At 34.1% G+C, this 253,327-nt stretch overlaps 23 protein-coding genes, 2 long non-coding RNA genes and 1 pseudogene across 42 annotated transcripts; 20 read left to right on the forward strand and 6 right to left on the reverse strand.

The window, feature by feature from the left end:
* Nucleotides 1-1,767: 1,767 nt before the first annotated feature.
* Nucleotides 1,768-2,560, forward strand: LOC149385894 (glutaredoxin-C9-like). Its single transcript, XM_089627507.1, has one exon. It carries the CDS (start codon nt 1,846-1,848, stop codon nt 2,236-2,238), a length of 393 nt encoding a protein of 130 aa, XP_089483633.1. The 5' UTR covers nt 1,768-1,845; the 3' UTR covers nt 2,239-2,560.
* Nucleotides 2,561-14,933: 12,373 nt separating this feature from the next.
* Nucleotides 14,934-22,730, forward strand: LOC149385895 (Guanylate-binding family protein). Its single transcript, XM_089625257.1, has 14 exons — nt 14,934-15,287; nt 15,814-15,975; nt 16,279-16,344; nt 16,695-16,838; nt 17,019-17,135; nt 17,331-17,432; nt 17,515-17,700; nt 18,234-18,323; nt 18,394-18,528; nt 18,740-18,862; nt 19,556-19,641; nt 19,741-20,353; nt 20,466-20,543; nt 21,357-22,730. The coding sequence occupies exons 1-14, from the start codon at nt 15,027-15,029 to the stop codon at nt 22,392-22,394; spliced, it is 3,201 nt and encodes a 1,066-aa protein (XP_089481383.1). The 5' UTR covers nt 14,934-15,026; the 3' UTR covers nt 22,395-22,730.
* Nucleotides 22,731-25,239: 2,509 nt separating this feature from the next.
* LOC149385896 (uncharacterized) lies at nt 25,240-26,923 on the reverse strand (annotated as a pseudogene).
* Nucleotides 26,924-30,344: 3,421 nt separating this feature from the next.
* NAC010 (NAC domain containing protein 10) lies at nt 30,345-38,907 on the reverse strand. Of its 2 annotated transcripts, XM_089625799.1 has the most exons (4): nt 38,112-38,907; nt 37,823-38,015; nt 35,797-36,195; nt 30,345-30,953 (listed from the first exon to the last, which is right to left on the reverse strand). In XM_089625799.1, the coding sequence occupies exons 1-4, from the start codon at nt 38,316-38,318 to the stop codon at nt 30,727-30,729; spliced, it is 1,026 nt and encodes a 341-aa protein (XP_089481925.1). In that variant the 5' UTR covers nt 38,319-38,907; the 3' UTR covers nt 30,345-30,726. The 2 variants fall into 2 exon arrangements, with proteins under 2 accessions (XP_089481925.1, XP_089481924.1); XM_089625798.1 differs by lacking the exon at nt 30,345-30,953 and having other exon boundaries at nt 35,099-36,195.
* Nucleotides 38,908-56,788: 17,881 nt separating this feature from the next.
* LOC149385898 (uncharacterized) lies at nt 56,789-57,649 on the forward strand. Its single transcript, XM_089626439.1, has 2 exons — nt 56,789-56,873; nt 56,976-57,649. The coding sequence occupies exons 1-2, from the start codon at nt 56,789-56,791 to the stop codon at nt 57,647-57,649; spliced, it is 759 nt and encodes a 252-aa protein (XP_089482565.1).
* Nucleotides 57,650-58,174: 525 nt separating this feature from the next.
* On the reverse strand, nt 58,175-59,974 carry LOC149385899 (Protein kinase superfamily protein). Of its 2 annotated transcripts, none has more exons than XM_089627463.1 (2): nt 58,847-59,974; nt 58,175-58,557 (listed from the first exon to the last, which is right to left on the reverse strand). In XM_089627463.1, exons 1-2 carry the CDS (start codon nt 59,822-59,824, stop codon nt 58,468-58,470), a joined length of 1,068 nt encoding a protein of 355 aa, XP_089483589.1. In that variant the 5' UTR covers nt 59,825-59,974; the 3' UTR covers nt 58,175-58,467. The 2 variants fall into 2 exon arrangements, with proteins under 2 accessions (XP_089483589.1, XP_089483590.1); XM_089627464.1 differs by having other exon boundaries at nt 58,828-59,974.
* Nucleotides 59,975-71,685: 11,711 nt separating this feature from the next.
* On the reverse strand, nt 71,686-75,483 carry LOC149385900 (HAESA-like 1). The gene is made up of 2 exons (XM_089627462.1): nt 72,617-75,483; nt 71,686-72,529 (listed from the first exon to the last, which is right to left on the reverse strand). Exons 1-2 carry the CDS (start codon nt 75,207-75,209, stop codon nt 72,138-72,140), a joined length of 2,985 nt encoding a protein of 994 aa, XP_089483588.1. The 5' UTR covers nt 75,210-75,483; the 3' UTR covers nt 71,686-72,137.
* A 25,819-nt stretch (nt 75,484-101,302) lies between these two features.
* On the forward strand, nt 101,303-103,591 carry LOC149385901 (uncharacterized). The gene is made up of 4 exons (XM_089626440.1): nt 101,303-102,744; nt 102,844-102,977; nt 103,140-103,414; nt 103,496-103,591. Exons 1-4 carry the CDS (start codon nt 101,303-101,305, stop codon nt 103,589-103,591), a joined length of 1,947 nt encoding a protein of 648 aa, XP_089482566.1.
* A 16,946-nt stretch (nt 103,592-120,537) lies between these two features.
* LOC149385902 (transmembrane protein, putative (DUF679)) lies at nt 120,538-121,599 on the forward strand. Its single transcript, XM_089626768.1, has one exon. It carries the CDS (start codon nt 120,732-120,734, stop codon nt 121,386-121,388), a length of 657 nt encoding a protein of 218 aa, XP_089482894.1. The 5' UTR covers nt 120,538-120,731; the 3' UTR covers nt 121,389-121,599.
* A 3,363-nt stretch (nt 121,600-124,962) lies between these two features.
* Nucleotides 124,963-128,208, forward strand: APE2 (Glucose-6-phosphate/phosphate translocator-like protein). 2 transcript variants are annotated; one of them, XM_089625599.1, is made up of 12 exons: nt 124,963-125,334; nt 125,433-125,498; nt 125,588-125,653; nt 125,744-125,822; nt 126,424-126,544; nt 126,632-126,727; nt 126,841-126,953; nt 127,040-127,117; nt 127,201-127,317; nt 127,463-127,562; nt 127,686-127,786; nt 127,911-128,208. In XM_089625599.1, exons 1-12 carry the CDS (start codon nt 125,063-125,065, stop codon nt 127,926-127,928), a joined length of 1,227 nt encoding a protein of 408 aa, XP_089481725.1. In that variant the 5' UTR covers nt 124,963-125,062; the 3' UTR covers nt 127,929-128,208. The 2 variants fall into 2 exon arrangements, with proteins under 2 accessions (XP_089481725.1, XP_089481727.1); XM_089625601.1 differs by having other exon boundaries at nt 124,999-125,339.
* A 3,026-nt stretch (nt 128,209-131,234) lies between these two features.
* On the forward strand, nt 131,235-139,787 carry LOC149385904 (homeobox-1). Its single transcript, XM_089627028.1, has 18 exons — nt 131,235-131,794; nt 131,902-132,414; nt 132,891-132,970; nt 133,079-133,471; nt 133,581-133,670; nt 133,767-133,931; nt 134,027-134,249; nt 134,384-134,484; nt 134,703-134,789; nt 134,865-135,014; nt 135,127-135,285; nt 135,591-135,800; nt 135,939-136,613; nt 136,696-137,259; nt 137,362-137,976; nt 138,092-138,196; nt 138,288-138,530; nt 138,619-139,787. The coding sequence occupies exons 1-18, from the start codon at nt 131,626-131,628 to the stop codon at nt 139,552-139,554; spliced, it is 5,478 nt and encodes a 1,825-aa protein (XP_089483154.1). The 5' UTR covers nt 131,235-131,625; the 3' UTR covers nt 139,555-139,787.
* Nucleotides 139,788-140,228: 441 nt separating this feature from the next.
* On the reverse strand, nt 140,229-142,773 carry LOC149385905 (uncharacterized). Its single transcript, XM_089625567.1, has 3 exons — nt 142,427-142,773; nt 141,400-141,845; nt 140,229-140,827 (listed from the first exon to the last, which is right to left on the reverse strand). Exons 1-3 carry the CDS (start codon nt 142,589-142,591, stop codon nt 140,389-140,391), a joined length of 1,050 nt encoding a protein of 349 aa, XP_089481693.1. The 5' UTR covers nt 142,592-142,773; the 3' UTR covers nt 140,229-140,388.
* A 2,191-nt stretch (nt 142,774-144,964) lies between these two features.
* On the forward strand, nt 144,965-152,561 carry LOC149385906 (uncharacterized). Its single transcript, XM_089625908.1, has 22 exons — nt 144,965-145,876; nt 146,314-146,428; nt 146,553-146,653; nt 146,989-147,080; nt 147,512-147,647; nt 147,745-147,813; nt 147,930-148,031; nt 148,336-148,434; nt 148,532-148,642; nt 148,966-149,172; nt 149,473-149,580; nt 150,049-150,144; nt 150,277-150,333; nt 150,409-150,555; nt 150,634-150,693; nt 150,778-150,882; nt 150,969-151,130; nt 151,299-151,372; nt 151,467-151,590; nt 151,757-151,845; nt 151,915-152,035; nt 152,109-152,561. The coding sequence occupies exons 1-22, from the start codon at nt 145,220-145,222 to the stop codon at nt 152,259-152,261; spliced, it is 2,985 nt and encodes a 994-aa protein (XP_089482034.1). The 5' UTR covers nt 144,965-145,219; the 3' UTR covers nt 152,262-152,561.
* A 1,796-nt stretch (nt 152,562-154,357) lies between these two features.
* On the forward strand, nt 154,358-156,505 carry LOC149385907 (myosin heavy chain-like protein). The gene is made up of 9 exons (XM_089627244.1): nt 154,358-154,708; nt 154,831-154,958; nt 155,059-155,106; nt 155,181-155,294; nt 155,382-155,450; nt 155,550-155,606; nt 155,704-155,814; nt 156,074-156,154; nt 156,257-156,505. The coding sequence occupies exons 1-9, from the start codon at nt 154,567-154,569 to the stop codon at nt 156,320-156,322; spliced, it is 816 nt and encodes a 271-aa protein (XP_089483370.1). The 5' UTR covers nt 154,358-154,566; the 3' UTR covers nt 156,323-156,505.
* Nucleotides 156,506-156,750: 245 nt separating this feature from the next.
* Nucleotides 156,751-157,738, forward strand: LOC149385908 (uncharacterized). Its single transcript, XM_089627245.1, has 2 exons — nt 156,751-156,873; nt 156,992-157,738. The coding sequence occupies exon 2, from the start codon at nt 157,100-157,102 to the stop codon at nt 157,565-157,567; it is 468 nt and encodes a 155-aa protein (XP_089483371.1). The 5' UTR covers nt 156,751-156,873; nt 156,992-157,099; the 3' UTR covers nt 157,568-157,738.
* Nucleotides 157,739-168,566: 10,828 nt separating this feature from the next.
* On the forward strand, nt 168,567-169,897 carry LOC149385909 (GATA zinc finger protein). Its single transcript, XM_089625529.1, has one exon. The coding sequence runs from the start codon at nt 168,667-168,669 to the stop codon at nt 169,660-169,662; it is 996 nt and encodes a 331-aa protein (XP_089481655.1). The 5' UTR covers nt 168,567-168,666; the 3' UTR covers nt 169,663-169,897.
* Nucleotides 169,898-181,474: 11,577 nt separating this feature from the next.
* On the forward strand, nt 181,475-183,127 carry LOC149385910 (uncharacterized). Of its 2 annotated transcripts, XM_089627261.1 has the most exons (4): nt 181,475-181,581; nt 182,142-182,195; nt 182,287-182,460; nt 182,834-183,127. In XM_089627261.1, exons 2-4 carry the CDS (start codon nt 182,178-182,180, stop codon nt 183,071-183,073), a joined length of 432 nt encoding a protein of 143 aa, XP_089483387.1. In that variant the 5' UTR covers nt 181,475-181,581; nt 182,142-182,177; the 3' UTR covers nt 183,074-183,127. The 2 variants fall into 2 exon arrangements, with proteins under 2 accessions (XP_089483387.1, XP_089483386.1); XM_089627260.1 differs by lacking the exon at nt 181,475-181,581 and having other exon boundaries at nt 182,107-182,195.
* A 1,770-nt stretch (nt 183,128-184,897) lies between these two features.
* On the forward strand, nt 184,898-187,113 carry LOC149385911 (uncharacterized). Of its 2 annotated transcripts, none has more exons than XM_089626690.1 (4): nt 184,898-185,139; nt 185,215-185,336; nt 186,636-186,664; nt 186,761-187,113. In XM_089626690.1, the coding sequence occupies exons 1-3, from the start codon at nt 184,994-184,996 to the stop codon at nt 186,644-186,646; spliced, it is 279 nt and encodes a 92-aa protein (XP_089482816.1). In that variant the 5' UTR covers nt 184,898-184,993; the 3' UTR covers nt 186,647-186,664; nt 186,761-187,113. The 2 variants fall into 2 exon arrangements, with proteins under 2 accessions (XP_089482816.1, XP_089482817.1); XM_089626691.1 differs by having other exon boundaries at nt 186,784-187,113.
* Nucleotides 187,114-191,394: 4,281 nt separating this feature from the next.
* Nucleotides 191,395-191,947, forward strand: LOC149385912 (agamous-like MADS-box protein AGL75). The gene has a single exon (XM_089626441.1). It carries the CDS (start codon nt 191,395-191,397, stop codon nt 191,887-191,889), a length of 495 nt encoding a protein of 164 aa, XP_089482567.1. The 3' UTR covers nt 191,890-191,947.
* Nucleotides 191,948-195,720: 3,773 nt separating this feature from the next.
* LOC149385913 (uncharacterized) lies at nt 195,721-198,425 on the forward strand. Of its 2 annotated transcripts, none has more exons than XM_089626840.1 (3): nt 195,721-195,960; nt 196,046-196,167; nt 197,959-198,425. In XM_089626840.1, the coding sequence occupies exons 1-3, from the start codon at nt 195,797-195,799 to the stop codon at nt 197,964-197,966; spliced, it is 294 nt and encodes a 97-aa protein (XP_089482966.1). In that variant the 5' UTR covers nt 195,721-195,796; the 3' UTR covers nt 197,967-198,425. The 2 variants fall into 2 exon arrangements, with proteins under 2 accessions (XP_089482966.1, XP_089482967.1); XM_089626841.1 differs by having other exon boundaries at nt 198,177-198,425.
* Nucleotides 198,426-199,458: 1,033 nt separating this feature from the next.
* LOC149385914 (protein NUCLEAR FUSION DEFECTIVE 6, mitochondrial-like) lies at nt 199,459-201,106 on the forward strand. Of its 4 annotated transcripts, none has more exons than XM_089625901.1 (4): nt 199,459-199,696; nt 199,781-199,902; nt 200,341-200,393; nt 200,643-201,106. In XM_089625901.1, exons 1-3 carry the CDS (start codon nt 199,551-199,553, stop codon nt 200,358-200,360), a joined length of 288 nt encoding a protein of 95 aa, XP_089482027.1. In that variant the 5' UTR covers nt 199,459-199,550; the 3' UTR covers nt 200,361-200,393; nt 200,643-201,106. The 4 variants fall into 4 exon arrangements, with proteins under 4 accessions (XP_089482027.1, XP_089482028.1, XP_089482030.1 ...); XM_089625902.1 differs by having other exon boundaries at nt 200,885-201,106; XM_089625904.1 differs by lacking the exon at nt 200,341-200,393.
* A 705-nt stretch (nt 201,107-201,811) lies between these two features.
* Nucleotides 201,812-202,630, forward strand: LOC149385915 (uncharacterized). Its single transcript, XR_016301299.1, has 3 exons — nt 201,812-202,033; nt 202,104-202,226; nt 202,303-202,630. It is a non-coding gene; the product is annotated as an uncharacterized LOC149385915 (long non-coding RNA).
* Nucleotides 202,631-205,880: 3,250 nt separating this feature from the next.
* LOC149385916 (uncharacterized) lies at nt 205,881-207,910 on the forward strand. 9 transcript variants are annotated; one of them, XM_089625894.1, is made up of 6 exons: nt 205,881-206,182; nt 206,272-206,393; nt 206,810-206,881; nt 206,985-207,093; nt 207,224-207,283; nt 207,436-207,666. In XM_089625894.1, exons 1-3 carry the CDS (start codon nt 206,028-206,030, stop codon nt 206,827-206,829), a joined length of 297 nt encoding a protein of 98 aa, XP_089482020.1. In that variant the 5' UTR covers nt 205,881-206,027; the 3' UTR covers nt 206,830-206,881; nt 206,985-207,093; nt 207,224-207,283; nt 207,436-207,666. The 9 variants fall into 9 exon arrangements, with proteins under 9 accessions (XP_089482020.1, XP_089482021.1, XP_089482019.1 ...); XM_089625895.1 differs by lacking the exons at nt 206,985-207,093; nt 207,436-207,666 and adding an exon at nt 207,686-207,910; XM_089625893.1 differs by lacking the exon at nt 206,985-207,093.
* Nucleotides 207,911-210,164: 2,254 nt separating this feature from the next.
* Nucleotides 210,165-213,287, forward strand: LOC149385917 (protein DEHYDRATION-INDUCED 19 homolog 4-like). Its single transcript, XM_089626012.1, has 5 exons — nt 210,165-210,490; nt 210,634-210,773; nt 211,839-211,916; nt 212,030-212,313; nt 212,836-213,287. The coding sequence occupies exons 1-5, from the start codon at nt 210,406-210,408 to the stop codon at nt 212,945-212,947; spliced, it is 699 nt and encodes a 232-aa protein (XP_089482138.1). The 5' UTR covers nt 210,165-210,405; the 3' UTR covers nt 212,948-213,287.
* A 7,959-nt stretch (nt 213,288-221,246) lies between these two features.
* Nucleotides 221,247-222,516, reverse strand: LOC149385918 (uncharacterized). The gene is made up of 4 exons (XR_016301155.1): nt 222,368-222,516; nt 222,042-222,104; nt 221,649-221,715; nt 221,247-221,514 (listed from the first exon to the last, which is right to left on the reverse strand). It is a non-coding gene; the product is annotated as an uncharacterized LOC149385918 (long non-coding RNA).
* Nucleotides 222,517-237,428: 14,912 nt separating this feature from the next.
* Nucleotides 237,429-238,510, forward strand: LOC149385919 (ethylene-responsive transcription factor 11-like). The gene has a single exon (XM_089625508.1). It carries the CDS (start codon nt 237,515-237,517, stop codon nt 238,223-238,225), a length of 711 nt encoding a protein of 236 aa, XP_089481634.1. The 5' UTR covers nt 237,429-237,514; the 3' UTR covers nt 238,226-238,510.
* The last annotated feature ends 14,817 nt before the right edge of the window (nt 238,511-253,327 follow it).

Consider the following 253,327-nt stretch of genomic DNA (forward strand, 5'->3'; position numbering starts at 1 on the left):
AACTATTGTTTAAACGGGGCAAACAAATTTTCTGTAGGGCAACCATGTCAAAATACCCTTTAAAATAGAAATTTTAAATAGACAAAATGGAGTGAAGGAGAAAAATTTGCTATCTTTCCAAAGTTTGAATTTGTGTAAAGAAAAATTTTAAATTTATTTTTTGAAAATTTCTCAGATAGACGGATGGATCCTATTTCGGTACGTTCCATTTAGTCATGTTTAGTTGTTTCCCAAAATAAAGAACAATAAATTATTGCCAGTGTAGTTTAGTGGCCATTTTGAAACATAGAATTGCAAAGTAGTCATTGTTTGTATAGTTTTTGGTTTTGTTTTTGTTAATTAGTCAGTCAACATTATTATCCAACAAAAAACGACAGCATTACCCTCACTCTTTTACACGAAAAAATGACTTGAAAAAAATATAGATATTAATAATAAGTATCCATTAAACTAGACTATACAAATCAGCTAACACGTAACCAAACATCATTTTATTTTAGCAGGAAAACAATTTATTAGTTAAAAAAATATAAAAAATCAAGAAAAAAAAATTCATGAGGAAGATGAATAAGATTATTAACAAAAATTAATGATTATAGTATGAAAAAAACAGAATATCAGTAATTATTAACAATTATAAACACTGCATATTTGAAGAAAAACCCAAAAAATGAACGATATCATATTCGACAAGGGACGACTACCTTATTAACTATAATTGATGACTATTAGATGTGCATATACATAAGAACCTAAAAAACGCAATTAAATAATTAATAATTATTATTGACTATTAACTGCACATATTTGAAGAAAAATCATAAAATAAACAATACCATATTCGACATCGTGAAAAGAAATATCAATCAGTGACTAAAATAAAGAAGATTTTGAATTCAAACGTTCTAGTCAAACACAATTGTTTAAATATCAACCAGTGAATAAGAACGAAACGTAATTTGTGACGGAATTCTTTTAACTTCCATTGTTCTAACCCTAAAGCATATACGTCGAACCCATTTTTTTTAATGTTGCCATGAGGAAATATGAGAATTAGAAAATAATAATTAGAGATACGTTGAAATTAAGGAATTAATGGATTGACTTTTTAAACTAGTTTAAGCAAATCCCCTTATTTAGGAAATTATTTGATTCTTTTTTTAAAAAAAAAAAATCTGATTTTTTAAAGGGCATATTAGGTATAAAGTATTTAAACTTACTTGCAACATCAGTCAGATGGCTAATTTTTTTTTAAGTGAAACGTTGGTTAAAATAACCAATGAAATTCATACGTTTCAACTTTTGAAACTTTCAAGTGGCTTTGTTAGTATGAAATCTCATAAAATTATTAAAACATTTTAAATTAGAACACAATTATTCTCTTTTCGTTTTTTTTATATGTTATTTTTAATACAATTTTTTTTTTTTTTTTAGGTATTAGAATTTATAGGAGCTTATGCAAAATTGCAATTATATCGTGAATAGGCACAAACAAATGCAGCTCCCATTTCCTTTTCACAAAAAAAAAAAAAAAAAAAAAAAAAGAAGAAGAAGAAGAAGAAGTTACCATTTCAATTTCCGTAAGAGAGAGAGGATGCTAATGAATAGAGGCCAATTAGAAAAAATGAGTTTGGGGGCAACGCTGGTGACGTAAGGATCGTCACCCGCATAGTATCTGTGACGTACAGCACTACGTAACCGCCGTTGACGTTAGAGTCTTCGTCTCTTTATATATTCCATTTCCAACTCCCCAACCTTTCTAAAATACAAGAAACACACAAACACATTTCTCTCTCTCTCTCTCTTCTCTCAAGAAATAAAAACCCACGCGCCACCTCAGAGATTATGCAGCACGCGATTCCCTACAGAACGTGGGTCCCAGGCCCGGCGGCCGTGGAGCAGAGACGCCCTCCGGTGGCCGGAGCGGCGACATCGGCCGTGTCGGAGAACGCGGTGGTGGTGTTCGGCCGGCGAGGCTGCTGTATGTGCCACGTGCTCCGGCGACTTTTCCTGGGCCACGGCGTGAACCCGCCGGTGGTCGAGCTCGACGAGGACCGCGTCGCCGCCGTGGCCGAAGAGCTCGCCAAGATCATCGGCGGCGACAAGGCGGCGTCGATTCAATTCCCGGTGGTGTTCGTCGGAGGAAAAGCTTTCGGAGGTTTAGAGAGAGTCATGGCTTCGCACATTTCCGGCGAACTTGTGCCAATTCTCAAGGACGCCGGAGCTTTATGGCTCTGATGATCACGACTGGATTTAATTCTTGTTTTTTTTTTTTGGGGTAGTTTCGCTTTCTCAGCTGTGTTTTGCGTTTTCCGAGAAAATTCTTTGAAACAGACGAACTCAGAGCTTGATAGGTTGATCGATCTTATTCAGAATTTTGTTATATGGTGTAGGAAAAAAAAGGGCCTTTGCTAAACTAAATATCTGAGCACAAGAAGCTCTTCTCTGTGTCCGACATTTTGTATTTATTTTTGTGAAATGTGTTTCGCCACAAGTCTCTGGCTTTGTACTAATTTTGTACATGATATATAATTTGATCTCACAGTTTTTTTTTTGTTTTTTTTAAAGGAACTCACAGTTTCTTCTTCTATTTTTCTATTTGAAGTAAAAGAGAAAAGATAAGAAATTTTGATAAAAATGCACTTAATAATTATTTTTCTATTAGTAATCAATTGAAATTAATAAATTTACAAAATAATAATTTTGTTATAAAATACGTAAAGAAGTCACAATTTACAAAAATATATGCAACTACCAAATTTTAATATTTTTTTTTCTAAAGTAGCAAATTATATATCTATATATATATATATTGTTAATATTTTGATTCGCAGTATCTTTTTTTTTTCCCCATGACTTTTGGCTATTTTATTAAAAATTTAAAACATTATCTATTTAGCTAATAAACTAATTTCAAATTATTATTTTGTATAATTTTTGTTTAGTTTATGGGAATCTTTGTCCCTAACTCAAACCTTTATTATGAGTTAGTCTGCTCAGTCTTTTTAATATTTATTTAAGTTAATGTTTTGTTACTACAAAATTAAATAAACATTATTTTCTCAATTTTCACTTGTATATTTTTATTTTTGAAAACGTAAAGTCTATTTTATTTCATAGAAAATCATACGAATTTATTTTAAAAAGAATCATACAAAATTATTACAAATGGGGTTCCACACTTCCACCAAACCTTTAAATCTGGAGTCCGTACATGTACATTACACATGCTGTTCGTTTTGCTTAGTGCTTATGGGGTTCATATCGGTGCAATAAATGACAAAAAAGTATCGGTTGAAAACTTGAAATTGCTGCTTCATGCTTACATATTATTTATATAATATATATATATATATATATATATATATATATATTAACGAAAATTCTCATTAACGGCTAAAGTTGGCTACAGCCACACAAAGATCTCGAACATAAATTGGACCCTCAATTAATAAATAATTGTTCTAAATTGAAACTGAAAAGCAAAAGACAGACAAACCAAATAAAGGATATAAAGATCTGATTAAAAAAAAGTAGTCTCGACTACGAACTCTTACAATTCCCTTCAATAAAGATCTTTTACAATTCTTTGAGTGAGCAAGAGCATTGTCATGAAGCAGACAAGCGCTCAAAACCATCGCCAAACTCAAGCACTCGAGACACTCCGAACCTAACAAAAGTCTAGACAGAACCAAACCCCCAATTTTTTCTCTTCTAAAAAACCTAACACCGATATGTCTGCCTAAGTCAAACTCAACAACCAAACTTATATTAAGCATATCGCAAACTTAAAGTAAACAGTAGGCCTTCAGCAGCCAAACTTAAACTACGAACTAGAAACTAAGCAAAACAAAATTCAAACAAACAACTTAAAACAAACCAAAGAAAGACATAATGATGATACCACACCCAGCCCCCCGAGCTATCTTCAGCTACGTCCATCCCAATAACCACTCGGACTTCGCCTCAGGCTAACTTGCATCATACTGGTCGGAAGAAAAACAAAAAAACAAAGCCCACCCAAAATAACGTTGGAGACAACGCACACAAAGCCGGATCAGACCGTTGTAGCCCATCTTGAACGGAGAGAAGACGCTTAGACCAGAGACAAACCCAGATTCAAATGCCAAAATCTCCAAAATTCAGACTCATATCTCATTGAAATTACGTGATCTGTGCGTATGTCACAGAATATGTTATGACGGATTTTGTGACAAACACCAAAATTCGAGTGATCAAAACGGAGAAAGCTATAAGTGCGAAAATATAAAGAACACATAGATTGGTGATCCAGTTCGACAATACGTGCCTACGTCTGGGGGGCCTTAGCCCGGTGGAAAGCAATCTACTATGATAACGTCGTACAATAAGGTTTTACACTAAACGACTCCCTCGCTAGCTACCAAACCTACGTCTATCTTCTTCAACAACAACTTAGGCTCCCCCTAAGCACGAGATCCCCTCGATTCCCACAGAAGCTCTCTCCCGAGACTTCTAACAGTGTTTCCCGATCAAAACAAAGGAAAAACCTAACCTCTTGCTTCTAATACAATCACCCGTATATAGGCAACAAAGCAGAGGTAACTGACACCTTAAGAGGTTGAACACAGGTCGTTCAATACTCAACTAAAACACAAAATAAAGCTCTAAAAAAGTGTTTCCCCAAAAGCGTGAGAAAGGTGTGTGAAAGGAGGACGCCTCATATAGTCATCGAAGCGAATTAGGGCGTATGAATCAGTTTCTGGCATCAGGGATATCATATCTTCAGATCCCTGGAAAATCTCGCGGATATTTGATGATTCCGAGAAAGTCGCAGAATATGTCGCAACAAAATCTGCAACAAATCAAATATTCTCTGCAACGTGAAGGCTCCACATCAACAACAGATATCCTCATTTTATGAGCAATTTTGCCAATTAAACATCGCCAATAAATGCAAAGTAGTTGCATCAACACTCATATATAAGCTGAATCCCAAGACCTTCCCGCAAAAATACCAATTCAGAACTGTGACTCCACCGAACTCCAAGTGAGGGCCGGTCGTCGTGTTGGGGCGGAGACGAAAGGAAGAACATGCATCCAGCAGCCGCGCAAAAGTCTGGCGAGGAAGGTCGCCGGAAAGAAAACTCTCGACGTGAGTGAACGCGAACTAAACGCCTTCCCTCCTCGTCAGAGTCACGCGAGCGAAGTCCAGGGGGAGGGGGGGCGACAGCGGCGGGCAAAGCTAGATTTCTGATGGGAAACTCGCGAAGAAAGAGAAAATGACTTAGGGTACGATATGTTCCTTACTCCTTTGTTTAGTGGTGGATTGCTTATAGCATGTATATAGTTAGTCTTCTTATTCCAAATCATTCATGTGTGACATGTTAAAATACTACTTCACAAAAAAATGTGTAAAAAATTAAAAAAAAAAAATTTGTGTCAAATTAGATGATCTCATCTAATGCACCAAATCTCGTCCAAGTAGTTATTACAAGGCGAGCTATATTGCGATAAGTGCAATATGATTTTTTATTTTTATTTTGAGGAAGTACGATATGATTATAAACTAGTTAAATGTAGTAATAAATTTTGATGTGTGTCGTTATGTGATTAAAAAAAATAAATTCCTTAAATGAATATCAAGTATAGCAGCAAACAAATACCTGAATTAATTAAATGACTAAATAATTTTAAGAGAAATAACAATAGTAAAAAGAATCGGGCGTTTTAGAAATTATAAATTTAATTAAGAGTATCTAATGACACAAAGATACGATTAAAGATTTATTCTCTCCTGCAACAATCCTATTTGATCTTGGTTAGACAATGCTTGCACAACTCATATAAAATTAATGTCCATAAAAAATTGACACACACGGCCAATAATCTCCGCAATCATTTAATAATAGCTCATCATGATGTGGGGCCGATAAAAAGCCCTAATTGCTAAACAACCTAGTGAACATGTGCCCTAGATTTAATCTAACAACAGCAATAAATTTTGAAAGCGAGACGAACGTAACAATAAAAATTCAACACACGTGATTCAATCTATTCGATCCAGTTATTATTTTCAATGCGTTTACAAGATCCTTGCGAAACTTGTGCCTGTAATCGCACCACTAATTACTTGCAATTCCATCAAAATTGCAAGTACGACCATTAACAATAATATTCATATCTGGGTGATCAATCCAAACATAATTAAACAATTCAATAACAATGAACAACTAGAAAAGAGAGAAAAACTTCAGTACAATAAATAAAAAGCAAAATCTATACTAAAATCTTCAATTCGTGTTTTGATATTTAAATTTCCCTTAACTGTTAAAAACCTAACAAGACATAAAAAAATAAAAATAATAAAAGCAATAGAAAAGGGAAAGAAGATAGAGCGAGTTTGGGAGTCGGGACGGTCTCCATGGGGAAACCGTCTGTACTGTCGCAAAAAGTTTCATTCTCTCTTCGTGGTTATGCGGCTCTTCTTTAGCTCTGAAAAATAGTCTCCGTGTGTTAGGTTGAAATCCCGAAGCTCCTTTTTAATTAGAATTCAAATGAGCTTTATTTGAGTTGAAATGAGCTTTTAACAAATCTGTACCGCTGTATAGGTTTGCAGTACCGCTGTACACCTATTGAATTTCACTCATGTATCGCGATACAGGTTTGATGTTACAACCATTGTTTTGTTATTTTTCAATGTGATTGATCCGTTTTCTTTCCAAAAGTTGATATTTAAGCTATAAACTCACCCGGAATCCTCCTAAACACATGTAAACACTCAAATCATAAAATATTCAATTACAAATGTGTCAGTGATTATGATAAATAATGTCGTAAAAATAATCACAAAATGCGCTTATTAAATTTTGAATTATTATATTAGTTAAATACGCTAAATTTTGTTGATTGTTTAAAAAAGTGTAATGTGCAACGCGGTTGCAAATATATGACAAGGGTGGGTTTACAAACGTGATGATATTATCAAATGAAAGGGAAAAAAAAGGATACGCGGGAAAATTTATACATATAATTATTATTACTACTATTAGGAGTATTTTTATATTTTGTACATGTTATTTGACCGACAAAGAGTTTTCATATGTCATATGTGCTATAAGCAATGAATGTATATAATGCGTGAGTAGATGGGGGAATAAATTGTTTTAAGAAAGAGAAATAAGGAATTGCAGTTTGGCACGTTGGACGGTCCCATCCATAAATGGGTTGATTCGAATTTATACAATTATACTCTAATATTATAAAAAAAAGAAGGGTCTAAAAGGAACGCCTGTTACTTAATTAATGCAGAAAAAAATGTCATTCTTTTTTGCCCCTATCCTAAGGCAACTATTACGTGTACTTATAGTTAAAATTTCTTTGTACACTATAGAAGATTTATTTCCTTCCTTGCCACAAGGAAATAAAATAACACTTTCTTTAGCAAAATAAAAAACAAAAAAACGGCAATTTGCAATTGAATTATAATAAAAAATAATATCATGTGCATAGTTGTACTTGTAAACACATGAATTTGCAAACCGTTTTCTATAACACCATTAGCTTTCTTGTATTAAATAAACATCTATAAAAGCTAAGTCTTCGTCACCAATATGGATCAACTCCAAAGAGTCTCCAAAAAATGATGAGATCACAAGTTTGTTTCTACGTATATCCTTACATATGCAAAATCTTATGTCGCTCTCCAAAATATATGCATATGTATGGATAGAGATATATATATATATATATATATATATATATATATATATATATATATATATATATATAATCGGTCAATAACTAACCTACATAACCTCATCTTCACATAGGGACACATGGGAAGCTCTCCTAAGCCTCAATTCATTTCCAACGTCTTAGCTGATTTTTTTTTAGTATCATATCATTGTCATCCACAGAATTCATGCGGACTTTGCAAATTATGGGTTGTGATCCACATATTATAACATGTATTTATTTACTTTCCTTTAAAACTACAATGATTGTGGTTTCGTTTCCACATTGCAATATACACATTAATATATATATATATATATATATATATATATATATATATATATATATTTTATCTCAAAAGTTAAAACGACAATATTCCATAGAAAAAGTAGAATAGAGTAATTTAAGTAGTTCAAATTTCAAAACTTCGCAACAAGTGCAAAATCAGCAATAAACATGCCTTCGCTAGTAGGAATGGATCTAGGTGGGCCAGATGAAATGTCACGCCCTCGAGAGAATACAAAAGAATGTATATTTCGTTTCCACATTTCAATATACACATTAATATATATTTTGTACATAAATTTAGTTATTACACAAATTGTTTATTTTTGTGAAAAATAAAATAAAAACGGCAAATGACCAATGGTTTATTATTCGCTAGAATTTCATCTGAAAATAAAATAAAGTTGTCGAAAAATGACCAATATGGTCAACGACAAACGGAAATTATCGATTTTTTTTTTCTTTCTAAAACACTCTTCGAAGTTCTAATCGCCGCCCTTTGCCTTTTCCCCTGCCGTAATTTCAATCATGGCTCCATCTGGTAAAAAATCACATCACTATTTATTAAATTGATTATTTAACAAAATAAAACAAAAAAAATACAAATGAGTCTCTGACAAGGGAATTTCTTCAAAAACTCTGGGTGGGAGCCCCGTAAATTGCTCAAAGTCACGAGGGTGTCAATCAGTGTGTTATCTTATAAGAAACAAATTTGGGGAATTATTGGAAGACTCATCGAGCTTCAAAGATATTGTTGAACACATTGAAGACAAAGTAAGCCTTGACTAGCTAGGGCATTGATTATGAATGAGTAGGCAACAAAGAAAGCTTGAGAACGTGGAGTGAATGGTGATTATGAGATGATGTAAAATGACCTCAATTTTGCTACTTTTCTATATGTTTACTAGATACACTTTTCTATTATCCAGTGTTTATATACTCACTTCTATCTAGATACTCATTCAACAGTGTTCAAGAATTTATTAGGATTGGTTATGAAATATCCATTGTTTGTATGTATTTGGTACTACTCTAGAAATCAGAGATTTAATATTTTTCACTAACCGAATTTTTAGACGATCAAGATTACGTTTCACATAATCAACTAATCAAGTAGCTCATATATTATATGAAATTTTTAGGGTTCTCAGGAACAAGTACAACGATAATTAACCTCCCCACCAAACACAATAAAATCTTCGTTAGTGACTACATATTTCCTATTATTTTGACAACGCAATCATCTCCAAGTTCACAAAGTTAACAATCGTCTCCCGCCAAGATAAACCTCTACAATTCAACTTGATGAGAGAATGGATTACAACAACCTTGACCTTGTTGAAGTGGTGGAAAGATTAAGAATTTTTTTTTTTTGTATTGGTCTCTAGTAGTGCTAACAATTTTTTTGATGAACATCGTACATGCTTAGCTCCAAATGTGGGTCAATTACCAGTAATACCCTTAAGTATATGGTAGAGTAAATTAGTAAATAAGGGTCAAAGACACGAGTACCTATTGTTTCAATTATTTTAACTAAACAATTTCACGATCCTAAACTATGAATACCCATACTCAAAATGTTAAACACGAGAAAGAACATGACCAACGATGAAGATTGAGAGTTCAGATCTTGTTTTAGTACTGTCGGAATATGCTCAAGTTTGCAGATTATCTCCAAAAATGTCGCCTCTTACTATCTCCAATGAATTGTAATTTAAGTTCCCTTTAGATCAGAGATCGCTCTCTCTTCCACGCGATCCTCTCTCAAAGATCGTATAAGCAAAATAAACACAAGTTACTAACAGCTCTCTGAATAATTGAAGCACATAGATTGAAAGTAGCTCTCTCACTCGTTGTTGATGAAGTTCCCAAATAAAGAGAGATGAGTAAGAGATAATTCGGCCATGTGCAACTAAAAGAATTGGGTAATTAACAAAAATCCTAGGCGAGTTTTGTTAACACAAAAAAACAAAAAATTTCAGCCAATCAGTGGATCGGAAAACTAAATTCGATTGTATCTCCAAATTATATATCGGGACTAAAAACAAAATATCGTTAGTTCGATTTACCCAAGAAAGAGCACGTTGACTCAATGACCCGATTGTCTTGACAAGTAGTTGGCTCATAGTCTTGAACAACATAAAAGTTTTGTCAAACTAATAATTTTGCAATAGACGGTTTAGCATACTTATTTTAAAAAATATAAATAAAATTTATGCGCCAAATTTTGGATTTGTCCGCAGTGAATTATGTTCAAAATTGGTCAGGTGTTTTTTTTCCAGTGTGTTCATGAGCGGACCATTATGCGGAATGGACAGTAAGTTTTAGATTCAATAATTTAGAACCCACTAAACATCACATAACCAAAGGACAATGTGAGTAAGCAAGTGGCGCTTCGTCATAGACGATATAGAAGGATTGACCAATTTATAACCCGTCTATTAGTCTTGTCTAAGTTGGGGCTGCCATATATAAAAAGCATATTTCACTTTGTTTACATCTCTTCCCAAGTATTTAATTAATATAATAAATTGACAAGCCTAATCGCATAATATATAACTTGTATATTTTTATATTAGGAACAAGTAGTGGACTCGTAATCAATTGCCCTCTCTTTTGGATCACAACAAGTGCTCTCAATCCATTGCAGGTCAAACCCTAGTAAAATGGCCGGCAAAACCAGTGAGAAGATAAGAGTATTTATTTATACCTACCACTCGATCCGTTTTCCTCTACAAATCCTTTTTTTCCACTACCTTTATGAATCCATGATTACAACATAATACTCTTGTTTAGTAGACAAAGTTGCAGCTTATAGATATGGTTAATTAAATTGATGTAATCGAGGAGAAAAAAAAATATTATTTTACCCAACATGTCAAGAATTCAAGATTAATGAAGTTCGAAGAGACCGGTCCCAGTTGTTATCGAATTTGCATAAATTTTTCCCATATCTATAAACCCTCACACTAATGATTGTGGATAATTTAATATAAATATATATAGCGCGCATACACGTAAGAAGAGGGGATAGAAATGGTGAGATTGGTAAAGTTGACCGATGATATATATAATCCATATTTATATCCAGATATTTGAGAAGGAAGACATCATCTGTCACTATCATATAATTTAGTCTGCTAAATATTAAAATGTTATGGTCCCAATATCGGATAGGAATCTATCACGGAGGTAATAAGTCCATAAAAATCACAAGCAGAGATGTATCATTGTTGAACGTTGAAGATGATGGAAAATTTATATAATAATAGTATTTCTCATAATCAACATGTTATTAGATTATTAATGATTAAAAGAATACTTGAATCAATCTTCGTCGATCACCACTTGGTGTGGAAAAACTTTGAAGATCGGTGATCGGACGAACACGAGCCGAGTGGTATGTGGTCTTCCTTTGCAAAATCACTTTATTCCTCGAACGAGAAAACTGAAGGCCTAGCTCTATATGGGAAGAGTATAGACGATTTTGATTTGTATTCGGGAACCATAACCATTGTTTATCTTTATATATAATTTGATAAGGAATTACATAATTCCCTTGATCAATTATATTTAGTATCCACCCATTATTTACATATCAATTACATAATAATTATCAAAATTAATTGACAAAATAAAATCATTCATAAATAGTTATATCATAATTACATAAAATATAATAGCTTTGGAAATACAATTTCCTAACAGATGACTATTACTTTTTTTCATAATAAAGAAAAAAAAATACACAGCAATATTGCCATTAGTTACTAGTTACAAACATACAAATTTATTTTGATGAGAAAAAAAAACAACCACGAACTAATAACGTACTTTATAATTAATTAATACAATCGTCTAATGCTAAAAATGGAGATAAAGCATGCCTCCATGCAATACACATATCAAACTGAATTACCACTAAACCTAAACTAAGTTAAACTGAATTACCACGTCATTGAGATGTGTTTGTTTTATAATATCAATATTTAGTGGCGTCCTGTTTTTAGTCGTGCTTTTGTCTCCTTTCCTAGTCTCTTCCGTTTGCATACTTTATATTTTTATAAACTTTAATATGATTATTATCTGTTTTTTTTAACATATAAACGAGACTTTTTTTAACAAGTATAGAAGTCACATATAAGTACTATTTTATTGATTTACGTCGAAATAACCATAAAAAGTAATTAATGTAACTATGTCTTCTTCCTAAAATTAAAAAAAATGACCTGGACTTGGATTATCTGATTGTATGCTTCTGTACTCCGACGCCTCTACTTTGGAATATTATTTTGGGCCCTCAAATGTGATCTTTGACGACTCCCAAAAGCTTCTCAATTGAGCATCACTTCACCATATATATGCTGTTTACTTTTTATATCTATGATTGCTTTTTTTGACAACCTTATTCGCCAACTAGTTTGTTTTTTTTTTTTTTTTTTTTTTTTCAAATTAAAAGGAATTTGTGGAATCCAAATTTCATCGCACAATATAGTGCTCATTTAACTGTTTTGAAATTATTTTATTTTTATTTTTTATTGTATGATAAAAAAAAAATTGACCAACTGTAATGATATTCTTTGACCTTCGGCTTTAACTAGTTCCTATGATTGCCCATTACCTTGTTTTCACAAAATGAATTAGTCATACTCATATCACATGGTCTGCGATGAGGACATACTTCTGATGTAGAATCGTCTGAGGTTTGAAATTGGGTTTTTCTTATTCGTTTTTCTCTAAATTTTCTCCGACCAAACTTGGATGTTTGTGATTCACATTACAACAAATTATTTTTAGATTCGCTCGAATCAGACGTAATTAGTCGTTGCTATATACAAAAAAAAAAAAAAAAAAAAATTCATTTTGTGTGTTAATTAAAGTCATCATCACCACACGTCGAAGAAAAATAGAAGGAGACATCAATGACTGTGATTGCATGTTGCTTGCTATTTAAGCTATCTTTGTATTTTGGTTAAGTTGGTTAGATTGAAATCATTCATTGTACCCTTTCATGTTGTACACACTCTGGGAGTTGGGATTAAGGGAAACACAAAGGATCATCAAGGAGACAAAAGATCTGGAATATGGGATTGGGTCATACATTGATCGGGGAAAGTTCTTTTGGGGATTGAATGATTCTCTTTATACTTGGGATTTAGTGTGAGTGACTGAGGGTGTATTGATCAAAGAAACAGTGGAAACCGAACTATAGAGGAATTTTGTGGATTGGGCTTACGCTAAACCTCGTCAACAAATTTGCCGTGTCCACATTATTATTGGTTTGTGTGTTATTGAGTTATGTTCTTCTAACAGTGGTCTTTGAGCTTCGGTAAAATCTACTATAAAAAATCTCACTGAAGGCGAGCGAAAGAATGAGTCAAGAACATAAACTGGCATAGTCAAACGAACAAGTTTAGACTCCAAGTTCTCATGAAGTAACAAGAAATATATGAATCAAGAGCAGCTCGAGACGTTTGGTCTACATCAACAAGATATTTCAATTGGACCTCATTCACCAACAAGATATTTCGATGGTACATGCGACTGCTGAATCTAGTGAAGGAAGATTAGCGCATTGTTGACACAACAAAAGCTACTCAAGGCAAAAACTACAAGGTTAATTGACACCCATAAATTTTTTGACAAATATATCAACAAATTTTCAAAGAAAAATCTATGATTCTTTGAAGATTTATTGACATCCAAAAATTAATCGATAAATATGTCAACAAATCTTCAAAGATATCATTCTTAGATTCTTTGAGAATTTATTGACAAAATGTCAATAAATATTCAAAAAAATTCCCAAGTTATTTGAAGATTTATTGACATTTAGAAAAATATTGACAAACATGTTAATAAATCTTCAAATGAAAAATTCTCATATTTGAAAAACTTAAAAAAAAAAAGACACATTGAAATGATATTTTTAATCACTTGATTTTGCAAAAAACATATATTTAATATAAATCCGTAAACGCTAAGAATAATAATAAAAAAAAAACAACGAACAACGTCAACATGAAGAATAAACAAATATGAAAAATTAAATGAACCCAACCTTTTCCTCTAACCAGTCCAATGTCCGTGAGGAGGAAGAACCTTACTAAGTCGAGAGAGAGAGAGAGAGAGAGAGAGAGAGAGAGAGAGAGAGAGAGTTAATGGTGAATGATATTTTGGTGCATTAAAATTTCTCCCATTGTCATAATTTTAGAATAAAGTGGAACTGATATATTTTAGTTAAAAGGTTTTTAAATAGTCGTAGTTTTGAAATTATCCCCCAATATTTTGGGTTTAGTAGATATAGTGATAATTACTTATGGTAGCCATATTTTTGTATCTTATCTCAAGAATATCGTGTTTCAAGTTTTTTTTTTTTTTTTTTTTTTTTTTTTTTTGTAATAATAACGTTTTTAAAATCTCTTTTTTTTTTATTTTTTATTTTCTTGATGCTGATATTTTTTTAAAACAAATATGTTTACTGCTTTAGGCGCTGTTTAGTTTTATTTACCGTTTACAATTTCATTTATAAGGAAAATAATGTTTACCGTCTGTAAAAAAAACTACTTTTGGAAGATTTAAAGTAGTAGCTACTTTAGAGGTTTATATTTAAAAAACGTTATCTTTGTAATTTCCTCGATGTAGTATGTATCGGTCAAAGCCCAAACAAAAGCCCAGTGGCATTTAGCTTCTCTCTTTTTTTTTAATAAGCTTTTTTATTTATTAAAATTTCAACCTGAATGCACAGCTTAATAACCACGCCTAGAAAGTACAAAGTGGTGAAGAACTCGTCGTACCATAGGAAATGACCACACAACCCTCCCTTGAACGGGATTGCCAGTTAGAATTTGAGGACAAAATGGTGATTCCAAATCTCTCCCTTTCCTTTTCACTGTCTGCGTTATAAAGACATGGAGTCCTTTTTCCCTCCCCCAATTTTAAACCCTCCGTCTCTCACTCGCTCTGAGAGGAGAAATCGAAAAGACAGCGAAGAAAATCGCTGAAACGGATCAGAACCAAGAACGATGTTCTACTTCAGGTCCAAAGACAGTAACGCCAACGCCTCTACGCCGCCATCGGTTTCCCCGCCGGCGATTTCATCATCGGCGGCGGCGACCTCGGCGACCGGTCCGGCGAGGCCGCTCCGGTTAGTGTACTGCGACGAGAAAGGTAAGTTTCGGATGGATCCGGAGGCGGTCGCGACGCTTCAGCTCGTTAAGGGACCGATCGGTGTGGTCTCCGTCTGTGGCCGGGCTCGCCAGGGAAAAAGTTACATTCTTAATCAGGTCAGGAATTTTTTTTTTCTTCCCGTGGATTAGAAAGAGTAGAGACCGTAGGGTTTTATTTGGCTCGTGATTGTCGCTGAATGTGGTGGTTCTGTTTTTAGTTTTTTCCATTAGTGAATTTGAACTTCATAGTATTAATTTTAGGGCTTCTGGCGATAGGAGTTTTATTGGTTGTGCGAGTTAGTCCTAGGGTTTTTTTTTGGTTAAAATGGTGTGTAAAATATGCATTTGTGATGGGAAATGAAGCTAAAATAGTTGGTTAAGAGTACTTTGTTTTTGTGGTACATGGTGCTTTTAATGTGTAATTTAGGTAGGAAATGAACAAAAGTATTTCAATTGTAGTCGAGTATTTTATTTTATTAGAATTATCTATTCAGCGTAAATGCAGCACTTAAAAAAATATCAGGTATTCGACAGATCATGTTACTTTGAAATGTGCTGACATTGACTCTTTGATGAAGTTTTGCTTGCATAAAAGTGTGAGATTGGTTGAAATAATCTCGACTGTTTTAACTGTTTATTTTAGCTTCTTGGGAGGAGCAGTGGATTTCAAGTTGGACCGACCCATCGGCCATGTACCAAGGGACTGTGGCTATGGAGTGCACCGTTGAAGAGAACTGCTCTTGACGGGACAGAATACAGTCTTTTACTACTGGACAGTGAAGGAATAGATGCTTACGATCAAACGGTGAAGTTTTATTTTTCTTCATCTTCTCATACTAATCAAATGCACGCCGATATAGGCACGCACCCATGTATATCTATATGCACCTGGCCTCACTTGCTATCTACTGTAGATGATTGCGTATTAATATACGTGAAAATGGTTTTGCTGCATTCAATCTAATTATGTGTTGTAGAAACTCATTGTGTTATGTTCTCACTTTGAAGTGTTTTAGCATTGCATGTAATTATATGAGGGCCCTTACGGTCAGTTTTTTAGTGAGACTCTTGTTATAGTGTCGCTGAATTTTGCATTTTTGTCTTACAGGGAACATACAGCACTCAAATATTTTCCTTAGCCGTGCTCTTATCAAGCATGTTTATTTACAACCAGGTAAGTAAAAACCTATTCTGAGTTATATACATCACTGCTATTGAATGGTCATTGTGATTGGGTATTCTACTGGTCATTATCCGTATAAAATTTGAACGTCGCTTAAAAATTACAAGAGTTTCATGGAAAAAAAGAGTTTCTAAACTTGTTGAATTGTAGCAAAGCATTATTGAGGTCATTCAGTACTCTTCATCCATCATTATCCGTGATGCCTAGGCGCATTGATCTCCTGGAATTTGTTTGAGTGGGGAAATTATTGTGATATGTTGGGGAATATAATTTTTTTTTGTTAGATGGAAAGTTTGACCTGAGATTTTGTACTTCATACTGCCTGTTCTTCTCTTAACTAGATGGGTGGAATAGATGAGTCTGCGTTGGATCGTCTCTCCCTTGTCACGCAAATGACAAAACATATTCGTGTAAGAGCTTCCGGTGGTAAAAGTTCAGCCTTCGAACTTGGGCAATTCTCCCCGATCTTTGTGTGGCTTCTGAGGGTAATTCATTTTTTTCACTTTTCATAATATCAGTCTATACAAATCCCTTAAATAATGCTGCCTGCCTCTGCGACTGTATTTTTTTTGCTTTTCTTTTTTAGTTGTGGTAAAAAAAACTCTCAGCCTCAGGATGCATTTTTAAGGATAGTTTCATTTAAATTAATTTTTTTTTAATTACAGGACTTTTATTTAAGTCTAGAAGACGAGGCTGAAATAAAAATAACACCACGTGACTATCTAGAGCTTGCCTTGAATCCAGTGGAAGGCAGTGAAAAAGAAGTATCTGCCAAAAATGAGGTAATGCCGAATATCGCTACTCGTCTGGAAACCGTAGAACAGTGTGGCTCTTCTGACCTTTTTGCAATACTTTTACTCCTTAAAATTATTCATTTTGCGCTCAGTGTTTGAGTTGCTACATGCGATGTTCGTGATATAAAGATGTGTATGTTTCCTTTAAGGAGGTTCTAACTTCAGAATATGAATGATCAATAGATTCGTGAATCCATCAAAGCTCTTTTCCCTGATAGAGAATGCTTCACCCTTGTGCGGCCTTTGAATGATGAACCTAGTCTACAGCGACTTGATCAAATTTCAGTAAGTAAATGATCTAGTTAAGTATTAATTAACACTATTTCATGGTCCTTATTTCTTTCTAAGTGGTTACTTCTTTGTGCAGTTGAACAGACTAAGGCCTGAATTCAGAGCTGGTCTTGATGCTTTGACAAAGTTTGTTTTTGAAAGAACAAGGCCTAAGCAAGTTGGGGCAACAGTAATGACTGGCCCAATGCTCGTGGGTATCACAGAGTCTTATCTGGATGCTCTTAATAAGGGTGCTGTTCCTACAATAACTTCTTCATGGCAGGTATATGCGTCTGAACCTTTATTACTTAGAAGATTGTTTACGAAAGTATGTACTATGTAGTATTATATGCTAGCATCATCATGACGATGGTACTTAGTCCTACCATGGAGGTATAAAAGAATTTTTAGGTTTATTTCTTGGATTTATGAAATATAGATACTTGTCACTATGGTTTTCGATGCGTGTCTAGCTTATTCTCTGAAGTATTAAGTTTGGCTTAGATACTCATATAAACAAAAACTTAATATCAACAAGTATGCTTAAAGTTCCCCGTAAGTCTTATTTTTATCCTATGAAATCCCATCTTGCTACGTTTATTTCATGCCTATTCTATATTGTACACTAATTGAAGGCTAGGGCCTGCAAAATTTGTGAGAGCAGAATCATATGAGGCTTTAGAAACATTTTTAAACCTCTGCTTGGCAGTTGCCAAGACACTCAAACACAGAGCAATGCACTGCCCCAATAATACATTATTTTGAAAGCAGAAGAAGCCTTCTGATTACTTAATATGGTCCACTAATGATTTGTAGAGTGTTGAAGAGGCAGAATGTCGAAGAGCATATGATTCAGCGACTGAGGTTTATATGTCGGCTTTTGACCGTTCTAGGACTCCAGAAGAAGTAAGTGATGCTTTATCCCTTACTTTAGATGATTTTTGTTATTGTCTAATTCTAACCATGAATGTTTTAGGCTGCTCTAAGGGAGGCTCATGAGGAAGCTGTCCAAAAGTCATTGGCTGCATTTAATGAAATTGCTGTTGGAGTTGGTTCAGTTAGGAAGAAGTACGAGGGGACTTTGCAAAAATTCTTCAAAAAGGCTTTTGAGGTATGTCATTCTAATGAAAATTTGTTTCTTTAATAGAGCTTGTTTGTCTAATCAGTTTAAAGTTAATAGCCTTCAGATTGTCTGACACAACCTAATGTCAGGATGACGCGATGCAAATATGTCCATAGTCCATTATGCTAGAACTTTCCAGTCCATTTCCAGTGCTCCTTTCTGTTCATTTATACATATGATCATTTATCTGTACATGCAGGATTACAAGAGGAATGCATATATGGAGGCAGAGTTGCGTTGTTCAAATGCTATACAAATCATGGAAAGGAAGTTGAGATCAGCTTGTCATGCCTCTGATGCCAATCTTCAGAATGCTGTAAAGGTAAGCATTTAAAGGAAGTTTATGTCTTAGGAACTAGATATTGAGGGTATTATAATAATTAGTTGATAAGTTAGGGGTTAATATAGAATACTTAGAAAGTATATTAGCCTAAAAATAAGGGAGATTAAGAGGGAAAATCATGGATATGTTATGAATAGAATAGATTGAGGAAGAGATTCCTATAGGGAGAGCAAGGACCTCTAGTATGTCCGATATAGATCCTTGTAATTCTTACGTTTATAATTTTGGGTATACAAAAAATTTCCAGTGCGTATCATCATGTAGCTAACGTCCATGGTCATGGATAGATTTCATAGGGACTTCCACAGACGTCTTTTCATTTGAACGAAATCTGAGTAACCCATTGTCTTTGGCTGGGAAACTTGTTTTTTTCGAGAGTGCGATTCGTGTTTTCGTAATAAAATTTAGCATCATGAGTTCATAAACATAATAATAACAAAATTAGCATCTCAAAAGAATTGGCATTTGAATTGCAACTGCGGTGTCTTTTGAGTTTATTCACTGGTACCACTGTTTTAGGTAAAAGTCAGATTGTTGCCGAACAACAGTCTGAAATGTTATAGTAACTGCTTAGTATTTAGTCCTTCAGTTGCCCTGGGATGTTAACTGTATGCGATAACCTGATTCTTGTAGAAGATGTGACTAACTCTTATATCCCTGTTTTTCTTTCAGTTCCTTGATGGTCTTGTATCAGAGTATGACTCATCATGTCACGGTCCTGGAAAATGGCAAAAACTCGCATTGTTTTTGCAGAAGAGGTTTGCAATTTGTCTATCAATTTTATCTTTTTTTTTTTTTTGTATAATTATATATACAAGGCAAGTTTCGTAACTTTTTTAAATTGTGTTAAATTCCAGTTTGGAAGGTCCACTTCTTGACCTCAGTAAGAGATTAATTGATCAAGTTGGATCAGAAAAGAATACACTTCTCTTGAAATGCCGGTCGATTGAAGATAAGCTAGGGTTACTGAACAAGCAGCTGGAAGGTAGTGAGAAGTCAAAGTCAGAGTACCTGAAGCGTTACGAGGATGCTATAAGTGACAAGAAGAAGCTGGCCGATGAATATATGAGCCGCATAACAAACTTACAAAGTAATTCCAGTTCACTGGGCGAGAGATGCTCTAGCTTACTGAAGACATTAGATTCTGCAAAACAAGAATCCTTAGATTGGAAGAGAAAGTATGAGCAGGTCTTGACAAAGCAGAAAGCTGAAGAAGACCAATCGAGCTCTGAGATTGCGGTCCTCAAGTCTCGTAGCAGTGCTGCTGAAGCACGCTTAGCTGCTGCCCGTGAACAATCTCAATCTGCACAAGAGGAAGCAGAGGAGTGGAAAAGGAAGTACGACATTGCTTTTAGGGAAGCTAAAACTGCTCTGGAAAAGGCAGCAGTTGTACAAGAACGCTCGAGCAAAGAAATGCAAAAGAGAGAAGATGCTCTTAGAGAAGATTTTGCTATCAGCTTGGCAGAGAAGGTCTGGTTTCTTATCCTCATCTGTATTAGATACAGATTAGAACTGAACGTATTAACTGCTATTATTCCTGTTCTCTGGTTGTAACATTGTTTCTTATTCGCTGGACATGCAGGAAGAAGAAGTGAAGGAGAAAGCAGCGAAAATTGATTATGCTGAGCAGTGCCTGACTACTCTTAAATTGGAGTTGAAGGTGAGTTTTTTTAGAGTATTTTGTAACCAGGGTTTTTTTTTTTTCATCACAAAATTTGAAGAAAGACCTGAAGAAGAAAACATTGTAGAAAGAAAGAAGTTCCCTCCTTTTGTTTTGTGTCTTCTCCCGGTTACCAGTGGCGGGAGATTTAGACCCTTTAGAGATTTTATTGTCCCTATGTACAAAGACCTACAGGGTCTCTTTTGGTCGATGTCTCTTTAAGACAGACACTAGATTAGTTTTTGTATCTAAGATTCACCTTTCCTCTTTGTAACGGCCTATAAGGCCAGCTTTTGGTAGCGGTTTCGTTTTTTGATTTGGCTCAGCCCGGGTTAGCGTGCTCGATTGGGGTTGGATCCGGGGAGCAGGCTATAAACGTCTCTTCTTTTGTGTAAAGTGGCTTTCGCCTTTTTTAATATATATAATGAAGTTACCGTTTAAAAAAAAAAAAAAAAAAAAAAAATAGTAGAAAGAAGAAAGTTTTGTGTTTAGTATGTTAGGTAAATTTGAGCCAACCCTAAAAAATAAGACCCACGTTGCTCAAAGTACTAACCCTAGCTGGAAAAAAAATTCTACTTTTCCCTGTCAAACTTGTTTGTCTTCTTCATACATGAATATTTCCAGCCGAGGAGAAAGAGTGATGGATTTTGATTCTCTTTTCCCCCTCATTTTTATCGTATATCAAGGCTTACTCTCTTGCTATACACAAAACCACCTTGTAGATGTAGTGGACAATCAGTTTGGCCGGAAAAGTGTGGGTTCGATATAAAATAATTTTGTCGCTAAATGCTAACTGTGATAAGCTTTTTGCAGGCTGCCAAATCAAAAGTGGATAGTTACGATGCTGAAATATCTGCTGCCAAGTTGGAAATCAGACAGTTGAGTGAAAGACTAGAAACTGCGAGCGCAAGGGCACACTCGTTCGAGAGAGAGAAGAAGATATTGGAACAGGAGAAGATACACCTCGACCAAAAGTACTTGTCCGAAAGCTCGAGGTTCGAGGAAGTCCAAGAGCGTTGTAGAATCGCCGAAAAAGAGGCCGCAAGGGCAACAGACATCGCTGACAAGGCTCGTGCTCAGTCAGACGCGGCACTAAAAGAGAAGAGCGAGATGCAGAGACTGGCCATGGAAAGACTGGCGCAGATCGAGCGCGCCCAGAGAGTGATCGAGAATCTGCAGAGAGAGAAAGACGACCTGGCAGAAGATCACGAGAGAATCCGCGCTTCGCAGATGTCAGCTCACTCGAAGGTTTCCCTTCTGGAGGCGCGAGTCGAGGAGCGAGAGAGAGAGATCGAGTCGCTGCTGAAATCGAACAACGAGCAGAGAGCGAGCACGGTTCAGGCCCTCCAAAACCTCCTCGACTCGGAACGGGCAGCGCACGCGGACGCAAACAACCGCGCAGAAGCCCTTTCGCATCAGCTTCAAGCCGCTCAGGCGAGACTGGACACGCTCCAGCAAGAGCTGACCAAGGTCCGTCTGAACGAGACCGCGCTGGACAGCAAGCTCAAGACCGCCTCTCACGGAAAACGCATGAGGACACCGACGCAGGATTTCGAGACGGGTTTCGACTCGGACATGAGCGACAGGGTCGTGAGAGGAAGCAAGAGGAACCGAAGCACGACGAGCCCCGCGAAGATGTCGCCCCCAGAGGACGGAGGCTCGATTTTCAGGGGCGACGAGGACAACCATAGCCAAGGTGGCAACCAGGAAGATCACACCAAGTTCACGATTCAGAAGCTCAAGCAAGAGCTCACCAAGCACAACTTCGGAGCCGAGCTGCTTCAGTTGAAGAATCCCAACAAGAAGGAAATCCTTGCTCTGTACGAGAAATGTGTGCTTCACAAGTCGTGATTATCCCAAGCTGATCAGGTAAACTAAAGGCTTTAATCTTTCGGTTGTCTTTTTGGCTTCATTTGGTGTTTCGGATTTGAGTTATTGTGAGCCTAGGAACAGCTGCTTCTTTTGCTGACTTCTAGATTTGAGTAGGTAGTGAATGGCAGACCTTATTACGTTTGTAATTTAGTGTTTCCTTTTCAGCGGTTTGTTACGTGTTTGTAGAGCTTCTTAAGTGTCCTGTAATTGTGCAACAACAATGAGAATTGTCGACTGTAGGTCCTATGCATTGTTACGAGGAAACTAGAATATTTGTTTGCAATTGAAAATTAACTTCTTACTTCCAAAGTAAAACGTTTGTGAAAGGTTTGATGGTTTTATATTTTTCTTAATATCTAAAGTCGAGCCCTTATTGTTTTCCGGAGTCAAAATATGAGCTGGATGTACCTGATAGTGCTATTATATTCTATAGGGAAAATAACACATTTATACCCTGTGTTTTAGTGAAATGTCGAGTTTAACCCTCGGTTTTCAAAAATGTCGAGTTCATACCCTCTGTTTAACTAAAATGACGAAATTATACCCCATGTTTAACTAAAATGATGAAATTATATCCTGAAATAGACAACAGTGTCACAAATATTCTTTTTATTGACTTTTCATTGACGTTGACTATAATATGTATATATAAACACCAATTATCTTTATTCATTCGCGCCATATATGTAATTTATTTAAAAACTAAAAAATAAACAACAGTCTCTTAATCGTGAAGAACACAGAAAGAGGCAAATGGGTAAACATCGATAGTTGATAGTCATCAAAATCGCATATTCGAACAGAGAATCCAGAATTTAGAGTTACAATTCGAACATAGAATGAAGTCATTTCTTAGGAGGTATGAGTTTTATTATTTAATTTCAATTTAAGGCTATTTTTATTTCAAAATTGAGAATTTGGAAGTTAGGGCACTGATTTAGATTTGATTTGGTTTTTCTTATATAAGAGTTAATATCAATGAAAGGGAGATTTGTGACGCTGTTATTCATTTCAGGGTATAATTTCGTCATTTTAGTTAAACAGAGGGTATGAACTCGACATTTTTGAAAACCGAGGGTTAAACTCGACATTTCACTAAAACACAGGGTATAAATGTGATATTTTCCCTATTCTATATCTCTAGTCTAAAATACTGATATCCCATGTCAACTGAATTTTAAATGGGATTTTGTATCAAAAGTAGCTAATCTAAACTGATGATCGAGTATTGTTTACCACGAATGTATCCCATACCATAGGGTTTAATTATATTTTTTTGGAAAAACAAGAATTTATCTACTTGCTCAATATAAAATTTTAGTACAAGTTTCATTTCATGAAAAAAAAAGTTACGTAAATTAAATTAATTAAAAAGTTAACTAATCTAACAGCTCTTTTTAAGATTCTAGTACAAGTTTTATTATATAAAAAATAAGTTCAATAAATTAAATTAATTAAAGAGTTGGTTAATTTAATTTATTGCGGGTTGGTAGACTATTTTTTCTTAATAAAATAAAATTTGAGAACAATGGACTATTAGGCTACCAGTTTAATTGCTCCAAAATTCATATCGATAAATAACGTGCCTCACAAAATAAAGTTAACTTCTTGGAATAAATATAAAACAAAATTTTATACATATATATTTATCTTAATATTAAGATAACAAAAATAACTACTTCAAAATATTTACATGATCAATTATTAATATTTAATTCATCACTAATGAAAATATTAATTTATAACAAAAAGTGTAACAATTTACTACAACAAATGTAGTTAGAGAAATATGCAAATTATATTCAAATGTAGCATATAATAAAGCATATTTTAGTAAAAAAAAAAAAATCATAAACGCATGGACACGAGCCATCAACGTAAATAGTGGTGGGGGAGTAGTGTAAAACAAGAATTAGGATGGAGACGATATTTATTTATAATAATAGACAAATACAATAGAGATAATTAGGATGGAGAGTGGAGACACTATTATTTTTGGGGTTTACAAATTGTCCCGATAGCAGTGACGGATCTAGGAATTCATAGAAGGGGAGGGGGGGAGGGAGGGGGCACAAATAAAAAAAGTAATCAATATTTTTTTAATTCACCAAACAAAAAGTTTAACATATATATGATGATAAAAAACATAATATTAAGTAACAACGTACATATTATAATTGCATTCGACGAGTGTTCATAAGCTGGAAACGTTCTATAATCACTTCATTGTCGATGCTATAAGATATTTCCTTCTCAACATACACGATCAAGTTGTCATTCATGAATCGATTTCCCATTCTATTGCGTAAGCGATTTTCACATAATTCATACTAGAGAATACTCTTTCAACTGATGCGGTAGCGACGAGAAGAATTAATGCAAACGTATATAAGCAAAAATACTAAAGGATATACCTTATCCTTTTTTGTCTCGACCATCTTCTTCGCAAGATCTCTAAGCCCTTGCAATCTATCAAAGTTCTCGTTGGAGCGCACATCAAGAATACTTCAAGTTTCAAAATCTCAATAGGAGAGAAGTCTTCTTGATAAATTTGAGCAAGAAGAATCAATTTTTGCTTGTCATAACCACAAAATGAATCATTGGGACACAAACATGTTACACATAAAAGAAGCTCGGTGTTGGCCTCTGTGAAACGATCATTCAACTCTTGAAGTTGCATATCAATAACTGAGTAGAACAAGTCCACACGGAAGTAATACATATTCGTCGGATCTTGAAATTTACGTCTTGATCTCCCTCGAGCTTTAAATACACCATTCATGTCGGGAACATCAATTCCGTGTTTTTCACAAAAAGAAACAACTTAATCATAGAATGCTTGCCATCCCTCATCTCGCATCACTTGTAATCTTCGCTTGGATATTTTCTCCAAAGTCATAGCATTCACGATATCTTGATCCCTTCTTTGTAAAGACTTCGAGAACTCGCTTGTGATTCCCAATATGGCTTTCATCAAATGTAGAGTAAAAATGAACTCAAAAGATTGTATCATACCCAACAAATTATTCGCTTCAAATTTTTGCTCAGATCTCGGCCCTTCATCTGCAATTATTTCAAGAAGATCAATTGTAGCTGAGAACATAGTTAACAAGCTAATCAATGAATCATAATGTGAGCTCCACCGTGTATCTGAAGAACGTTTACCCATAGTTTCTTGATTTAAGCCTCGTCCACTAAGAATCTCTCCATTGTCAAGAGCCTCGACTATCTTGGTTGCTTGTAGTTGATGAAGCATATCACAACGTTTAGCGGAAGCTCCAACAACATTGATGACACTAGCAATAGTAAGGAATAGGCTTGCAACTTGAATATGTTTTCTAGCCACCGCTACGAGAGCAAGTTGGAGTTGGTGAGCAAAGCAGTGAACATAAAAAGCATACGGATTCTCCTTCAAAATAAGTGATTTCAAACCATTAAACTCTCCTTGCATATTACTAGCTCCATCGTAACCTTTTCCACGTAATCTTGAAATACTCAAACCATGTCTAGAAAAGAAGTGATCAATTGCATCTTTAAGTGAAAGAACTCTTGTACTAGTAACATGTTCAATACCCACAAAACGCTCGACTACACAACCATTTTTATCCATGTAACGCAACACCATAGCCATTTGCTCTTTCATCGAAATATCACGAGATTCATCAACTAAAAGAGAAAAGTATGAATCACCCATATCTTTCTTGATGATCATAATTGTTTCATCGGCTATGGCCTTTACAATTTCCTTTTGAATGCTTGGAGCCGTCAACTTGTGATTTTTAGGAGCATTTTTCAAAGCAACAAAATCTATTTCATCAATATGCTCAATTAGAAACTTTAAAAGCTCGAGAAAATTACCTTGATTTCTTGAGTTTTCCGTTTCATCATCACCACGAAAGGCAATCCCTTGTCGTAATAGAAACCGAGCACAATCAATCGATGCATTCAATCGCACTCTATGTGCTCTTAGAGCTTGATCAGTTTGCTTCATCAAAGCATGCTCGAGATGTTGTTTTTGATTTCTTAGTGCCTCGAACTTACTCCAAGCTTGGTTATGAGTACTATTGTGACCTCCAACATGAGTGTCAAGTTTCTCTTTTTTTTTCCCAATTTGTAAACCCTTCACCAACAAAACAATCCCCGCCCCCTTGATCACCCATGTTTGATTTGAATAAATAACAACAAAGGCAATACGCAGCATCTTTTGTCTCGCTATATTCCAACCAATTAAAATATTGAAGATACCATGCGCGATTGAAACGCCGTCGCTTCTCTTCATAATTTTTGAATGGAAAACAAACAAGACTTGGTTGACAATGACCTTTTAGTATGTATGCTCTCCGTACATCGTCTCGAATATTAGGATGGTAATCCGAAATAGGAATTCTTTTCCCGGGATCCGCCTCGAGGTTTGTTGGATCAAATTCATCTTTTCTCAATTTAGCTCCATCGTCATTTTTCCCCGAAGGAATTGGTGAGTCTAATGATCTCTTCAAAAACTTCAACATACCTATTTCACAAATAAAAAAAAAATTAGAGCCAAATAGATAATCTGTCAAATATCATATTTGTCACTAAATAAGTCTTCTTAAATTGCCAAAATAATTTGCAATGAAACCTGGCTTTTGTGTCTTGCTAAATGCTAATAGCAGAAAACTAATGAAGATGAAGCCTTGTTTTTTTTTTTTTTTAAGATGTCATTTTGTTAAAAAAAAAAAAAAAGATGTCATCAAAGTTACATATCACTCTGAAAGTGGAACAATGGAACAATATATCCATTGTTAATACAAGATACACAATAAACTTAAACACATGTTAAAGTTAAACATAAAACTTACTTTCAATTGGCAAAAAAGAAGAAAATATGTTGCCACTGCTCTGTTTAGCTAATTTCCAAAAGCCAATATTATGAAGGAAACAAATTGTGATTCTGAAGTCTTGAAGAAGACAAATCGTTGCATAAGTGGAATAATCGTGTACAGCTAAACAGCCAAAAAATAATCATGTACAACCAAGACTATGGATGTTCATTTACTCAACTCAGCCAATTAATTTGCCAAGCCCAAAGAATTAAACCCAGCCCATCAAATTTATCTGTATACAAAGTCAAAGTCCATTAATTTTTTTTTATTTCAGGGGGGTCACTGGCCCACCCTGGCCCCTTAGTGGGTCCGTCACTGCCTGATAGTGCTTCCTACGCGTGTAAAAAACAGTGCTAAGAGCATCTTCAATGCAAACAACTAAAGTTGCGTACTAAAAATAATATTTTATAATTGAGTTGGATCTCACTCAAACAAAAGTAGTGGTTGATTTAATATTTTATTAATTTTTTATGAGAAAAATGAAAAACGTCGGTGCCAAAAATGGCTACAATGTCATGATTATTACTATACACGTAAGTATAAAAAATGATGTGACAATTACACATAAGCAAAAAAACAACTTTGATTGCTTGTATTGGAGATGTTCTAGGTAATAGGGGTGTAATCGGGTTTCAATCGATAGTAGTTTAGTTTTTTTTTTTTTTTTTTTTTTTGTTTTTTTAACCTAAGGTAATTCGATTGAAGATAAAACCAAACAAAAATAATCGGATTGGTTCAGGTGATTTCTTCGGAATATTTTTCTCAAAGCATTTATGTTAAATAAAATTAAAGTCTTTTTGCTTATCTTAAGAAAATCTATACATATTAAAAAGAAATTACTCATAGAGTATTGTTCAATTTAATAAAGCCACTTAATCTCATAGAAAATGACAGATTTTGTTGCATTTTTCGTTTTAAATAATAGTTTATATAACCTCATTCATATAAATATTTGCAATAAAAAAATTAAATATTTGCAATCCGATTGTGCGAACATCAAAAGCCAAACCCACTCGGAATACTTGCGATTTTGATTGGTAATAATGCAATTTTTCGGGCTTTAATAGGGCGATTTGATAATGATCGTTGTTTAATTTGGATATTCGGAGTGTTTAGTTTAGCTGTTTTCGTGAACAACTCTAATTCCTAGTTTTCTAGGTGATATTGGCTAATGAACGTGTGTGGCAGAATGAAACAAAATATGCACTTTGATAACCTTGTTAGAACAAGTCCCACATGAAAAAAGAAGTGCACTTTGAAAGGAAAAAAGATCATATATAATGACTTGGAACGAAAGAAAAAGTTGAGCTTAATTTTCAGTCAAAGGGCCATTAATGATTCATTCATTTATGTATTTTATATTTTTATTTTTTATTTTTAGGGATTAATGCATCAGAAACTACCCAACTCACCTCGATTTAATTTCTTTTTGCTGTATTTTTGTACATCAAATCGTGATTAATTTGTTGCAATCGCATCGTCTGATAATGCAATGACAATATGTTAGAAGGAAAACCTTTTTATATATTTGTACTTGTTTATTATATTAATAAAAATTGGCTTTAAGTTTATATTTGACAATATTGTTTGTTAGTTGTGAAGAGGGATTCTAACTTTTATATTTTGTGATACGCACGTCATTAATAAGCGGTGAATGCTAATAGAGGATTTAAATAAGTTTATAATAAGTCATAGCTGCAATTGAATGGTGATTCTGCTAGTTAATCATTTTAAAAGCGGATTTAAAACCTCTGATAGTTTAGTCTTGTTAATCTGTAGCTTATTTCGAATAGGTTTGGTGGTTTTCAAGATTAATCTTTTTGAAAGATGGATTTAAATTTTGAAAATTTATTGACTTGTTTGGATTTTCTTGTTGATCCGTAGATTATGTCGATTATGTTTTTTATTTTGAAAATTTTGAAAATTCGTATCTTTCACATACGAATTCGAAATTGAGTGATTTCAGATCCTACAAATTCGTGGCATCGAGATCTTCAAAAATAGACCCATTGTGTTTGATGAAAAATTATATTTATGTCGATAATTTCAAAAAATTTCAGTTATTTCCATATTTAAGGTTGTAACGTGATTTTTCTACATCTATGGTATTAAACATGATTTTTCATCAAACACAATGGATCTATTTTTGAAAATCTCGGCGTCACGAATCTGTAGGATTTGGAAACACTCAATTTCGAGTTCATATGAGATAAATATGGTTTTTTGAAGTTTTTATGTAAAAAAAAGTGTATGAAAAAAAGTAGGAGAGACAAAATGACGAATTTGTTAATAAATAAGGGCAAATCAGACTTTAATTATTGACACATAAACCTGTTGGTTATTTCTCTAAAAATTGTTAAACATAGGATAAAAACAAATTTCATAGTTTCCTTTTGACTATTTTGCTACACTGCCCAAAATATATGGTTTAGTTATGTATTCTTTACTCAGCTATAGTATTCGAGATATGTTCATATCAATTAACAAACTTATAATAATATTATAATTCTATTAATTACATAAACTTGTAAAAGTAACATGGGTTCCATCTCAAAATTAGTTGACAATGAGATGAGTAACCCATGACTTTTATAAACTTTTGTAAGTTCTCATTTACTTTTAATGTGAGATTCTTAACACGCCCCTGAAGATGGCGCTTCTTTGCATTCGTTCATTTGGGATCGAGTCCCAATGATTGAACTAGATATCCGTTTAAGCTCATATACTATGTGAAAATATCATAAAGTTTTATCTCAAAAGTCAAAACCAATTAACAATGAGAGGTGTAACTTGTAATCTTTATTAGAGTCAATGTGAGATTCCTTCAAATTAAAACTGATTTTGTATAAGCTTTGAGTCAATTAACAAAAGATGATTTTTTCTTTTGCAATTATAGATATTTACTAGTTTAAACTGATTTACCCAATAAAGTCATGCAAATATATTAACCATGGCGAAGATCCAGTACATTAAAAAAATTAGACATATATATATAGTAAATTACAGCGTGTATATATATATATATATATATATATATATATATATATATATTATAATATGTAAGTAGATTAAATAAAATTCATGCAGTCTCTGAATTACAGCATCACTTTTATTAAGTAAAAAAATTGTAAAGAACGAATTTTAGTACATACGTAATCAACACAATATATATGAGCTACATATATAAGACTAAACTCTGTAATTAGGTTCGGGATTAGAATCACCACTTCTGTACAGTAATCCTACAATAAAAACAATTTCAGTGTATAGTCTTCACCTATATACTTCTAGCTAACAGTACAAACGAATTTCGCCAAATATATATCTTCTATATATATATATATATATATATCATTCGAAGTTTATTCCGAATCACTCTTGATTTCCATTTTTTTTCCGTCATTAATTAATCATGCCTCTAATTAATGATATAAAATTACCGAGCGAGGTCAGATTTTCCTTTCAAGCTTTCCTTTGGTAGCGTCGGTGGTCAAGCGGTGGATGAATGAAGAGCCGTCAGCTTGGAGAACCAAATTAGGGATCAGCTGTGGTGGGGTCTCTCTGTTGATACCGTGTGACCCACCATCACTACCGTCGTAGCTCAGAAAAGAGCTAGGGTTATAGAACTCCATGTTATGATGATGAAGAGCCGGCTTTTTCGCCACGTGATGATGATGTTGTTGATGATGACTTGTGGCAGTAATAGTACTACTATCCACCAACAATCCACTATTACTACTTCTTATGATCTCCATGGCCGGAGAATTATTATTATTATTATTATTATTGTTACTCTGGTCCTCGAAGCCGCCGATGATCTCTTTGAGGCTCGACCCGCATTGCCGCGGCTGAGTCTGGTAAAACACCTTGGAAACGACCAACTCGCCGTCTTTCTCTTCTTCGTTGTTTCCGAGGTGGTATTGGTGCATAACCCAATTGGTTTAGTAAAAAAAAAAATTCATAAACGCATGGACACGAGCCATCAACGTAAATAGTGGTGGGGGAGTAGTGTAAAACAAGAATTAGGATGGAGACGATATTTATTTATAATAATAGACAAATACAATAGAGATAATTAGGATGGAGAGTGGAGACAGTATTATTTTTGGGGTTTACAAATTGTCCTGATAGTGCTTCCTACGCGTGTAAAATCAGTGCTAAGAGCATCTTCAATGCAAGCAATTAAAGTTGCTTTACATGTACTAAAAATAATATTTTATAATTGAGTTGAGTCTCACTCAAACAAAAGTAGTGGTTGATTTAATATTTTATGAGAAAAATGAAAAACGTCGGTGCCAAAAATGGCTACAATGTCATGATTATTACTATAAGTATAAAAAATGATGTGATAATTACACATAAGCAAAAAAACAACTTTGATTGCTTGTATTGGAAATGTTCTAGGTAATAGGGGTGTAATCGGGTTTCAATCGATAGTAGTTTAGTTTTTTTAATTTTTTTTTTAACCTAAGGTAATTCGATTGAAGATAAAACCAAACAAAAATAATCGGATTGGTTCAGGTGATTTCTTCGGAATATTTTTTTCTCAAAGCATTTATGTTAAATAAAATCAAAGTCTTTTTGCTTATCTTAAGAAAATCTACTTATTAAAAAGAAATTACTCGATCTCATAGAAAAATGATAGATTTTGTTGCATTTTTCGTTTTAAATAATAGTTTATATAACCTCATTCATATAAATATTTGCAATAAAAAAATTAAATATTTACAATCCGATTGTGCGAACATCAAAAGCCAAACCCATCGTGACTCGGAAACTCTGATACTCGACGAAGTTCTCAAGACTTTGTTTTATTTATTTAGTTCTTACTGCATCAGAAACTACCCAAAATAATTCATATTTACAAAACGACCATCTAATCTCTTGTCAATCTCCTCATGCCCTTATTATCCATCGAAACTCCAGCCCCAGGCGCAACAAAGCCAAATCACATATTCGGAGGGAACAAAAGTTCAAGAAGTTGATGTTGGTATCATTGTGCGTGAGAACGGAAAGTCCAAAGTTAACGACACTCTTGTCTTTATCTTCTAGCCTAATTCCCACCTCGATTTAATTTCTTTTTGCTGTATTTTTGTACATCAAATCGTGATTAATTTGTTGCAATCGCATCGTCTGATAATGCAATGACACTATGTTAGAAGGAAAACCTTTTTATATATTTGTACTTGTTTATTATATTAATAAAAATTGGCTTTAAGTTTATATTTGACAATATTGTTTGTTAGTTGTGAAGAGGGATTCTAACTTTTATATTTTGTGATACGCACGTCATTAATAAGCGGTGAATGCTAATAGAGGATTTAAATAAGTTTATAATAAGTCATAGCTGCAATTGAATGGTGATTCTGATGGTTTTTCATTTTAAAAGCGGATTTAAAACCTCTGATAGTTTAGTCTTGTTAGGATTTCTTTGTCAATCTGTAGATTATTTCGATTAGGTTTGGTGGTTTTTAGGATTAATCTTTTTTGAAAGTTGGCTTTAAATTTTGAAAATTTATTGACTTCCTTGGATTTCTTTGTCGATCCGTAGATTATGTCGATTATGTTTGTTGATTTTGAGGATTAATATTTCTGAAATCGAGAATATCTTATTTGACATTTTTTTGCCTGGTTTGGTTGCTTGTCGATCCGCTTATTTTGATTAGGTTAAGTGATTGTGAACATTTGACTTCGTGTGTGTATGTTTGAGAGATGATTAATATTCTTGAAACAATATTATAATTTTGATAGTTTATTATCTTGTTTGGATTTTCTTGTCGAATTGTGGCTTATTTTAATTAGCATCGGTGATTATGAATGTTTGATTATCATGTTTTGATATTATAGCTGATTAAAATATGGGAAATAAACCCTTATAAAACATGGGAAATGAACGTGCGTACAATTAGTCGTATGGAAAAGAACAGAAATGTGATCTTTTTGAAAAATGACATATTCTAAGAGTGCTTTTAGATTTTCTACGAGTGATTAAGGATTTAGAAAAACATTCGATGTAAAAAATACCACCAAAGAATCAGATGAAATAAAACTCAAACCTCTTATGACAACTTATTTTGTTTTCGACCACCTCAAGGCCGTACAACTCGAGTAGGACATCAATCATGTGTTCTTCATCAGATTTTTCATTCCTGATTTTTGTCTTCGACATCTTCATCTAGCTCTAGTATTTTTTTTTTGTGATTTGAGTATGATTTATTATAATTTTGGGTTAGTATGGACGAGTACTTTAAGTTTGTTTGCTTCAGGCCCGATAAGATAAGAAAAGTCAAAATTTTGGGGCAAATTTCAAATGCCTCTCATTTTTAGGTTTTGCACTAGTTATTTGTGCGGGGTTTGACAAATCAAATTTATTATATTTTTGGGTTTAGTATTTGAAATTGAAGAAAAGTGAGTTGGATATGTCAACGTACTCTTTGTATCTTCGTGTGTAGATATAATGCAAAACCCAAAGTACTATTTCTGAGACTAGAGTTCTTGTCCCGCCAACCTGATCCAATAATTTCGAGGTTTCTCAACCAACGTTTAATGGGTACTTTGCTACAATGTCGAAAAAATAAGTGTACATGTCAATACTACAAATTGTGTAATAGGGCGACGCAAAAAATTGGAAAAAACCGTAAATCGAATTGGACCATTGGTTTTTAGACCAACGATCCAATTTTAAACGGTTTAAATTTTCACCGGTCCAATCCGGTCTGGTTTGTACTTTTAAACGATCTGGTTCGGTCTAAAATTTTTAAACCACGATCTAGATCAGACCGGTTTGTATTTTAAAAAAAATGTCTAAACGGTCCAAAAATAAGCATGACCAGTTACTATTTTAGAAAAATACAAATAAAAATAGGCAAACTAAAATAATCCGGTTTAAAACAGTCTCTAAAGATCTAAAACGGTCCAAATGGTTTAAACCGAACATGACCGTTTTAAGCGGATTAGTCCGGTTCGATTGTTTTTCTTATTTGGTCTAATCCAGTTTAATTTTTTTTTAAACTGTTGAGACCAATCCGGTTTGGTTTTTTTGATCTGTTTTAGATCAGACCGGACTATGCACACTCCTACTGTGTATTACACAACAGAGATTTTACAACGAAAAAAAAACATTGTAAAAAAGTACTTATAAGTGTACATGTTGGGTTTTAGTGATAAATCACATCAATTTTTCTTTAATTAAAACATACTAATATTTCACAAAAAGTATTGTGGTTTAGTTATGCATTCTTTACTCCTACAGTATTTGAGATATGTTTATATCAATTAACGAACTTAGACTTATATATTTAACTCTATTAACTACATAAACTTGTGAAAGTAACATGGTTCCGTCTTAAAATCAATTGGTAATTAGAGAAGTAATCCATCACACATATAAACTTTTAGTTCTTATTTAATTTTAATGTGGGATTCCTACCACGTCCTCTCAAGATGACGGTTCTTTGCGTTTGCTCATCTTGAGTCGAATTCCAACGATTGGTCCGGATACTCATTTGGGTTCTAATACCATGTGAAAGTATTATGAGGCTTCATTTCAAAAATCAAAACTAATTGACAATGAGAGGTGTAATCCATGACATTTATTAGAGTCAACGTGAGATTCCTTCAAAACTGATTTTATATAACCTTTGAGTCAATTAACAAAAGATTTTTTTTTTTTTTTGCAATTGAAGATATTTACTAGGTTAAACTGATTTACCCAATAAATTCATGCAAATATATTAACCATGCCGAAGATCCAGTAAATTAAAAAAAAAAAATTAAACATATATACTAAATATGTAAGTAGGTTAAATAAAATTTATGCAGTCTCTGAATTACAGCATCACTTTTATTAAGTAAAAAAAATTGTAAAGAACGAATTTTAGTACATACGCGCGTAATCAACACAATATATATGAGCTACATATATAAGACTAAACTCTGTAATTAGGTTCGGGATTAGAATCACCACTTCTGTACAGTAATCCTACAATAAAAACAATTTCAGTGTATAGTCTTCACCTATATAATTCTAGCTAACAGTACAAACGAATTTCGCCAAATATATATCTTCTATATATATATATATATATATATATATATATATATATCATTGGAAGTTTATTCCGAATCACTCTTGATTTCCATTTTTTTTCCGTCATTAATTAATCATGCCTCTAATTAATGATATAAAATTACCGAGCGAGGTCAGATTTTCCTTTCAAGCTTTCCTTTGGTAGCGTCGGTGGTCAAGCGGTGGATGAATGAAGAGCCGTCAGCTTGAAGAACCAAATTAGGGATCAGCTGTGGTGGGGTCTCTCTGTTGATACCGTGTGACCCACCATCACTACCGTCGTAGCTCAGAAAAGAGCTAGGGCTATAGAACTCCATGTTATGATGATGAAGAGCCGGCTTTTTCGCCACGTGATGATGATGTTGTTGATGATGACTTGTGGCAGTAATAGTACTACTATCCACCAACAATCCACTATTACTACTTCTTATGATCTCCATGGCCGGAGAATTATTATTATTATTATTATTGTTACTCTGGTCCTCGAAGCCGCCGATGATCTCTTTGAGGCTCGACCCGCATTGCCGCGGCTGAGTCTGGTAAAACACCTTGGAAACGACCAACTCGCCGTCTTTCTCTTCTTCGTTGTTTCCGAGGTGGTATTGGTGCATAACCCAATTGGTTTTTTCGGGTTTTCTTTGTCGGCCGTAGTTTGTGTAGAGGACTAGTATCTTTTTGAAGCCCTTGGCTAGCCCGGCCGCGATCACCGGCCTTGTTTTTCCGGTTTTGTGCCACCTCGTCTCGCTCCCGTCCTCGTCCGTGTGGACTTTCCTTCGTTTCCTTGTCCCCGTCGTGTACGCTTTCGACGGCCGGTGGAAGAAATGACGGATTTGCCCGTCCTTGCTCACTCCTAATCAAAATCCGATAGGTTTGTTTTAGAGGGTTTTTTCGTTAACAAGTGAATGAATTCATATGAATTATATGCCATAAGTATTTTTTTTTTCTCAATAATTCCCCAACCCTAGCAAATACCATTTTAATATAATTTAGGCGCATTTCCGAGGTCAAATTTAAATTGGAAAACAAACACAAACGTTCTAAATTAAAAAAAAAAAAAAAAAATTGGAGAGCTACAAAGAGTTGTGAGACCTTGATCAATTATACGGAAAAATTAACGAATAATAAGCATTGCATACACTTTTTATGCCAAATTTCATGTTATATATTATACACATATATATAATCTTATAAGCTTAATTTGTGGTGGGAGATAGGTATTAATAAACAGTTTCCATATATGTGGCACCTAAAACAAAAAGATTTAGATCACATAAACAAAATATGCATGTGCAATATGAGTGAACAAACAGAAGCGATAAATTGTCCATAGTGCTTAATTCCACCAAGTTTTGATAAACCTCAAACTTATTTGGTTCGTATAAAGATGCGAATTCTCAAACTTAAGAAATAAATCGGTAGTAGTATAGTGATAGTATTCTTAAAATAGATTATCTATAGTATACCTATGCATGTGCAAGTATATTCCTACAACGTACATTTAAAGGTAATAAATATATTTAGTAAAATTTTATTTACGATATTGTTACTGTATACAGGTCCTGACTCAATGGATGAAGATGTAGAATATTTTTTATATGAAAATAAAAAACGTAGTTGAACATAAAAATTTATACTCTTTGCCATATTTCATAATTCAGAAAATATAAGTTGCACTATGGAAAGAAATAATGTATACACCTTTTTTTTTGGCATTTTTAAATGGTAGATAGTGAAAAAGAAAACAATAAAGTCATTAAGCCAATTTGGAGCAGTGAAATAAGGAGGAGAAAAAAAAAACTTGAAAATTTTGAATTGCAAGTTTATTATGATCAAGATGTTTTATCTTGTTCTTGACAATCAAGAAATTAAGGCGTATCTATCAGTTGAAGTCACACACCCAACCCAGGCAACAAACGCACAAGTAAAGAATTGGTTATATGTTTCTTTCAATTTGATATATCAATTATAAGTGGTGGCGTAACTCTTAAAGGATGCCATTAAAGGATACATTTGTTATTAAAAATTTATGGAGTGAGATAAATGCTGTAACCAAATTTGAATTGCACACTTTCTATCTTTTTCTATTATTAAGAAAACAACAAAGAAATTTATTGCCAGAAATCCCATTCTCATGATATATTGTTATTAGGCAACGAGATACTCATGCATGGTATCAAACCAATGGAATTTCCTATTAGTTCCATATGAACTAAATTAAAAAAAAAAAACAGAATGCGTCATAATCTCATATCACTGCTATCTAAATATGGAGTCCAAAATATTTCATAAAGATTTAAATGAAGAGAATGTATAACATAGTGGTATAATTTCCAAATTTATTTAATATTGGAAGTATATATCACCATTTGTGTTTAATTTTACCCCAATGAAAGAGAACCCTAACAAAACTAGAGTACTAAATTAATAGGAGTTAGGAAGGGAAAAAAAAAAAAAAAAACCACAAATGAATCACTAACCGGGTAATCTTTCAGGGTGAGTATAGCAGATCCCATTTTCACCTTCAAGCGTTGGTATGAACTCATCAATCAGAGGATGAAGCTTTCTCGAATCCGAAAAAACTTTCGCCTCCAAATGCTCCAAAATTTCGTTGTCCGTCGGATCGAATTTCACTCCGGCGGGTAATCCCGGCAAATCCTGAATCCCGGCTTGCTGTTTCACATATTAGTTATATACCATTAGCAAAAACAATCACAAAAAGAAAAAAAAAAAAAACAGCAAGAAGACAACAAAAACTAATTAGTATACCTGGTCTTGAAACTCTATGTGGTGACCACAAGATGGGCATGTTATGGTCCTCAACTCCTCAGCAGTGCTCGTAGTATTGGACGTAGTTGAGCTCGTTTGAAATTGCTTGCTCATTTGATGATGATCGTCCACGCTGGCCGTCTGATTCACGATCAAACGGTTCATATTTGCCCTCTCCTCATGATCCGACTCATTGCACCACGTCATGATGATCTCAGACGTATTTACCTTCCCACTTTTGATGACGGTTTCCAATGCTTTGTATTGTTTTCGCTTCGAGAATCGTTATCATGTGTCCCAAACCTACTTCTTTCCTTCTGATATATACCCTAATAATAGTATTTTCTGATCCAGTGGTACTATACCACAAAGATAATTTTACTAGGACTCTCTGATGAGATTATGATGATGATGATGATGAAATGATAAAAAAAAATTAATATCCTGCGAGAGAGAGAGAGGGAGAGAGTATTTTGCTATTGTTTGATACGAAACAAAACGAAATTATAGGGATAACGAAGAAATAGAAAGCTGAAGCGTAAAGGAATATGGTCACTTTTGTAGCACGTTTTCCACGGCGACTTGGTCCTAGTTAGCTATGATCTGATCTCTCTCTTTAATCCTTGATGATGTTATATATGGTCTGGAAGGAAGGTATATAATTCTTCGTTGCTTTAATATTTTTCACTGCTGATAAGCTTCTCTCTCTTTGATCTTGGGTTGGTTTTGGGTTTGGGTTGTACTTGTACTAACTGTTTCCTAAGAGCTTGAGAGAGAGAGAGAGAGAGAGAGAGAGAGAGAGAGAGAGAGAGAGAGTTATAACCTATGGAACAAAGTAGAAGAATAAAAATCACCAGAAATAGATATAGATTGCTTGAACGCCAAGTCCATTGGGCTATGTTCCTGTGTGTACGCTTCTACGATAATACAATGAAGCCTCCGTTTTGTTTGTTTGTTTATTAATCGCTTTTTATATTGGAAAAAGAAAATCCTAGTGTTTGAGTTTTTCTGCCTTGTCCAAGAAGCTAATGAACAAGTTGGGACTTTGTCTTTAATAAATTTTTTTTATATGTAAAAAGAAAAAAAAAAGATGAAGAAGAACAAAAGAAAAGAACAAACAAAAAATAGTTAGAGGTGAATATTTTTGCTGTAAAAAAAAAGTATGAAGAGTATAGACATGGCAACCTGATATTATTTTTAAGGACGTTTCACCTCTTTGGAAAGAGAAACGACGGTTGGGGATTTCGCTGCAGTGTCAACCTCTTAAGAGTGCTTTGTAAGCTATATATATTGTGTTTGTGATATACATATAACAAAGTATAACTAATGAATATTATATACCCACGTATGTTATGTATGTATATACGCGCAACAGCACACCAAACTTGTATGCATATTCCCATTCAATCTGTTTCTTCAAGTAGACTTTAACGTGACGAAGGAATCAACGCCGTCTCTTTCGTTTGATTTTCTTGTAAAAACATATTATTATAAGATTGTATATTTTAAGTTATTTTGTTCACTTTTATCATTATATATATAATGTTCTGCGGATTTTTAAGTTATACGGCTGTATATGAACTCAACTTTGAATAATGCCATTTTAGTGGTGATCACAAGACTTAAACAAACAAAAAACATCTACAACTCAATAATAATGAAATCTTTAAATTTCAAAGACATACATTCTACCATTTCTGATTATTAAACCCAGGCCTTCATAAATAACTTGAATTTTAACATTAAATTAATATATTTTGCAAAACAACTTTAAAATTTATTGAATGTATATCATTAACGTATAGTTGTATCAATTAATAGGGGTAGTTAGGTATATATGGCCCATTTAAATCTCTTATGTTAAAATTCTAACCGAATTATTTAATATATCAAGAAAATAGTCAAAACTAAAGTATGGCACATGCTTATTGTGGAGATATAGGCATAAATTCAGCTATTTCTTTAATTGTTTGAATAGTGTGGCTATAATTTTAATTGAGAATTTGAGGGTAATGGACTATTTTATGTAGTTTTTTATAATTAATTGATCACAAAATTATTTATAAAAATACTTTATATTATTCTAAATTAGTATAAAAATTAATTTTAATTTTTTTATAATAAAATAATCATACTAACAAAGTTATTAAAAATATTATTCAAATTTCACAAAAAATAAATTACGGATCCAATATATAACTAAAATTTGGTAATTATATATAGGATTATTCATTAGAAGTGAAAACGCAAAACCCTCCTGGATTGGCGCGTGATATTATAGTAATAATGTTTTGCCAATAACGTATGACTTATTTATCCTATTTCTTAGTATATTATTATATTAATGGTCCTATTTTTAAAGCAAACAGTTTTTAATGCACGTACAGATATGTATCCTGAGATTGACACTAACTATTAATAATGAATGTATTAATTAATTTTTCAATCTTTCTCGTCCTCGAGTATTTAATTTTACAGAGTAATTATATAGATACAATAAGTTGACAACACTAAATGTAAATCGTTTTCAAAATGTAATTATGCTAGCTAAGAGTGTCAGTGCTCAGTATTATATTGTGATAAACAAAAAGCAGAAAACAACACGAAGTTACATATCAATATGGTTATACAAAAAAAATAAATAAATAAATAAACCGACTTCAATATATCTTACGCTAGAAGAAAATAAAGACGATGCTTAGACGCGTCAATTATTTGTCCAACAATGCCCTAATAATCTCTCGCAAACGTATCAATCCTAAACTATTTAGGGTTTTGATTTAATACAGCGTCACCGTCAAACCTTCAACGCATTCGTAGTCAGTCCAAAAATCTCTCTCTGTCGTTTGTGACAGGCTGGCAGTTGCAAATTAGCTGGATGGAAATGAGTACAGGGTAGGAAAACCCGTGATTTTATAATACCGAGCTGGCATGTGGTGATAGAGCTTCTTGAAGAAGCTACGCAAACAAGAAGCTTGCTCATTAAGCTTTGATGATATATATAAATATATATTATTCTCGTTAAAGATTTTAAAGCCTAATTTAATGTATTTGAGGTCAGGACGGGGGTTCTTTATTATTGTTATTCTTATTCATTTTATTTGGCACTTTGTGAAGTTGTTTCTAAAAATCCAATCCAAATATGGCCAAGGAATAATAGATGTGGCACCTTTTGTCGTGAAATGTGTAATTTATATTATTGGAAAGATTATCCAGTGTTTATGAATCATTCTAAATAGTCTTAGAATTAGAAACTAACGTATGAAGATCTATTTGAAATTGTTGTAGTTATTATTCATTGACACGTCATACTAATTACTATGTATATAATATATATGCAGAATGTTTGTATGTTATTTATATTTTATACATAGCAATCTCTGTACTGAACTCTAGTTGGTTTTACGCCAAAAAAGAATATTTTATAATTGCGCGTTTGACGTCCATATAACTAACTACCAATAAAAAAAAGTCGTTGGCAAAGAAAATATATTGAGAATAATCACTGTCATGTATTTAGTTTCACAACGTAAGTATGACGCTCGTATGGAGATTGATTTTGCAAAGAAAATATGTATAAAATTGCATTATTAGTAAAATAATAAATTTTTGAAGATTTACAGTAGTTTTGTTATTTATGGATAAAAAGCGACGGGTATCATTCCTTTTAGCAAGTGAACGAATTTAATTATAAATCATATCGCCATTTTTTTTAAGATTTGTTTATCACCATTAGTCTGCAAAATTATGCATGCATGCGATTTAATTATGTAATAATATATCTTATCATTATCACCATTTTTATTCAATTTAATTTTTTTCATTTGTTTTCAATAGAAGTTTTTTTCTGAATGGATGATCACTAGATGAATGTAACACGAGATAGTGCATCAATAAAACGAGAGAGTGCATCAATATCAATTTTCTGTAAATATGTTTTTTCATTAAAAAATAAATGTTAAATGTAAAAAATATAAAAATAAATAAATAAATATCATTATTATTATAAGGGTCCAATAGATATATAGCCACATGAAACAATAAATTTTTCCATTTAACCAATTTTTTGTAAGTTTTTAGTAAAGGGTCACAAAAAATTATTTACAAAACTAAATTGACGTAAATACTTTGTAAATTCTCTAAAATTGGCCAAATTTACAAGATGTCATATCACTGAATTGACTATTTATATAAAATTTACAAAAAAATATTTAATTAATAAAAATTTAAATTTGGTGGCTAGTTATTTAATTATTTGTTATTATAAACTAGGAGTTGCGTGGGAAACCAACGACTTTTGCGCGTGGATTGCTTATTGGAAACATTGACAGTTAAATTACCAAATACCTTCGATAAATGTTTCAGTCATATAAAATAAAAAGCATGTCAATAATTCGTTAATTAGGTCCTACGATGTCATTATTTAAGTAATATCTGTTACCTTTTTCTCTTTCTATTTTGTAATCAATATGTGGATAGAAAGTAGAAACATGTATGTCTCTCATAACCCAGTCATGACTCTGGATAAGTCTGAAATTTGTCTTAGTTCTCGTCAACACGACTTGACTTACCAAACATCATACTCTTTTCCTTCTACTTCTTCATGAATTCAGTTGGTATCAACAAGTCTATGGATGTTGATTAATCAACAGTAGAAAAAACCCAAGTAATTTCATTTCTTTGAAAAAAAAAAAGGAAAGTTGAAAGTGCATATCCTATTTATGAGGGTTTTTTCAGTCGCATTTAACCTACTTCATGTTGAATATTATTTGTTGATGGAAAAAATTTGTTCGAAGCATTGTCTCGGTGAAGACTCATATGCCGATCAGTTGACGCCAACTAGAACTTGCAGACTAGAACACTATAATAATTAATAAATAACAGACTAATGTAGATACAAGGAGAATAATTAATAAAGATCAAAGTACTTATGATATGTGAGAAACATAGAAGCGGTGATGTTTGTTTCTTCACTCAAAAACTGTTTTCTAGTTTTTTGGTTGAAAAAATTGAAAACCAAAATTGAAAACATGTTTGGTTAGGTGTTTTTGGAAAAAAATTTCAAAAAATTTTGAAGTTGTTTTGGAAAAAAGTAAAGAAAACTGAAAACAAATAAAAGGTGTTTTTGAAAAAAAATTTCTTCTCTTATCTTTCTCCTCATCTTCTCTTTTCATTCTTTCAAAAACAAAAATGAAAACTATACCAAACACTTTTTTCAGTTTTTTCACTTTCTCAAAAACAAAAATGAAAACTGTACCAAACATCTTTTTGAAAACAACTACAAAACAGTTTTTCAATACAACTACAAAAATTAGAAAACAGAAAACAAAAAACTTTTTGAGTTAACTACCAAACACAACCCTCCTTATTTTTCCTTCTTCGTGTTTGCTTTTTTATAGTACTTGATTTCCTTGATCGTGGGTTGATCAGAGTCACAATTTAGTAGTATTATTAATAACCGTCAAGTAGTTATTTGGATAACAACCGTGTAATTTTGTGGTCAAAACGTTATGTTGTAATAACGTGGCGATGTTTATTTCTTCGATTGACTAGTCTTTAATTTAACATTCAATTTCTCCAATTTTTTTGGTTTGTTAGGTGATTTTTGGACCTCAACTTATGATCCTGAGTGTTTCTCAATTCCTTGATCCTTGAGCCCTCTACGAGAGTAAATCTCTTTTAACAGTAAAGTATATAATAGATTCCATTTAATACCGAAAAGAGTTTGTCAGGTTAAATTCCAATTTTACCCATATAAGTTTACTAATTACTAATGATGGGTTGAAAAAAATCCCATCTTTTAATTTTTCATAAAATAAATTATTGGTATGATGAAAAAAAATACACGTATTGTATTGCCGTAGCAGTCAAAGCCAAGGATGTATAAAGTAAACGATGATTTTATTTACTTGTTTGTTTATCCTTGCTAATGATTACACTATCGTTTGCTAGTTATTTTTATTAGCACAAGTAGTCGGTTAGTCCATATATAGTGTTTAAGGCATATGTATACAGCATCTTTGATATTCAGCTGAGCTGGCACAGCATCTCTAACACAAACGGAATATATGTTTACCAAAAACAATTGCAAAGCCTCAAACACCTATTCTTTCCCCTAGCACAAGGGCAAAGAATCGGACACAAGATTCACAAAAATACTGAAGATGCAAAGTGTAAAGCATAAACTGAGAGAGAAAGAGAGGGAAAACTCTGTTCGGATGAAAATGAAACTGTATTGATTCGATAGTTCAAAATACAGAGAGCTTTAACCTTTATAGGTAAGCTATACAATACAAACAACGCATAGTAAGTAAACGACGACTAAGATAGCTAAAGCATTACAAACGACATGTAGTCTAAACGACACACAGTCTAAACGACACACAACTATCTTAGTCGTAACAGTCCCCCTCAAGTTAAGCTAGGCAAGTAATGTGAGAAACACATTTACATTGCTGAGATTAACTTGTCTCGCAAGAAACGAAACCTCGGTATTGACAACGCCTTTGTGAAGACATCGGCGATCTGATCTTCAGTGGGAACATACCGGATTTCAAGCTCCTTGGCCATCACCTTGTCCCTGACGAAGTGCACATCGACCTCAATATGCTTTGTACGTGCATGAAACACAGGATTAGAGGCCAGATATGTAGCTCCCACATTATCACACCAAAGAATTGGCTGACTTGATGCTTTCAAGCCCAACTCACTCAACAAACTCTGAATCCATACAATTTCAGAGGTTGCTTCAGCAACTGCTCTATATTCAGCTTCACAGCTGGATCTAGAGACTACTTTCTGCTTTCTTGAGCACCAGTTGATCAGACTACTTCCCATGTACACACAATACCCAGTGGTGCTTCGTCTGTCATCAGTTGAGCCAGCCCAGTCAGCGTCAGAGAAACACACCAGACTTAGTGCATTTGCAGGACTTGGCTGAGAAAAATGAAGTCCCTGATCAAGAGATCCACTGAGGTAGCGTAGAAGTCTTTTACAGGCAGACCAGTGCTCTGTAGTAGGTGCTTTCAAGAACTGGCTTAACTTGTTTACTGGATAGGCAATGTCAGGCCTAGTGAGTGTTAGATACTGCAAAGCCCCAATTGTACTCCGATAGAGCTGAGGTTGGTCCAGTACATCACCCCCCTCAACCGAAAGCTTTTTACTTTGTCACATTGGAGTAGGAGAAGGCGTAGCACCAAGCATACCAGTCTTGACAAGCAGATCTGTGGTGTACTTGCGCTGAGTCAAGTGATAACCTGAGCCATGTTTCACAACCTCAAAGCCAAGAAAGAAATTCACTGCTCCGAGATCCTTTAGAGCAAATTGAGAGTTGAGAGATGTCACAACGCCACGTAGAACAGCAACATCAGCTCCTGTGATCAGAATATCATCCACATACACCAGCAGCAGGATGAGATCATTACCAGTTCCTTTGTAAAAGAGAGAACTGTCTGAGGTAGAACCACGGAACCCAAGATCATGTAAGGCATGTTTGAGCTGATCAAACCAGGCACGTGGCGCCTGTTTAAGTCCATAAAGTGCCTTTTTCAAGTGACAAACATGATCTGGGCGTGTGGGATCTTCAAATCCTTTTGGCTGAGTCATAAACACAGTTTCTGAAAGTACTCCATTCAGAAACACGTTATTGACATCAACCTGCTGAACTGGCCAACCAAAAGTTGTAGCTAGAGAGAAGAGAATGCGAATGGTGGAGTGTTTGGCAACAGGACTAAAAGTATCAAAATAGTCTATGCCTGCATTCTGTTGAAACCCTCTAGCCACAAGCCGAGCTTTCAGTTTATCTAGGGAGCCATCTGATTTAAGTTTGGTACGAAACACCCATTTGTTGCTGATTATGTTCATATCAGGCTTAGCAAGTACAAGATCCCAAGTTCTATTTCTCATAAGAGCATTAAATTCAGAATTCATTGCCTGCTGCCACTCAGGATTGGAAAGGGCCTCTAGGACAGTTTGTGGTTCACTGGGAATAGTTTCTAAACAATACTCTACAGTAAGTGCCCTAGGTTTGAAGACACCAAGCTGAGAACGAGTAACCATGGTATGAGTTCTGAGTGGAAAGTCAGGGAAGGGATCAACATGAGAGAGTTGTGCAGGGGGATCAGACTGAGAAGGGGAAGTGGATGAGGATGGAGAAGATTGAGTATGAGCAGAAGAAGTGAGATGATTTGTAGAAGGAGATGAAGATTGAGGAATATGAGATGAAGATTGAGGAGTATGAGATGAAGATTGAGGAATGTGAGAGGTAGATGAACTGGCACATACAGTAGGAAAGTGGAAGGGAGTGGGTGACGGGACAGTAACTGAGGTGAGATGTGTTTGAAATAAAGACTTATAAGGAAATTCAGATTCATCAAACACAGCATCTCGAACAATGTAAACACGACCAGACGAAGACAGACATTTATAACCCTTGTGATGACCAGTGGGGCCAAGATAAACACATTTTGATTATTTGAACTGAAGCTTATTTGTGTTGTATGGACGAAGAAAAGGAAAACATGCACAGCCAAAAATTCTTAATTTAGAGATATCAGGAGACTTTGCATATAAGACATAAGATGGTGACTGATTTTGAAGAACAGGTGTTGGAAGAACATTGATGAGGGACACGGAGGTAAAAAATGCATCCCACCAATATTTTGATGGAAGATCAGACTGTGCTAAAAGAATAAGACCAGTTTGTGTGATGTGTTGGTGTTTTCGTTCTGAGATACCATTTTGCTGATGAATATGGGGACATGAGTGAATGTGTTGAATACCAGACTTGGCAAGAAAGGGCATGATTGATCTATACTCTCCACCCCAGTCAGTGTGGAGAGTTTTGATTTTGTGAGAAAAGTGTCTGTCAACAAAAGCATTGAAATTTAAAAATGTTTGACATGTCTCAGACTTTTGTTTTAAGGGAAAAATCCATGTAAATTTACTGAAATCATCCACAAAGATCACATAATAACGATAACCATCTCTTGATTGTGTAGGAGCTGGTCCCCACAAATCAGAGTGAACAATCTCAAAAGGATGAGAAGTTTTTGACAAAGAACTTGGAAAAGGTTTTTGATGCATTTTACCAAGTATACAATGAGGACAAAGAGTTGAGTGTTTGATTTCATGAATTGAATGTGAAATAACATGACTGAGCACAGAAGAGGATGGATGCCCCAACCTCTTGTGCCAAAGAGAAATATCTGAGTTTTTCTTAGTACACGGAATATTACAGTGATTGAGATTGGAATTACTTTCAAGACTACTATTACAAGCAAAAGACTGAATTGAAAATTGAGAAGACTCTGCAGCTGAGGACTTGTGGAGAAGACTTGACTGTGGAGGACTTGACTGTGGAGATGACAAGGTTGAAACGGCTGGTGACACTACATGACTTGCTTGACCGGACTTGACAAAGGAGGAGAGATGAAGTTGATAAAGGCCATTCCTAAGCTCACCTCGGGCAAGAGTCTTTCTTGAGCATTTATCCTTAATCAGACAACAATCAAAATGAAACTCAATGAATACCTTATTGTCATTTGTGAATTGAGAAATACTTAGCAGGTTTTTGGTTATCTGTGGTACTCTAAGGATTTTGGAGAGCTTTAGATGGTTAGTGGCAGCAGGTATATGAATTATTGAATCGCCTATATGAGAAATAGAAAGAAGAGATCCATTAACTACTGCAAGTTTGCCCTTGCCTTTGTAGTCAGTCTGAAGTGTCAAGTTGTCAAGCTCAGCCGTCACATGGTTTGTGGCTCCACTGTCAAGTAGCCAAGCAGCATTTGCTATGTGACCTGTCTGAGGAGCATAACTGGAGGCATAATTGACTTGTGGTTGAGGCAGCACATAATGAGACGAGGCTTGAGCTGAGGACTGCTTAGGACTCGGAGGAATGCTCACAGACACTGACGGATTGTGCATAGTCTGACTGAGACTCTGACTGTCACACGGAGAGCAGTATTCCTCTTCAAATTGATGCTGATCAGACTGACTGTACCACTCATGGTCATCATACTGAGCCTGATTGGCTTGAGGCTGAGCCTGATTGGCTTGAGGATGAGACAAGGCTGGATCAACACCTGCAAAGTGCACATCAAAGCGATGGAAGCACTTGCTGGCAATGTGACCTGATCTTCCACACAACTGACATAAGACTCTTCCACGACCTTGACCACGACCACGACCGCCTCGTAAATTGCCTCTATTTCCTCTGAAACCACCTCTATTGCCTCTAAAGCCACCGCGTCCAGGATTAGGTGTATTAGCAGAAAAATTTGCTGTAAAGCCATAGCTCTCAGCAACTTGAACCGAATTTGACGATTCAATACGCAATTCCTGTGATTGCAGCATGAATTGTACTTCCTGTAGATTCAGATCTCCTTGCCTAGATGTGAGGTTAATGACTACAGACTCATATTCAGATCCTAATCCTCCAAGTATGTATAGAATAAGCTCATCATCAGTGATTGTTTGACCAGAGGTGTTGAAATTGTCAGCCAGATTCTTCATTTTCAGGAAATACTCTTCAATTGATAGTGAGCCTTTCTTAGTAGTTTGAAGGAGAAACCTGAGTTGTAGAGATCTGGCTTTGCTCGAGGTTGCATTGAGGCGTTCGAGCGTGAACCACACCTCTACCGAGCTCCGACAACGATTCACATGACCTAGCGTTGCTTCTGAGATTGAAGAGAACAACCAGCTCATTAAGAACTGATCATAGCGAAGCCAGTTCTGAAACTCTGGATTAGGTCCTCGAATTGGCGGTTGAGTTGGATCTCCTCTCAGATCAACAAACGGCACTGGAATTGGAGCTGATCCGTCAAGGATACTTTCGAATCCATGAGCACGAACTGTCGGAAGTACTTGAGATCGCCATAACACATAATTGTTGCGATCTAACTTGATTGAAAAAGGATTCAGGTTTGGAGTGAAATTCGGCGCCTGGTGAAACATCGGAGGTGTCGGAGGTTCACTGTGAACTGGTACTGTGCCTCGAACTGGTGTTGAAGACTGTGAATCCGCCATTGAAACGATTCTAGGTTATGCGAAGCAATTTGAGCTTCTATGGCTCTGATACCATGTAAAGCATAAACTGAGAGAGAAAGATAGGGAAAACTCTGTTCGGATGAAAATGAAACTGTATTGATTCGATAGTTCAAAATACAGAGAGCTTTAACCTTTATAGGTAAGCTATACAATACAAACGACGCATAGTAAGTAAACGACGACTAAGATAGCTAAAGCATTACAAACGACATGTAGTCTAAACGACACACAACTATCTTAGTCGTAACACAAAGCGCTTCATTTATTTTCTATTACCATAATAAACATTGAAAAGGCACTTTAAAGTTAAACAATGGTCTATGATATCACTCTTGTCGATCAGCGTATAATATATGCATTTTGTTAAAACTACTCAACGCTATGGACTACATGGTAGGGATGTAAATTTTAACTCCCAATATTTGATGGCTAAAATTTTATATGTTTTATATACGTAAAAAAAAATTATTCTATTCATGCTTTTACGTTTTATTTTGAATTTTTAATGCATGTTAAATATTATTCAAAAACACAGTTAAAAAATAAAAATCATAAAAAAATTTAAACTTTATTTTGAAATTGACGAAGATCATCAAAAATTCTCAATAAAAATACTTAAGGAAAATGAAAATTATAAATCCAATTATATGAAAATATATAATTGTAGAAAAATTCCAATATTTTTTCCAACAACTTTTGAGGATTTTTTGGATTTTTTAACGATGTCCAATTATTTCCGTTAGTTTCAAGTGTGTTTTTTCAATAAGATTTAAACATGCGTCGTAAATCATCTAAAGACGAGAGAGAGAGAGAGAGAGAGAGAGAGAGAGAGAGAGTAATATTAGACAGGGTCAGGGTGGTCTTGTGGACAAGGTAATGGTGTCTGATCTAAAGTTGTGAGGTGGGGACGAGGCTGGAGTGGTCAGATGGGCTCAATATGACGTTGTCACAATTTTCCATCGTGTATAGAGCTCTGGGACAACAATGTGGCCTAATAAGGACGTTTCAGCTTAGGAGGTGTCTCCGACCCAAGAGTTTGTGTGGGATTCCTGGGGGTAGGCTATGCCAAGGAGGGCTTGGGCGATGAAGAAGACTAGGGAGGTGATCTATATGGGCGTTGAGATGGCAGAGAGTAGGGCCAGGTGGTTGGATGTAGGTTTAAAGAGAATGAGATAGGGAGACACATATCAAAAGAGACTACCTTAGAGTAAGATGAGTCATAGGCAGAGGTACGGTGTTACGACGGAGCATCATAGCAGAGGAAGGTTGGGAAATGGAGATAAATATATAGTGAGATAGAGAACAAGAAAGAAAGAGAAAGAAAATACCTTGGTCAGACAGTGCGACATAGTACTAGGGGACATTCTCACGGAGGAGCAAGAGAATATTAGAGAGAAATGGATCGAATGAGAAAATATGGACTTCACGTGCTATTTAACCTATAATATAGTGATGAATGTGATTTATTCAAACGAAATCTGATCCTTTTATACGAAAATCAAAGCTAGTCCTTATGTTATTTGATATTTTTGATAGGTTTAGTGCGTTTCAGGTCCAATAGAGCAAATGAGGGTTATGTTGCAAAAGCGAGCATAATTGAAGCTTAAGTGCACAAGAAACGGCCCCGGGAGTTAAAGTCAAAGCTGGAGACAAAGTCAATGAAGGCCTCGCGCGTCGCGTAAGATTTAGAATGTGACGCGCCGGTAGGCCTTAGAGGAGCACGACACGGAAAACTCTCTACGCGTCGCACATTCAATTTTCACGAGGCAACAATAGTTTGAGAGTCTAGCGAGACGGGCGCGCAGACCTCTACGCATCACGCAAAATGGCCACGCGACGCGCAAGATGACGGACCAGATTTTTTAAAGAGCTCGTTTGTGAGCTAATCTTGACCCTTGAATCTTATCCACTGGTTCAGAAGGCTCCGAAAATATGGTATCCATTCCAATGCCATATAGTGCTAATCTGGTCCAAATAGAGGAGAGCTGACTCATAGAAAGAAAAGATCCATAGTTTGAGATCTAGAGAGCCATTGAAGAAGAAGAAGAAGAATGAATGAATAAGAAAAAGTAACGACCTCTTCCAGCATCATCTTCTACCTCATTCCTTGTTATCTCTTCGTCTCAATCCTCCTTATTTCCATACTTGGAGTTTTCTTGTTTGCTTTCTAAGACTCGTTGTTATTTTATTATTTTGGAGCTTTGAACTTGGATTTGAGTTTTTGTGAAAGTTTGATTTATGATATCGATTTAGTTTCTTATGCTTGATGAATTTGTGCATTTGATAGTTGAATTGCGATTTTTAATTACTTGCTTTGTTATTATGATGTCTTTTTACTTACTAGTCTTGTTGATTGTTCTTATTATCACTTTGATTTGCTTTCTTTCAAATATGAGTTGCTAAATTTGAGTAGGAACACGATGTAGTTGGTGAATGGGTGTGTGTGTTGGTTCATAGCTTTGGATAGAAGTAGTCTTCAAGAGTGAAAAGACAAAGGGACTCCATCGGTTGTGCGTGTGTTTGTTTATCCTAGTTTGCTTACCTACGTAATTAGTGAGCTTATTTGCAAGTTTTGAAACCGAGAAGTAAAAGACTTGTGAGATCTACCCAATCCATCATTGGTTCACCTAGGTCTATAGAAAGTCTGTTGCAAAAATATTCAACGCACAAAAGTTTTTCTAATTACTGCTCAAAATATTATTTTTAAATTTAATATGCAACAGATTAAATAATTGTGAGTAATTAATTCCTATTAATTTGGAACGAAATCAGCGACTTAATAATGCTAGGAATCCTAACAATCAATTTTTTATTACACGTATAAATGTTGGTTATATCAACCAACAAGTTGTTATTGAATATCGAAACTGATCTATGACGCTTCATTAATGCGTTTTATTAATATAATTTCCGATTTTACTATATGTGAAAATTAACAGTTTAGCTAAAGGGTAAATTAGGCATATAATTTGATCAATGTATGACGTGTGGCTAGTCTTTTAAATGTTTTCAAACGTTGGCTACATCTAAATTTGATAGTTTTATTTGAGTTACTTGGCTACATTGCCTTTTTTTCAATGAAGTGTGGAAGATGAAAAAAAAAAAGAAAAAAGATGAAGATATTGGCTGGAAAAGAGTAGGACATATTGATGAAGGTGATAGATATATTTGTCCAAAATGTAAAAGATAGTCTACCTTTGACATCGAGGTATTATTAAGTTTAAATTATAAATTTAACAGGTTAATTCATATTTTCCCATTTTAAAGTGATATCACAATCATATTCTAGGTTATTTATTTAATATTAAAATATCTTGTATTTTTTACTAATATTAAAAATTTGTACCTGCCATCAATATTTTGATTAACTGTTTACGACTAAATTAAAAAATTAGTAAAACTATATCAAGATTGTGGCTAGCTAGATATTATAATTAATTGCTTGAAAATAAGATAATTTGAAATTAATCTTCTGTTATTCGAAATACTATATGATCATCGGTGTAATTTGAATAAAAAAAAAATCATAATTCATCATTTCCAAATTTTCGCTGGTTGTATAAATTTCCCAAATTAAAAATCTGAGATCAAAAGAAGAGTTATTTCTTACTTGTAGTGGCCGTCCAACATATTGTAATGAGCTTCACACTTCAAAGATACCGGTCTAACAATTTATAGAAGAAAAATTCTACAAATATTTATTTGGAGATGGTGATATTAACGTCATCATTTAAAAAAAAAATCAGATATTTTTCCCGTTTTTTTAAATAGAAGTTTAAATAATGACACTTTAGTTATTTACAGAAATAGTATTTAAAATGAGATACTTATATTAATTTCCACATTTATATATCATTTTGCTTGGCCCATGAGTCAGTTCTCCAAAAGTCTAAGCCCTTCTCACGCTTGTGGCCCACCAATTTCGATTAAGGGAAATTAAAGTGCAGTTATCAGAGACGTTGCACTCAATATTTTGTGTGCATTTTAGATCATCATGTATTTTTTTATTATTATTATTATATATAAATGGCTTTTCAAACAGATAAAGTCAAAGACTTAGATTACAAGAATAGCGCGCAGAAAATTTCAAAATTTATATAAATAGAAGATGAAAAATAGACTACAAACAATTATAAATACAACAAAATAACATATGGAGTATCTTTTTATGTAATTAATTAGTCATTATCATATTATTATATGAATCACGAACGAAAACGCCAATTTTCACCTGTTACAAATTTTGCTTTTAGAGATTTTATCCGACTGAGATCTACGCACAATATATATATATATATATATATATATATATATATATATATATATTTTAAATTTGAGATTCAAATTTAAAAAATATTCAAAATCACTCTGAGGGCGGTACAAAAACAAAATTTAATAAAGCCTAAAATTATTAAAATATAATAAATAAATCAAAAAGTAAAGCACGAACAAGGAAATAAACATTTTGCGTGCATCTTTGATCAGCACATATTTGAACCTTGTAAACATTTTCATTTATTCCATCGGCTCTGATTTGGGTTGAGAATCAAAGTTATAATTGTATTCACAGTTTTAAAAAGGAAAAATGAAAGTATAATATCTCTTTAATTATGACAAAAAGACTATAATAAAGTCTATCTTTTCTTTTACGTATGTTTATTGATTTTTTTATAAAAATAAAATAAGCAATTTTTTGCAAGGGTGTCATGCATTGATTTGAATGTAGTTTGATGCAATGAATGTAATTCTTTCTTCAAACTACAGTCGGAGGTATGATTTATATATGAAGTAATTAGTTTTTATATATTGCAATTATAATTTAATTTCAGGAAAATCGTCTTAATTGATTTAATTACAAAAAAAATCATATATATATACGTTATTCATTTAGTGTTGAATCATTTCATTTAATCTAAATTTGTTAGATCTAGCAAGCGACCTTTGTTGGAGTATGCTCTTTAGGTCGGAAACATGTCAAGGGAAACGTTGTCCAAACTTTAATAAGAATCTATAGTTTTTTTTTTTTTTTTAATTGTAATAAAAAAAAATGGTATGAAGTAGCCAATTCAAACTATGACTTTTGCAAAATAGTCATAATTTCATTAGGTATAGCAAAAAAGTCAATTGAGAGTACAGATTTTCATTAAATTTAATCTTATCTCGATTAATTTTAATTCAGCCTTCATAAAACTCTTACATTCTGTCTTTATAGTTCGTTGAGATTAAATTTAATCCAGCCTAGATTAATCTTGGGCTAATTTGCTTATAATTGTTAAACTATGACTATTTTGCAAAAACTTAAGATCTATTGGACTATATAGCCGCTTGACCCTAAAAAAAATAGTTTATGCTGGTACAAACCAGACTAGGTCAATCTAAAACAATTTTGTCCAATTTGGTTTATTTCCTTAAACATCGTGACTTCAATTAGCAACTATAGCAACAATATTCTATTATTCAAGTCATTGGATTAATGCCTTATTTAATAAGATGTTCGTTCATAATTTTGCATGTCCGAAAAAGGACCTAATTAAGTTTCTTTCGAAGAAAATCTAGACTTATTGGTTACATGAGCATGGTATTCACCAGTAGAGATGTGTGTGGATACTCAATTTTACTCTCTCTTCTAGGTTTCCTAGCCTATGTTTCGCTAAAAAAAATGCACATTCATCTCATAACGCATATAAGTTTCATAATATCATCTTTCATTAATCAAATTTTCCGTATCGCGATATGCTTTCTTCATCACCTAAGCCCTAGCCAGTGAATTTCAATATCGCTTTTTAATGATGAGGACATTTTCATTCTTCATCCCCTTAAATAAATAATCCATCTTCCGACAATCTTCTCATCTCAATTATTACATTTGTAAGGATAAGCCCAGTGTGATTTTATCGCGCATATTATCTCACATATCAGCTTGAATTCCAAGGATATGCACAATGTTAGCTCTTGGCAACTTCAACAATAGTATCTCATTGTATATTCATTTAATATAGATTAAAGGTTCCTTATTTTTAGGACATTATTGACTTACCTTGTAAATTAAATTAATCACACAGTAAATAAATAAATAAAAATATTATCCTTATAATTATACACATGAAATCTCAATATTTTAAGACAAACAATTCAAGCAGTATCATCATTGTGGATCATTGTGGAGTGGGATTTCCTTGAGGCTATCATGGGTTATATTGGCTATCATGATAGATTGGTAAGAGTTTATCATGCGATGTGTGCGTTCGGTTTCCTTCTCCTTCAACCTCAATAGACGTCTTGTGGATAACATAATTCCGCATCGAGGCATCAGACAGGGGATCCCATCTCCCATTTCCTCTTCCTTTTTTTTATTCCGAAGGCCTCTCGGCTTTTTTTCTAGAGAGCGGAGACCCTAAGAACAATCAACGATTTGAGATTTGGGAATCCCGGAGTTAGTCACACATCTATTTTTTTGCGAAGATAGCCTAATATTTTTCAAGGCTAAACCAAAAGAAAGCCGTGAGGTCAAGAGTTGCCTTGAAGCCTACGCGAAGGCTTCGGGCCAAGTCATCAACTTTGACATGTCCGTAATCACTTTTCGGAAAGAATGTTAAGTAAGGGGCTAGCAAATCAGTGGTAGATATTCTTCGGGCTTGAGTTTCTGACTCCCACGATAGTTACTTGGGCCTCCCCATGGTCGTGGGTCGCAAGAAGGCCGAGGTTTTTGGCTACATTAGAGAAAGAGTGTGGGCTAAAATCTGAAGCTGGAAGGGCTCTTTTTTCTTTCTAGCCATGAAAGAGGTTATCATTAAGGCGGTCATACAAACTATCCCTAGCTACGTGATGAATTGCTTTAAATTTCCCTAGAGCTTGATCAAAGAAATCCACATGATGGCGGGGAATTTTTGGTGGGGTAGGGAAGAAGGGAAGCGAAAAGTCTATTAGGGCCGTTGGAAAAATCTTTATGCGAGGAAAGAAAAAGGTGTGTTGTGTTTTCGTAACCTCGAATTGTTCAACAAGGCTCTATTGGCCAAGAATGTTTGGAGAATTATCTGTTTTCCTACTTCCTTGGCCACTCGAGTCCTTAAAGCTAGCTATTTCCCGGATACTTGCGTGCTCAAGGCTGCCCCGTCCCGCTATGCCTCGAGTCTTTGGAACGACCTCCTTTGGGGGCACGAAGTAGTGTGTAAAGGATCCCCTTGGCAAATTGGTTCAGGGATCGAGACGATGCCCGAAACGATTGGTGGATTCTGCGTCCCCACGAGTTTGTGGGCCGAGATGGGTCACGCCTTCCCGCTAATGTTCAGGTCTCTTTGGCTCATGCTCCCTAACGGTAATTGGGATGAGAACCGTCTTCGTGCTACATTGCCTGAAAAAGATGTGAATGAAGTTTTGAAACTCCCTTGGAGCTCCTCGAAATTCAAGGACGAGATTTGTTGGCACTTCACAAAAAAGGTGGAGTTTTCGGTCAATATTGCATATCAGGTTGTGAATCTCACTTGGAGGAAGGCACTTTGAGCCCCCAACTACTCAAAGATTGGTGGGGATCAATCTGGAAATTACGAATCCTGCCCAAAGTCTGTGTTTTTATTTGGAAAGCGAGCAAAGAATAGATCCCTACATCGGGTTCTCTTGTCTCGAGAGGTATGTCTATAGACCCGACCTGCCCCAGGTGTAGTCGCAAGCGCAAAACCACCTTTCACGCAATCCGAAAGTGCCGATTCAACGTTGGTGCATAGAAGTCTGCATGCTGATGGCCGTTGGTCAAATCTCCCTGCCATGGAGATTTCATATGTTTTCTCATCGAAGTTAAAAACTCTTTTTCTTGTCCAGAGTTCTATGCCTTCGTTATGGTTATGTGGCAAACCTGGAATCAGCAAAACGAGAGTATTCATGGGGGTTGGGTCTGTACTGCAACGAACACAGTGAATGGTGCACTGCACTATCTCGAGGAATATCGGAGCTACCACTGTCATGCCTACCCTCACCGCAAGAGTACCCCGGCAGTGCAACAACGCTGGTCCCCTCCGACGACTCCGACCGTCAACCTCTGTGCGGACGCGGCCCTCATACCCGATTCCCAAAGATGCGGCCTTGGTGGGATCTTCAGAGCTTCCTCGGGCTGGGTCATGAGTACTTTATTCTTTCCCTGTGTCAAACCACTGAGTCCTTCAACGACCGAGGCTTTGGCGGTGCTATGGGGTTTGAGGATGGCCAAGGTCCACGGCTATAAAAACATTCTTGTCCAATCTGATTGTGCCTCTGTGGTCTATTCAATTCAAGCAAAAAAAAACTCTCCTCACTCGGATACCGAAATCTTCATCGACAACATTCTGTTGCTCTCAACTGAATTACGTTGTTTTGACATTTCTTTTATTCCTCGAAGTTGTAATTCTATTGCTCATAGGCTAGCTAACACAACTCTCCGTCTTGATGAAGTCGTGGTGTGGAAAGGATTGTTTCTCACCAGACATTATGAGTCTCGTTTCACGCAGATTTGTCATTAATCCAATAGCGTCTGAGACTAATTTTCTTTACAAAATAAAAAAAAAAAAAAAATTATCTACCACATTCGTTTGTCTAAGGTGATCTATTTTGATCCTTGTAATTAAAAGAAATCAGAATTTGTAGGAATTCGTAATTAGTGCGAGAAAAAATTGATTAAACCCTTCATTTAAATACCATGGTAAACTAGTCAAGAAAACAATTTTAGCATTGAGAAATGCTATTCATAGTCGCCATAAGTGAATCAAAATCGAAAAGAATAAGCAAAATATGTGAGATCCATAGTTCATTATGGTGGGACCCACCACCCTATTCTTCTCTACGATGATCTGCTCATGGACTACAAACATCAGTTCTCTTTAGTATTTCATGTAAATCAATGAAGTAATGACCTTTATTTTTAGCTGACACGACAGTTCAAGAATTGGGCAACAAATTTCATCCATAATTGTTGTTATATTAGTAATACAATATTAATCTATACGTATGGGGGCCGCATGAAATGAAATTTATGAGATATGTCCAACGTTGATTTACGGTACAGTCAATCATTAATTACTCATTAATCAATGCATGATCTGCCGAAATGGTACGGCGTAATGATGGAGCAATAACAAGAAAATGAAAAGGGGCTCGATATCTATCAGAATAAGGAAAAAATAGAGAAAAACGATACAAATTAATCAAGAAAAATAACAACCGAGTAAAGATGTTGCATGTGTCCTTATCAATCACCTAATTATAATGAAATGAGAAAGAAAGAAAGAAAGAAGAAAAAATTAAAATCGGATCGATATTTCCACACGGAAAACAACAAAACCTAATATCCACCGCCCGAAATCATATATAAAGTCCAACATCTCTTCAATTCACCAATATGCACATCAGTATTCAAATGAGACGACCAATTCTATACATAAAAACAAATAAGTAATTGAGGACCATCTTTAAAATAAATTAATAAAATTTTTCTATTTTGGTCAAAAAAGTCGACAAAAGAAAAACATCTATCTACGATTCCATATATATAATTTTCAATCTAAGAAATATATATTTCATGGACTAACCTGTACGCTAAATTTTAATGAATACTATACCACATAGTGCACAATATATAAATAATAATCTTTGTGTATGAAATTTAATATGGTATTCTAAGAACAAAGCTCGAGTTCAATACTTGTCAAAATAGCAGCAACCTGAGAAGCCGAAGGCCGACTCTGCCTAGCATTACCAACGCAAGCCGACGCGAGCTTTGCCAGCCTGGCAATCGGCGCTCGAGCCACGTCAGCATCATCATCAACAACCCTCGGATCCAGAACCTCATCAAGCCTGCCTTCCCTCATCAACGGCAGAGCCCACGCCACGTCACACCGCCGGCCGGTGAGAAGCTCCACGAGCACGACCCCGAGCCCGTACACATCACTCTCCTTACTGGGCCCACATGCCCAATAGTCGGAGTCCACGTAACCCCAAAGACCTGCCCTCTCTCTGGGCCCGAGAAACCCGAGCCCGTAGTCGCAGAGCCGGCCCACGCGCCGCGCGTCCACCGCCACGTTGGACGGCTTCACCCGCCCGTGCACCACCCCCTCCGCGTGGAGGTACTCCAGCCCACGCGCGGCGCCGGCGGCGATCCTCACGCGCGGGCCCCACTGGTTGTTGAGACCCTCCCCGTCTCCGTGGAGAAGGTGGTCGAGCGTGGACGCGCCGGCGAGCTCGGTGACGACCACGCGCTCTCCCGGGGCCTCGGCGTAGGCCACGATGGGGACCACGTTCGGGTGGCGGGCCCGGGAGAGGGCTCGGATGGCCGCGGAGAATCCGAACCCGGCGTTGCTGAGGACCAGCCTCGGGTGGATTCTCTTGACGGCCACGAGCTCGCCGGATTCGGAAACCGCCGCGTAGAGAGTCCCGAGCGGTCCCGAGCCGATGATTCTCCGGCGGTTGAAGCCGTCCGTCGCCGCGTCGATGCTGCTCAGTGGCAACGCCGTCGCCGTCGCCGCCGCCGTGACTGCCGTCGAGGGTTTTGAAGGATCGTCGTACTGAGAAGATGATGATTGGTTGATTGTTTTGAGTTTCTTCTTTCGGCATACGATTATTATGATGATTAGGATTATGATTGTTGTTGCTAGCATTGCCATGAGGACGTCGTAGCCGATCACACGCTCCTTCTGATTCATTTTTTTCTTTTTTTTTTTTGGGGGTTGAGAGGAGTTATGAGACGGGGTTGTATGTTTTGAAAAAGTTGGAGTTTGACGATGGGTGAGAAAGTTGGAATTTAGGGGCCATAGATTTGTTGATAGTTGGTCGCCTCGCCTATACTATACGCTATATGTGTGTATATATATATATATGGGTTTTTATGTGAAAGAATGTAATAGCGACATGATTGTGACAAAAAGGACTTTGGTTGGAGAAAAAAATAACCTGGTTGCTGAATTTCATGTGTTCATTAGTTAGTTCTGACGTATGCTCACCGTAATTAGGTTTGATTTTTGAGGAAGGACTATTTATATTATTATTCATTTTAGTAGTCCTGATTATAAGTATGTATTTATTTATTGCAATAAGAAATTATCAGGCACACACTTGTAAAATTATGAGCTTTAATAATTTCATTGGCGAAACCAGTAGTTATTATTTACCCTGTAAGTGTTAAGGCTACTAGCTGATGTGGCTCTTTATTATATGAAAAATTATATGGACTAAGCCACTTGAAACGTGGAAATTGCAATCTAGCCAACGTTTCAGCTAAGTTTAAAACATAGACACAATTGATGACGTGGCTTTTATTAGTCATTCAACAATTTACATGTTTATCCTTTGTTTAAAAGTCGGTTGAATATCTCGCCTATTTATTTTGGTTTATTTATTACACGCATAAATAAAAATTAACGAAAATTTATTGAAGATCCACAAGTTACTTATTTTAATCAATATTTAATATGTTTCTTATATTATATTCATTAATGATTTTCCTTATATATATTCAAATTTGAATCCAAACGTTTACTAAGTCTGATGATGTTGTTGACTTTCTTATTAGTAGGACTCAAACGTTGGCTACTGTTTTATTTTCACTCATTTAAACCACACAAGGGTATATTCGATATTTCATAGTCGTAAATTTCAGTAAATGGCTAGATTATAAAATTTACCAAACGTGAGCTAGATCTTAAATACTCTGTATTTCTTTTCTTACGTTTGAGTTTAATCCAAAAACTCTCTCGAACTCATAGCTTCCCTCTCAAACTCAATAGTATGTTATTGTGGTAAATAAGTTTGCAGAAACTATACGTAATAATCTAATTTTTCTATATAACTATCAAAACTGTTTAAGTCCATACCATATATAATATAGATCACCCTATACAATTTTTCTTATTGTATACAGCTGTATTTAGCTTCTTTTTTTCTTTTGTGTTTATCATTTTATTAATGTTTACGCAGTTTTGTGCTCCTATTTTTCCTGTTTACAATTTTTATAGTTTTGTGCTCCTATTTTTCCTGTTTACAATTTTTATATAGAACAAGGGTTGTTTACAATTTAGATGTAAGAAAATATAAATATAAGATGGTATCGTCCACTTCATTCGGAGATGCCTTACACAAATATTATTAGTTATCTCTTCTTTTATGATAATATGCTTACGTGTATTAAAATAGGATATTGATTTGAAAAAATAAACTTGAAATGATGAGACATAAAAACTTACAGCTCAAAAAAAATATCATCCAAATGACCATAAGTACGTAATTAACATTGAATATATACATGGGTTTTTTTATTTCTCTTGTTACAATGGTGCAAGTTCCGTACTTAATTTTGAAACAGTTCATTTATATTTTGGATGTAAGACATTTTGTTGCTTATAATTAATTATAGTTCATTTTGGTAATCTCCTTCAACGGATGCTTGCAAATGAGCGATCACATGTACACAATATTAAATTTACTTTGATTTTGACCTCTATGGTGTGCTTTGAACGAAGATTTTTCTCCTGTATTTTTAGGTATTTTACTCCAATTTTAATAGAAAATTTTGTGCAATTTAAAATTAAAAAAAAAAAAAAAAAAAAAACTCATATGTGGTTGAATAAAATTAGTCAGCAACCCATTAAAAGGGCAGAGCAATGTATTAAATATGGTAAATTAACTGGACTTGTTCTCTTAATCTACGAATAATTGACAGTAGTAATGTGAATGCAAATTGACCCTAGATGAAAAAAATCAATCCCACTATCAATTTAAAAAAATATAAATATATTAATAATATTCAAAATCAGACAAAAAAAAAATAAGCAGACGAAAAACCTTAGCTACCCTGCCCAACACTAATATTTAATAGTTTTACAATGTGATTTCATTCTGTAGCTTGACGTCGTATCCAGTATGATATGTTGCGATCATAGAAACTAATTGCGTGATATATATTTCTTAAATTGTTGCTCGTACATACGAACAGTACTCCTAAATCACATGTGTGCTGTCCCTCACTTAAAATTGAGGTAATGCTCGACTAAAAAACAATAAAGCAGGTATATATAACAAAACTGATAATTTGTCGAACCATCAATTATGTGTGTGTGATATACATATATATATATATATATATATATATATATATATATATATATATATATCAATAGAAAAACAAAAGAAGAATAAGATTACCATGGAAATGAACCCAAATTTTTGAAACATACCATTTTAATGCGACTGAATTTAAAAAATAAGTATCTATTAAATTTATATTTTGAAAACAAAATTTTCAAAAGACTAACAGTAGACAGACGATTCGGGGTCGTTAGACACTTGTTGTTTACGAATAATATACTACCACAAATATATATATATATATATATATATATATATATAAAATATTATACTCAGGATCAGACCAAATAAATTTTATACATTCTACTTAGATAGTGGTTCTACTCAATGTTCAAAATATCGGGATATATCGGTGATATATCGCCGATATATCGTTTTTTGAAGAGTCTCGGTAAAATATCCGTTGTAATCGTTATCGTTTTATAAATATCGGTAAAATATCGATGATATATCGACAAAATATCGTTTAGTTAAAAAATTCAAAATATCGACAAAATATCGTCCAAATTTGAAAATATCGTTTTTTTTTTATTTTTTTTATTTTATTTTTTATTTATTATTTCTTATTATTTATACATTTTACTTATTAACTTTACTTAGTATAATGATATTATCAATATTTCTTTATTTATATTTTATTATACATATAAATATATGTATGATACATAACGTACTATATACATAATATCTATACTAAATTACTAATAGACTAAATAATTAAATATATAATACTATTCTTTTTTTTTTTTTTAAAGAATATTTGTAATGTAGTAGAAAAAATATTACAATTTCTTTGAAAAAATATTTTATTACATTTTTTAATATTGAGAAAGTAATGTAAATATTAATAATGTATATCTATAAGAAAAAAGTTATAGCTTATAGGTATATTTTAAATTTGATTGTTTTATTAGAAATTTAAAAATATAAATAGTGGTACATATTTTATTATATTTTGTTATAAGATTTTTGTCGATATATCCGTCGATAATCGATATATCATCGATATATCACCGATATAATCGGTAGTCGGTATTAAAATTGTTATAGAATATCCGTCGATATATCCGTCGATACTCGATATATCCGTAAAATCAGAACCTCGGTATGGGTATCGGTATCGATATTTTGAACATTGGTTCTACTATAAAACAGCCAGACATTACAAAGATTAGACGTCCTAAAAACTCGCACTCTTTTTTTCTCACTCTCCATTTTTTTCACTCCTCTATTTGTTTTCACGTGTGATACAAACCGCACAACACTCAAGTATAACGCACAAAAGACAGATAAATAAAGTCTAAAAAATGGTTGACCCGCCCATTCAAAATTCAAAGATAACGTTCATAAATCTCCACATTGACTTTAAGAAGTATCGGATTCCAACACCAAGAACCTCTTGCGAATCACCCTTTAGGTCATCCTATAGTTGCTCAACTCTGCGACATTGTTCAATTTACAACAGTGTTGAAACGTAATCCAATCACATCTCGAATAAAGTGAAGTTTTATGTCTATGTACTTCATTCGCTCATGGAACATTTGATTCATTGCCAAATGTACCATACTTTTATTTTCAAAAAACAACTTCGAATCATTTGTGCGATCATGAACTTGCTTTCGTCGTGAAAAATGCAATCATCGATTGCATCTTCCAATTCACCGGACAATCAAATTGTTGTTACATGTGTTGTTGGCTTATTTTTTACTACAAGTTTGTCTGACATGATGTCTGGTAACATACTCCAAGATATGTTGAGACATCTTTCCTACTGTGTGCAGACCTGTTTTTTTGGGAAGTTTCCTTAAATGACAAAATGATTTGTGGAAGTCCTTCTACTTTTATTCTTTCCACGTGAATGGGTAAGGAAACCCTAGATCGACTTCCAGAGATGTTGATTACTATAAAAGTCAAAGGCTTCACCCTTAGTAGTCTAGAGACATTCATTCACACGATTAGAGTTCGTAGACGTGCAAGATCGGCGGACTGAGAAGCTAATTATGTGATATGTGTGATTTAATTTTCTATACACGATTACAGTCATATTGAATGTTAGAGAGTTGTTTGAGTTTTTGTGATTACGTGATTGAACCTGTCCTCCGGTCTTAATTAGCCTAGTAGTCCGGACTTCAAGAAAGTGTTTGTGATAGATCATGGCTTTGACTTCTCCTCCGCTGTGATCAATGACTATCTTAGGCGTGGAAAGATCATCAACGCTGACAGACTTCCTTCGATCAGTAAAAATTGTGCATCAGCTTTCAAGAAATGAAGACAAAGAATTGCCTAAGAAGGATTGCTCCACTCCTCTTTTCTGAGTGCCAATTCTCAGTCCTCTATAGGATTGAGATTGTGAACTGGGCTCCCTTCTTTCATGGATCTAGTGTCACTCTTATGCTTGCATGTGTAGAGACGGTTGTTCAACAATGTGGAACAACACAATTTTTTATTTCTAGATCACACACACACACGCAATAACTAAATATGAGGTAAATCATAAATATAAACGACACAAAAATCAGTAACCTAGCTCGGTGATAGTACCTACCCTCCGATGGTGAAAGTAATTGACTAATAATCAATAGAGTTGAATGCGGATTTAGACTCGCAAACTCCCTCTCAAGTAGTGGTCGTTTTCTCTATTTTCATTGAACTACAATTTAAACACTCTTTAGATTTAAGATCCTCTCACTTCCATACAATATTCTCTCGATGATTATTAAGCAACAAATGCACAATGCACACCAACAATCTTTTTAGTACAATTTTCAGTTCCTCTCAAACACAACTATGAACAAAAGATTTCCAGAGTCGAGAAAGCAGGAATAAAGTCGGCATGAAAGAATTAAGAAAAACGTTATTTAGTTAATAAAAACTTCATGAAGATTTTCTTATAATTGAACAAGAATCTTTCTCGAATTGCGCAAGATCAAAAAACTTAATTAGATCTCGTATCCCCAATAATACTGAAACTAAAAGTTAACGACTTAAAATTTATGCGCGTGAGATAAAGAGTTCTTGAAATTCCTAAAGAACGACGCTTGAACAACTTATAGAATAGCTACTTAAACAATTTTTTGCTAAAAATACAGAATATCATCACAAGTAATCAACAATGATCAATGGTAAACATTTACGCATCAATTAAATATTCCAAAAATTTGAGTGCTAACGTTTAAAAAATTGAGAATATTCCAATTCTAAAGTTAGCATATTGTTATTTATATAATTAATCAAAATAACGGAGCAGGTTAAGTTTAGGGTCCCGCTAGTATTGAAAGAACTTTAGCAAATAAAATGGCTGCCTGCCAATTTCAGTCGTTATAAGCCTGCTAAGCTATGGGCTTGTATAGGTCGACCCTCGAAGTAAGAAATACGGGCTTAGCTTTAAAACAAGGAAATACTTTATACAAAAAGAGAGAAAATCCTTTTTACTATTGAAGTTTTAAAAGAGAAATTTCATTAATTGGGCTTAATAATTGAATTAATATCAAGATTAGATCTTAATTTTAAAAATTATCCAAAAATGGACTTTTGTACCGTAATCGGATAAAAAAACCCCTGTGAACAATATTTTCCCTCTCTCTCTCTCTCTCTCTCTCTCTCTCTCTCTCTCTCTCTCTATTTCACTCGAAAACTCATTATAAAAAATAAAATAAAAAATAAAAAATAAAAAAACCACTCCTACGATCTTGTACAACGGTATACGATCTTGTACGAACGGGTACGATATAGGACGATGGCGTACGATAGAGATGCTTCAAACTCCGGCGGCGGTGAAACTCAGAAATCCCGAGCTCAAAAATCATCTAAAAAAGTAAGTTTTCAACTAATTTCTTCTTGTTAAATGTCATTGGAAATAGTTAGAATACGCTTTCTTTTCACGCACGCACGCACGCAAATCCATTTTCTTAGTCAAACTTAATTTTGTTATCTTTATTTATATTATTTAGCTAGACTAATAAATCAAGAAAATAGTTCAGGCTTTGACTTTTTTTTTTATCAAAATAGTTGAGATTTGACATTCACTCTTTCTATTCAGATACAGATACAGTAATTCATGCATAAATCGTGATAGTTTTGATTTATTGCCGAGTGTACTTTTTCCCTCTTTTTTTTTATCCTCAAAAATTATATTTTAAACAATCTGAATCCTATAGAGATAAACATGTGCATAAGCAGTGTTTAAAATATCGACGAAATTTGCCGGAATTTGGTGGCGGAGCCGTTGCCAGATCAAAAACGACCGGCGAAAACTAATATGTCGTTTTTCCGCATTTCGTTATTTAAAAGCCGACGAAACGATATGTCGTTCATGAAAAAACAAAAACAGCCGACAATTTTTGTGCATTCAAACCAAAACGTGAAAAATCCGGCGAAAGTCGACGATTTTAAGTTCGGCTTCAATTTTATATATATTTAAAAAAAAAAAAAAAAAAAAAAAAAAAAAAAACAGATCTAATGGATGGTGGCAGTGACGGAGCCAGAACAGAAAAGCCCATCAGGGGGGCTAATTTGAAAAAAAAAATTCAGGGGGAGCTTGATTGTAAAAATTTTATAAAAATTGGGCCAAAAGTATAAATTTTCAAGGGAAAAAAATGTAATTTTTTTTAAAATGAGCAAAAAGTGTAAAAAAAAAAAATTTGAGGGGGGGCTTAAGCCCCCTGGGCCTTAGCTGGCTCCGTCGCTGGATGGTGGTTTATGACAAAGATGAGAGTGAACGATGGTGGTAGTTTATGTTGAAGATGATAGTGGTTTTTGTTTTCTTTTTAACTGCTTTTCACTCTTTTGTTCTTCTGTAAAAAAAAAAAAAAAAAAAAAAAAAAAAAAAAAAAAAAAAAAAAAAACGGAGGAGGGGGTTCGAAGGAGAGATACGAAGAAAGGAAGAGAATAAGCGATATTGGTAGGGCATGTAATGAATGCTTTGTTGAAAAGTACAAAGACCAAAAAACATTTAATATTATTCAAATTTCAAAATATAGCTATATATTATATTTAAAAATAGGAATAGTGTAATATAATGATACAATATTTAAGTGTCTATATATTTACATTACTAGCACATTTATAATATATTGTATATATATACAATTTTTTTTATAAAAAAAAGGTTATATACACAATGTATTTTCATTATATATATTTAAAAATTGAATAATATATGTATGTATTATATACAATGCATATATATTACATGTATATATTTTAAATATATTTTGTCACATTTTTTATGTTCGGTTTTCCATCGACTTGCCGGTTTTTCATAGAAAATAACATTGAAAACAATAAATTGATTTCTCTTTTTCACATTTTTTTCGTTTGATTTTTCGTCGATTTATTAATTTTTTGTAAATCATGAGGTTCGAAACGGCAACAAAAACAGCATTTCGAACCTTGTACATAAGATAACACATATATAAGATGATATTTATTTTCAGCTACTTTTAGAATTTATCTACATTTGATTAAGGTGTTTAAGTAGTATTTTGAAATTATATAACCATTTAGAAGAAATCACACGTAATAAACCACATTTAACATTGAATTGCATATTACATACATTTTAATCTTCTTATTCAAGGATTAAAATTCCATTTCAAGCTTTATGATTAATTGACACGATGATAGAAAACTGCACAAAAATCGTGAAAAACAGTAAAAACATTCTAACAATTTATTAAAGACCGACATATTAAATATTATTACCGATTAGTAACTATACGCAATTTAGAAAAGAAAAAAACCCAAAAATTTATTAACAATTACTACCGAGTATTAGTTATATATGACTTAGAAATAAATAAATGGAAAAGAAACTCAATTTTTTTAGCAAACGCTTTAAAACAATTATGAGAGAGAGAGAGAGAGAGACTTATTAAAGTTTTCTCGAAAATGCTATTCTTGTTTATTAGAGTTCACTATGCCCGCAATCGAAATCAAGTTTGTACGATATTAACCGGTAATATCTTTAGATATTAACTTCTACAAATTCGTTTCAGTAAAGTTTAAGAGAATATCAAATATTTTTTTTAAGGGTTGGCTAGGTATCTAGCCCAAATTAGCTATTTTTTAAAAAATTCTAGCCCAACTATCACTTAAATTAGGTAACTAGCTCGATCCACTACCAAACAATATTATATTCCTATCTTACCCCTCATCAAATATACACCAAAATTTTCGCATCCGACTCCGAATCCTTCAATCCTCCGATATTGCCTCCGAACTCTCCGTCGATTTCGAATACTTCAATCCTCCGATATTACCTCCGACCTCCTTTTCCGCCACAAATTTTCTGATTTTGCCACTTCCGAAGCCGATGTAGACGTCTCCATTCTCATACTTGAAAAAAATGGTAAGTAAATATTATTTTCAATTCGATTAACTCATAGAACACCATAATCGAAACCCTAGCCCGTATCTCCGATCAATTCTTTGTTAGATTAACTATAAAATATGGTAAATATTATTTCCAATTCGATTAACCCATAGAACACCATAACCGAAACTCTGAAACTTTAATGGTAAATAATATTTACAGTCTGGCCATTCGATAGTAAATATTATTTACCATTCGAAAAAGCAAAATACTTGTCTCCAATTTGGCAAACGATTCCATGATTCAAATCCGATGATGAATAACTGGAAAAACTTTGGAATTAACAAACAAATAAGAACGAAGTTTTATGAAACCAAAGAATTTAAACACCTACACTAGACAAACATAACCTAAGAAGGATTAAATGACTAACCTAGACAAACAAATAATATAAGAACAATAGAAGAACATCTATGAAATCGACGATCCTAAACATCTATTCCAAATAAGTCGTCGAATATCCTGGATGCAAATCGCAGGATAATTTTAATGGTAAATAATATTTACAGTCCGGCCATTCGATAGTAAATATTATTTACCATTCAAAAAAGCAAAATACATGTCTCCGATTTGGTGAACGATTCCATGATTCAAATTTGGGGATGAATAACTGGAAAAAATTTGGAATTAACAAACAAATAAGAACAAAGTTTTATGAAACCAATGACAATTTTGGAAGTATGAGAAATATGGGTTATTTTCCTAAATAAATGGATAGTTGGGCTATAATTTAAAAGTCCCCTTCATAAATAGACTAGTTGTTTACAAATCTCATTTGAAGGTGTTTTTTAATTTTTGTTGAAAAAATTTCGTGATTTCAAAAAATTTTGAAATTCAGAAGATAGAGAACTACAAATTAAACTTCTATGTGTTATTTTGGGGTTTTGTCACTTATTTCTTATTCTTATTTATTGATGGGTATTTTTTTTTTTTTTCTTTCCATATTCATAAGATTTATGGCTACTTATGAAATAATAGCTAGGTCCAACTTTCTCGCTAATCAAATGTTTAATTGATTTAATTAGCTAGAGAGGTCTTCTATTTATTCATATATCATTGTATGAATCTGTTAGTTCTCTTTATATGCTTAGTTGATACAATACACAAAAGAAATCATATAAAAATCTTTTAAATACAATTTTTTTTTACCAATAAATATGTTTTGAATTTCGCTTTGCATACAACTTTGGGCATGGATTACATCATGCTAACTTCGTTGTTGTTTGGATAACACTGGAGCCGACGTGGCGATGCAAGAGACCAACTCAATGCCAAGTTCACCGTTGAGGTCGTTAACATCGATTTTTTGGCGTTCTCGAGAGGATTCGTGACTATGAAGGGTAAACTTGAAATGTCACGATCTCTAAAAAGGTCATTGGAATCACAATGAGAATGGGGTCATTTTGGCGGCCCCGAAAAGACTGTCGCTCTGCAGATGGTGGTGGTGGTGGTCGTCGACTTCTCTTTGTCGAAAATTCGACTATCCTTATGAATAACCTTTAATTGGACACAATGAGTTTGATCCCATGATTTGATCTAACTGTGAATATATGAACGTCGTATATACGAACGTCGTGCAGGCCAGAGCAAGCTAGAAACCAAATAAACTCATTTGGTGTGATTAGTTATATTTTAGCCAAATCAAGCTCTCATTAAGAATTCCAATTCTAGGTAAGGAAGCCCAATCACAATAGGGTATTTAGGTTTATAGGGTGGAGTTTTAATGGCCCACAATAACTGCAGTTACTTGCAACACAGGGAATGGATGGGTATGAACTACAAAGTTTATTTCTTTAACAAAGCTACATTCTTAGTTTTAAGAGCTCAAATCTTGTGTACGAAGTCCATGTAGGCCGGTATTGGGAATAAAATATAATAGAATAGTGTAAAGCCTCGGGGAAAAACAGCCCAAAAACTAGAGCCTCAGCCATTAATATAACCATGCAATGTGCGTGACACTGGATCAGATTTATGCACATAAATAGAATAGATAGCTGAATGCAAAAGAATTCGAATTCCCAAACTGGTCCAGTGAAAGAGAGGAGGGTTTGTTCTGCACAGTTATTGTGTGCAATAAAAGTTTGAGAGTGAAATATGGTCTCTCTTGCGTTTGTGTGTCTTTGCCTAAGATCACTGTTTTCACTGCTCACACCTACCCACACTCTCACACACAAAAAAAACAATTTGCGAGTAAGTAATGTCACTATTGTCCCCACTCTAGAATTCAATGTGCTCCATTACTAAGAACCTTAATTCAAGCACTCGCTCAATTTTTTTTAATTTCCTAATTAAGGGAATGCTCAATGAGGCTCTGCTACACCTACACCTGAGTTAAAACCTTCAATTATTTGCCTCTCTTTTCTGTTATAAACCCAAGTACTTGAGAACAAAAACAACTCATCTTTCAAAAAAAAGTCCAAGTCCTCTCTGTCTTTGAGACCCCATATGTATGTAAGCCAGCCCAACATACAAGTCCCAATGAGAAGAAAAAATAGTGTACTATTATTATTCAGCCAAATAGGACCCCATGAAGTGTAAGAAAAACAAATCAAATTGGCAGCACAAATAGAGGGAGGTCTGGAAAGGGCAATTTACTTTTCATTTGGATCACAAAATGACCAAACACTCAAGTTACTCAACTAAACTAATGCAACACTTATTGCTTCATCATTATATACAGCTGTCATAGTATGAACAAATCTACAGTTCTGCAAATAAATATCCCTGCTCACTCTTTCTATATTATTATAGCCATGGAATGGAAGTTACTATTTCTCACCCTTGTTGATAAGTAACTGTATTTACATCCATATGGATGAGTTGTCACACGTCACCTCTGTAATGTAATTAATATTGTTTGGCCTTGGAGCATACGGCGTCTTTATATTTTAAATGTCTCGTCCTAAGGTAAATGGTGATGATGTAACGTGTAGCATTACGAGTACGTTACATGTACATCACACAGAAGATAGTCAAATACGTATTAGCTTCTGTTACATCTAAAAATGTCCCCACAATATATCATTGGGAAAGAGTAAAGGCGCATCAATGGAATCTCTTTTTTTTTTCTTTTCTTTTCTTTTCATTATATATCTAAAGAAAGAGATAACAAGAAAAAATTACATCATATATATGGAGAGAGCAAATTTTAAAAAAGTCGCTGAGCTCATAATAAAAACAACTAGAGATTTCTTCCTGAGATTGCTCTTAATGCGCATTGCAGGCATTGTTTCCTTAAGCCACTCATTACTTGGGTTGTAATTTACGTTGTATCACTATCATCAACCCCTTTTTTCTTTTTCTTTTTTCTTTTGCACCCCTTTCTTTTTCACTTCTCACTCTAGTACTAGTAGTGAGCCTGAGGACTAAAATAATCTTTTCATCAACCCCCCAATACATCCAAAAAAAAAAGTGGCACTAATTAACCCGACTTGCATTGGTAATAAATTTGGGGGCAAAATTCAAACTTTTGAAAAAGAAAATATATAAAATATGACCAAAGCTCAAACTACACTGCCGTGATCGGACGCGTCTTCGTAGTAATACGGGGACAATTTACCGTCCTTGCTGAAGGATTTGAGGTGGATCTCGGTCCCGACTTCTTGGAGAAGCTTCACGACCCGTCTCATGGACGGACGGTTGATCGGAAGAGGGCTCGTGCAGAGCAGAGCGATGTTGATCACCTTGCAAATCTCCTCCTTGTAACACGAGTCAAGCCTCGGGTCAATGACATGGTCAACGCCTTTCTGGTCCAGCGTCGTGCAAACCCACTTCACCAAATCCTTCTCCCCGAACTCCACGTCCACCGGAAGCCTCCCCGAGACCAATTCCAGGAGAACCACTCCGAAGCTGTAGATATCGCTCTTCTCGTTCACTCGCAGAGTATACGCATATTCTGAATAACCAAATATATCAGATAAAACAAAAAAAAATACATACCCCTAAAACGTTTTGCTACTCAAGAAAATTTATCCAAACTTACCGGGGGCGATATAGCCGCATGAGCCGGCGATGACGGACATGGATTTAGGCCCTTTGGCGGACAAATCAATGACCTTTGCGACCCCGAAATCCGCCACCCTGGCTCCGAAATCGCTGTCCAACAAGATGTTGTTGGACTTGACGTCCCGGTGGACGATCGCGGGGACGCAATCGTGGTGAAGATAGGAAAGGCCTTCGGCGGAATCGACGGCGATCTTGAACCTTGTGGGCCACTCCAAGAGGCCTCCTTTGGTGCCGTGGAGGAGATCTCCGAGGCTTCCGTTGGGCATGTACTCGTACACCAATAGCTTGCAGTCCCTGTTTGTGCAGCAACACCAGAGCTTGACGATGTTCTTGTGCCTGATCTTCCCCAGAGTCTCGACCTCGGCCTCGAATCCCCCGTCTTGGCTCCGGCCCGACTCCGGGTCGCTCTCCTCCTTGGGCCCGCCGAGGCCCCACAGCTTCTTCACCGCCACGGCTTCTCCGCTCGCCAGGACGACCTTGTAGACCTTCCCCGAGGCCCCGGAGCCGATCACGTTGTCCTCGTCGAGGCTGTCGAGGATCTCGTACTCGCTGAACCCGAGCTTGTGGAACGACATGAGCGTCCACTTCGAGCGCTCCTCGGCTCGGCGGGCCGTCTTGAAGCTCCGGTACTTGAAGTAGAACAAGATCACTCCGATCACGAACACGAGGCTCGCTAGAGCGAACATGCTCCGGAGAGCCCAGACGAAGCCCGGGGTGGCCTTGGACCCGGTCGATTCTTCTTTGCAGAGACCCTTCATGCTCCGGCAGAGTCCCGGGTTGCCGATGAAGCTCGACTTGTAGATATCTTTGGATAAGGACGACGGGATGTCGCCGGAGAGGTCGTTGTTGGAGAGGTTGAGGAGGTTCAGCCTCAGGTTCTGGAGGGAGACCGGGACTCCGCCGGTGAATTCGTTCCCGGAGAGGTCGAGGTAGTTGAGGACCGAGAGCTTTCCGATCTCCACGGGGATTCTTCCGGTGAGTCTGTTGTTTGCGAGGTTGAGCTCGTTGAGCTTCTTAAGGGATCCGATGCGGCTCGGGAGCTCCCCGGAGAGGCGATTGCCGTGGAGGTCGAGGGTCGAGAGCTGGGCGAGGCTGGCTATGGCGTTGGGGAGGGCTCCGGAGAGGCTGTTGTCGGCGGCGGAGAATTCGACGAGGTTCCCTATCCACCCAATCTGCTCAGGGATCTCGCCGGAGAAGTTGTTCCGCGAGAGCAAGAGGAGAGACAAGCTCGTGGCTCCGGCGATGGACTTGGCCACGGGGCCGGAGAGCGAGTTCGATACGAGCTCGAGAAGGTAGACCTGAGGGAGCCCCCACAGCCCCGCCGGAACCTCGCCGGTGAGCTTGTTGTGCCCCATCCTCACCCTCGTCAGGCTGCCGCAGTCTCCGAGGCTCGCCGGAATCTCGCCGGAGAACCAGTTGTAAATGATCAGGAGGTCCTCGAGCTCCCCCTTGTCGCAGAGACCCGGAGGTATCTCGCCGGAGAAGTTGTTCGTCGAGACATCGAGCCACCGGAGCGGCGAGTTCCTCCCTAGCTTCTCCGGAAGCTTGCCGGAGAAAAAGTTCTTGAACAGCCTGAGCTCGTACAGATTCGGCGAGTCGGCGATGGTCTCCGGAAAAGTCCCCTCAAACCTGTTCTCGTAGAGATTTAGACTCTCCAACGGAATCGCGCAGAGCTCGGCGGGGATAGCTCCGGTCATCTGGTTCATCGAAACGTCGAGAAGCCGCAGCGCCTTGAGATTCCCCATCCCCGGCGGAAACTCGCCGGAGAGCGAATTGTTGTAAAGCTCAATCTGAACAACGCTGGTCAAGCCCGCAATCGACGCCGGAATCGAACCGTGGAGATTATTGATCGCCAAATCCAAATCCCTAAGCCTCTGAAGCCGGCCAATCGAGTCGGGAATCACGCCGATCAAGCCACAATCCGTGAGCCAGAGAACCTCGAGGTTTATTAGGTTTCCAAACTCCTCGGGGATCTTCCCTGGAGCGAAAGGATTGTACGAAAGGTTGAGCATCTTCAGAGTCGTGACATTACCGAGAAATGCCGGGATTGGACCGTCGATGAGGTTTTGGACGAGAGAGAGAACCTCCAGCTTGGGGAACCGGCCGTAGGAAGCCGGAATGTCTCCGGAGAAATTGTTCCCGGTCAGGTCGAGGTACCGGAGCTCCGGTAAGTCGGCGACATCGGCGGGAAGGAAACCGGTGAGGTAGTTCTGAGCGAGGTCGAGGTGGCGGAGGGATCGGCAGGCGGCGAGGTCCGGCGGCAGGGTTGAGTTGATTGAGTTGTTGAAGAGAGAGAGAAAGGTGAGTCCGGTAAGTCGGCAGAGAGCCACCGGGAAATTCCCGGCGAGGTTGAAACTGGTCAGGTCGACGGAGACGACGGCGGCGGAGGAGGGATCGCATGCGACGCCGGACCACCGGCACGGCGTGGCGTCCCGGGGGTTCCACGTGGACAGCGACGAGTCAGGGTCGTCGAGTGAGTTCTTGACTCGCTGAAGGTACAAACCGTCCTGGTTCAAGGAATGACACGTCACGAAGAAGAAGAAGAAGAAAAGGATGTAGCAACGAACCATTTCTCTTTTGTGGCCTTTCTTCTTCGTTCTTTTTGGGTATTTCGTTGATACAGGTTTTATTGTATCTGTGTGAGATGAGAAAATAGAGGGAATTGTTATTACGAGAAATGATGCTCTGTTTCTCGTTGTTCTTCTTGTTGTTGCTGTTTCTGCTGCATTTTGGAGAGAGAGAGAGAGTGAAAGAGCTCTTCTTTTTTTTTTCGAGGTCTATTTTTTTTTTCTTCTTTTATTTCTTTATTTGGGATAGTGAAAGCCGACGATCTTATTATATATGCGAGATTGTTCGGGTTGATAATTAATACTGTGTGATGATGTCCTTGAAGTGAATGATTATTTATTTTTTTAATTTTTGCAGGAGATTTTTTGCACAAAAAATAAAGGCATTATATGATTTTGTCACCAAATTAATGAAGAGTGGTTAAGGAACTTGAGTAATGTGGCCATCTATTAATGATTATTTATCATATAAATGTCCAAAAATATATGAAGGTCTTCAATGTGCGTTAGAATCAATTAGAGAAAAAGAAACAACTAAATCTCATTTTTTTTTCAGTTCACGGTTTTTTTTTAATTAATAACAGTTCACAGTTATTAAAAACGTAAGAAATAGTCTAAATAAAAAAGCAATGTCAAACTCAGCTTATCCTTAAAATAGAATCAGTGTGAAATAAATGTCGGATCATGAGTCGAACGCAAGATATCTCTATTGAACTACTTTCTTATTTTTAGCAAAAGTGAACTTTTTTAAGTTCCAAATTAAGGCAATGTTGGAAAAATATGTGAATTTTCTTCCAGAAAGTCAACTACCGAGTCAAATTCTTTTAAATTTCTATCAAAATGTCTTTGATAAAAGACCAATGAGCCAACAACTACAGCAACAAAAATGTTACTGTATCTTATAACAATTTTTAACCAATATCTAACCTATTATAAATTTAATACTTTTAATTTTTTACGCGTTAATACGTCAATTTATTTTCTTAACATCAATTGTAAATTTAAAATTTTATGCAGATACTTTTATTCTACAAAAATACTCATAAATCTAAACATATTCATCTATTTATAATTTTGCTCTCTTTCACTTCTATTTTAACAAGTGAAGTTTGATGCAATTAATGGGAAAATAAATAGATGACTGATTAAAATATTGTTTGTTGCAGTCGCGCCGCACATCTAATTTTTCTAGTAATTCGCGTATTTTTTTAGGCTGATGTTTTTGATTTCATAGTCTTTATCCGATGGTGATACGTATCCACCACCATCGCTGCATGGAGCCATAGCGTCATATCCACCACTCCCGCGGTATTGAGATCCAACATCAGTAGATCCGCCAACACGTACTTCACCGCATTGATCATCATTACCATCTAAAGAATGGAAATGATTTGGAGTCACTCGACGTAAGGGGGGGTGATGGGCACACTTCTTCGTTCAACACTTGGTCGACATTAATTTCAAGATTTGTAACCTCCCGAGCTATCACGGGATCCGTGTTTATGATTTTTTTTTCTTATCTAAGTGAACCGGATAAATCCAATGAAACAACTCATCATCTCTCTCATTTTGGCAACAAATAAATTAGTATGAATAATATCTAATATATCATATTTACGTATAATCAATTAATGATATTTAGTTTATTATAAACATCAGTGTAAATAATATCTTTTTGAGGGAATAATTATATTAACTTGCAAAAAGAGAGGAAAATTATATAATATCTTGAAAATGGTGGCAAGAAAAAGAATGCCGATAAATAAATAAACAATAATAAATCTTGCACACGGGATTAAAAAGGAGAGAAAGAAAAGAATGTCGAGGATTGTTTGACAGTCTTAGCTTTCTCACAGATAATGGAAAAACGACATTCAATTGCCTCATATGATACAATGACGGATGAGAAGAGCTTTGCACCAACATAATTTCTTCGATAAGTCAAACCTATGATACAAGAAAAAATGGTAACCAATTTTGGGAGGAGAGAAATATTCAGAGAGAATATGCGGTGTGTGTCCCGATGAGAATATCACCCTTTCAATCGATAGCACGTCATCTGGTTAGTTAAAAATTAATTGTAACATTAGACGAGACATTTATTACTAATCTAATGTCCACTAATAAAGTTGGCCATATGGGATCCCGCGGGATCTCATTTACCATATTATTGGTATCACATGAGAAATGAGAAAAAATCATGTTATGAAATGTTGTAACACGACTTTTAACTCATAACCATCCGAAAAATTGGACGGAACTGGGATCCCCGTTTAACACCATATCGAAAATGGTAGGATTTGTGGCGTTGAAGTGAATTTTTGTAAGATTAAATGGATTATGGGGTGAGGAATCCTCTTTTCGACTCTGACTCTCCCACTCCAGTTGTTGCTTTAGAATCAAGAATGAAGTTTTCATTGACTAATATTTTTTTTAATTTTTTATAATAAATAAAAAAATTTAAATAAATGAAAGTTTAGTATCATTTTTTTTAGTTTTATTTTTCTAATTGAAAATATGAGTTTTTTTTTTTAAAATTGCACTCATGATTAAAGTAAAAGGGAAAAAAAATAATATGAGAAATATGAAAATCATGGAACCGCGAAAAATATTGTAACGAAAATTTTCAGTACCGTAGAAAATAGTTTCGAAATTTTTCGGTACTATTTTTTACGGTTCCAGAGTCACATTTCCCGTAAAATGTGAGACGAGACCAAAAGATCTCTTTTTTCGGGTTCCACATGATCAGCTTTGTCCACTAATGCTCAGCTCCGTTTGGATCTCCTCCGGATTCAAACCATGCACAACCATAGCATTCATGGCTCGGTTATGCTTTTTGTTTGATTTCAAACGTTACTTGGAAAAGTATAATTTTGGAGAACAATTATTGGAAGTGAAACTTTAAATTATAAAAAATAAGATTACTATAAACAAGCCCAAACTCAAGTCTGCTACGGCTTGGCATGGCACGACCCAATGGCTAGACGGCTGCGGCAATGCACGCATGTCGTTGTTATTGACTTGGACTTACATGTGCCCCCTTCCTCTACAAAACTTCATGAGTAGAGAGGAAACATCATGTAATTAATCATAAAAATATTAGAATTATGATGAATATAAATTATCCATGAGTAAAGTAACGAAAAAAAAGAGAAATCGCCTCATTTGTCACAAATTTCATAATATTTTCTCACTTTTTACCAAAAGACTAATTTGGCCCAAAATGTCACTATCTATGTCAATAATGTTGACGTTTATGTCAACAATGTTGACATTTAATAGTGAATGACAAAAATAGATGTCAATATTGTCGACATAGATGGTGGTATTTTTGGTCAAATTAGTCTTTTGGTGAAAATTGAGAAAATGTTATGAAATTGTTGACAAATGAGTATATGTGCAATAGTTACAGTATATCTGTTGTATTTTTGTAATATTTATAGCATATCTTGAAAGATGTTCAAAGTGCACTTACAAATGTGCGAAAAGTGGTATATCGATAGGATATATGTGTCTGCGCAGTCATTTAAGCTTTGAAATAGAGTAAACTTTAGCAAAGATGTTGCTTAAACTAAAATCATAACATATTTAAGAGGAACTCTTTCAATATATTATATTGTAAATTAATTTCTCCTCATTATATTTGAAATTATTTCTCCACAATTTTGATCGTATAAGTGCAATAATCAGTATCGACGATTTAATTTACACAGGTTTTGAGTCGTGATCAATAAAAATTGTTGATTCTTGTGGCATGGTTTCCTTGATAATTGGCAATGATGTGTTAACAAGAAATTCGGAGTCTATATCCTTAAATAATTTTTTTGTCTGGATAGTACTCCCAAAATTTGGAGTCAAATGGCAAAGACTAACATACGACATAGACGAACATGCGAGTTAAAGTATAATTAAGCTTTGTAAAACTAAAGAAGAAAAAAAAGGAGAAATTGTCCAATTTATCACTAATTTCATAACATTTTATCACTTTCTACCAAAACACTAATTTTTACTAAAATGCCACCATCTATGTCAACAATGTTGACATTTATTTTTGTCTTTCACGATGAGATGTCAACATTGTTGACATCTCGGTAGCATTTTGGAAAAAATTAATGTTTTGGTGAAAATTGAGAAAATATTATGAAATCGGTGACAAATGAATCAATTTCTCAAAAAAAAAAAAAAAAAAATTGTCCAAATAAGACGATACATAGACTTTGAAAGTTGAAAGTATTGAGACAATTGACACGAGAGTGTTCCAAAAAAAAAAAAAAAAAAGGGACCGAGACCATCTACGTTAACCGTCTTGTCTGTACATACTTTTGTTTTGTGTTACTGTCACGTATCATGGTGTCGTCTTGTCCACTCGACGGTCGAGATTAATTTTGGAGATTTCTATTCTCTTTAATACTCTCACAAATAGTAATAATAATTTCGAACAAAAATAGTAATAATAATTAACAAGTAATTAATCTCAAACACTATTATTGTGCCCTTTTACGGTGTGTCTCTCAGGCGTGCATTTTTGTGATCTTTTTGGCGTATTCCCGAGAAGACTCAGCTCCTCTAACAATTATTATTATTATTATTATTTTTTTTTTACTCTCACTATTCTTTGAGCTTTGATAGTTTGACTTGCGAATTGTACGGTTCACATTAGAATTTTAAATGTGCAACTACGTAATTTTGTATATTGTGCAATCGATAGCTTTAAAGTTATTTTTATTATTATTTTTATTGAGAACGTTAAATGTTGGCTATTTTGCTTTAAAATTTAAAACATAGTATATCTTGGGTAAAATCTTACAATATTGTATATTTTGGTAAAATCTTACTACATTGTATATTTTGGGTAAAATCTTGCAACATTGTATATTTTGGGTAAAATCTTAAATGAGTCGGATAGAAAATAAAGCGTTGATTTGGTAATTGCATACATTTGTTGTTATAAATGTGTGCTCTCTAGAAATTTTTTTTTCTTCTCAAATTTAGAGTAATGGAGAAAATCAAACTACTATGCTATATTAGATATATATATTATATATATGCCTCTATGTATATATTATATGTATCACACACGCTTCTGCCTTTGAGCTGCTGACGGGTTGATCTCTGTCTCCGCATTGTTTAGTTTAGTTCTCGAAAGCTCATTATGCATGTCAAGTTTTATTTTCATGCAAACAAATTCGAGTAAGTACATTTTTATATATGCAAAATTGCATTAGGCGACAATTTGCAGACTGTCAGAAGATTCGATACGTATTTCCTTGGCTGGTCTTGTCCGAATGGATTAGATTAGACTCGTGTACAGAGATTCTTGTACCAATTCCTTTGAGCACGCATGTGATCATCAAATTGAGGCTATTGAGCTCAAAATATTCACTTGAACGAATAATAAAAAATTAATCTTTCGAAGTTGAAAAAGAAATGACATCAGGGACAATGCATTAGCAGGTAAATATATATATATATATATATATATATATATATATATATATATATATACTGTCAAAGGCTTTGGGAATCTGAGCCCTGCGTAAGCGTACCAGAATTAATCCAGGAATTAAAAAGATATATAAACCTGCAATTACTTTACACAGACGAGAGACGAGAGTCGAGATCTCAGTTTTAAATACACATTAATACTCACCCAAGAAATAAGTCGAATAGAGCCAAAATTAGGTAAAATCATGAAAGTTGAAACAGTGAACAGAAATTTGACCAGAATGTGGACTTTAGAGGACTCTTCGCGCTTTAAAGCTTTCAATAGCTTTGTAATTTTCTTAGACAATTAGGCTTGAGAAGACATTCAAATTTTAACCAGCGCTGCTGAAACTTGAAATTTTTATATTTTTTTTGTATTGTAAATCTTGAAATTTAATATCTTACTAGTTATATTTATACACACGAATCTATCATTACCAAACTTTTAATTTTAGCTTGTTCTCAAATAAATATTTAGAAGATTTTTTAGATTTTCATAGTGAAATTTTGATTTCGAGCTTATACCTAGTGACAAGACTCCACTTGAGCATTTGACCACTATTGCGCAGTTCCCTCCTCCACTCCACAGTGTCACATTTTTTTTATGTATTAGTTTTATTTTTTTATTTTTTTTGGAGCGATTATTTAGACAACTAGATCATCCAAATGGCTAAATTACTCTGAAATTCACCATGGAACATATAATAGTTTGAGAGCTTTAAGACAAGAAAAAAGATTTTCGACGAGTCTCTTTTCACTGAATTTACTAGTTCTTCATTTTCTTTTATCTTTACTTTGTTGCTTTAAGATTATTAATGTTGAACATCGTTTTTAGTTTTTTTTTTTTTTTTTTTTTTTTAAATTGCTTGTTTTGTTTGATCTCTAGTCTCTTTTCACTGAATTTACTAGTTCTTCATTTTCTTTTATCTTTACTTTGTTGCTTTAAGATTATTAATGTTGAACATCGTTTTTAGTTTTTTTTTTTTTTTTTTTTTTTTTTTTTTAAATTGCTTGTTTTGTTTGATCTCTATTATGTTTTGTTTATTTGTGATAATAAAATCAATAATGGGCTAACTATTTCATAGGGTTAAGATATAGGTGAAAATCAATAATGATTGGAGGATTCGTTAAGGTGATATAATCGTTTGATTCGAAGTGTGTTTAATATTTTCTAGTGATTAATCTTTATTAAAATTCTAAAAAAAAATTGTTTGCTTTTCGAGAGATAGTAAATTTGTGTGCTCATATTCGAATCATCATTATTGATCTAGGTTAGTAGAAAATTATAAGCGATAGTGTAATAGTTTGAATTCTTGTTATTAAATGTTTGTGATTGTTCTATGAAAAAATTATGCAAAATAGCCATTTTAAACTAATTGATTAGCAAACTAGTCAAAGTTTCAAATGATCAGTAAAAAAACCAATATTACATAGTCAAATTTTTGTTGCCACAAAAATTAAAATTTTTGACGATTATTATAAACAATTTATTACCTTAAAAAAAATTAATCTAAGTGTCAATTTTTTTTTGAAACGTGATTATTGCACATTTTGACTATTTCACTAAGTTTAGACAAACTTTGACTCTTTTGCAAATCTAATAATTTAAGTTGGCCACTTAGCTAAATCACTCTTGTTTTAATAGGATTATATGTCGATAGGATATATTAGTTATGGTTTCGGTAAAATCGTAATCCTTGCATAACTCATATTTAAATTCACGTGATTTTACTGCTTTATAACCTTTAATTAATTAAGTTTCTTGTAAAAACCACTTTTCAGTCACCTTGAGATCAACTTGCAATTTAAGTTAGATTAATTCACTGGTATAGTTAGTCTCTATGAGTAACGCATGAAAGTAATAAGTTGGCGTAGTGAATGACTGTAAATTTTTACATGTATCTCTCTAGTGAATTGTATTGAATATTTTATTTTCAAAGTTACGCATGAAAGTAATAAGTTGGCGTAGTGAATGCTTGTGCGTAGTCACTTTCATAAGTTATAAATTTCTCAAATTTATTTAGGTGTATCAAAGTAGATAGGTAAATGTAAATACTGTATATAATGACCACCAATTTCATGCAAGCTGTACAAGGGACGTCAGAATTGTAGTTCCAACAATAATTTTCCATTAATTATAAGTTGCCATTTTTCTACCAAAATTTCTAAATGAGCACTGAAGTTAGACTATTAGTTGTTGAGAATTTATGTTCCGAATTTATACATTTTAGATTTCAAAAACCTCTTTAAATAATCAGTATCTTCGTGGCATAATGTTTGAAACAACGATGGCAATCGGGTAGTTGAACCAAATTTAATGATATACGAAATATAAATAAAATAGTAGAGACCGCTAGACCCACACCTTGGCTTTAATACAATTTTATCACACTTGCAAGTCTGGTAGAATATTTATAAACTACATAACTATCGCTATTAATAACAGGGAACATTGTGTATAAATAGATACTTTTAAAATGACACTGTAGTCCTTAAATTTTCATGAATTACACTTAGTGCATAATCATTTTTTTTTACTCCATCTTTCAGAAAGCACGAGTTCGTATATTATTTTCTATATAAAATACATCTTATAAAGCAATAGCTAATATAATAGTGAATTTTATTTACAACGTATAAATACTTAAGTTAGTGGAAAGAATAAAGAGGACCAATTCATAGCATAGATGATAAAAGAGAAAATATCACCTCTCCAAGTGAAATGTAGCGTATATTCCCATTTCTATCTGAAGTGTTCTTTAACATCATTATTTATATCAACTATATAACTTTTTTTTTACCTAAAAAATTATATACCCTAAAATGCGTTAAGCTATCAAAATCCTCCCATTTTAAAAGATTGTGTTAGATCCTTTTTTTAAATAATAAAGTGAACAAACCATTCTACCATGAATTTCTAATGATGAGTTAGAACATTAAAAATAAATAAACTAAACATAACAAAATTTGTCAAACGCATTTGTTCTTCATTTCTTCGTCGTCCATAGTTCTCTAAAGCTCCAGTTATTTTTCCTCATTGTGTTCTAAAGTTTTTTATTTTACCACAATATTTCATATTATATCCTATGATTTAAGAATTGCATAAAGACACTAATTCATATGTTTTGGGTTTTCAATGAATTGTCATTGTTGAATATGAACTTTGGGTTTCAAATTTTGTGAGTAGCTTGTTCTTCATTTTATTTTGATTTTTTTTAAACTATTTTGTTTTTTTTTTTATTTAGAAAATGAAAATAAAACGAGTGATTTCATTAAGGGTATGGTCAAATTAACAAAAATATTTATCCGATAAAGTCTAACAAATCTTTATAAAAAAAAAAAGAGGGTATTGATAGGTAGACGTGTTTTAGGGTATATAATTGATATCAATAGTGATGTTAAGGGACATTTCAGATATTTCTAGAAATTGTGAGAATATACGTCGTATTTCGTTTAAACACATGGGAGACAAGTGACATTTTTTCATAATAAAATTAAGAAGAGAGAGAGAGAGAGAGAGAGAGAGAGAGAGAGAGAGAGAGAGAGAGAGAGAGAGAGAGAGAGAGAGAGTTGATGTTAAGGGACATTTCAGATATTTCTAGAAATTGTGAGAATATACGCCGTATTTCATTTAAACACATGGGAGACAAGTGACATTTTCTCATAATAAAATTAAGAAGAGAGAGAGAGAGAGAGAGAGAGAGAGAGAGAGAGAGAGAGAGAGAGAGAGAGAGAGAGAGAGTATAAACAAGCTATATGCCTCCACTATAAGCTAAATGTTAGGATTTAAATGGGGATATAATTAGATTTTCTAATACTATCTATAATAATTGATAAATCACCAAATATAACAGTCACAAGGTTTGCCTAGATGAATCTTTTCATTTTAAAAGAATGTGATCGGTTTTGTATCGAAGAAGTTTGGAATTCATTTCAAAATGAAGTTTAAGATAAAAGAGTTTTAAATTCATGTATAACAACGAAATATTCTTTTAATTCATAATATTCAACAACCTTATGAAAGAATAAGATAAAAGGATCGTTTTGCATAATTCTAGGTGAGTTTGGTTAAAAAAATGCATAAAATAGCTAAATGGTTCATCTCAATTCAAATCAGCCCTAATTATTTATATATTAAAAATATAGCCCAATTCACGCTTAAGTCTCTCTTGAAATATGACGAATGCATCTTGTTATAATTTAAATTAATTTTTATTTAATTATTCAATAATTAAGCTAGAATTTTAATGTAAGGTTCTAAATTGATTTTATGTCTATGTCAAAATAATGGTGCTATTAATTTATAAGTAGGCTTTAACTACATTCTTAATGTAGACCCTCAATTATAAGAAATAAATAGTAGATAAATCTCTTATGTATGAACGATGAACCTATAAAAAATATTATACGAGGACTAGATGATCTTTCAACAATTAATAACTTTTTAATGATTTTTGAGTATTTGGATTCATTCAATAGCGCTATTATTGGTTTGAATCTTGCATAGCTTGAGATCATACATTACTCTGGTGTCTGTACTTTTGGATACCTTACCTATCTTTTAATAATAAAAAAAGAAAAATTAGTCGATCTAAGTCACATCAAACGTTGCAATTGTAATCTAGTCAACGTTTCGTTTAATTTTCGAATCTAGCCAAATTTGATGACGTGTCATATTTATGTAAGATGATATTTACTATATTACCCTTGGTTTGGTTTCAAAAATACTAGCCCACGTTTTGAAACTTGGTTTTGTAGCCGAATTTGTTATATTCGGTTTATATTTCGAATTTTAAAAAAAAATCTATATTTGGCAAAGTTGGTTATTGAGCGTTTTTTTTCTTTAATGAACATTATATCCGTGTAAGCAAATACAGTGTAAATGTTCGTAAATTTTTGTTGATCTCCGTAGCTTTGTTAATTTCTGTTAATTATGGTAAATTTACATATGTGCAGGTAGAGCCGATTTCTTTCCTTTCCTTTAATACGCATTTAATACAGTATTTTTGTTTTCCAAATTTATTTTCTAATTTTGAACGGGATTTTATCATAATTACGTGTATTCATTATCTTGTTTGACTTTATTCAATCAAATAAATATTTCCTTGAATTCAAAAAGCTGAAATTAAATTGCTGAAATTATAGCCGTGTAAGCAAATGCAGTGTAAATGTTTGTAAATTTTTGTTAATCTCCGCTGATTTGTTAATTTCTGTTAATTATGGTAAATTTTTTGTGCATTTATTGCATTAAATTTTCTCTTTTAATTACATCACCGAATCTCCTATTAAATTAGCTAAATATCCAATTAAATTGCGAAAAAATTTGAAATTAATTGGCTGTATACAATTTAAACCGGTCAAACGTGGGCTAGTGTTTTGATCAAGTAAGTATAAGAAAAATGGTAAATTAGGTATTTCATATCTGTAAATTTCAGTAAATGACTAGATTACAAAATTTACCAAACGTTGGCTAGATTCCAAAAACCATGTTTCAAAATGGCTACGTTGCTAGTTTAAACCTCTATGTCACCCTAAAAAAAAGATGAGGAGAAAATAATTATAGATAAATTGCCTCAACCTCAACTATCACTATTTAATAAGTTTTTTTCAATTTTCTACCAAAAACTTAATTTGGCCAAAAATACTACTAAAACACTTGTACAAATACAATTTTATCCTTAACAATTGATGTCGATTGTTGACATAGATGTCGATTGTTAACATCTATCTCAACAAACAGAAATCTCAAAACTCACAGATGTCAACAATATATGTCAATTGTTGATATAGAGATGTCAATTGTTGACATCATATTGAGGGTAAAATTGTATTTGTACAAGTAATTTACTAATATTTTTGACCAAATTAAGTTTTTGGTGGAAAATTGGAAAAAATTTATCGATTTCTCATAATTATATGAGTCAAAATTGTAAGTTTGTAACTGCATGACAAACCTAAGCATTGCCGGTGCCAAGAAGTCATTTGATGTATTAATTGGTGAATTATGATATCGTGATCTCTTAAAAAGCAACAATGATCTAAATGGCTATATGCAGTGATGGCTAATAATTGGATACAATCGAGTAATTTTTACGCTCAATTAAAAACAAAAATAATAATAAAACACCGATTCAGCATTGACCGATATGTAACCTGATATTAATGCTTATTTTTTCTTCTGAAGCACTGATATTAACATTTAAACTAATTAATCACGGCCACTAGTTAAGGAGTAATGACTGGAATTTTTTATTTTTATTCTCGATGACTTTGCTTCTCTACGTCGTGTAATGGGCCATCATATATAATATTAAATCAACAAAGCATAGCATTAATTTATTGATCATGAACAACAGCATAGTATTTGATACAGTTATCTTATCAAACATCCAAAGTAAAATACATATGTTATTTATCCCTACAAAATATCATATGAAATACAACAATTAGAAGGGATATAATAAGATTTTGTGATTCGTTCATCCTAGAGAACCAATCCTTTTCTTTGACTGATAGATACAATATTATTTAATATATAGTAATTAAAACAATTAATAAATTCGAATAAATTAAAAAGGCGTTCTTATTCGAAACGCCTTGTGATCTTCAACCAATTTTGCGCGTTATCCCTACAAAATATCAAATGAAATACAACAATTTTAGAAGGGATATAATGAGATTTTGTGATTGGTTCCTCCTAGAAAATCAATCATTCTCTTGAGTGATAGATACAACAAATAATTAATTATATTTAAAATGTAGGATCATATCAAAAACTAAATAATATTATTTAATATATAGTAATTAAAGCAATTAATAAATTCGAATAAATTAAAAAGGCGTTCTTATTCGAAATGCCTTGTGATCTACAACCAATTTTGCACTTCAATATAATTAAAGAATTTGTTTATAAATTGTACATAAGTGTCTAAGATATTATTTGCACATATTTGATTGATATAAAAAAGACAACAGTCGTAGTATGATAATAAAACGACAAGTATTTTTTAATCTCACACCATTAATAACTGAAAAAACAACAATATATTATCCGTGGACCATGATACACTGTTCAAGAGTAAAAGTAAACAAAATGATTAATCAGTTAAACCTTTAACTATTATGAACGATTAACTATTAAATATTTAAAACGATTTAATGGTTAATCGTGTTTTTTAGAACAGTCAACCAATTAATTATTAATTTTTATATTATTTTTTATTGATAGTTGGCTAATAGTGATTAATTATGAAATAAGCGGTTAAAATTAACTGCTTGGTTAATTTTGATCAAAACAAATTATTAATGTAGCTTAATTGATCGGTTAATTTTAACCGGTACCAAAATATCAACTTTTATTCAAGAGTTAAAAATAAATTGAAAATAATATACTGTTCAAGAGTTAAATAGAAATTGAATTTGTGATATAAATGTGAGTTGAAAATGAACATGAAAAAACATGATCTTTTATAGTTTGAACCTTACTACGCTTATTTGAACATTTAAGAGTTTAGTTTGGGTGGTGAGACGCTTGTGTTTAAATGTTCAATATAATTTATGTTTAAATGTTCATTATAATTAATGATATAATATGGCTTAAAATTGAATTATTAAAAAAAAAAAATCCTACGCTTCAATACGCACAAGTACTTCTTAAGTACGTTGCAATGTATTTGACTATTTTCACACCGAGTCTTCGATTGGAAACATGCATGCTTTAACGGAAAGATAAATATACAAGAAACCCCCTCAATGTTAGATTGCTTTAAAATCTGGATATATTGAAGACATGAGGAAAAACAGAAGAAGTTGACTGTTGAGAGTTCAATATAGTCAAACTTGGCTGCCGAGTCAATGCATTAAAATTGTACTATACTGTGTCGCACTTAGTGGTTGCCATTTGTGCATATCCGATAACAATAAGATTGCTTAAATTCTAGCACTCGCAACACCTAATTTAAGATGTGACTATTATTATTATTTTGTCTAACTGCGACCATTTACAAAAAAAAAAAAAAAAAAGACCACGTACGGACTACGTGCTGTGTTTTTTTTATCTCTAAAATCTCCATTTACTATTTGTGAGATCAATTTACAGCTACGATCTATTAATTAGATTTTGTCCGACACTGAGAACACATTTTGTTTAGCATGTAGATGCTTTCCCCGGCAACGTACTAATATCAAGAAGGAAGGTCTCACATCGACGGGTATTACGATTCTGGGCTCTTTATAAAACTTGCATGTGAGTTACTCCTCTAATTATCAAGTTTGATTTTAGATGGAATATTGCTTTTCCCAGAGTAAACAAGTTGATGGGTGCGTGTTATTTAGTTAAGTGGAATTAATTTTACTTTTTGAAATTATGTTTAGACAAACAGTGTCAAGATGTCGTACACAATATAGAACTAATGTATGTGATGATTTGAACTGATATAATAGACGAATAAATAAATAAGCAGTGCGTAAACGAAATGACACAAGATGTGATAATCCGATTCGGTGCAACGTCACTTACTCGAGGGACAGTGTGCCCAAGTGAAAATGAAATTCACTATAAAAAAAATAGTACAAGTACAACGATGGACTTATATGAACAATCTATGCTTCAATGTCATTTACCTAATACTACCCGTGAATTTAAATTTAGGTTCCCCTGAATCTGAACTTCCTTTACTTCCACTCTCAAACACTCTCCCGAGTGTTTGGTAGATCTCAATATAAACAAATGTGAACAAGCAATCACGCAATTACAGTACCCACAACAATTTTCCAACACTCAATAGATCAGAAGACATGTTTATATACTTATACCACATTCATCAAACAATTAGCTTTCCAGTCCGTCGATTGTGCACGTCTAAAAATTATGAATGAATGCGTCAGAGCTAGTGAGAGAGAAGCGCACGGCTTTTATAGTAACAAACATCTCTGGAAGTCAATCTAGAGTTTCCTTGCACATACACGTGCATAGAACCAATGTAAAAAGTATTTCGCGAAACATTCTGGCAAAATGAAAAACATGTCAGAAATATGTACTAGCGTACATGGATAAAATGTCTCAGCACAAAGTGCAACATGATACACGACATCTTTTCAAAAAAAAAATTTGCAGTAAAAAAAAAACCAACAACAACACTTTTAATTTTTGTAGTGTTGGAAACAAGCTATGACCAAGAGTGTTAGCTTATTAATTATTACCCCTTTGTTTTTGGCTTCTCTTCTGTGCAGTGTGGACCAACGAGATGTAATAAGTTATAACAACCACACCTACTACTAATTAATATTTCTTCCTAAGTAAGCCGTTAAAAAGTAAATGAATATATAACACTATAATTGTGCTCGTCAAGGACATATGAAAATCATCCTCGACTTGGCTCCTGTGCTGGTAAAGGTTATTTTTCAAAGTTCGAATAATGATGAAAAACTAAAACGTAGAAACAAAAAAAGACATTGCGTGAGATTTAATTGTTACTTTTGTGTTTACAATTATTAGATGTATATATACTTTCTAACTTCTTTATTGATGCTCAAATAAGATGCTTTTATTGTCCATTTCTTTGTAGTAAAAATAAGACAAAAAGATTAGAATAAGTCATTATTTATTGATATTTTTGTTATTTCCCTTTGTTTTACGTGAACTTCCATTTTTAAACTAAGTTAAGATGAGATTTCCATATATTGTGACGACCCGACTTTTCGGATCGTCTTACTTATCTTACTTTTTAAAACTTAAGAAAATTTGAGGTAAATTTTTTAAAAAAAAAACATAGCTTAAAATATAAAGTTTGAAAACTCATAACCTAAAAATAAAATTTCATTTAAAACTTGATGAACGAAAACAACCAAAAATTCGAAGTTGCATAATCGGAAACTAAAACCCAAAAATACCATTGTAAATAATTACCATAAATAAAGTCGTAACCTTTAACGGAATTGAAAAACATAAATTAAACCATGAAAAATAAAATCTTGGGTTTGGATTATTGAAATACTGAAGCAAAGCGGAAGTCTTTTATTTTCGAAAACGACAACCATAACCCAACCCTCTCGCTATCGCCGCCGCTGATCCACCCTTCTCACTAGTTCATATGTTGTTTACCTACAACACGGACGTATATACATAGAGTGAGCTAACACTCAGCGAGAGTAACTATAACTCACAAAACATAAGCAATAAAATAAAATGCATGAACCGGTTATTAATACTTTAAATTTAACCGTGACATGAGATACCCTATTAAAAGTCTATCGTATTTTAGTTCGGGGGTCCCCTAGAGTAGCCGTACCGATTTCAGTGTACACTTTGGTAACGAACCATGGGGCTGCGACCTCCCATAGAACGCCCCGTCACATACATAAACATATGAGGAACTCTCTATGTGAGCCCGTAGTTCGGCTCGAGAAATTCCTCTAGTTACCTCCGTAGTTCGAGGTGGTGCGACTCTCTTGCTTACTTAACTTATTAATCGTGTTTATTACGTTAAAAGCATGAGCGACATAAGATAAAAACATACATGATAACATCGCTAGAAAGATAAGACGTGTTATAGATATTCTAATACACAACATAAGATAATAACATAAACTCACATATATCGTCATATCATATCTTACCAAGCACATTCAGAACAAACACACACACAAAATTTCACACAATACATAAATACTTCATATCACATAATACTTAGTATATTTTTTTAACTAATCCGTGTTGCAGTGAGATTATTCTCACCTTCGTTTCGGAAATTACGACCGTTGGTCATGGACGGCTCGGGAAAACTAGACGGGTCGGAAAAGCTACGCGGCTCGGAACCTAATCGATGGGAAAAAATTACTAAGCTACTGTTGAAGAAGTTCTAAAGACAACTCAGGTTCTGGAAATTTTCAAAAACGACTTTCAAAGTGAAATTACCAAAATACCCTTGGCTATTAGAGTTTCGGTGAAAAAATAAAACTCTGAGAACACTTCTGTAAAAATTCCAGTACGTATAAAACATAATTTTGATCACTTTTTGTAAAGGCACCACGGCCAAAATAATTTTTTTAACTATTTATTAAAAATAAAAGAAGTGCTAAAATCTAACTTTAAATTTTTTGTCAAAAACTGTCTGCGCACCGTTTTTAAAATAATCAGAAAATAAAATAGTATTTAATAAAAATATTTTTCGATTAAAGGGTTAGATAGAAGACATTTAACCTAACTTTTCCAAAAAGAATCAACGCAAAACCAAATTTGTTGAATCCACAACGTTTAAAGTCTGAAAATCGGGAATATGTATCAGGTCTGTGCACTGATTTGAAAATAATCAGAAAATATTATGTATTTCATAAAAATATTTTTCGATTAAAGATTTAGATAGAAGAAACATAAACCTAACTTTTCCAAAAAAAATCAACGCAAAAACATACTTTTTTGAAACCAGGGCAAGCGTTTTAAGAAACCGTTTTCAAGGAATCCGAACCAGATAGAAAAGAAAGCATACCTAATTAAAACTACGAATTTCCAAACAAAAAGAGAGATGTGGGAGGGAGAGCAGAGAAGAAGCGTTAAAAAAAGAGTAGGAGATGTTTAAATATGGTTTAATTAAACCCTAAAAGCCCAAATCCTAAAAGCCCAAACCCTAATCCTACTTCTAATATTAATATATTAATTATTATTATTATATTATTATAAAACACACGCTGCTTTATATATAAGTAACTATATATAAGGTAACTTTTACACGCTGATATATATAACTTTTATATATATATATATATATATATATGACTTATATATATGTTATGTTATATAAAATAAAGTATATATATACTTTATATATATAAGTTAACTTTAATTTCCTATAATATATAATCTAAAGAGTATATTAACTTAAAAAACACTCTAAAACACACATAAAAAAATAAAACTTCAAAAACTACCACATAAATAAATCATTCACTACTAGTTTACGAAATAAATAAAAAAATATTAACGTCACTCGAACATAAAAATTTTAGCTTTTTAATTAAACTAAAAAAAATTGGGATTTCACATATATATTGATGATTTTTGTTTTTTTCTAGTGTGATTCGTGTAATTTAATTTTCAACATAATTTAATGACAAGAACATTGAATGATATGGTAAAGTTGGCGAAAATTAAATTTTATACTAGAGGGGCATTAAATATATACAATATGTGTTAGGTTGTACTTGTACGGTACCTTTGGAAAATCAAAGAATTAAGATGAAGCTATTTCAATATTATTATTCATCACACATATAGATTTCACCTATAATGAAACGCTTTCGAATTCAATTAGTTATTGTGTTCCTCTATTTTCGTTGACCAGTGCCGTACGAGATATATAGCTTGGTAGTTAAATATAAACTCACTATTGGACAAGAAACAAAAGCAACCTACACGATATGTTTGTATATGTCTCGTGCGTTGCCGCAGAATAATTTATATATTTTAATATAGAGGAAGAAATATATAAAGACATGTAAAAAAGTTAAGTTTCAAAAAAATGTATTTAAAATTTTTTTGAGATATTTTTATTTTTCTGATAAAATTAAAAAAATGTACGAATGAACAGTAATTGTGTTTAGGGTCCAATTTTTTTTTATTTTTTCTTTAAAAAAAGTTTTTTTTAACAGTATTTTTGTGAGTAGAGGAGATTGCTCTATTTTATATAATATATATATATATATATATATATATATGTTTTTTTTTTTCGAATTTCGCTTAAAAGATAGACATTTTTTGGTTGCAAAAATCTGGTTGATATCTGTATTTAAGTTTATATTTAGCTAAATTCTTTAAGTAAGTTTGAGTGAACATATATTCTTTTTAGAGAAATCGCATCAACTCCGACATTTTTAAAATAATGGTATTGTAGATTAGCCAAATTTTCGTATTATCAAAACAAAAAAGCCAAATAACAATTACATTCATGTATGTTTTTTTTGTCCTTTTGCTAGTTTCTTGGTTGATGTTCAACGCGAGTCTTTTTACGTTATATAGTTACATTGACTTTTATTATTCAATATCCCTAAATATTTCTCTTTTTTTAAACGTATTTTTACGTAATTAGTTGCCATTATCTTTGATTAAATCTTCGCGTTTACAATTTTTCCATTTGCATGCCTGATGGATGATGCCTCGTTGTCGACAGGTCATGCCAATATATCAAGAATTTAACTATTTAAATTAATTAAATTATTTTAATGTTTTGGCCTGATAAATAGTAAGTTCGCCATAATAGTGAATTGGGGTGGTTAATTTACAGTGCTTTAGTTTAGAATACTCAAAGTAATGAAGGTATGTGGTATTATATGACCTTTTCTGTGAAAGTAGAATCCATGAATGGATATTCACTATTTAACTTTATGCAAAATAAATAAATGAATGAAAATGGCTATATATAGTGACTATTTGCATCATTGCAGCCAGTGAATAGAATATACAAAGAAACAAAATGTAAAGGTTAATTTGGTGAACTATATATATGGTATTTGTGCGCGTGAAAACAGGAAGCTCATGCTGTATAATCCGACCGTGCGAACACTACTGCAATAATTTATTCATTTATCTTATTCGAAAAAATGCAATATATGAGAGCTATATTCATCTGTGGTTTTTGTTACAGATTTGTGATGTTTGCATATAAGGTATGGCTTACACAGATATCATGCATGCAGTGCAAACGTAAATAGGAGGGAGCTATACGCATGCAACGAATGAATATCTCTCATGCCACGTGGCACTCATCTAATTGGCATAGACTCAAATCAATCATAAGAGTTCTTGCACAAATACACTATTATGCAACAACTACAGTAGTTATAGAGTTGTCTACTTTTAAATACATCATCTCAAAAATTATATTTTAATTTTACACTCATCCACGTCAATATATTGACAACTTAAATGAATCAGGAGCAACTATAACGCTTCCCACAAAGATGCTAAAAATCATTTATCCATTTGAGCTTATGTTTCCTTGCGTTAAGGAGATGACCTAATAAGCTGTGTAACTTTTTGATTGGTGGGTTATATAATTTGTACTTCAAAAAATATATAGATAACAAATATATGATTGACGGTAAAGATTCTTTAAGCGCATCATTGGTTCATTCATTTTCTAAGTTGGTGATAAAAAGATCTAACGGCTAGTTAATGTCATAACATAATGTTCAGTAGGGATCAATGCATATATTTGTAATCATGTCTTAGTTATTTGACAACTGACTCTGCGTTAAGTATAATTCACACGATGACAAGAAAGTCTAGTTCAGTTAGTAATGACACGTTCACTTTGCGATAACTAGCTTGATCTAGTGGTAATCTCACACATATCTCGACGGAGAGGTCATGAGTTCAAACCCCTATGGGATGCAGAAATGCATGTCCCCTAAGATTTATTATAAATTATGTAATCTTGATCAATAGTACCACATGCGATTTGCACTTTAATATATCATGTAATCTTAATCAATAGTGCCACTTTTTAAAAAAAAAAAAAAAAAAAACACGTTCACTTTAAATAAAAAGAAAGATTCGAGTCATCGGAAAAACAATTTTCTAAAAATTGACACAATAAAAAAGGGGTTAAAGTCCATATGAAGATAACTCCTAAAAATATATACAAATTCTAAAAAATTAAATCAAAGTCCAATTATTCTATTTTTTTAAAGTTTTTCAGCACTATATATATAATATTTTTTTATTAATAACTTTAAAAAAAAAAATAGAACACGTACCAAAAAAGGTTTTCATCGGTAGCAAAAATATCATATCGCGAAATAATTTGTATAGATATTAATTTATTAAAAACGACGGTGAGTCATACATGTTGGTACGTGTGTTGTTGGTTTATTTTTTTATTGTAAATTTGTCTGACAAAATGTCTGATAACATGCCTCAGGATATGTTGAGACATCTTTGCCTCTGTCCTTAGTAGCTCTTGAGACATTCATTCACACTTTAAGGGTTTCTAGACGTGCATGATCGGCAGACAGGAAAACTGAATGTATGACGTTTGTGGTTTTGAAACACATCTCCTGATCCATTGAGTGTGAAAAAAATTGGTGTGGGTTCTGTTATTGCGTGATTGCTTGTTCACGTTCGTTGATATTGAGATATATAAAACACACAGGAGAGTGTTTGAGAGTGCAAGTGAGAGGAGCTTAGATTCAGTGGTAGTCTGAGTTGAAATTCACGGGTAATATTAAGAAAAAGGGCATTGAAGCAGAGATTGTTCATATAAGTCCATTGTTGTACTTTTACTACTTTTCATATAGTGAATTTCCTTTCCATGGGCATACTGTCCTCCAAAATAGGTGACATTGCACCGAATTGAGATACCACATCTTGTGTCATTTTATTTACGCACTGTTTATTTGTTTATCCATCTTTTGTATCAGAACAAATTGTTGCATACATTGACTCTACATTGTGTGCGACATCTTAGCTCTGTCTAAACAGAATTTCAATCAATTTTTTTTAGATTCAATGAAGATTGAGATAAATTATTTATTTAATTTATAAAACATATAGACACAAGTTTAAATAGACATTGATAATTATACTTGTATCCAATTTTTTTTTCAATAAGTAATAGCACTGGGAAAAATCGACTTGTAAGATGACGCGCTTTATATATAATTTTATACGTATATACGATATAATTAAAAAAAAATCTTCAAAATTTTTTAAAAAATTTATAAATTATTAAAAGTTATTTAAGTAAGACGGTCGTTAAATCGGGTAATCAAAGGCTCATAATAATAATAATAATAATAATAATAATAATAATAATAATAATAATAATAATAATAATAATAATAATAATAATAATATGTTATTAATACCTCTCGACATTAAATAATGTAGTAAAGTTAGATCCTTATCATAAAATTTAATAATGAAAAGGAGTCATGGTGTTAAATCGGATGAAGGCATTTAGTGCTCTGGTCAAAGTAATTAGCTAGGAAATGAACAAGAGTGGATCTTGTTCTTATTTAAAATCAAGTCAATACCTAAAAAAATCAAACTTATTAAGCCAATTTATTCAAAACGTATATATGCTCAGTTTTTTACCCGAGTTAGTTGTCTTAAAGTTCTGTTTTCCAATACGTACTTAAGTAATTGATCAGGAGCCAAACTGCTAAAACCAGACTTAAATGCTCCTAAAAATAGTTAATTAATGTGAGCTAATTAAGCAGTGGTCCAACAATAACATTCCAAAATGAAAGAGCAAAATGAGCAATGGTCAATGATGATTTTAGCCCTAAATTTTAAATAATTGAACAATACAAGAAAAGATTAGCATCGTGGTGGTCCAACAAAAAAGCTCCAACTTAGCACCTTCCTAACTCACCGATATCGATGTATCTTTATCATGGTTAACTATAATTTACTAAAATAAAAAAGAGATACATTTTTTAAAAATTGTAGTTTATAGGAAAAAAGCTACCGAAGTATACCCTAGTTAATTAACAAAGTAAAAGAAACATCACTGAGTTTTTGAGCCATTTTTGTGGAACCCAAGAAGCCAAGATCTGTGGGGACATATCAAGCTTTATACTAACTTTTGAGACGTGTATATAATATATTAAGGAAATTGTTCAATATATATTACTATATGGGTTGGTTAAAAAAACAATATTGAAAAAGGCTAGTGATGTCCATGGTGGATCCAACCAATTTGACACTGTTCCTAACTATAATCATAATTGTCCTCTTTTGCTTATAGGGTTTTTATCACAAACTTTTTCCTACCCAAGTGGTACATTTTCCAACTTTCCCACCACCATTTTTTTAATTATATTATAAATATATACAAAGTTATAGAAGACACATTTATACTTTTGCAAACAGTTGATGAGATGCATCTATAGCTCTCTTTTTTTTTTAGGGACAAACCCTAATTAATCTCGTCAGTTCTCTTTTGTAGCATTCTCAATGATTAGGGTGTGGTACAAAGATACCCCGGAAAGATATTATTCCATCAAAACTTGTATTGTTTATAGTATAAATAAATTATTAAAGTGTGAATATCAGAGGTTGCTTTCATTTGATTTGAGATTCGGTTATGATAGCATGCTCTCAAGCATTACCCTATCACTTTGATTTTTAAGACGTGGAGGGTTTTATAGATTAACATATGCTATGCTATATATATAATCGCCAGACTGGCTCTCTCTTGCTTTTACATTCAATTGAGCTTGATTTTATTTTAATTGCTTAAAAAAGAAAATCAAAAGATACCGAACTATGTTTGTACAATTGCTGTGTATGGCCACAATGATTCGTGTAATATGCGAGGCACATGTTGAATATGGCCAACATGCCAATTCAAATGCAAGTACAAAGAGTTAGAAATCCAAATTGTGGGGATTATTTTTGGAATAACTAAAGAAAAGTCCGTTACAGTACCATGTCTAATTAACTTTCTAGAATTTTTGAAACCGATTAAAAGTCTATATTTTGTTTTAAAGACAAAAGTACCCTAATAAATTAGGAAAACGATAAAATTAACCTAATTTTCCACTAACTTTTTCTTGCCCCTCTCAAATTTTAAATTTTTTTTTTTTATTAAGTGGCATATCGCGCTAAGTTTGAACCCTAGCAAGTTTTACTAGTTTTTGAAAGAATTTATCAACTTTTTTTTTTTTGTCTTTCCAAATGATTTACGAAAAATGTTTTAGATTTTTGTAGAAGACATCGACATTGATTATTATTGTTGCATTGATCGTTTGTTCTATTGTCTGGTAAAAATTTTCAAAGATGTCTCGGGTCTTATTCTAACAATTTGAAGAAAAAAAAATACATTGACGTATATATTAGCTAGATCATGCGAGATTTGATTCGCCGGCGAATTTTGCAAAAAAAATTATTTTTGAATAGATTATCTTCACCGAATCAATTAATTGCTATCTTGATCAAAACCTAGCAAAACGTATCATGTTTAGTGTTGAAATTCAAATATGAATTTAGAAAAAATTATACTATTTGGATGCGACAAAAGTCGCATCCAATACCCCACATCCAAAAGTCATGGATATGACATGTCGCATCCAAAAGTTATGGACCTTTGAATGCGACTATTTGGATTCGACAAATCGCATCCAAACCAATTCCGCCAAGTTTTCGATGATGGCAATTGCTTGATTTAGATGCAACATGTCGCATACAAAAGCTATCCGTATCTAGAAGGGTTTTTTTTTAATTTTTTTTTAGTAGTAGTAGTGTAAAGAGTGATCATTAAGCTAATATCGTTGTGTAGTTCTTTTATTATTTATGGGTAAATGTATTTTCCATCTGGATCACATACAATCTCTTCAGTTGTATTTGCACCGAAGTAGGTTACCAAATACGTTGTGTTATTTACTTTTTTACTCTAATTATTTTGCATCTAAACAATCAGTATAATATATTCTGTCACTAATTATTTAGATGTAACACTATTAGCAGTGACATCACGAAACCAGACAGACTTAGACATATAAATTTCAATTATATAAACCATTGCACACCATCTTAAAAGCATGGCAAACTATATATTATGATTTGTGAAGTTTTCATGATGGATAGTGATGATCTGCATCAGTTTTAATTGCAAATAATCGCAGCTCATCGTAGAAAAACAAAATTATTTTTTAATATATTTATTTCTATTTTTCCTCAATTATTATTTTTGAATTTTGATTGAATTAATAACAATAAGATTAAAAAAAAAACAAATTTAGAGTTGTTTTTTAGGATATTTAGTCAACTTTCTTTGTATGGCTTATTGTAACAACTTGGACTTTATAATCTACTTATTAAGCCAGTTACTTTACATTCACTATCGTAAAATGGATATTTACCCAGTTCATTTTAAATTATATATATATATATATATATATATATATATATATATATATATGTTCGTTGCAATTTCAGTCATGGCCCCAAAATGGTATTATTAACTTTCTTTCCCTCATTGCTTACAATCATTAACAAATCAAATCTCAATGGGGCGTTCATAATTCTTAACTAATCTACCGACTTTAAATCCTAATTGACATTATTGAACAGAATAAGAGAGAAATGATATAATTAAAAAAATTAACATAATTTTCTGTCACAATTAAGAGGTGTATATTAATATAGCTTGATATATAAGGAAGGCCGAATTGGCCTCAATTTTCAGTTGCCTAATGAGTTTTGGCATGTGATCAGAGAGAGAGAGAGAGATGAGAGAGAGAGAGAGAGAGAGATTATTTTAACCTAATTAATATCGCTAGACAATAGACATGTCCAAGAAAAGATCAATTTACATCATTACAATAACATTATGTATATTCTCCAGAAACTCATTTTGAATTCTTATATTACGAGAACAAATATGATATATTTATATATCTAATTTATGAAGAGATAGAGTTCGACAACGTACTGCAACTGATAAAAGTAATGAAGAAAGAGCCACAATTCAGTCCAAATTTGCATTCAGACACGTGATGAAGTAGTGACAAACCGGCCAATAGAGATAATATATAATCGAGGAGAAACTTGAATGTGTATGATATCTGTCCTATCCACATCTTAGCATGCTAAAATAATACAATAATTGCCTTCTTTCTTTTCCTTTTTCCTTTTCTTTTGTAAAAAGACAAGAAAAAAAGGAGAAAACATCACTATTTATGAAATATATCGTGGCTGTATATGCACAGCACAGTATTTACGTACGTACACGGTACAGATCCCTAATTAATTATATGAATTGCATGATCAAAGTTTAAAAAAATTATTACTTCCAAATTATAGAACGAAAAAAAATCAAAAGTTAAATGACAATGTTGTGTGGCGCTAAATTCCCCCCAAACACTCAAACTTAGGATAATTATTTGAGTACATAAATGACCGTGATTCATTAAATTTGTCTTAATAAAATCATATTTATATCTGCACAATAATAGTATGATCGATAAACTAATTTTCACGACTGATCGGATAGCGATCGGCTTTTATCTTAATAAACAATATTGATTTTCTTTAAGAGAAAAACTAGTTAATTAACAAGGGCCCTTTTTCTCTTAGAACTTTGTTACCGGTTAATATAGTCGACTGGCAGACGCGTGATAGTGTTACTAACTATTGCAATATTACATAAAATTCATATATATATATATATATATATATATATATATATATATATAAATTGATAATTTGGTTATGATCAGTGTATTATATTTCATACTATTGGCCTACTGTTCATATTAAATTTAGAGAAATTGGCGGCAAAAATACCCAATGATTTCGAGTTGTTGCAGTTTAATACTCAAACTTTAAAACTTACGGGTAAAATCCTCAAAGACACATTTTTGTGTCATGGTTACTACTATTGACGTTAAAAAGCAGACGGAAAACACGTGGACGCACCAAATTATTTCTGAAGTTCTTTTTTAATGGTTTTGCATTTAAAATCAATTTGTAGCATTTTTTAAGCATCTTAGTTTATTTTTTAAATAAAAGGTTTTATTTTATTTTAAAACCTGTTTAAACAGTTGTGTTTGTAAACCCTAAATCCCAAAATTGAGCGGGGTGCTAAATTTGAATCGGAAATTGCTCGACAATGGGTTCTGATCGAGGCGATGGTGAAGGCGGTGATTTCGAACTGGTTGAGGACGAATATCACGAAGAAGATGAAGCCAACGCAACTGCACCGACTCAACCGTCCGAACCAAGCAAGTGGTGGGCTGTGGTGAACGAAATCTGCAACGACGGAGCTGGTGTTGATGAAGAATCGGAGGGAATAAGGTCTGAGAGTGACCTCGACAGTTTGTGTAGCGACGAGGAGGAGCAATCAACGAGGAAGAGTAAGAGAGAGTTCAATCCTCAATCACGCGAAGACGTTCAGCTGAAACTCGGTATGATATTTCCCTCCATTGGTCATCTTCGTAGTGTTCTCAAAGAGGTGTTCATTAGAGAGAATAGAGATTTTCAATATCTCGCCAATGACCAAAACAGAGTGAGAGCAAAATGTAAAGGGATAAGTTGTAAGTGGTTTCTCTATGTGCGAGTTCTGAATTCAGACCGAAAGACGGTGAGGATTAATACTCTCGTAGATCAACACGAGTGTGGAATTGTGTTCGACAACAAACGTGTGAATAGCGCTTGGTTAGCCAAAAATTTCCTTGAGCAATTTAGGCTAAATCCACACTTGGAGTATCAAAGCTTCAGGGAAATGGTTGCATCGACGAACTACAGCAACGTCACTAGTACAGTGTTCTACCGGGCTAGGAAGGCAGCAAGAGAGACTCTAGAGGGTTCGGTGAAAGATCAATATGCCGTCCTAGAAGATTGTTGCAAGCAACTGTCCTCAACTAATCCTGGTACAACAGCTCTGCTAAAAACATCTCTTATTAATGGACAAAGAATATTTGAAAGAGTATACATTTGCTATAAGGCTTGTAAAGATGGCTTCAATAAGGGGTGTCGACCTTTGCTCGGCTTCGATGGTTGTTTCTTGAAGGGGTATTGCAAAGGAATGTTATTGGCGGCCGTAGCAATTGACGCGAACAACTCTCAATTTCCAGTTGCATTCGCTGTGGTTGAGAAAGAGAATACAGCAACTTGGAAGTGGTTTTTGAGCCTACTGCTTGAAGATCTTGATGTAGAGAACACGTCTCAATTCACAATGATGAGTGATCGGCAAAAAGGATTAGAGAAGGCGTTGGCAGACGTGTTTCCAGGTGCTGAGAGCCGATTCTGTGTGCGACATCTTCATGCTAATTTCAAAAAAGAATTTTCTACTCTGATGCTGAAACAACTCTTGTGGGGGTGTGCCAAAGCAACTACACGTCCCGAGTTTACGAAAAGAATGAATGACCTAAAAGCAGAGAATGAGAAAGCGTACGAGGGGCTGCTAAAGAAGGACCCGAAACAGTGGAGCAAATCACATTTCAGGTGCACTGTGAAATGTGATATGCTTCTGAATAACCTATGTGAAAGCTTCAACGCTGCAATTTTGCCTGCTAGAGACAAGCCCATTGTTACATTGCTCGAGAAAATTAGGTAATGAATTGAACAATTTGTCCATATTTGAAGTCTTGAATTTGTCCATATTTTTAAGTCTGGCTGTTCAAAATTAAGTCTTAAATGAATTGATGTTAGGTACTGGCTCATGTGTCGATTTGCCAAAAGAAGAGAAGATGTGCACAAATGGAAATTTGTTGTCGGTCACCGTATAATAGATGTCATTGAGCAGCACAAGCGAGTAGCCAAGTACTGTCAAGCTACCTCAGCTGGTAATGGCAAATTCCAGGTTACATTTCTCGGTTCTGAATGTTTTGTTGTGGATTTACTGAGAAGAGTGTGTACATGTCGAGGTTATGAGTTGAGTGGAATACCATGTCCACATGCTCTATCGTGTATTTGGATTTCTGGACATGATACCATGGATTATATAGATGATTGGTATAAAAAAGAGGCATACGCTGCTGCATATAGTGGATTGATTGAGCCGATGAGTAGCCCGGATAAGTGGCCGGATGCTGGATTAAATCCTATTCTCCCACCTGAAGCTCAAGTACTTCCCGGAAGACCGAAGAAAAAAAGAAACCGAAATAACGACGAGGTTGCAACTGCTACCAAACAGTCACGAAAAGGACAAGTGAATCACTGTAGCAACTGCAAACAGCAAGGCCATACAAGGACAACGTGTATGAATGAGGCTGTTGTACAGGTACATATTATAACCCATTGTCTTAATCTTACTTACACATGAGATATTATAACCCATTGTCTTGATCTTATTACCTTGCAGGTCGCAGTGGCAAAGAAGCGAGGCCGACCAAGAAAAACCAACCCTTGCCCCGAGACCGTGAAAAGACAAGAAAGAAGACAAAGACAACAAGCTTAAGAAAAACCAACCCTTTACATAACTCTGTTTTGTTGTTTGAGATCTCTTAAGAAAAACCAATCCTTGCCCGAGAAGTCTGTTTACACAATTCTGTTTTGTTTGAGATCTCTTAAGTATGTTTTGTTGTTTGACTATGTATTGTTATGTATTGTTATGTCTGTTTAAGCCCCTTGTTATGTCTGTTTAAACCAATCCTTGCCTGTTATGTCTGTTTACACAATTCTGTTTTGTTTGAGATCTCTTAAGTATGTTTTGTTGTTTGACTATGTATTGTTATGTCTGTTTAAGTATGATCACTTGAAATATGTATTGTTAAGTCTGTTTACACATGGAACTTATTTACACCTGAAAACAGCTCCTAAATTATCATTCAATGACAACAAGTACAGATGGAACTTGTTTACACATGAAAAAACACATGTAAATATGAGAACAGATGGAACTTGTTTACACATGAACACTTGTATCTGTTACAAAACACAATACATAATCCAATACAACACATACACACATAAATCTGTTTACATCATACACACATATATTACAACAAACATCATAATAACCAACAACACAATTATCAATCTCAGCCTCCGATTTGCTCGACAGTGATGCTCAATATCCAACTCCAACTGGTTAATTCTTTTCAGCAATCCTGGAATGATTTTCTTTGCTCTTTCAGAAACTTCAGGATCAACCCATTGAAAAAAACTACACCCACCCTCTGCCTGAAAATCACCAATTATAGCCTCAAAAATTAGGTATTTGTTTCTTGTATTAGCGCCTATATGGTATTCAAACATATATTGTATTCAAACATGATACAATATCCGGGCTAACTGCAAAGTGGACAACTACAATCTAATTTTTGTCGAAATATTAACCAGAGATTACCAAGGATACCTTTGAGACGACAAACCCAAATACCCAAAAATCCAAACCACTCAGAATAGGATTTTAATCAATTTCAACCAAACATTCAAAATCAAAATCCTTACCGTCGTCACGTGGCAATTTCTGAACCTCCTACCGGGATTATCCTTGGTCCATGACGTCCTCTCGACCCACTGTACGCCGCATTTACACAGAAATTCACTGCGTCCTTGGTCCATCATCGTCGAGTCTCTGCGTTCGTGCTTCATGTGCGACGAATAAGAGTGTTGCGATGAAGAAGCGCGTTTCACTGCCATTCTCAAGTTGAAACCTCACCGACGATGAAGACAGATCGGACGAGAGACAACAAAAGGGATCTGGGTCGAATTTGGGGATTTAGGGTTTAAAATGATTTTCAATTGTTTTATACATACATTTAAAGAGGTTTTAAAATAAAATAAACTAAAATGCTTAAAAAATGCTACAAATTGATTTTAAATGCAAAACCATTAAAAAAGAACTTCATAAATAATTTGGTGCGTCCACGTGTTTTCCGTCTGCTTTTTAACGTCAATAGTAACCATGACACAAAAATGTGTCTTTGAGGATTTTACCCGTAAGTTTTAAAGTTTGAGTATTAAACTGCAACAACTCGAAATCATTGGGTATTTTTGCCTCCAATTTCTCTTAAATTTATTATCCTCCTTTTTGCATTTCTTCATATTCAATTTTGAAAGAAAATCAATAGGTACGACCGTTTTAAAATGCAGATTATTAGTTAATTTCAAATTAAAATTTCACTATATACCGACGAAGCCAGGTAAATATCGTTTAACATTGGAATGTCAAATTATAAAATGAATAAAAACTGTGTCAAATATGAGAAAAAAAACAAACTTTACACAAATTTAGGCTTTAATAATTAATTTTGAAACTTTCATCAAACTCGATAATAATGTCTCTTATAATTGTATTCATCACCGGTATTTCCATGAACTAGTTTTTAAACCTTGCCTAAGTCACATTTCATTGTTTTTTTTAATTAAGTTATTGACAGTCAAAGGCTTTTTATTGCAATATTGTCCACATGTTGAAGTTGGTATAATCATGCAAGAGCGAAAAGAATAGATAGTGATACGATCATGGAGAGCCTTAAATTGTTGACCAGCATTTGTGTTGTATAAACACAAACACATATAAGTTCTATTGATGATATGCCATGCAATTGTTTTGCAGTTTAACCTGGTGGCAAAGGCGGAGCCAGGTGGGGGCCAGGGTGGGCCAGTGCCCCCCCTCAATTTTTGAAAATTATTTTTTAGACCCAAATTTTTATATTTTTTTATAATTTTACCCTTAAATTTTACTAATAATTATGTTTTTGACCCAAATTTGTAAGTTTTTTTTCAATAATGCCCCTCCTCAAAAATATTTCTCAAATGTGCCCCCCGTTAATTGAAATCCTGGCTCCGCCACTGCCTGGTGGTATGCCACTAACTGTTTTTTTTCCTTCATGTAATTATTTTATTTATATATAATAACATAAATATTTAAGTTACTACGTTATGAATATATGTCTCCGTGATCCCAAGCTATAATTATTTGTTTGGAATTATTTATAATAATTAATTAATTATAAAGGTTTATTACCGTAGTATAATTTGTCATATTTACAAACAACAGCAGTATCAATAAAATATCCGTAAAAATCTTAGTAAAATAAGTATACTACTAGAATATTCTTAGGAGGATGAAGAAGGTTGTTTTTTCAAATTCCTATAAACATAATATCTTTTGGTTGTTAGAATTTGAAAAACTCAACATTGATTATGTTTCTAAGAATATTCTTATAATTGTTAAATAAATATCTGGTCTGCAACTTTCTTTCATGTTCCTATTATTCATTAATCCAATATATATATATATAGGTAAGATTCGTATCTTTAATTTATTTATTTTTCTTCCTTGTCCTATTAGCGAGAGATTTATAAATCTTTGCCAAGAGGCAAGAGAGTGTAATGTATGTATGACAACGAGGGTCCAAAGTAATAAAAGTGTTAGTTGAACTATCTTGTTGCTAAGTTGATTTTAGTATTTTAGGGACTGATCTATTTCATAAGGAATGTCAAATTTCGCAACATTCATATGCCTGATAATATGTAAGCCTAATTATCTCAATTATTAATCTCTAAACTAAAATAGGAACATACGATCGGTGATTGCGGACATAAAAGCAACATGTCCATGATTTTGTTCTTTAAACTCATGACCAGTATTCATAAAAATAAAATTTAAAGAAATAAAGATATAAAGAGAAATTAAAAAAAAAAATTGAATCATGCCTACATATTTATCATTGACATTTTTTAGGGATTCCCTACCAGTCCCTTAAATTCAGGGAAAGTGCATAAAAGAAAGAAAAACCATCAATAAATAGGTTGTAGCTAGAAACTGAAAGGTGAAACCAAAATAACCAATCTATTGGAGCAAAAAACTGTGAATGCCATCAATTGAAAAAAAAATTAAAAATAAAAATTAAAAATAAAAAAAGCTATCTCTTTTACACATATGTTTATGACGTTATATGACTTATATCACACTAAATCTCAACATGCTTGTTTGTGCCAATTACTCTCTTGAGATATGTTTCAGGCTCCAAAAAGAAAAAGAAAAGTGGGTTTGTACTCATCATTTTTGTTTTGTTTTTGCTTATTTAAAAAATATTAAATAAAAAAGTAACCTAAAAAAAATAGTGTGTGAGCTGTGCATGGTTGATTAAGTTGTATTGTATGTGAACAACTCGGCATCATAAATATTTATTATATATAATTTTTCTCTCTAAAATACTCTCATGATTTGTTTCATTGTTTGTGGCGGGACCAAGAAATAAAGAGGGTGTGTAGTGTGGTCAACTATATGCAAATAAGTGATGAATTTCGTGATATTGGTACTATTCTTTTACATACATCTTAAATGGGCTTTTGAACGAATTGGGAATGGACTTGGGTCTATGCAATTGATAATGTATTATTAGATATCATATTTATTAGAGTATGTTCTAAGTTTCGAAATCGTAATGACATGGAACTGTATATTACATCATTAGGAACAAAGATGAATTACAGGAAGACTTCGACGTACAAGCAATCATACAAACAAGAAAAATTGACCAAACTATTGTTACGCAAGTGTCACGTAGACGCTCAAGTAGTAAATCATACGAATCGATCTCACGAAAATTATACTTGACCGAAAATCAAATTAACTACTTACGAATTGAACTCAAGGATTCGATGAGCATAATTATGACTAAAATTTACAAATAAAATAAACAAAGCAAATAAACGTGAATTTTACGGTAATGAGAAGGCAAGGACAATGGTTTAACAAGTCTCTCATATGGTGGACTCACAGAATTCACGCTCGATTTATAGACTCCTACTTTGCTAATCATGCACACGCTATTAATAACGCTAAATCTCTCTCGAGCATCTAACAACCTAGGTTTATTTCAAAATTTTATCTCTCGATCTCAATTCCTAAAAACAGTGCGGCTAGCATTAAACACAAGAATGTACACACGACTCCGTAATAGTCTAGCTATCTCTAGTCATTAGACATGTATTACATTAATTTAATTAAAGGGCACAATCAACCTAATCTTTCTCAAGCATCTAGTAAGTTCTAATATCGTGAACGAGGTAGTTAATCACATTCTAGCATTAAGCATAGAATTAAATTAAACAAAGCAAGATGGAGTGAAAATAAATAATTCAACTAACTAAAAAAAATCCATAATCAAAACTCGCTATATCATCACCCTCTCAATGATTAGCTCATGGCGATGACATTAACAAAATCAAATAAACATAAAACGGGAGTTCCGGAATCAAAGAAAAGAAGATGAAAAACGCTGAATTAATGGCGGTGAACAGTGGTGATGAACGGGACTTCTGCTCCAGCTTTCCTTCTCCCTAAACGAGCCAAACGACAAAAGAGAAACTAAAATAAAACCTAGATTCCAATTTCCGAGTATAATTTGAATATATGGTGTTTAGGATTATTTTTTGAGCTTTCTGGACATTGGATATGATCCAACGACTCATATTACATTAAAAAAAACGCGAGATTTTTTGTCCAAGAATTGGCCCCGCGCGACGCGCCAGGGAAGCCACGCAACGCGCCAACCAGCCTGCACCATGCGCGGAGACTCAGCTGATGTGCGCGTTACGTGCGGAATGCTCCGGAAGTTGGCTGCTTGTCTGCGCGACGCGCTAGCTTCCTAAACTTTGTTTTGGTGCTTTTGAGTCTCGATTTTGATGTGTTTTAACTCTCTGATTGCTCCATAACGCCTCTTGCTGCTCCAAACACGCCATAAACACCGCATTGCTCTCAAACCTGAAACGGACTCATAAACAGACTAAAAGACATAAAAAAAAACACACACGAGAACTCATGAGATTTAAACTGGATAATAGGAATTTAACGCGTACAAAACGCACCTATCAATTATCACATACACACACAAATAATATTGGTTGGGGAAATAAATGTATAGAGTAAATTTTGGTAAATTGTCTAATCGTTTTGTGACAATATTATTACAAAATTGAGTATTTTGTGACAACATTTGGTCGCAAAGGTGTCTAATTTTTATTTTTATTAAAAAATTTGTCCAAATTCACTCATAGATATAGATATGTCCATCTTGTTATAAAAAAAAAAAAAAAAAAAAAAAAAAAAAAAAAAAAAAAAAAAAAAAAGTATTCTATACAGAAATCCTCAAAAAATGCTTTGGTGATGTTCTATCTTTTTTTTCTTGCTTTCTTTTACTGCGCATATTAAAATGGAAAATTCGGTATTTACAGAATAATTTCGACTGGATTTATTCTTCAATTAACGAAATCCAAATGCTTTAGAAGAATAGAATAGGAACAAAGTTCGGAACTGGGCTTTTCTGAAAAGTTTCATCATGTGAAGTAATCATGAGATCAGATACATAAACAGATGAGAATCAGCCAGGCCTAACGCGTATCATTCTATCCAATACGACAAACATGATTCTGGTATAAAAAAACGACATCATATCTAGTTAAGAAGAAGTAAAGTAGTAATAATACGGGTTAATATTGGATTCGACATAGTTGTTCTATTTTCTTGAGATGTCCTATTACAAATTCGTTTTTAAATAAATTTTTAATGTAAAATTATATTGTAAATATAAAAAATTATTTAAAAAAATATGAAAAAAGCATAAAAGTCTAATATTAAATTAATGATTATTAACATCATTTTTACTAGCAATAACGTTACTCTTATATATTTTTGCTTAGCAAAGGCACGCCCATAAAGTAATATTTCTTTTATCAAAGCAAAAAAAAAAATGTAATATTTTCTATTGGAGAAATTTTCTATATATCCACGCGTTTTGCTAGCTAATGTTTTAGCACCTTATTGAAAAATGGACTAGTCCCAATTCATTTTAGCCATAGGCATAAATGCTCTGTTTAACATTTGTTTTCAAATCAAATACTATTTTTAGCGTAAAATTTATACAAATGTGAGATTTTTTAAAGAGAAAAAAATTAAAAGAATATAGAAGCCTATCAATCTCAAAATAGGAGCAATAAATTCCATTTTCTCTTTCTTATTAGCTAATAAAACTACAAACAAATGATTTGCTGCCCAGTTTGGGGTACCAACTAGAACATTTCAGTAAACATAATAATATCATATTTTTCACGGATTATTCCTAAACTATGACCTCCTCAATATTTTTGGACCAAAATCTAATATGTCAACATTAATCCAAAAATATGACTTTTTTATATTTGTTGGTACAAAACAATCGTCAATGAAATATCATTCTTCTTCCATATTTCGTCAGTCTAATTTATTTACATGATTGTCAATAATCTATTTGATTTATTGACATTTTCGACATTTTCGACATTACGATTTTTTTTTTAAACCTGGAAAATCTGGAAATTTTTTTTTTATTAAAGCAAACCAAAAACGAAAATCAACAACTACACATCCAAAATCAATCTCGTTTTGAGCCTCTCTCCATTTACTGACGATGATTTAGGTTTATTTGTCATGACTTTAACTTTCAGGTTTGAGTTTTGATGTTTTTTTTTGTGTCATTTTGGGTGGAGAAGAAGAAGAATAAATCATGAAGGAGAAGAAAATGATTTGGCATGGAGGCGAGGAGGGAGAGAGAGAGAGAGAGATTTATGTCCATGTCAATGTGTTTCACAATTTCACTCCCTCCAAAACTTCTTATATACCTAATAATTTGGGAAATCTGGGAAAAAAAATGGTTTTAAGGATCTAGAAATTCGTTTGAAGATTTATTGACATTTTGTATTTTTATTGACATCAATGTCAATAAATCTTCAAATGATTCTAGACCGTTCTTTGAAGATTTATTGACATCAATGTTAATAAATTTTATGCATGTCAATAAATCTTCAACAAACCAAATTCTTTGGAGATTTATTGACATCCAGAAAATTTATTTACATCGATGTCAATAAATCTTCAAAGAATTTATCAAAATCGTTTGAAGATTTATTGACATTGATGTCAATAAAAAGACAAAATATCAATAAATCTTCAAACGAATTTCCAAATTTTTCAAACCATTTTTTTTTTCAAATTTCAAATTTTCTAAGTTTTTTTTGTTTTTTGTTTTTAAATTTCAGATATCAAACGAAAAATATCTCTAATTTTGTTTTTGTATGCATTAAGTAAATAAAAAAATTAAATATATAAAATGGATATTTCATTAAGGGTATTTTTATACCAACACATATATGGAAGTCATACATTTGGATTAATTTTGACTTATTGGATTTTTATCCTAAAGTTAAATGAGATGTGTTCACTCATTATTTTTTGATTTGTTGATGTGATTTTCTTTGTCGTTGATGTGATTTTCTTTGTTTACTTGCTCAGTTTTTTTTTTTTTTTTAATAAGAGTTACTTACTCCGTTACTTGATGTCGTTTCTTACTGTTATTGTTCATTTTATAATTCTATTAATTTTGTGATCTTATGACCTTGTGTACATTATCTTTCCCGTTTATAAAAGTTTTTTTGCTCCGTCCTTATTTTCCAAGTCCTTGTTTTTGTTGCTACTATGATATGGAAAACGTAATCAAGTAGGCCATAGTTTTCATTGGATTTTTTTTTCAGTGCTTGTCGTTTTTTTTAAGGCAGCTTGCTGCGAGTGCAGATTGAACTCACGACCTCAACTTTGAAGATTTTTGGGACTTACACATTTTTTAGTTGGATCCTGAAAGTTCGCTAATTCATAGCTGACTGATCAGTGTGATTCATTCACACGAAATTCGACCATCTTCTACAAAAATCAAAGCTAGTCTTTAGGTTATTTGATAGTTTTTGGTATTCTTTTAGTACTTTTCAGGTTCAAGAGAGCAACTGAGGATTATGATGTGAAAAGGAGCAAAATTGGAGCTGAAGTGCACAAGAAACGACCTACGGGAGCAAAAAGTCAAAGCTTGAGAAGAAGTCAACCAATGCCTCTCGCGTCCCACAAGATTTAGAGCGCAATGCGGTGGTAGGCAACATAGGAGCACGAAACGCACACTTTCATGCGTCGCGCAGCTAATTTTCATGGGGCACTAAAAGTTCCATAGTCTAGCGCGATGAGCGCGTAGACCTCCATGCGTCGCACAAACCAGTCACGCGACGTGCAAAGACCCTGCGCGACACGTAGGACGATGGACTATATTTTTAATAAAGCTCATTTAAGAGCTATTCTTGTGTTGGGAATATTGCCCACTTGAAGATAATGAATAAATGATTACTAAATTCGATAATAAGATTACTTTATTAGCATTATATGATTAGTGGGTTGAGTTCTAAACAATTAGAATCAATAACAACTATCTTCCTTAGCCTCCGTATCTAACTGAGTCACGTGCTGGGCACCTGAGTTCGGGCGGTGTGCTAAAACGAGGTCGATGACTAATATACGCCTGGAAAGCTAAAGTCATATATGTGGAACACATAGGTGAGGGCTGATCATTATGTGGGAGCATTCTACACTTGTGGTAAGTGTACGACTTGGACATGTCTTGGTTGTAGATGTGTCGTTTAAGGACCGTTACGACACACTAACCGAGGCCACTATGATGGTCACAGTGAGACTTGATTTAAATCCTGAAGTGATCATGGATACTGGGTTATGTTACTGAGCTCTTTGACTCATTCGCTAAAAGGATATTCATGCTAATCACAGCTTATGTCTTGAGAGTTTTCTCAGAGCATAATTCGAGTGGGAAGTGATTTACAGATACGAAATCCAGCCTTCCTGAAAGAAGGTTAATGTTCACCCACCTAAGGGTTGATTCCAGAACCGATTGATTGCTAGCACTTTCGAAGTAAGTAACGTTCGAAAGAATCTTTCGCTGGGGAAGCAACAATGCTTAGGGCTGATATGTATCAAGAGAAGTATAACGGAAAAATTGACTTCTCTTGACACGGGTCGAACCCGGAGGATCTTGATCACGAACTGACTATATCAGTGGACACTCGTCACGATGAGTAAATATAATTCTAGTATAAAGGAGAGTTCAGTCTTGGCTTACAAGGTGGAGTATTTGACCAAGATTAAACGAATCGATGGAAAAAAAGAAAGGACTATTTCGTCTTTTTCATCGGATTTGTTAAGCTTTTATTACTAGGTCCATAGTCCCCGATTCGGCTCTGATAAAGGCGGATAAGAAATTTTGTATAATAATGTTTATCATTATTAATCTCACTTGCTGTAACTGTGATTGACAACATTAATTTTGGAAAACGGATATTCACATAATTAAATAAATATTTATGGTAGAATTGTTTATTTATTGTTTGATCAAGTAAATAAACAATTATTAATTATTTGTTTGTTGTTGGACCAAGTAAATAAATGATTAATTGGGTTTTAAGCAATTGGGCCTTGCACAAAATATGAAAATCGGATTTGAGAATTTTGGCACTAGGGTTTGCGCAAATCCCCCCTTGGCCGTGTGCCTAAAATTCGAATTTTATAATATTGGTATTTACCAATATTTTCTCTTTAGTTGTTTAAATAAAAGAGAGAGAATAATATAAGATATTGTCCTATATTTTCTCCTTATTTAAAGGAAAGTATTTAGGAGAATATATGAGAATATATTATTCTCCTTTATTCTCTCACTAAATAAAATATTCTCTATTTAAATAGAGAATAATATCCCATAGATATTGATCTGATGGATGCGAGAAAAAGTAGGATTCACTGTTGAGATCCAAGGGCCTAGATTTAATCCACTAGTGTGAACACAATAAAAGGAAATAAAATATTCTGGAAGATTCCATGAATATCTCATTTTTACTACTCTAAATAGGGGTTCATGAGAAGGCAAAAATAAGCAATTATTTTGTGAAAATTTCGTGCATCACTAGCCTCCCTTGGCCGTGCATCTGCCTCTCCCTCCCCTAAGAAATTCGTTTCCATTCTTAGTAAAATAAGAGAGAGATCTCGAAACACCTAGTTTTGTGATCTAGTGAGATAAAGACTGTGCCCACTCATCTTTCTTATTCGTCTCGGAGATTACGTTTCGGAAGACTAAGGTGTCATCCTCGAGTCCTTCATCAAGACGACGCAAGGAGTACGCGATTGGTTTAGGAGCGTTCTGTAGCTGAACCGAAAATCAATGTAAGTACTCGTTTCGTTTTTCGCTCAAATCGGTTGCTTATTAAATATGCTCTCATGAATTAAATTAATTAAACATAACTAGATCTCGTTAATTATAACCATAATTTAATTAGCTTATGATCAGCGTAATTAATTATTTTTCCGCATTAATATGGTTATATGGTGGAATCATCTCAAACGAGTCGCATCAGAACGATTGTTCGTGTCTGATACGCGCCCGATTCCCCAACATCTTGACCCTTGGATCTCATCCAACGGTTGAGAAGGCTCCGAAAATATGGTATCCTATGCCATATAGTCCTATTCTTGTCTAAATTCAAGGAGAGACCCACAAGTAAAACAACCTATAGACAGAGATCTAGAGAGCCATTGAAGGCAAAGAATAAGCTTTGGAGTGAAGAAGAAGAAGAAGAAGAAGAAGAAGAAGAAGGAAGGAAGGAAGGAGCGACGACCTTCCCCACCATCATTCTCTAGCTCATTTCTTGTTATTTCTTCATCTCGATCTTCCTTATTTCCATACTTGTAGTTTTCTTGCTTGCTTTCTAATATTCATAGCATTTTTGTTATTTTAGAGATTTGAACTTGGATTTGAGTTTTATTGAAGTCTGATTTAGATTTTGAAGTTTGATTGAATATGTGTGGTATTGATAGTTGATTTGAGATTTTAAATAGAGGTGCTTTGTTTTGATTGGTTTTGATGTCTTTTTTTATTAAATAGTTATGTTGGTTATTCTTGTTATTATATTGATTTGCTTATTTTCAAGTATGAGTAGCTAAATTTTGAGTAGGAACACGATGTAAATGGTGAAATGATATGTGTGTTGGTCCATAGCTTATAATAGAAGTGATCTTCAAGAGAAAAAAGAAAAAAAATGGATTCCATGGGTTGTAGGTGTTTTTGTTTATCCTAATTAGCTATCTATTTGATAAAGGTGACATGCAAGAGCAAGAGTAACACTAGATCCATGAGAGGAGGGAGGTACTTGTCACTCTGAAAAGCGGAGGTGAACTATCCCTTTTTAGGCCATTCTTTGTCTTCATCTCTTGAAAGCTCATGCACAATCTCACCGATCGAAGGAAGTCTGTCAGCATTGATGATATTTCCACGCCTAAGATAGTCATTGATCACAGCGGGGGAGAAGTCAAAGACATGACCTCTCACAAACACCTTCTTGATGTTCGGACTATCAGGCTGATTAAGACCGGAGGGCAAGTTCAATCATGCAATCACAAAAACCCAAACAACTCTCTAACATTCAATATGACTGTAATCGTGTATAGAAAATTAAACCACACACATCACACAATTAGCTTATGAGTCTGCCGATCTTGCACGTCTAAGATATATAATCGTGTGAATGAATGTTTCAAGACTACTAAGGTTGAAGCCTTTGGCTTTTATAGTAGTCAACACTTCTGGAAGTCGATCTATGGTTTCCTTACCCGTTCAAACGGAAAGAATAAAAGTAGAATGACTTCCTCAAATCATTCTGGTATTTCAGGAAACTTCTCCAAAATAAAGTTCTGCATACAGAGGGAAATATGGCTCAACATATCCTGGAGCATGTTACTAGACATATTGTCAGACAAACTTGCAATAAAAAATAAGTTAATAACACAGGTAACAATGGTTTGGTTGTCCGGTGAATTGGAAGAGGCAATCGACGATTGCGTTTTCAATGACGAAGGCAAGTTCATGATTGCACAAATGATTCGAGGTTGTTTTGTGAAAGTAAAAGTACGGTACACTTGACAATGAACCAAATGTTTCATGAGCGAATGAAGTACATATACATAAAACTTCACTTTATTCGAGATGTTATTGTCGAAAGACATGGATTATGTTTCGACACTGTTGTAAATGGAACAATGTCGCAGAGTTGAGCAACTATAGGATGGCCTAAAGGGTGATTTGCGATAGGTTCTTGATGTTCTTAGAATCCGATACTTCTTAAAATCAATGTGGAGATTTATGAACGTTAGCTTTGAATGGGTGGGTCAATTATCATTTATTAGACTTTATTTATTTGTCTTTCGTGCGTTATACTTGGGTGTTGTGTGGTTTGTATCACACTGAAAACAAATAGAGGAGTAAAAAAACAATGGAGAGAGAGAAAAAAAGAGTGGAAAAACAACTTGAAAAAAAAATAATAGAAATAAAAAGTGGAGTTTTTAGGACATATAATCTTTGTAATATCTGACTGTTTTATACTTTTATTGTAGAATCACTAAGTAGAATGTATAATATTAATTTGGTCTGATCCTGAGTATAATCTTTTGTCTTAATATTTTATTTGTCTTATTTTTTTTAATCTAAATATATATGTGATATATATATATATATATATATATATATATATATATATATATATATATTTGTGCAGTATATTATTTGTAAACAACAAGTATCTAACAACCCTAAATCGTCTACTGGTAGTCTTTTGAAAATTTTGTTTTCAAAATATAAATTTAATAGATTTTTTTTTTAGTCGCACTAAAATGGTATATGTTTCAAAATTTATGGTTCATTTCCATGGTAATCTTATTCTTCTTTTGTTTTTCTATTGATATATATATATATATATATATATATATATATATATATATATATATATATATATCCACACACATAATTGGTGGTTCGACAAAATTGTCAGCTCTGTTATGGATCATACCTGCTTTGTTGTTATTTAGTCAAGCATTATCTCAATTTTAAGCGCAACGTACATGTGATTTAGGAGTACTGTTCGTACGTACGAGCAACAATTTAAAAAATATATCACGCAATTAGTTTCTATGGTCGCAACATATCATACTGGATACGACGTCAAGGTATAGAATGAAATCGCATTGTAGAACTATTAAATATTAGTCTTGTTGGGCAGGGTAGCTAAGGTTTTTCGTCTTTCGTCTTTTTTTTTTTTTTTTTTCTGGTTTTGAATGTTATTAATTTTTTTAAAATTGATAGTGGGATTGATTTTTTCATCTAAGGTTACTTTGCATTAACCAAACAAATCACATTACTACTGTCAATTATTCGTAGATTAAGAGAACAAGTCCAGTTAATTTACCATATTTAATACATTGTTCTGCCCTTCTAATGGGTTGCTGACTAATTTTATTCAACCACATATAAGATTTTTTTTTTTTTTTTTTTTAAATTGCACAAAATTTTCTATTAAAATTGGAGTAAAATACCTAAAAATACAGGAGAAAAAAACTTCGTTCAAAGCACACCATACAGGTCCAAATCAAAGTAAATTTAATATTGAGTACATGTGATCGCTCATTTGCAAGCATCCGTTGAAGGAGATTACCATAATGAACTATAATTAATTATAAGCAACAAAAGGTCTTACATCTTTGACGACTTCATTATCTATGACTTGTTTGAACCAAATGAATCTTCGACGAGATTATCGAAGGAGATTTGACCTAGGTTAAATCAACACCCCTTCACTTATTCTCCCTCATCTCCATGGTCGACGTGCCATCCCACAATGTGGACCGTCGTGTCTCTCATGCATCTCTCTCTCTCTCTCTCATCGCGCCTCGTCATGTATGAGATCTCACCTAACCCACCAACCACCTCTGCTCCCGGCGAACCAACGTGACCGCCTCCCTTTGCACTTTGGCATCCCTTCCCTCCGCCCGCCCATCATGATTCATACAAAAGAGTGACTATTTTTGTGAATACAAAACAATTCAAGTGATATCATTCAAACAAGCGTGGAGGCGATAAATAGCGGTTAGTCAAATAGCTCCAAACTTTCACTAAATAGAAAGACGTATAAGTCCCTAAGATCACAATATAAATGACATTAAAAATACAAGTCATATGATCGTAAAAGCATGAGATCTAATACCAATCATTCAAGGTATGTTTGGAACCTCGAAAAAAGAATCTCTCTTTTTTTCTTATGTTGTTTTGATTAAGAAAAATTTGAGAGAAGAGAAAATTTAGAAAAAAAAAATAATGTGGAATTCAGTTTTTCCTGAAAAATCAGATGAAAGATGAAATTCATCCAAGATCTAACATGTTGGTATTTGTGTCTCTTCTCTCACTATTTTCATTCTCTTTCACTCATATATTCCATGCATGATTTACAAGCATAACTCAGAGTTTCGGATTTTCCTTCCATTTTCTCATCAATTTTTTTTCTTTCAATTGTTCTCAATATTTTGGGTTTCAAACGAACCCTAAAATAACAATCATCCATTACATATCACAAAATTTATATACTTCTGGTGTGATATGGAAGAATTTATCCAGATGTTGGATGGCATAATGTAAGGATCCATATCTCATATCAATTAGTTTTAGTTTAATAGTTCATCAATTATTTTGTAGCATGATAAGGTTCTTCAATTAAAATATATTTTTTTTCGATATTTTAAAATTTCTTTGGTAGAACATGTGGGTATGGCTTCTATTAACGAGAGAAAATGACATTAATTGTCATTTACTTGTATAATTGTTTTGTTCTCAGTCATGCTCCACATTTATTTATAATTAAACGTTGAGTTTAGATATAGATTTGGTAACAAGCTTATAGTGGAACATAAAAGCCCATCACTAAAAAGTTGAGCAAGTCTAGTTACAACGGGAAGATTACATGACTTCTAAAACGTCATTTTTCATATTTCACTCATGTTTTCAAAATATTTCGACAGTAACCGTTTTCTTTTTCTCCGAACAAAAATACTTTTGTGTTCTAAATCTGATCAACAGTTATTGAAATCTATTTAACAGTTATTGAAATCTGGTCAACACTTATTGAAATCTAGTTGACGGTTTTTGAAATTTGGTTAATGGTTTTTGAAATCTAGTTAATGGTTATTGAAATCTGATTAACAGTTTTGAAATCTGGTTAACAGTTATTGAAATCTGGTTAACAGTTATTAAAGGCGAAATGGACACTTCAAAAATTAAAACGGTTATTTTTTAAATATAAAAAAAATAAACGGCTAATATTGAAAAAAATTAAGAAAAACTATTATTGGAGGCTATTTTCACAGTTACAACTCTATTAGCGGAGATACATCGTACTGTTTTCTAGTTGTTGTCATTTTATGATAAATCTGTAATTTTGATTGTTATGTTTTTTATTTGTAGATTTTTTTTCCGCATTTTACGCTCTCTACTAAGATTATAAAAGCTCTTAGTATTTTCTTTTCTTTTCTCTAAAAATCTAGGATTGCCACAAATTTAGTATAACTTGTCGTGAACTTCTGGATTATATTAATTCATACAAAAAAGGTCATTAATTGTTATACATTTTTTTAACTAATTATTATACACTTAGAATGAGAGGCTTCTACGACCATTTCATTTTTTTCTTCTTATAATGATGTCTTATATATACATAATCTTAAGAACGACTAAAAAATTATTAATTTGGCAACAAACAAAAAATGGGACATATCACTAAAAACTAATGATACAACCGTATTTAAATTTCTAGATGCTTGTCGTTTTGAAGCTATTGTCGTATTTTACCTGAATAATCGCAATTTTGAGCGCAATTTTTTCCATAATGTCGTTTTTCTCATTTAACTTGTCAGTTCAATTTTCAGCTTGATCTACACGGATTTCAAGAGCGCTAAGTGTTTTTTGTCAACAAGAAAAATCCAAGTTCAAGAAAAAATTTATAATGTTTTTTTTTTTTAAATCATATTTGGGACAAGTTGATATACGTACTCATATATAAATACAGAAATAAAGCGTGGAGGTCGTGATCGAAGTCGGTCAGCAAACCGTCCCTTAGATGTTGCTTTTCTGCATTTGAATTTGCGGGTTATAAAACTCGTGTGTGCTCTATATATTTACACCATCTATAAAAATAAAAAATAAAAAGCTTCGGTCACAAAACCTTTATTTGAAAAAAGTCAAGAAAGGCTCTATCTTTTTTTTCTCTTGCGTATAAGCAAAAGAAGAAAGAAGAAGATACGTATATATGAATCTAATAATACAAGCAACAACAACAGTATCATTTTAAAGTCATATTGCGTCTTGAAGTGTAGGAAAAAAAAATGAGTGCTGCTATTTGTCCCGGGTCATGATGAGTGACGATCCACTCACGTGTTGACATGTGGCAATTCGTTGCCACATGTCAACACGTGAGTGGATCGTCACTCATCGTGACCTGGGACAAAAATCAATTCCGAACCTACTTACGAGTAATTATAAACATGTTTGAATCAAAACCCCCTCTCTCATGCAAATGTCTGATGAGCCAATTTCTGGAAATCTAATTTGTAAAGGCCATCGATTATGGAGTTTAGTTTCATGCAAAGCTAGCTAGCCGTAACCTAAACTCAGCGATAATTTTTGGTCGTTTTTAATATATATTTACTCATTACTTTCCACACACGTTACCGAAACCTTATTTCCTTGATTGTTGCTTGAAGCTAGCTTATCTTTTTCAAGTCCGAAATTGATCGGTTTCCAATTCCTTGCAAGCAACACAACTCTGACCTCACACTCTTCACTTATAACCACAAATATATATACATACGAGTTACACGATCCAAAACCAACATAACAAACTTATTGTCAGCTATGGAGGTAAAGGTGGACTTATCATCATCATCAAAACCCCAACCCCGTCAAAACCAGCCAAAAGACGAACAAGTCCCTCTCCTGAAAGACACCCCAGACGAGGAGACGAGGAAAACAGCGATCCAGAGAGCCATAAACCAGACCTTCGAGAGCACCGCGCACCTCGCCAACCTCTTGCCCACCGGAACCGTGCTCGCCTTCCAGCTCCTCGCCCCGGTGGTCTCCGGCGCCGGCGACTCCTGCGACGGCGCCGGCCGGGCCATGACGGCGGCGCTGGTGGCCCTCTGCGCGGCCTCGTGCTTCGCGCTCAGCTTCTCCGACTGCTTCAAGGACGCCTCCGGCGGGGTGTGCTACGTCCTGGCCACGCCCCGCGGGCTGTGGGTCATCGACGGCTCGCCGGCGCCGCCGCCGGAGGTGGCGAAACGGTACAGAATGAGATTCGTTGACTTTGTCCATGCCGTGATGTCGGCCTTGGTGTTCTCCGCCGTGGCCATGTTCGACCAGAGCGTGGTGGGTTGTCTGTACCCGGAGCCCTCGGACGAGGCCCGAGAAGTTTTGACGGCCTTGCCGGTCTGTATCGGAGTCCTTTGCAGTATGTTGTTTGTGGTCTTCCCTACAAAGCGCCATGGGATTGGGTTTCCTCTCTCGGTCTCTTGATCAAAACCGTACGGGCTGTCTGTACAAAACGACGTGTTTTTTTCTCTTTTTTTTCATGTCGTTGTCGTTTCGTTTGTGTCTCTTTGTTCATGTCGTTGCCTACGTGGCATGAGTTTGTGATCGCGGTTAGATATCTTAATTATTTGTAATAAGTTATTCTCCGAGTGTAATGGCTTAGAGTATCCGTGAATTATTTATTTCATTGCATTAGAGCTAGAGATTTCTTCTCGATTCTACTCTCTTGAGTGAGGAAGAAGAAATATTTAAGTTAGCTAGCGATTTAGTTCTTGAATCCATATTCATTTTTATGAAATTCTCATCTTCATCATGTAAGTCCTTGTAAATAGCTTCAATGTGATATTCAGCTTGAAATTTTTCGTCAAATTACCATAGCGAACAGATTAATTGAATTCCGAATTCTGAGAAGATAGTCATTGATCGACATTGATTCTTTCTTTGTCGCGTTTTAAATTGTGAGATCTTTTCTCTGATCTGAAAATAAAAAGTACATTTGCAAAGTACTGATGTCGCACGAGACCATGCGCAACACAAGATTATCACTTATCGACGCCATAAACCACAAGATAATCAGCTGATCGTGCCGATTTCCTATGACCACGAGCTTGGACATGCTTTTGCCACACTATGTAGTAGTTCGCATTTAGCTTAGATGTAATAGGACGAGAGAAAGAAACAAATTGAGGTGAATTTTTATTAATGCGAATAATCGATATTTTATGAGATTGAAAATTTTGTTTTTGTTTTTGTATTTGTGAATAAGAAAACCGGTACAAGGGCATGGCCAAACTCGTCCCTTGGGCTGACTATGACGGATCATGTAGCTGCTAATAATTTTGAGAAAACAGCATATAGTACTGCTTGTTTAAAAGTACTAGTAAGGAAAATTTGTCTAAAATGTTTATCATGAAAATAGTTTTTCAAGTTGTAAACACTCATTTTTTTTATGTTCATAGAATGTTTATAAAGTTATCTTAGTTTGCACGGGCTTCATTTAACGTTGTTTACTCTGAACGGTTTAGGGTGGTAGGTGTGACTAAGTTAGTGATGGTAAATGAGTAATTGTATTTTTTTTTTTATATAAAAAATCGTTTCTCAAAAGCTAGGTATTAGTTTTTCAAACTTACATTAATTTCTCAAAAGCTGCTACTAGAACTTTTTTTAAAAAAAAAAAGTTGCTTTTACCAAAAAGGGGAGAACGGTTAAGCTTTAAAAAAAGAAGCTAAAAGCACCTTAAATAAGAGATCCCAAACACACTCAATATATGGGGAAAAAAAGAATTAGATATATAGTTTTAATATTAAATCCTCTATGTTAAAATTTTAGCTTAAATATGCTAAAATTAAGGAGATAGTTAAATGAAGACATTTGTATAAATCTAACTATATATATATATTTAATATTTAAGTATATAAATTATAATTTTAATTGAAGATAATTATTTTACTATTTTATTATATAATTTAGTGATTCTCGTATCATACTTAAAATAAATAGATTTGACTTAATTCATTGTACTAAAGTCGACTTGTTTGGAAAATATTGAGATTGATATTTTTTTTGCAAGCGGCATCAATTAGAGCTCGAAATCTCCAACACAGATATAGAAAGAAACACGTATACTGCATTTTGTGTCAAACTCTTTACAGCTTAAGTTTCCAAGTATTTAATATTTTTCTGATAATTGAAAATTAGAATTATAAGGGGTAAAAGGAAATACGCAAGGAATGGTTTCCGTGAGGATGAAGAGAGTTGAGAACCAATGGGAAGAGATAAGGGAGTCTGAGAAGCGTATGGCGATTATTGGACAATACGACCCTTTCCTCGTATGCCTTTCATTCTACTTCGGGATAAGCTGGGTCCCACTTTACCCGCCTTCCAATAATATCTTCATCACCACCATTCACTCCCCTCCTTCTCCCCTCTCCTTCTTACCGTGTCCCCGCGTTTTATCCACCGTTCGATCGTCCTTTCTATTTTACCTATTCCTTCTATTAATTCATACTAGCGAATTAATGTTTGAGAATAAAACCAATTTTAATAAATTTTTTAATATGAGTTATTGGCATCGTTTGACATAGCTTTGTTTTAAAAAAAACGCTTTTAGATTCAGTTTTTGAAAAAAAACTATTTTTTTTAAACTGACAGGTGTTTGGTAAGCTGTTTATAAAACAGTTGTTGCTGGTAACAAAAGCTGATTTTTGCTTTTGGTAAAATAAATATATTATAGTAAAAAGACTAAAATAGACATAAAATAAATATTTAACAGTGCTATGGATAATCACGTGAGGATATTAAAGTAATTTTATATCAAATACAAAAACGCTTTTTCTAAAAGCTAAGATTCGTAGCTTTTGTGACTCATGTACAATTTTTAAAATCATTTTTGAAATTTTTTCTAAAAACGGTTTTACCAAACAGTAAGATTGCAGTTTGGTTTTTGCTAACAGCAAAAACAAGCTTAAAAAAGCTGTGCCAAACACGCCCATTATCTTTTGAAATTTAACATTAATTTAAGACTAAACATCATTAAATGCTCACAATTAAACTGATTTAATTAATATTTCAATAAGTTATACGATATTCTATAAAATATTTTTTAGTTAAACGACTGTTGTCAGATAAGTTTATAATAATGGGAAAATAACACATTTATACCCTGTGTTTGAGTGAAATGTCAAGTTTAACCCTCGGTTTTCAAAAATATCGAGATCATACCCTCTGTTTAACTAAAATGACGAAATTATACCCTCTGTTTAACTAAAATGACGAAATTATACTATGAAGTGAATAACAACGTCACAAATCTCCCTTTCATTGATATTAACTCTTATATAAGAAAAATCGAATCAAATCTAAATCAGCACCCTAACTTCCAAATTCTCAATTTTGAAATAAAAATAGCCTTAAATTGAAATTAAATAATAAAACTCATACTTTCTAAGAAATGACTTCATTCCGTGTTCGAATTGTAACTCTAAATCCTGAATTCTCTGTTCGAATATGCGATTTTGATGACTATCAACTATCGATGTTTACCCTTTTGCCTCTTTCTGTGTTCTTCACGATTAAGAGACTGTTGTTTATTTTTTAGTTTTTAAATAAATTACATATATGGCGCGAATGAATAAAGATAATTGGTGTTTATATATAAATATTATAGTCAACGTCAATGAAAAATCAATAAAAAGAATATTCGTGACACTGTTGTCTATTTCAGTGTATAATTTCGTCATTTTAGTTAAACAGAGGGTATAATTTCGTCATTTTAGTTAAACAGATGGTATGAACTCGACATTTTTGAAAACCGAAGGTTAAACTCGACATTTCACTAAAACACAGGGTATAAATGTGTTATTTTCCCTATAATAATATATATATATATATATATATATATATATATATATATATATATATATATATTGTTGCTGGTTTTTCCAGATTGAAGCAAAAAATAAACAAGGAACGAAATCAACAATCTCAGTCGTAGTTGCACCTCTGTTTCCATGTACCGCGTCTCACGGTAACAAAACCGCTCGGATAAAAACAAAAAGCAAGTAACGCCTCTCAAACCGAAATATCAAGAGTACAGTTTATAGTGAGTTCACAAAACCCGGAGAGAAGAGAACCAAAACGTTACACAGCCATAGACGAACATGGAGTCGCGCTTGCTCTCACGCGCCGCCACCAATGCCTTCGCCGCCGCGCCTCCGGCTCTCCGCCTGAGGCGTCCCGGCGGCGCATGCTCGGTCAGGCCCATCGGCGAGGGCGGCAACGTCATCTGGGGGAGGCAGCTCCGGCCAGCTCTGCTCCTCGAAACCTCCGCCGGATTCTCGCCGGCGCTGACCGCTGCGAGGCCGTCGAGGGACATTCTCCGGCCGTGCTCCGCCGCCGCGTCGTCTCCCGCCCCCGGGGGCGATTCCGCCGGGTGAGGTCCGTCTCCTCCGTTCTGACTCGTCCCCGATTGGTCTCTCCGCTATTGTTCTCATTTCTGTTTTTTTTTTTTTTTTTTTTGTTCTTTTGCAGAGAAGCCAAGGTAGGGTTTCTGAAAAAGTATCCAATGCTCGTGACTGGATTCTTCTTCTTCATGTGGTTAGTATTATTATTATTATTTGGGTTTCTATTGTGTTTACGTATTGAGGATTATATATATATACATAGGGTTTGGTGAAACTGTGTAGGTATTTCTTGAACGTGATATTCAACATCCTCAACAAGAAGATTTATAACTACTTCCCGTATCCATAGTAAGTCTTTGTATATATGGCATTGAATACTCATTATGGAATGATTTTGATATGATTTGATAGAAGCTAACGTGAATTTGGGTATTACAGCTTTGTGTCTGTTGTGCACTTGTTCGTGGGAGTGGTGTATTGTCTCTTCAGCTGGACTGTGGGCCTTCCCAAGCGCGCGGTAAGTGGGCCTTTTTTAAAAGCGTAATTCATTTTACGTAATAAAGAAAAGCCCAGCTCAATAGTCCCACAAAACTTAATGGTCAACAACAATACTAGGTAGGTGATGGTCTAAAACTCTCAAAATTTTAATGCTCCGCTATGCATGATGACATTGATGAGAGCATTTCGAGAGATTCAATTTCATTTCCTAGCCCCCCCAAAAAAAATTAATTAATAAATAAAATATTGAAATTTCGAAACAAATATTATTAAACTCATATCTATTCACTAAATCAATAAAAAACTTAAAATTTGACTTAATATTTTTCATAATATCGTGACAAATCAGTCACGAAATACAAAATTTTGTGACAGTCCGGTCACAAAGTATTTCGTTAACATTTCAATAATAGAATTAAGGAAACGGTCACACATGATATTTTTGTATGAAATTAATTTTCTTTCCCGATTTCAATAGTAAAATTTTCAAATTTTAAATTTTTGTTGATTTTGATAAAGTGACATGAATTTTGGTAATATTTATATTGAGATCGCTAAATTATTAGTATGCTTTGTTCACATGTTTACATTTAGATAATCAAATTTATATTATGGTGTAGCCCATTGACTCAAACCTGCTGAAGCTGCTTGTACCGGTGGCGTTGTGCCACGCCCTCGGCCACGTCACCAGCAACGTCTCCTTCGCAGCCGTTGCCGTGTCCTTCACTCACACAATCAAAGGTAAATATACATAAATAAAAAAACATATAATATCTTCAAGACATGTATCAATTCATATTGTTTATGTGTGATTGTGATTTGTAACAGCTCTTGAGCCATTCTTCAATGCTTCTGCTTCTCAATTCATTCTCGGACAACCTATCCCAATCACTCTATGGCTCTCTCTGGCTCCTGTTGTTCTTGGTAACGGCTGTTTATTTATTTATTTACTTACAACACTATGTGTTGCTTTTTTTTTTTTTTTTTTTTTTGTAGATTTCATTTTTATTAATTCTTCCAAAACTATAATAATGCAGGTGTAGCCATGGCATCACTGACCGAGCTGTCATTCAACTGGCTGGGATTCATAAGCGCTATGATCTCCAATATCTCCTTCACCTACAGGAGTCTCTACTCCAAGAAAGCCATGGTCAATCATCAAATCAAATAAACCACTCATATGGATAGTCAAATATTAATCTTTTTTTTTTTAATATTATATCGTATGATCATCAGACTGACATGGACAGTACAAATGTGTACGCCTATATCTCAATCATTGCTCTATTTGTCTGCATTCCACCAGCCATCCTTGTGAGTACATATCATAATACCCTTCAAAATTATAACTTTGTGCAAAAAAAAATTATTTTAATCTTGTCTTGACAAATTTCCAGATAGAGGGACCGCAACTTCTCAAACACGGTTTTAACGACGCGATCGCAAAAGTAGGGCTTGTCAAGTTCGTCTCCGATCTCTTCTGGGTCGGAATGTTTTATCACCTCTACAATCAGGTATAGTGCTAATTTGACAATGTTGCGCTGATCATTCTAATACAAGTGACACCCAAGTGTACATGCCAAATCAATTTTCTTAAAATAAATGTTGTGGAATTTGGTGATTAGTGTGCGTTTTAATATATAAAATTGTGGTGATTAGTTGGCGACCAATACCTTGGAGAGGGTAGCGCCTCTCACGCACGCCGTTGGCAACGTCTTGAAGCGCGTCTTCGTCATCGGTTTCTCAATCATTATCTTTGGTAATTAATTCAATTTCCCTTACACAACTCAACTTATAGTCCTTCCTTAAGTTAAGGCTAATTAATTAGTAAAATATTATTGTCTCATCGTCGTTTAATCACAAAACAAATCTCCCCTCGCAGGCAACAAGATATCGACCCAGACTGGAATCGGAACAGGAATTGCGATCGCTGGAGTTGCGATTTACTCGCTCATCAAGGCCAAAATGGAAGAAGAGAAACGGGTGAGTCTTTTTAATTTATTACGCAGATCTTTTTGTTACAAAGTTAATGCAAATATCATTCCATATTTCTAATTAATTATTGGTGTACTTAATTTGCCTTGCTCTTTTTTTTTGTTCCTCTCAGCAAATGAAGTCTGCCTGAGAAAGAAAAGAATATGCTGTGGAGTCTTTGCTTGAAAATGTTATAAGCTAAAATCAAAAGACATTTGTATCTTTCATATCTGCATTGTCCCTTTCTTTATTCTTTTGTTTTTCGTTTTCCTCTTTTTCTATGTTGTATTTTTTTCTTCTTCTTCTTCTCATATGTCCATTTAATTTTATCTGATTCAAGGTACGAACAACAGATAATCTGTGGTGATGTCATGTTGACTGAGAATAATATAAGCCTTGAGAGGATCAATGCAATGTTTTATTAGTATGTGGATTGTTCATGATGCAATTATTCGAGCTTTAACATTGAGGTATCGTGTAGAAATCTTCGAATTATGCGTGAAAGCAAAGCAATAAGTTAATTGTTAGTTATTGAATTTTACATAAAAGAAAAAGTAATGTAAATTAACAATGAAACTTAAGTGATGATAATTGTTACGTTAAATGATCGGCCTTCCTCAGGCTTGTGGGTAGCTTGGAACACCATATGCACCTTCTTTTTTTTTTTTTTTTTTAAAGGAAAAAGGGTATAAAATAGCCATTTGAAACTTATTGATTAGTAAAATAGCCAAAGTTTCAACTTTTTAGCAAAGTAGTCAAACTTACGTTTTCAAAATTTTTATGACAATCAATTAAAAAATTTTACGATTAATCTTGGGGTCAATTATTATTATTTTTTTTAATCAGATTACTGCACATTTTGGCTATTTCACTCATTGAAGACAAACTTTGGCTATTTTGCAAATGCATAACTTTAAATTGACTATTTAGCTACATCATCCTTTTTTAAATTGAGTAGAGCAATTTTACTCGTGTTTATGCTTAAGTAGAGTTTCGGTGAAGGACTATTGCATTGTGGGTAGCTTAGAGCTTTATAATCACTAAAATAATTATGTTCATACAAGACACCAATGCTCACTACTATTTTATACATAAATAATTGTAAAGTGAAATTAATTTTTTTTTAAAAATAAAACACTATAAAGTAATATAATATTGGGCAATTTTTAAAGTTGCACACATTGAAGTATTTTATAAAAATATTGTCTATTAGTGACATAGAAGTGATATTTAATCAAATAAATTATTTTTGATAATGTGATTAAGGGATATTCTCAACGGCGATGAGTTATCTTCGCCCGAGCATCCAACACCAGCACCATGTTGGAATTGGATCGAGCTTAGACTTTACTGAATTTTAAATTTAATATAAAATTAAAATTTAATATTTGCGCCGCTAAAAATATAAACTAAGTATTTTAATATGAACACACGAATATTTAGTATTTACGAACTCATTTTAAATTGTTTATTGCATATTAACAATCTTAATTATAAAGATACAACTAAAAACATTATGTTCCCACACATACCTATATACCTTGTATGAAAGTTCCTGGGTTTAAGCCCCATGGACTTATGCATGTCTCTTTAAGGTTTATCATAAAATCATGTAATCTTGGCTAATAGTGCTACTTTGCGCTTCCACTGTTAATATATCATGTAATTTTGACCAATATACGACTTCTAAAAAAATAACATTATGTATCTGTTTACACAAAAAAAAATGAAGATGTACATAAATATGAAAACAATAAAATATATAACTATTAATACTGTTATTACCCTATTTTATAATTATAGATAAATGTTTGCCACGTTGTAAATCCCATTTTAACTCTTTATTGTTGCTTGCTACTAGTTTTAAATTGGAAAAAAGGATAAATTACAACGATTCCCCCTAGACTCTTGTCTCGATAACAATGTGTCCATTCATTTCAAAATTTTAAAAAAATGATTTGAACTCTGATTTTGCTCGATTTTCGGCCCTTCCGTCAAACAGTTACCATCCATCATCTATCAAAACTGCATGTTTTAGTCATGCGAGCCTTCTATGAAAGTCATTTTTATAACTTACAATATTAATATGCAAAAAAAAACTTAGGTTTTGTTTGGTATCTCTCTCTCTCTCTCTCTCTCTCTCTCTCTCTCTCTCTCTCTCTCTCTCTTTTCACACGCTTCAAGCATTTTAACAACACAACCAGAAGAAAATAAAAACAATACACAAGAGCATGACCATCGTCACCCTCGTCGTCAACCACCACCGCACCGCCCTCGCTGCAACCCTCTTCCATTTTTTTTAAATGCCTCTTCTGCTCTGAACATAAAATCCCCAAATTGAGATTATCACAGGTGGTTATGTTTGGAGTTCCATCAGATTGGGCCATTGATATGGAGTTCATGGACGAGCTCTTCTTAGAATGGTGTTTGTTGGACACCAGAGAGGGCTCGGACTTTTTCAACCAAACTGCCTCTTTTCTGGCCGAATGAAGAAGAAGTTGGAATAATGATTTGGATCCTATTGATTTTTTCTTTCTATTTTATTTTATCTATTTTAAAAATAATTGTTTATTTATTTATTTTAGCAAGATTATTAATTTGTCCTTAAATATTGAACATGTGAGAGTCACATGTTCAAAATATGAAGCATAACGAAATATTTTTGACGGAAAGGAGAGGATAATACTTTAACCGAACCAGAGTTAGAAATTTGTGTGAAAATTTAAAATTGAGGGGGTACGGAGCAAAGTTAAGGAGAAATTGCTTTAATTTATGTTTTTGAAAAACTAGGAGTATTAATTTGTAATTTACTATTATTTTTCCTTCCTAAACCAGCTTCTCCTTCCAAAACAGACAGCCAGCCCAATTAGTGGGGCCCACCAGCCCACAAACAACACAAACTAGAAACGCTTACTCGATTCTCGCACCGCAAGATCCCAAAGAACCCAAAATCACAAACAATAAGGCTTCTGAAACAGAGACGTAATTATCATCGCATTTTGAAGAAATGTCCAAAATCTGAAAAAGAAATAGAAAAAAAGAGAAATAACAAAGACGAACCTTAAGATTAATAATAATAATAATAATAATAAAATAAAAAGGGAAAAAAGTTCGTCGAAAATAGAAACAAACATGAACACATATTTACCCTTGACTCCTTGAGGAACCTATGAGCTGGAGCTGAAGGAATAATAAGAACAAAATAAAAAAAAGACCCAAATTATCAATCTCTTGTTTCTTACATAACATTTGATTTCTAAATTCTAAGCCACATCAACAAGGACAAGTTCGACACACTATGATGATATCACAAACACTCATTTATAACTCAATAAAGTAAAACAAGCAAGGATAATAAAATCAGAAAACAAAAAGAAATTGAAATAGAAATTAAAATTATGGAAGGTGGGATTAGATCGAAGAGGAACTGTTGGATTGTTCTCGTTGATGAATTAGTTCCCCTTTCTCTATTCATTTATTATTATTATTTTCATTTACAACTATTATTATTTAGAAATATTATTATCATTCGTTCTTTCTTTCATACCAATCGAAAAAGAAAAATTCCTTATTTTCGCATTAATTATCTTCGTTGTTGTTGTTAGTGAATTGTGATAAACTACGCCTCTTTTTGTCTTTCCATTCCTTGACTATTACGATGTTTTTGATAAAAGGCAAAGACTTTCAAGAACCCCAAACACAAGGACCCGAAAAATCAGATTCTTTTCTTCGTTTGTTCTTCCTCAAACCCTAGTTTTCTCGTCCTCTCATCTGAGGGATCGAGAAAAATTCTGGAGCTCGACGACGAATCGCTGCTCGGATCTCGCTAATTCCGATCGCCGGCTTCAATGGAGGGCGGTTCCGAAGGAGAGAATCGCGACAAGGACGACGGTGATATGAACAACAGTGGAGGTATCAAGGCTGTTCATCACAATAATTCCAATGAAGGACAGAGCAAGCCCAAGCGCCAGATGAAGACGCCATTCCAGCTTGAAACCCTAGAAAAAGCTTACGTCTGTAAGTATAAGCTCTGATTTTGGCAATGTTTTGGTTTTCAACTCTTTTTTTTTTTTTTTTTTTTGCTGTTGTTTGGTTATAAAAATCTAATTTTTGTTCATGATCAGTGGATGCTTACCCGTCGGAGTCGATCCGAGCCGACCTTTCGGAGAAACTCGGGCTCTCCGATAGGCAATTGCAGATGTGGTTCTGCCACAGAAGGCTGAAGGACAAAAAGGACGGCGGGCCCACCAAAAAGCAGCGAAAGCTGGCTCCGGCGGCGCAGTTGCCGGAGTCTTCCCCTGTCCACGAGCTGAGGGTCGGGCCGCCCAGCGCGGGGCCCGGCAGCGACTACGGGTCAGGCTCGGGCTCGGGCTCGAGCCCCTTTGGCCCCAACGAGTTTCGGAACGTTATGGCCGGCGGTCGATACTCGGACGATATGCCTCCGGCGGGGAGGAGATATTACGAGCCGCTCCCGCTCCCGCTTCTGACGCCGCCGCCGCCGCCGGCGAGGCCGTCGATTATGGAGAGAGCGATCACCATCGTAGAGGCCCAATTGGGGGAGCCTCTCAGGGAGGACGGGCCCGTTCTCGGGGTAGAGTTTGATCCTCTCCCGCCCGATGCCTTTGGCGCACCATTAGGTATACGATTTATTTACTGCCGTTAGTAGAAGTGTGCGTGAAAAAAAAAAATTTATAGTAACTTTTGTTTTTACAGTTTAAATGTACTCGTGTGTCATGCATAGTCTTAGTACAGGAAACATAGTATTCGGTTGAGTGATTTAGCTCCAGGAAAATCTACTGGGAGTTTCAGGATAAACCACAAAATTCATTAGCTGAATGCATAGTTTAGTACATTTTAGCATGTTGGTTACTTTCTAAGTAGACTAAGTAGGAAGAGAAACTTGGTTACTTTCCAAATTAGGATGCTTGGATACCGTCATCGCATATCACATACAAAGTTCTAGGCTTTTCACTCTTGTTAAATGTGATAAGAGCTTGTGTTAACTATGTGTGAGATGCGCCATCAATTTTCCCCTTCCACATGTAAGTTTCATGCATTTCTGCAGATTAAATTTACTAATTCCTGGAAAAAAAAAAAACTTTTTGTGAATCAGCCGCGCCAGAGCATCATAAAAGGTCTGGAAATCGTTTTGAGCACAAGTCATATGATCGGCACGAGGCAAGAGCAAACAAAGTGCGTATCGTATCTCTCTCTCTCTCTCTCTGTGTCTTATGAAATGCTTTTGCCTTACGCTCTACTCATGTTCTTAAGCTGATTTAAGTGACGTGGATTACCTCTCAGGCTTCTCAGAGAGCTATGCTCGAATATCCATTCCTTCAAGAAGCGCCCAGTGCTCGTAGCAATGCATATGGTTTGGTTTCCCAATCTCATCACAGTCCTGCGCTCGATGGTCCCACGACAAGGATACTTGCAATGGGAAGCGAGCAGTTACCGAGGACGCAAAGCCATTCCGCTCGTGTCCGTGTGTCTCAGCCGGAAAAGCAAGGAGTTGCCTTTTCAGCATTGCCATTGGATGCTAATAGTGTCCCACAAAAGGACCACTCTTTTGCGAATGTCAGAGCAAGCCCGCAGATCAGCGAACACCCGATCATTTCTCCGGAGAATTCGTATATGGTGGCTGAAGGGCAAGTCTATTCAAACGACACTTTATTGAGGATGGAGAGGAAGCGCAAGGTAAGATGCAGAGTTTTTAGAAAATAATTTGTTCGTCTATAATTTAATCCTTTTTTTTTTTTTTTTTTTACTCATGGACTAGTTTCATAATATTTACGTTTTTATGTAGAACGAAGAAGCTAGAATTGCGAGAGAAGCTGAAGCTCATGAGCTACGAGTTCGTAAAGAGCTTGAGAAACAAGATATCCTCAGGCGAAAGGTTTGTATATATGCACTTGTGTTTAGCTATTCTCTGCCTTTTTAAGATTGGATGAAGTTCTATTCATTCTAATATATGAAATTTCCACTTCAAAAGCACGAGGAACGAATGAGGAAAGAAGGGGAAAGACTAGACCGTGAAAGGCGGAAGGAAGAAGAGAGGTTGATGCGTGAGAAACAGCGCGAGGAGGAGAGAGTGAAACGTGAACAAAGGCGTGAAATAGAGCGAAGGGAAAAATTTCTGCAAAAAGAATGTTTAAGAGTAAGTTTTGTCTTCGATGTTTTCGGTTGATGATTATTAGTTGTATCTCTTCCAAGATGTTTATATTCCTTTTCTCCCCTGGTGTGTCCTTGAAGGCGGAGAAAAGAAAAATCAAAGAAGAGCTTCGCAGAGAGAGGGAGGAAGTGAGACGCAAAGCTGCCATTGAAAAAGCTACCGCTCGCAGAATTGCTCGAGAGTCGATGGAATTGATTGAGGATGAACAACTTGAGCTGATGGAAATGGCGGCTGTGAGGAAGGGCTTGCCGTCAATTATCGCTCTCGATCACGAAACCATGCAAAGTCTTGAATCGTTCAAAAGTATGCTTCCCTTACTGGCTACTCATATGACTACTTCAACAAAGGCTTGATCTCTCTATCGGATCTAAATCTTTTAGCCATCATTGTTTCATGTTCTTTTGGCACCTGTCTGATTTTACTGTCTTTGTGCTCAGATTTCCTCGGTGCTTTCCCGCCCAAGTCTGTTCAATTGAAAAGGCCTTTTTCAATTCAGCCGTGGAACCATTCAGAGGAGAATATCGGCAACCTTTTCATGGTGCGTCCATATGTTTCTCCTCTGTTTTAGCTGAGAATACTTGTTTTTTAAATCATTAACATTTAATGTGATATCATCGGCATTAGTGAGTGATGTTCACCTGCACCTCTGATCCGTGGTCCTGTTTTATATTTAGTCACTGTTCATAATCTGTTTCAAGCTATTGTCAATAGTTAAACATACACAGTTAGTTTAATATTGGTTTTTGCCATTTGCAGGTATGGAGATTTCTGATTACTTTTGCCGACGTTCTCGAGCTGTGGCCATTTACTCTTGATGAGTTTGTTCAAGCATTTCACGACTATGTAAGCTTATTGTCTTGATATATCTGTATCATTCAGTTTAACGACTGTTACTCACACTGTATGTGGTGGTGTCAGGATTCAAGGCTGTTGGGAGAAATTCACGTTGCTCTTCTGAAGCTGATTATAAAAGATATTGAAGATGTAGCAAGAACACCCAGTGGATTGGGAATGAACCAAAACGGAGCTGCTAATCCGGGTGGCGGACATCCAGAGATTGTTGAAGGGGTAAAATTTAATCTTGTGCATTGATCAAAATAACTGTTTTCTTGACATTTCCTTTATTCCCAATGCCTCCAAACGTGTTCCGTTGTTGATTGATGCTATACTTATATTCCAGGCATATACGTGGGGCTTTGACATATGTAACTGGCAACGCCTCTTAAATCCGTTGACATGGCCGGAAGTATTCCGGCAATTAGCATTGTCGGCAGGATTTGGGCCGCGGCTGAAGAAAAGGAGTATGACATGGCCATATTCGCGTGATAATATTGATGAGGTTTGCTTATTTATTTAATATTATTATTTTTTTCATTTGGAACCCTTTATTTGTACTTTAATTTGTTATGCAAATAAGTTATCTGAGTTTGCCATGACAAAATACAGTTGTTTGCTTAAAGAAGTAGAAGCAAATGCAAACTTAAAATCTGTCACCAACAAAGTTTAGTATTTCTACATTTAAGCATGTCTTTTTCGAGGCACGCATTTTCAAGTTGGATCATTCGTCCATTAACTTAAGATATTATATCTGTGTCTCTTTCCTGTTCCCCTTTGCTTATCATTTTTCATGATGTCATGAACTAGGGAAAGAGCTGTGAAGATGTAATTTCTACTCTCCGCAGTGGATCTGCTGCTGAAAATGCATTCACTGTAATGCAAGAAAAAGGTTTATTAAATCCACGAAAATCAAGGCATCGATTGACACCTGGCACGGTCAAATTCGCAGCATTCCATGTTCTTTCACTGGAGGGAAGCAAGGGATTGACAGTGTTGGATCTTGCTGAAAAGATTCAGGTAAAAAAAAAAGCTAGAAATTCGTTCATGCAGAAGAGTGAATTGTTTTTATTGAATATCCCTCTTGATTCATTAACTAGAGCTTCGCTACTGATATTAACTCACACCTGTTAATCTTCTTCTTTCAACTGTGATTAGAAATCTGGACTGAGAGATCTGACAACTAGCAAGACTCCAGAGGCTTCAATTTCTGTGGCGTTGACAAGGGACGCCAAACTGTTTGAGAGAATCGCTCCTTCGACGTATCGCGTACGAGCTGCTTACAGAAAAGATCCCGGCGATGCCGAGGCCATACTTTCAGCTGCCAGAAAAAAAGTTCAAGTGTTCGAAAACGGGTTCTTGGCTGCCGAAGATGCTGATGATGTCGAAAGAGACGATGACTCAGAATGCGACGATGTCGATGAGGACCCTGAAGTCGATGATTTAGCCACTCCCTCTAGGCCGACCACAGTTGCTGAAAACTACATTGAAGGAAGTGTAAAGGAGAATCTAAGCAACGATGCGATGGCACTAGATCTGCATAATGAGTTCGATAAAGATTCATCTGTCGCGTTGAGTGGCGTCGGCAAGGATGTCAGCTTTCCAGTTGTGACTTCGGACCAATTTGCGGCTCTTGAGAACACAAACACAACAATAAGCAGCTATCCCGATGAAGAGAATATGGAGATCGATGAGAGCAAATCAGGCGAATCGTGGATTCAAGGGCTCACAGAAGGGGATTATTCTGATCTCAGCGTAGAGGAACGTCTTAATGCCCTTGTCCGCTTAGTTGGCATTGCAAATGAAGGAAACTCAGTCCGCCTTGTCCTCGAGGTACTCAAATATATTCATCTATTTTTATTATTTTGTTTTTGTGGAAATTCAGTTGGTGAATTTGACATCCGTGTTCTGACAGGATCGTTTGGAAGCAGCGAATTCCCTTAAGAAACAAATGTGGACAGAAGCGCAGCTTGATAAGATACGTCTGAAGGAAGAGAGTGTAATAAGATATGATTTTTCATCTTCCGCTGGAGTGAAATCCGAAATGCTGTTTCCGAGGCCTGGCGCGGAGGGCAGCCACAGCCCATTGCCTGATGTTCTTAATAGAATTACGGATATGTCCCCGAGCACTGCAGAGACTAAAAAACCAATCCACGATTTGAATACCGTTCTTCAGCCTGACCTCAACTGCTTGCCCTCTGAAAAAACCCCACTTGGCCACGATCTGTCTGCCGGTCCAGATAGCATTCTAACTCAGCAATTTGCGTTTGCATCGAAAAGGTCGCGCTCTCAGCTGAAATCTTATATTGCCCATAGAGCCGAGGAGATGTATGTATATAGGTCACTTCCTCTTGGTCAAGATCGCAGGCATAATCGGTACTGGCAATTTGTTGCATCGGCCTCCAAAAACGATCCTGGTTCAGGCAGGGTCTTTGTTGAATTGGAAGGTGGAAATTGGCGGCTCATTGACACTGAAGAGGTATTTTTATTTTCTCTCCCTTACTCATGGCTCTTGTTATGTAGCGTATCTCTGTTAATTGAAAAAGAACTATGAATTAACGGGATTCCCTTGTGCGTGTAGGCCTTCGATGCTCTTTTGATGTCTTTGGACACTCGAGGAATTAGGGAATCTCACTTGCGCTTGATGTTGCAAAAGATTGAAACTTCCTTCAAAGAAAACATTCGGAGGAGTGACAGAGGATCAACCGATGTGAAAAGAGAAACTGCAGAAACGAAATGTAGTCCTCCTGGTTTTCCAGTCAGGTTCGACAGCCCTGGGAGTACCATTTGTGGTTTGAATTCCGATTTGGATTCGGTGGAAACGTCTTCCTCTTTCGGAATTGAACTCGGCAGGAACGAAACTGAGAAGAGAGCTTCTTTGAGAAGGTACCATGATTTCCAGAAGTGGGTTTGGAGAGAATGCCTGAACTCATCGGCACTGCGGGCCATGAAACACAGGGCGAAGCGGTGTTCGGAGTTGTTGGACATCTGCGACGTCTGTCTCAGCCCATTTTACTGTGAGGACTCTCATTGCTCTTCTTGCCACCAGACTTTTGGCAACAACTTTGTGTTTTCACAACACGTAGTTCAGTGCGAGGAGAAGAGGAAATCGGATCCTCCTGCGAACTTCCATTTTTCAGATACTTCACTCCCGTTCGGAAGCAGATTGCTCAAGGCCTTATTGGCTCGTATCGAGGTAACAGGCATACTGAAAATCGACGAGAGTTAACGATTGACATTCGTATGGGTTAATGACTTTTCTAAGGTTTTATTTGACTCCTGGGCATTATTTTGTGTGTTCTTATTTACAGGCATCTGTACCACCGGAGGCTCTGCAATCTTTCTGGACCCAAGATCTCCGAAAGACTTGGGGTGTGAAATTGAATGATTCCTTGACCAGTGAACAGCTTCTACAGGTTCCCAGCTCTTTCTCTCTCTCTCTCTCTCTCTCTCTCTCACTCTCTCTCTCATTTATTCACATTCATCATTGCTCTGTTTATGTCACAGATATTGACAAGGTTTGAGAGCGTGATGAAGCGAGACTTCCTAGGTTCACGCTTTGCGCCGACAGAAGAGGTGTTGGGGTCAAGTAGTAACCACTCTGACCCGGGATCGGCTCCTATGCTTCCGTGGGTTCCACATACCAGCGCAGCGGTGGCTCTCAGGCTCTTCGAGCTCGACGCATCCGTGGCGTATGTCCCGGAGGAGAAACCCGACCCCGTCGACGATCGAGCATTCGGAGAATACATCGTAAGTGTCTTTCTTTTCCGTTCTCGCCACTCATTCAAAACAAAATCTAGAAGCAAAAAGCTGATGATGTGTGCGCTTGGATTCCCAGAAAGCATCCACCCGATTCGCTCCCGAAAGAGAGATGGAACTGGGCGAGATGGGTTACAACAACGAGTACGTGAAAGAAGAAACCCTCTCTCAAATGAAAAGCTCGCGAAACAACGCTGGGCGCGGGAGAGGCAGCCGCGAGCAAGGCCGCGGAAAAGGCAAGTCGCGGAGGAAAGACAACAAGGGTCCCAAATCCCGCCGAAACGCAAAGAAGACCAACGCGAGCAAGGCGAGCCAAGCGTTGAGCCTTCAGAGGGCCGCTCTCAAACAAGGCGGCGCGCGGGGCCCGCGGACGATTCGAAAAAGGCGACCGGAGACCAAAGCCGTGGAGGAGGAGAGGCTTCTTCAGGTCCCCTTGGCCGACACTCCGAGCAGCAGCCCCGCCGAGTCCCCCAGAAACTTGGAAGATGAAGAAGAATGGGACGACGAGATCGAGAACGAGAACACCACTTCGTCGCCCATGAGACACGATGATCACCATATCATCGCTGGCGAAGAAGAGGAGGAAGAAGAGGAAGAAGAAGAAGAAGAGGAAGAGGAAGAGGAAGAGGAGGAAGAAGAAGAACGGGTTGGATTAGAATCCGACGACAACGCTCAAGAAGAGGAAGAGGAAGAAGAGGAGGAAGAGGATGTTTATGGGAGAGGAAACTGGGAGGTGGGATTTAATGGGGTTCCGAGCAGCAGCAAGTGGGACGGACCGAGCGAGGACGATGTTGACGGTTACGATGACGATGACGATAACGGCGTCGGAGTCGGAGTCGGAGTCGGAGTTGGAGTCGGAGATAGAGACAGAGACAGAGACGTAGTCGGAGACAGAGACTCCGATGTGAGCGAGGAGTCGGACGAGGAGTTGCCGGACCATAGGATGGGAAATGACCACGTGGCACACGACAAAGGGTTTGATTCGTCCCCTTCTGAAGATGATTACAGTGACTGAAATTATTTATGGCTTTAGCTGAGCCACACATTAATTAGTTGGCCAAATTGGTGGGGAGAGCAAATCCCCTTTGCTTTTTGGTTGTCAGTTTTTTGTCTCTACTTTTATCAGTGTAGATTTGAATGAGTGCAAGAGGAGAAGCGCGCTTTTTAACCTAGTTAATCTGTATCAGTTTATGTAAGAAATTATTTAATAGAAGAGTAACCAATAAAGTTTACGCCTAATTTATTCTATGGATTTTTGTTGTATTCGACGGACTAGCCAATTTTTTTCGAAGTTCAACAGCAATGCCTTTATTGGTGTTTAGGAAACAAGTTATTTTTGCTAATTTAACAACCGTAATGAAAATTAGAATACCGTTATTGCTGGTTAATTTCTAAAAATTTATTTCGTATGCAAGCAGAAAATAAAAAGTATTTTTCATAAATGACATCCAGCAAGCTGATAATATACTCATTTTTTAAAATAATCAAATTCAACGCACACAGGAATATTTGAGCATTATACGAACTTTTTTCTTTTTAAATGGTTTTAGAGAAGTGTTTTACAATGGCGCATATAAAATTTATGCTCTTCACTTTCATAACATGATTTCAGAGAACACTCGAAACATCTTCCTATTTGCCTAAAATAAAATAAAAAATTAAAAAACACTCCCACCACGAAGGGTATAATTAACAAAAAAAAATTTCTAGTATAACTCATTCAAATTAAAACACTCGTACACCCGTTTATGTCATTATTAAAAACTAACATGCCATAGCAAGCACCAGCGTTACTTGCATATAAAAATTGTATATTCACAGATGAGATGTTGATGATAAGTGATAACACTCAAGAGCCCAAAAGCTTCTTGATCCCGGCCTTCTGGTCTGGAGTGAGCTTGGTGGGGAACTTGACGTTAAACTTGATCCTCAAGTTTCCCTTCTTCGAGGGCTCTTTCGGGAGAGGCATTCCTTCCCTGGGCACCACCTCCTCGTAGCTCGGGTGGATCACCGAGCTGATCGGGATCGTCAAGCTCCGCCCGTCCAGGGTGCTGACGTGGACCGTGTGCCCCGTCAGCGCCTCCGCCAGCGGGACCCGCTGCGTGAGGACGAGGTCGTTGCCGTCCCTCGTGAACGTGCCGTGCGGCTTCTCGTCGATCACAAACACCAGGTCCGACGCTATCACGTTCGGCTGCTCGTTCCCTTTCTCCGGGAACGTTATTTTCGTCCCCTTTTTCCAACCCGGCTTCACTTCTATCGTCAGAATCTCTTCCACCGGTATCGTCCTCCTGATCATACACACACACACACCCAACCGAGTTCAGTGAAAAAAGGCAATTGATAACACAAACACAACCGCCTTGCAGATTATAAACCCCGTATTTGTTTGTTTACTAAGTTTTTTTTTTTTTTTTGGTTCATTTATCTAATCAAAATTTTGAAGAAACCAGATACAAAATTTGGTTGAAACAATTAATGTGATTTTCAGTTATATAATACAAAGGGAAAAAAAAAAAAGAAAAAAGATTGCACACTATAATTCTGCAACTAGATGGATATTTTTTTTTTGTTTATCGTATAAATAACATATGTAATAAAACCCCTGTTTTAGCTAAATAACCGATTGCTTATTCACGAATTTGCAATATAGCGTCTGAAGTTTGTAAAATGGCTAAAATGTAATTTTTTTTAACCCTATGATTAAGTTTTTTGAAAGCCATAAGTATTGTAAAAAACACTAATCAATCGAATAACTTTAACTATTTAGCTTAAAACTTGAAATTTTGAATATTTTGGTAATAGTCATAAATTCTGCTAATAATAATAATGAATATGAAGAGTTGGTTGTAGTAGTACTCACCCACTGGCATCCAAAATCTCTCTGGAGATCTTCATCTTCTTGGTAGTCCCTTTGTAAAGCTCCTCCAAGCTACACGGAAGCCTGTTCTCTATCGGCGGAGCCTTCCTCGGCCCCGGATTCATCATCCCTCTTCCTTCCCCGAACGAGCCGCCAAAGAAGTCTTCGCCGCCGCCGAACATCCCGGAGAACGATCTCGACCCACCTCTGCCTCCATTGCCGCCCATTCCTCCGAAGGGGCTCGAGAACCCGAAGAACTCCGTGAACACGTCCTCCGCGTTCCGAGGGTTGAATCTGAACACATTCGGGCCGTCTCCGGTCGTGAAGAACGTCGCGCCTCCGTTTCCGGCGCCGGGGAATCCGCCGGCGTCCGGCGGCGGGACTTGGCCTTTGAGGCCTTCTTCGCCGTACTGGTCGTAGATCGCTCTCTTCTGCGGATCGCTCAGGACCTGGAAAAGAAGATTACACGGCTTCGTTTAGAATCTCTAGAATTGAAAATTGATTTATACATTGCTCGTTTCAAAATTGAACAGCTACGAATTTACAAGAGGTAGCAACCTCGTAGAATCACTGATCAGAGACTAGAATAATAAATTTAAATAATAATAATAATAATAATAATATCTCGTGGCTCAGGAGCTAGAAAGATTATGGCTTTTTAGAACCCTAGGGCTGAATTTTAAACGGTAATCGTTTCAGAATTGAACAATTACGATTCCTCGTGAAAACGCATATCGTCATGTGTTTGATTAAGCTCATTTTAAAAGTTCAGAAATCACAAAGCTATCTCGTAGAATCACTCATCAAAGATTCAGGCTTGTCAGAATTTCAGTACCAGATTAATAATAAAAAATTAAACTGCGGGGGTCAAAATTGAACATTCCCAATGTCTAATTGAATAGAATAGAATAGAATACAAGTAGCAGCATAAAGCCATAAACCGACAAGATATCTCAAGGAATCACTACTCAGTTTGATATTCGTAACTGAATCAAATCCACACTAAAAAAAAAAAAAAAAAAAACCGAACCTCGTAAGCCTCGGAGATCTGCTTAAACTTGGCCTCGGCGTCTTTCTTGTTGTTAGGGTTCTTATCGGGATGCCACTTCATGGCTAACTTCCTGTACGCTTTCTTCAGATCATCGTCCTTGGCGCTCTTATCCACCTGCAATACCTTGTAGTAGTCCACGCCCATTCCTTCTTCGATTGTTTTTCTTTTACCTATTATCTACGAAAGCTTGAATTTCTTGCAGAGTTCTCAAAAAATATGTGTGTCTATTCTCTTTTTCGTATTCGGTGGATTTCGTATCAAGGACAGGTGTTGAAATAGAGTGGATGTGTGTGGAAGGAGAAGAAGAGAGAAAGGACCAGAAGGACCTGGAACTTTCCAGACTCACGTCTGTGTGTCAGTCAACTCAAGCTGAGGATTAACTCGTCATTTCCTTTTTCTTTTTTTTTTTTCTTTTTTTTTGCCGGTTGATGATATGCTGTGTAAACTGTAAAGTGTAATTTGTGTACCGCGGCAAAATACAAAGATGAAGCAACGAGGTTCACTTCGCTTCACTTCAACCCAATTTACTGTTTTACTTTTACCGGAAAATTCAGTAAGTTATATGTAAAATTGAACGAAATACTTTGGCTTATGTACACACAAATATTTAGTAATTTTATTTTACAAGTGGCTATTTTTTTTAACTCTTTTTAATTCTAACTAAAGTTTAACTTTTATTAAAAAAAATAATCGCCAGCAGTAAATTAATTAATTAAACAGAAAATTAAATTATTTTTTAGTTAATTAATTTACTACAATCATTGTGAACTATTTTTTAAATAAAATGAAATTTGACTATTTCTTTAAAATGAAAGTAAGTTATTAGGCTACAAATCTAATCATCCTAAAAAGTAATGTAAATCCTAAGGCTATGGAAATATATACCGTTCAAACGTATGTTTATTGTCTACTTGTTTATTAATTCTAGCCAATTGGCTAAAAAGAAAAAAGTATGAATCCAAGTGTAATCATTATATAATTATATTGGTCTATCATATTATTCTTAGTTATCAATGTGGGATTCTTACTAAAATAACTAATTTTTTAAATTAATGGGACAAATATTGAGCAACCGGGAATGACAATTCTATTGTCTGTACTTGGACCTATTTAAATAATGACATATTTGATTATAGTGAAGAATATCCGACCCGTTTAAATCAGGTAACGAGTCATTAAAAAAGTAACAAGTTCTATCGTCATTCTTAGAGAGAGCTAAATATATGACCCATTTGGATACTTTGTGATGTAATTTTAGCTAATTATATAGTAATTAAAAAATGGTCTAAACTACACGATATTTGGGCCATATTATGAAAGATAAGGGCAATGACTTCACTAAATTTTCTTATGACCGAGATTCCTAAAATTACGCATTATCTTTCGATTCAATCCTTGTAATCACGCTCACGTTTAATATTGCTAGACCTTTTTCGAGTAACTAACAATCTATGTCAATATCCGGAAAATTCTCTCTCGACCTCAAATACTACAAATACGATAAGCTTTACGATTAGGTGCGTACATACGACTCCGTAGCAGCCTAACTATATCTCTAGTCTATAGGAATGTATTACAGTGATTTAATTCACTTGCACGATTATTCACTCTCTTTCGAGTAGCTAAATAATCATAAAATTCATTAACGAGGTAACTAATCTTATACAAGCATTAAGGACACAATTAAATCAAACAAAAGATGATGAACGACAAAAAAAAAAAAAAAACTTAAATCAATAAGTAACGAATCCACAACCATATTCAAGAAAGTTAAGCCATCACATTTTCGAGGATTAGTCCATGACGACGAGAGAAATGAACAACGAAAATAAATAAAAGCAATAAAACTAAAACAAAGAATAACAAAAAAAAAATGGGTTGTTTATGGGTCTCGTGTTCTCGAGCACCCGCCGCAGCCTCTTAATATTAAAGAGTTGAAATTGAAGATGCGATTCTTCTTAGGAAAATTAAAAACCCTTTATTGGTTGATTGTTACTTGGTATTTTGTGTGTTGTGTTTGGTTTGATAATGTCACTTTGACCTTCCCGTTTTGGGCGGTTTGGGCGAGGAAGGATCAAACCCTGACACTGTGGTTCGTAGTCACATGCTCTAATAATTTGAGCTACATGTCCCGTCCCCAATGAATTTGTTTTCGGGAGTAGCATAAATTTTTCCTCGCCTCGTTTTGAGAAAATTATATCCAATAAAAAAGATTGATTGCTTCGAAAAATCTCAAATAAACTTGATTATACGCTTAACATAGTAATTTATTGGTACTAAACAAGTAATATTAGTAATTACTAATTAGTAGACTCATATTTATGTATTTATATTTAAAAAAAATAGTTAAAATTTTATTTTATTAAAAAAATAGGTTATTAGTTCTGCAGTAAATTAATTAATTAAAAAGTAAATAAAATTTACTCTTTATTGAATTAATTTACTGCAGATTTGATAGATTAATCGGGACAAATCATATTATATAATATTTAGTAAACAAATATCAATAGACCAGATATTTTTTCAACTGAAAAGAAAGACCAGATATTTATTCAATAATAATAATTTATTTTTTTGCTCTGAATATAGACAATAATTAGAGGTGTACGAACCCGTGTAAGTTGTTCGTTCCTGTCCTCACTTCCCGCCCCACAATCTCGATTTCCACTTCACTCAACAAAAAGCTCGAATACCATTGATCCATCGAACTCACATGCTCACTCGTACTTCTATCAAATCTCTTCACGCATTTCCTCTCTCACCACCGCAACAATGTCTACGCTTCCATTGACCTCCCCATTTCTCGCCGCCGCCCATCGCCGTCCGTCCCTCGCCGTCGCCGTCCCTACGCCGCCTCGAGTTCGCCTCCCTTCTCCGGCCTCCAGGGCTTGGAGGCCCCTCAGGGCGTCCGGTTCCGGCGAAGGCGGACCTTCTTCTCCGGCGGCGGTGACCGTCGAGAGCTCCGATTCCGGCGGCGCGACGCTCTTCGTGATCCGCTCTCACACCCGGATCGGACTCCTCCAGGTGATCGCCGGCGTGTTCGGCGCGCTCGGTCTGAGGATCGACAGCGCGAGCGTGGAGTTCGACGGCGAGTTCTTCGTGAAGAGATTCTTCGTGACGGACTCGGAGGGGAAGAGGATCGACGACGATGAGAGCCTGGAGAGGATCAGAGGCGCTCTGGCGGACGCTGTGAAAGACGACGGCGAGGTTTCGGTGGTCGGACCGGCGACGAGAGGCGTGGTGGTGAGGAAGCTAGGGCCGGAATTGGGATCGGATCAGGAGAGCCGAGCCAAGGCGGAGAGGATGTTCGCTTTGATGGACGGCTATCTGAAGAACGATCCGATCAGTCTTCAGAAGGATATTCTCAACCATGTCGAATATACTGTCGCAAGGTCTCGATTCAATTTCGACGATTTCGAAGCTTATCAAGTAAGAAAAAGAAGAGATCTTTTTTTTTCTTTTCTTTTCTTACTATGATAGTGAATTTCCATTTTTAACCATTGACTTTTCTGTTTTACCACGTTTTCGACAAAATCAGTTCAATATTATTCACATACTTTTTTTTTTTTTGGGCACTTTAGATACAATTGTTGTCGGAGAGTTAGAATGTGATTAATTTTTTTTTTTTTTATTTTGGCGGGAGAAAAGTTTGGATGGTTTGTTGATGACAGTGATCAAAGCTCATATAATGGAGATGCATTTTTTTTAGACAGTACTAGGAGTTTTGGATCATGTTACCATTTTTTTACTGTCGCAAAAAGGTCAAACAGGAACGCTTTGCATATTTTATTGCTTTTATTTAGTTTCCATGTATTAATTTTGGTTTTTGTCAATTTATTTAAAACTTAAATATACTTTTGTTGCAGGGTTTGGCTCATAGCATAAGAGACCGTTTGATTGAACGTTGGCATGACACCCAACTTCACTTCAAGAGGAAAGATCCCAAGCGCTTATACTTCCTCTCGCTCGAGTATCTTATGGGTATTTATATTTCCAAAGAACTCAACTTTTTTTTTACTTCACGAGTTGGTAACCAGTCGACGTTTTTAGTACTCTACAAGTTTGTGTTTTCTTCTGACGGGTTTCATGTCATTTGACGTGTTAGGTCGGTCTTTGTCGAACAGTATCATCAACCTTGGAATCGGGGATGAATGTGCCGAAGCTGTAAACCAGCTCGGTTTCGAGTTAGAAGTTTTGGCTGAGCAGGTTAGCTTCACCTTCACAATTGGTTGTTCTCATTGGTTTTAGGATATACCACGAGTGAAAAATGCTGTCGGTTTTTGGAGAGAAAGAAAAGATTAAAATAGGCAACGAGTAATCCCAGTTTCACGACGAAAATGCTTGACTAGATTCAGTGTGAATAATTCTATGTATGTAAATTGAGCTTTATGGATGTATTTGTGAAGGCACCGCGTGCTCATCGCGCTTAGCATTTGAGATGCAAAGCATTCAAGTACAATTCTTGTTTGAGATGTCTCATATTATCTACTGTAAATTCATGTGCAATGACCCGATGATGCTTCGATATTTCTAATTTGAAGGAAGGAGATGGTGCGCTTGGTAATGGTGGACTAGCTCGTCTTTCAGCGTGCCAAATGGATTCTCTAGCAACTTTGGACTTACCTGCATGGGGGTATCACTATTGCGTAATTAACATTTAATAGTATTGAATTCTATGTATAGCTATTCAAACTAATGAAGAAATCTACCAATATTTATATATATATTTTTTTCCATTGGCTTTGAATCTCTTGAGTTATATACTCTTTGATTCAGCTGGGTAATAACGGCATGGTTCCTCGTTGGGGTCGAGTTCAAACACTTTGCTGTTTTTGTTCTTTTTTCAGCTGGAAATAACAATTTGGAACATTTATTAGAGTTAGGCAGTAGTCTTTTTGGATACCTAAAGAGGAAAATGATAGAAAAATTATTACACGTAGTTTCTTGCTGTATTTGAGCCTCGTGAACGTGACAAACCCAATTTATCAGTCAGCGTCTTTTTTTTTTTTTTGTCACAATCCGTTATCACATGGTATATTAATTCTGTTGCTTCTCTTTCTGTAGTTACGGGCTCCGTTACCAGTTTGGATTATTTCGTCAGCGAATATTAGATGGGTTTCAATATGAACAACCTGATTACTGGCTGAATTTCGGAAATCCTTGGGAGATTGAGCGAGTTCATGTTTCATATCCAGTAAAGGTTTGCTACTTATTCTATGTCCTCACTTTAGTGTTGGTTAATATTTTAAACTTTTGTTGCTAACTTGTTTCCCACTCTCTATCTCTATATCTAATAGTTTTATGGAAATGTTGAAGAGAACGTTGAGGATGGGAAAAAATGTAAAGTTTGGGTCCCTGGTGAAGTGGTAAGTTACTTGGTACTTTTAGATGTTTAAGGCTTCATCATCATCAAGTAAATCTATGGAACTGTGTGGTTCTTAAATCTCGATATCAAGGAAAACTTACGTTCTCATACTGCTAGGTTGAGGCGGTAGCTTATGATAATCCCATACCTGGTCACGGAACAAGGAATACAATTACTCTACGCTTATGGGCTGCTAAACCAAGTGATCAGTATGACATGGTAAGTTCAGGCAACTGAAAGCATTAACTTCAGATTTATGTTCTGGTAGACAAAGGTAGAGTTTGTGGTGTAATCATTGGTCGAAAAATAGCATTTGTAAACAAATGATGATTGACAGTAATAAAGGAATTTTACTCTTTTTCTTCTTTTCTTGATTGGAACCGATATTCGGGTGTGGATAAGATTCAGAATTAATAACCTAAAACAAAATTTTCTATTGAGAATTTTGTCGTATTCCAAAGAAGGGTAATGATAAACTAATGCTTTTTAGGAATCCATCTTACTCTGACTGTCTCAAATGCAGGAGTCTTATAATACAGGAGATTACATAAATGCTGTGGTCAACAGACAAAAAGCAGAAACAATTAGTAGTGTTTTGTACCCAGATGACCGTACTTATCAGGTTTGATTGTCTTTTCAATTTTTTTTTATAGAGAATGGTGTGGTATACTTCGTTTTAGAAACAATTAAAATGCTTTATGTTTGTGTGGCTTTTACAGGGGAAGGAACTTCGCTTAAAACAACAGTATTTTTTCGTCTCTGCCTCGGTACAGGACATAATTCGGAGGTTCAAAGACAGTCATAGTGATTTCGAGGGGTTTCCAGACAAGGTTCTATCTCTTCTCTATAATGTGATTATTGCATGTATTTTCCTAGCCAAAGTGATTATTTCCGTGTTTAATACGTGGAAATGTGATTAAACCTTCCACAAAAAGATTCTTCCAGGTTTCTGGTTTTGGCTGCAAGATAATTCTAGGAGTCATTGTCCCTTCGTAAAAAGTTCTATTTCATGATATTCACTTTAAGTTTTGTAAGACAAATTTTGTTTGGCAGGAAGTTTCTTAAGCTAATATATTGGTAATTTAGTTTCGTCCTTTTTTTTTCTTCTTCTTTTTATTCCTATCAGTGATTTTATTTTGTCTATGATATTCAGGTTGCTTTACAGCTGAACGATACTCATCCATCACTTTCAATAGCAGAAGTGATGAGAATTCTCGTGGACGAAGAGAATTTAGAATGGAGCAGAGCATGGGATATTGTCTGCAAGATATTCTCATTCACAACACACACTGTGGTACCCGAAGCGCTTGAGAAAATCCCCGTTGATTTACTCGGCAATCTACTCCCACGCCATTTGGAAGTTCGATCTTTTATCTACCTTCACCATTTCTCTCGCATTTTTTATTTTATTTTCCGCGACTCTTTCAGGGCTTCGATTTAGAAAAGATTTACTCCCCGTTTTCCCGAGTCCCAATCTGGGATATAGATAGATCTCCCTAGTAGTAGATACTTACACTGAGGTTTTGGAGATGAATGGCAATTATCAATTTAGATTACTTTTTGAAAAGCACACCCCATTGTTGCTAGTTAATTAACTGTCAATCATATTTTGTCTACGATGTCCTTCTGTCTAACATAATTGTATAACTGATTTGTACAGATCATATATGAAATTAACCAAATATTTGTTGAAGAACTGAAGAGTAAAATTGGTTTGGATTATGATCGGCTATCCCGGATGTCCATTGTTGAGGAAGGTGCTACAAAGGTATTCCCAGGAAAAAAATGTGATAGGAAATGGTGTGTTTTGTCATGTTATGAAATTTTAGACATTCTAGTAGAGATATGGTGGAAATACAATTATTTTAATACTCATTTATAAGTTTTAACAATAGAAGTTCATAATCTATGCCTGAAGCCAGTGCGGTCTGGTAATCATTTGTTTAATACTTTTCTTCACTGGTTGGAAAAGCTGTTGGTAGTTAGGTAATTGTATCATAATATGTTCTAGTCAACTAGTTATCTATATTTTTGCAATTCTATTAATATCTATTATGTGGTTGTTTTTTGTGTCTACATTTAACCTTTGTAATCTATGCTGTTACAATAGAGAACAGTGGATTTATCACACACGTTTGTGTCTTATCATCTTTGGTGGCTCAACAATTTATCCAATGTCTATCCATTATAAAAGTAGCTAAAAAATTTATTTATTTATTACCATTTGTTTTTTCAGAGTATTCGGTCGGCACATCTGTCAATTGTTTGTTCCCATGTCGTGAATGGTGTCTCAAGAGTACACTCCGAGTTATTAAAAACAAAACTTTTCAAGGTAATATGTGTTATTTTATAGTTATGCCTTTCAAAATAGTTCTAGTAACATAACCAAATTTGTAAGCTTTAATATAAAAAAGAGAAAATGAGGAGAAAGCCAACCTAACCCAATATCGCTTGATGATGACAGGATTTTTATGGGCTGTGGCCTGAGAAGTTTCAATACAAGACAAATGGTGTAACCCAGGTAGGATTTTCAGAACACGTTATTTAAAGAGTAGAGAAGAATGAAATGATATTCTACGTATGTGGTATTCCTCAGCGTCGATGGATTGTGGTGAGCAATCCTAGTCTTTCTTCCCTTATCACAAAATGGCTTGGAACGGAAACTTGGATCCGCAATGTTGACCTTCTAAGCGGTCTTCGAGACCATGCATCGAATCCCGAGTTACAACAAGAATGGAAGATGGTAGCTTCTAAACACTATCAATGCTTGCAATTTCTCTGAGAGTTGTTGCTTAACACGCCTTGGATGTTTTCGTTGCAGGTTAGGAAGGTCAACAAAATGCGACTAGCAGAGTTCATTGAAGCAATGACTGGCATCAAGGTCTGCCGGGTGTTTCTTCTCTCTAATTGTAGATGCTTTTGTTGCGAGTTTACGACGGACTTTCTTCTGGTATTTGTGATTCAGGTCAGTTTAGATGCCATGTTTGACGTTCAGACAAAGCGAATACACCAATACAAAAGACAGCTTCTTAACATTCTTGGCATTATCCATCGATACGACTGTATCAAGGTGACCCATTTTATACCTCATGTGATTAGTCTGATATTTATTAGTCTTGAAGTAGTTGTTTGTTGATTGGCTTGTCTTCGTTACAGAATATGGATGAGTCACAGAGGAAAAAAGTCGTACCCCGTGTATGCATTATTGGAGGGAAAGCTGCCCCTGGATATGTGATTGCAAAGAAAATTATCAAACTTTGCCATGCTGTGGCTGACAAAATTAACAATGACAGTGATATTGGAGATCTTCTAAAGCTGGTTAGTGGAAGAAGATTGTTTATAGGCCTCACCCATATCATATTACCGTTATTGGGAAACTTTATTGACAACAAAGCACTTAGTTATGCCACTAGCTAACTCGTTCAAGCTTTCAACATTAGTCTTTATATACCATCAGAAAGCTAAACGATAGTTATTTCATTTCAGGTTTTTATTCCCGACTACAATGTTTCTGTCGCTGAATTAGTAATACCAGGAGCCGACCTTTCTCAGCACATCAGGTTTGTTTTTTTTCCTATTCGCATCAGGTATCATATTTTTTTTTTCCTGCAAGCAATATATCGTACATCAAACTAAAAACGAGTCTTTCTACAGTACGGCAGGGAATGAGGCCTCTGGAACTGGAAGCATGAAATTTCTCATGAATGGATGTTTGCTTTTAGCTACTGCAGATGGATCAACCGTTGAGATTATTGAAGAAATCGGGGAAGAAAATATGGTACTCTTTTTTTATTTTAACTAGCTGAATATCTGTATCACCAGAAGTAGGATAAATAACATGCCCCGGTAGAATGTGCGTCAAGAGATTAGTAACTTTCAGTCTCAAATAGTCTCTAACCTTTGACAATCAGAAAATTATTTCCTTCTCGCTATTTTGTCCCCAGTTTTTGTTTGGCGCAAAGGTGCACGAAGTTCCCACGTTACGCGAGGAAAACAATATGAAAGTAAATCGACAGTTCGCACGAGTCGTGAGGTACTACAATTTGACTGAATACTGTTCTGTCAAACTTTTTTTTTTAACTCAACACACACTTTGAATCAGAATGGTTCGAGAGGGGCATTTTGGATTCCAAGAGCATTTCGAACCGCTTTGTGATTCGGTGGAGATGGGAAAGGATTTCTACCTCCTCGGCGCCGATTTCCAAAGCTACCTTGAGGCGCAGGTAATTCTTGTTTCTATGTCCCTTCCTTGCTTCTCTGATTTTCCTCGTGCCTAACTGAGCATTATGTTTTTAGGCTGCCGCGGACAAAGCGTTTGTTGACCAAGAAAAGTGGACTCGAATGAGCATTCTCGCTGCCGCCGGCTCCGGTAGATTCAGCAGCGACAGAACCATTGAAGAATACGCGGAAAAGAGTTGGGGAGTCGAACCCTGCACATGCCCTTATTGATGCTCACAATCATTAAGAAAAGAGCTTGTTTTATTTTACCAATAACTATATAAATTAGTAGTTTCGAAACTACTACTAATCAATAAGGATCATTGCTCTTCTGAATGATTCAAGCAACGGTGGAATTCCTTCTGGAAGATATGAAGCTTTGTGATGTCAATGGCACTGTAAAATAATTGATTTAGGAAGAACAAGTTAGTTGTTTTTTATTGTACTTGTTTTATGGTGTATTGTAAAAATAAAAATAAAAATAAAAAATACCGTTACCGTCGAGGAAGAATTAGATAAAAAAATAAAAAATAAAAAAACTTTGAAAGAGTGATAATAGCGTGTAATAGCAACCCGTGAAAATTGAAAACATCACACGTCATAGAAATTGGTCTTCCATGTTCAATTCGTTGTAATTTCTGTTGTACTTTGTGTTTAAGAGCAATGATCGAAATACCGTTACCGTTCCAGAACATAGATTTTACCGATATCCGAAGGTAAGTCAGAGGAATACTGTGTAATTCAGAAAATGAAAATGAAAACTGGACTATTGAAAATACCGTTACCGTCGAGGAAGAATTGGATAAAAAAAAAAAAAAAAAAAAACTCTGAAAGAGTGATATAGCGTGTAATAGCAACCCGTGAAAATTGAAAACATCACACGTCATAGAAATTGGTCTTCCATGTTCAATTCGTTGTAATTTGTACTATCCTTTATGTTTAAGAGCAATGATCAAAATACCGTTACCGAACCGAAACATAGATTTTACTGATATCCGAAGGTAAGTCAGAGGAATACTTTGGTATTCAGAAAAGGAAAAGGAAATGGAAAACTGTACCGTTGAAAATACTGTTACCGTCGAAGAATAATTGGATAAAAATAAAAAACATAAAAATAAAAAACTCTGAAAGAGTGATATAGCGTGCAATAGCAACCCGTGAAAATTGAAAACATCACACGTCATAGAAATTGGTCTTCCATGTTCAATTCGTTGTAATTTTTGTTGTCCATTGTGTTTAAGAGCAATGATCGAAATACCGTTCCGAAACATAAATTTTACTGATATCCGAAGGTAAGCTAGATGAATACTGTGGAATTCAGAAAAGGAAAATGAAAAATGTACTGTTGAAAATACCGTTATCGTCTAGGAAGAATTGGATAAAAATAAAAATAAAAAATAAAAAACTCTAAAAGAGTGATAGCAACCCGTGAAAATTGAAAATAACACACGTCGTAGAAATTGGTCTTCCATGTTCAATTCGTTGTAATTTGTGTTGTCCCTTGTGTTTAAGAGCAATGATCGAAATACTGTTACCGTTCCGAAACATAGATTTTACTGATATCCGAAGGTAAGCTAGAGGAATACTATGGAATTCAAAAAAGGAAAGGAAAATGAAAACTGTACCGTTGAAAATACCATTATCGTCGAGGAAGAATTGGATAAAAAAAATAAAATAAAACTCTGAAAGAGTGATATAGCGTATAATAGCAACTCGTGAAAATTGAAAACATCACACGTCATAGAAATTGGTCTTCTATGTTCAATTCATTGTAATTTGTTAAGTCAACAATGATCGAAATACCGTTACCGTTTCGAAACACAGATTTTACTGTTATCCGAAGGTAAGCCAGATGAATATCGTGGAATTTATAAAAGGAAAAAGAAAACTGTACTATTGAAAATATTGTTACCGTCGAGGAATAATTAGATAAAAATAAAAAAATAAAAAATGATAAAAACTCTGAAAGAGTGATATAGCGTGTAATAGCAGCTTGGAAAATTGAAAACATCACACATCATAGAGATGGAATGGAAAAAGACCCTGACGCCTTACTTTGGTCTTCCATGTTCAAATTCGTTGTAATTTTCGCTGTCTGTTGTGTTTAAGAGTCCAATTTATAACGAATTCATTTATATTTATTTAATATAAATGTAAAAAAAAAAAAAAAAAAAAAATCGAAAGGAAAAAAGATAGAACTTACTTTTATAGTAATTTTGTTTTATTCATTTTCATTTCTAACAAGAATCAAATTTATTAAGGAAGTGTCCAAATGGGTTAGAAGATATGGAAAAAAAAAAAAAGAAAAAAAAAAAAGGAAAGTTTATTTATTAGTTTCCCACGTAAACGACATGTCGTTTTGTTTTTCTGAGAGAGTTCGACGAGTTTTCGGACCTCCCGGGGAGTGGGGACTCAGAGCTGTAGAAACTTCGTTGTTCGGTTGTTCGGCGGCCCAATAGACCACCAATCTCTGATCCATTTTCGTACAAAACCTGGGATATTGATCTAGATTTGGACGTGTTGCTCTGGAACAACAATGGCGAAATATCAATTTCTGTTACTCTCTCTCACTGCCGCGTTTTTCACACATCTCGTGTCTCTCTCGGAAACTGCTTCGGTTTCGGAGAACCATGGCGTCGAAGACTTGCAGAGAATCAAGCTCAAGATCGACCACTTAGGTATGCTCTCGACTTCGCATTCCTTTAGCTCAGCTTCAAAGTTTACGAAAATGGAAAAATTAAATAAGCGAACAAAATTCTATCACAGAATTTTACCAAAGGATGTAGTGAAATCAATGCAGAGACAAAAATCGACGATATTATACGGAATATCGAAGAGAAAGGGATCTACATCGAAGATCAAGATAACCTTATTCACCAGATGTCTCACAAGATCAAGATTTTGCAGTCCTCTGTTTTGGATCTTAAGGTTCAATCTAAAGTCTCGTTCTTACTCAGAAACTATGAATATGTACTTGGAATAGATAAAAAAAAAAAACATGATCGGTTTTTTCTTTCAATATCCGCAGACTGACTCGCTGAGTGCTAAAGAAAAGCTTAACGCATTGGAACAAGAGGTTTTTTTTTTTCCCCCTCATTTCCAACCATAGCCATGAATAAGCAAGCATCACTGGATTTTTTTATGGCTTAGGTACAACTGCTCTGGGCTACTTTGAGGAGGAACAACTTTGATATCCATGTTTTGAAATCTAAAGTACAGGAAGCTGAGGACAAACTGGCAACAGTGTCGTCTCAAGCTGAGAAGGTTTTGTCAGCTTTTTCAAGCATTTACTTCTCGGGAATTGTGATTGAGATTTTCATTTCAATCATTTGTTCCCATTTTTTTTTTCAGGTGTCCAATATCGTGACGGAGCAATGGATCCAACTTCAGCGGCTCGAGCAGGCTCTTCATATGAACCAAGTATGAAGATTACTTCGCTACCGAGATCATACTTTGCTTTTTGGCTGATTTTTTTTTTCCCTTTCCTAGTTTAATTAATTGCTCATGCGTCTCAACCAGATGATGACTTTGAGAGTTCGAGGGAGAGTCGATTACTCAAGATGCCCATTTTATAGGGCAAGTCTTGAACTTTTGTCGATAAGTCAACCTGTCTCTCTCTTACAAGGTCTATCTCGAATAAGTCTTGAGATATATTACTGTATTTTGCTTGCAGTTCATCAGCAAGCTATTCGGTGATTGGCTTCAACAAGTGCGTAACATTTTGGACCCGTATATTGTTCACTTTAAACGAGGCTTTACTCAGACCAAAGATTATCATCACCAGGTTTGCTTTTAAAATCAAGCTCTCCATGCATTTTGGTATGCTACGATTGTAATTGAAAGGACCGGTCCCAGCGCTCTAAAGGTTATCTGAAGCCATTTGTAATGGACACCATTTAAAACATTTCACTGTGAACAAGTATTTTTTTTTCTTTTCTTTCGTGGCATAGAGTTTCTGTAACACTCATTAGTCTCTATCATAGTGTGTCAAGATTTTACAGATTGTTGACCCGCGTCAGCTGAGCATTGAATCTTTGTTTCAGTTGCAACGTTGCATTAAACGGGAATTGGAGAAGAGTGAATATACTTCAGCTCTCGCCAACGATGAATTAGTATTTTTTGTGGTATGTGTCATTTTGGTGGAGAATCCTTTTCGGGTCTTGAAATTCACTTTTATATTTACTTGCCCCACTTGATTACCATATCATAAACGCATAAACTTTCAGGCTTCAGTGCTCATCACTTTCCCGATACTCGGTGCTTGGATGTTGCTCTCGTCTCAATTGCGCTAGATTGGATTGTCCCAAATGGCGAAGATAGAAATTCTGGTAACAAAATGGATTCAGAACAACCTCTTTCATTGTGATCATCACCATGTTTGCGAGTCCTGAAATGGCATATTTCTGACGTTGAAAAGATCCCCGAGGTTGTCATGATCAAGAGGTTATAGATATCATCATTGATTCATTCAATTATGGTTATAGTAGCCCCTCTTGTTATGACTTTTGAGCTCAACAAATATATGGCAGTTAAACCACTCTTACCAGCTCTAAATCGGGTCATTAAAAGTGATAACTGAAACGCATTACCTAATGCGCGTTAGTTGCTGCAGATTTCAATGATCGTTATTGTGATAGGGCGTGGGTTTGAATGATCCTACTAACCAATCCAAATCATTTACTCGGTTTCAATGTCTCAATTTATGTCAAAAGCAGCAAGAATAATTTGGTACTTCAATTATCAGAGTTGTTGAAACTTGAAACTTGAAAAACACCACCGCCAATTACAATGATGAGTGATCCAGATTCCTTTTCCTTTCGTGTTGGATAATTTGGGAACAATGGTAAATATGACCTATTCTACTCAATTCACTCTCTCATCCTGTCCAATTTCAATCGAGAGCTTTATTCACATCTTGTTTAAGAATAACTAATGACAAGAGCACTTAATCCAATCAACAGTAGATATCACTAGACTTGGTGGGGGTATTGAAGTAAAATGTCAAATTCCCATGGGAATATCAGCGTAATATTCTTCCCTCCTCTTCAAGCTAGAGAGGGAAATCAAAGATGGAAGAAGAGCCAAAGTGGGAACAGAGAATGAATGCGATGACTCACATCCTGACAAGCCCAACAAAGTCACCGCCTCTCCACTCACAGCTCTTCATAGCCACCCAAATCCCATGCTATCTCAACTGGGAATACCCACCGATCCTGTGCAAGCAATCCAAATCATCATTCCCTTGTCTTCACTGGAGATGGGCTTTCTCAGTTTACCTGAAAAGGGTCTTCAATCGGTGGCCTCCGACGAGCTCGTGGAGGTCCAAATGCCCGTACCATCAGCCACCGCCTCTGGTTCTGGCCAAGGGCTTGGAAGAGGCTCGCTGGGACGAGGAATACAGAAGAGAGCTCTTTCGGAAGAGGTTCTCGAGGAAACCACTCGTCAACAAGCTCAACCCTTTGATTCCCATTCTGCTTCCCAATATCATCGTCTTGAGTGTCCTCCTTTGGGACATTCCTCTTCCCGATCGCTACTAACAATACGAGCGATGAGAAGAGTGAGGATAGGGTTTTGTCGTTTTGTGATTAATTTCTTCATTTGGTTTGGTTACGTCTTCGTTTTGTTGTAATACTAAGAATTATAAATAACAGCATTGTGATTAATTAATCACGCAAAGTTTATGTTGCATAATATAATTGCTTTTGGTACCCTTTTTATTTTCTTACTTTATCTCAAAATAGTATGTTTAAAGTTTTGTATTGCAAAAAAAAAAAACGTTACAATTTTTTTTCATAAAGGAAATATGTTTACTATTTTAAACTCTATTTGATTTTACTTATTATTTATAAGAAAAATAATTATTTACTGTTTTAAAAAAAAGTTATATTTAAGAGAATTCAAGATAATTAATGTTACGTTTAATTTCAGGATGACTTTTTTGGGATCCGGTCTCCTATATCCATTTGTGCATTCTCAGGGTTAATCCTTAACCAAACGTTTTGACCTTTAGGTAACGTAATCAAACTAATTGACAAAGTAAAGATGATAAAGAAAACGAGTAAATTATAAATTATTAAGTAGGAACAGTGAAAAATAGTTAGGAGGTACGATGATTGAAATTTTGACGAAAATTTGGAATGCCAAAATATTTTTATTCGGACATGATTCTGTTGAGCTTTAATTAACAATATCTCTACCTTAAACGTATAGTATTTTATAGTTCACGAAGATAGTTTTCATAAGCTTCTTCTCATGTTCCATTTGTTTGGCGTTATATTTGTACGATTGACACTTGACCGTGCCTGAGAATTTGATGGAAGTTGCAACGAATATATTTGTTTTCAATATTACTGAAATCTTGGACTTCACTTAATTTTATTGGAATTATATTTATTAGATATATTTTTTATAGTGTTAATTGATATAATCACTACGTGAATATTGATCTTTCATGTATTATCGTGATGAGAAAGGTGTATATTAGTTTGATACTATTTAAGTCATATATGATTCCTAAGTACCATTAATTCTCAAGAAAAATGATTATTTCGCTAGTTTTATTATCTCTTGGGGGCAATATATCGGTTATGGAACCACCAAACTAGGCGAGTGAATATATAGTATCTTTCAGGAGAGCTAGATTTCGAATATGTAAATCTCTTCATCCACCAATCATATCAAAGACTCCCAAACACATAAGTGTATAAGCATACGTTACTCCCAAAATATAAGTACATAAGCATACGTTTAACTTTGGATGCTTATATCAAAAAGCCTGAAAATATAATCTTGAAATCCACAATCTCTTCAAGATTTAGATAAATCACCATTGCGTGTGACCATAGTGACTACGTATATCGTAATGGTTCTTTAAACAACACATCTAATCCTAAGTATGTCCACTTTTGTAGAAACTACATGTATAGATGCTTTGGCTAAGTGAGCCTACACCCTTGCTTCACATATGTGATTTCAAATTTAGCTATTTAAGCATAGATTAATCATTGACGAGTTTTAACATTCTCCCAGACTTGGATGTTTCATACTCTTATATAAACATATGAACTAGTTACCACGAAAGAATATGGAGGTCCAAGTTGACTTCGGCCCACTTCCTCTACACATTTGTGAGTTTGTCATTCTAAAGACTAACCCACGAGATATGCTGCGAGCTAGGCCCTTCAATGGCTTAATCCGATGTCGAACCATCATCGAGCGAGCCTCTTTTATTGGCTCAAGTTGGTCCAAAGATACTACGAGTTAGATCACTCAGCGAGCTAGCCCGCGAGGAGAAGAAAGCGAGCTAAATCACATATCAACCCAATCATATCAAGGCCAGCTAAATCACTCATATATTGATTTACTCGAGCTCACCATGTATAGTTTATCTCTCGCCTTTTTTCTCATATTTATTTTTCTGTTGTTCATCGTTTGTTTCATTTTCAATTATCAATAAAAAGGCCATGAGCCATTCTCTCAATCCCTAAATATTCTTTGTTAATTTCAATAAACATTTCAAGGTAGAATCGGTGTCATGACGGAAGTTTGAGGTCCATTAATCTAAATCAAATCTTTCTTTTAATATGAAAAAATATGGACTGTTCTTGAAACCGGATATTTTAGTGCCGTTCCGGTATTATACATAAAAAATATATTTTAATGGATAATAGACTATATTATAGATTGAATTTTTTTATTTATTTTATAAGCTCAATGATGAGGGATATAACCAAGATGGAATGTCCTGTTCCGAATTTACCAGAATTTCGGCACCATTCAAATGGAACATTCATATCCATTAAAGATCAAAATTCTAGTTTGGTCGGAACAAAATTTCTGTTCCAAACGCCCACATTTAGCCCTTAGAAACTAAAATTTTAGCTTTCTTCGTTGAGAAAGAAAAATACCGGTAGACTTGTTGGAAATTAAGTAAATAAAGAGTATTTATTTACATGTGTATGGCTGATTTGTGACAACAATTTGAGTAGGGTCCACTCATTGGATTTGAATAATTCCAAGTGATACGGATTCCTCGTAACGAGAGGTATAAAATTGAAAATTTGTTTGCCAAAATCGGACCTAGGATGAATGAGAAACTGATGCTCAAAGTAGGCTAAAGAAACACATTTATGTTGTGTTGTGGAAGTGGAATACCAAGAGTCCCACATTGGATGTGGATGTGTGTTGTGGTAGTGTTTAAATACTATCCTCTTTAATTAGTGGATATCCAAGTGCAAGAGAGGAGAGTGTGTGTGGGTTAACCCTTAACCCCTCACGCGCGCCGTCGCCGAGCCGGGCCGGGTTTCGGGGACGTCTCGGTCTCGGACTTTCTTTTTAGTACAAATTTCACTTCTAAAAGTTTTAATTCCACAAATAACTCTTGCGTTATGTTGGGAATTGAACTTGTAACCGTGCATTAAGGATTGGACGGTTTGAATCCGTGCATTAAGGCCTTGACGGTTGAATCTGAGTGAGCGTTTGGTAACCGTGCATTAAGGCTCCTTTATCACGAGTTATGGAGCTTTATTGCATCCGTTTAGAGTTGTTGCTCAGGGTATGCATACGCCTATAAAAGGCTGAGCTCTCTCTCATTTCAAACACACCGAATTCAATAATCTCCCACTGTTCCCGAGCTTCCTTCTTCCCCAGAAAATTGTCTTCCAATAATCTCCCACTTGTTTGTCTTGGTGATAGTTTCTGACACAGGTTCTAGTTCGCCGTCGATACACTAAGTGGTGCCTTTGTGTGTCTTGTTATCGTTGTATCCTGGGAAGCTGTCGTCCAAGTAATCATGCACTTGAGGAGGTCGATAAAAAGCTTCAAGAAAACCGTCCAACGGGCCTCGACTCTTTCCTTGCCGTCTTCTAGCTTTGCGTTACTTTTTCCGGTTTTTGTTATATTTTTTATTTCCTTGCTTATGTCTTTATTACATATTTGATTTTTTTTTTATTTAATTGTACGGAATAACCTATATGATTTCTATTTAATAAAAACCATGAAAGAGTCGATGACCTAGATTCCATCATAAACTGCATAAATTTGCAGAATTATAACATATGTATTATTTATTTATTTAGTATTTTTTAAAAATTGCGATATTCATTGCCAAAATACAGGACTTTGGATACCCAATTTTATTATGATTTCTGCTTAAGTTTGTCTTTTTGCTTTCTAGGAACAAAGGTTCTCTGCCGGTTGCCAACATACGCTTTGAAAAGCTGAAAACTAATTAATTCCTCCGCTAATCACGCAGAATACTTCCCTTAACTTAAAAGAAGAAGAGAAAAAGTGAAAATCAATAATGAAATGAAAGTGAAAGTTTTTTTATTTAAAATTATTAAAGTGAAAGTTCTGGCTATTACTTGTTTGGTCAAACAGAACAAAAAAAAAAATACAGAAGAAGGATTGAGTTCTTTCATATGAAACATGTATCAATAAATTCAATTGTCCCCACAACATATACTTTTTTTTAATGTTTTTTATTTGTTTTCCAAACAATCGTCAACAACTAAACCGAACTCTTTGAATTTTGATAAAGTCTTGGATGAAGTCTCATCCACCACCTTGATTTATGGCTTAACTAGCACTGCATGAATTTCAATGCGTACATTATTCAATTCAATGTGAGAATAATAAGACACAAAAAAAAAAAATGAATGCACTTTGTGGTGGAATATGAGTTGCTTTGGGTTAATTTTTACATTTTAAATCTTTAGATAAGGTTTAAAGTCTTGGGTACTTGTTTGTAGGGGTGCTAAAAAACTTAAAATAGTAAATTGGATTGGTTAATTGGTTAATTTGTTTATAAAACCGATCTACACTAAATATTTTTATCTCATGGAAGTAGATGTTTTTATTATTATTTTGGCTTCAAACGATGTGCTCTTGTTTCAAATCTTGATATTGCGGTTGGACAACCAGTTCCGAAATTTATGGTTGTGTTTGATAGTTAACTCAAAAAGTTTTTGTTTTCTATTTTCTAATTTTTGTAGTTGTACTGAAAAATTATTTTGCAGTTGTTTTCAAAAAGCTGTTTGGTACAGTTTTCATTTTTGTTTTTGAGAAAGTGAAAAAACTAAAAAAAGTGTTTGGTATAGTTTTCATTTTTGTTTTTGAAAGAATGAAAAGAGAAGATGAGGAGAAGGAGAAGAGAAGAGAAGAAATTTTTTTTTCCAAAAACACATTTTATTTGTTTTCAGTTTTCTTTACTTTTTTACAAAACAACTTCAAAAATTTTTGAAAATTTTTTCCGAAAAATTAAAACAAACACATTTTCACTGTTTGTTTTCAATTTTTTCAACTCAAAAAGTGAAAAACAGTTTTTGGAATGAAAACCAAACACAACCTATAATTTTTAATGTTTTATCATCTATATATTCGAAGTTAATTACTTGATACTTCATTTTAATTTTGAGTAAGAATTTGTCTTCATTTATGACTCAAACTCAGGACTTCAAATAAGTGTATTTTACCGCTTGAGCTACTTCATCTAGTCTAATTATTTTAGTCAAATGTCGGCATATTTATGGTAAGACTTATAATAATGAAAAAAAAAATTTACTTTTCCTAATTAATTAATTTAAAAATAATAATATTAAAAACACTATAAAGTTAACTAGATTAGTATAAAATAATTCTAGTCTTATTGTATTGTATATGGTTTGGAGTCCAATTCAGAATTAAAATCAACCATGCACACCCATACATACTTGTACTTTCTAAATGCTTAAATCATTCACGCCGTATCTTAAGGGGGCCTATTTTTTATTATTTATCTTTTATGGTGGGTGAGTGAGAGATACGATTTGATAAGTAAATTAAGGACAACCATTTTTTTTTCTTATTATAAAAAGTGTTTGAAGTGAAACATTATGTTAGATATTTTTAACCGCTCATTTATTTTTTCCTCTTTAATAAACAAAGCTAAAGCGTAACAATTCTTCTCTCTTTGAGAGTTTTACTTCTTTATGAACTTAGACCGTTCAAGCAATAAGCTTTTCCTTTAGGAAATCAACATCCATAAATTTACCAAGATATAAATAAAAAACAAAAAAAAAGGAAAAAAACATGCAAGAATGTATGCATTTAAGGTAAAAGAAAAATGAAAAAAAAAAGAAAAAAAGAAAAGAAAAAAGATGTACCGTATCGTATGGTCTGTTACTAGTGGGTCCAACTAAAAGACCAAAGGAAGTTTCTTATTCACAGTTCATCGTCAACGTCATTTTTATTCTTTTTTGTTTTTGTTTTTATATATACTTATTTTTGTTTTCCCCTTCAATTCAAAGCAGTTTTACCATTTTGTGAAAACTTTAGGAAGCTCGTGTTGCTTCAGTACTAAAAGATGAATAATGAGTTTGAAAAATCATGATAACCAATTAGCTCACATTACAGATAGCTACAAACACAATGATCGTCCACAAATTATTCCCTCACCAAGTCTTATGAGAGAAATCAGCTTTATTGAACTATTTAACTAAATATTATCACCATCGAGAACCGAGAAATTTACCAAATCCTTTGTAGCTATCTCTGAATGATATTCCATCTCATCTCATTTAAAAATATAACTATATTTACCTGCAAAGGTGTATATATATTATAGGCACGTGAGAGGACTATCATCTAATTATATCATCTTTGAGATTGAGAATCAAAACAATTGTTAGAGGACAAAAATAACAAGACCAATTTAGATGAGAGTTTGCATTAAAGAAAGGTTAGATGAAATTACTATTCTCTTAAACTAATTGAATAATAAAATAGTCAGTATGCGTTATTTTTTTCAAACAGAATTGATATTAAACTATGATCAGTTATATTACTATGAGTTCTTTATTAGCTTTTTTTCACACTGAGCAAATCAAACATGACTGATCTGTTAGTTTTAATATTTATTTCATTGTATAAACAAGTACATTTACATTTAAACATAAATTACAAGAATTAATCTTAAACTTCAATTTTGATGAAGTCTTCCTTTTACATTCGTAGAGATTGAACACATGAATGCAAGACGTAGTATCACCAAAATTAAGCTATTGAGGGTAATCACGATTGATCTACCATCTCCATTTTTTATTTCGTTAAACTTTATTAACTCAGTTTCAAAATTGTATGCAATTTGTTTTATCAATTTTATGGTCATATTTGAAAATATTGTATTTTGTGTTATTCTTGCTTTTTTCATATATATATGTATGTATATATATGTATGTATGTATGTATGTATGTTTGCATTGTTATATTGTAATGAAACTTAAATATACGTAAACTCCATTACAGATTTTACAAATTTTCGTTTTTTATACTTTATTATTATATATTTTACAAATGTTCGTTTTTTTATTATTAGATTTTCGTACTCGTTGCTTTCTTTATTTAGCAAAACACTATAAATTATGTACGATATAATTAGTTTACATACACTGCCTAACTTTTATTAACTCTTTAATCATTTTACAGATTCCAGTCAAATATATTTTATTTTGCAATTTAAGTAAATTATAATGACTATTTTAACTAGATCGCCCTTGTTTCAACTTAAAAATGGCTTAGTTTACCATAAGGAATCCCAAGTTAGATAACTAGAATCTGCACAACAAATAGACATTTGTGGAAAGAGAAAAAATAACAAAAGGAACGCTTTATTTTATACTTTATCACGAGACCCATTATTAATTTATCTTTTAACGTATCAAGTGTAAGAAAAAGAAGAAAAATGGCTTCCTCCAAATAATTTATCGATTTGAAGTTTTCAACAAAACTAGTAAAGAGTTAGAAATAGTTGGTATTTATTGAGGATTGTAATTGTTAGTCGCGTACAAGAGTTTACAGATCATATATTCACCTACTTCTATAACCACCACCAAGATAATATATATATATATATATATATATGTATATATATATATAATCTGCAAACTACCATAACTAATATATCTGGATAAACTAGTTAATTACTTACCATTATAACTTTTCGCATCGCATTTATAGTTTGTTGTAACGTGCACTTATGATTGTTAGATGAAAATGAAATATAGGGCAGAAATATTTGCTCATCAAACTCTCTCTATTATAGCGGTTATTTACTCCTGATCTCTTTTAGGGTTTTTGGACATTGCACAAAGGGACATAAATATTTCAGCAAAAGGATTAAAGAAACTAATATTAGAAAGCTAGATCAGCTAAAAATCCAAAGAAATGGTTGGAGCATTGTATAGAGCTTTAATAACAGGAATTTATGGACGCATCAATTTCTTCATCAATGAAGGTTTTGAAGAAGCACGCAACTGAACAAACTGATGTAATTGAGCACATGAAACAATCAAAAGATTTATTAAAAAAAAAGTATGAAACTGAAGATTAAGATATGTTTTATATTTTTTTTTAGGAAAAAAAAAATGGTTTATATGATATTATAATATTTTCTATTTCTTGAAGCTAAAACTAAACTCAATAACCTTTAATCATTAATCATTATTACGACGAGATCATAGTAATAACCCACTTAGAACTAATTAACTCTCAGAACTCAAATATAGGTTCGATTACTCATCTTATTTTTCACTTTTTTTAATAAAAAAAAAATTGGATACGTAAGCCACCTAAACTATATGAATTGTAGATTAGTCAACCTTTGGTAAATACTTTGTAAATAGCCAACTTGCATACGTGACAACCTATTAACTACATTTTTTACATGTTTGACTGAGTTAAATAAGTCTTTTATTAATCTGTTAATAAGTTAACTTGGCTATGTACAAGAAATTAACCAAATGTGGGTTATATCACAATTCACTATAACCATGTGGCTATATAACTTAATAACCCTTTTTTAATTTGACAACATAGAGGTTTGTAGTTTATATTAAATCTTAATTGCATACTTATAAGTTATACGGATGATCTAGCAAATTAGCCGTCTTAAGTGTGGTGATTTGCTAAATAGCCATAGTTATAAAGTTTGAGAATAATAGCCATGATTCATTAATAAAGGACGGGAGATGAGTGATAAACCCTTTTATTTCTGAAGAAAAAAAACGTATTTAAATAAAAAAAAAAATTATGATTCAAAGATAGCATAATTTATTACTTATCAGTTAAGAGATTTGTGGAATAAATAATAAATATTGATTGACTAACAAAATAGGAAAAAGAATCAAGCACCGCATTGGAATTGGAAACCCAAATCCTGCCTACAATAACGTTTTACAAGAAAAAAAATGAAATATTTCAAACAATAAGCCTAAGAGTTTTTTACACGACTTTTTTTTTTAATCTATTTGTACTTGTACATGAAGTGAGAGAGTACGCGTCATAAATATAATTAACAAGAGTCGTTTGTTAAAAAATAACAGAATTCTGTTTATAACAAAAAAACGATATTTTATAAACTGAAGTTTATTTATAAACAAAAAACAATAAGAGCACACGATTGTTTATACTTTCTAGTAATAAAAAAAAATGCAGCTCATTTTAAATAGTTTATATGTAAAAAAACAAAGTATGTTTATAAAATAAAAATAAAAAAAGCACACACACAACTTCATATGCATACTTTGTTTGTAAAAAAATGAAGTCGGTTTATAAACAAAAAATATAACTTCATAATCCATAGTTAAATCATAAAAAACGATGTCTGTTTATAAAAAGAAAAAATGACCAAAGTCCAAACGATTTTACAAATTGTTTATAACCAACAAAACATACAGACCATTTACAAACAAAAAAATAATATCAGAATCGCATTTATTTTGTAAGCTAATAATATTTGTAAATATTTGTACATAAAAAAACTACGAAAAAAGAACATATATGAATCGGTATTAAATTAGGAAGTCTTAGTTGAAAAAGATAGCGTGGGATAAATAGTCGCTAAAAAAGGAAATCAACTAATTATTAATAAAACTTTTGAAAGAAAAACTGACCAATTTAAGAAAATTATCTCACGTTAATTTGAATTAGCAGCTTTAAATTTGGAACTTGTTAGCCTTATTAAAAACTAACGACAAAATAAATTGTCAACTCCATTATATTTTCCGGAAATTTTCGGGAAAAAGAGATGATTAATTAGTTTTCAAATAAAAATAATAATAATTAAATAAAGGATAGAATAGTAATTTGAAAAGAAAAAAAATGCCTAAAATAGTGAGAATGGCTAGTCATTTAAATAAAACGAAGTTTTGGTTATTTCTTCATTGAAATCATTTGAAGTGACCTAGATTGAGTAAATTCTTAACCAGACTATTAATTTATATTACAAGCCTATGATTCATATATTTTATAAGAAAATTAATATCTTTGATAATTAATTTCTTTTATACAAAAAAGGAAAAATAAAAAAGAAGAAGAAAAAGTTAAAATTGAAAGAAGACTTGGCTTCGGCGCAACTCACGTAAGATTTGAAGGTGGTGGGTCCAATGTATTAAGTCACGTAACAATATGTGACGCCGTGTTTAACTCACTATACCAATTTTACTAAATTGGATATGCAAATGAAATTAATAATTTGAAAAATGGTTGGCTCAGTTCTGGGAGATCTCTACATGTTATTGCAACACGCTTATGACACTATGAGGCCCCATTGTTGTGGTGGGTTCATAAAAGTTGCGTTTATATGGTAATTTTTCTTTTATCATTTATTAACATAAATAGTATATATATATATATTATAATTATATAGATTACAGTAGGCAAAGGATAGAGGCCCGCACATGGTGGTGTATGCCACTATATCTATATGCCATAATTTTGATGCCCCACCAACTCCACAATCCGCGCATAATTACCCGGTCATGCCTATATGCTCATAATTTTCAATTTAATATATATACCATATATATATATATTAGCATTACCCTATTTTACCACCCTATAAGCACTGTAAAAATTATCTCACCTCATCAACCTAACGACTAATTATATTCATTGCATTTCCTAGATGTGGTGGGGTGGTCCAAAACCCTCATAATTTGATAGCAACATATATTTATTTTTACATATGTTACTATTGTAATTATATCTAATAATCAACATTATTTTTTTTCTATTAATAGACAATTAGTTTTTGAGTATTATCAAATGGTTTTTGCTTAGAAGCAACGAAAAGACAGCGTAGCTTAGTATAAAATGGTCAAACAAAATCATGTTTATCATACTCTTGCTGAAGGAAAGTTTAATTTCATATGACAAAGTATTTTATTAGAAAGATATTAGGAGATATCAAATTATACTGTTTATTTTTATTTTTTATTCTTGTTCTTTCCACATATTGACATTCTTCTCCACTCATGGAACACTGGAAAAAGTGATCATAGTTTATATATGCATATTAGTATACAAATTTTATATATTCACAATTTATATAATAATTAAAGAACATAAAGGAAAAAAGTAATCACTCTATTGAAGTTGTGGGGACCACAATAACCATGTCCCCATTATCACCTAACAAATATTATTACATAAAAATTAAAAAATTAAAAAACAAAAGAGAAAAGGGTAATAGAAAGTTTGTGTATAGCTCTATATAAACAAAATCCCACCACTCACTAAACCCCAATACGCTTCACTATTCTACTCTCTCACTTTGCACTTCCCACCCAAAGAAAAAAGAAAAGAAAAAAAAAACTCCACAATGGCTCTCTCATCACCAAAGCCTCTCTCTCTTCTCATCATAGCCCTTCTCTTCACCTTCTCCCAAATCGCCCAAGCCAGAGACAGCCAGTTCTTCAGCAAGGTCTCAAACGTCAAAAACGACAACGACCACAAAGAAACGACAACGACGACCACCACGACGGAAGTCAATCCCGAAACCAACAAGGACGACGAAACAGAAGGATTTGAAAAAGAAGAAGACCCGACCTTCACAAACGACAGCCAAAACGAAGGGTACGGACTGTACGGCCACGAGTCCGGCCAAAACCCGCCTTTTGCGGAGGAAAAGCACTTCACGACGACAAGAACGACGACCAACTCTCCGGTCTCGAACTACAACAGCAATTTCGGGAGGCAAGGCATGAGCGACACGCGTTTCATGGCGAACGGAAAGTACTTCCACGACGTGTCGTTGGAGAAAACGACCACCGGTTACAACCCCGAATCCTTCGATACCACCAGCTACGACGAGAAGAACTACGACCCCAACTCCTACAAAAACGACGAGGACAGCAACGAAAACGACAACTTCGACAGCAAGGCCGTGGATTACACGAACCCTAAGAACTGGTACAGCAACAGGGAACGCAACAACAGACGGTACGGCCAGAACAGCTTGACCGACAACAACAACAACAACAACAACAATTACAAGGCTGTGGATTATTCGAACCCTAGAAACAAGTACAACAACAACAACAGAGGAAACGACAACAGTTTCTATGGCAGCAACAATGTGAACGACAACAAGCGCTACAACAACAAGGATGTGGATTACACGAACCCTAAGAACTGGTACAACAACAGAGCAAACGACAACAGTTTCTACGGCGACAACAACAACGACAATGAGAACTACTACAAAAACAACAAAAACTACAACAGCAACAACAACGACGAGAAAAACGACAACTCGTTTGAAGGGTACCAGAACGAGGGCCAGACTTTCCAGGAGAACCAAGAGTTTGTGCCATGATTTTCGCCCACTTAAGTCTTAATTAAGTGAACAGGAATTATATATTTTCAAATGCTTTTTTTTTATATTTTTTTTAATGTTATTACGATTATGTGGTGGATGTCGTTGATATGTTTTTAATTATTGTGGGTTAAGTTGGAAAAAGGAAAAAAAGTTAAGGACATATATAAGATATATAGAGAAAAGGAAAGAGTTAATTAATAGTAGAGAGACTCTCTCTTCTTGTTTGATGTTTGATTTTTGTGCTCTTGTCTTTGTGCTTCATTTACGAGTAAGCGACTTTTTCTTAGACCATGAAAGAAGAAATATATATATATATATATATATATATATATATATATATATATATATATACGGCTTCTGCATGCTACTATATATAGTTATTATTTTATATTTTTTATACTGACTAGGTTAGCTAAATTACACCCCCCCTAAACTATATATATTTTTCAGTAACGACCAATTACCCGCTAATTAAATTTTTTATTTGTGATACATTTGGATCTTTTAATCTACATAAAGAAAATACCCTTAAAAAAAGTCGACATAGAGAAATACATGTTTTTGACATTAATTGTACGTAATTTCTTCAATTTATGAATACTTATGGTGATTTAAAATTCATTAATTCACATTTATGTTGAACATGGAGACAGAAATTCTTAATTGACTTTTTGACGAGTTTTGAAAATGTAAAAACATGACACCAATATCGATTTAAATGACTTTAAATCATCACAGCTATTTCAAGCGTTTTTTTTACAGGTTGTTGAAAAGTAAAATATGTAATTTATCCTGCATAAACACCCTAAATCCAGCCCTTCCCAAATTATAAACTCTTCAAGCGTTTTCTTACAAGTTATTGAAGTTATTATATACAATTAAAGATATCTATTTTCATTAGAAGGTGACTTAACCTATCACAAACATATATTTCATCGAGTAATTTCCGTGCTATTTAAAGTACCATTAAAAGTAAAATATGTAATTTATCCTGCATAAACACCCTAATCCCAGCCCTTGCCTAATTATAAACCCTAAATCCTCTACGTACTGTTTAATTGTTGCTGTGTTCTAATCTATGGTACGGTCAGATATATACCATTAAAAGTAAAATATGTGATTTATCCTGCATATAATTATTGAAGTTATTATATACAGTTAATGTCAAAGATATGTATTTCCATTTTTCTATGTATAGAAGGTGAAACGTATCATAAATATATATTTCGTCGAGTAATTTTTGTGTTTTTTTAATGTACCTTATAAAAGTAAAATGTAATTTATCCTGCATAAACACCCTAATTCCAGCCCTTACCCTTCCCTAATTATAAACTCTAAATTCTCTACGTACCGTTTAATTATTGCTGTGTTCCAATCTATGGTTCGGTCAGAAAAGAAAAAGTCCTTCAAAAAAGAAAGAAACAGTTGAGATTTAAAAACGAAAAAGAATGGGTTTTTTTAAAAAAAATAAAAAGAAAGAAAGAAAGGGGGAAATATATAATTAAAGGACTCCGTGGGCCCTGAGCCTCTCTGCGTGAATCACACGGCACGTATGGTGATTAATTTATTTTTATAATGAAGAGAAATTAAATTTATTTTTATAATGAAGAGAAATTGGCATAATTATTTTGAAGTTATATTTTGTGGAATGCATAGGATGGGATCATTATTGTTAATTTGTACAATACGTTTTAAAATACCAATTTCTGTTACACTATCATCGTAATAAATCTTTATGCATACATTTTATGGGGCCATATTTATAAGAAAGAAATAAATAGATAACGGGTTTTGAATAATCAAACTTAAAACTAATTGCTGTTGCAAATATTTTATAGTTGAAGAAACCATAGGTATAACTGGATTTTTCCTTTTGAAAGTAATAGTGTTCAAGAATAATGGTAAGGACACCTTAAAAAAGAGATATTACAAAATTTATAAGAAATTTAAAAAGTAAATATTGAGATGATATTGACCGGTGTGAATTGGATATGCTTGAAACATTGCATGAATATGATGGTGGAAACGATAACTGGACATTGTAATGAGAAAGACTCCAAAATAGAAAAATGATATCTCGTTGTGGAAGATGGTGATTTCATTAGTTAGACTGGATTCAAATATCAAGGGATGGAGCTACACTAGGTAGAGGGGGATCAATCCCCTCTTCAATTTTTTTTTTTTTGTTGCACTTTTGACTCATTTAAAAAAAAAAAAAAAAAATTAGCCTAAAAATCACCAATGAACAACAGGGGGTACGACGAGGACCACATGGCCGAGCGAGTAGTGATGGTAGCCCATAAGACTAGAATTCAGTGATTCTATTAATCTCGCTTGTTGAAAGTTTCAAACCCGAAGTCCGGCCATCATATTACGGTGCCTTCTTCCCCTTTGCCTCAATCTATATTGCAATTTACAAATATTAAGAAAAACGGGGCTTATGAATATGTGTGGACGATTCTATAAGTGTCAATATCGTTGTATTAAAATTAGACGCTATTTTTCTTCTTGTTATAGTTTATTTACATTAAATTTTAGCTAGATAATTAATGCAACAATATACGTTATATTTTATGTTGTCCTTCATTCACGATATAATTTTAACTGCCTTCATCCACGTTATAATTTTAATGCAACTATATTAACACAATATTGACTTGTATTTTAATTTTTTCAGGATCTTTCACCTCGGTATCATCCCTCCTCTCCAATATCCAAAACTTTACAGTGCATCCCATTGACATGAGCTTTTTTATGTTAAGGGTTTGCAAATTGGCTGATCAATTTGAACCGGATGAGTAGGTTCGAATTCCATAAGAAGCATGAGCTCCGACTTCTTTTCGATTATCTCATGCATCTCTCGTTCTTGTGTACACTCTTGCGCTATATGCTACGGACGAGTTGGAACCTTTGTTCTAGACTCATCCTAGTCGTCGGGGTATCTTTCGTGACAGCCTCCATCGCCAATGAACAAACGGGGGATACGGCGGGGACCACATGGCCGAGCTAGTAGATGGTGGTAACACTTAAGACTAGCTAAATCCTTGATTCTATTCATACCGCTTGTTGATAGTTTCATGCCCGAATTCCAGCAGTTGTATTCTTCGGCGCCTTCTTCTCCTTTGCCTCAAACTATATTTCAATTTACAAATACTAAAAAAAACCTTGACTGTGAGTGGATGGTTTTACAAGTGTCAATTAGTTGCATTAAAATAATTTATTTACATTAAATTCATTCCTAAAATTTAGATTCAGTATATAGTTGTATTATTATCCTCACCGTGAGTAAAGGAACTGTGTAGGTTTTGTATTTTCTCACATTATTGTTAATGCCCTACAAAATAGTGATTCTTTGTATTCCTTTGATTTTACCATGCGGCACCCATAATGCAAATCAACATATGTAGTGGTCAATAACATGTTACAATTATCTTGAACATAGATAAAAGTCATATTACATACAATTTCTATATGAAATAGTCCAGTTCCCACTTATTACTTGGACTCATTTTGCCTCCTTGATGAATAATGAAAGCTCCAAGTTTGGCCACATATTTAGGTCATTCACGGTTCACACTCACCTACTAAAGTTAAACAACAAAGAAAAAAAATGTCATATCTTGATATAAATATATTGTTTCATGTATATACATTATACATTATACAATGTATTGTTCATATATACGTTATATCAATTAATTTGGAAAATAGCCAAATTAAACGTTTGACATTGCTAAATGACCAACGTTTGATAAATCTTAGATAAATAACCATAAATAATGATGTGGCCTAACTATTGAGGTGACTAATTATCTAAGATTTATGTCTGCAGATACATAAATATAGCTATGTATCTAAGATTTAACAAACGTTTGCTATTTAGTAATGTCAAACATTTAAGTTGACTATTTTCCTAACGGACCCACATTATATTGTGTTCTAGTTAATATTGTGTTTGTACCATCACTAATCATCATATATACATAAACTAGACGTAGTGTTGCTTATTCAACAAAGTAGAGCAACACATGCAAATTTTGCGTGTGATAGAGAGGAAATCTTTATTGTTTGAACAAGAGGATTTGATTCATTAATATTTATTGAGAAAGAAAGCTGCAAAACGATACAATGTTAACAACAAAATCATTATAAGTTGAGAAGTTTACGATAATAACTGTATGTGTAATGGATGACACATTTGAGTAGTCCACCTACGCTTCAATGTATGTTTTTGTTTCTCCTTTTTTACGTTACCAAGAAGTAAAGCTCGCATCTCCTCTTTTATTTCAAGGGGAACTTTAACATAAAATTTCACGCTCTTCGTCGCGTCCACATTTGCCAGGTGATTTTACACTCTGCTGATGTTGCCGCCTACAATTATGTGATCACAAACATTACAACGGTGCGCATTGAGTTTTCCGACAACGGACATACAGTACTTTCTAGCTGGATCGGAGGACGTCATTCTTCAAACCTACAAATTAAGAAATTAACATAATTACATAACATTAATTATAAATAAACATTCACATTCCATAACTAATTTAACAAAAACTAAAAAACACATTCAAATCTAACCCTATTTTCGGATCTAACAAAAAAATTGAAAATAATTCGACACAAACTCAGATTAAACACAACAATGAAGTTAGACACTACGAATTTGAATTTAATCATAAAAAATTAACAATATTTTTTTTTAAAACACTAAGTTTCATTAAATCTAACCTTATTTTTGGATCCAACCAAAAAATGAAAAAAATTCGATACAAACTCAGATTAAACACAATAATGAAGTTTGAAACGATGAATTTGAAATTAATCATCAAAAACCAACAAGAAATTCCATGAAAAACACTCAAATCATCAAATTTTAGTAAATCGGTGGGGTTTGAAGTCATGCGAAGTTTCCAACGGATTGGAGTGAGCTTTTGCCTGACGAGCGTCGGAAAGTAGACAGATTTCACGGAAACTTTTGGAATCGCATGAAGATGCAACGTCTGATCCGCCGGATTTTTAGGGTTTGTTTTTCGTCTATTCTGAGTTTTTTTAGCGAGGATTCAGGGTTTTATATCCGATTTTTTTTCAAGAAAGCAATTGAACCGGACTGGAATTCTCGAACCGAGTTCCAGATAATGCCGTATGGATTCTCTCGAAATCCAAGGAAAATTCAAGTTTTGTGAGTTCTGGTGCCGAGACTAAAAAAAAAAAAGATTTTGGCATAATTTTCGTCCAGAAACCTTGAGAGTTGAAACCCTGATACGATCATTTGTTAGCTAACCGAAATTACAACCAATAGCAGTCACATTGATGACGTGTACGTGTAGACGCTTGAGTGTTCTAAACTAAGCTGTGCACGTGACCTGGTCATGTGAGCTTAAGTCAAGACCTGTTCATGTGAGCTTAAGTCAAGCTTAAGCTAAACGCCACATCAACGATGTGACCGTTGTGTCTTCTTCATTTAATACTAGTTATAGTAATGTTACATATGTATGAATTCACTCGTTTAAACAAAATGAAAACAAAGACAAACGAGCAAACTTCTACATGTCCGTATCAAATTATCCAAAATAAAGTGTGCACATTGATGACAATTTAAAGCTCTAACTACTCGGAATAATTAAATGGGGACCGTGACTAAATAAGTGGTAAGAAAGTGACCTAGAAAAAATAGTCATCGAATTTTGGGCAATCTCTTTAAGGACGTGAAAGCATTGTCTCATCAACCAGGGCATCTCCAATTCAATTTTCAAATTAGTGCAAATTTTCAGCTAAACCTTAGTATAGTGTTTGCACCATTTTGATACTTGATCTCTAATGTTATTACACTCTTTTTTTTGCACCAATTGAATATTATATTATTAAAAATTTATTATAATTTTTTAAATGTCATTGTTACAGGAATTGAATACGAATATAACAAATATTTAGACAAATATATAATCAAATTTAATTTTTAGACCTTTATTACTGTTTTGTGATTATATGATTATAAAAATATGAGAATTTATGACGATACATCATAATATATGACATTATTATCATAAAATGGAGATAAAAAATTGTTCAAACAATTTTCTTATCGCATATCTTCATGTTCACGTCCAAGACCCATATATCACTTATACGTTATATTTATATATATATATATATAAATAATTAAATTATATCTTAATTATCTCTGTAATTCTCGATTTATACTTCATACTACATAAAAAAAAAAAAAAAAAAAAAAAAAACCTACATTGTAATTGTACAAGCATTGTACTCGTAAGTTATTTCTTAATTATTGTTATTTTCTTTTAATATATTGAGCATTTAAATTTAATCGCTAGTTTGTTTAGTTTGAGCTTCTATTTTACATGAGCTTCTATTGATAATATGGACACTCATAGAAAGAAAACATATTAATACATACATGGTACACCATATAAAAAAAAATGGTACACCACAAACTTAAGTCGAAAAGTGAATAAAATACTAAGTGCAGATAGTCGTTCACCTTGTGCATGGTTTCGACAGTGGATGACGGTTATTAATCTGTCTCCAATCCAAACCAAATCAGACAATACAGAACAATAACATAAAAAGTACACAATTGTTATAAAAAAAATACAAAATCAAATAATAAAACAACGTATACTTCCCTTTCGACATCAAAGAGGACAGAGGAGACGCACAACCGTTGTCCCCCAACGAGCACCCCACGTAGCTTCCAAGGGACTCCCCCACGCATCACCATCCTGCTCATCGACATTTCCATCATTGCCGAGCAGAGTCGGAAGCCGAGACCACACACAAAGAGCATTGATATCTTATTATTGTTAATTATTTTTAAATTTTATTTAGTTAACATTTTAATTGCTGACATGAATAATATTTGAAATTAAATTAAGATGAATAATAATTAAAACACATTGCTACTAGCCCATGTCTTATATAGTTGTTATTTGATAATAGATATTCCCCTAATCGTTAATATCCACACAGAAACACACACACACATACAAATTAAATAAATAAATAATGAGGCTAATTTATAAATTTTAAAAATAAAATAGAAAATAAAAAGTTGAGGGGTCTATAGTCCTCCGGGCTTAGCCTACCCCCATCCCTGATCGTAGGAGGGATCCATCAGCGGTTTACTAATGAATTATTATTATTTTTTTTTATTTAGGTTTCTTCTTTATATATTCTTAGTTTTTCTTAATTCATACCTTATCTCTGGTTATTATTTTGAGACATTTTCAAACGACTAACGACTCCATGCCAATAATTTATAAATGATTTTCCCTAACGTATAGCATAGTGACACACTACCATGCCAATAATTCTGATAACTAATAAACACCAGTCATACCATACACACTTACGCTATATGCTTGTCCATAAATATATAGAAATAAAAATTCTGCCAATATTACAGTGTCAGTACTGATAGCACAAACCTTGTGGTATCAATAATAATAATAATAATCACTCCCACGCCGATCTACCACTTGTTACCCACCAAACATAAAAACGGCAATATATTAGAGCTTCGTATATCACGTGCTGTGTCTCTGTGACTCAGTCTATGAGTCCTAAAGTTGTGTTTGTCTATCTGTAAGAAAAGCTTACAATGAATGTATTCAGGAGGAGAAAAACGACTCAATGCTGAGAGAAAGTATGTAAGTGGATAAGATTTTATTGAAAAATACTATGATGATTACACGTGATATTTAACAAAAGTAAGTAAATGTCTTCTTAAATACAAGAAAAATTATTAACGTGTAAAGTTTGACTTGTTGAATACTATAAGGGCTAGACTTCTCCTCAAAAGACTGTATCAGCTTATCATCCCAAATCTTATTTGTTGGCCCGTTTTGGGCCGTTGTGTTTTGGACTTTGGATCAGTGGAAAAAATAATTCTGGAAATTGCTTTTGGTATCCATTTTTTGTACTATATCACGAAAATAACATATTTAAAACTTTATTACGAAGAATATTTTTTTAAGTAGTCACTTTTCTTAATTTTTCTTGATGTTTACAAAAAAAAATTAAAATTTTGTTTACTGGTTTGGACTTTATTTAACTTTATTTACTGTTTACAATTTAATTTTAGAAGGAAAATCATTTTTTTACCTTTTGAAAAACAGCTATTTTTTAAAGGATTTGAAATAGAAACTATTTTAAATGTTACGGTAAAAAAAAAATTGTAATTCTTCTAAAATAATTTGTACCTTTTTCATGTGATTCCATTTTATCAGACGTTTATTACTTTATCTCTTGTTCGGGTTAGTTATGCGACGTTAACAAATGCGTTGTGAGGTCTTGCTCTATTATGCTCCATTTAGAATTCAAAAAAATGCGATGAAAGTGATAATAGAAGAGAAAGTAAGAGGCAAAGTTAGATTTATATATTGCGTTTGGAAGTCATAAAAAATAAGAGCAAACGAAAGAGGAAAATGTGAGAGAATAGACACACCACGTATAAAAAATAGACACCGCTGAAAAAGTGACAAAATGTCGGGTATACACACCATTTGATCGGCGCGATCATAACTTTAGATCAAATCACGTGAGATGTTGAATATTGATGGCATGAAGGTGAAGTATAAATAGCCTTCATTGATATTCATGGTAGTACATTGGCTCAAACCAATTTTCAATTGATAAAGCTCGAATATGGAGATTGAAAAAAAATTTGTTGCCCCATTTATAGACAACTTTATTAGTCTGCACTCTGCACCTGCTTTTTATGTACTCATATAGTATTAATCAAGCTTGGCATTCATGATATGTACTTTAAAGCTAAATATATTGTTTCTTTTTTTAAGTCCGGCGCTAACTTCTTATTATACATCCTTGGAAGAAGCTTCACGGCGCTTATTGATCACACGTAGTAGTAATAAAACAAACATGGAAGAAATTTTTTACTCAATGTTTTTTCCCTTTTGTATTTTTGGTTTAGCCATTTGTGACCTAATTGGGGGATTTATATTTGTTAGTAAAATCTGATAATAATAAAAATAAAATAAAAAAAAACCCCTCCGGCCATGATATGGTTTGGGATTGGGCTGGATAATTGATTGCTGAACATTATGAGCCTCAATGAGAGCCCAAATCTAAAGAGGCTTTAGCTCTTATTACCAAGTTCTTCCTCATACGTTTATTCATGTGGTATTTGCATCTTATGTCACAAATTGGCAATTCAATTGCAAATAAGTCACATGCAAAAATTTTAGAAAGTTTTAGAGGAAGATGAAGTGGTTTTTAATAAGGTATTGTAAAAATTCAGAAGACATTGAGTAACTAATAAAAAGATTAAATGATTAAAGAAAGTAATTTGAAATTTGCACATGTGACACGAATGTAAATACGTGACACAAATGCAATTTTGACAACTTTGTGACACGAATGCAAAAACCCGACGAATTTGTGACATTGACGCAAATTTCCCTTTATTTATAAACATAGCATATATATGAGTAATGAATTGGCTTAAGCATGAATTGATGACAAAATAATTTGTGCTATTTGGAGATTGGTACTGTCTCGTATAATACGATTACTTGTCTTATTTACAATGATGCTCTCAATGAAAGCACCAGTGTTACAGAATTGTACTCTTCGAGTCGAAACCGAACTCTAGAAGCACATAATATTTCTTCAATTCATGCTCGAGCCAATTCATTAGATCAGTGTACATATATATGCTATGTTCGTGAATAAACGTATGAAGAAGAACTTGGTAATAAAATCTAAAGCCTCTTTAGATTGAGCCTTCAAGGCCAATTATGTTCAGCAACCAATTATTCAGTCCAACTCCAAACCGATTCAGGCCACCTCAACGAGTCTGTCAAGTCTCTTCTTTCTCTTCTTTTCTCAAGCCATTCCCTTCTTTACTTGGGAGGGAAAAAAAGGGTTTTTTTTAGAGCTTCTCCAATGCATAACGGTAAAACTTCATAAATAGAGTTAAATCTCTCTAGTGATAAAAAAATTTATAACTCTATAATTTTATATTTGTTGTAACTTTTACACCAAAAAAATAGTGTTGAACTATTTGATATAACGATGTTCATTGTAAAAATTACACCAAATATTTTAGTATTATTTTAATCTAATCAACTCATAATCTATAATTAAAGCATATTTTAGTTAATCAAAATTTAATCAACATATTTTAAATTTTTGAAGCTTTATTCATAATCCAAATTAATTTCTTCAATACCAATTAAATAAAGACGATAATTAATAAAAGTTTATAGTATTTAACCAAATTAAGCCAATATAATAACAATAATTTATAGATATCATCTATATTGGTAATATGTAATTTTCATGTTTATATTTTTTTTTATAAAAAGTAATTCAATTTGTAATATGTAATTTTCATATATATTTTTTAATGGTGTATTATTTATGGGACAATTATGCCAGTAGCTCAATAACTCACCATCTATTTAAAAAATAGCCACAATTTCATTTTATTAAGAAAATAGCTCACCAGGTCGAAGTTAATTAAATGAACTGTTATAGTTAATTTAATTTACTTCGGTCTGATGGACTATTTTCTTAATAAAATGAAACTTTGACTAGAACTTTAAAAGAAGGTAAGAGATTGACTAGTTGCAACAAATTCTTCATTATTTATTCCCTAAAAAATGTTATATTATCTATGTGATGAAGTTGATTAATTTTTCACTTTTATTAATTACATTTTTTATTTTAAATAATTTATTATTAATTTATACTATTTGTTACCGCTGTAAGGTAACCACAACATGAGCATAATCATAATAATAATAGTGAACTGAGTAAAGGAGTCACCCATAACGAGTGTCACTTACGTGTTATTTTTTCACAAGGATTTTAAATTTTCAGATTAAGGATATTAATTATCGTCAAACACTAGAGCAAAACGGCGTTTTAGACGCAACTAAAGTTGCGCCTAAAAGCCAAAAAGTCGCATCTATTGAGTTTTTCGCCAATTGGTGGCAACGGTTTAGACGCGTCGCGTCTAATCATATTCTTACCAAACGGTGAGAAGCCCTGAGAGAGAGAGAGAGAGAGAGAGAGAGAGAGAGAGAGAGAGAGTCGAACCTGGGTGAAGAACTGAGCGTGCTCGGAGAAGAGTGAGGAGCCCTGAGCATGCGTCGGAGAAGGGTGATGGATTTGGGAATCGCAGCGGACTTGGGTTGAGAGTGTGAGCGAACGAAAGAGAGTGAGAGAGTGAGAGAGAATGAGAGAGTGAGAAAGAGCAAAACCGATGGAGTGAGAGAGACTCACCACAAACTCGCGTCTATAAACTAAAATCTTGCATTTATATTGACGCAACTAGTCGCGTTTGTTCTTTTGTGTGTCTAAAGACACAGTTTTTGTTGGAGTTATAGACAGTATTTTGGTTTCAACTTTTTCAACTATCCTGATCATACTCACGCTTCTAAAATATAAAAACCACCGATCTTGATACATTGTTCTATTTACTATATTACTTTACTTTCACCAAGAGCTTATTGGCTAAACTTTAACCCAATACGTAATAATAAAACATATATTATATTATATTATACTAGAGTTATATGAGTTGTTTGGTGTGGTAATCGCAGGTAAAAAGTAGTTGTTATTTGTCCTCCAAACAGCAAAGTTGTAAGTTGTAACTTCCAGCCAAATAAGTTTGAAGGTTGTGTGACTTTCCAGTTATAATAATGACTGAACTGAACATATATCGATGTAGGTCCCACTATTCTTCAATGCACAGTGAAATCCTTTTAAGGTAGAAATAGAATAAATACTAATCAGCTTTTCCAGATAAAAGAAAGGAAAAAAAGAATTGTTCTTTTGTTATTGTTGGCTTTCGTCGGTGGATTTCTGGTGATTACCACATTATAATTTTTTCTTCATTTTGGATTCGTTAGCTTCTTGGTTATGGAGGTAATGATTAATTCTTTTATCAGTATTTTAACAATTTTATGTTACAACGTAATAAACTTTAATAGTCCCTTCTTGATTTGCTAAATTTTATTTTTTTCGAAAGAAATGCTTAGTATACTATCAAAGTTGCATGGTTATGAGACTTCGGGAAGTTATCAAAATGAAGTTTAACATAAATGGCTATTTCAGGCGAGATATATCAATTATGTATTAAGTATCATATACATAATTGTTTTTTTTTTTTTTTTTATATTATTGTATAATATGTATAATTAACTTTGGCATTGGCGAGAACGAAAGTACAGAATGACTTAAATGTTGTCATCGAAAACTGTAATGTAAAACCATGGATTTTGGCAAGAGAGCCAAGGAATCTCAAATCTCGAAGCAAAATATCATTTCCGTCGACTATTCACATGCAACACTTAAATGTTCTGCCGAAGAAATTATTCATTATACAGAAGAAAAAAGGTCAATGGATAATAAGTACAAGTTTTCCCTTTTTTTAAACCCCCGGACTAATAATGAGCCTGAATTATTACTTGCCAATGTGATGGTAGTGATCGTGTGATCATATTGAGAGAGCAGAGTGGGAAATGGAAAATCTTGACCATGTAAGTTCTTGGGAGAAATAATATTGCTCCTGAAACATAATTCACATTCTTGTTTGCTATCTAATCTTTAACTGTTTTATATATATTTTAGGACACTGAGATCCCAAATGGATGGCCTCTCGGGCTTGAGGCGATGAATGCAAGGCTTCGATTTGTCGAGAGCTCACCGTCCGTGTCTGTGTATGCGTCCGCGGTGGAACGCTACCCTCGACACATCCCGGCCCCTAGTTTCTCCTCGTTTTCATCTTCAAACCTCGATACGGAGGTAAACAAATCTCCAGCTGAATTTTTCGGCCTAGTTTCGTTGATGCTTCTTCTTCATTCTTTTTTTCAAACAAAATATTGAATTTTGAATCAAGCTAAGTCTTTATTTTATTTTTTTTCATTTTTCCTACAATACAATCCTATCATATGATGAATCTTACAAGAAAAGAACAAAATATCAAATAAATTGTTGTGCAATGCACTTAGAGCAAGTAAGTTTCTGGATTGAGAGTTTCGGAGAGCTAAAATCACTTTCTCTCAACTCCAATGCCTATTTTATAATGGAGAGTGTTTAGGGTGATCAAGGGTCTAAGATGTTTTATTTTTATTTTATTTTTCTTTGTATCATAAAGCTAAGTCTAGTTAATGTGTAGTCCACGGCGTCTTTCTTTCAAGACCATAGTGTGTCGTTGGGGCGCCTGATTGGGATAAGACCGCGTGATCGGGGACATTTGTGCATTTCGAGCCAAATCTGCTTTGAAGAGCGACATAGGTTATCGAGAAGAGGCTCGCATAAATCCGGCGAGTCTAAAGGACACGAAGGGATTTGCTTACCGCTCATGGCTTGTACAATGATCATTACTAGCCGAAGCAAGAGCAAACCTATAAGGTGAAAGAAAGAAAAAATATTACAAGAAAACATGTCACCTTGTTTTAGGAAAATTGAGTTAGCCTTGTAACTCTATATTGATCTTAGATATTGTTTTGTAAAATATTTTATAGATTTTTTTTATTATTATTTTGTTTGTTAAATAATGCCATGTCCTGTCCCAAGCATGCTCGAAGATAGAGAATTTAAGCAAATTGACATATTAATGGTGTAATGAACTACTCTATATAGTTAGGGTGTCAATGTCATGATTAAATCAGAGCATAAATTATCAAACAAGAGTTCTATGAAAACTCGTAGTAACAATGAAGCAGGCGTTGGATCTCGAGGCTCTTTAGAGCGATTGTGTTTCTTTTACTCGGGTTTGTCATCCAAATAACATGTTATAGAGCGAGGTGAAAGTGAGAGTTAGTTTTCTATATGCATGGAAATTGGATCATACTATTTGTAATTGATCACATAAAATATATGATTACCTTCGTCACATCATATAAAAATTACATAGGAATAGTGTTATAAAAAGATTTGGAAAATATGGAAAAAATAAAACTATTTTCGCAATAAAAACTTCATACACACTATTTCGATTAGTTAAAAAAACAAATATCTTCATTATCATTGGTCTCATGAGTTTAGTAGCTATCGTGTGGCGAGGGAGAAGGGCTGTCCTAGTTATAAGGCCAACTAGTAGGGACATTTCTTCAGACCTTGAAATTTAGAGCACTTAGTATATTTAGGCCTAAATGTTTGGGTAAAATTCACAAATATATGGTGAATTTATAAATACATTATTTCATATATACTTTGTTGTTTTTTTAGATGATTTTACTGATATTTTTAATAAAATTGTAAACAACTAATATAATGTGAAATGAAACTGTTCAAAAATTTTGATAGTACATCTAATAATATGATAAACAACAAGAAAAAAAAACCCATAAAACAAAGTATTTTCATAATTAAACAATACATTTTCATAATAAGAGGCGCGGTGTTAAGGCAGTTTAGATAATTACACTTAATTTTCAAAATTCTTTTCAAGGCCTAATATTTTTAGCATTTTCTTTTAAAAGTTTTTCTTAAAAAAAAAATATTATACAAGCTCATGTTTGTAGTTTTTGTTTCAAGTCCCCATATATTTTCGGTAATTCTTTTTGGCATCGGTAACGAATCAACAGTGATGTGGTTGATGATTATTGGTTTGTGAGGTATGTTGGGACCCACTTTTGAGCGTGTCACACTAACGCTAATGCGCTATTTCAGATGACAAATAGCAGTGCTCTATATTTTAGGCCACACATATATGCTCTAAATTGTTATATGAGAACATCAATGTAGTTCCCCCGATATTTTATGATTGAGAGCGACGAGAGGTGTCTTCGACCATCAACTCGTACCTTGTTCGCTTGTCGCTTGAGTTTTGATTGATGAATGACGCCTTGATATCCAAGTTTTGATAGTCATTTAACTGCTCGACCAATGCAATAAATAACGAGGTATACTAATGACATACAATGTTTTCGTCAAGTTTAGCCAAATTCATTGCTAATAGAAAATTATCGACTCTTCGCTATTTTCGTATGGAACTCAAAACCGTCGCCATCCCACCGTTACGAGCCCGCCTCTGCCGTACAATTATTGTTGATCGACCACATCTCTAATGAAATAATTTTGTTCTTTTTAGAGAGTTTTGAATATTCTTTGTAATTTAAGTCATTTTTGGATTCATTTTATAAAATAAAAATTAAATTTATAAATAAAGCGAGATCTTCTTCTAATTCATTTTTATTCACATAAAGCTAACAAATAATACCAATTGACCGGTCAGTGTAAGAATAAAAACCACAAATGTTCCAAAATAATTCTCAAAAACCCACTAAAAACCTTTGGCTCAAATACTAATCGACTGTCCGTACAAAAAAGAATGGCGTCGTTGGCCGCCGCAAGGTCAGCCCTCCGATCCTCCGGCCGGAGCTCCAGAGTCGCCGCCCGATCCAATTCGCCGTCCTCGCCCTTTCGCATCTTCGAGCAGCCTCGGAATCGCCTCCATCGTCGTCCCAGCTCTTTCAGGTATTTCACTTCATCTCAATCCCCTCTCGTTCGCTATTCCACGCACTCACTGGATTTCGCGTTTGGCCTTCCAAGCTCGCCCATGGCGATGAGTCGAAGGTTGGGATCGATGCTTCCGTACCACACCGCCACAGCCTCGTCGCTGCTCACTTCCATGCTCTCGCTCTCAGATCGAGCCTTCGTTTGGACTCACGAAGGTGATTCTCTGCTTCTTCCGAGATATTGGATTACAATTGGAATCTCTGATTATAGTTTTAGGTGACGAAATGCTAGTAGTAAAAATTGTTAAAATTAGTCGAATACGAAAGCATAGATGGAGTAAGAATTCACACTGGACGAGTTATGAGATAGGGAAAAATGGAGACTTGGATATGTAATTCAAGATCTTCTCGAGATTTCTCTCCTTCAACTTGCTAGTTTTGCTTAAGAATGCATTGACTCAATGTGTCGTTGATAGCTTTTCCTACGGATATAAATATGTGTGTGTGTAAAAAGATTTGAATTATAAACCTCAGCATTTTGGCCCTTCTAGAAATTATTCTGATCAATCAATTTATTTTACCATAACATAGTTAGGAGATGAGTTTGTGGATATAAGTTCAGCTTTCATCTATACAATTAGTAGATATATAAGGTCGAGATTCGTTCTTATTCATTTGATCTCCATAAAGATGAATAACACATTATCTAGCCTTGTTATATGCTCCCTCAAGATAGGGGCTCTTTGGTTTCTATTCTCGAGTCAGATTCTATTTTCAGACTGGGTGCTCTTTTGAGCTTTAAGGGCTCTGAAACCTTGTTATGGTTTATATGATATAAGTCAAAGCCAATAATACATGACCTTATAAACTTCTTAAGATGCTTTTGTTTTTCTGATCGTTGACAATCTTGGGATGAATTAATTTAGAAAAGTAATAGCATTTCATTCGGTTCCTATCTTCCAATCAACCCCGTATGAGTGTCTTTCCTTGTAAAACCCAGCACTCATTGCAATCCTCTCAAACCCAAGTTAGCTAACCATAGAAAACTATAACTGATATCAGTTTCGTTGTTAAAATCAATACGTTGTTAAAAATCTCCCGAACTATATAGCATTTTATTTCAAGTTTGAATAATAATTAAATGTGAATGAATAATATGTATGAACATAGAATAAACTGTACTTGCTTTTAGCCAAAATAAAACATTGAAATGAAAATCATAAGCCTAGTCCCTAGAATCCTAACTAGAGGATATTGCTTGTGGGTTTTTTTCTCCCGAAAAAATAGATGGCAACGTATTAGCCTAACAAGCGATCGAGTGTCCTGAACATAACATGCGCTCGGTTTGCAAGTTTGATTCTAGCATTTATGTGGTTCTCTATAGAAATGATCCGAACTTCACTTTATAAATAAGTCCATACATTTTACGCTTAACCCGATAACCTTTCATATTTCCGTATTATGTTTCAAACTATTTAAGATTAACAACAGTCTCTAAATTTTTCCTCTCTACAGATGACCCCTGAATGTGACGTTTTAAGAAGGTAAACTATTTCCTCTCTACAGACCAATTCCAATCCCGCGTTCAAGACTTTATTTTTCATTTAGATCCCTTATTTTTGGCTTATTATTTTGTGCAGAGTTCATAACATTGGAGTCGCAGGTGGTTGTACTTGCGAATTTTTCTCCTGCAACTAGCTCGATTAGATTTGCCTAAGATGATGAATTTTTTTTTATTTTTTATTAAGATCAAGCATACTTGAAAAGTAGTTCAAAGTTCAAACCTTGATCATCATCAGTTAGTTTGGTAATGTTTCACCTTCTCGAAAAAGCTAGGTGCTGTACATTGCAGGAAAATTATTTGTTACCCCAAAAAAAATGTAACTGCAAAAAGGATAATTAAAATAAGTAGAGTCAAAGAGCTGTATTGGAAAGAGAAAAGTTGACAAGTAATGATGGATTTCTTTTTTGTGAAATCAGTTTTTACCACACATACACTCTGTTGTCCTATAATCGTTGGGCTTGCTTGCATATGTTCTGTCGATATGAAAAACAGCTGTGTTTGGAAGAAAAAAAAATTGTGAGCTAAAACAACATTTCAATTTTTATGCCAACAGAGACTTTTAATTTAATGGATTTTTGTTGTCTATTGTAGCTTAAAATTGGTGTTCATAATGGAATCATTGGAATGCATTATATGCATCCGTGAATTTATTTATTTATTTAATTTTTTTTTCTTCCTGGTCTCACATACACCATCAGACTTAAAAATGAGATCAATAATTACTATAAAATTTACATAAATTTATGTGCAAATACCTTCGTAAACTTATGGAGATATTTTCATAAACTTATGATGATATGTTCATAACTTTATAACCATAATTTCAATATCTTCACAGCCTTGTTTAAATAGCTTCATGAACTAATTACAAGTCAATATAAAACGTAGAACAATAATCACTCTGACTGCCTGGATTACCCACTTGTAATTCATCCGTAACACGAGGAGGCTGATATCGAGATTCTGATTTTATTGATATATAAACTATCGATTGGTATATCGGTGGATAGACTAAAATGATTTTAATATTATTACCAATTCAAATTTATAAGTATATCCGATACCGACGGAGATATTTACAAATTTCATTTAAAATAGTATCTGCAACACACATGAAACTATACACTATACAGGTTCAAGAATGCAATATAAATCATAATGTCCTCATAATCTCATACAATTTTCAAAATACATCAAATGAATAATAAACAAATAAAACACTAAATAAATTTATAACATTAATTAAAATTTCTTCCTTGTAGCTTTTCTTTTATCAAATAAATTTTTAACATTTATACACAAATACATTAGTAACCTTTAATAAAAATAAGCATATATAAGCTAATATATTTGAATTAAAAAATAATTATGAATATAATTGGGTAGTTTGAATATTAGTTGTAACTTGTGAGTATTTTTCAACATTGACGGCAATTAGTGATTATTGGGAAAATTGTCAAAAGTAGGACTAAATTAAGGCCCATTTCTAATCTCCTACTATTTTCAAAAATTTACCAAACTAGGACTAGTAAAAAAAAAGTCAAATGAGAGATACACAAAATTCTACCTATTATACCATCATACTAATTACCACCTACCATCTTCCTCAATAAAATCTCTTCTTTTTTCTCTTTCTTTCTCTTTTCCCGCTCAGCACATCGAGTAAAAGATTTTTTTTTTTTTACTAGTCCTAGTTTGGTAAATTTTTGGAAAAAGTAGGACATTGGAAATAGGCCTTAATTTAATCCTAGTTAAGGAAATGTCTAAATGTTAAGGTGCAACGAATGAGGGAAAAAAATGTCCCACGTGGATTGTTTATATAAGGTTTTCAAGACAGAATGCAAAATTTTTCCTTCAACAAATACATAGGCTTAGTAAACTAAAATTAAAAAAAATAAAATATCGAGAAATTATAGTTATTTAGGGGGGTTATGGTATTTTTTATACCGAGACTCTATTTTCTGAGATACCGACGATATATTTCCTCGAGCACTCTAGCTCATTCACTAAAATTTGAGGATTTTTTTTTAAAGAGCCAATTGCTCGAATTTTAGTGTGGTTTATATTCCCGTCATCGGAAGTTTCTACACAACGTGCTTTCATCCGATTTTATAATTGAATTATTGTTGTCTTGAGGTTTCATTTATCTTGTTAAGAGATGTAAGATGTTTGTATTATTGGGTTTCATACCCATAATCTATTGAAAGCCTTTGGCAACTTTTATATCTAAAAAAAAGTGAGAATATGAAACATATGTACTAAGATGTCTTAATTAGTCTTAAAATTAAAGAGAACAATCATAATCCAGAAAGAACAACCGCTAGAACCGCCCATTCTTATTATGTGACTTTGCATTTCAATTGTGTTTGATTTTCAATAAAATCCTTAAAAAAAGATTGAAAATAGCCGTTTCAAGTGAGAATATAAAATATATGTATTAGTTTGTCTTGATTAGTCTCTAAAGTAAAGAGAACGATCATAGATCAATCGTTAAATACACTTAGAACAACCCTTTTGTTGTTATATGACTTTTCATGTGATTTAGACATCGAAAATGGCATAATTTTTTTAAAATTAAAGCAAAACGTTTAATTTAATATTCCCAGCTCTTAATAAGCTACAAAAATAACTTGCATAGTGTTATTAATGAAGACGACGCGAACATGAAGACGGTGTTTAGAACACCTAAGAAGAGACAAATTGGTGATCTGTGGTGACTAAAGTTTGTAACAGTGACGAAGGCTTGGACAGCGAAGGATAGGATTTTAACTCCCTTTAAATCCTTTTAATTAATATTCAATTTTAAAAAACGAGGAAAAAACAATTAAAACTCATTTACAAACAATTTATCGAAGTCTAAATATGTCCATTTAATCTTAACCGTCCATTTTTTTTTACTTAACGAACCGAGTACCAACGGTGCAACAATTTATTAACATCGGGTATTTACGCCGTCATAAAAAAGATAAGGTAAATAAGTGTATCAAAACTAAAATATTAAGTATTTATGCGGTCTATTTCCCTTTAAGTAATGTGAACAACCATAATCAAGTCAGATCAACCGCTAAATACATTGAGAATAACCCTTTATTGTTTTGTGACTTTGCATTTCAATTATGTTTTGAGTTTTAGTACTTTAAAAAATGACTGAAAATATTTATCTCAAATGAAAATATAAAACATATGTAAGACGTTGATCATGCTTGTTCTTTCGTAAATTGCATCCACCAATTATGAAAAATTGACGCTTCTTGCAATAGCAACTCCCTTGGCTATACCAATTGCAATCCATTTCCAAGAGCAATTCCCTTGGCTATACCAATTGCAATTCATTTTTAAGAGCCACCATTACCATTTTTCCATTTTCCATCACCGTCTATGTGAATGTAAATGCTTCATATATGTAAAAGATTGTAAAATAAATTTGTTTAATAACTATAGTTGATCTCAAAGTATTGTAAATAGAGATAAAAATTATACATCAACTTCATTTTCCTCTAAAAACATATGTAACCTATTTCATATGTAAGAACAATTTCAATTATGAACCAACATAGAAAAAACAACAAAGAACAACCATTATTAACACATATAGTTGTTCATGTACAAATACATTGTTCGTGTCCATAACGATTGTTCTCATATAATATTATATTCAATTTTGTTCAAAATCTATACTTTACCACCATAACGGTCTTGTGAGGTCCTTGACGGTGATCGTCCTACCTCCCGAGAGGTTGGAATCGATCAAAAAATGCATATGACACTTAAATACGAGGATTGAGAATTTGACCTCACGTGTTGGAATTATGTGATCAAAAGCTTTAATGACTATCTATATTTTTTTATATAGCACGAAACATTCTTTTATGGACTCTTTTATGGAGTATCTAAAACCATGGATGTGGTCCCTAAATTAACCTATTTAACTTAATAATGAATTTATTTATATGTTGGAAAAACTTATTATATCATTCAAATTACAAATAACGAATAAAACAAACGAGAACAACCACAAATCACAAGAGTTAATTATTCTCTGCATTTGTGGTTGTTCCAAATTGCAACAACAATGAAAGATCTAATGAAATTCTTTTTTTTTTCTTCTAAAATGTTGCTTAAAGTAAAATATATATATATATATATATATATATATATATATATATATATATATGTAAAGTAAAACTTTTTAACTTAACTTTAACAAGATCTTGAAGTATTATCTTTATAAAAACTTTACATTTCCTTCGTTCACTTTCAAAACTCAATCTTCAAAGACTATGAAAACTCCAGTGGAATCTCGGTGAACTCGAGCTCTGTGATCTAAAAAAAAAAGAAGTTTTGAATAAGGAGCTCGAAAGAAAGAAGAAGGAATGTGGAACAAAAATGAAGTGAGAACAAAAAAAAAAGTGGAGAATAGAAGTGTTATCTCTAATTATAATTATATTAAGAGGAAATTTGTTTTCTTTTTTATTTACTTGTCTAAAAAGTTATTTTTGTAAATAATTTTTTTGGAATTGTTATTTAAGAAATAGAAGAGATACGTCAAATAGTTATTGTGCAAACTGCCTGTAGTGACTAGTGAGAAGCGAAAAGGAAACCAAAATTGCAAGCAAAAAAGGGAAAAGAAAAGGAAACCAAATTAAAAAGGAAACTTACATGTATATATATATATTGCATTTCGTGTCGTAAGAAAACATAGAGAGAAAAATGTTGAGTTCGTACGAAAATCGTAGAGAAACACTGAAGAGAAAAGCCTCACAGTTGTCTTCTTTGTGCGATGTTCAAGTTTGCGTTATAGTTTTCGGGCCCAACGGCGATTTTACCTCGTGGCCGGAAAATCCCTCCGACGTCATCGACGCCTTCCAAAAAGCCTCCGCCGCCGGGAACAAGCGCCGCCGGAGAACGAAGGAGAAGCTTGACCTTTCCGACTTCATGGACTCCGAAATCAAGTCTCTCCGAAAACAGCTCTCCGATCAGACCACCACCGCGAGCGATCCTCTCCTTCCCTGGGACGACCAGCTTGACTTCCTGCGCAAGGAATCGCTTCTCGCGCTTTCGACTTTCTTGGAGAACAAGATTCACGCCATTGATCGTCGGCTTGGGTTTCTCAGCTCGCAAGGCGGTCGGTTTTGTGACGACGAGGAATTCTCCGAGTTGATGGATCATCTTCTCCAGCCTGATGAACTCGTTCACGCCAGTTAGGGTTTTAGGATGTTTTTATTTCTAGCGAAATTGTTAAGACTCTAATTATTTGATGTTTGGGGATTCATTCAGTCAGAATTTCAATTTATTCATGTGATTATGAAATTTGAATAACATCTTATTTTTCTTAATATATAACTCAATCACGATTGATTATTTTCTGGGTCTCAACAAATAGTACGAACTTCAAAATCCAAGGGTTCAGACGAACTCGGAGAGAAAAAAAAATCCTTCGTGTAAGAAATCCGACAAAAATACTTGCCAACCTTTTTTCTCTTTATTTTTGAAAAACATAAACTTCACTAACAGTAAAACTTGATTCAGCTAAGAAATTGACTCAAAATTACAATAACCTGCTGAACCATTGTTCCTTGCCCATTGAGCTAGTAAGTGATCAATCACATTACCATCTCCAGGGGAATAAGTCTATAATTTGGGAATTGGGCAATCTTAAGATCACCCATAATCTGTATATTATCACCCTATATACGCACATTCTGCGTATATTCGAAACCCTTGCAAGTTTTGCTCCTATGAATATCGCACAACATTTCCATTCACTCTCAGCCCCGCCTCGTTGTGATCTTCCTCTCCACCAAACTTCTGCGATTCATCGTCTCTGTCCTCGCCTTTGCTTGGTGTCGAAGTTAGATATCCGCTGATTCTTTGGCTCTCGGACTTGATATGATTCAGTGTGTTCTCTTCCACCCAACGAGGCTTCCGATAAACCAAAGAAATTTTGTCACACTACAGTGGAAGAACAGTGCCTAAAAGACTTAACTTCTAACCCACACAACAAATCCCCTCAGTTCCCGGATATAAACCGGAGAAATAATTACCTCCCTAATTTGCCTAAGAGCTGATATAATACTGATTTTCCCATTCACAGTTTCCTTCCAAATCAGTTCATCATCCGTAGGTTCTTGACAGACTCCTATAAGAAAGACCGAATTATCTTTTAACACCTCTAGAAGACATAATATCTTTCTATCGCGAAGAAACCCTCATGTTGATTTTTTTTTTTTTTTTTCCGGAGAAGTTGGACCTGTAGCGGATCCTAATTATTTACCATGTGCCACTAGAGTTTTGCCATAAACGCTGCATTATTGTTGTCCTCGCTCCTTCAAACCCGAACCCTTGTCGCTTTATCAATTGTCCCCCAAAATGTCTTAATTAGGTAAACAAAAAGTAGACATTGCATAAAACAGAATAATTAAATGTGAATGATTATGTATGAACCTAGAATAAACTGCACTTGCTTTTAACAAAAATAAGACATAAAAATGAAAAGTATAACGCTAGTCCCTAGTAGAATTCTAACTAGACGGTGTTGCTGGTGGGGTTTTTTCCCGAAAAAATGGTGTTCGTGGCAGTAGTTTCCAAAAAGAGTTTATAATCCTAGCAACATAACATGTACTCCGTTGGCAAGTTAGATTCTAGCATTGAAGTATGGTTCTCTGTAGAAATGATCCCGAACTTCACTTTATAGGTAAGTCCTTCCATTTTACGCTCAACCCGATAACCTTTCATATTTCTGCATTATGTTTCAAATTTTCCTCTCTACAGATGACCCCTGAATGTGACGTTATAAGAAGGTAAACTATTTTGTTAGACCAATTCCAATCCTGTGTTCAAGACTTTCTTTTTCATTTAGATTCCTGATTTTGGCTTATGATTTTGTGCAGAGTTCATAACATCGGAGTTGCAGGAGGTTGTACTTCCGAATTTTTCTCCTCCAACTAGCTCGATTAGATTTGCAAAAGATGATCAATTGCTTCTTTTTTTTTTTAATTATTTAAAAAGAGTTAAGATCAAGTATACTTGAAAAGCAGTTCGAACCTTGATCATCATCAGTCAGTCTGGTAATGCTTCACCTTATCGAAAAAGCTAGGAGCTGTACGTTGCAGGAAAATTGTTTTTTACACCAAAAAAAATTGTAACTGCAAAAAAACACAACTAGAATAAGTTTAGTCAAAGAGCTGTATTGGAAAGAAAAAAAAAATTGACAAGTAATGATGGAAAATTTTTGGTTTAAATCAATTTTTTACCACACATGCTCTCTGTTTTACTATAACCGTTAGGCTTGCAACTGTCTGTCAATCTGATAAACAGCTGTGTTTGGAAAAACTTTTTGAGCTAAAACACCATTTCAGTTTTTATGCCCTCAGGACTTTGATTTATGGATCTTTCTTCGTCTTTTGTAACTTAAAAGGATGTTCATAACTTGGTTGAAATCAATAGCATTTAAGCACACGTAGCATAAGGCGACATTCTTACTGATAATAGGTCTTACTCATGTCAATTTTGATGCACGTACATGTTTGCTTACAGGTACAATATGAGTACCCTCTTCACAATTTCTCGGAGTTTAAAAACTCAGAAAAAGGGATGGAACGAGAAACTGCAAGCAAGTCCGATTAGAATGAGGTCTAACAATAATCATATTGCAATCGGATTAAAAAAAAAATAATAATCGAATGTCAATCTTTACTTTCAACAATCTCCATTGCTCTGAATAAGCCTTCTCGCGTGCAAGGAATGGATCAAGAAAGAACCAATCTACTGCAAAATAAATGTTCCTCGTTGTCGACTCGTATTTTCTTCTTTTCCCATGTCTTTCATAGCATTTGTTCGATTTTGTCCATAATGCCTCGCGTATTTTTTAGGATCATGATCAATCAAGTAATACTTCGTGGCTCGTGCACGTTATTCCCCCACATTTCATTTGTCAAAGATAGAAATGGCATGTAAATCTCGCCTGCACTTACCTCCAACAGCGTGCAATACTTTCTTGCTCCCTTGTCGGCCATTTTTTAGTTTATGGAAAACATAACACAAAATTGTTAAAAAGTCATCAAGCTAAACTTACTCTACATTTGTAATTCCGAGTATTTGCTTCTAATATTTTACATATTCAATTTAAATTTCACAACCAACAATTTAATTAATAACCAATTTTAATTTCGTTATTAAAATCATCAATTTAGTTTTTAAATTCCAATTTAATTGATAATTTCAATATCAACAACTTTGAAAACTATTAAAGACATACCTTACAAAAATTAGCTTCCTGGATAAATTGAGGTTGCCAGAAAATGTGTGATCAAACCAAGAAATCGTAAAAATCAACGAAATCCACAACAACGAAAAAATTAGCAGAGAGCACAGTTTTGAGGCAAGATCCGAGCTTCAACTAGTAAATCGCAGGTATTCAAGAAAAAGGCTTTGTGGTGATTGTAAGAATGCAATAATTTTTTACCTTCATTTTATTGTGTTTTCTTTCAATTTTGTATATAAAGAAACGAGAACCAGATTCTTTTAAGTAAAAAATATAAATGCGAGCCATGTATTTTTATGTTTAAAAAAAAGTTTTTTTTGAAAAAAAATTATTTCCCTTTAGTAAGTATTAAAAATTGATTTTTATAAAAACTCGTTAAAAAAGTATTTCTTAATTTTAATCAAATAATTTAATGAATTTGGAAAATTACTTTGTCATTTGCTGAGCAATGTGAGCTCGTTTATTTAATCTTTTCAAAAAAATAATATCTCCCACTTTTACAAAAGGGAATTTGTAAAATATCTTTGTTTAAAAAAAAAAAAAAAAAAAATTCTTAATTTGTTTTCCAAATGAACGCGGCAAATTTCTTGACATTGCTCGGAACGTGAGCTCGTGTAATTTATGTTTTTAAAAAAATTCCCACTTTTACAAAATGATTAAAAATAAATAAATAAATAAATACCAAGTTTCGTTTTTTTACCGAGTAACCGCGGTAAATCAAGCTAATCCGTGGTTTGATTTGAGCTATACACAAGAAAGCCTTAAAGCCCAAAACCCCGAATAAAACCCTTTCCCTTCTCCAAATAATCCTAAAACCCGCCATTGCCCATTTCTGCATCCGACTACAAAATGGCGTCCTTCGCCGCCGCCAGGACAGCCCTCAGATCGGCCGGCCGATCTGCATCATCTGCGAGACTCTCCGCCGGAGCCGCCAAGGCCAAGTCTGCTTCCTCATCGCCGTTCGGAATCCCCAAACAAACTCAAAATCTCCTTTCTCGTCCAATCTCCCTCAGGTAACTTGAACTCCCTCCATTTGGCTTCCCAGCGTGAGATTCATTTCCTCATTCGCTTTTTTTGGTTTTGATTTTGACCTCGAAGGTCGGCCATTGAAACGAGTCGCTGCCTGGGATCGCTGCTTCCCTACCACTCCGCCACGGCCTCCGCTCTGCTCACTTCCCAGCTCTCCGTTTGTAACCGGAATTACGGTTGGACTCCAGAAGGTAATTTCGCTTTCTATCTTCTGAAATCAATCTTCGTGATCTTTTATATGAAACTCTTTCGTTCTTTGCCCTAATTTTTTGTGCCTTGAAATTGTCTGATGAAATTCGTATTCGCGATCTCAATTGTGTTTTGATACTCCGGTTTTTGTGAATTGGTGGTCATTCATGGTGTAAGAAAAATGTTGTATGTATATACACTGATAAATTTGAAGCAACTGTTAGTTAAAGGAAATGAGTGGACGGGAAATCAGTTTCGTTGTTTATAGAAAGGGGAATAATTGACCTATTGCATTAGCTTTTCTTTTGGAATGTGTAGCAAAAGGTTAGATATTTCATAGGTGAAGAAATGTTGATTGTTTTTATCATATGTTACAACCAGCTTTATAAGATTAAAGCTTCTCATATAGTTTAGAATGTGTTTTCATGCTGGAACTTTATTTCATGTGAATTTGTTTTTCTTCCTGTTTTATAAATTCTCAGGTAATGTAATGATAAAAGAAGATTATATTATAAATAACTAAATTATACACAAGCCTCCTAAATGGTTCCAGTAATGTTCTTAGGCCTTGTATTCATGGGAGTTTTCCTCTAGCAGATCCTTCACAAGAAATTTAAAACTTAGGAAAAGTAATTAGGAAAAGAGAAATTTCATTTTATGGACCTGAAAGTTAACAAAATATCGAGAGTAGACCTCATATTTTAAAAATATCCAAAAATAGACTTTTGTTTCAATTTCGGACAAAATGCCCTTTTGAACAAATAAACCCATTTCACTTTCACTATCTATTTTCTCAATCCCTCCTTCGGTCTTTCACGCTCAATTCCGACGAGACATAACTGAATTCGACGAGATACGAGAGAATCCGACAAACTAAGATAACCTAGAATGACAAAGTTTAACGTGAATTTGACTTTTTCGACTTAAAATGCCCAAAAATATGAATTTTATCGTATGCCATCGTACATTATCGTACGTTATTGTACACTGTCATATATTATCGTACGTTATAATTATAATGTACATTATAATTTGTATGAATTTTATTGTACATTAAAATTATAATTATAATTTTAATGTACGATAAAATTCATACAAATGAAATTGCGTTATAATGTACGATAATATACGACGTTATACGATAAAATTCATACTTTTTGGGCATTTTAAGCGGAAAAAGTCAAATTCACGTGAAACTTTGTCGTTCTAGGTCATCATAGCTCGTCGGATTCCCTCGTATCTCGTCGAATATAGTTATATCACGCCGGAATCGAGCGTGAAAGGCCGAATGAGAGATTGAGAAGATAGAGAGTGAAAGTGAAATGAGTTTATTTGTTCAAAATGGTATTTGTGTCCGAAATTGGGACAAAAGTCCATAAAATGAAACTACAACAAAAACCTAATCATTGGCTCCATAAACATGTATGAGCATTTCAGTTTAAAATAGAAAAATTTTGTGTATTGCGCTCTTGTTTCTTCTGAACTACATGAGCTATAACGTTAGTTAATAGTATTCTCTTTTTCATTTTGGTTGAAATGATACGTCGTACATCACCACTAATAGTTGGCCACTTTTGGTATTAAGGTCCGTAGCTAATTGTCATTCTGGAGATTCGTGCCTACTGAGATTGCTTTGCTTTGAGGTTTTTTTTTTTTTTTTTTTTAAGTCTGTTTTGACTTTGATGTTGTGTTGAAATACAGTCTTGAACTCAAATACAACTCCTTAATTAAACATTCACTTATTAGTGTGGTTTTGTATTTATTTTTTCTTGCTGTTTCTGTTTTTTGTTTAGGTCACTAAGGTTGTGATGATTGCTCATTACCTGACGCTTTGAAGACTTCATGTGTTACAATCCCATTTTTTCACTTATAAAAAATAATTTGTGTCATGACCTTATGAGAATGAAAGTGATAGTAGTGTTCTACTTGTAGACCATCAACAAATTGAGATGATAGTTTCTATTCAGCAGAAGTTTTATTTGTTTTTTTTTTTCTTTTTCTTACTTTGTAGATGAATGAATGTCTGTTGGGAAGCTGTGCAGTGGTGCTACTTTTCATGGTTTCAACTTTCAATCAGATTGATTTAGTAACAGTTGCCTGATAAGTCTTTTTTTTTTTTTGACAAATTGTGTTTACCCTGAGCATGATATAATAGTGGCAGGCCTTGTGATGATCTGCAATATTTTTCCAGAATTTTGTAACGGTTACTTGATCATTAGTTTGATGCCAAACTTATATAATAATATAATCATCATTTCTCCTGGTCTTTTGTTCACTCTTCCAGCATTAAACAACATAAACACAGATAAACGACATGATCGGCTGTCTTAAGCAGACAAAAAATTTCTTTACAGCTAAATCACCCGAAAGAGAGAATTCAGAGATATATAGATTCCCGATTTACTTTTACTCTTCCTCTCGTCTTCTTTCTTCTGAGCTCCCACCTGAATCAGGGTTGTCATGGTTGCCACACTTTGTTTCTGTTTGAAAAGAGCACTGTGCTCCTTCATTTAATAGCCACGCCCCGATCTCATTAGCTATTGCTGCTCGGTTCATAAGTAGATTTTCAAATTCTTCGATAGAAGGCTGAGTAGGCCAACCTTGCCCGGTAGTGATAAATCCTTCGTAACTTGGCTTCAAAGTTACTGAGGATAGGAAAGCGTTGGTTTACCGAGTATGTTGTCAGTTCACAGTTTATTGAAACTTACCTGCCAGCCGGTTTGAAATATATCAATTATTCTCTCCATTCTACCATTGGCTTTTCGAGGGTTTCCTGATGTGTAATTGGAAACCAATTTTCCCAAAACTGTGAATTAAAATTGACAGAAATTAGAGTAAAATCTTGAGAAATCCCAAACTCTAAGAAAATTAACCGGTTATTATGGTGTATTTTTTTTCCATCTTTTCTTTGTTTCCACACCTGGGTTTGGATATTATACTTTATAAACATCTAATATTTGTTGATTACGAGATAAATGGTGATTTTTGAAGAAAAAAATTAAACAAAATAATTATTTGAAATTAGTTGATCAATAAATAGCTAAAATTTTAAGTTGTTAACTAAACAGTCAAATTGAATTTATCACTATGAAAATAGATTAATCACTATCAAATTCAAAACATCTATTGACCGAGTAAAAAAAACTAGTACTTTGCTTATTTTGGTTTATTTCGATAAAGTGACATGAGGTTTGCGTCAAAAATCTCAATTTCCGAGCCACAGAATTCAAACTTTTACATATGCGACGTGAATAACCCAAACACCAAACACGGGCCGCTACGCAAAGCCTTAAAAGCCCAAAGTCCCACAAAACCCTTCTCCTTCTCCTAACAATCCCAGAAACGCCCTTTACTCGTCAGATCGACGGAAATATATTTAAAAAAAATGGCGTCCTTCGCCGCCGCCAGGTCAGCCCTAAGATCGGCCGGCCGTTCCGCAGCCGCCGGAGCCTCCAAGGCCAGGCCTTCCTCTTCACCGTTCGGAATCCCCAAACAAACTCAAAATCTTCTCTCTCGTCCCATGTCGCTCAGGTAACTCATTTCACTTACTTTCGTTTCGCGGCCGGAGATTCGATTCCTTATTCGCTTTGTTCGGTTTTCAATTCGGCCTCGAAGGTCGGCTATGGAGACGAGTCGCTGCCTCGGATCGCTTCTTCCGTTCCACTCCGCCACGGCCTCTGCGCTGCTCACTTCTCAGCTCTCCGTCTGTAACCGGATTTACAGTTGGAATCCCGAAAGTAAGCTCTTTTTTTCATTTTGAAATCTACATTACGTGAAACGCTTGGTTCTTTGACTTCAATTTGATGATTGAAATTCCTATTCACGAGTTCGGTAGACTATGATAATTCGGCTTTATTGCATTAAACTACGATTTACGGTTTAACGACAATGCTGTATGCATACGAATAATATTCGAAGCAACTGAATAATGCAAATAGGTTTATCTGTATAAAGTAGGAGAATTTATACTTACGGATCCATTGAAATTTGGTTCTGAAAGACTGTTGCTTTAGCTTTTTTGATTAATTTGTTTAGAGAGTTGATATTTTCTCATTATATGTGGTCTTGATAGATTGAAGCTTTTCATTTATTTCGGAATATTTGCGTCGGAATGTGTTGCCATGCTGTTCTTCCTGTTCATATAGGAGTAATACTGGTTTATTTTATTCGCTCAGATTGCATTGATGATGTCTGATGAATAGAAGAGTGGTCGAGCAAAGTTTAATAGGTAGAAAGAACTAAATTATTCACAAGCCTGCTGAACGGTAACGTTCTTAGGTCTTGTTTATTTCGGAGGCTCTTGAATAGATTTTTTTTTTTTTTTTTTATCTTTAGCTTTGATTTTGTGTTTTCCATTTTTATTGAAATTTTCCCTGTTTCGAGTCGCGACTATGTGTGCTGTCTTGAAGATTGCCTTGATCAACCATTTGCAGTTTAGTTTATTTATTCTTTTTTGCTGTTGCTGTTTTTTGTTTAGGTGACTAAGGTTGTGATGATTGCTCATTAGCTGAGGCTTTGAAGACTTCCTATGTTACAGTCCCATTTGTTCAATTTAATAAAAAGTTTCATGTTATCGACTTTTAAGATTTTACATAATTTCCGCCAGCAATTAATGACAAGGAAGATGAAAGTGATTGTATTTTTGTACTTGTAGATCGTCTGCGATTTTTTCTTCTTACATTAAGCAGGAGATTTATTTTGTTTTTCTTTTCTTTGTAGATAAATGAATCTTCTGTTGGGAAGCTCTGAAGTGGTGGTACTTTTCATGGTTTCAATCAAATTTAGTAAACAGTTGACTGAAAATTTTATTTGATCAATTGTATTTGTTTTGAGCATTATAACAGTGGAGAAGGCTTCGCGATGATGTGCAATATTATCCAGAATTTTGAACACGATTTTCATGCTTAGCTTTTTATAATAATTTATCGATCATCGTTTCCATCCCTTTTTTAATCGCTGTTCCAGTGTAAACAACATGATGATGTACGGGTTTTCTTTAGAAGATTCTTCATAAAAAAGTTATTTTCTTAAGAGTTCAATTACCGAAAGGAATGCTTAAGAGTTCTTAAAAATGATGTAAACCGAATAGAGTAAACAGAATACGCTCATTTGCCCTGCTTTTCCTTCCCCGTATCTAGATTATATCTTGGTTATCAAATTAAATAATGAGTAAAATTATCTTAGAACGTGTATATTGTGTAACATTTTAGACATTTATGCAAAATATTAACATTTTAATATGATTTGGCTAAATGGTCGATTTTAAGTTAAAGAATTTGCAAAATAGTTAAAGTTTGCCTAAAATGAAACGAATAGTCAAAATGTGCATTAATCAGGTTTCAAAAAAAAAAATTAATATTTTTTAAAGTGATAAATTGCTTACAATAGTTGTCAAAAAAATTTAATCTTTGTGTCAAAAAAAATATTTGATAACTTAACTTTGACTACTTTGTTGAAAAATTCAAACTTTGATTATTTTGTTAATCAATTAATTTAAAATAGATATTTAGGTTCAAGACAAAAGCAAAAATTATCAAATCAAATTGTGAAATATTTCATAAAATTACAAAATTACCATAAAAATAAAAATTTAATAACCATGCGTATTATTAAAGTAACTTAACTTTCACTCGCAAACCTCTTCTCTTATTAGTTTCTCGACTCTCTCCGTGCTAAAACCCCCAAACCCAAACTAAGCCAAGGCAACGAGTGAACTAAAAAGAAGAAGAAAAATAAAATGGCGTCGTTCGCCGCCGCCGCCGCCAGGTCAGCATCCAGAACCGGTTCGGCATGGAGGCTCGGCGCCGGAGCAACGAAGCGCAGACCATTCGGATTCGGAATCCCCAAACAAAGTCAACCTCGCGCCAGGTAACTAAACTTGGCTCACAATTTGCAAAAACCTTCAATTTACTGACAATTCCGGTGGCGAAACAAAAAGGTTGGCCGTGGAGACGAGTCGGTGCTTGGGCTCTATGCTTCCGTACCACACAGCCACCGCCTCTTCTCTGCTCACTTCCATGCTCTCCCTCTCCGATCCCGTCTTCTCTTGGACCTCCGATGGGTAATTTCGTCTTTTACTCATCTCCTTCGATCTCCCTCGCTTCTCATTTTTGACGAGTCGAGTAATGTTGTTTCAGTTAATTTGGAAGAAATTGATGCTGAGAGCAAATGTAGATGTCTAGTTGTGTTGAACTGAAAGTGGCCATAGCTTGTTCCTGAATTTTCTTGATGAGAATTGAATTGCATCTTCAGTTTTTTTTTTTTTTTGGGTGAAAATACTATGCTGTTATAATTAAAGACTGATTGGAATAGTGAAAAAGTCTATGTATCTGGGATGATACTTGGATCATTCTTAAGTATGCATTAGTCTCGAGATTAGTCTAATACCGAAATGTACTTTCGAAAAAGAGATTAGCATTCCTCTACTGATGAAGTTTATTTTTCTTTTTGATTTGAGGATATCTTGTTCTTGCATTCATGATATCACCCGATATGAACATCAACCAATTTATGTTGAAATAAAGGGCAGACTTTTTTTCCCATCAACTAATAAAAACATTACGTGATCATAAAAAGAACATAATAAATGGATTTTGATGTCTTGTCCATCTTTCGATATTTGCATACAGAACAAAATAGTTAGTTTTGAAAAACTGAAACTTGCGTCATGTGTAATCTCAATGCTAATTTATTTATTTTAGCTACTCGTTTCCGTTGGTGAGTTGATGCTGTTCGCTCGGGTCAATAAAATATTAATTTATAAAATGTCTGGGTAAGCAAATATGATACTACAAAACTACAGAGAAAAACTTAGGCTCAGGGCTCTAAAGTGTTTTTGTTTTTATTTTTGGTTTTGGTTTTTGGAAAGGAAGTTTTTTTTTACATAGCCGGTTTCTTGTCTTACCGGAATCGCCTGGGAAACGGAATTCCCGGATTCGGGAAAAATAGAACAGGAGGGGATTGCTACTAGCAGATTTTCAATGGATTTTATTTTTAAAAAATAAAATTAAAAACTGGGACTCCTATGTCTGCAACAACAACAAGAAATAGAACTTGGAATTTTCAATTCCACCAAAATATGGGACGAGATGCGGGCATCTTTTATCTAGTAAATCTGAGAGTTTCCACCAAAATGTAGACGCTCGTGAGAGAGAAGTGAATTTTTTTAGGAGAGAGAGAAGGGTGAAAGAGAAAGACAACAAATAAATCGTAGAGCTTGTCGCGTGAAAGCACAACATTATAGTCCTTTTCTTTGCTCAGATCCGCATTATAGTCCTTGGCTCCTTATTATAAGTGCTAGATTAGATATAGATTACTTGTTTTTTGCATAAGTGCATACTTGAGGAAGAACAATGCAGAGGTCGAGCGACCAAAGATTTTGCTCGAATTAGTGTAGTGATCAACAAAGATGACATAGTAGCCAATATGAGAGAGTACTATACATGAACCATCGCTGATAACCCAGCATCTATCGAGATGTACAAAGAATGCATCGACGAGATGTACATTAGCAACATATTTGACATTTTTTTTTTCAAATATCCCCTCGTCCAACGATCAAAGGATGTATGTAGATTGAGGAAGACCATAGTGATGCAAAGAACAAGCCCGTAGGTCAATGTTGTGGACGAAGTTACCATACGATGACAAGTGACCGCCACAAGTGGGTCAACGGTTTACAGAGCGTCGAAGAGCAATCACGGCAGCGCCAGTTTCGATCAAATCGACATGCCATGTCGAATAGCTTTTTTAAAGTGGTATCAAGGTGTAACAACTTTTCAAAGTGTTTAATGACAGTATTGAGTCCTTCAAGATCATTTGTCGAAGTCAATCGTGACGTTCATCAAGGCAAGAGCTTCAATTGTTGCTGAAATGTTTTGCATATTATTTACCATGGATGAGGTACTGATTTTTAGGTGGCTCAAGTTACAGCAAAGCTCCTTGATGAGAACTCATAAGTATTAAACAAGATGTCTCACGCGGAGACGAACATTGTGGAGATCGAGACATATTGATTGAGATTACAATATAATAGAGAAAACTAGTGTGCGACATTCAAGAAAGACGAAGACTGCCTTCTAGGAAACTCCAAGATGGCGACAACTAGTGAAAAATATAAATTTGCGTAATCCTACTCTTATGATATGTTCATAAGATATACATGGTAATCCTAGTCTTATATCATGATATGTTGATAAGATATAAAATGGTAATCCTACAATTAATTTCATCTAGAGGAATACTTGTGTATTTATAACACTAAGTAGCATCATCTTTGTCTTAAAAATGTAACATTTTAAAAATAGTGTGTCGTAAATTATTTTCAGAATAATATTTTTTTCAAATTATAAAAAGTTATAAATGAAATTGTAAACACAATAAATAAAGTTAAATAAAATCCAAAACAGTCGGGTATTTTATAAAAAATTTGTAAAAGTAAAAAAATATGATTATAACTTGAAAACATATTATCTTTGCGACCAAACTTTAGACATACTATTCTTGCGATTATTTCAAGCGATACCAAAACTATAATGAATCTTAAAAAAGAAAAAAAAAAAACTATAATAAATCTATCAAATAAAAAAATATAAAAAAAAGTATCAATGATCGCATTATTGGGATAAAACTAGGGATGACAATTTCGTATTCGTACCATAACTGTGTCGTGTTAATTGTGTTTGCAAAAATAGTTGTTAGACCTAAATCCAACCATTTATTAATCGTGTTTGAAGTCTAGAACCAAATCCGACCATTTATTTTTTTACAGATCTATATCCGCTTCAATTAAACCGTTTAATTTAGTCGTGTTTAGACATTCGGACTCAATTCATGGTTATTAAATCATCAAAAACATAGTAGTCATAAGATAAAAAAAAAAAATAGTCTTTAATAAAATAAAAATATCTCAGACATAGTAGTCATATGAAAATATGAATCCAAAATACAATAATCTTTCACAAAAACAAATTAAAAAAAAGCCATATGATTAGTTTTAGCCAACACGAATACTTGAACCTTCGGATTGTACATCCTCGTCATGTTACTTAAAATTCAAAACGTCTAGTATAAAATCATCCGCTCCTCCATTTAATCTTACATATATTCATTTTATAATTAGTTAAATATATCACACAAAAATAAATTCAAGACTTAAAACAACTAATATCAAAATTGATACGAATATACCTTATTTTCAACCTCAACGATATCAAAATTGATTAAAAATTATAAAGTGTCTTGCGGCAATATAAATGTCAATATATGACATAACAACTCTTTTTATTCAATCATATTTTCTAATATCATTTTTATATTTCGATTATAATTATAATTTTATGCTTCGTACATGTTTAACTTATAGTTATAATTTTATATATTTTTTATATTTATAATTTTACGTTACTTTGATATATATATTAAAATTTTACATATATAATATCAATTGTGTTTAATTCGGTCGTTATCGTGCTATTGCTTGTAATCGTATCAATTTTTATCATGTTCGTACGGATCGTAATCGTGTTTCGTGTCAATCATTTAATAATCGTGTTAATCGAATTTGAGTTGTGTTATCGTAATTGTGTCAATTTGATTTATTATTTAATCATGTTAGACTCAATTAAGAAACGAGCTATTTATTGAAATTCAAATCAGTTTTAAATCGTGTTCGTTTTGTATCCGGACCAAACTGCTATCCCTTGATAAAACCAAACACAACTATAATCTGCCTAATTCTCGAGCCGAGCGGTTCTCCAAATAACCCACTCACACAAGCCATACGAGCGCACACTAAAAGAAAGAAAGCCTTCAAAGCCCAAACCAAAACCCCCCGAAAACCCTTCATCAACCTCCGACACAAATGGCGTCCTTCGCCGCCGCCAGATCAGCCTTCAGATCCGCCGGCCGATCTGCATCGGCACCGAGATTCGCCGCCAAGACCACCAGGCCTTCCTCTTCACCCTTCGGAACCCCCAAACAAACTCAAAACCTTCTCTCTCGCCCCGCGTCCCTCAGGTAATTCAATTCCCTTCAATTTCTTTTCGCAGCCTGATTTTCAGTCTCCTTATTCGCTTTTCTGTCTGGTTTTGAATTTGGCCTCGAAGGTCGGCCATGGAGACGAGTCGCTGCCTGGGATCGCTGCTTCCGTACCACTCCGCCACGGCCTCCGCGCTGCTCACTTCCATGCTTTCCGTCTCTAACCGGACTTACGGTTGGACTCCTGAAGGTAATTTCGCTTTTCTCATTTTGAAAATCATTCTTTTTATTTGAAGCTCTTGGTTCTTTGCCCTAATTTTTGTGCCTGAATTGATCTGTTGAAAATTTCAATATAAGATTCTGGTAAGAGTTTAAAGTAATCCAGTATATTTTACACTACACGCATTGTTTAAAAATAGGGATAATAGTTTATGGTTCAGCTAAAAGTCAGTTCTGAAAGACCATCGTGTATTAGAAACAACCTTGTTGATAATCTGCATTGGCATTGCATCAACTTATTTTGGTTCATATTGTTTCTTATTATGAACATTTATTGCAGACTATAACCCAGTTTTGTAAGATTGAAGCTTCTTGTGAAGATGTTTTATCTTTCTGTTTGTAAAACTTCCCATATAGGAATAATACTGGTTTATTTCATTCGCTCAGATTGCAATGATGATGTATGATGAATAGAAGAGTGGTCGAGCAAAGTTTTGTGTGCTTTCGCCATAGAAAAAGGTGGTGGAAAACACTCTAATTGTATAATAAGTAGAAATCACCACAAACCTCTTGAATGGTTCCGGTAACGCTTTTAGGTCCCTTTTTCCTGTTTGTTTCGTAGGGAGTTTCCTCTACGGGTTTGTAAGCAATATACCTCTAAAATTGGGCAAATTATTGATATCGAGAGCTTGAGAAAGACAAGGAAAGTCCGTCTTTGACTCATTAATCATGTAGGATGAATTATTCGGACTTTTGCTTCTCAGAACTAAATAATCTATAACTTTGTTAATATGTTTCCCATTTTGGTTGAGATGATTCTTAGTACTTCACCGCTAATAATTTTCCACTTTTGGTATCTAGGTTCGTAGGTAATTTGTCAGTCTGGAGTTTGGTGCCTTCTGATATATGCTTTGCTTTGAGGTTGTTTTTTAGTCTGTTTCAGATTTTGATCTTGTGTTGTGTTGAATAAGTACTGTTATGAACGTGAATATGAATCCCTTAATTAATTCTTGACTCCTTATTTGGTTTTTAATTTTTCTTTTTTCTTCTTGCTGTGGCTGTTTTTGTTTTAGGTAACTAAGGTTGTGATGATTGCTCATTTCCTGACTGACGCTTTGGAGAGTTCCTATGTTACAATCCCATTGTTGCACTTTAATAATAAAAAAAATTATTGTCATAAATTATTTTTTAAGTTGTTTAATTAGCAATTAGTGATGAACAAGGATGAAGGTGCTTATACTTTTCTATCTGTAGATCATCTACAGATTTTTCTTTTGAAATGGAAAAGAAGTTCTATTTATTTATTCTTTTCTTACTTTGTAGATGGATGACTGTTCTGTTGGGAAGCTGTGCAGTGGTGCTACTTTTTCATGGTTTCAATCAGATTTAGTAACACTTGCCTGAAGAGTTTTTTGACAAGTTTTGATTTTGGGCATTGTAACATTCGAGGCATTGTGATTATCTGCAGTATTTTCTTGGGGAAAAAAATAAAAAAAAACTTTGATCATGATTTTTTATGCTCAACTTTTATATAATAATTTATCGATCATCGTTTCTGTTCCATTTTTCAGTCACTCATCCACCTTAACAACAGATATACAAAAATGATTGGGTCTTATCAAATATGTGTGTGTTTATGTTACTCAAAAAGAGAAAAATGATAAGTATACGTGTGTCTCTTTTGTTGTTCTTTAGAATAAAGTTAGAAAAAGTAAAATCAATTAAGGTGAGGCGTCGCTAGGATCTAGAAACGAGATTTTTAAAATTGAGAGAATAAAATTCAATCCAATTGAAGTTTTTTATTTATTTTTGTATGCTTCTTAACTAAGCTCTCTTTTGATAATGTTTTGTGTTGTGTTACTACGTTTTTTTTTCCTTCTACTTTTAGATGATGTTTTGTGCGGTTGAAAGCAGTTCAACCTAATCTCATTTGAGTGTCGAATTTTATTATTTCATTATATGCAATTCTCAAAACATGAGGTTGGAATCGGATATTAATTTTCTGCTTTCATATATTGAAAGAATTTCCACCACCGAAAAACCCGTGAAAAAATAGCGTCATTTTGTCTCTGCTTCACTACACTTTTTTTTTTTTTGGCATATGTCTCCTTTCTTTATCTAAAACCATAATTCACACACCCTTTTTTTCACTAAGAAAAAGTCAAATTTAGAAGACGATAATGAATAAATATATAAGTTTATTTTTTTCGGAAACGGCTTTTAGCCAACTATTAGCCTGAATAAAATAAACCGAGAAACAGTCCCTCCCGACATCAACAAGCCCTCTAATATCAATCCTTTATCATTTATAAATTACTAAAACCTACAAACAATATTCTTAATGTATTATTATATCAATTGAGTTTTTTTTTTCATAATACTATATATTATTATACCAATAAATTCAAAGTTTATATATATTTATATATATATATATATATATATATATATATATATATACAAGCTCAGGTCAAAATTTAATCTTATCATTGTCTCGTTTCCAAAAGATAAAAATAAAAATAAAAAAATAAAAAACAATGCTGAAGATAATAAATTTAAAAAGGCTTCTAAGTTCCTAACAACCCTTAGTTAGTCCATCAAACTTAGAAAATAAATGCTTATCAACAGGACTGTCATATGTAATTATCATTCATAAAAGATTAGGTACCTCGATGACTCGGGGCATTGCCTAGTGTACTCTTTTTTTTTCTTTTTTTTTTTTTTTGGATATCCAAAGTGTTCTCTTGTCTCTTGTTCGTAATTTTGTAGAAAATGTTTTCAATATTTTAGTGTCCATTAGAAAAATAGTCAAATTAAACGTTTGACATTATTAAGTGTCAACGTTTGATAAATTTTAGGTAAATAATCACTTTCATATATTTACAGACATAAATTTTAGATAAATAGTCACTTCCATATATTAGGTCACGCCATCATTCATAGTTATTTATCTAACATTTACCAAACGTTGGCTATTTAGTAATGTCAAAGTTTGAATTGACTACTTTTCTAATTACTAAATTGTGCTTAATTTTCCAATATTATAATAATTTTAATATATGCTGAAAAATAGTTAAAAAATAAATAACTATTTGGTACATTTCCATTATTAATTAATTCTTATAAATCTATTAGTTGTCATTTTGCCTCTTCCTTGCGGTAAATGTTTCACCCTTTGATTCATTAGCAAGCATTTCCGATCCGAATAATGCCAAAAAAAATATCTCTAGACAAACTCCACGTGAGAAATCAACAAATCTCACATACTTGTCTATTTTGTCGATAGATAATCGATTCTCCACCCTCACACCTAAGTTAATGCATAATTTACACTTTTAACTTCTTTAAATTAAAGACACTTTTCGATTACTTGATCTCAAATCTTTTCAAGTTTTCTTCCCCGAAATTCACGGTCGTTTATTTATTTTTTTTTTTTTATATCGAATGTCGTTTAAATTTTTTTCACTTCTTCTTGTTCTTCTTATTAGCATGTTGATATAAGCGGCTTGAAATATCCCTTAACTAATGGTGGAAGTGAAATTACGACCCCTTAAATTAGAGAGTTAAAATTAGAAATGTAGCTAATGACGTGTCATATTTCGTACGTGTTAGCTAAAAAAAAATAAAAAAATCAGGTGATGGACGATTCTGGTAAGAAAAGAATGGGCGGGACTAGAGTAGGACAAGCCCTCCAAATTTGGGGAGAAATGATATTAAAAATAATCATTTTAGCGAAAAGATAAAAATAAATAAATAAAAAATTAAAAAAAATCCAATATAAAATATCATCTTCTTCATCATGTTGTCTTTCTTTTCTCTCTCCGAATCTGTAAGCTCTCTCTGATCAACAACTTGTAATAAAGCTCTCTCTCTCTCTCTCTCTCTCTCTCTCTCTCTCGGTCAACACGCTTAGAACAGAGAGATCACCCATCGGAGACCGTGTAATTTATATATTTATAAACAAAGTTTGTTTCTTTCTTTTTTCGGTGGGTAGAAACTAAATCCGATCAAAGAAGCGATAATCTTTCGATTCCAAAGCGGAAATGGACGCCGATTTCTGGACCTCTCGCCTCGCCGCCGCTAAACGCCAATATACGATGCAGAACCACCATCAGAGCTCCCAATTAGGTCCGTCCATATACAGACCTAGATATATGTTTTGTATTGTGTGTCTGTATGCGTCTATTATTTGTTTTTATCCGATTTATTGTTTTCTATTCAAAGCTTGATGATTTCGAATTCGTATGATTTTTTTTTATTGTGTCGGTCAGATCGGTTGAGCATAGATGATTTCGAGGTTGAAGACGACCTCAGGCCGGAGTTTCCATGTCCGTACTGCTTCGAAGAATTCGATATCGCTTCGCTCTGTTCGCATCTCGAAGACGACCATTCGTGCGAGTCTAAAGCCACAGTATGTCTTTTTTTTAATGTAATTACTATAATTTCTGATTAGCTTGATTTTAACGAGAATAAGTCGGTGGTGATTTAGATAGAATTATTTATAATAAAAAAAATTGCGTTTTGGAGTGTTTATCTGAAAGTATTATTAGAGTTTCTGGAAAAAAAAAAAAAAAAAACCGAGTTTGAAAGATGAGATTTTTCTTTCGTGATTGCTTTTATTAGGATTTTATATAAATATGCTAGAACATAAAATTAGCGAACAGAGTTCCGATGCATTTGTTAATTCAAGCTGGATTTAGGGAAGGCAACTAAAATAAAAAAGTGTCTGAAAGCAATGAAAACTACTACTGATTTATTGCACCTAGAGAGTCATTACTTGTCTAATTTGGTTTTTGTAGCATTTACCGAACTATAGTTCCATGTGTTGTATGTTTCGAGAGGTAGCACTTAGCGGATACAATTTATGAATTTGTTGTCAAGTGATAAAAAAAAAAAAAAAAAAAAATTCCGACAATAGAAATACAAATAGCTTATACCTAGTACGTTTGAAACTTTAAAAATATGAGGGGGGAAAAATGAGCATCCATTGCATTGTTGTTTGAATTGAAAATTATTTTAGGGCAGCTATATTTGAGATTTCATTTTCCCTTGAAAATGTATGGAAAGTGAATATTCAAGAAATTTCATACAATTGGGGGATTTTGGTTTTCTCTAAATACATACCTAGGATTTCAATCTCTATTTCTGAAAATGTCATTGACTTCCTAAAAAAAACATAGAATGTGACCAGGCCCATGGTTATCTCATTTATAGGGGTCTTATTTCTCTGAAAATGTGATGACAAGTGTCATTTTTTATGAGGTGCAAACAGTCTAATGACAATCCATAAAGATAGATGTTTTATAGTGTTGGTTTGATCGGCCGTGCTATTAATTTTAGGGTTAGTGCTTCATCAAGTACATGCTTCATGTTTGATACCAACTAGCAACTGAATGTGCTTGTGATTCATCAGTCAGAAGTATGTTACTTTTTTTTTTTCTGTATCAAATTCTGGTTGCGTAACACTTTGTTGCAGGTTTGCCCTGTGTGCTCCGTCAAAGTTTCACGGGACATGTTGAGTCATATTACACTGCATCATGGGTACCTGTTTAAGATATCCTTTTGAAATTCTAGATACCGATCGCTCATAGTTTTAATTTTTAATTTAAAATAATGACAAAAAAAAAGATGGGATTTGTTTACGGTTTTTCTTTGACTGAAAATCACTTGCAACGCCGAAGGAGGGTACGTAAAGTCGGGATGCCTAGCAGTCAGACATTGTCACTTCTGGGCCGGGATCTTCGAGAAGCCCATTTGCAGGTGCTTTTAGGTGGTGGCGGTGGTGGGTACCGATCGAACAACCCTGGTGTTTCCAACGCGGCCTCCGATCCATTACTATCATCTCTTATCATGAATTTCCCTTCTTCGGAAGCAGAAGAAATATCAAAGTCTGTTGCTGCCACCGCCAATGACACTTCTTCGAAGAAACGGGTACAGACAAGGAGACCAAGGTATTTTCCATAATTTTTATGGCTTCTATAATTCTATTACAGAGCTCTTTCTAGAATTGTTTTTTATATATATATATATATATATATATATATATATATATATATATATATATATATATATATATATATTTCTTCTTCTGGGAAGTTAAGCTATCACAGAAGTGTGCATAGATTACTACGATAACGCTTTTAATAGTGTCTTTTATTTAAATTACTTATGGAGTCCAAATAAGTGATAAGATGAGTAAGACTTGCTATTTATTTAGCTTGATTTTCCCCGGTAGAATAGTGTATTTAGAGGGATTGGTTCACCCATCGGACTGATTTGTGATTTTGTGTGCTAAATTATCCGGGGTCCAATCAATGGGATCGATGCTGCCTACTTTTGGTATATCTGGTCTTGGATTCGGGCTTAGTTTCGCAACGAGTTTAAGCAGTTAACTTTTTATTTGTCCTTGCACATCTCGCAAAGAAAGATTGTGTTGTGTGTGGTATGAAATTTAAGTGTGTGTCGTTTTGCAGTTTCGATCCCTTGCTGAGTAACGAGGAGAGAGAGAAGAGGATGAAACAGGCCGCGGGAAGAGCCGGCTTTATGCAGGACCTGCTTCTCTCTACCCTGTTGGGAGAGCAATGAGAAGTGTTTTGTGTTTTTGTTGAATGTTTTTATTCGAAGAACAATCTTATAAAAAGCAAAGAAGTACTTTTCGGGTGCCTAGTGGGATTCACTACACACCTATTCGGGTGTCCAAGTACGTCACTCACAAACCGCTCAGCAGCGTTCGAAGCAATCGTCCCCAGAAATTTAAAAAGCACCTGAAACTTCTTTTGCCCTCGTTCCAATCCCAACAATGTTGTATTATGTACTACTACTATAAAATCCTAAAACAAACCTCCCTCTGCAATGTGGTTAGCTTAGAACTAGACTTGGTCATATAATATATTTCAGATTGCTAAAATAATTCAGATGTTTATCAGCTTCTGTATATTTTTTTTTTAATTAGTAACTAATCGTATTTTTCAATGTGTGGCTTCCAAGCCGAAGTCCGTAAAGATTTGGAAATATTTAAAAATATAAGTTGACTCGACATCATATGAATTGATATAATTAAGGGATTGGGCTGTGGGTGTTAGCACGTTTTATGTCTCTAAGTTCGTTTTCAGATCAAATTATATGTAAACATGGGATGTAACTAGGAAAAAAAAAACATGAAAGAGGTGTATATGAGCCGATTTATTAATTATTTGGATTAAGGGGAAATGCACATGAATAACGTCTTCAATAGTTTTTTTTTTTACCAAACTAATGCTAATTATGTAACAAACCTCGTTATAAAATGCTTTATTTTATGACGAAATGATTTATTTTATGATGAATTTTGTAATGACAAATAATAGCTTTAAAAAAATCTCAACCATCTAGTTTGGATGACACTACTTTTTGTCTATGAGCTCTTTTCTTGTGTGAACACATGCATTTAATATCCCGAGACAACCATTTGTCTCAATTGTTTGATCTTTATAATATTTCTTTATAATCTGAGATTAAATGTTCTACATATATGATATGTATGAATGAAAAATAAAATAAAAATATAATACTTTGTAATATTTAGTAAAGGAAGAAATATTGTGTATCTTTGAATAGCCTTTTATAAGAGGAACGTATTGGTACCACCCTCATGCCAAAGACTAGAGACTCAGTAACTGTTAAGCCGTTTTTTAGACTTAACGTTCGTGGACACGCGGCGTGCTTGGATTGGTCGCGTGCCTAGTCTCGGGTCGGCCCAAATTACTTTTCGAGAGTCCAAAAGGCTTAAGGAAGTTCGGGACCAAAGCCCAAAGCGTCCAAGAGCTTCAGAAGATCCTAGAATCGCAAAGAGAGAAATAATGCTTTGCCTTCTTCTTCGTCCGGAATGCGTTCTTCGTCTTTGATTCCTGAGAAAATAAGAAAAGAAAAGTGAACTAGAGGGACGCGGGGGGTTTTCCCCCGGCGCGTGCTCCGACGCTCAACATTAGTCTTGGAGACGTTTGTATGAGTGGAGATAATCTTGAAAATATTTGATTATAGTCTCAAATGTATGTAAATGAGAGAGTTTTGTTGAGTGGAATACTTGCTATAGTTTTTTTTTTTTTTATAGCATGAGAGAGAGTTCTTTTATGTGTGTGAGCCAACTTACCTCCAAATGAGGAATCTGAAGGTATTTATAGGATTTTGAATGTGAAAAGTTATGGAAACTTGGCGGAGGGATTCTCCGGTTTTGTGAGCTTTACCAGATGTGTCTTCCGGTTTTGTGAGCTTTACCAGAGGTGTCTTCCGGTTTGGTGAGCTTTACCAGAGGTGTCCTCCGGTTTTGTGAGCTTTACCAGAGGTGTCTTCCGGTTTTGTGAGCTTTACCAGAGGTGTCATCCGGTTTGGTGAGCTTTACCAGAGGTGTCCTCCGGTTTTGTGAGCTTTACCAGAGGTGTCTTCCGGTTTTGTGAGCTTTACCAGAGTGACTGGTCCTTGGCAGGGTTGGGATTGCCATCACAATTTTTGGGTTGGACTTCTTCCTGGAGGTCGAACCTGGCCTGGAGGTCGAGCTCGCCTGGGGTCGAGATCGCCTGGAGGTCGAGCTCGCCTGGAGGTCGAGCTAGCCTGGAAGTTGAGCCTGGCCTGGAGGTCGAGCCTGCTGGAGGTCGAGCTCTCCTGGGGGTCGAGCTCGCCTGGAGGTCGAGCTCGCCTGGGGGTCGAGCTCGCCTGGAGGTCGAGCCTGGCTTGGAGGTCGAGCCTGCATTGAGGTCGAGCCTGCCTGGAGGTCGAGCTCGCCTGGAGGTCGAGCCTGCCTGGAGGTCGAGCTCGCTTGGGGGTCGAGCTCGCCTGGAGGTCGAGCCTGGCTTGGAGGTCGAGCCTGCCTGGAGGTCGAGCCCGCTTGGGGGTCGAGCTCGCCCGGAGGTGCCTGGAGGTCGAGCTCGCCTGGGGGTCGAGCTCGCCTGGAGGTCGAGCCGGCCTGGAGGTCGAGCTCGCTTGGGGGTCGAGCTCGCCTGGAGGTCGAGCCTGGCTTGGAGGTCGAGCTCGCCTGGGGGTCGAGCTCGCCTGGACGTCAGGATGAGAGGTCCCCTAAGAGGTGAGCTCGACTTGTCTTAATCCCGGACTCTACTATTTGGGCCGGGGTTGCCATGCATCCTCGCTTGAGTTGGGCCTTGACGTTTTTCGGATGGGAAAATATCCCACACAACAGTAACCATGGACATTATATACAAAATAAGTTATTAGAAAGTATTGGAAGCTATACACACCAGTAACCTCAAGCAGACTATTTATGATTCGAACAAGCAGATCTGAAAATACCATGCCGGAAAGGGGTATCCCGCTTTTTGCACAACCGTGGGAGCGGTTTGAACTTCTCTCACGGTATGCTTCAAAAACCGCACAAATATCGCAAACACCTCAAATTACTTAGAAAACTTATATGTTTGTGGTATCTTTAAAGCACTCAGATATCTGAAAAACTTACGCTACCTTATTCAGATACATTCAAAATATGTAATAGAGACAGTTGAAAGAACATCTATGCACTTTAAGATAAATTTTAATACATGTTAAAAAAACCTCATGACTTCATCTTAAATGTGATTATTGGACTTGCACGAGTGTAACTAGACAAAAGGGAAAGATGTATATAGTTTCCATATGATACCATTTGCATGTGTACAAAATACAAATTTGAGATATAATTGTCAAAACATTAATTATGAAATTAAAACTTCTTATTGTTAGTGGAGAGTTGTATCAATTATAACCTTGATAGCAAGGAAAAACAGACAAGTGGTAGTATGGTCTTATCATCCAGAAAAATGAAAGCTCATCATCAGATTGGACTAAAAAGAATGTACGTAGAAAATCGAAAATGATGAGATACATAGGTATAGAGAGGGAGAGAGAGAGAGAGAGTAAAGTAATAAACTAAAGAGCAATGATGGAGAGAGTGTGAAGGTCGTGGTGGTGGCGATGGTGAGTGAGGCGTTGAGAAACGAGTCGGAGAGCTCTCTGGAAACGGGTGTTTGTGCGGTGGTCGAAGGCGATGTGTGCCAGCTGGAACATGAACAGCCGAGACGATTCCACGATCTCCCAAAACGTGTTTCGGACAATTCTTACGCTCAGACTCAGCTTCACTATGAACGCCAACACCAATCCCGCCTGAAAACCACCGCTCGCACATGATCCCACCGCCATCATCATCGCCTCGGACGACCAACAAAACCATTCTCGATCTGTCTCTCCAGAAATAACGTATATCATTATTATCATGCATGATAGATATTTGTGGGGCCCAATAAGGAAATTTCCTCGAAGTTTCTTTATGGGGGATTGACTTTAATAGGAGTAAATTAGTGGGTTTGGACATATTACTTTCTTTTTTGAAAAATGGCACATCTAGGAGTGTTCAAAAGAGAGAGAAATATAGTCAAAAGAAAGATGAATAAAACTTACCTAATGTATCCTTGTTTTTTTGGTCTATTTACTACTTCATACCACCTAATATTAAATACATAAAAATTCTCAACCAATCAAAACAAACCATAAAGAATTTTTTTCTCTCTCTTCAACCCCACCACTTTTTCTCTCTCTTCTTACTTATACATTTCTCTCTCCTCCTCTTTTTTTCTCACGCCAATTATCTTCTTCTTGATTCTATTTCTCTCTTCCTCCATCTTTTTTTATCTATTCTTATTTACTTATTTATTTTTATTTATTTTTTCTTATATACTTTTTTTTTCTTTTTAGCAGTTTTTTTTTACTATTTCTTTCTTTTCTACTGTTGTACATATGTTTTATCTGAAAAATACATTTATAAAATCTTGTTTTAAAAGTTGAAATCTGAAAAACGAAATTCAATTTTTTTATTAAAAAAATCATGATTTTGTTTGTAACTAGTACGTAACTAATTCATCTTATTTCGTGACTATTAAGTAACTAATTCACCTTATTTAGTGATTAGTACGTAATTAATTCAACTTATTTAGTGACTATTAAGTAACTAATTTACCTTATCTAGTGAGCCACTTGACTGGTGTCCAGATCTTGTAGAACCAAGTCTTCAATGCAATGACTTCAACACGGAAATCGAAAGGTAGTCGTAATTCTTTTTCAGCTTCGTTGTACATAGCGTTAGCTCTCTTGTTTAACAAAAAATATTAAGTACATGCCTTCAACAATCAATAATCATTACCAAACATTAAAAAAAAAGACAATTACATCTTTATTTCTTGCAAAATCCAATCTTTCGTGAGTGTCACATCGCCATTGGACGGGGGCGCGAAATGGTACACAAGAGGATGCTTTGATAGTTTGGGAAATCCTCTTGTAACCTTTAATAAGATCTTCAGCTCATGTGTTGGAGTATAGAATATTAGAGCCCACCTTACTCGTGGTAGTCAACCTGAGGAGTCATAAAGGGAAATAAACACAAATATCACTATCTTTGCAATATAAGTAACTACTTCACCTTATTTAGTGATTATTAAGTAGCTAATTCACTTTATTTAGTAACCAGTACGTAACTAATTCATCTTATTTAGTAACTATTAAGTAACTAATTCACCTTATTTAGTAACTACTACGTAATTAATTCACCTTCATTAGCTAAAGAGTCTGCCACTGTGAAACAATGTGCAAACAACATTCCTTTTTTTCTAAGATAGTAGAAAGCCACATTCATGTGTTGCACGCATTCGTCACAAAGTTGTTAGGATATAAGCACCCCTCCAGCCGTCGGTGTATTAGTTACTGACGTGTAGCTAATTTATCTTATATAGTGACTGAGAGAGTGGTTTTTTTTTAAACTGAAGATCCAGGAGCAGCTTCCTTGCCGTATGTGATGAATCGAGATTCTATTATCCCCGACAATATCTCTGAAGAGTCCCTTCTGCCTGCCGGCGAACCATCTCATATCTTCAACGACAAAAACATATCTGACACCCTTCCAGCCGCCGGCAATTAGTTACAAACATCTAACTAAAATATGTATGTTACTTACATACACGTAACAAATATATATTTACAAGTATGTAATTTTGTGTATTAGTTATATGTTACTAACATGAAGTAATGCTGAATTAGTAACTAGGTTACTTTATTTAGTGACTATTATGTAACTAATTTACTTTATTTAGTAACTAATTCACCTAATTTAATGATTAGTACGTAACTAATTCATCTTATTTAGCGACTTTCTACTAATTCATTCCTTGTTGACCCTTTTCTGCGCATGTTGGTTCCACTCCGAGCACCGGAGATAGTGGTTTTTCGGGAACTGATGATCCAAGAGAAGCTCCCTTACCGCATGTGATGAATCGTGATTCTGATATCCCCGACAACATCTCTGAAGAGTCTCATCTGCCTGCCGGCAAACCATCTCATACTAATTCACCTGATTTAGTGACTAGTATGTAACTACTTCATCTTATTTAGCTACTGTTAACTAATTCATCACTTGTGGACTCTCTTCGGCGCATGTTGGTTCCACTTCGAGCACCTGAGAGTGGTTTTTCGGGAACTGAAGATCCAGGAGCAGCTCCATTGCCGCTTGTGATGAATCGTGATTCTGATATCCCCGACAACATCTCTGAAGAGTCCATTCTGTCTGCCGGCGAACCATCTCATATCCTCAACGATGGAAACATATCTGACAACAGTGAGAATGAGTCCCCTCTAGTCGCCGGCGAATCGAGCACCACTCCAGCCGTCGGTGAATTAGTTACAAACATGTAACTAAATTATGTATATTAGTTACATACACATAACTAATATATATTTACAAGTATGTAATTTTGTGTATTAGATACGTATATGTTACTAAGCATGACCTAAGACTAAATTAGTAACTAAGTCATGTGAATTAGTTACTGACGTGTAACTAATTTACCTTATTTAGTGACTGTTAGGTAACTAATTTACCTTATTTAGTGACTATTTAGTAACTAATTCACCTGATTTAGTGACTAGTACGTAACTACTTCATCTTATTTAACTACTGTTAACTAATTCATCACTTGTGGACCCTCTTCGGCGCTCGTTGGTTCCATTTCGAGCACCTGAGAGAGTGGTTTTTTGGGAACTGAAGATCCAGGAGCAGCTCTCTTGCCGCTTGTGATGAATCGTGATTCTGATATCCCCGACAACATCTCTGAAGAGTCCTCTCTGCCTGCCGGCGAACCATCTCATATCTTCAACGACAAAAACATATCTGACACCCTTCCAGCCGCCGGCAATTAGTTACAAACATCTAACTAAAATATGTATGTTACTTACATACACGTAACAAATATATATTTACAAGTATGTAATTTTGTGTATTAGTTATATGTTACTAACATGAAGTAATGCTGAATTAGTAACTAGGTTACTTTATTTAGTGACTATTATGTAACTAATTTACTTTATTTAGTAACTAATTCACCTAATTTAATGATTAGTACGTAACTAATTCATCTTATTTAGCGACTTTCTACTAATTCATTCCTTGTTGACCCTTTTCTGCGCATGTTGGTTCCACTCCGAGCACCGGAGATAGTGGTTTTTCGGGAACTGATGATCCAAGAGAAGCTCCCTTACCGCATGTGATGAATCGTGATTCTGATATCCCCGACAACATCTCTGAAGAGTCTCCTCTGCCTGCCGGCAAACCATCTCATATCCACAATGACGTAAACATATCTGACACAAGTGATAGTGAGTCCCCTCTAGTCGCCGGCGAACCGAGCACCCCTCAAACCGCCGGCCAATTAGTTAAAAACATGTAACTGAAATATGTATATTAGTTACATACACATAACTAATATATATTTACAAGTATGTAATTTTGTGTATTAGTTACGTATATGTTACTAACCACGACGTAAGGCTGAATTAGTAACTAAGTTATGTGAATTAGTTACTGACGTGTAACTAATTTACCTTAGTTAGTGACTGTTAAGTAACTAATTTACCTTATTTAGTGATTATTTAGTAACTAATTCAGCTGATTTAGTGACTAGTACATAACTAATTCATCTTGTTTAGTTACTGTTAACTAATTCATCACTTATGGATCCTCTTATGCACATGTTGGTTCCACTTCGAGCACCCGAGAGAGTGGTTTTTCGGGAACTGAAGATCCAGGAGCAGCTCCTTTGCCGCCTGTGATGAATTGTGATTTTGCTATCCCCGACAACATCTCTGAAGAGTTCTCTCTGCCTGCTGGCAAACCATCTCATATCCCCAACGACGGAAATCTATTTTTTTGTTGTTGTATAGGTGCGACCATCATCGGTGTACGAGTTTGAGATCATTGACAGAAATGATCAGTCTTGGGCTATAAATTTGACGATTATGACATGCTTATGAGCTGTAAATTTGATGAATACGACATGCACGTGAAGAGCAATAATCTAGACCTATGTTTTGAATTTGAATTTGAATCTCATCTCGATGAAGAGCAATGAACTCATTATGCATGCTACTGAACTCTTTTTTCAAGTTTGCTAATCTCTCATAAAATAAAGGAACATAAATATGCGAATTAGTTACAAACATGTAACTAATACATAAACATTTTTTACATATTCGTAACTAAATATATGAATTAGTTACAAACATATAACTAATTATATTTATTAGTTACATATTTGTAACTAAAATTTGTGAATTTGTTACAAACATGTAACTAATATGTATATTAATTACATATTTGTAGAACCAAGTCTTAATTCACAGTTTGTGACTAATTTCAGAGAACTAGTTACAAGTTTGTCATTAATTTCAAAAAATTCAGTGATTTTAGTGACAAGTTTGTCACTAATTTCAAAGAACTAATTTCAAAGAATTAGTTACATGTTTGTCATTAATTTCAAAGAACTAATTACAAATTTGTCACTAATATATAGGCCAATTATGGTGTTTTTGGGCTTAGAGGTAAAGCCAAATCAAGTATACATTACAATTATAAAAACTCGAATCTGTGAAGGTTTCTTACAATGACATGTTATAGTAGACATAATGTTGATACTTATTTAGTGCAGACTAACTCTAGAATCAATAATTTGGCTGCAATAGAAATATTTTTTGCACCAAAAACACTTTACATGAATCACAACAGAGAGCATTGGTTGCAAATGGAAATACCGAAGAGAAGAAAATGACCATCCTGCTCCCAGATATCAATGAAGAATTCTATCATTTTCCTGACAATCAAGATTAAAAATAAAATAAAATTGCAAGAAATAGAGCAAGCTATGGTAGTAAAAAAAAAACTTTTGGTTGATACATAAAGCATCGTTAGCAAGATAAAGAAAACCCAAGTGCGAAAGCAACTTACAGAGAGAGGGATTGGCAGTGGAAAAGGCTTGTTGGTTCCAAGTAAACTCTCATAACTTGTATTCCAACTGCGAAATAGACTAGGTAAGTGATTATGCAGAGCAACCTTTTTTTGTATTTCCTTGCATAATCAGACTTTCTTTTTATGTGATCATTGGAAGCTAATTATAAAAGACCAGTCAAGTTACAAGCTAGGAATGTTTCTTCATATTATTAATTTATTGCCCCACATATTACATACAAGCGAATTATATATATATATATATATATCCATAACCCAGAAATCACAAATTGGAGACATATCACATAGTGAACCTTGAAAAGAAATTATTAGGCCTCTGCGCTTATAATTACTCGTAAGAGATGTTATGAGTGGGATAGCACAGATCATCACCTTAACCGGGTTTCTCGCCGCTGAACAATTCTTTGAGGCTTCTTATTTCCATGCCATTGCTGCCTTGATTGGTTCCATAGAAGAAGACAGATATCAAATGCAAGATAAAACATATTTTGTTAGAACTCGAATACAGTAAAGCAGTAAAATATGAAGAAAAAAAACAAACAGATTTACATGGATAGAGTCCAAGAACTCATAAATCATAAAGATACCTCTTTATATTATCATTCCAGTTCCTGTAACCTAACAAACCATTCACCAATCCCCAATCTTCTACAAATAAAAAGATGGTCGTCGTTACAAGCAATTCACAAGTTAATTACCTTTTTTTTCCTTCTCGAGTCGCTCGTTTCATCTCATCTCATTGTAGCCTCCCTCGCCTGATCGAAAACACATTACTCCTCCGTAGACTACGCCCAGAAACACCAGCAATAAAGCTCGACAACTCAAATCGACGCGAGAGAACATTACCGACGACTTCCAACTCAAATTTGCAGAACCTGATGACCAGGGCCAATACCTCCAACTCAAGGTTGAAAGTCTGCAGATTAGCCGGTGAAGCCCAACGTTCTCCTCGCGATCTTCTCGAAGTCAACGTTTTTGTGAGAGCCTTCCCCCTCGAGTGGACTCGGAGACTCGTCCTTGAGCACGATGCACGGCGTCGATGAGGTCCGCCTAGTGGAGATTCAAAGAGATAGGGTGGTGGTATTAACAAACCCATTTTTTTTCTTTCAGATTTGTGGAAAAGAACATTGAAAAATAATGAAGAGAGAGAGAACGAGGAAGAGAGATAAGAAAGAGGGAGAGAGAAAAGTCAGGATAAGTATAAAAAAAGGGTATTAAAGTCTTTTACTAAGTCAACACTAAAGTCAAAGTCTTAGATGTGCCATTTTTAAAAAAAGAAAGTAATCTGTCCAAACTCACTAATTTAGTCTTACTCATGGCAATTTCAGGACCATTGGGTAGAGACCTGCCGAAGATAACGGGCTATTGGGCTTCTGAATGAAAAAGCCCACTCATAGCCTCTTACCTTCTCGTCAAACTTAACTCCCCATGTATTTCATATATACCTATTTTTACAATACAATTATAATTGCACCTTGTTTTTATTCTTAATATTTGTAGTTCTCATTAGTTTTTTTTTTTTTTTTTTTTACAATATATTTGGTTTTCGAACATATTCATTAGCTACCGCCCCTGGCTACCTAGGTTTTCCAAGACGGTCTTTTATTTTATAATTTTCTTGCTTTAGTAGCTTATTTTTTCTTCGTTTTCCTATGCAAACAATATATTCTCTCATGCATCTAAAGTTGGTCATGTGGAACCCAAAAAATAGAATCACTTGGTCCCGTCTCATATTTTTCGATAAATCAGACTCCAAAAACCGTAAAAAAATAGTATTGTTAAATTCCGAAACCATTTTCCACAGTATCGGTCCAGTACCATATTTCGCGATTTCGGGATTCTTAAATATCCAATTTTTTTCCTTTTACTTTAATCATGAATGCTATTAAAAAAATCTCATATTTTTAATTAAAATAATACAACTTAAAAAAACTGGTACTAAAAGGTATTAAACGAGGATCTCAGTTTCATCCCACTTTTCTGATGATTCCGAGACAAAATTTCCAATACCACATTTTATAATATGGTTTTTTTTCATTTTTCATATGTATATATCCCTCGATATTATTTGAAGATCCCAACTAATTTCATAAGAAATCTCGCCGGTTAGTTATTTTCTTGAGTGGATGTATGTGAGATTAGTTGAAGCAGCTATTGCTTTCAGTGTTGTGGACACTCTATTTCAGCTTATTTGTTGTCTTATCCTGAAAGAGATCAAAGGATGTGGTATTTTTGGAAGTTTAAGTACAAATTTATATCTAAGTTTTGAGTATCCTAAGTTAGTAACGAAATATTCCATAAAGAAAATAAAATCAAATACTCGAGAGAGACATATTCATATGAAATTAAATCATGTCGAATATTTTAATTTTTATTCTAGAAAACATAATGTCAACTACAAGAGAGAAAATGGTCAGTGGCGGAGGCAAATTTATGAAACAAAAAAAAAATCTAAATAACTAAGCCTCTAAAATTATGTAAATTGCTAAATACCTTTCATAATTATAGATAAATAATCATTTGGATGATATGTTATAATGTTGACAATTTGAACAACCCTTATATACCTATTTGTGTATTACGTAATTTCGACCATATTAATAAAAAGATATGATTATTTACTCACAATTGATTAAAAAAAATTGACTATATAGCAATTTTATTAGGTTTATAAGGTTATATATCTAGCGAACCTTGTAAAAAAATAGTTGTTTAGTCTAAAATTTGAAAGAAAAAAAGTTACATACATTCCCCCTAATTGTTATTTATTACTTGCCTCGCCTTAAAAATTGAATTATATCTATAATTGTGTATCTTTTATTTTTTTTTTAAAATTTGTACCTTTTGCTAAAAAAAGAAGTGGTTATTGATTAGTCGAAATTCATCAAATTCACCTCTAAGCATCTAGATTGGGTGGCACAGCTCCCTACTTGTGAGGTGTAGTCTTGCCGAAGATATGAGTTCAATATCTCGATACAACGATTATTTATTTTTATTATTTGAAGATAAATTTATTTATAATGTGAGCTTAAATATTTCATGCGATCAAAATCAAGTATACAAGAAAAATAGTCGAAAGAAGAAATATATCAAATTCGGACATCAATAAATTTAAAAATGTATTTGTAATTTTAGAGGTTGATTGATTTTGTTTGTTTGTTCATCCTTTTTCAAAGCCATATATTAAAGTAGTCGGTGCTTAGAACATTTTTTTTTTTGGGCTTTTTATGCGCAACACGAATGGACATGCTAAAGCTAATGCTCAGAATCGTATGTGTAGGGATTTAACGCCCGTTTTCACTCAGTCTTGAATCGGCAAAGGTTTTTCTCACATAAACATAAACAAACAGCCCTAATTACTCTACGATTCAGTATTTTATCAGAGAACCAAAAACACCGAATTAAAGCAATTAGATACAAGCCAAACAATGCAGATGATTGAACAGAGAAATAAAAGTGCAGAAAAGTAAATCAACACAGAGGATTTATCGTGGTTCGGCGTCCAAATTGCCTACTCCACGTTGAGCTCGACAGATAAGCTCGTGCACTATAATCAGTCTCGGTTACAATACAAGATACACAATATTCACCAAAAATCCAAAGACATAGATCAATAACGATACAAGAACGAAAACCCCCAAAATCAAACCCTAGTTCTCGCCGTGACTCAATCCGAGAGCCACAAAACTGGAAACGCCGTCCACTTGGTCACAACCACCACAAACACGAAGAACACAGTCAGGTTTTACTCCTTGGGCAAGGAATTCGGACAACCCTAAAGAAATGAGAAGAAGCAGAGAGGATTTCTAATTTCTTGGTGAATATTGTAGAGAGAGAGGCTGTGAGGTAGTGAGAGAAAGTGTATTGGCGTTATGACCTAAAACTAGGGTTTGGAGGCTTATGTATTGCTTCAGCTGAGCCAAGACAAAGCCCAAACTCGGATCCCTTCTCAGCCACACGATCAGCTTCACTCAGACGGTCCAGATTCGCTGCCAAGCCATCCCAAAACTCACAGCTTCACTTATGCTTGCCGTATGGGCTTGGCCCAAGAGAAGTTGTTGGACCTCTTCATTCCAACAGTATGGCATATTACTTCCTTATTTGAATATCCGAATTGCGAACTCATTTTCATAGTTCCTTGTAACCTTTAAAATGATAGATACATTTCGTGTGTTCTCTAGTGTATTGAAACATTGTATGTAATATGAAATATAATTTACAGAAAATTTTTATGGATTAAACCACTTAAAATTGTTGGATTTATAATCTAGTCGACGTTTTAATCATGTTGAAAATTTAATCATATTTGATGTCGTAACTTCATTAATCATATAATATTTTACATAATTGTCTTTGGTATTTCTGTATATTAATATTGGTAAATATACACTAATTTTAATAAATAACTAATTTACCAAAATAAATTAAATTCTTAAAATCAAATTTAAAATTGACTAAATAACTAACTACTTGCGCTCTAATTTAAATTCACACTTGATCAGTTGAGGTGGTCAAATGAAATTGACTATACTTTCACGCCGACCAACTTCATATTTTTATAGCTGGTTAATTTTTATATCATTTTGAAGTTTGCAAAGTTAACACCTTGTAATTTTGATTAGCTCCCAATATTGAAGCAAATTCTCATCATCATGCAAAGCGTAGTTTTTTTTTTTTTTTTTTTTTTCTCTTCTTTGCGTTATCCCTCTCTTACAAACTTTATGGTCAATATGGTTACAGAAAGGGGAAGCGAATTTTATAAATTGACATTAAAAAAATAAAATTAATAAAAAAAGGTGAAAGAGCTTCCTTTTGTGAGTGTGTTTATATTATAATTAACGGTAACAACATATATAATCCTACTAAAGCAATATATACAGTGTTTCCAAAAAAAAAATATTATATATATATATATATATATATACAGTAAAAGAAAAATAAATAGACTTCAATTCTATAAAGTTCCAAGTCATAAATTAGGCAGATGACTGTACGAAAAGACCACGTATTTCTCCACCACCTCTAAAATTATTTTCATTATTTTATACCCTCAATCACTATATATGACTTCTAGAGTTCAATTCCACTTCTTATCATGTGGGTACTAGTTAATCATTTGAATAATAATAAAATTTAGGAGAAGAAAAAAATAAAGAAAAATGTCAATGTCTCGTTAAAATGCATCAATTCCAATTTATTGTAGCTTCAGCGATGGAGTCGAGAGTCAAATTTTCACACTTTGCTAAATCCCTATTGACTTATTGAGATATAGATATCATAGCATTAGACAATTAAATTAAACAATGTAAACCATATTTTTTAAAAAGACAAAAGCGACATTGACAGTCAACACGCAATTTATGGACATACACAATTTCCTCGCAATACAACAATGTCTTACAACAGAACTATGTCACTATCATTCCATGAAATAATGCGTGTTTTGTTTACATGAAAACGTAATAATTTTAATCACTCGTATGATATTACAAAGAAAACTTCTGCACTTTAATTAAAATATATTTTTTTAATGTTATAAAGTGATAATCGTCATTCGTCAATAATATAATGAAATAAGAATATTTACGAAAACCACAAACGAAATACTAGTGTCCTTGTCTTTTGTCGCCATTCAAGTTTCAACACGGACTTTCACACTTTTACTTTATTGTCAAATCTCAAATCCTTGGCTCACTAAATTTGAGCCAATCAAAATATTTGTAGCCATTTCAAAATAAATTTTAAAAAAAAAGTAAAAAAAAAACCATTTTTTTTTTCTTCTCCAAACCAGTTAGTAATGAGATTGACGGTAAATTACAAGATAAACAATATCCATTCATCCTTAATCTTTAACATCAAACGAGATTAGGTACACTACTAGATCATTTAATATAATAGTTAAGAAACGCGATTATCAAAAGTAATCTTGCCCTGAATAAAGATCGTCATGAATGGTGTTATTATAAACTCAGATCTACAAGATTGGGTTCTGATTATTTTTATTTGAACTAATTATGTTAACAAATATAAATTTGATTGTGCTACTTGAGTGCCTTCAACTTTGTACATGGCGTTTTCTATCATACATAGGTTTTAAAAAATTAAAATACCCTTTGAGATATATATATATATATATATATATTATATATATATATATATATATATCTTTTATATATATATATATATATATATATATATAATGCCTTAATTTCCCCATAATATACGAGAAATCATTGATAATTCAGGTTTGCATGATTTACTTCAATGTACATGATCCACCGAAAGCATGTATGTGTTTTGTTAAAAGCAATCTTGGACTTGAGACCAAAAAAAAAAAAAAAAAAAAAAAAAAAAAAAAGAGGTAGTGTTATAATCATATTAAGATTATATGAAATTTAGTTTTCGTTGTTGATCTTGGCATGCAAATTAAAAAATAACAACTTATTTCATTCGACTCTTTGCATGAGTTGGATTGGTAATTTTATTACATATAACAAAATTTTCAAGTGTTTTTGTCATTTAACAAAAAATTTAAGTGTTTTTGTGATTTAACCAAATTTTCTAAATTATTTGTTATTTTTTTATATCTTTATATTTTTATTGGCCGAAAGATATATCCTACTCGACACATTTAATTATTCGTATGTTGACAAAAAAAAAAGACAAACAATGATTAGATAATAAAAATAAGCAATAGGCTCCGCACGTTGTTGCGGAATAATTAATGTATTTTAGTCAATATGAAAAAATATATAGAGACATGTCCAAAAATATTTCGGTTTGGAAAAAAATGTATTTAAAGTTTTTTTGGAGATATTTTATCTTTCTGATAAAAAAAATAATAATAATTCGGCACGAATGAACACTAATTGTGTTTATGGTCCAATCTAGTATTTTTTTCTTAAAAAAAAAATTCAAAACAAATTGTTTTTTTTTTAAATTATGAGTAAAAGGAGTTGTGAAAGATCAAACCTTTGAATAGTGTGTAATCAATAGTCAAAGATATGTATCACCAAGTAAACAAATTTATTTCGAGAAAATAAAAAAAACAAATTTTTTATTCATTTATTACGTATTTCTATTTACTCTTTTTTCCCTCTTTGCTCTATAATCATATGATTTTTTTTTTTTTTTTATCTCTAGACCCCCGTTTTTTCTCCTCTTACTTTGGGCTATTTTGTATACTAACTCAATCAATTCACTAGTATTAGAAAAATAACCCAAATTTTCCTAAATTAAATTAATAGCCCAACTAACCTAAACTACCTAAATTACCCCCATAAGAAGAATCTCCCGCGCCAGAGCCGCCTCTCGGCGATCTCGTACACCAGGTTCATCATCAGAGGCAGAGTGAAGAACAGGATCGCGCACAGACCCAGCTTCACTAGAGTGCTCACCAATCCGGTGCCTAAATTTGCAGTTGTAATGTCTTGAGTCTCTTCCCCGAAGGCGAAGTATCCCAAGAGCCCAAAGTCGCCGTACATTACGGCAATGAACGCCATGGTCATGGCTAAGATGGTCTCGAACTTGCTCTTGTCTTTGATCTCCGACTCCAGAGGCAGAACCATTCCAAACCGGAAGACTCCGGCGCCGGAGGAGTTAGGGAGCTCCTGGAGCGGCTCCAGATCGGGAACGTGGACGCCAAGCACAAGGCGTTGGACGGGATCGTGGAGGCCATGAGGGAGGACGAGAAGCGTGTGACGGAGGTGATCGGCCGGAGCAGCGTGGCGGCGCTCGTCACCCTCCTCTCGTCCTCGCCGCCGCCGATGGTCAGGGAGAAGGCCGTGGCGGTGATATGCTCTATGGCGGAGTCCAGCGGGTGCGAATCAGTTAGTTAATTAATTAACTGACTGAATTGAGTTAGGTTAATTAATTAACTGATTGGTTGAATCAAGAATTAGCTTAGGTCTAATTTTTTTTAAATAAAGTTAATTTACTAACTGACTGAATTAGGAATTAGGTTAATTAATTGAATGCTTTGAAATAAGAATTGACTTAAGTTCTGATTTTTGTAAATTTTTTGTGAATTTCCAATCCAAACATTCATCTAATTAATTAACCTAACTCAATTCAGTCTTTTAATTAATTAACTGATTCGCGAAGGGTATAATTATATGCTAAGAAAAAATGGGTTATTTCCTTAATTAAATGAAACTTGGACTATTCCCCTAATAAAAAGTGTAAAATGAGCTAGTGATAATAAATTTCACTCTTACTTTCTCTAAAATACCTAATCACATTTGTTTTGGATTTTGTATACGGTAAAATCACTGGAAACAAGTTTAAAATGGAGAATAAATTTTTTTCTTCTAAATTTTAACATCAGATAAAAAAATTTCTTGATCTTCTCAAATAATGTGTAGTTGAAAAGTTTAAGGTTATAATATTAAAATTGATTAAAAATATGCAGTGAGCTTTATTACACTGATAATATGTGAAAGGTTCAAAAACTGTGTACCGCAAAAATAAAAATAAATGAGAAGGATGATTTTAGATGAAAACTTAGAAATACCATTCCATGAACTACAACTGAAAATATTATTGTATGACTCGTATTGGTATTATTCACATCGTATAGTATATTCACTGATTGTGAAATCATCAATGTTGTCAACGCGCTACTGATGATCATTTTTGTTTTGGCATTCATGTATCACGTCTTAGATGGCTTATCAAGAAAAAAATTATTAAGACAATTCAAAGCTTCTCGATGATTTGGCAAGTATTTTTTATTTCTTTGTTGTTTTATTAGTTCGTGTTCATTTTGTAATTTCTAATAAAAACCATAAAGAGACAGCCTATGGGTCCAAAATTTATGCTTATTTCATTTTTGTCAATGGGTGTAGATGCATCAACATTTACCTATTATCGTCTTACAATTAATGTATTCAGTGTGATTATTGCTTTATTAAATGAAAGATCTCATAATAAATATTACCATGATCAAATAGAGCATTTCATAACGCATGTTTATTTGTAAAAATTAGATGTCGAAGTGAAGTGTATTTGAAAACATAAGATGTTTGTAACTTATGAACATCTAGCTCATTTGAAAAGAGAAAAAAGTAAGTTGTTTGTATTGAAGGAATGAAATATACACATTCTTCGATTTAGTAATATGGACATAAAACTATCAATTAAAAGTATTTTACTTCCTCTCCGGTCGATAATTAGTCGTTGATCTAGAGTAATTACGAGAATTACGATAATTATTTTCAGTGACAACATTAATTTATCATAGTAATTACGATAATTAAAGTCGTAAATAATGAGACATAGAATTGGTAAAAATAAATTCGGCCAATCGTGTCTACTTATGGAGGGATGATAGCCCCGGTAGAAATGAACTTCACTATCTAAGGTAGAATAAGTACAACAAGGTCCAAATTGAATGATCACCTTTCAGTTCCCTTACTTCAAAACTACCCAGTGCATTCTGACTCTGACTCCCCTTGAATCTGAAATCCCCTTACTTTCAGTCAACACACTCCCCAGGTGGTTGATCAACGCTTATAATTGTACGTGATCTACAATACCACGAATACAAACTCAACTCTGTCAATCGCACGAACAACGACGAATATGAATAAGACAGAGTAAACAATTGCACATATGCACAGTAGATTTTTGTTCACAGCCCTTCTCGAATAAACTCACAATACGTAAAAAGACTCCTACGGGTAGAATACCTGTTTTATATGAGTCAAATCCTAGATATGATGCCTTACTATGGTTTCGGAGAAGATTTTCCCTGAATAATTTGTTGCCAATACAATCAGAGTCATATCTCTCTAAAAACCAGTACTTGCGTAAAATACTCAAAATTCAGATCTGGTGCGAATCTGGTGTAATTTGCCAAACAGGCAACATGTTTTTCCAAGATGTTAGAACCATTTGTGAAGGACATCTTGAAAACAATTTTACCAAACTACAAATTAGCCAATTAACGTAACAACGAACTCACCCTTTGACATTTTGTAGGTTAAACCGTACGAGGCATCTTCAATTCTGTCACGTTACTCAATTTTCTAATCTTTCAAGCGAATGCAACATCAAACACAATATCATATTGGAAACAATGTTGTCAAACTACAAATTAGTCAATCAATGCAACAAAAGCGGCAAAAAAAAAAAGAAAAAAAAAAGCAAAGCGATAGTCTTTATAAAAAAAAAACATCATACGTGAATGCAATATCTTATCATTTCAGTCCTCCAATGACTATTTATGCATAATATCAATTTTTATTTAATAACATTATCTTATATAATAAGTTAATTAAATGAGAACTACAAAGTACAAATCAAGTTTTCTTTGAAATATCATATTCTTAAATAGACATTTCTGACCTGAGAAATCAAAACTATGACACATCCCACATGGAATAATCCAAGAATTATGAGCACTAAAAGGTCGGTAATCTTAATACAAAAAATTATATCAAATAAAATCTGCAAGATAAAAATATGATTGATTTTAAATATACACACATCTGATCTGAGAAACCAAAACTATGACACATGGAATAATTCAAGAATTATGAACATAAAAAAATCCGAAGAAAAAAAAAATCAAATAAAGTATGTAAAAATAAAATATTACTAGGTATCTCTAACAACAAGATCATTTTCGTAAGAGTACGACTAATCTATAGAAACATGATTAAATAATAAGGCCCACGCGCTTAATCGATGACCTGTCCTTTTTCTATTGAGTAGTACATATTTGGTGGTATCACAATTTATAAAAATAAAATAAAATAAAATTAAAAAATCGGTTGAATTTGGTCATCCTTTCTTATTGAATAATTTATTATTATTACGAAAAGACTGCTGATAATCTGGCGAAAAAAAAAAAAAAATCTGGTGCGGCGGTGGCGTTTTGTCTCATCAATGAATTCATAGCCACAAAACACAAAGTAGTTCCCAGATCTGTGAACACGTGGATGGGACACGTGTCAGTCAACGTGCTTCGCGCCGTACGGGCTCTCTAAATGGGGATGCATTGATGCATATGCTTATCTATTCTAATCTACACCACTGTCTGATTAAATTAAAAAAAAAACAAAAACAAATTGCTTATCTATTCTACGCCGCTTCCATTCGTCAAGGAACACGTGTCCGCCGCGGGCCCACAAGCGGTGAAGTCTTTTGCCGCCAAAACAAATATAATATATGAGAAAGAAAATGAAAAGGAAAGGAAACAGGATTTGGTTGGGCCTAGTCAATGGGGTCAATCCTGTGGCGGATATTCGGGTGGGGCCCACTTACAACCGAACGTCCGGCAGCCAAAATATTGTTGTTTGATTTTTTGTGCCCACCCGCCTCACATAATGGAATTTATTGGCGGCTACGAGATTAATAGCTACCCTTGCTTTACTACTCTCTTTTCTTTTGTGCTTCTTCTAGGAGACATCCAAATAATTCATTTTCTTTTATTTTATATCTAATTTATTCTCGTCCTACGAAATGTCCATTTGGTCCTCTTAGCGCGTTGGTAAATATTTTTATTTGTCAATAATACCAGTGAATTAAATTCACATACTTCTTATTTTGTATAATTCGGTAACTATGTAGATGTAATGTATACCATGTATTTCGAATAAGTTTGGTCGTTACATTAATTTAGGCTATATTGTTTTACTCGCAATATACGAAGTAAATGAAATGAATAAGATTGAGGGTGGTAAAAATACTAGTGAAGTGAACATAGGATAAATCTCAGTCGTGCTTGTCTAGTACTTTATTGTTGCCTTTATTTCGCATTTTATAGGTGTGGATACAAATATTTTTCAATAACATTTTGTGCTTTTTCTTATCAAGACAATTATTTAGAAATTGTTCGGTCGCGTCGATCCTAAACGATTATTTATGTAACCCATCGCTTCTTTATTATTCTCGAATCTGCTTTGTAATTATTAGAACTTCACCTATAGTCTTATTTATTTTTCATACGGTATGGCTTCGACTATTCTTAATCGGTATTATTTAGTGAAAGCTCGGTGAAAATCTTTACCACAATTGGTGGATTACAAAATTTTGCCTTATAATAAATTAAAAACTATTAAATAATGTTTTTAATGTGCATGCTTAAGATATGTCATAACTCTGTTTTTAATCTAGATCGTGAGATGATTAATTCTCATGTCTAAACGTTTATTTGAAAAACTGCTTATTAAAACAATTATTTAGTAACTGTTCAGTTCTTAATCGATACTTAACGGTTATTTAGTGTTGACATGACGGTTGTATACATTCAATTTGACTTGTCATTTGTAACCAATAGTTTCTCTTACTTTATCGAATCTATTATGATCCTATTTGTATCTCATTCGATCGGTATGGCTACGAGTCTTTTTTAAACATATTTTTTTGAGAGATGCTATTTGGCACGATTAACGACTTTTGACGATCCACTCAGAGATTGACACGTGGCAGTTTAATGCCACGTGTCAATCTCTGAGTGGATCGTCAAAAGTCGTTAAACGTGTCAAAAAGGATTTCCGTATTTTTTTAGCGACATCTGTGGTGTAAATTTTGATCATAATTGATTGATTACAATTTTTTCCCTTGTAACATTTCGATAACTATTAAATAAAGTTTTTAATGTGTATGCTTAAGATATACCATAATTTCGTTACAAAAACAATTTTTTGAAGAAGTTATATGTATGACTATGTATGACCGTGTGTATGATATTAAGTGTCCGTCTTAATTTGTTATTTATTTTTAAATTATAATCAATGGATACGGACATTTTTCTGATTAATTTCCCTTTTTTTTTCTAGAAGAAATTATTATTTTGAAGAGCTTATGATTAAAAATAGTTTAATTTGGGATGATGAGCGTAAATTTCTACAGTCACACTTTAATTATAATGTATTGGTGGTTGGTGGAAATGGAAAGTAAAAAGGCTTTATTATTTCCTTCTTATACTAGGTTAACTTAAAATGAAAATGAAAATGTTTGGTGTTTGTTTGGTCTCGCTGTAAAAATTGATACCAATATCCAATTAAGTGGACCACAGTTGGTGACAAATGACAATTTCAAACCATTGAGTTTTGTAAAATAAATTAAATAAGTAAAACTAATTTTTCTATTATGTAAATTACCCAGCACAAAAAGGTTGAAAATCACATTAGTAGCTTTGGGTTGGGGGGGACCAATCTATGAACCGATATAAGGAATTTTTCCAATGAATTTTGTACTCGAAAACCTTCTATATTTATTCATTGATTGTACGCACATGCACATAGGTAATAATTATATGTCATAATAAAATATTTTATTTTATTTTATTTTTACTAAAAAAAAATTAATTTGAAGTGATGTAGAGGTCGCTGAGTAGTCACTGTCACATTGCCGCTGGTATTCGTTAAACAACCGCAAAGCCTTTAAAATCAGAAATTGGACATTTTTGTAGCTTAATACTAAATTGTCTTAATAACGCCAATAATATGAACTCTTGCAAAATATTCTACATCGACAAAAAAACTAAACTAAAATAAAAGTGGGGTCGCTAATTCCAAAATTATCTAAAATAAAGTCCTATACGTGGGCGGCCAAATATACCCAACCCAAACTGTCACAATTCTAACTACCACGCGATAAGCTTGGACAGCAATATATATGCACTTTCTCTCATATCATTTGGGCTATGCTCTATTTAATGAGTAATCATTTATTAATCCTCTTCGTAAACAATCTCATATCACGAAATTTATTGGTAATTAAAAAGCAATTTTTATTTACTATTATCGTTTGCCAGCAATCCTCGCATGTGAATCCAAAGAATGGAAATGCAAATCTGTAACAAATTTCTACATGATGTTGAGTCGTGTACAAGTGTGAGAATATGCGGAAAAGGAAATCATATGATTTTCGAGATTCTTTTTACTCTCTTTGTTTTTTCTTTATATAAAAGATTATTTTCTTATTTACATAATTTTGTGAGAGAGACCTATTGCCTTCCATACATCCATAAAGACTGGCTAAAATTTGAAACCGATTTTATCAGTGTATCCTTTAGTAGCATTTAATTAGGCAACATTATATAGTCTTGCGTTCTCAAAAGAGGGAAAAATTAATAGGTTTTTGATACATAGTAAAAGTCTCGTGCACGGTATTAAATAGAATATGGCACAAAGTTGTAGAAATATATCTCTCATCTTATGCCATCTTTTCAATTATTTTTGAGATGGGGGTTATCTATTATTACTCTACCAAAAATCACAAACATTATGACTTGCGATAGTTTTTAAATTGCGAATTTGATAAATAATAGACAGGATAAGCATTAATAGGTTTTGTTTTGATTTTTTGTTTTGTTTTTGTTTTGGCGATTATTTGATTTCGCTCATGAGACCATACGAAAGCCACCGGAGATCAAAGTCACACACGTGACAATAAAACGAATTTATTGCGTTTCTTAAGACATAGGAAAACATTTTTTTTAGTGGAGTAATAGAGATTGATAGCAAATTTATAGCATTAACACCACAACACACAGAAAATGATCATAATAATAGTCCTACTCTATGGCTGCGAGGACGACAGAGTAAATGCACATGGCGGTTCAAGGATATTTCAGTAATTAAGAAGCGCGTATTTTCCACGAGTAGTGGAGAAGCGAAAATCCGGTGCTTTAATTTTGCTGTCACGAGAGCACACTGTAGTTGCGTGCGAATACTCTCCTTAGTAAACACGCGTAAAGAATGAGTGACACGTGGGTTGATCTAATTAGCCGGTGGTGTTTCTTACGACACCGCTTGGTCCGGTTCTATGGGCCTTCTTTAGGCGGCAAAGCAGCCTCCTCAATCAAAGACTATAGAAAGCGACACTTTTTGAGCAAAATAAAAAAATATAGATAAAGCGACATACAAAAAAAAACATACATAGTAGAAATTAAATAAATTTATTCTCATAATAATTGATTAATGCCTAAAAGGTCCAAGTCACTCGGCGGTACAGAAGAGAGAAGATCATGCCGACAACTTGTTCAACCGGCTATCACCGGTTTCATTTGCGTACACACCTGAATCCACGCACGACCTTTGAGTAATCTTGTAGTAATCAATTACACCGCTTTTCTTTGCACACACACATTTTAGGGAAAAGATTTACAAGGATAAAAACCGAAATTGTATTACAGATTCTCCACGGTATTACGGTGATTAATAATACCATTAACAATTTTGAATTGTAAAATTAAATTAATACGATGACAACAGGCAAAGTAGGCATATGTTTTCGCCAATTTATTATACTACATCAAATGGTAAGAGATAGTAGAAGAATACGTTACAAACAATACAACAAGGAAGGGGCATAAATAAGAAGATAATAATAAAGAAGAAGAATAATAATAAAGGATATGAGTGAGGAGGAAGGAAGGAGCGTGGGAATTGAGGCGCATCACCGCACGCAATGAATAGTGTGGTCTCAGCCGTTAGATATATCAAATCAAATAATATAGAAATCGTCGTCATAATGATGATGGGTTGTTCTCTTTCTGCTCTCTCGACACCCCACATGCCACGTAATCCGCGAGCCCCATAAATCCAATTCCACACCCACAAAAATATTTAGAATTAAAAAATAAAAAATAAAATAATGAGAAAACGAGTGCCCACGCGATGCCACGCTCCTTCAGCCGCCTCTCCCATCTATCCATCTTCCCATCCCAGTCAAACAAGTCGTTGACTGCGCTAACACATCCCACTTTCTCTCTCCAACTCTCCCAATATATATATCGCAACCAAACCCCTCTTTTTCCCACAACCACAATCCTCTTCCAATTCTCAGCTCATCTCATCTCATCTCGTCTCATCTATTATTCCGAATCCAACATGGCTCCGAGAGAAAAGGCCGAATCCAGCTCCGTCACCGTCGCCGCCGCAGCCCTCGGGGCGAAGGAGGCTCATTTCCGGGGCGTTCGAAAGCGGCCATGGGGGCGATACGCGGCGGAGATCAGAGATCCCGGCAAGAAGAGCCGAGTCTGGCTCGGTACGTTCGACACCGCCGAAGAAGCCGCCAGAGCCTACGACGCCGCGGCGAGAGAATTCCGAGGCGCCAAGGCCAAGACCAATTTCCCTCTCCCCGAGGAAACGCTCAAGCTCAGCCCCGGCCAGACCAGCCCTAGCCAGAGCAGCACCGTCGAGTCCTCCAGCCGGGACCACGCGCCTCCGCCGCTCACCATGGTCGAATCCTCGCCGTTGGATCTCAATCTCGGCGGATCTGCGTACGGATCGGTTAGGTTTCCGTTTCAGCCTCTCGGCGCTGTCTTCGGAGTCCCGGCGGCGAATCAGGCGATGTACCTGGACGCTATGCTTCGGGCTGGGCTCATCAAGGCCCAAACTCCGGCCCATCCCGATTTCCACCACCACCACCACCATCTCAACCAGATGGTTCCGATTAAGTTCGCCGACTTCACCGGAGGAATCTCGCTCGCTCACAGCGACTCCGATTCGTCCTCCGTCGTTGTCGATCTTAACCAGAACGAGCTTCCTCGCAGACCGCTCGATCTCGATCTCAACTTTCCTCCCGCGGAAGTTGCGTAGAACTTTTTTTTCCCGGATCGTAACGTAGTCGCCGGAGATAAATCGGATTTACTTATCCGCTTTTATTAATATTTTTTGTTTTGTCTGTTTTATATAGAACCAAAGGAAAATAGGAGGTTAAAAAAAAAAAAAAAGCTTGAGAGAGCATGGATTAACATCTCTATGTGAATACACCGGTTAGCTGATGATCTACCCTTTTTTTTGCGACAGGAATGATAAAAATGATTCCGTTTGATTTCCCGTTGTTATCATGAGCTAGAATTAAATTCTTTTTCTTTCTTTTTAGTTTTTGTTGTGGAAGTTGTAATATCTCATTCCGGCTATTTTTTTTCCCCAATCAATGAATAGAATCTGAAAATTCTCAAATATGAAATTTTGTTTGGTTTATCTTTTGTGGTTTGATTCGTCGCCGGCGATAAGGTGCCGGAGATAAGGGAGCTTCTTTACGAGTCACACGTGTGTTAGACATGTCTGTACGGACGCGCACGATTCGCGGTCTTTCCTTTTATTTTGTCGTTTTCTTTCGGCCGACGCCTCGAGCGTAATTCTGTGGTAATTTCGAGAACTCGCCGCGTGTAGTGGTCACACCCGCCACGTTGGCAACTGCTAAACATAATAATAATAATAAACTAATAAAGACAAACAAAGAACACAAATTTCCATTTTTAAATACATATAATTTAATGACCATTGTATCGCGTGTTTGTTTTCTTTTCTTTCCATGGACTTAATTTGTATTTATTTTTGTTACAGGTTTAAACAAAACAAAAAAAAAGTAGAAGCACTAGTATATTTTAGGATATCCTATATTTATATCACATAAATAAAATATAATTTTTGTAATTCAAAACTAGACTCGCTTGCACTACAAAACTAAGAATAAATCTGTTGGGTTGCGTGGCATATACAGATTTGGGTAAACGTGTGTGTTTGTATTACATACAAAATGCACAGAACACAAACACTAAAAGGTCGCACTATTTGATATATGAAGCTGAAAAGGAAATGAAAACTATATATAAAAAGGTAAATTAGTTGTTGGGGGTGAGAATTAAAGTGGAGGAGGTGCAAATCGTTGATGATCTGATTCTTGATCAATAAATGTGTTGAGGTGATACGTGGCACGATTTGGTTGCGGTCAAAAGTGGCATTTAGAGAGCAGAGTAATTATGGGTCCGTTTTCCGGTTATGAGACCGAAAAGCAATTCCATGTTGACTCGGTAGGCTTTCGAGATTCGTGCCACAGGACTTCACACGTGACGTGCACAGCCGTCCGATCCCATAATATCGAATTAAAAAAAAATTAAATAAATTGTAAATGGAAAGTTGCTTAAGAAGGCGAAAAAGGAGGGGAAACGGGACAAAGGTGGGGCCCACGTGTGAGAAAGAAGAATAGTTGGGAAAGCGCGGCTGCCGCTTTTGGTGGGACCCGCGACTTTTTTTTTTTTGTATGGTCGTGGAAGTCGATATCTATGCACAAAACCAAATTTATTTATTTATTTGAATTGTTTCTTGCAAATTAGTTTCGTCGCTTTCCCATTGTTTGAAATCTTTGGTTTCATACATGTATCTAAATACAGAAACATTATTTTAAATCGTGAACCCATATCCATCAATCTATCAAACTCAAATTTCTTTTTCCTTTTTTTTTTTTCTGGACACAATTTTGTTTGGCGATTCGTTTTCAAAGTAATCTTTTTGTGGAGTGAATACTACCCACGCCCACCAGTCTCCGATGCAAAGAATGTAGAATATTAACTACGCTACCGTTTTTATTTATTCAAATAAATGTAGTATTTGAATATTTGCCCTTTTCGTTACGAAATAACACATTTATACCATGTGTTTTACGAAATAACACATTTATACCATGTGTTTTAGTGAAATGTCGAGTTTAACCCTCGGTTTTCAAAAATGTCGAGTTCATACCCTCTGTTTCACTAAAATGATGAAATTATACCATCTGTTTAACTAAAATAACGAAATTATACCCTGAAATGAATAACAGCGTCACAAATCTCTCATTCATTGATATTAACTCTTATATAAGAAAAACCGAATCAAATCTAAATCAGTACCCTAACTTCAAAATTTTCAATTTTGAAATAAAAATAGCCTTAAATTGAAATTAAATAATAAAACTCATATATCCTAAGAGATGACTTCATTCCGTGTTCGAATTGTAACTCTAAATCCCAGATTCTCTGTTTGAATATGCGATTTTGATTACTATTAACTATCGATGTTTACCCTTTTACCTCTTTCTGTGTTCTTCACGATTAAGAGACGGTTGTTTATTTTTTAGTGTTTAAATAAATTACATATATGGCGCGAATGAATAAAGATAATTGGTGTTTATGTATAAATATTATAGTCAACGTCAATGAAAAGTCAATAAAAAGAATATTCGTGACACTGTTGTCTATTTCATGGTATAATTTCGTCATTTTAGTTAAACAGAGGGTATAATTTCGTCATTTTAGTTAAACAGAGGGTATGAACTCGACATTTTTGAAAACCGGAGGTTAAACTCGACATTTCACTAAAACACAGGGTATAAATGTGTTATTTTCCCCACTAAGAAATATAATAAATTACAACCGTGCTGTCCTAGCAATTGAGGTATTTAGGATACATGATTTTTTTATTAAAAAAAAAATCCATGTATCAAACAGTTCTCCAATAAAGTTTTTTTTGGCTTTTGTGACAATTCAACAAAAAAAAAAAAAAAAAAAATTATCAACGGCATAAAGATTAATGGATTAGCTGAGTTTCGTTGTGTTACTCTATACTGGGGTGTAGTAGATAGTGGCTATAAATACTAAATTGTCTCTCTCTTAGTCCTTGTTTTTCCGCGTCAATCATGTTATATTTCCATTGAAAGAGAGAGAGGCTACGATGACGTGTCGGATTCGGACAGACCGTTGCGCGCCGGCGGGTCGGCGTGTTTGGACGAAAGTTGTTGCTCGTTTTGTGGGTCCCACACGTAAATTTTATCAAAAAAGCAACGGCCACTCATAACTCATAAGTGATCTTTTTTTTCTTTTGAGAACCGTCTTTCATTTCTTCCTTTATTTACACCACTAGTACTACTTGCCAAAATAATACAAATTTTTCCTTTTTTGGAAGAAAAAAACTCTCTTTGAATTTTTATTATTTAATATGATAGTTGCTAAATTAATAAATTACACTTGGTAGTTATATATTAGATGTTTAACACGTTTTTAATAGAAAATACAATTTATTTTCATTTTTTTTACTCCAACTCTAGTTTTAAAGAACATATTAGGTTTTATGGGCTTTATATACGATTTTCTAAAGTTTGAAGAATGGGCTTCTCCTATGCCCCTCTTATATATGGAGGAAGATTAGGTAGGGAAGATCATAGTGAAAGCAGCAAAATGTTGCGGTTGATCTAGTTGCTTTTTACTTTCATCTAGATTGCCCTCTTAACGAATATCAAATGTAAATAAAGAGCAATGCTATTCTTTTATTGGAAAATCGATCTAGCAATCTTTTTTGTACAACTCAAAAAGAAAAGGGAATTGGCGTTCTCTTCTCTTTGCACAACTATTTCTTAGGGCATGAAATCATTCCGGCTTCCCGCTTAAGGATGTGTTCAAGTCGCTTATTTTCCGCTTTCAAGCTGAATCAAGTGGGGGATGAGTTCTAGTAAATTTCAATGATCAAGAATGAAATTCATTGAAATTAATGTTGTTAAAAAAAAGGGAAAATATCAATACTATCCTTCGTGTTTAATCAAAATGCGAGATTTATCCCCTCTATTTCTAGAAATATCAGACATATCCCTTTAGTTTAATATAAATGACATATACCTCCCCTAAAAAATGTTATATTACAAATATCACCATTTTCGTTTATTTTTTACAAAAAAATAATTTGAACTCCCCAAAATACCCTTAATAGAATAAATTTTTATTTACTATTTTATTAAAAAAAATCAAAATCTCTCTTTATAAAAAAATCCTTAACTTTTTATAAAGAAATTTTTTAATTTGAACTTTTTGTATATAGAATAGAAAATAAAAAATTATTTCATTAAGGGTATTTTGAGGAGTTCAAATTATTTTTTTGTGAAAAATAAACGAAAAAGGGTGATATTTGTAATATAACATTTTTTTAGGGGATGTATATGTCATTTATATTAAACTGAAGGAATATGTCTGCTATTTCTAGAAATAGAGGGGATAAATCTCGCATTTCGATTAAACACGAGGGATACTATTGATATTTTCCCTAAAAAAAACGATGACAGCATTTGGCATAGTTTGACTTAAAAAAAAGGATAATTTAGGTTTTGCTTTTGAAAAAAAAAAACTGTTTTTTTTCCATATTTATGCCAATCTTGCTTTTTCATTTTCTTTTATTTTTTACAAAAATATTTTTCAACTTTTACTAAAAGCGCTATTTTACCAAATACTTTAAAACAGTTGAGAATTTAGAAAAAGCTCAAAACAAGTCTAATAAGCTAAGCCAAAAAACAGTCAATAAGGGTTGTTACATTAAGTGGCTATTTATAATTTTGAAATCTGTTCCAAGAAAAAATAAAAGAAGGAAAATCTTTTCATATTTTTAAAACGTTAATGAAAAATTAATGGAAGGGAAATAAATGATACATTTATAAAGTTAAAGGATTTGTTTAGGGCCTTTGAAACGTTTAGGGGGAATCGATTATGAGTACAGTAATTCAGGGACAATTTCTATTGTTTATCTTAATTATAATTTAATAATGGTGCTTATAATTATGAACAAAATCTCACCATATAAACAAACTTTTTTTCTTCGCGGTTCACGTTTTGATACGGTCATATGAGTCATATCCTGCGTCTCCAACTACTAAATTGGAGACAAAAAAAAATTAATAGAAGAGGATAAAATGATATTGACAAATGAAGAAGTAACTTTAACCTTTTTTTGATGGGCCAAATTGCGCTAGGTGCACTGGACTTTAATGGTTACATGTAATCGTGAATGGGACATTAAAAAATTATATTCCATTTAAATCTGAAATACCTATATTTCAACCTTAATTCCTCTATTATCGTATGTCTATAATTTTTTTTTATCGTATACAATATTGTGTAATTTATTTCCTTCATATTTATATTTTTCTTATTTCTAATATACGTTATAATTTTATTTAATTTTTTCAACTATTTATAGGTTTATTTAAAATAAAATTCATTTAAAATTTTAATATAATATTGGCCCGTTTTTGAATTTCAACCGTCGAATTGTGGGACTTAGAGAGGTCAATTTTAATTGGTGAATTAAGCAGTCTAGCTTTTGAATAGTGATTCGCAGCGCGGTTTAATAATACGGAAAAGTAGTTGTTCTTATTAATATTATATATAAGATTGCCTATGATAAATATAATTCTACTACATCAACGATGATTTAGGTTGATCCACTAATTACAATATTTTCCTCCACAACTAAAATCAAATTTAAATCACAGATTATCTTTTATCACATCAAATTAACTGACTATCTAAAATATGTTCTACTTGAAATTCTTGCATGAATGAGAAAGGCTCGCCTGCACATGTTTTGCCACTATTTCAAGGAGTATCACTACTACAAAACTGGGATTCTACAACGCTTAAAAACAGTTGTAGAATGATTCTACAACGCTTATTAAGCGTTGTAGAATCCAGCGTTGTAGAAGCTTCTACAACTCTTAGATATCCATTGAAGAAGCTTGGCTTCTGAAACGCTTACACATCCGTTGTAGAAGTTTCTACAACGATAAAGTTCCATCGTCTAATTTTCAAAAATTCCAGAATTTCTCGCCTCGGCGATGTATATTTCTCGCCGCGGCGAGATATTCTACAACGGATAAGATATCCGTTGTAGAACTATCTCGCCGCGGCAAAAAATATACACCGCCACGGCGAGAAATATCTGGGTTCTACCCCAATTCTCGTCGCGGCGATGTATATTTTGAGGTCATCTTCTAGTTTTTCTTTTACCGCCACCGCTAGAACTAGTAGTAGTGGATGACATGAAATCTAAGAACCATAATTCCAACTAAATATCAAATGCAAACTCAATTCCAACAAAATATCAAACAAATATGGTGTTTCTGTTGGGAATATTGCCCACTTGAAGATAATGATTACTAAATTCGATAATAAGATTACTTTATTAGCATTATATGATTAGTGGGTTGAGTTCTAAACAATTAGACTCAATAACAACTATCTTCCATAGCCTCTGTATCTAACTGAGTCACGTGCTGGGCACCTGAGTTCGGGCGGTGTGCTAAAACATGGTCGATGACTGATATACGCCTGGAAAGCTATATCTAAAGTCATATATGTGGAACACATAGGTGAATGCTGATCACTATGTGGGAGCATTCTACACTTGTGGTAAGTGTACGACTTGAACAGGTCTTGGTTGTAGATGTGTCGTTTAAGGACCGTTACGACACACTAACCGAGGTAACTATCATATGGTCACAGTGAGACTTGATCTAAATCCTGAAGTGATCATGGACACTGGGTTATGTTACTGAGCTCTTTGACTCATTCGCTAAAAGGCTATACATGCTAGTCACATCTTATGTTTTGGGAGTTTTCTTAGAGCATGATTCGAGTGGGAAGTGATTTACATATACGGAATTCAGCCTTCCTGAAAGAAGGTTAATGTTCACTCACATAAGGGTTGATTACAGAACCGATAGATTGCTAGTACTTTCGAAGTAAGTAACGTTCGAAAGAATCTTTCGCTGGGGAAGCAACAATGCTTAGGGTTGATATGTATCAAGAGAAGTATAACGGAAAAATTGACTTCTCTTGACACGGGTTGAACCTGAGGATCTTGATCACGAACTAACTATATCAGTGGACACTCGTCACGATGAGTAAATATAATTCTAGTATAAAGGAGAGTTCAGTCTTGGCTTACAAGGTGGAGTATTTGTCCAAGATTAGACGAATCGATGGACAAAAGAGAAATGACTATTTCGTCTTTTTCATCGGATTTGTTAAGCTCCTATTACTAGGTCCATAGTCCCCGATTCGGCTCTGATAAAGGCGGATAAGAACTTTCGTATAATAATGTTTATCATTATTAATCTCACTTGCTGTAATTGTGCTTGACAGCATTAATTCTGTAAAACGGGTATTTGCATAATTAAATAAATATTTATGGTAGAATTGTTTTTTTATTGTTTGATCAAGTAAATAAACAATTATTAATTATTTGTTTATTGTTGGACCAAGTAAATAAATAATTAATTGGGTTTTAAGCAATTGGGCCTTGCACAAAATATGAAAATCGGATTTGGGAATTTTTGGCACTAGGGTTTGCGCAAATTCCCCTTTGGCCGTGTGCCTAAAATTGGAATTTTATAATATTGGTATTTACCAATATTTTCTCTTTAGTTATTTAAATAAAGGAGAGAAAAAAATTTAAGATATTGTCCTATATTTTCTCCGTATTTAAAGGAAAGTATTTAGGAGAATATTTAGGAGAATAATATATTATCCTTTATTATCTCACTAAATAAATTATTCTCTATTTAAATAAAAGAATAATATCTCATAGATATTGATCTGATGGATGAGAGAAAAAATAGGATTCACTTGTTGAGCTCCAAGGGCCTATATTTAATCCACCATTGTGAACACAATAAAATGAAATAAAATATTCTGGAAGATTCCATGAATATCTCATTTACTACTATAAATCGGGGTTCATGAGAATGCAAAAATTAAGAATTTTAACCTAATAATTTCGTGGCTCTCCCTTGGCCGTGCGAAATTTTCTCTCCCTCCCATCGGAAATTCGTTTCCATTCTTAGTAAAATAAGAGAGAGATCTCGAAACACCTAGTTTCGTGATCTAGTGAGATAAAGACTATGCTCACTCATCTTTCTTATTCGTCTCGGAGATTACGTTTCGGAAGACTAAGGTGTCATCCTCGAGTCTTTCATCAAGACGACGCAAGGAGTACGCAATTGGATTGGAGCGTTCTGTAGCTGAACCGAAAATCAATGTAAGTACTCGTTTACTCTTATATCGGTTGCTTGACTTATATGCTCTCGTGAATTAAATTAGTTAAACATAACTAGATCTTGTTAATTATAACCATAATTTAATTAGCTTATGATTAGCGTAATTAATTATTTTTTCGCATTAATATGGTTATATGGTGGAATCATCTCAAATGAGTCGGATCGGAGCGATCGTTCGTGTCCGATGCGCGCTCGATCCACCAACAGTTTCAACATAAATTATATCAATCCATACTCTCAATTCCAAACAAACATTTATTTTCAACCTAAATTATACATAATTCTCAACCAAAAACTAACCCGGAGTGTAGATGAGGAGCATGGAGGCGTGAAAGAAAGAGAGAGTCGGAGTTGTCGCATGAGATGCCTAGGTTTGTGTGAGTTTGACGTGGTGGTGGAGTTTATGGGTTTGTGGTTGTGGCTTTTGTTGGTTTGAGGTTTGAGTTTTGAGGGGACGGAGAAGAATAGTGAGGGTGGAGAAGAATAGAGCGATGGCGGAGAGAGAGAATTGAGGGCGAAAAGATAAAGAGAAGTGAAGGCCGAGAGAGGGTGATGGCGGAGAAGAAGAGTGAGGGCGGAGATAGAGAGAGAGAGAGAGAGAGAGAGAGAGAGAGAGAGAGAGAGAGTGGAGAAGAAGAATGAAGAAGAAAAAGAATAATAAAGAATGAAGAAGAAAATTTGACTAAGTCTGAAATTCGGGCGGGCCTTTTGAAAAAATTTAAATTTTTAGGTTTTAAAACGCTTCTACAATGCTTAGAGTAAGCGTTGTAGAACTCTCGCCGCAGCGAAGACTATTTCTCGCCGCGGTGAGGTCCATTAAATTTCACTAATCCTACAACGCTTAGATTATCCGTTGTAGAAAGTTCTCGTCGCGGCGGGAAAAACACGTCGCCGCGGCGAGGCTTCTACAACGGATAGTCTAAGCGTTGTGTGAGATCTGAAATATGGTGAATTTTTACAACACTTATAGTAAGTGTTGTAGAAACACCAAGCTTCTACAACACTTATAGTAAGCGTTGTAGAAACACCAAACTTCTACAACGTTTAGCCATAAGCGTTGTAGAAACACCAAGTTTCTACAACGCTTAGCCATAAGCGGTGTAGAAACAACAAGATTCTACAACGCTTAACCATAAGCGTTGTAGAAGCACCCAGTTTCTACAACACTTATTTGAAGTGTTGTAGAATCTCCAGTTTCTACAACGCTTAACCGTAAACGTTGTAGAATATGAGTTGTAGAATCCAACATATGTAGTAGTGTATTATAATATATTTTTAGGATTTTATGCAAACATATTTTAATAATTATAAATAGAGATTTGTAACTAATTAGGCCACTTTAAACATGTCATTTTGGATCTAGCCTACGTTTTACAATTTTTAGGGATATAGCCAAATGGCTTATGTGGCAATAATTAAGGTCTGATTTGCCTTAATTTATTAACAAATTCGTCACTTTATCTCTCATATTTTTTTCAAATATTTTTTTTTTTGCATCAAAAGTTTAAAAATTCGTATTTTCTCATACGAACTCGAAATTGAGTGATTTCAAATCCTACAAATTCGTGGCGTCGAGATATTCAAAAATAGACTCATTATGTTTGATGAAAAATTAGGTTTAATGCATCATATTTACGTTTTCATTTATTTTTTTTATAATTTCAAAAAATTTCAATTATTTTCATATTTAAGATAGTAACGTGATTTTTCTACATATATGGTATTAAACATGATTTTTTTATAAAAAATAATAGATTTATTTTTGAAAATCCCGGTGTGAGTTCCAATGAAAGCGGCATAAAAATTTGGGCCGATAACATTTAAATGCCTCTAGCAAAGCGTTTTGAGAAAGACAATAGTAATTTTTGAAAGATAACATTTAACTGATTTATGATAAGTGACAACCAAAAAACAATATACGAGTGGGCATCTCTACCTTCTAAAAGTAATACATATTTTTAAGTTAATAATAGTGGATATCAGTGAACTACTGAATTAAATTTCTAATCAAATATGTGCTAAAAAATGGTGTGCGTAAATTAATTGATATGAGCATATTGATATAATACGATAAAATAAGAGAAAGTCAGAGAGTGGGGCCCAGCGAAGGGAGGGTCAAATCGTTCGTTTGAAATGACGGCCGGCTGGCGGTGGCAGGCAGTGGTGCAGTGCAGTAGCCGCAGATCTGATCCTACTCAGATTGCTGATGTCATTATTTCGTGAAAAATCTCTGCCATTGCGTGTTTCATTGAGTTTTCTTTCTCTTTAATTTTATTCACTGACTTTACTATTTTTCTCTTTTATATGTCACCATTTATCCTCTGCTTTTTTTAAAAAAATAAAAATAAATTAAAGTTAATTGTTGAAGTTGTTGGCATTGGCAATTGTCTTGTTGGGATTCTCTGAGTTTCGATTTCTCTGACAATTAGATTTCAATCAACTCCCACAAAATTTTGGATTATTCTTTCTCACGCCCCAAATGCCCTTTCACCCTTTTTTTTTTTTTTTTTTTTTTTTTTTTTTTTTCTTTTTTATCAAGCCTTTCTTTCTTTAATTGTTTCTTTTCCGAAATTTAACTATGCAATGTGCTTTGTATTTGGTCTTGGTATAATCTTTTCGCTTTAGCTATATTTAACAACACACTCTATGAGAATGCTATGTTGATATCGTAGGTGTATTAATTACAATATTATTTAAATTAAAAGAAAAATAGGTCACCCTAGCAGAACTATATATGTCTAAAAGTCTTTTAGTTGACCAGTAGATCGTAGCCGTCACGCCCCACTGAGACTATAAATAATAAGAGAAACGACGTTTTCTTATTCATCGAATGACTCCAATATAGTTATGGCTTTTGAGTAGATTGAAAATCTTTTGCACACTTTCACAAGGCACCTAAAACAGGCTTAGGGCAGTGCATGATCTATTTATAGTATTGGCTTGAATACCCAAACCGATGTATGAATGGGCAACCTTGAAATTGAAATTGCTAGATGACCCATCATTTTCATCTTCCATATACTTATTTTTTCCTTTTTCTTTTCTTTTGTGATTTATTTTTTACGTTCCTTTTTTCTAGTGGGGGTTTTTTTTTTTTATTATTCTCTTTGAATTGATGGGGATATAACAAAGATGAGAGACAACTTATAAACAAGTCATTGTTTTTTTTTCTTTTTCTTTCCAATGCAATTTTCTATTCAATTTAACACTTGCCTGATGATTTTTAGTATGTAATTGTTGATAAATGGCGTAAAGAGATAAAATATCAAAGAAGAAATAGCTTATTGTGGCGCTAAAAGAGACCAGAAAATATAGCCAAACGAAATGTCAAAGGCGAAATAGGATTTGGTCGGCGTTTACTTTGTTAGTTATACTTATACCGACTACGATCATATTAATCATGATGAGCAACTATCAAATAATAATTCTTTTTTTTATCTGCAAAAAGCTAGGCAGGAAATTTAAGAGTAAAAATAATAAATGTACAATAGGAGAAGATAAGATAATCAGACCCTTCAAAATTAACAAATCTAACGATTAAAAAAAATGCTAATAGGAGAAGATAAGATAATCAGACCCTTCAAAATTAACAAATCTTGCGTTATTCACCAACTTCCCTATGAGATCGTCTGCTACATAATTCCTTCTTATAATAAACCGACATGTAAGGATGTATCGTAAAAACAAGAGATAGACATAGACCATGCGAACGTCTTGCTAAAATTGTGGCAATGATCATCGATTGCGGGAAGTGTCACTTATGAGGCAATATAACGAATTGCGCCTGAGATACAAAAAAATAATAATTCATATATCGAGATTTAAATCTTGAAGAATCTCAACAGAGATAAGCGGATAATGATGTACAATAAATTTTTTTAAATCCGTAAAGTCTAATGTGAGTTTTTATAATGAAATTTTACATTGAATTTTTTTTAAGATAACCTAATTATGTTTATATTTGTGAAGGAACATAGATTAAGAATCTTTACGAAATTAGCGAAGAAGACAAGTAATAGTTGTAATGGGATACTATATTTCTTTATAACCGTTTAACGAATTCCAACTTTCGTAAAAAAAAATCTCATTCATGTTTTCAATAAGTGCATCCATATTTTGATCACTAATTTTTTGTTTTACGAGGAAATACCATTTGTAAATATTGCTTGCGAACACTATAAGAGGATCTACCAAAACACAATCGATCAATGGACGATACCCTATTCTATAAGAAACATGTATGTTTACTTATAACAATCATTCATCTTCGTATGAACCGAATTAATATAATTTAAACATTTATATTTTATGGTATGATCGTAGGCTTAGTGGTCTTATCAACACGCAAAGGTTTAAAAATCGAGGAGCATGAGGTACGGGAAGGCATATAGGATTGAAAGAGTACGAAATGTTCGAGTCAAGACAAGATCGTCTTGTCGAGATGGGTTTCAGGCATGTTCAATAACACCTTATAACGTCATATTTGGTGTAAAATGAAGTCCAACCACACTGCATAACAGAGATTCAAAATAGCGTTGATATAGTAACAAAACATATTCAGCTTGTGGTTGTTTACACGGCAAATTTTTTTAATTAGTTTTTTGGTACTTTATTTAACTACCACCACTATTACAAAATACGTAATAGAAGTCGCTATATTTGTTTCACTCAAACTTTTGAGCGACGCCCAAAGTATTTATGCCAAAGTGCAATTATATATACATATATATAACATATTTCATATCAATTTGTATAAAACACGAAAATTTATAAATTGACTAAAAAAACACATTAAATTAAATTTCAATTAAAACATTAAAAACTTAAAGAGGTTGAAATAATGTTTATATATTGCGATTTTAAATTTTAGAATTTAATTTTTAAATTTAGTACAGTTTAATTTTTGTTAAATATTGGAAAGTAATAAATAAGTTTTATCACTTAATCGAAAATATAAGCATTATGATTACTTATTGAAATATTTATTAATAACGAGATTTTTGAGTTTTAATAATATATTAATGAATAATAATATTTTTACTTTGAAATTTGATATTTTATTTGGAATTGGGTAAAAAATTAGTTATAAAATCACACAAAGATAGTGTGATTTCAACACAAAATATAATGGATACGTTTGATTGAGATTAAAATGTCCTGTTTTTTGTTTTAGAAAAAACTAAACTGGTTATCCGGTGTTTGGCAAAACTGTTTTTACAAAAAACTTAAAAATCGATTTTAGATTTTGTACATGAGATGTAAAATATAGGATTCTTAGCTTTTGGAAAAAGTGTTTTTAAGTTTGCTATACAAATTACCGTAATGTCCTTGTACAAAGTGTTTCTAAGTCATCTATATGATATTTTAAATTCTATATCCCTTCGTAAATTGTGAGAATTTTTGTACCATAATAAATAATTTTTCTCTCTGCCTCATTTTTTTTTCTATCTAAGAGTGAAACTTGTTAAAAAATGATGTGTGCATTTTATTGGAATGTCGTTGGCCGTTGGAGTCCAATCGTAGTTTGTCTTGTTACGTTATCTTTTTTTCTCTTTGATTTTTTTTAGGAAAAATTATTATTCATATATATGCATATAAATAAACATATTAATAATTATTATAATTTTTAAGAACATGTCTATTTTATTCTTTTTACTATAATATATTTATTTTACTTAATGCTATATCAACTTTTGTTATCAATAACAATTGTTTTATATAAACAGTTATCAATTTTTGAAAAATATAGTTTAAAAACACTTTTTTTAAAAAGAAAGGTATGACAAACGAGACCAATTTTAGAGTTGGAGATGACCTCATGCTTTCGAAAGGAAATGAAGCTACAGCATTCCAAAGAAAATATAAGCTTTTTTGGCCGAAATTCAACACGGCAAGAGTTGCCTCTGAGAAGTACTATACTCGACGTATCAGACTCACTTTTTCAGATGAAGAAAACCTTGTGTGATCTATTATTATTACGTTTAATAAGTTATTAGACACTGAATTGCGGGAAGTTAGATACTACATCGTCTAATAGTGAATGTTGTATGCTTAATCTTGTCAAGGCAAATATATAACCCTCCGTGATCACATTTTAATCATAAATCAATACAAACGAAAAATCCAACATTGACCAAGTAAAAACTCTTGAAATCCAATGTAAAACAAAAGATGTATTACACAGTTAAAAATAAAAAAAGGATTTTACAATAATAAGATATCCATAATATACATCAAGATCCAATATCATAGAAAAGAAAACTACTCTCGTGGTTATGGGTTAAATACAAATCACCATAGTCTCAACTCTCAAAGAAAAGAATCTACGTTTAAAAAACACAAAAAATGGAACCCCATATAATTAAGCCGCAAAATAAACAGGGTGACTTGTCAGGATTCCAAGTACCCCACGTGAAGACCACATTTTTCTCTCTAAATAAGGCTTTCAAACCCGCCGAGGAATAGAAAACAAGACAAACCCCTGAAAAATCCAAACCACTCTCTCATCCTTTACGATTACGAAGTGAATATATATTAATTCAAAAAGACTAATTATCTCGCGTCAAACTAAACAATACAAGCTTAAACCATGACACACTGAATGCAAACGCAACCAGAATACTACCTGGACACTGCGACACCTAGTGCCATAGTATTTTATTATATTATTTGTAATAAATAAATACACCTATAAATTCTTTTGTTTTCTGGAACTGGAGAGGACAATCATAAACCGGAGGGTAATAATACGCACCTTACCAAGTACCAAAGCTTTATTAAGAATAAGAGATATATATGTATATAATAAAAAGTCGCAGGAAGGAAACGAGAAAGAGACAAAATAACCGCAAAACCCCAAAAATAAAACAAAAAGAGATTCACGTGAAGAGGTGTGCGTTGCGTCTGGTCACACAGTTGCAGTAAAAAAAAAAAATATATATATATATTTATATATATAAAAAAAAAAGCTCTTGTCATTCAAATTTCAAAACACGGACAATCCTCTCTCATTTCATCACCACAGTTCGTCACCTTCACCGTCCTCACCCGTACATTAT

This window comes from Urtica dioica, chromosome 9 (genome assembly GCF_054948205.1).
Source record: "Urtica dioica subsp. dioica isolate 48M chromosome 9, U.dioica_male_clone48M_v1_H2, whole genome shotgun sequence".
Taxonomy (NCBI): Eukaryota; Viridiplantae; Streptophyta; class Magnoliopsida; order Rosales; family Urticaceae; genus Urtica; species Urtica dioica.

Excerpts from the sequence above, each read along its gene's own strand:
- LOC149385894 (XM_089627507.1), top strand. The coding sequence starts at position 1,846 with ATGCAGCACGCGATTCCCTACAGAACGTGGGTCCCAGGCCCGGCGGCC.
- LOC149385895 (XM_089625257.1), top strand. The coding sequence starts at position 15,027 with ATGTTCTACTTCAGGTCCAAAGACAGTAACGCCAACGCCTCTACGCCG. Across the intron at positions 16,345-16,694 it reads GCATGTTTATTTACAACCAG|ATGGGTGGAATAGATGAGTC; the intron begins GTAAGTAAAAAC and ends TCTCTTAACTAG. Across the intron at positions 18,324-18,393 it reads GTTCTAGGACTCCAGAAGAA|GCTGCTCTAAGGGAGGCTCA; the intron begins GTAAGTGATGCT and ends TGAATGTTTTAG.
- NAC010 (XM_089625798.1), bottom strand. The coding sequence starts at position 38,318 with ATGACGTGGTGCAATGAGTCGGATCATGAGGAGAGGGCAAATATGAAC. Across the intron at positions 38,016-38,111 it reads ACATAGAGTTTCAAGACCAG|CAAGCCGGGATTCAGGATTT; the intron begins GTATACTAATTA and ends TATGTGAAACAG. Across the intron at positions 36,196-37,822 it reads TCACCCTGAAAGATTACCCG|GAGTGAGCAAGGACGGGCAA; the intron begins GTTAGTGATTCA and ends GATTTTGATTAG.
- LOC149385898 (XM_089626439.1), top strand. The coding sequence starts at position 56,789 with ATGTCTATAGACCCGACCTGCCCCAGGTGTAGTCGCAAGCGCAAAACC. Across the intron at positions 56,874-56,975 it reads AAAGTGCCGATTCAACGTTG|AGTTCTATGCCTTCGTTATG; the intron begins GTGCATAGAAGT and ends TTTCTTGTCCAG.
- LOC149385899 (XM_089627463.1), bottom strand. The coding sequence starts at position 59,824 with ATGAATCAGAAGGAGCGTGTGATCGGCTACGACGTCCTCATGGCAATG. Across the intron at positions 58,558-58,846 it reads GTCGGCCTTCGGCTTCTCAG|AATTGGTCGTCTCATTTGAA; the intron begins GTTGCTGCTATT and ends TTTTATGTATAG.
- LOC149385900 (XM_089627462.1), bottom strand. The coding sequence starts at position 75,209 with ATGGTTCGTTGCTACATCCTTTTCTTCTTCTTCTTCTTCGTGACGTGT. Across the intron at positions 72,530-72,616 it reads ATGCGGCTATATCGCCCCCG|AATATGCGTATACTCTGCGA; the intron begins GTAAGTTTGGAT and ends TTGGTTATTCAG.
- LOC149385901 (XM_089626440.1), top strand. The coding sequence starts at position 101,303 with ATGGGTTCTGATCGAGGCGATGGTGAAGGCGGTGATTTCGAACTGGTT. Across the intron at positions 102,745-102,843 it reads ACATTGCTCGAGAAAATTAG|GTACTGGCTCATGTGTCGAT; the intron begins GTAATGAATTGA and ends AATTGATGTTAG. Across the intron at positions 103,415-103,495 it reads TGAATGAGGCTGTTGTACAG|GTCGCAGTGGCAAAGAAGCG; the intron begins GTACATATTATA and ends ATTACCTTGCAG.
- LOC149385902 (XM_089626768.1), top strand. The coding sequence starts at position 120,732 with ATGGAGGTAAAGGTGGACTTATCATCATCATCAAAACCCCAACCCCGT.
- APE2 (XM_089625599.1), top strand. The coding sequence starts at position 125,063 with ATGGAGTCGCGCTTGCTCTCACGCGCCGCCACCAATGCCTTCGCCGCC. Across the intron at positions 125,335-125,432 it reads CCCGGGGGCGATTCCGCCGG|AGAAGCCAAGGTAGGGTTTC; the intron begins GTGAGGTCCGTC and ends GTTCTTTTGCAG. Across the intron at positions 127,563-127,685 it reads TTTCTCAATCATTATCTTTG|GCAACAAGATATCGACCCAG; the intron begins GTAATTAATTCA and ends CTCCCCTCGCAG.
- LOC149385904 (XM_089627028.1), top strand. The coding sequence starts at position 131,626 with ATGGAGGGCGGTTCCGAAGGAGAGAATCGCGACAAGGACGACGGTGAT. Across the intron at positions 133,932-134,026 it reads TGCAAAAAGAATGTTTAAGA|GCGGAGAAAAGAAAAATCAA; the intron begins GTAAGTTTTGTC and ends GTGTCCTTGAAG. Across the intron at positions 135,286-135,590 it reads CGCGTGATAATATTGATGAG|GGAAAGAGCTGTGAAGATGT; the intron begins GTTTGCTTATTT and ends GTCATGAACTAG.
- LOC149385905 (XM_089625567.1), bottom strand. The coding sequence starts at position 142,591 with ATGGGCGTGGACTACTACAAGGTATTGCAGGTGGATAAGAGCGCCAAG. Across the intron at positions 141,846-142,426 it reads AGATCTCCGAGGCTTACGAG|GTCCTGAGCGATCCGCAGAA; the intron begins GTTCGGTTTTTT and ends CTTCTTTTCCAG. Across the intron at positions 140,828-141,399 it reads GAGATTTTGGATGCCAGTGG|GAGGACGATACCGGTGGAAG; the intron begins GTGAGTACTACT and ends GTGTATGATCAG.
- LOC149385906 (XM_089625908.1), top strand. The coding sequence starts at position 145,220 with ATGTCTACGCTTCCATTGACCTCCCCATTTCTCGCCGCCGCCCATCGC. Across the intron at positions 145,877-146,313 it reads ACGATTTCGAAGCTTATCAA|GGTTTGGCTCATAGCATAAG; the intron begins GTAAGAAAAAGA and ends CTTTTGTTGCAG. Across the intron at positions 151,131-151,298 it reads TTGGAGATCTTCTAAAGCTG|GTTTTTATTCCCGACTACAA; the intron begins GTTAGTGGAAGA and ends ATTTCATTTCAG.
- LOC149385907 (XM_089627244.1), top strand. The coding sequence starts at position 154,567 with ATGGCGAAATATCAATTTCTGTTACTCTCTCTCACTGCCGCGTTTTTC. Across the intron at positions 154,959-155,058 it reads CCTCTGTTTTGGATCTTAAG|ACTGACTCGCTGAGTGCTAA; the intron begins GTTCAATCTAAA and ends CAATATCCGCAG. Across the intron at positions 156,155-156,256 it reads ATGAATTAGTATTTTTTGTG|GCTTCAGTGCTCATCACTTT; the intron begins GTATGTGTCATT and ends ATAAACTTTCAG.
- LOC149385908 (XM_089627245.1), top strand. The coding sequence starts at position 157,100 with ATGGAAGAAGAGCCAAAGTGGGAACAGAGAATGAATGCGATGACTCAC.
- LOC149385909 (XM_089625529.1), top strand. The coding sequence starts at position 168,667 with ATGGCTCTCTCATCACCAAAGCCTCTCTCTCTTCTCATCATAGCCCTT.
- LOC149385910 (XM_089627261.1), top strand. Across the intron at positions 182,461-182,833 it reads CTTCAAACCTCGATACGGAG|TCCACGGCGTCTTTCTTTCA; the intron begins GTAAACAAATCT and ends GTTAATGTGTAG.
- LOC149385911 (XM_089626690.1), top strand. The coding sequence starts at position 184,994 with ATGGCGTCGTTGGCCGCCGCAAGGTCAGCCCTCCGATCCTCCGGCCGG. Across the intron at positions 185,140-185,214 it reads CGTCGTCCCAGCTCTTTCAG|CTCGCCCATGGCGATGAGTC; the intron begins GTATTTCACTTC and ends TGGCCTTCCAAG.
- LOC149385912 (XM_089626441.1), top strand. The coding sequence starts at position 191,395 with ATGTTGAGTTCGTACGAAAATCGTAGAGAAACACTGAAGAGAAAAGCC.
- LOC149385913 (XM_089626840.1), top strand. The coding sequence starts at position 195,797 with ATGGCGTCCTTCGCCGCCGCCAGGACAGCCCTCAGATCGGCCGGCCGA. Across the intron at positions 195,961-196,045 it reads TCTCGTCCAATCTCCCTCAG|GTCGGCCATTGAAACGAGTC; the intron begins GTAACTTGAACT and ends TTGACCTCGAAG.
- LOC149385914 (XM_089625901.1), top strand. The coding sequence starts at position 199,551 with ATGGCGTCCTTCGCCGCCGCCAGGTCAGCCCTAAGATCGGCCGGCCGT. Across the intron at positions 199,697-199,780 it reads TCTCGTCCCATGTCGCTCAG|GTCGGCTATGGAGACGAGTC; the intron begins GTAACTCATTTC and ends TCGGCCTCGAAG. Across the intron at positions 199,903-200,340 it reads TTACAGTTGGAATCCCGAAA|ATTGCATTGATGATGTCTGA; the intron begins GTAAGCTCTTTT and ends TTATTCGCTCAG.
- LOC149385916 (XM_089625895.1), top strand. The coding sequence starts at position 206,028 with ATGGCGTCCTTCGCCGCCGCCAGATCAGCCTTCAGATCCGCCGGCCGA. Across the intron at positions 206,183-206,271 it reads TCTCGCCCCGCGTCCCTCAG|GTCGGCCATGGAGACGAGTC; the intron begins GTAATTCAATTC and ends TTGGCCTCGAAG. Across the intron at positions 206,394-206,809 it reads TTACGGTTGGACTCCTGAAG|ATTGCAATGATGATGTATGA; the intron begins GTAATTTCGCTT and ends TCATTCGCTCAG.
- LOC149385917 (XM_089626012.1), top strand. The coding sequence starts at position 210,406 with ATGGACGCCGATTTCTGGACCTCTCGCCTCGCCGCCGCTAAACGCCAA. Across the intron at positions 210,491-210,633 it reads CCATCAGAGCTCCCAATTAG|ATCGGTTGAGCATAGATGAT; the intron begins GTCCGTCCATAT and ends TGTGTCGGTCAG. Across the intron at positions 210,774-211,838 it reads CGTGCGAGTCTAAAGCCACA|GTTTGCCCTGTGTGCTCCGT; the intron begins GTATGTCTTTTT and ends ACTTTGTTGCAG.
- LOC149385919 (XM_089625508.1), top strand. The coding sequence starts at position 237,515 with ATGGCTCCGAGAGAAAAGGCCGAATCCAGCTCCGTCACCGTCGCCGCC.